The 288,358-nt window shown below is 43.7% G+C and overlaps 3 protein-coding genes across 5 annotated transcripts in view; 2 read left to right on the top strand and 1 right to left on the bottom strand.

The window, feature by feature from the left end:
* The window catches only part of LOC136847051 (SPRY domain-containing SOCS box protein 3-like), a 12,054-nt gene extending 3,751 nt beyond the window's left edge, over nucleotides 1-8,303 (top strand). Inside the window, exons 1-2 of one of the 3 annotated variants that reach the window (XM_067118294.1) lie at nucleotides 462-536; nucleotides 3,710-8,303. In XM_067118294.1, coding sequence (XP_066974395.1) covers nucleotides 3,750-4,550 — 801 coding nt within the window. In that variant the 5' untranslated portion in view covers nucleotides 462-536; nucleotides 3,710-3,749 and the 3' untranslated portion in view covers nucleotides 4,551-8,303. Of the gene's footprint in view, nucleotides 1-461; nucleotides 537-2,891; nucleotides 3,150-3,709 lie in introns of those variants that run through there. The other 2 variants (XM_067118295.1, XM_067118292.1) reach the window with 2 other exon arrangements.
* Nucleotides 8,304-80,744: 72,441 nt separating this feature from the next.
* On the bottom strand, nucleotides 80,745-81,860 carry LOC136847502 (uncharacterized). The gene has a single exon (XM_067119243.1). The coding sequence runs from the start codon at nucleotides 81,858-81,860 to the stop codon at nucleotides 80,745-80,747; it is 1,116 nt and encodes a 371-aa protein (XP_066975344.1).
* A 5,965-nt stretch (nucleotides 81,861-87,825) lies between these two features.
* Nucleotides 87,826-282,190, top strand: LOC136847050 (uncharacterized). Its single transcript, XM_067118291.1, has 10 exons — nucleotides 87,826-87,992; nucleotides 155,123-155,541; nucleotides 216,449-216,576; nucleotides 216,878-217,018; nucleotides 217,292-217,508; nucleotides 226,643-226,794; nucleotides 235,175-235,267; nucleotides 235,443-235,629; nucleotides 277,738-277,821; nucleotides 278,816-282,190. The coding sequence occupies exons 1-10, from the start codon at nucleotides 87,931-87,933 to the stop codon at nucleotides 280,858-280,860; spliced, it is 3,528 nt and encodes a 1,175-aa protein (XP_066974392.1). The 5' UTR covers nucleotides 87,826-87,930; the 3' UTR covers nucleotides 280,861-282,190.
* The last annotated feature ends 6,168 nt before the right edge of the window (nucleotides 282,191-288,358 follow it).

Raw genomic sequence — 288,358 nt, 5'->3', positions numbered from 1 at the left:
CCTCTCTCTCTCTCAGACATGCTCATATGACTAACTCCCATCCAAAGGCTAATGTAGTTGTATCGGTATTCAAATCAGTTATTAAAACTACCAGCCTGTTCTTATGGTTATCCGATGAATCACGAAGAGAACAAACTTGAATATTTTAAGATGATGATGACGTATTCGCTAATGCCAGTCTCAAACTTCAAACTGAACCTGGAGAATTAAACTTTAAACGTATGGAATAGGGCTACACATTGCGATTTCATGGATCAAAAATAGCAACGCCAATAGATTTTAACACATTTCACAAGTTATGTTTTGTTTACATTTCCTCCCTATTCTCTGTCCGTATGACTCAGTTCAGTGACGAACATTTTCAGTTTAAAATTGTCATTTAAGCCTTGCGTCACCTGTCTATAGTATGATAGGCTATGTCAACATCAAGATCAATTATCTTTCGTTGGACGAACTTGCTATTTCTGATTTCCTGGGCCAGTAGAGTTCGTGGCATTGTTGTGTGTAACATGGCTTCTCTAGTCTCCGATTTGAAGGTAGTGTAGATTGTGTTGTGTGTATGATAGTTTACTGTATGTTTTATGAAGGCGAATGAGTGATTTAGACGTAATGCGGTATAATTAACTTATTAACTAATTATACATATATACGTGATTTATCGTTACAATAGCTGATTTATCGTTACAATAGCAATAGCTTTCATGTAAAATGTCATATTCATGCAATGTGTACTTTCTTTGTTAAAGCTCTTGTTAGTCAGATATTTTTAAAATACGACTTCAAAGTGCCTACCTCCCACTGAGTTGTTTTTGCCGAAATAAAATGCTCTCTCTCTCTCTCGTGGCCAGGTCTAGCAAATACGGAATGAACTGTGTATGAGTGTGTATTATCATGGTTCTGAAATGTGGGCATTTTTACAGTTTTGCAACTGGCTGCCTTTGTACCATTATATATATATATATATATATATATATATATATATATATATATATATATATATATATATATATATATATATATATATATATATATATATATATATATATATATATATATATATATATATATATATATATATATATATATATATATATATATATATATATATGTGTGTGTGTGTGTGTGTGTGTGTGTGTGTATACGAAATCCCACAGGAAAAATGACAGGCAGAAGTTCAGTACCAAGCGCTTTCACGTCTATTAATGATGCGTTAATAAACGTGAAAGCGCTTGGTACTGCCTGTCATTTTCCTGTGGGATTCGCTTACGCACTGAAGTCACGCGCATCTACTGTGATTTTTAAGCATATATATATATATATATATATATATATATATATATATATATATATATATATATATATATATATATATATATATATATATATATATATATATATATATATATATACAGTATATAGTTCATCATATATATATATTCTATATTACTATATATATATATATATATATATATATATATAAATATATATATATATATATATATATATATATATATATATATATATATATATAATATAAATTTCTGACTCACGTCAGGATCGAACCCAGGTCTTTCAGTTGAAAGGCAAGGGCACTGCCCACTAGGCCATACTAGTCTAAAAAAAGCTGGAACTGAGAGCGACTGCATCCAAGGAATTACCTGGGCAAGCTAACTGCTTGCATACCAGCGAGTTTTCTCCAACTTCCCGACTCAGCAATGACCCAATTGAAAGCATTTCATTCGAATTATCCCTTCTGAGTGAATAAGATGGAAATAATCAACACACAATCAGTGTGGAACAGAAATAAATTTCTGACTCGCGTCAGGATCGAACCCAGGTCTTTCAGTTGAGAGGCAAGGGCGCTGCCCACTAGACCATACAAGTTTAAAAGAAGTTGGAACCTGAGAGCAACTGCACCCAAGGAATCACCTGGGCAAGCTAACTGCTTGCATACCAGCGAGTTTTCTCCAACTTCCCGACTCAGCAAACTCGCTGGTATGCAAGCAGTTAGCTTGCCCAAGTAATTCATTGGGTGCAGTTGCTCTCAGGTTTCAACTTCTTTTAGACTTGTATGGCTTAGTGAGTATTGCCCTTGCCTTTCAACTGAAAGACCTGGGTTCGATCCTGACGTGAGTCACAAATTTATTTCTGTTCCACACGTGACTGTGTTGATTATATATATATATATATATATATATATATATATATATATATATATATATATATATATATATATATATATATATATATATATAAAAAGGACCTCATTCAAACTGGATGGTATCTAATGGAGTTTTTATTCAAAAAGTTACAAGCTTTCTTGGACAAACAGTCCACATTATCAAGTATCCGTACCAAACGGATACTTGATAATGTGGACTGTTTGTCCAAGAAAGCTTGTAACTTTTTGAATAAAAACTCCATTAGATACCATCCAGTTTGAATGAGGTCCTTTAGTAATTCTACTAATGCACAGAACAATTGTGTATGTGATAAAGTTAATATTAATATATATATATATATATATATATATATATATATATATATATATATATGTGTGTGTGTGTGTGTGTGTGTGTGTGTGTGTGTGTGTGTACAGTAACAAAGAACAATGAACTAAATAATGGAATCTGTTTTTGTATTACTATATTCTGAGACACTTATGTTTAATAGCACATATTTATACTTCGTTTACCTTTCTGAGATCTGTAGGGCGGGCGAGTAAGGAATCCCTGCGGTGTCAAACGTCTCATTGTTATGATTAAAACTTTTATTCTTGTTATAGCCTACTCACACAAATAAAAAAAAATGTTGTTCATTTAAGGGTGACAACGAAAACATATTTGACATCACATATTTTCCGTACAAACCTCCTTTATTTTCATAAAAACACAGAGATATGGCATAATTTTTGGCCGGCGCTGCCAAACCTCAATTCGCTGACACGTGGTCAGCGAGGGCATTTAAAAGGCCAGCTCGATCAAGAAGAAGAACGGTGGCCAGTGGTAACGTCGAGCAGCCGCCAGCAAGCAGTGAGTGTCAGTGGACAGACAGTATGGATAGCCCGAGGGATAGCCGAAGCGGATTATATCTCTCCACTGCCCTTGGAGCGTCTTCATTCTCAGAAACAGGGGGCTGTGTAATTAATGGTAAATTATTTTTTCCCCTAAATGATGAATAGTTTATTTAACCTGCAGAGGCACTGAAAAATTTAATCATGTAACCAATAAATAACTGCTATCATAGAATACGGACAATCAGCAAATGGCTTGAAAAGCTATTCCTGTCGAACCACCCTCACAGATTTGAGGTGTTAATTTATTAAATGCATTATGATATTATTGTGAGAACTATGATTATAATTATTATTTCAAAGAAAGAAAATTCATTAGGAACAACCAAAAGTTACTCAACGCTGTTTCTTTAGAAAACGAAGCACAGTACATGACGGATCTCAGGTAAAGCCATAAACGAGGGATAAACCTCGATGGTGAAATTGAAAGAGATAAATAGATATGGCAGAACTGTCTAAGATCTTTTCCTCTCCTGATCTTAGAAAGGTGTGTGTATGTGTGTGTACATACCAGTCTCATAAATTCAGACGTGGGTTTAATAATTTATTTATTTAATAATTTATTTACACATTTCTTTATTGAGCAAATGTATTTAATATAAATTTATTTACAGACGCATTCCTTTCCATTCTCAGGATTGCCAGAGTGAGTGACACAAAGTCCTGTTATGCTGCCATGACCCATGACGAGAATTCGGAGGGGACGCTCGCATCTCAAAACAGGATCCCCAGTCAGTACAAGGAGGTCCCCCACCCACCGCTCCGCCACGGATGCAACGCCTGGTGGCGGTGGAGCCAGCACCACAAGAGCCACGAGGTCCGCCTCTATGCAAGGACTGCCCTCTTCCACCCCAACTGGTCGCACGGCACGGCGGCCGTGAGGGGCACGCATGAAATCAACGGTGGCCTCCACTACTGGGAAGTGCACGTGTCGCAGCGTCTCTTCGGCACGGCCGTCATGTTCGGCGTGTGCACGTCTTCCGCCCGGCTTCACGCTGACACCTTCGTCAGTCTCATCGGGGAGGACGAGTTCGGCTGGGGGCTCTCCCATAAGGGCCTGCTCTGGCACAACGGGATATGGCGGAAGTACACCGACCCCTTCAGGGAGAACCGGGCCACGACCATTGGGGTTCTCTTCGACGGGGAACAGGGAGTCCTCGGCTTCTTCAAGGACGCTCGCTGGTTAGGTGTCGCCTTCACAGGGCTGGACGCCGTGACGGAGCCCCTGTACCCCGTCATAGCATCGACGGCTGCCAAGACCGAATTGAGCTTGGGTGCGACAAGGAGAGGGTGGTTGGGTTTGCAAGACAGGGCGCGCCATGCCCTCCTCTCCGCTCTGCCGCAACCGCACCTGCTCTATACTTTGCCACTGCCCCCCGCCCTTCGCCATTACCTCGAGGATGACCTGCCCCCGTCGCAGGCCAACGGGCGTAGTCCACTATTGTCACTAACCAATCAGCCTGCGGTGCCCTCCTGACATCAGCGGCCGCCCTCAGAGAGACGCCAAGAGTCCGGCAGCAAGACAGAGCAAAGTTCGTCCAGTTACGATCACGCGTTGTTGCAAGCGGACGATACTTAGGCAAATTATCGTAGGCGATACTGCTGTAAATACTACGACCCTTTGTGAATATCAAATATGCGATGCACGCCCGCCGGTTTTGTAAATAATTCGCCGGTTAATTCGTTCCGGGGCGTTCTTGTTTGTAAGTCGTTTAGAAGAATCAAGTTGCATTAAGCATAAGTCTAGCAAGATCTAGTCAAGTCGTAGGAACTCGTCCCAAGATGACACGGGATCTCAGTGTCCGTGGAATAAAGACGTCAAAAAAGCTGAGAGCCTTCATAAGACACTCGGGTGGTCATCGGAAGATAGAAATGACAGCATAAGGAATCATCAACTCAGGTTTTGAATTTGCCAAAGAATATTTGCACATAGCGTTAGATGCATCATTGTACGAGTGAGAGTAAAACTAACATTCAATTTTTAAATATAATTATCACTAAGATAAAATTATTGGAAAGATTACAGATTCTCGTCCTGAAATTGGGTATCTACTGAAAAAAACATTGTTGTAATAATCTGTCTGTCAAGAAAAAAATCTTGCATAAGTTCTTTGTTTGCAAAGACAGTCAGTGCAAAAAATCGCTGTGGATATCCGGTCTACGATTTTAACTGAATTAACTAACTTCCAGTCACTGAAGCACACAGAATGTACAGTTGACGATTTAAAGCATATTTCTCTTCCTTCTTTATATGGTCATTAGCCACAGACTTAGTTTTCGGAAATGGTCAGAAAGTAATTTTATATACGAACGATTTTTTTTTGTCCAAGTGACAACTCGTCTGTGAAACATTTAATTTTTTAAAGCTTTCGTCTAAGTTACCTGCCAAATTGGAAGTTCAGTGGAAAAAAATACTATTGACCATCGTCGATTATTCTGTGAAAACGTAAGATAAGTTATCGATCATTCTTTCAGAGCTCGGGAAATAACCCTTTGTGACCTTTGACCCTATGTACTTATGCAAAAACGTTTTCAAATTAAACAACTGTATTAGTACTGACAGGGGAAATTGAAACACTCATGTTCAAAACTCTGTGAACTCATCGCCAATTGTGTGCAAGGCTATACATTTAATGCCGTTCACTAAAACAAAACCATGCATCCATTATGCAATTCTACTTTTTCTTGCATTGTGTAATTGCAGACTGATGAATATGTTGAGCTTTATCGTAAGTCAGTTGGAAGTAGCTACGTATATGAGTGTGTTTATCGTGTGGTTAAGTAGGCCTAATGTTTCTGAGGCCATGTTGCGTGAAAGAACGTTAATCAATAAACCTGTTTTCTAAGAATTCTTATAAAAGACTATACAATTTTGTATAATTATCAATAGTCTGCCTTTATATTCTAATTTTTAATTTGACTAAATACCTGCCGGTAGACAAAGGCAAAATAGCCTTATTGAGAGGTCACTTGGTGTTGACATCAAAGCAGTTTTGAATGTTTTGCAGTTCAGTACGGTTAGGCCACTTGCTTAGTTGCCAATTAGTTAATTATTTGTGCGTTGTGATCCTTCGTATCACTACGAAATATTTAACGTATTTCTGCAATAACTATCATCTCAAAGATGATAACCACCATCTAGAACATTATTTCCAAATTATTCAATATTATGTGCATACTGAATAGAAAGATACAATTATGTCAGTAAATGAGTCATAACCACATGAACGCACCTTGTCCCCGCCCCCCAACCCCAAAACTGTCTAAAGGCCTGCTCACACTAGGAAACATTATTTGGAAACAAAGTTTGCAGACAGTTTGGGAACACTTTGAAAACAGTTTTAGTTTCCAAACTGTTTGGAAACAAAGTTTACAAACTGTCTCCAAATACAGTTTACCGTATTTTTGTTTCTCATCCAGAATGGAAAACATTTAGAGTTTCTGTGTATATGTATATATACACGTATAATGTATGTATTGTTTATGTATATATGAATATGTGTATATATAAATAAATATATACACTTATACACACGTACTTTTACATGTACATAACATATACACACCGGTATGTGCATATACATATGTACCTCTACATATTCATATTTACGAAATTGTTAAAGCCTATTCCAACTATTTTCAATCCCGCCAGAACCAAGTCAGCATGACACGCTCCTTTTTCTAAAAACTTCCTCACCCATCTTTTTTCTTTTTCTTATCCCTCCTCGAGTGCATTAAAACTACCAAATAAAACACAGAGGCTACTGCACCAACAGACATCCTGACGACAACTGAGGCCTGGACAGGAAACATTATTTGTAAAGAGTTTCCACGCTGTTTGCAAACAGTTTGCAAAACTTAGTTTCCAAACAATATTTCCTATTGTGGACAGGCCTTAATATTATCGGAATCATAACAAAAAGAACGCCACTTTCTTCCTAAACATTTGAATGGCAGGGGGAGATTTACGTAATTAATATCATCTGAGCTATTCTTTCACGCAGCCACGCTCCCCATAAGATGAATAAATACAACCACCACTTGATGAACTCATTCACAAATATCTGAGGCTAAGCCGCCTGTGTCTGTTTTTTTTTAACCGGCATTCATTCAGATTCTAAAGACAGGGAGCATTACACGATGGTTCGTCATCGTATTGGTTGAGAACGTTGCTTTATTTGTGTTTCACACTGTGGTATAATTCTCTCTCTGTCGACAGAGTTAGCTGATTGTACAAACAGGAAATGATTAGACTCAGAATATATTTACTTGCGTAGTAAAATAATTTGTTTATTTTATTTCATTATTATTATTATTATATTATTTTTGCATTATATTCTTGTCTCTTTGTGTTACTGTAAAGAAGATTTGTCTTGTACTGATAAGGAAATGGGTGATTTTCCATCTGTAGAGTCTAGTCAAAAGAGCTTTAATTTGCGTATTTACAGTTACTGTAGTCTAAATATATGTCCAGCCACAGCGGCTCTGTACGGAAAACTAACGCTGGGAAAGCAAATTTTGCAAGTTTTTATCTCCATTTTCGTTATACAGTATATGGCATAATTTCGTTTTTCCCTCGTGGCAATGAAAACTTGATAAAGAATTTTTCATTCTATGGGTGATTCACCAATTATTCGCCTATTTTCTACAGTGTCCGCAACGTCATAGGCCTAGCAGTTCTCCGCCCATAGGATTTGCTGTTTTCTGTTTTCATTCTACTTTGAAAGAAAGAAAATAGCCGTTTTTAGTACAAGCATAGTCGTTTTAGTACAAGCATTAAAAATCACGTAAAGATCGTACAATTTCGGCCGTCTGTTTTTGTTCAAATAGGCGATATGATACGACCAGTTTTCTAACGAAAAAACAATGTGCATGTTATACAGTATAGGGGCGTTTAGTATGTCAAACCTGATTCGGCGTTTTCAAGTGCTATGTCAGTGCCATAGCTGTGAAACTGAGATGAATATTTAGGTAGGTACCACAACTTGAACATCGCGTAAAATGCGCATATCTTTGTCAAAGTTTTACTCTGGTTTTAAATTGTGCACGTAAACAGTTCTGTAAAATTGACGGCATTTTTCGTTCGTTGTGTCTTGTATCAAATGATATGTCACGTCGCAAGGGAACTGATATGTAGCTATTTTATGATTAATATATTTGTAATGATTTGTATTTAAAAATGGTCTGTATTGTCATTATTATTATTTTCTTACAACGTTTGTTAATTTTGCTTGGAGTTTTATTGACCTTTCCTGCTGGCGTTGAGAATGAATTATGAATATCAGACTGCTGGAGAGAACGGTTTGCAGTAACACCAGACCACGCCAAAATCGAGGATATTTGTTATTCGAGGCCGGAAATGGAACTATTAACACCTTTGTTGACGGCAGGACCCACTATTTAGGTTGGTCATGGGTGGAGAATGGAAGACATTGACTAGAAATGAAGCAGAAAAAAAAAACAGTTCTTAATACTTTTTCTTTCACGAATGATTTCAAGCTTATGTAAACTGAGTTCCATTCCTTCTCAACCTTAAAGGGGGTACAGCAGAATAATAATGACATTACCGCGTGTAATTAAACGGAAAGGGAGACCACCGAATACTCGACATGTTTAACGATGAAAGAAAGTTCAAGTGGAGGCAGCTGACGTTACCTGTTGTTTTTCTTACCGAAATTCAACTTTCTTAAACTTTTTACTCGTATTCAGATACCTTAAGGGCCCCTACACTATCAATCATGATTGTACATATTGGTGATTGCGCAATCATTGGTAGCCTATTGTCCACTCACTGGAGGCAGGATTGTATTATCATCAGTTGTCTGTTAAAGCCCGAGTAGTGAGGATGAGCAAAGTGGCTACATGTATTGCCATTATTCTGGTCTTAGAAGATTCTGAAAAAAGAGACATGTGAACAGAAAGTTGTGGGTGAAAGAATGGTATGGGAAAAGAAATAAATTTCCCCATGAAAACCTACTACTAGACCTTATCATTACGTTCCTTGCAGACCACAAATAGAGAAACATTTACAGATTTGTTGGAGAGAGTTAGGCCTTGAATAGAAAAAGAGGACACTAGGTTTGAACGCAACGAATTTATTTTATTCGTTCCTGAAGCCCTGGTATAGCAATGGGGTCTATGTCGACAAAAATTTACAGCTGGATTTTTGCCGTCATAAAACTTCCATCTAGTCGTTTTAAATAGTCAGTGAATATGTCGTCTCTTGTGTGCAACCGAACTTACGATGTGCGTATCTTCGAGGGAGTGATGTGGCAGAATGCGAAGTTTTTATTTGACTTTTGGTGATGTCATATTTTTTGTGATGTAAAATCCTGTAACGTGCACCAATGGCTGCACTGATAATTTAGGACAACTTCTACGATCGCAATTCCGAGGGAATAATTGTTTTTGCAGTTGCAAATATTCGAATGCTTGAGAACAAAGCCTCGAACGGGCCCCATAAATATGCCAGATGAGGCCTCAGCGGTCTCACGGCTCGTCATTCATCCTCTCCAACAACTCATAGAGCTCAGGTAAGGTAAGGCTTGTTGGAAGCCAGTTGTGATCGGCGGCTAAGTCCGGTCACTTAAGTATTTCAGTGAATATCTTTGCAATCATTGTTGTATCGAGACATGGATCATGTCTAAACCCATTTGTGATCGTAGAAAAGCTGTTCCATGCCAGTTACAAAGTAAGTCCAGAAATTTTCCTGAAACGTCCTATGATTTTAGTGATTTCATGCTGAAGTTTAACTGTTGTAACGTAGATTGCGATAGGTTGCGCGATATGCAACGATGTTTAACTGTGTCAGTTTCCAGTATTTTTCGCAATGCACGTGTTTCTTGGGACACAGGGTTAGGGTTGCCAACTCTGACAAATTTCAATAAAGGACAATAATTAGAAATGTAGCCTTATTTTTTAAAATTAAGGTTTAAATGTATCCACAAGTTTGAGTATACTTTGACCATACCTTTACACAAGCTTCTAGTTTTTAAAGTTATATTTGTTCTGACTTTTGGCGAACTTCAGCAATTGTGGATCATGTTTTATTTTTTCCGAAAATTCCCGACAAGTGTCCTTCAAGTTAAAGTATATGAAAAGTTCACTTTTCATTAGTTCTACGGAGCATCTGTTTCTTTCATTTCGCCATTTAGATGACATTACACTAAAAATGCGTTCACAGTATGCTGATGTTCCAGGGATTGAAAGCGCAAATGAAACTATTTTAAATATATTGACGCACTTATGATTAGTACGTTTTAAAATGATGTGCCATTTGCTGCTTGTTGTTTTGCAATTCTGCTAACAGTTCAGAACTTTGAATCTTGCTGCTTCATCAAAGGGGTTATCCATGTCCAAATTAAGCCTGTCTTTCAACCTCAATTCTTCTACAATTTCTACAAATTTCTGATATTTTGGGAAGGAATTTCTTAAAAAAACTCAGATTTGATAACTTTCCAAATGTTGAATCTTCATTAAAGTCGATTCTTTTTTCCAAATATGTTAGTCATGATATAAGAAATAATCTAAAGTCTTCAGTTGTCTCTTGAGCTTCAGTAGTATCTACATTTTTAAGGAGTTGGTGAACTTGATACCCAAAGGATTTTTCATCGTATTGGGATTTTAACTTATTTCTCAAATCAGCCAAAATAATGAAAACATCTGCTGCTGAAGTTTCGTACTTCATCAGTTCTTGAACGGCTGATTTAAATATCTCCATAACATGCTGCGAGAATAGCAAATAAATTTCAATAAGCTGAGAAATTTCTGTAGAATCATTATCTATTCTAAGAAGTTGAAGTAATTGTTTAGAGCACTCAGTTGGTCTGCTCAAGAAATAAGAACTTAAAGCTTTCCAAGAAAGTAAAAGTCTTTCAATGCATGGCTGCAGGGATAGCCACCTAAACTCAATTTTTTTTTACCGAGGGGTATTCGCACTCAATCCCAGGGGTGCCCTTTTAGCTCGGAAAAGTTTCCTGCTAGCTGATTCGTTGCAAGTATTTTGTCCGAATAGCATCACTGTTTTCAAATAATTACCAAGTAATGTGAATCAAAACTTATTTAATAACCTAAATTTATCAATCAGGTATATGTTTAGTCGATAAATAATATTAACGAATAAAGAGACTATAAAGTATTGTGATGGTAAGTCTAAATTTAATAACAACACCCGCTGAAGCCAACGACAGGAGCTTGTTTTCGGATGCACGCTGGATAATTTTTTTACTTTTCACATATTTTAACACCAATTGGGATAAATTACACTAAGCATAAGAAAAACATGTTATTATAAAATTTCTTTGAATACCAGAATCTACGAAAAACATGGAATCAATAACACTCGCTATTGGTGAAAACTTCAGGGGAGGTAAAATGAACAGCCTGTGGCGGCTTGGCGGGAAAACCAGCTGATTATCATTGCAACACTTTCCTGGTTTATGTCATTGCAGCTTTTTCCTGATTTATGTAAGTGTTGAAATCAGTGTTATGTTATTGAGATTACTTTAATGGCTATATCTGCAATTAAATAGTTTCTATGCTTCTTTTTGTAGGTGCACACTAATAAAAATATATTTCGCAGAAATTAACAACTTAATCTTTCATGTGAGTTACAGCAGACAATGTGAGATAAGAAAACCTTTTATTTTCTTATTTTGCGTTCTGTTCAGGACACATATGAGGTTAACACGAGTTTCTGCGAATATTATGAGAAGTAAAAGAATATGTGACTGAGTAGAAAATGTACTATCCACATACATTTTAAGGATTAGTAGGCTGTAGGCGTTTACTGTCAAATACCGAGGCGGGGATGGAAGGGGGAGGGAGGGGTATCGCGGTTGTAACTCGGTGAAATTACGAATTCGTTTAATTGTGATTTTTATGCAATTTATGGAACACTACAGTATCCTTAAACCGAAAATAGTGTTATTAATAGAATCTATACCTTTACGACAAAATTAACAAACCCTTTCTATACGGACTTACATCATAGGCCTACACACACCTAGCCTAACTGATATCAAGCATCAGCTACTGTTTATTGTTACTCCTTACCTTAAAGAGTTAAGCAAAATTTATTACAACTGTCAAAAAATGGTGTAAGACACATAGACATAGGCTAGCCTAGTTTGAAATGTGTGCAAGAAATAAAGCCATAATAAGGGAAGTACATTATTATGTTAAAGAAAAAATAGCCTCTTCATATTTATCATAATGATATAACAAAAGGCTTCAGCACAAAAGCCTATAAAAGATATGTATCTGAAAAGTTTTCTTGCCCAGCAACATTTGCTGGCATGTGGATACCATAATTAACTAGGCCTACCTATCTAGGTAATTTTATCTAAATTTTATCTAAAGCCACAGGCTGTTCCTTTTACCTCCCCCGAAGTTTTCACCAATAGCGAGTTTTATTGAGTCCATGTTTTTCGTAGATTCTGGTATTCAAAGAAAGTTTATAATAACATGTTTTTCTTATGCTTGGTGTAATTTATCCCAATTGGTGTTAAAATATGTGAAAAGTAAAAAAAATTATCCAGCGTGCATCCGAAAACAAGCTCCTGTCGTTGACTTCAGCGGGTGTTGTTATTAAATTTAGACTTACCATCACAATACTTTATAATCTCTTTATTCGTTAACATTATTTATTGACAAAAAATATATCTGATGGAGAAATTTAGGTTAGTAAATAACTTTCGATTCACATTACTTGGTAATTATTTGAAAACAATGATGCTATTCGGACAAAATACTTGCAACCAATCAGCTAGCAGGAAACTTTTCCGAGCTAAAAGGGCACCCCCGGGATTGAGTGCGAATGCGCCTCGGTAAAAAAAAAAATTGAGTATAGTGGGTACACGTCGAAGAATTTCATTAAATTCTATATCTACAAACAAATGAAACTCTTTAAGAGTTTCGCGTCTTTTTGCTGACATTGAGAAATGTCAGGACATGATAAATTATCAGGACAATATTTTCAATGTCCACATTCAAGTTTCCCGAAGCAAATCTTACTGAATTGTATAAAATGTTCGCACTGCAGTTAGCCTTAACAATATCATCGTTCAATGTGAGAATGTTTGTATATAAAGAATGGTTTACTCCAAAATTGCAATTTGCATTATCTGCGCTAAAACAAGAAACTCTTTTCCAATCAAGTTGCAAATTATCCATAGTGTTTTTCAAACAATTAGACATTCCGTCTGCACTTTCATCTGCATTCTCGAAAAAATCAATAATATAATTTCCTGTACCATGTTCCATGCTGAAATACTGAACGCATACTGGGAACATTTTCCTGTTTTTTTATATTTGAAGCATCAGTTTGAAGTGCAAAAAATAGAGGAGGATCATGTTGTTTTAAATCATCCATAACCACTCCCAATGCCTTTTTACCTAGCACATTTGCAACATTTGCCTCGGATTTGGTTCGACCACAAGATACTTTTGCTGCAACTTTCGAATCCTGGTAAAGTTTTGAATTTAATTTCAGGCCACAATCGAGCGAGTTGTATGAATGATTGTGTTTAACTGCATGATATATTTGAGCTATTTCCGAAGCAACTACAATACCTTCTTCTTCTGAATTAGTTTTCACTAAAAATTTATCAGTTAGAGAACTGCAAGCTGAAATTTTAATTCTAGTTTTGTGGTTATCCGAATTTGCATGTTGTGTGTGTTACTGCTAAAGCACCCATGTATCCAATTTTAAAAACACTTTGGCAAATGTTACACTTTGCCTCTTGTGGATTACTAGTTTCTACCAACCATTCATACTCCTTTTTCCAGTCCTTGTTAAATGAGCACATGCGCTTTTTTCTCTTCACTGGGTGTTCCATGATCTGGCAACAGAAAACCATTAAACATTAATTGCTTTTTAATATATATTTTCAAAGTCAACATTTAATGAACTGAGCTAGTCAGCTAAGTAATGGGATTTTCAATCGTATATATACTTGTAATTTGTTATTAATTGCCTGAAAATAATAAATGTATAAGTAGCACCATCGTAACCATATTCTTAACCAAGTAGCTAACCATATTTTTTGTTGGTTTCACCAGCAACCTAATAGGTATCAATATAAAGCTACAACAAAATAACCGTCATGTAACCCTCCTTCACAGATACTAGGGCTACAGTAACTGAACAAGTCAGAAGTTCACATTCAGTGATTTCAAATGAAAATGATGAAAAGGAGCAAAATTCCCGCAAAAATAGAGCAAAAAAAAAAAAAAAACTAAAAACTCATAAGAAAAGAGCTAAATTAAAAATAGCTAAATAAATAAATTATAAAACTATATCATGATATATAATGCTATATGATAAAAACATATAAAAATATAACTAACGCAATATTGCTTCCAACTTTGCAACGGTGTCACATTTCTTAACTAACAAGTCAGTAAAAGACACTGTCTATTACGGGACTGCATTAATATTTTCTTGTCTCGGTATGATACCAGCTGACAATATTCTGCTGCACTGGCATATTTGCAATAGGCCTATTTACACTGTGGCTCTGTATTATTCCCGGACTGGTACATACTCTGATACGGGACTGCGTTAATATTTTCTTGTCTCCGCTGGCACTCTTTTGCTGCAATAGCACACTTGTAATATTTACAGTGTGCTTTTGAATTATCACCTGATATAGCCGGTACTTCACATAACCACATTCTAGAAGCTTTTCTAAATTTTTTAGTGTTTTCTTATCCTTACTTATATTTTTTAAGATACAATGCGCATTAATTTCACAAGGAGCTGACAATTTTATGAAAGAAAAATGAGATGAATTAACCTCCACATACATTAGACATAATGACAACGAAAGTAAATACCTTTGCACCTCACAACGTTGAAAAGGCAACTGAAACTCTGAAAGTGACTGAAACAGCGGCGACCGCGCACAAACTGACAGAACGAGTATGTAGCGCGTAGGCTACAGTACTGTACTAGCGCTTTACAAACTACCACTACCATTGTCAAGTTTAAGCCCAATTCTGCACATCACGTTATCATCAATTTTGTTGACAGTGGTAATATGATAGAAATAAAGGACATTTGGCGTCCTTTCTAAATGCAAAAAAGGACAAGGACTGAATACCTAAATTAAAGGGCTGTCCTTTGAAATAAAGGACGGTTGGCAACCCTAATCTTCGTCTACTATCATGTCCGCAATAAGAGAATTGCAAGAACTACAGCTAGCACACCTACTCCATTACTTTACTTTTGGTAGAGTATTTCCAAATATAGCTCCTTTTGTGATATCATGAAACATGTTTGTAAATTCGTGAGAATTAGAAATAACCCACTGATTAAGTCAGCCTATATTGAACAACGCCATCATTGGCCCACTTTGTGTAGATATTTAGAAAAGGGTGGAGAAGCTTCTCATGACATTGTTAACTTTGCCAGACAGTTGAACTTAATCCTAATTAACAACGCAATATATTCAAGGTAAAGATTAACACATGCAGGTACCACCAAGAATGATTTAATTTTGTTGCCCCTAGTGGAAAAATTGTTGTATCTTGAACACGTTCATAACACCAACCTTCACTGTGGAGTCAATATACTTACCTCGATTTTCAGGCAAGAGTGTTGGACACCCTCAGTGATAGTGTTAGCAAAGATGGTAGTTAGTAGATGTCTAGCGTGTAAAATGATGCTCAGAGCTCCATTGTCACGACCTCCTCAACCTCAGCTACCAAGCCCTTGCGTGACTCTGACGATACCGTTTCACTAAGCAGGACTTGACCGCACAGGCCCAATCAGTCTACAGAAGGGTCATGCGTACATCCTTCTAATTATATGTCTCAGCTCGTGCAGTGTACCTGGATCTGGTAACTAACCTGAGTACTGACATCTTCATCCTGTGCCTACGCAGATTTGCTGCCTGTCATGGTGCACCGGCAGAGATCTACTATGACAATCACGGCACGTTTAAGTCGACAAGTACCTTGTTGGCTAACCTTTGCAAAGAAGAAGCAACCTAGACGTTTTTGAATCAGGAAGGAATTCGTTGGAACTTCCAAACACCATGTTGGGAAAGGTGAAATGTTCGGAAGACTCATCGGGGTAATGAAACGTGCCCTGGCAGTCTGACTCAACAGAACCTTGTTCACGGAGGAACAAGCAAGGACGCTCGTTAAAGAAGCAGTGTGTAATCAACAACCATCCTCTTACGTACTGCAGTGATGTCTGCGAGGATGAAGTCCCCAGTCCATCACATCTTCTACGAGGTAGAACCATTCATTTGCTGCCAGCCAGTGGCGTCGTGAAGGTTGCTGGCGCCCGGGGGCAAAGTGTTTTATGGCGCCCCCAAAGGGCGGGGGGGAGGGAGGACTATTTTTATTTGAGTGTGCTAATCTTGGCAGGAAATGTTTGCCTTCATTATTTTAGATATATTGTGTTGAAAACAAAACATTCTAATTTGCATAATAATATTCTGGAATGATAGAACACAAACCGAATTTGCAAACTGAAATAGATTATTTTACATATAAAAGATATACTGTAATTAATTAATAATTAGCCCTCATAAATAAATTCCAAAATGTTAATAAGATTACTAAAATATAGATTATAGTAAAGCATCACAGTAACTAGTAACTCTTAATAACCAAAGACAAATGGCAAATTAAATAAATTTGACTAAAAAAGGAGTTAAACATTCGGGAATACAGGGGCTAAGAAAATAATGAAAATGTACAATTTGTTGCCAGCATAGAAGTTAATACTAGAAAAAAAAAAGATTTTGTGGTAAAGACTGAATAGTTATAATGCCTGAAAAGAAAACTGATAAGAACAAAGATGAATTAGTTCACTAACTATAAACCTTACTTTTCTTTAATTTTAACGTGTCAAAATAATGAAAAAAAAAAGATTAAAGTGATAGTTGCTTAGGATCAACCATATGCAAGGAAATAAAACGGTATAAAGGTACAAAAATGTAAAGATAGCCAGATATTGATAAAAGAAAACCTAAACAAAGAAAAGGGGGGTACCTATCCAATATCTGCACTGACTCACAGTCACTGAACCACTTATTTTACAGTATTAGTACGTAATAAAATTTGATGGTATAGTAATTAACACATTATGATTACATTTATATATAATGAACATTAAAGGAAGTCAATCTTCATTAAATATAGAATATGTACTGAAAACTCGTAAAAACTTAAAGATTCTAAGTTATTGGTTTCATCACCTCCATTTCCCCCAAAATAGATGTCTTCCCAACTTTAATTTGGCGCACCCTTAATGCTGCGCCCGGGGACATATGTCCCCCCCTCCCCCGCCCCCCTCTCACGACGCCTCTGCTGCCAGCTGCAGACCAAACAAAAGTATGTTAATACCTTCACGACCAAGAAGATTAGCGCAGAATACTGTAATTCAAATTGGTAGACGCTCTATGTGCCTTTAGGTAACGTTGGAGTACCGAGTATCAGTAGATTCTACGCCAATGTCATGAGTTCAGCTCTGGAACGCCGACCCTTCTACGTTGCGTGATGTCAATTTGGAAAAAAAAAAGACTGATCGACATCGCAAGTTTTGGCCTCTGGGTAAAGTTGTAGAACTGTACCCCGGAGGAGATGATGTCGTAAGTTTGGCAAAAGTCTTGTGTGAGGGCGATGAATGTCTCGTCCCAACAGAACATATCGTTATGTTAGAAGTGAACGACCGACACTCAGACTGTAGCAGTGATGTGTCATATGAAGTGAATGACAAGAATGAACTTGTAAGTGCTGAACGTGTAACTAACAACAATTTTAGTGAAACTGTAACCGATAATCATGAACTAGATAATGAATCAGAGACACTGGGTGACGACCTTAGCGAAAGACAGAATCCAGTGGAATTTAACATAGTTGGGGCTAGACCCAAAAGGAAAACAACTCTCGCTCAAAGTGAGAAAATGAGAAATCTGAAATGAGAGGGTAAACTCTAGTATTTGTGTTGTCCGTGAACAATGTTCCTAGGAGGAACGTGCTATGGAGCTGTGAGAAAGTCAAGAGAACCTAGTGATAGATTAAGTAAATACAATTGCGTGCTACCGAGTTAAAAGGAGCACCAAAATTTAGTTGTGTGTGCTTCATTTTTTGACTGATTTCTGCAATGTTGTGTTGAATTGCAAGACTCATAAAGTGTCATATGCATTTACTTGTGTCGCGAGCCATATGCAATTTTGTGAGCCCTCCAAATTTGCATCTGGGCCGTAAGTCAAAGTGGAACATTAACCACTTCAGCCCTCATTGTTTTGTTTTTCTGCCTTGTCGTCAGACTCATCTGGTTGGGAGAATGTCGACAAAGATTTACAGCTGGATTTTTGCCATCATAAAACTTCCATCTAGTCATTTTAAATTGTCATTAAATATGGCGTCTCTTATGTGCAATCGAACGTACGATGTACATATCGACAAGAGAGTGATGTGGCAGAATGTGAAGTTTTGATTTGACTTTTGGTGATGTCATATATTTTCCTGTGATGTTGTAAAATCCTGTAATGTGCGCTGATGGCTGCACTGATAATTGAGGACAACTTCTACGATCGCAATTCCGATGGAATAATGGTTTTTGCAGTTGCAAATATTCGAATGTTTGAGAACGAAACCTCAAGTGGGCCCTATAAATATGCCAGATGATGCCACACGCGTCACTCCTCTCCAACAACTCAGAGTGCACAAGTAGGGTAAAAGCTTCATAGGAAGCTGATTGTGATCCGTGGCTAAGTCCGGTCTATTTAGTATTTCAGTTAATATATTGCAATCTGTTCCATCGAGACGTGGAACATGTGTAAGGTGTCAAAGAAACGAGCAGGTAAAAGTTACTGCTACTTTATTACAGATCCAGGCAGTTTATATAGCGGCCGACTGACGCCGGCCCGCGAGAGACAATGGAATTGACTGTGACCTGAGGTCGAAACAATAAACAATAATAGGCTATGCAGTGAACGAGTATAAATTACAACACAAAAACATACAGAACTACAATATGGATACAGTCTTGATGCCTGTGAATGAAGAAACATGTGATACACAATGTGTGACATTTGTATAAATACGCATAAAGTAAAAATGGTTAAAAATGCGTGACCTGGCACGTTTTAGGAGTGACTAATTGAGTTTGAAGAAAATGGGAAGTCACCAAAGAAAACATGCTCAGCGGAAACTTAATTAATGGCGCCGCCGAAACACTACGCCGGCGCCAATGTGGTGACTTTACAAATACTCCCCCCCCAAGACGAGGGACGCGTCTGACTAATCCCTGTATCTGCTGGGACGCTGAAGGGTGCCGCGGCTTCTTGAAGATAACGGAGGGGCTTCCCGCCTGTGAGTCTGCTGGTTGGGCGGTCCCTTCCTGGGGCGGCCGCGCTTGCGGGGGTGAGGGCGTGCTGGTGTGCGGTTGGGCGGAAGGGGTGCTGCGTCGCTGTCGGGACTCTCCGACAGAAAGGCGGGCTTTAAGCGGTCTATTGAAACCCAGTCGTCCTTGCCGGGGAGTGCCAGCTGGAACGCCTTGCTGTTTCGTTCCAGCACGCGGAAGGGTCCCCTGTAGGGCTTGGTTAGTGGTGGACGGACGGCATCGACTCTGACGAAGACGTGGGTGGCGGATGACAGCTGTGGCGGCATGAAGGTGGTTGCTTTGTCGATGTATGAGCGCCTGCAAGGGGCGAACTTGCCGGCCACGTCGCGGAGCCTCTGCAGTGATGGGGAGTGGCGTTCATCCGTCACGAGTTCTCCCGGCACCACGAGGGGTTCCCCATAGGTTTGTTCGGCTGCAGATGGGGTGCTGTCGGCTCTGGGGGCGGTTCTCAACCCGAGGAGGACCCACGGCAGCTGATGTTTCCAGTCCTCGGCGGTGCAGCGGGCCATGAGGGATGACTTTAGGGACCTGTGGAACCGTTCGACCAGGCCGTTGGCCGCTGGGTTGTATGCAGTGGTGGTGTGGTGCGTGGTTCCCAGCAGTTGAGCCAGGGCAGACCACAACTCGGAGAGGAAGGCGGGGCCCCTGTTGGTTGTGATGTGGTCCGGGGCGCCGGCGGCTAACCCAACTGGAGAGCAGGGCCTCGGCGCATGCGCTGGCGGTGGCTTCTTGCATGGGTGTGGCCGGGCCACCTCGTCGAACGGTCTACCACCGTCAGGAGGTATCTGGATCCGCCTGATGGGGAAGGGGCCCGACGACGTCGATGTGGATGTGGCGGCGGCGCCCTGGCTGTGGGAACTCGCCTACCCCGACTGCATGTGACGACCCACCTTACTGGTCTGGCACTGCAGGCACTGCTTTTGCCCAGGCCGTGGCGTCCTTTGCACCCGTGCCAGACGAACTTTTTGAAAGTAGTTTGGCCGTGGTCCTGCCGGAGGGGTGTGAGAGGCCGTGAATTATGTCGAATACCTGGCGGCGGCGTGAGGCTGGAACCAAAGGGCGGGGCTGACCTGTGCTGATGTCGCAGAGCAGGCTGGGGCCTTCGGGGGCGAGGGTCACGTCCCGCCACTTGAGGGACGTGATGGCGGTGCGGTATGCTGGGGTTTCTGGGTCAGCGGCCTGTTCTCTGGCAAGGTCCTGGTAATCTACACCAAGCTGCACTGCATTCAACTCGACTCTGGAGAGGGCGTCTGCTACGGGATTTTTCTTGCCGGGGAGGTACCTGACGGAACAGGTAAATTCGGCTATGGCTGAGAGGTGGCGCTGCTGTCTGGAAGACCATGCATCCCCCTGCTTCGTGAAAGCGTGAACCAGTGGCTGATGGTCTGTGAAGATTGTGAAGGGCGTCCCCTCCAGGAGGAACTTGAAGTGCCGAACTGCGCGGAACATCGCGCAGAGTTCCCTGTCGAAGGTGCTGTAGCGGGTCTCTGCGGGATTGAACTTCTTGCTGAAGAAGGCGATGGGCTGGGGGGCACCGTTGATGATTTGCTCCAGAACAGCACCGCAGGCGACGTTACTGGCGTCTGTCGTCAGCTGGAGGGGGGCCTTGGGATCCTGGTGTGCCAAGGCGGTTGCCTTGGCGAGGGCGGCCTTCATCAGGGATAAGGCCTGCTGCTGGCTGGGTCCCCAAGACAGGGACTTCGGTTGGCCTTTTAGGACTTCCGTCAGGGGGGCCGTGGTGTGCGCGATCCCGGGAATGAACCGCCTGTAGAAGTTTACCATCCCAAGGAACTCCTGGACGGCCTTGATGGAGGTGGGTGACGGGAACCTGGCTACGGCTGCTACTTTCGATGTAAGAGGGCGGACGCCTGTCGGAGACACCTCGTGACCCAGGAATTCTGCTTTCTGGACGCCGAAGGTACACTTGTCAAAGCGGACGACGAGGCCGTTCTCTTAGAGGCGCTGGAGGACTGCCCTGATGTGTCTCTGGTGTTCGCTGTGAGACCTGGAAAATATGAGAATGTCGTCGACGTAGCAGACGCAGAACTTTAGGTCCCCCAGGATGCTGTCCATGAGCCGCTGGAAGGTGGCCCCGGCGTTCCTCAGCCCGAAGGTGGAGAAGGCGAACACATAGGACCCGAAGGGCATGATGATGGCTGTCTTTGGTATGTCCTCTGGCGTAACAGGTACCTGGAAATAAGATTTAAGAAGGTCCAATTTAGTGAATATTTTGGCCTCGTGAAAGGAGGCCATGAGGTCCTGCATGTTGGGTAGAGGGTAGTGGTCGGGCTCTGTTGCGATGTTGAGCCGCCTGTAGTCACCGCAGGGTCTCCAGGAGCCGTCCGGTTTCTGCATCCCCGCGAATGCTTTTTTCGCCTCCTGAAGGCGCTGAGGGGGAAGCCTGCGGAACTTCGCATGTGTCGGGGGCCCTTTAGTCGTTATATGGTGGTATATGCCGTGCTTGGCTGGGGCCCCGGGACTTGGCGGCTCGGGCTTAAATACCTCAGGGAATTCCGACAGTAGGTGTGCATACTGGTGGGGGGCGACGGCGCTGATGGTGGGTCTGGGTCCCACTGTTAACGGGAGAGACCGGCAGAAGTCGGTATCGAGGAGGCGCTTGCGCCTCACGTCGACTAGCAGACCGAAGTGCGCCAGAAAATCGGCCCCCATGAGTGGGGTTCCTACGTCCGTGACGATGAAGTCCCAGGAGTAACTCTGGCCAAGGATGGAGATCGACAGGGGCCTGGTGCCGTAGGAGAGGATGGGGGTTCCGTTGGCGGCCGTCAGGAAAGCGGCCGGGTCTGGTGTCTGGTTGCGGTCCTCTCTGGATGCTGGGAAGACCGATTTAAAGGCCCCTGTGTCGACCAGCATCATCCTGCCGGAGACGGTGTCGCGGATGTAAAAACCTACTGTTTTTGAGGCCCTGGGTTCTTCGGCTGCCATGGCGGCCTGTCCTGCTGGCCGCCACCACCCCCGTTTTTTGAACAAGCGAACGAGCAGGGCGGCAGGCAGTTACGGGCGTCCTTTCCGAACCACTTGTGGTAGCGACAGAAGCCCGGGGACTTCCATCTGCTGTGGTTCGGTGGACGTCTGTTGGCGATGGCGTTGACGGGCTGCTCTATGTCCTCTTCAGGCTGGACGGAGCTGACCGGCTGTGTGGCCGGTTTTAGCCGCTGTGAAGCCTTGACGGAGTCTGTGAGATGTTGCGCCGTCTCTATGAGGTCCTCGATAGGCATGGTGTAGGGGTGAGCGATCTGGTTGCATACCTCCGGGAGGAGTTGGTGAAGGTAGATTTCCCGTGCGAAGCTTATCTCCTGCCGCTTCTTTGTGCTACTCAAGTCTGGTAGTGACAGGAGATCCACGACCATGCTCCAAGCGTCTCTTGAATTGAGGTCGTGGCGTGGGTTTATGGCAAGGTCGATAGCACGGGCGGCCCGCTCGGCGATGGGCAGGGAGCAAGCTTCGAGGAGGAACTTTTTTGTGGTGCTGTATGTGAGGGTGTGTGTTTCGGGTACTCGCGAGATGAGTTTTCTATACATGTCCTCCGGAAGGGCGTTGAGCACTGTGTCGGCCTGTAGGATTTCGTCCGTCAGGTCCGCGATTCTGAAGTGGCTTTCCACCCTGCGCAGCCACATCGATGGGTTCCCCTGCATAAACGGCGGCAGTTTTACGGTGAGGGCGGCCCGCGATTGTGTTGCCCGGCCGTCGTGTGTTCGGGGCGCTGGTGTGATGGGAGGTAGGTAAACCTCCGAGTCCGCGGGGTCTGCGTTTAACTGCATGAAGGAGGGGATATCCGCGTCCATGCTCGCTCCTTTGACCCCTTACTGGAGTGGGGTATTCGGCGTCAGTGCGCACTTTACGTGCGCCGTGTGGTTCCGCTAGTGGCGCTGGTGGGGTGCGCCGACGAGAGTCAGCACGCTCAAACGCTGGTTACAGCGCCGTGTTTAGGCCGCTAAGAGCGTTTTGGAGAAATCCTGGAGCCAAGACTAGGTCGCCGTGTCGGTCCGTTAATGGCTCCGGGATACTCCGGGGGTCACCACTGTAAGGTGTCAAGAAACGAGCAGGTAAAAGTTACTGCTACTTTATTACAGATCCAGGCAGTTTATATAGCGGCCGACTGATGCCGGCCCGCGAGAGACAATGGAATTGACTGTGACCTGAGGTCGAAACAATAAACAATAATATGCAGTGAACGAGTATAAATTACAACACAAAAACATACAGAACTACAATATGGATACAGTCTTGATGCCTGTGAATGAAGAAACATGTGATACACAATGTGTGACATTTGTATAAATACGCATAAAGTAAAAATGGTTAAAAATGCGTGACCTGGCACGTTTTAGGCGTGACTAATTGAGTTTGAAGAAAATGGGAAGTCACCAAAGAAAACATGCTCAGCGGAGACTTAATTAATGGCGCCGCCGAAACACTACGCCGGCGCCAATGTGGTGACTTTACACGTCTTAACCCCTTTGTGATCGTAGAAAAGTTGTTCCGTGCCTATTACAAAGTAAGTCTTTGTGATTTTACCCATTTTTAGTGAGTTTTAACATATCCCACTCATGTCCAGAAATTTTCCTGAAACGTCCTAAGATTTTGGTGATTTCACGTTGAAATTTAACTGTTGTGAGTAACGTAGATTGTGTTAAGTTGTGGAGACGCAGCACTGTTTATGGTGATGTGCGATGATGTCTTGTAGGAGAAGACAAAAGATTGCAGGAATGGAGAGATAATATCCGGAGTCATAGGTTGCTTTATTCCATACAGCAAACAGGTAGCCTATATACAGAGAGGCTCTGCAAGGTGTGCAATTCGTGCCAAGAGGAGCGGGAATATTTATTATGCGGATGTGCAGAGCGCAGACATGGTGACTTGTGCCCATGCTTTTGCAACAGACAATATTTATGAAATACGTAGAATGCATATACGTGCAGTAATATATACAGTAATCCACACCTCTCTCCCCCTTTTGCGTTCAGAGAGGTATCTTGAACGTACTAAGCAAGTTACATACAGTGAACTATCGTGTAATAGTGTGCAAAGCAAAATAACATACAGTAAATATATCAAGTATGAATGTACAAAGCAAGTAGCCTGGTTTAATCTTGGAGACCTACGAGGGTTTTGGAGGGAAGTGATGACTTTTCCATGTCAGGGCTAAGGACCACAGGGAGATTAGAGTTGGGAACTTGAAGAGGACCAGGCACTGTATATAGCAAGCGATGGTTCCGACGTAGCACTTGACCACTTGGGAGGCGGATCTCTTACGAGCGTGATCGCTCGCCACCCACGATGATCCCAACTTTGTCCCACCGGTGGGATGTCGGGTCCTGGAGGTGGACATATTGGCGCACATTCACCCTGGCCAAGGTGCGGGCGTGGGCGTCATAGTTGCGCGGCACCTGAGCAGCTCTGGCAGCAGCTCGTCAGTCACAGTCGTGTGCCTTTTCTTGCAAGTCTTCCAAGAATGACTGAGGATGGGTGGGCACACACGTACGGAGAGGGTGACCATACAGTACCTGGGCAGGGAAGAGGCACAATCAAAGTCCCGCAGTCGATGTTTCCTGTAGGCGCTGTTTTGAAGATCAAGTGCTTGACAGCCTTGATGGCGGCCTCAGCATGTCCATTAGACAGTGGGTAGTGTGTCAACGAGGTTATGTGGTGTACATCCCAATGCTCTGTAAAGTCGCTGAATTCTTTGCTGGTAAACTGGGGTCCTCCATCGGTGTGTAGGCGCAGGGCAAAACCCACCTCTCTGAAGTAGCGGCAGAAGTGCCATATGGTCGAGGAGGCAGTGGTGTCGCCCTTGTAAGGGATGACCACAGTCCAGCCGGAGAGGCGGTCGGCAACCACTAGAAAGGACTTCCCCACTACCTGGAAGAAGTCCTCTGATACCAACTCAAAGGGCCTTGATGGGTGGTCATCATTGTCAAGAGACCCCTGCTGTTGGCTGGGACGCAGGACCTAGCGGTGATGATGTTGGCAATGTCTGAGTCTACCCCAGGCCAGAAGATGGTTTGTTGAGACGACGTTTGGTAGCCTCAACACCTTGGTGGCTGTTGTGGAGTCTGGCGAGTGTGTGGCAATGTAGAGCTGCAGGAACCAGTATTCTTGCCCTGTAGAACACTAGGTTGCCGTTAGCAGAGAGGACTTCTCGCAGCTTCCAGTACAGCAGTAAGGAGGCGTGTAGGTTGTACTGATTTGTGGAGAACCTGGAACTGATGCAATCATGAAGGCGAAAGTAGGTGGGGTTGGCCTGTGCTGCTATCAACATGTCCTGCAGGGTCTGGCTGGCGTCGATGGTTGGGGCTTCTTCATCCTGGGAAGCTGTTGCAGCGTTGATAATGGACCTGATATGTGCTGTTACCTCAGCACAGCCAATCATATCCTCAGGGGTGGGGTAGCTGACTGGTGCACAGGAAAGTGCATCTGGGATGCATAGACTTGCGGGCATGTCACACTGCAGTAAACTGGTATTGCGACACGCACTCCTTCATTTGCTGATGCCGTGGGTTTTCGACCATGTCTAGCATGTAGCTGTTGATGATGGGCACCAGTGGACCTTGGTCAGTTTACAGGGTGAAGGCTGGCAGTCCTTTGAGTTATAGGCGGCACTTTGTGAGGGCCCAAGATACCGTAATCACCTCCAGCTCAATCGTTGCATACCTCGTCTCGGCTTCTGCAAGAAAGCGGGATCCACACTGGGCTACTCAGACATCCAGAGCCATGGTCCTGGAGGAGGGCACAGCCTATCCATTAGAGACGAGATGCATTGATCTGGAGAATGGTAGGTAGGGTTGGGTCAAAAGATGCAAGAACAGGAGGGCTTGAGAGTGCTTGCTTCATGCGTTTGAAGGCCTGGTCGTGGTCCGGTGTCCAAAGAAAAGAGTACTTGAGGCTCATGAGTGGGTGAAGGGGCTGTGCAGTCAGGGCAATATCTGGGGTAAATTCCGCCAACTGGTTTACTAACCATGAAGGAATGTAGGTCCATCTGGTTGGATGGTGTGGGGAAGTCTTGCAAAGCAGCAACTCGTCCTGGATCAGAAAGGGTGAAGCCACAGAAATTCACTTGGGGTCTCTGCCACTGTGAGACAGTAGGTCGTTGTCAAAGATGAAAATGTCATTGACAACCTTGATGCACTTCTTCATGCCCTGGGGAGCCAGGTCACCACAGTAGCAATAAGCATTGCTGGTGGCAGCGAGCCCATAGATCCCTGGGCATGTATGATGGTGGTGGCTGCCCATGTGTCCTCGTAGGAGCAACTATTCGTTGACCATGGTGACCAATGGTGCTGCATTTTCCAGGACAATGAGTTCCTGGGTGAGCTCCTTGTCCCTGATTCCCAAGATGATGATCATCTTTAGCCGAGTCTCTTCACAAGTAGCAGAATGATGAGGACAGATGTCGATTTCCTCTGCAACGTGCTTCAGTCGGACATAGAAATCGCTGAATCTTTCCCCTTCCCTCTGTTTGCAGGAAAGCAGGTCCCTGCGTCATAGAGCTTCATTCCGCAGGTTCTTGATATGTTCCTGGAGAACACTCAAGACATCGTCCACACTCCAACCCATGTCTGGTGGTATGCTGAGCATGTGTTCAAGTATCCTTTGGGTCTCCAGGCTGAGGACATGCAAAGCTGTATTAACTGCTTCCTGGTAGGCAATGTCCCTAGGTCCACCATCATGCTGTGGTCATCCCAGCATCTACGCCATTCCTGAAACACTTGGTGTGTGGCATCAGAACATAAGGGCAGCATGGTCTAGGTGATGGCCTTTCTGTGTGGGTGGTGGCTTGGTGGGCGACAGCACTGAGGATTGTGTGGGAAATTGTTGCTAGTCTGCTGGTGTTGCGTGCTGCTGGGATGAGTTGACCGTGAGTAGCTGCAACAGGGGTGAAACGTTGACCTTCCTCTTCTCTTCTTAAATTGTCCTCTTGGCAGCGTAGATCCTCTTTGTGATGACGTTGTTCCTCTTCTCTCCGACGTTGTTCCTCCTCTCTCCAACGTGCAGCCAACTCAGCCTGTCAAGATTCCTCCAAGTATTTGATGAGGAGCTTTACTCTGCAGTCGGAGCTGTGGGATGGTTGACTTGAGAAGTCGGCAGTGTGTGCTGACAGATGGGAGAGGGTGGACAAGCCTCAGGCTTTGTAGCTAGGTGAAGTAATGGGGTCTCACTGTGTGGCTAGGGAGGGGCACAAGAGAAATGCAACCCACTAAAATCAAAGCACTATCATTACGCTGCACTTCACAAACATTGCACAAATGTAGCATAAACACTAAGATCCTGCAGCAACACTGCACCAACACTAAGATCCACATGTGATCGAAGAATATCCACAGGCAATTGAAGAATATCCCCAGGCAATCGAGGGGTAATGGCAGCTCAATTTGAAGGCTGGATTCAGCATTCCCTTGAGATTCTGGATGCTGGTGATATGTGATGATGTCTTGTAGAAGACAGAAGATTGTAGGGATGGAGAAATAATATCCCAAGTCATAGGTTGCTTTATTCCATACAGCAAACAGGTATATACAAAGAGGCTCTGCAAGGCATGCAATTTGTGCCAAGAGGAACGGGAAGATTAGACATGCAGATTGCAGATTGCAGACACGGTGACTCATGTGCATGCATTTGCACCGGACAGTATTTATGAAAAAATACATAGAATGCATATACGTGCAGCAATGTATACAGTAATCCACAGTTTAACTGTGTCAGTTTTCTGTATTTTCCTTGTTAGCGTAGCTGTCGCCAGATTGAATTAGCTTGATTCCATTGTTATTTATATATTAACGTAAATGTGCACAGCTATGGCAATTGCAGATTCTATTTTTTGTAATGAAATAGTAAAATTCTACCCTGTTTGTGTGCCATTCTACCACCTGTGATTCTGGTTCAAGGTCATGTCGTAAGGACTGTGCATGTTAGCCCACAACATCGGGCCTCAAACTTAAGAATACAGTCCACTTAAGTCAATATCAAGAAAAATTCTCAACAGTCTGTTTCCCTTAATTTCTCAATAATTTTTGCGTAACCTTCGTTCATTAAATTTCCGTTTCTATATTTGTCACTCTTTATTTTCCAAAGAGCAGGAAATCCATGATGAAGTTCGATGAATTCTCCCCAAAGCTCCTGGGAGCCTTGTGTACTCGCCGTGGTGACAGATGAAAGACTGAGCTGTTTGCTCAGTTACTACCACTAACTATCACTCAAGACTGTACAAACACTATGACTGAGCTAGAAATATCAAAATGTGTTGAAACTTACTTAATCATCTGTGCAAACTACCAATCATACCCACTCACGTTCGAAATGCTAGCGCAATCAAGGATTTTGTCCAGTCATGATTGATAGTGTATGGGGCCATTATATGCTACTACTGTAGGCTATATAAAAGCTTGCCAATCAGTTGATAACATGTTTTTTGGGGCTTGTTCACATGAATGCTGGACTATTATGAATGGGAATGATAAATAATGCCAACAATAGTTATGTCACATCACCAAACAATTGCGACATTCATGTTAGCACAATTCTTTTGGAGTGATCCCTCAGCAAAATAACATTCCTTAGCATGGTTTCTCAGAAAAGAATGTCTACATGTGATGAACATAAGGTAACATAAAAAAAGATCAAAAAGTAATGGAAGGAAAGTATGAGTGTAGCCTACCTAAAAAAATGGGATACCAGCCCAAAGGTGTGGAATATGAGGGTATAGCTGTAATGCTACCATCAATGGCTTGAAAACAGTGATGAAGGGATTATTAACCAGTGCAAAGAATTGAAATGTAGGGTTTGAGGTAACACAATAGCACAGAGAGCAAAAGGTACTTTCATCAGTGGAGCAAAATGTTCCTTGGTGGCCAGAATATTTTTGAAACAGTCTAGTCCTATTCTGTGAAGAGTGGAGGTTTGTGTTTTGACGTAAGCATGTCTGTTGTTGTAATCTATAGACATTCATTCAGATTCGTTTAGGATGAATTATGGTAAATTATCCAGCAAATGGTAACAGAAGGCATTAACATTATTGTTTGTTAATGTTTTATGCCTTTTACAAAGCTGTTCCCTGCAAATCTTTTAGGAGACTTGAAGGCATGGGCATGAATAACAACGCCCTCACTGCCTCTTAACAAATGGAGACCACAGCATAGCATATTTACTTCCTCAAAACTCCTGATTTCTGGATTAAGAAACCCAGCCCCAGTAAGATCATTTGTAGCAGCATGAGATGATAACTACGGTTACGGTAAGCATTATTTAATGTCAGGATCTTAAAGACACTTGGAGGGATCAACGGTGTACCCAGTGTAAGGGCGTCAAATCACCTCTCCATTCTTGTGTTTCGCTCCTCATATGTACATTAATCACGTCATATATGTTACTTGTAATTATATCAGATTCTTTATGTCTCTCATTGTATGCATCATTGTATGGCTTTTCCGCCAATATATACATCTGCCTTTTACATGTTCTGTAACTCATTATATATGTCTTCTTATGCCTGTTAACAAACACAATTTCTGTATGGATGCTACCTTTCCATCCGCTTTCTGCATTATAAACACCTGTTGAGAATAATAAAGAATCAGTCTTTCACTTCTGACATTTCTTGGACCTCACACTGGTGACCCCGGAGTGACAGGTAGCGCGGTTTTGGCTCACCCATTACAGGGCTAAACATGGCCGCAGCCTACCATAGAGAGCTGGTAACGGACTAATTATGGCATCAAAGTTTAGGTCTCTGATAGCTCCCTCCCTGGTGGAAACAGTGCCATTAACGGACTAAATATGGCGTATCCAAAAAGGGCACATTTTGGCACTTCGTTCAACCACTCGAACAATCAACACCATTAACGGACTCAATACGGTGCGTTTTCCTGTGTTTTGGTGTGTGAGTAGTAAAGATGTTGGAAGCTGAACTTCAATGCGAACCCCTGAGCATCGTCTGTACGCCCCTCTCGCCAACAAAGCCAGGTGCAGTCAAACTTCCTCCGTTTTCATGGCAGAACACGGCATCATGGTTCCTGCGTGCAGACGCGCACTTTCACATGGCGCACACATCAGACGATGCTATCAAATCCAACGTCACCATGACGGCGCTCCCAGAAGAGGTGTTCAACAGAACCTTCCCCTGGCTCAACGCACAACCGGACAAGGTCACATACGCAGCTTTGAAGGATAAACTCATCCAAACTTACTCCATGCCCGTGACCATGAGAGTGCAGCGCGTACTCGACCTATTATCCCAGCCCCACGGAGAAGCATTAACCAGGGAAGCCTGGGACGAACTACGGGGGATGGTAACACTGCCAGGTCGCAATGAGAATGGGAAGAAGCAGATGGCACACTTAACGAGAGCGATCTTCCTTCGGCGCCTCACGTAGGAAGTTAGGGGCCAGATAAAAGACACAGACGCCCTTAGTTGATGTCTCCCAGAAAATACATGAGGCCACCAAAGCTTCGAAACACGCCGCCGCCCTGGGAGCCTGCAGCCTGATGGAGGAGAACGACGACAGTGAGGGAGACATTGTGAGAGGGTGCAAAAGAGAGAGCAGGTAGACATTGACTGCTGGTTTATTAAGGGAGCAAGTCACTTATAAAGCGGCGTGCAGACGTCAGTACAAAGAGATACAAGGGCATACAGGTGACCTGAGGTCAATTGTTCTCAATGTGAAACAGGACAGGTAAATACAGATAACGTGACAAATAAAATTAACAGATTAGACACAACAATGCTCTGACACATGTACAATACAAAAGGGCACAAATGAGTAAGTAATAAATGCACATTTACATAAATAAAACATGGCTAGGTACCCCGACCTAAGGTCAGGAGAAAAGGCACTGTAGAGAATGGGAGGTTCACTAAAGAAAACCCGTTGAGTGGGGACTTTACAATACTCCCCCCCGCCACCAAGACGTAGGTAACCTCTGATTAAAGCAAGTATCTGCTGGGGCGCTGGAGAGGGCCGTGGCTCCGCAATGTCAGCTGGGGGGTGCTTTGCGTGCGGGATCGGTTGGCTGCAGCGCTGTCTGGGTCCGGGACCTTATGGGGGCGGCCACGTGACTTTCTTGTAGGCAGGGTGGGCTGCGAGGGCGACGTCTCCTGCAGAGGGCACTGAGGGGTGACACTGACATCCTCCTCCAACAGTGTGGGCTTGAGGCGGTCTATCAATACCCAGTCATTCTTCCCGTGGATGGCCAGCCAGAATGCCTTTTTGCTTCTCTCCAGCACGAGGAAGGGGCCCCTGTAGGGCCTGGTTAAGGGCGGTCGGACGGCGTCGTTCCTGATGAAGACGTGGGTGGTGGAGGACAGACCGGGAGGCGTGAAGGGGGTCTTCCTGTCGGTATACGTCCGCTGACAGGGGGTGAACTTCCTGTAAACCTCCTCCGGGAGGGAGTTAATTACGATGTCTGCCTGCAGCACTTCGTAGGTCAGGCTTGCCAACCTGAACCGCCTCTCGACGCTGTAGAGCCATGATGACGGGCTGTGGTGTGTGAACAGCGGCAGCTTTATGGCGAGGGCGGACCTTAGTTGGTCTATCAGGAAGGGCAGCGCATGAGGAGTGGGTACTGGCTTGGAGGAGCGCGCGAGCTTTGGCGTGGGGGAGGGAACGAGTGGGTTTTGTGCCAGGGAGATATCAGACTCAGCGAAGTTCGCGGTTATTTGTATGTGGGAGGGAATGTCTGCGTCCATGCTTGCTTCTGCACTCTCACTCGGAGTGTGAGTACTTGGGAGCGTGCTGTGTGGGTCTGCTAATGATGCCGGTGATCTGCCAACGAGGGTCAGTACACCCGAACACTTTGTTAAAGCACCGTAGTTAGTCTGTTAGGGGCGTGGGGTAGTTCATTGGGCCAAGACTAAGTCGTCGTTTGGGTCCGTTAATGGCTATGGGAACCACTCCGGGGTCACCACTGTGAGAAGGTGTAAAAGAGAGAGCAGGTAGACATTGACTGCTGGTTTATTAAGGGAGCAAGTCACTTATAAAGCGGCATGCGGATGTCAGTACAAAGACATACAAGGGCATACAGGTGACCTGAGGTCAATTGTTCTCAATGTGAAACAGGACAGGTAAATACAGATAACGTGACAAATAAAATTAACAGATTAGACACAACAATGCTCTGACACATGTACAATACAAAAGGGCACAAATGAGTAAGTAATAAATGCACATTTACATAAATAAAACATGGCTAGGTACCCCGACCTAAGGTCAGGAGAAAAGGCACCGTAGAAAACGGGAGGTTCACTAAAGAAAACCTGTTGAGCGGGGACTTTACAACATCAACGTGGTTTACAGGGAGGAGACACCATTCAGGGAACACAGGACATGGTCAAACCCGGTGTAGTGCTTCTTCCATAGAAATTAAGGCACCAACGCCAGGAACTGCAGACCTCCCTGTTCCTTTACAAAAAAAATGACAAAAGCAGCCACAAGTAACAGCAGTGGCCGCGAAATCCAACTCCCCTCGACCAGCAGGCTTCTTCATAAGAGATGAAATTTCAAAACAGCGCCTGCTAGTAGATGCGGGAGCAATGCAGTTAGTCTTCCTGCCATCCGAGGAAGATTTAGAAAAGATACCTGACTCAACACCCACCCTCATAGCAGCAAACGGAACTCCTATCCGTACATATGGCACGACGACCCGGACTATCTCAATTCTGGGTTGCAGATACCACTGGCCCTTCGTCATTGTAGAGGTCAAGTTTCCCTTGCTGGGCGCAGACTTCCTAGGGCACCACGGACTTCTGGTCGACGTCGCCAGACAACTCCTCCTCGACACAGGAACCTGCCACTCCTGTCAGCTCTCCACCAGACCTGGAATGCCCGCAATCTGCTCCACAGCCCTCAAAGGCTACACGTCCCTCCTATAGGAGTTCCCAAATGTATTCAAAGCAGAGCTATGCCAGTCACCAGGGGCTTCAGCAAAAGCACGGCATCTTCCATCATATCACCATGACGGGCCCACCAACCCATGCCAAGTTCGGACAACTGTCCACCCAAAAGTTACAAAATGCCAAGCAAGCTTTCGCAGAGATGGAATGGATGGGTGTCTGTAAAAAAGCATCAAGCCTGTGGGTGTCTTCCCTCCACATGGTAAAGAAGTCCGATGGTTCACGGAGGCCCTGTGGGGACTATCGGCGCTTGAATTTACTGACAACACCAGACCACTACCCCCTCCCTAGCACGCAAGACCTGACGGGCGCCCTCCACAGCGCGAAGATTTTCTCCAAGGTGGACCTGCCAAAGTCATACTTCCAAGTCCCTGTGCATCCTGATGATGTCCCAAAGACCGCCATCATCATGCCCTTCGGGACTTATACAATACATTTTCCTATTCCACCTCCGGTCTCAGGAACGCAGGTGCCACATTCCAGCACCTGATGGACACCATCTTGGGGGATCTGCCTTTCTGCATCTGCTACGTCGACGACATTCTCATCTTCTCCAGGTCCACCGGAGGAACACCTTCGCCATGTCCGCACCATTCTGAAATGTCTGCAGGACAGTGGACTAGTTGTTAGGTTCGACAAATGCATTTTCAGGACAGAAAAAGTAGACTTCGTCGGGCACAAGATTTCCCCAGCAGGAGTGCGCCCCATGGCCTCTAAAGTAAAAGCTATAGAGAATTTCCCAAAACCACAAACCATCAAGGCCCTTCAGGAGTTTCTTGGGATGATAAACTACTACCAACGTTTCATCCTAGACGTCGCCTGCACTATGTACCCCCTGACATCAATCCTGAAGGGCAAGCCAAAAACCCTGACCTGGGAGGCTCTGCAGCAGCAGGGATTCATAGAAACAAAGACAGCCCTCGCCAATGCCACTACCTTGACTCACCACAACCCCGTAGTCGCCCTCAGACTGACAACGGACGCCAGGAACATCGCCTGCGGCGCAGTACTCGAGCGACTAGTGAATGGTGCCCCCCAACCCTTGGCCTTCTTCAGCCACAAGTTTTCGCCAGCAGAGACCCGCTACAGCGCCTTCGACAGGGAGCTGCTGGCTATCTACGAGGCTGTGAGACATTTCAAGTACCTGCTGGAGGGGACTGAACTGACGATCTTAACAGATCGCAAGTACTTGGTGCACGCATTTGCAAAGTCGGGAGATGCGTGGTCTGCAAGGCAACAGTGACACCTGACCACCATCTCCGAATTCGGGTGCACCATCAACTACGTCCCTGGCAGGAAGAACCCAGTAGCCGACACCCTGTTGAGAGTAGAAATCAATTCCCTTCACCTCGGCATCGACTACGAAGACCTGGCAAGAGAACAAGCAGCAGACTACAGAACAGTAGTGATGGCTCTTAAGTGGGTAGATGTGCCCTTAGGAAACTCAAACACAACTCTCCTCTGCGACACCAGCACAGGCCGCCCCCGGCCCCTAGTGCCTGCCTCAAGGAGGAAGCAGGCGTTCAACATAGTCCATGGTCTCTCCCATCCATCAGGACACAACGACGTGCCTCATGACTGACAAGTTCGTCTGGCATGGCAAAAGCAAGGACGTCCGACAGTGGGCAAGGAGCTGCAAGCCATGCCAGGCGAGCAAAACATCCCGGCACACAGAATCCGGGGTAAGCGACATCCCCCAGCCTCGTCAGAGTTTTAGCCACATCCACATCGATGTTGTCAGGCCTCTTCCGCAGTCGGGAGGAGCCAGATACCTCCCAACGATCATAGACCGCTCCACCTGCTGGCCCGAAGCACGGAATGGTTCTATTTGGCGCCGTTTTTTGGGCTCCAGGGTTTTTGGCGACGAGTTTTTTTGGCGACGATTTTTTTGGCGCCAAAAATAAGAAAATAATTCTCTCTCTCTCTCAGGTTAAAATATTCTGAGAGTATAGAAATTGCCTGTTACTACTAACTGCTTATTTATCTGTTTCTCTGTAACTGCCTATCTATATGTTTCTATTTAACTGCCTATCTATCTATCTGTTTCTCTTTAACTTGACAGCAATTTCCACAGTACAGAAACAGCTTTTTACTACCGCCTACATGTTAAAATTTAAGAATAGTTGAGTTGAACCCATCTACAGAAATGGCTGAACTTATTCTAAGTAAGAAAAATAAAGCCAAATATTCGCATAATGGATATCTTTGTGTGTTCGATAAGCATAGCAAGAAGGACCCTAGTACAAAGTTTTGGAGATGTGAAAATAAGAATGAGTGCAAAGCCCGTATCCACACTCAAGACAATGAAGTGATAAATGAAATAAATGAACATTCTCATGGTGCTTCAATAGCAAGTGTAGAAGTAGCTGCTATTAAAACTAGTTTAAAGAGTCTGGCTGAAGACTGCCAAGATCAGCCTTCGGTAATTATAAGTTCTTGTACAGAGAATATTTCTCAAGCCGCTCAAGGAGCACTTCCAAATTTTGATTTAATGAAGCAAATAATAAAGAGAAGGAGAAATTAGTTGAGCCTCGCTCCTCCTAATCCTGTCAATGTTTGTGAATTAGTGATCCCAGATGAATACAAACTTTATATGACAAACAATGGTGAGCATGAAAACTTTTTAATTGGTGACAGTGGTCGATCAGACGAAAGAATTTTAATTTTCGGAAGACAGAGCTGGACTGTGTTTTTACGAGATTCTGACGTGTGGTATTGTGATGGAACATTCAAATTAGCCCCTCCATTATTTACACAGGTATATGTTATTCTGGGAAGAAGACATGGAGGAGTTCATCCAGTTTTATATGCTTTATTACCGAATAAAAGGCGTGCAACATATGTTCGCATGTTTCAGTTAGTTCATGACGCAATCCCAGGACTAAATCCAACAACAATATCATGTGACTTTGAACAAGCAGCTATTTCGGCAATGGAAGAGTGCTTTCCAGGAGTGATAATACAAGGATGTTTCTTCCATTTAGCTCATAACGTGCATAAACATCTTAAACAAATTGGGCTCCAGGTTTTATATAATAATAACTCTGATTTTGCGTTAAAAGCTAAGATGATCATAGCCTTATGCTTCGTGCCTGTTCCTCATTTGGATAACTACATTGATGCCCTATCAGAAGACTTGCCAGAAGAACTGCAACCTTTACTTAACTGGTTTGAGGATAATTACGTCGGACGACCAATGAGAAGAGGCAATGGCAGGCGCCGTCCTTTTTTCCCCCTCGAAATGTGGAACCAGTACAATCGAACCATCGCTGGAAGTGACCGAACTAATAATCATGCAGAGGCAGCACATAGGAAAATACATGCCGAATTAGGAGTCCATCACCCAGTAATATGGAAATTTATTGATGGTCTTAGAAAAATTCAAGAGTCGAGATGTATATTATGAACAATTGGTTGCTGGTCATGCTCCGAGACAGAAACTCCTCAAGTATGTGAAAGCTGATGAGCGAATTTTGAATATTACGCACCTGTTTAATGAGAAGGAACCTTTAGAATACTTGCGTGGTTTAGCACACAATTATGAAATGCATTAAATTACTGTTTAATCCCCGTTTATATATTTATATATATATATATATATATATATATATATATATATATATATATATATATATATATATATATATATACATATATATATATATATATATATATATATATATATATATTTATTTAATATATATATATATATGTTTATTTAATTTTAACCATTATTATTATGTATTCTTTTTGTATGTATGTTATAGACACGAATAAAAGATTTGGATTTTCTTCTTATTTTAATGTAATCCTCTTGATATTTTCATTCTTATTTTGGTGAAAAATTTGGTGCATAAAAGTGTGGGCGCCAAAAAAACTTGTCGCCAAAAAATCTGGAGCCCAGAAAACGGCGCCAAAAAGCACCTGACCCCCCGAAGCAACCCCCATGGATGAAGCATCAACAACATCATGCGCAGAGGCCCTCTCTCCAGTTGGATAAGCCGCTTTGGAGTGCCAGACAGCATCACCACAGACAGGGGTCCAGCCTTCCTGTCAGAGCTCTGGGTCTCCTTGGCATGCCTGATGGGTACAACACTACACAGCACAATGGCATACAACCCCGCAGTGAACGGCATGGTCGAGAGGGCGCACCGCTCTCTTAAGGCAGCTCTCATGGCACGTTGCACCGACGAGAGGTGGAAGGAACATTTGCCCTGGGTCCTACTGGGTCTCCACACCACACCAAAAGCAAATGGCAATGCCTCCCCTGCTGAGAAAGTCTACAGGGAGTCACTGGCCGTTCCCAGAGAATTCTTCCTGCCATCGGCCGATGGCGCCGACACCCCCCACCGGAGGTTGAGGGAACTCGCAGAGAAGTTTGCACCCTGCCATAAAACCTTCACCGACAGAACCACCACCTACAGCTCACCCACCTTAGACTCCTGCACCTACGTTTTCGTCAGGGGGGACACCCGTCGACCGCCCTTAACCAGGCACTAGGGGGCCACAATGAGTCATCAGGTGGGCCGCCAAGGCATACCTCCTTGACATCCACGGGCATGAAGTTTGGGTCACCGTCGACAGACTGAAGCCGGCATTCCTGTTGGACAGCGAAGTACATGAGGAGGCAGGCAGGCACCCCAGAGTTTCCCCTCAGTACCTCCCTGCAGACACACCTGGTCCCCCACCAAAGCAGTGTCTGGGGTGGCCCAGTGGACACATCGAGCCAACCCCAGATGTTCGTTCCACACCAGGGGTAGGGGCCCACTCCAACTGCCTCAGCGATTGCATGATTAATGTTATTTCATCCAATAATTGCTCCTCTAACTATTGTGTTGTGGGGGGAGTATTTGTAAGGGCATCAAATCGCCTCTCCATTCTTGTGTTTCTTTCCTCATATGTACATTAGTCACGTCATATATGTTACTTGTTATTACTTCAGATTCTTTATGTATCTCGTTGTATGCATCATTGTACGGCCTTTCCGCCGATATATATATCTGCCTTTTACATGTTCTGTAACGCATTATATATGTCTTCTTATGCCTGTTAACAAACACAATTTCTGTATGGACGCAGTGGGGGTTCTCAGGTAGCCCACTGCCTTTCCGTATTATAAACACCTGCCGAGAATAATAGAGAATCAGTCTTTCACTTCTGACATTTCTTGAACCTCACACCAATGGTAACGTTTGTTTATTTATTTATTTATTTTTTTGTTTCTTACCGATTTCATTGACATTTGAGCACTGCCTTTCCAGTTTTCCTTGCTTAAAGGAATAATTAAGAAGTGTCGACAAAATCTTCTGCAGGGATTTTGCTGAAGAAACCTTTTGTCTAGTCAGGTTTAGAGATCCGCAGAAATAGCAAACAGACGTAATGAGTTACGTGGAGAGATAATGAGTGACTGGATGACTTTTGTGATGGTTGTGATTTGAAATGATACTGCTGTTTTTGCTACGTCTTTTTTATCGTTGAAGAATACACTGTACGTTGCACTTTTGATTGATTAATTAGAGCTATGGAACCATTAGAGCTATGGAACCAAGAAATTTACTTACAGTAACGTAATTAAAATTGAATTGAAATTTCTGAAGGGGAAGCTTTCATTCTTCTAGTACCAAGTAGGTCGGACGTGTTTATGTGGGTGTCCTGTCTTTCCCGGGCGGCCACTTGCTAGATTGACCACAAGACTTTCGATAATTATAGTAATTGTAATCTGATTTAATCAAAGCCCATCTCAGTTTTGTGGTGAATTGAAATGTGCTATGAAGTAGCACGGCATTGGTGAGCCCGACAGGCAAAATTCCAGGCTCGATTAAATAGCGATATCAGTGAAATTGTAGTAGACTTTTTTGGTTCCCAGCCTGGTAATAATCATTTATGGGCACTACATAAAAAGAAATGTCACATCTTGACACGAGGCTTTATTCTGTAAACTTGCGGGAGTGTAAATTACAGATCTAGAATAGACAGCATACAAATACTGCTTTCGTACAATGATTCATAGATATCATACTTTACAAGTTTCACTTAACATCCCCCTTCTTAAGAATTAGAGACCAAACAACAAGACAAAACTTTAAGAACATAATCAGCACATCAGGCAGGGTACCTGCAACATCACTAGCATCAGTACATACAATACAGGAAATGGCATAACAAAACACAAATGGGATAAAAAAAATCAAAATGAGACCTTCTTCTCATAAAGACAAATAGAAAGCATCATTCAAGAGAGTGAGATGACTTTACTAACACAGTTTTAAACAATAGCAACTTAAAGATTTAGTCTTTCTGGAGCTTTGATTGTTCTACCACTTTGTTTTTATAATATCTGACTCAGCGTTATTACTCTTTGACACATCAGGAGCTTTACATGGAGACTGAACATCTCTACTATTTATGTTACTAGCATTAGCATCAATATAAACTGGGACAGGACTCGCAGAACTGAAATAAGGGACTTCTGGAAACTTATCTCTAGATTTTACAGATTTTTTTAGAAACTGTCTATTTCTACGGTATGTTCCTCCATCATCAGTACATACTACATAACTATGACCACTAAGCTTTTTACTGACAGTGGCCCGTTTCCACTCTTCTGTTTTCTTGTCAATGGGTTGAACTCTAGCAGCGTCTCCAATACATAAGGGTTTCAACTGTTTTCTTTTTGAGCAACGATCAGCAACAGCAAATCTTTTGTCAATCAGCTTTTTCCTTTCCTTTTCATTGGAAAAATTAGATGGCATGAGGCGATTGCTAACTGTAGGAATCAATGTTTTAGTGCGTCTACCCATCAAGCGCTGTACAGGGGTAGTTTCTAAGCCTCCACGAGGAGTATTTCTCAGGTTCGAAAGTCCCAAGTACGGATCTTCTTTGGCTTTCTTACACTTTTTCATTAGATTTTTAGCAATTTCAACTGCTGCTTCAGCTGAACCATTAGCTTTGCTATTTCCAGGACTTATAGGTTCATGAGAAAATCCCCACTTTCGAGCAGTCATCAAACAGATGAGAAGAATAATGTGGACCATTATCTGAAATCAAAACATGGGAATGCCATGACGAGCAAAATGATGTTTTAATTCTGTGATCACAGCATCAGATGTAGTTTCTGGCAGACAATCGACTTCAAAGAACTGACTGTAGTAATCAGCTGTGACAAGGTAGTTTCTTCCTTCAATAGTAAATATATCAGATCCTACTTTTTGCCAAGGGCGAGAAGGTACGTCATGGAGATGCAGTGGCTCTTCAGGCTGTTTATAGGAGTAACAGGCACACACATTACACGATTCAACATATTGTCTAATTTCTACAGACATTCCTGGCCAATATATTAGTACTGGGGCTCGGCGTAGACAAGAGTTTATACCAGAATGACCAGCATGTACCTTCTGTTTCACTTCATACCTCATAGATGTTGGAATGACTACACGTTCACCGCGAAGAATGATTCCATCTTGTACTGACAGTTCATCTCTGTAATTGAAATAGGGTGTAGGGGATTAGGGTATCAAAGACTTATTTTGAGGCCAACCTTCTATCCTTGTCTGTTTTGAGTCTTCAAGGTGTTATCAGATTGTGTTTTTGCTCTAATTTCATCAAGACGAAAAGGCTTAAATGACGAAAATGACAGCCCCTTCTCCAAAAACACCCTTGAACATACCTTTCATCATTTCTTCCACACTTCTCATCATTCCCTCCAACTTTTTATCCATCCTCTCTTCCATTCTCTCTTCTGACTCTTTCATCTCCCCTTTCATTTCTTCTTTTGCACTTTTTAGCATTCCTCCCATCTCCTCCAACTGACTCCTCAACTCCTCAGCCTCCCATTCTCCTCCTCCAGCCTGCCCTGGAGTTCCCTAACCACTCAGGTTCCTCTCTCAGTTTCTCTATCTCACTCATCCTGACCTCTTACTCTCACTCGACCCACCACAAACAATCCTAACGGCTATTTTACAACAGCCCCACGTTGGGCGCCAAATTTTATGTGGGCGGGATTTTAAAACACAAAAACAGTACACAACACTCACCCTGGTCCTCAGTTGCTGGAAGATGGAGTAAGGCGTCCACGGTCGCCAACACAGCACACAAAACCACACAAACCAAAAACCAAAACAGAAAAACACACTACTCATGAACATACAGCAACAAGAACAGCACACTAACAAGGGAAAACAACAACTTTGCATCAGCACAAAAAAAAATGTCTGTCCAAACCAAAAAAACAGACCAGCACTAGCTCTGACTCAAGACTCAAAAGACTGCCTTCAAAACCGAAAAATCCTCACACACATTCCACAGACAGACAGCGCCTAAACAAACTAACGACCTCATCCCTCTTCCAACAACCGAAGCACTCACTTACGACAATTACACACTCTCTCTCTCTCACAAAACGTTGGGAAATGCTAAATAAAAACAAATTTATTCATCCCTCTATATTGACAGATACAACTTCTTCACACTTCAAACTAGATGTAGGGGCACGAGACAGTGCATCAATAATTGGAATATCCTTGCCAGATTTGTAGACTACTTCAAAATTATATTCTTGAACACGAAGAAGCGTTGCTTGTAACTGTTTAGGTGCACACATAAGAGGTTTCTTAACAATAGATACTAATGGTTGGTGGTCAGTGATTACCGTCACAAAACGACCAAAAGTGAAGTGATGAAATTTGTTCAAAACATACAGAATTGCAAGCATCTCCTTTTCAATTTGAGCATAATTTCTTTCAGCGTTTGTGACAGCTCGGCTTGCAAAGGCAATAGGCTTTCCTTCTTGCATCAGTGTTGAGCCTAAACCATACTCAGATGCATCATTTTCGAGCGTCAACTCTGTGTTAGGATCATAGTATGCACGAACTGAAAGTATGCAATAACTGGACTATTCACAATCATTTCTTTAAGACGTATAAACGCTTCTGCTTGGCACTGCGACCAATTCCAAGGGACATCCTTTTTGAGCAAATTATGAAGTGGATGTAAATTAGAACATCAGTTACGAGGCAAAAACTTTGCCATATAGTTTACCATACCAGTGAACCGACGTAACTCTTCGAGAGTCTGGGGAGTAGGAAACTCGGAAATGACTCATTTTCTCAGGATCAGACCTAAGACCATCTTTGGTAATGCCATGATCCATAAAGGAAACACTATCAGTTCGGAGCACCAATTTCTCCTTGTTTAGTTTTACATTTTGTTCACACCTTTTAAGAAAAGATTCAAGATCACGGTCATGTTCATCTAGAGTTTTTCCATGCACATTGATATCATCAGCAATACAAACAACACCAGGTAAATCATTAAATGTATTAAGAATGTTTCTGAAAAATTTCTGAAAAAACACTACGACCAAAGGGGAGTCGTAGCCATCTAAATCTACCAAAACATGTTTGGAAAGTAGTCAATAGGCTTGATGCCTCACCAAGTTTCACTTGCCAATAGCCAGATGCTAAGTTGGCTTTAGAAAATACAGTAGACTTGTAAGAGGTGCAAAAAAAAACGAGCAGGTAAACGAGAACTGCTGCTTTATTCGAGATCCAGGCACTTTATATAGCGGCAGACTGGCGCCGTGCCGCGAAAGACAATGAGATGGTGTGTGACCCGAGGTCGATAATAGTTAACAATAATATACAGCAAGCAAGTACAATTTACAATATAAAAAGAGATGGATTCCAATATGGATATAATCTTGATGGCTGCGAACGAAGATATACAAGATACACAATTGACAACAGGTGAACAAATACATACATAGTTTAAATGATTGAAATCGTGTGATCTGGCACGTTACGCGTGACCAATTGTATAGGTGAAGAAAATGGGACACCGTTATAGAAAACTTGCTCAGCGGAGACTTAGAGAATGACATGTTCGATGGAGACTCCACTGACGGCTCTGTAGGTGGCTTTACAAATACTTTCCCCCCCCCCAAAGACGTGGGACACGTCTGATCAGTCTGTGTATCTGCTGGGGCGCTGAAGGGTGCCACGGCTACATGAGGACAATGGGGGAGCACTCTGTGCATGAGGCTGCCTGACTGCGGGTGAGGGCGGCCTTTTTCTGTGTGCAGCAGTGTGTGCCGGCTGTGTTGTGTGGGGCACGGTTGCGGCGAAGGGTGGCCGGGCAGGGGGGTGCGCTGCGGTGACGTCTGTGTCTTCCTCCAGGAGGGCGGGCTTTAACCGGTCTATCGAAACCCAATCGTTCCTCCCGGAAAGTGCAAGCAGGAACGCCTTGTTGTTCCGCTCCAGCATGCAGAAGGGGCCCCTGTAGGGCCTGGCCAGTGGCGGGTGGACGGCGTCATCCCTGACGAAGACGTGAGTGGTGGATGCCAGCCCCAGCGGTGTGAAAGTGGCCGACCTGTCGGTGTGTGTACGCTTGCAGGGGGCGAACTTGCCGACCACATCGTGGAGCCTCTACACTGACAGGTTGTGGCGATCTTCTGTCACAAGTTCGCCCGGGACCACGAGGGACTCACCGTAGGTTTTCCCAGCTGCGGACGGGGCGCCGTCGGCCCTGGGGGTGGTTCTCAAACCGAGGAGGACCCACAGCAGCTGATATTTCCAATCCTTGGCGGTGCAGCAGGCCATGAGAGACGTCTTCAAGGACCTGTGAAACCGCTCGACCAGGCCATTGGCCGCCGGGTTGTAAGCCGTGGTGGTGTGATGCGTTGTCCCCAGCAGCTGAGCCAGGGCGGACCATAACTCGGACAGGAAAGCGGGGCCCCTGTCGGTTGTGATGTGGTCCGGGACGGCGAAGCGGCTGACCCAACTGGAAAGCAGGGCCTTGGCACACGTGCTGGCGGTGGCTTCTGGCACCGGTGTGGCTTCAGGCCACCTCGTTGAGCGATCTACCACCGTCAGGAGATATCTGGACCCGCCTGATGGGGGAAGGGGCCCGACGACGTCGATGTGGATGTGGCCAAAGCGCCGCTCTGGCTGCGGGGAACTCGCCTACCCCGGACTGTGTGTGACGTCCCACCTTGCTGGTTTGGCACTGCAGGCACTGTTTCGCCCAGGACTTAGCATCTCTCTGCACTCTGTGCCTGACGAACTTCTTTGATAGCAGCTTGGCCGTTGTCCTGCCAGAGGGATGTGAGAGGCCGTGAATGATGTCGAATACCTGGCGGCGGCGGGAGGCTGGAACCAAGGGGCGGGGCTAGCCAGTACTGATGTCGCAGAGTAGACTTGGGCCCCCGGGGGTGAGGGGCACGTCCCTCCACTTAAGGGACGTGACAGCGGTGCGGTAGGCTGGGGTTTCTGGGTCCGCGATCTGTTCCCTGGCGAGGTTTTCGTAGTTTACCCCGAGCTGCACCGCGTTCATCTCGACTCTGGAGAGGGCGTCTGCCACAGGATTTTTCTTGCCGGGGAGGTACCTGACGGAGCAGGTGAATTCGGCAATGGCTGAGAGGTGTCGCTGCTGCCTGGAAGACCATGCATCCCCCTGCTTAGTGAAGGCGTGAACCAATGGCTGGTGGTCCATGAAGATTGTGAAGGGTGTCCCCTCCAGGAGGAACTAGAAGTGCCGGACTGCACGGTACACTGTGCAGAGTTCCCTGTTGAAGGTGCTGTAGCGGGCCTCTGCGGGGTTGAACTTCTTGCTGAAGAAGGCAATGGGCTGGGGAACGCTGTTGATGACCTGCTCCAGGACAGCACCACAGGTGACGTTGCTGGCGTCCATCGTCAGCTGGAGGGGGGTGCTGGGATCCTGGTGTGCCAAGGCGGTTGCCTCAGTGAGGGCGGCCTTCGTCAGGAAGAAGGCCTGCTGCTGGCTGGGTCCCCACGACAGGGACTTTGGTTGGCCTTTGAGAACTTCCGTCAGGGGGGCCGTGGTGTGCGTGATCCCGGGGATGAACCTCCTGTAGTAGTTCACCATCCCGAGGAACTCCTGGAAGGCCTTGACGGAGGTGGGGGTTGGGAACCTGGTGAAGGCTGCGACCTTGGATGTGAGCAGGCGGACACCTGCCGGGGATATTTCGTGGCCTAGGAAGTCAGCTTTCTGGACGCCGAAGGTGCACTTGTCGAAACACATGACGAGGCCGTTCTCCTGCAGGCGCTGCAGGACTGCCCAGATGTGTTTCTGGTGCTCACTGTGGGACCTGGAAAATATGAGGATATCATCAAAAATTCAGACGCAGAACTTCAGGTCCCCAGGATGCTGTCCATGAGCCTCTGAAAGGTCGCCCCGGCATTCCTCAGGCCAAAGGTGGAGAATAAAACACGTAGGACCTAAAGGCGTGATGATGGCGGTCTTTGGTATACCCTCTGGTGTGACAGGTACCTGAAAATATGATTTTAGAAGGTCTAATTTAGTGAATATTTTGGCCCCCTGAAAGGAGGCCGTGAGGTCCCGCATGTTCGGCAGGGGGTAGTGGTCGGGCTCCGTTGCGATGTTAAGACGCCTGTAGTTGCCGCAGGGTCTCCAGGAGCTGTCCGGTGTCTGCACCATGTGGAGGGGGGAGGCCTTTTTGCAGATTCCCATTCGCGCCATTTCTGCGAATGCATTTTTGGCCTCTTGAAGGTGCCGTGGGGGAAGCCTCCGGAACTTCGCATGTGTAGGGGGCCCTTAGTTACTATATGATGGTATATGCCATGTTTGGCTGGGGCCCCGGGGACTTGGCGGAGCTCGGGTCTGAACACGTCCGGAAACTCCGGCAGCAGCTGTACATACTGGTGGGGGGGCGACGGAGCAGATGGTGGGTGCCTCAGGTCCCGTTGCCAACGGGAGGGACCGGCAGGAGTCGGTGTCGAGGAGGCGCTTCCACCTGACGTCATCTGCCAGCCCGAAGTGTGCAAGGAAGTCAGCACCCAGGAGCAGGGTCCCTACGTCCGCAACGACGAAGTCCCAGGAATAACTCCGGCCAAGGATGGAGATCGACAGGGGCCTGGTGCCATAGGAGAGGATGGGGGATCCGTTGGTGGCCGTCAGGAAGGCAGCCGGATCCGGTTCCTGCTTGAGGTCCTCCTTGGATGCTGGGAAGATCGATCTAATGGCCCCCGTGTCGACCAGCATCATCCTGCCAGAGACGGTGTCGCGGACGTAGAAGCCTATTGATTCTGGGCCACTGGGTTTTTCGGCTGCCATGGCGGTCTATCCTGCTGGCCGCCGCCTCCCCCATTTTTTTGAACAGGCAAATGAACAGGGCAGCAGGCAGTTCCGGGCATCTTTGCCAAACCGCTTGTGGTAGTGGCACAGACCTGGGGAACTCCACTTGTTGTGGGGCTGTGGGCACCTCCTGGTGACAACGTTGACTTCCTGCTCCGCGCCTTCTTCCTGCTGGATGGAGTTCACTGGTGGTGTGGGCGCTGTTAACCACTTCGTTGCCTTCACGCAGTCCGTCAGGTGCTGCGCCGTTTGGATGAGGACGTCGAGGGGCATGGTGTAGGGGTGAGGAATCTGGGTGCAGACCTCCAGGAGGAGCTGGCGAAGGTAGATCTCCCGTGACAGGCTTATTTCCTGCTGCTTTTTGCTGCTGTCGAAGTCTGGGAGTGAGAGCAGGTCCTCGATCATGCCCCATGACTCCACTGCGTTCAGATCCTGCCACGGGTTGACAGCAAGGTTGATGGCGCGGGCAGCCCGCTTGGCGATTGGTAGGGAGCACGTCTCAAGGAGGGCCTTCTTCAGGATGTGGTATGTGAGGGGGCGTGCAGCGGACACTCGTGGGACGAGTTTCCTATATACTTCCTCCGGCAGGGCATTAAGGACTGTGTCAGCCTGCAGCACTTCGTCGGTAAGGTCCGCTATCCTGAATTGGCTCTCAACACTGTACAGCCACGTCGTTGGGTTCCCGTGTGAACGGCGGCAGCTTTACAGATAGGGCGGCCCGTGACTGTGTTGCTGGGCCGGGGAGTGTCCGGGGCGCGGGCATGGGTGTGGAGGAACATGAAAGCCTCGGCGCGGGGGTGGGCACAGGTGAGATGGGATGAAGGTAGACATCTGAATCCGCAAGGTTCGCGGTTAATTGCACGAGGGAGGGGATGTCCGCGTCCATGCTCGCTCTTTGCCCTCTTACTGGAGTGGGGTACTCGCGTCAAAACGCACTTGGAAGCGTGCCGTGTGAGTCCGTAAATGACGCTGGTAATTTTGCTGACGAGAGTCAGGACGCCCAAACGCTGGTTACAGCGCCGTCGTTAGTCCGGTAAGGGCGCGAGTGAGTTCCTGGAGCCAAGACTGAGTCGCCGTATGGGTCCGCTAATGGCTCCAGGACTCCGGGGTCACCACTGTAAGAGGTGCAAAGAGCAGGTAAAAGAGAACTGCTGCTTTATTCGAGATCCAGGCAGTTTATATAGCGGCAGACTGGCGCCGTGCCGCGAAAGACAATGAGATGGTGTGTGACCTGAGGTCGATAATAATTAACAACAATATACAGCTAGCAAGTACAATTTACAATATAAAAACCGACGGAATTCCAATATGGATATAATCTTGATGCCTGCGAATGAAGAAATACAAGATACACAATTGACAGCAGGTGAACAAATACATACATAGTTTAAATGATTGAAATCGCGTGACCTGGCACGTTAGGCGTGACCAATTGTATTGGCGAAGAAAATGGGACGCCACCATAGAAAACTTGCTCAGCGGAGATTTAGCGAATGACACGTTCGATGGAGACTCCGCTGACAGCTCTGTAGGTGGCTTTACTGACTTCCCTAACTCATGTAAAGTATCATCAAGAACTGGTGGAGTAAAATGTTCACACAGTAAGACTTTGTTTAGCTCTTTTGGATCAAGGCAAACTCATATGTCACCATTTCTTTTATGCAATATGACTAATTGACTGACCCAGGGAGTAGGCTGCTCCATACGCACAATTGTACCAAGGTTAACTAGTTTATCTAGTTCCTCTTGCAACTTAGGATGAACAGACATAGGTACCAGACGATCAGGCATAACTACAGGTTTAGCATCATCACACATATTTAATTGTTGAACACAAGAAAAGGAACCTAATTTGCCATCAGTGACATCTTTGAAATTGTCTTCTACATTAACAGAACATACTTTCAGAATTATCTTCACATACCTGAATTAAATTCATATGAACGCTTGCCTTTTTACCAAACAGTGGTAAAAAATTATTTTCTACAACAATAAATTCTACAGAATACTTTCTTTGCGTTTTAGGATTAACAATATTCCTTCTACATATACCTAATGGAATTTGTTTACTTTTATTCCAAGTGGGCAACACTTTGCTAGTTTTCTCAATATATTGAGCATATTTTACAGGTAAAATGTTGACAGTGGAACCAGTACCAATTTGAAAATTTACCTTTTCATCATCTATTAGCATACGTTTGATATCCTTCAGAGAATTACCTTTATCAACAGCTTCAGTATAATTCACCCATTCAGCATCAGAAGATTCATTATCAACTTGATGTACATGTTTATAGTTAACCTTTTGTTTGGCACAAGATCAAGCATTATTTTGGTATTTTACTTATGGACATTAATTGCTTTCAACATAAAATATAGGGTTTTCTGTTGTATTATGATGTGATTTGAATGATTTTGAGGTTTATTTCCATCGCAAATGAATACTTATCCTTCCCGGCAAATGATATACTGTATACAAAATTAATAAAATTACGACTTGTCAGAATAACTGCAACCCCCTCTATCAGTTTACCTTTGTTTGGCAATCCAGTAAAACAGTTTTGGGAAAACAAAAATCATTGTATTTCTAGTAAATTCATTGCCAGTAAACTTCATTCAAATCACATCATTAGCTATTTGAAAGAATTAATTCCATAAGTATTACTTATTTTATTTACAAGTCATTTTTAGTAATTTTGTTTGTACCAATTTTGTATTAATCATTTGCCGGGAAGGATAAGTATTCATTTGCATTAAACTTCATTCAAATCACATCATAATACAACAGAAAACCATTTTTTATTTACAGAAAGCAAAAAATGATTTGTTTGTACACATCTACTACATTTCTTTCCATCAGCTGGACACGTCCTTTAAAACATGCTTTTGACCGCAGAACAGACATTCTTTATTAACAGAATTATTTACAGGAACACTTTTAGGATACATAGGCTTAAATGGCTTAGTACCATGCTTTTTGTGATAAACCACCTTATGCACTTCAGCACTTTCAGGACGTAACACCTTATTCTTAAGTGAAGCATTCTCGGCAGCTTTACATATGTCAATGCACTTTTCTAAAGCAAGTTTTCTAACCTTAAGTAAGTCTTTTTGGACACTGGTGTCTTTTATTCCCAAGACAATGTGATCTCTTATCAGAGTCTAAACAGTCATCACAGTAGCCACAAGTTTTGATTAGCGACCTCAAATCAGAAAGAAACTGGTCAAATCCTTCACCTTCCTCTTGACAGAGACTGTTGAAAATGAAGCGTTCGTAAGTTTCGTTAACTTCACCAACAACGAATTCATCAAATTTACTTATGATTTCCGTAACAGTTCTGGCATCTTGAGGAGTATTAAACTAGAATCCATTGTAGACCTTCAGAGCGTCATCTGCTAGGATGTGCAGAAAGAGGGCAACCTGCACTTTCTGAGGCTTTGTTTGCAGTTCAGAGAGGGTTTCAGGTTTTCAGTTTCATCATCAGACATTGTTAAAGTTAGGCTAGGCTAGGCAGTCACATCAGACAGAAAAACTTGAACCATGAAGATCAGTCTGTATGTAGTAGCCCATCAGGCAGCAGAGTCACCAAACACAGGTTAGGCTTATAATTACTCGATTTAAGCCTTTAGAGACAATTTCAACTCGAGTTCATAGGCTAGTATAGGATAAGTGGTTAAGTTAGACCAATGTAGGGTACTTGCAGGCAGGTACATCACTTGGTAGGCTAGACAAAATTAGAATTTTTTAAGCAATCAAGACTTGGTAGCCTAACTCACCTCGATACCAAAGACTGGCGACATCAGGAACTAAGCTTACCATCATAACATTAGGCATAACCAGGTAGGCCTATCAACGACAGTTATCATCAGTTAGCTCGAGAGAGTTAGCCTGACTATATAGCTATAAGCTATACTAACAGTAGCAGCTGGAGAGCGAAGACATAACGTAGCCAAGTTTACAGTAACTTACTGTTCTTAGCCTTTAATCCCACATCAGTGCCACTATGTTTGGTTCCCAGCCTGGTACTAATCATTTCTGGGCACTACAAAAAAGAAATGTCACATCTTAACACGAGGCTTTATTCTGTAAACTTGCGGGAGTGTAAATTACAGATCTAGAATAGACAGCATACACATACTGCTTTCGTACAATGATTCATAGACGTCATACTTTACAAGTTTCACTTAACAACTTAATGTAACTTTGTGTCTTGATTCAGCTGCCACGTGTTCCAGAAATTCATCCTTATTCCTCGTGCAGTTCGCTCTTGAATGTAAACCCAGCTATAGTTCTCATTAAAGTAAAGGTGTATTAAATTTGCATATATTTTTTCATAGTAACATAATTTTACATAGCTTGGGTATGTTTATTGTCATAATTTATTTTTGCAATAAAATTTATAAAATGTACTCGTGTTTTGTGTAGCCGTCATCTGTTTGTGCTGGTTCGAAGCCACTGTCCTTTGATTGTGTATTTTCGCCCAGAACAACGGGCGGGAGCCAATTTTAATTGAGTTATCGTAGGGAGAAATTCTCGACAAAGAGTTCTAGAATAAATAAGTGAAGGAAAATGGTAAAACTTGAAACACGTGAACACTTATCGAATGCAAGACTCAACAAAATCACATTAAAAGTCTATAACACAGGCTAAGCTTTAAGAATAGCGGTTAAGATGCCACTATCCAGTGTAGGACAACTTAACAAGGCACCCAATTAAGGTGCCCTCGTCACCAGAATTCGTGGAGGTTGTCACAGATTTCCTCAGCGGCGACTCATACACGTTTCTTTGCGTTTTTTGGTTTGAGAATTTGTGATAGTTAAAGCTACCGTTTATTATCTGTAGACTGTCCTTGTCTTACTTAGAAAATGTGAGTATACGGTATAAAAAATATTGAAATGCAGGATAAGTGTGTATCATGTTGCTGATATCAGTAATACTACTGAATGGAATGTTGTTATGTCTATGGCAAGCAACGCATTACCCAACTCCGTCCGCGCCAAGATTTTGGCGCGAACGTCTGTTGCCCTGTACCCACCATAGGGTTAAGACGCTTCTGTAATAAACCATCAACACGAGAATAGTGCCTCTTACTTACCCTGCCCATAGAGTATCCTACACAGTACATCTTAAACATTGGAATACATTCTTAAAGTTAAAGCAGTCCGTTATAAGGGCAACAAATCGCGCCTCTCTTTCTTTGTGTTTCTCTTTTCAGATCTATATTAATCACGTAATGTAGGCCTATTTTACCTGTCTTTATTTCAGATTCTTTGTGTACCTCACCTTATGCATCATTGTACAGCCTTTCTGCCGATATGTATATCTACCTTTTATATGCCATGTAACAAATGCTGTATGTATCTTTATGCTTGTCAGAAAATAAATCGTGTATGGGCGCAGTGGGGGCCCCTGGGTTGCCTGCTACCTTTCCGTCCGCTTTTTGTTTTATAAACACCTGTTGAGAATAATAAAGAATCAGTCTTTCTTGAAGGCTCACACTACCACGATGCGTCTGTCAAAAAGGATCTCCTGCCACGCCCAGGAGGGTGCCATCATGAACCACGCCCGTGCTACTCACAATATTTCCATCTCCCGCGACAGTATTATACAAAATATAAGTATAATCGGGAGAGCCGCCGACCCTCGACGTCTGCGCCTGCTAGAGGCGCTCCTCATTGCCGAGAGAAAACCAACAATGAATACGACGCAGGAGGCATCGCTCCTACCCACGAATTTAAGAAGAATAATGCAGAACACCCACCAAATCCAACGAATACCGGAAAACGACAACCCTGAGAATGGAGATGCCCCTGATGAGCGAGGCGCCCTTCGAGACAATCCCCCGACTACGACAGAAAGAGTAGATAATGACATCATTCATCCGCAGCCCAATGGCAGCCAAACTACCGATGATGTCAGCCGGCATGACATCACGCAATGGCAGGCCAATGGGAACGCTGGAATGAATGACATTCCCAGGTTGCGAAGATCTGTCAGGATCGAGCTTCGCCGCAGAAATTTGGCTTGAAGTTCGCTGACTGCAACCAATCAGAATTCGCCATCCATGACCCCCCGCTGAAGCCCGTGTATAAATTTAGAAGGACCTATGCAATCTGCCAGTCCTCTACTAGCTCCCGCTGGAGAATGACAGAAGAGTCTGTCGAAACGCGTCGCGGCAACAATTGTATAGAACTAACTGTATAGAATATATAAAGAAGCAGAATCCAGATTTTGACTTTTCCCCCATGAAATGACAAATATAGGCGAGCTGTTAGCACGCACCTCCACTGAAGAGAAGTCCGCACAAGGAAAATAGAAAAAGTCTTCTACAAAATAAATGCAGCTGAAGCAGCAATAATATTCAATAGAACCTGTTATTATTATTATTATTTGCTAAGCCTGGGTAAATAGTCGCATCAACCAGATTGTACCTGAACAATCGTATATCTTAATAGTCAATCGACAACTCTCACTTAACATATCCTGTAAGAAACCGCATTGGCGGTCTTACGGGTGCATGTGTGTTTGAATCATCCATCGGAGAAAACAAGACAAAGCATCCCGCTTTCTCTCTCTCCCTCCCGTGTGTCACCTGGAGGGGACTGCTCGAAGGAACGCAACTTCTACCATACGTATTTCCGTCTGTTTCTCTCTAACCATTGTTGTCTCGATTCATGTACAATCACCACTACTTGCATTGCCATGCAAGCATTCCAATCATGTAGGCCTACTCATAGTGTTCCACCGAATCTTCTGTGTCAAACTGTATGTATGTTTCTGTTTGTGAAGACGCCAAAAGTTTCGCCATGTCACATATATTATGCTACTGCATTGTATTTATTAAAATCTGTCTCGAATCTCATGCAAATGTCCATATGTGGAATTTCCGGGCCTTTCCATTGATATATGTTTTATCACTGTACGTTTATTATGTCTCTCACAACCGCCATCTGTTTGTCTGTCGAAAAACACAGATGTCCAAAACATTACCTGTTTTGCCCTGTCTGTGTGTAGAAACTTGTAAAGTCCCCGCTCAACGGGTTTTCTCTAGTGAACCTCCTGTTTTCTACAGTGCCTTTTCCCGTGACCTTAAGTCGGGGTATCTAGCCATGTTTTATTTATGTTAATGTGCATTTATTACTTACTCATTTGTGCCCTTTTTGTATTGTACATGTGTCAGAACATTATTGTGTCTACTCTGTTAATTTTTATTTGTCACGTTATCTGTATTTACCTGTCCTGTTTCACATTGAGAACAATTGACCTCGGGTCACCTGTATGTCCTTGTATGTCTTTGTACTGACGTCCACACGCCGCTTTATAAGCGGTCTGCTCCCTTAATGAACTAGCAGTCAATGTCTACCTGCTCTCTCTTTTGCACCCTCTCACAGTGGTGACCCCGGAGTGGTTCCTGGAGCCATTAACGGACCCAAACGGCGACTTAGTCTTGGCCCGATGAACTACCCCACGCCCCTAACGGACTAACTATGGTGCTTTAACAAAGTGTTTGGGCGTACCGACCCTCATCGGCAGATCACCGGCGTCATTAGCAGACCCGCACGGCATGCTCCCAAGCGTGTATTGACGCGAGTGTCACTCACAATTTGTGTGAGAGTGCCGAAGCGAGCATGGACGCAGACATTCCATCCCACATACAAATAACCGCGAACTTCATGGAGTCTGATATCTCCCTCGTGCAAAACCCACTCGCGCCCTCCCCCACGCCAAGGCTCACACACTCCTCCACGCCGGTACCTGCTCCTCTGGCGCTGTCCTTCCCGATGGACGAACCAAGGTCCATCCTCGCCATAAAGCTGCCGCCGTTTTCACACAACAACCCGTCATCATGGCTCTACAGGGTCGAGGGGCAGTTCAGGTTGGCAGGACTGACAGATGAAGTGCTGCAGGCAGACGTCGTAATGAACGCCCTCCCAGAGGAGGTTCACAGGAAGATCGCCCCATGGGTGTCTGCCGCAAGTCCTGCCACCTACTAAAAGCTGAAGGCTTCTCTCGTCGAGGCCTGCTCCCTGCCGATCTCCGAGAAAGCTGCCCTCTCCCTCGACCTTGCCAACAACCCCCGGCACAACCAGAACCTCCTGGAGACGTGTAATGTCATCCAGGACCTTCTCATCCTACCCGGGACGGACGGCAGCAGCAGGCACACGGAGATAAGCCTGTCGAGGGAGATCTTCCTCCGTCAGCTCCTCCCGGAGGTTCGGACCCAGATCCTAGAGCCTTACACCATGCCTCTCAAGGACCTGATTAAAATGGCACGCATCCACGCCCTCACACCCCATCAACTCCCTCCAGTTGGAGGAAACCGCAGAAGAGGAGATAAACAACGTCATCGGGAGGTGGCCAACCCATCACCAGAAGAAGCAATTGCCGGGGCCTTGCTACTAACACCAGCGGTACGGCAAGGGCACCCGGAACTGTGAGCCTCCCTGCCCTTTCAGCCATCCAAAAACGGGGGCGGCGGCGGCCAACAGCACAGGCCGCCATGGCAGCAGAAGCACCCAGGAGTCCAGCACCAGTAAGTTTTTACGTCCGTGACACCATCTCCGGCAGGATGATGCTGATCGACACTGGGGCCGCACATTCAGTGTTCCCGCCATCCAGAGAGGACCGCAAACACCCGTCGGACCCGGCTGCCTCCCTGACGGCCGCCAACGGGTCCCCCATCCTCTCCTATGGCACCAAGCTCCTGTCGTTCTCCATCCTTGGCCGGAGGTACAGGTGGAGTTTCATCGTTGCAGACGTGAGGACCCCACTCCTGGGTGCGGACTTCCTGGCCCACTTTGGTCTGGCAGTCAACGTTGGCTGCAAGCGCCTGCTGGACACCGAATCCTGCCAGTCCCTTCCCCTGGCGACGGACCCCAGCGCGCCCACAGTCTGTTCCGTCGCCCGGCACCAGTACACCTCACTTCTGAAGGAGTTCCTTGAGGTATTCAAGCCCGAATTGCATCAGGTGCCCGGGGCCCCTGCCAAACACAGAGTTTACCACCACATCAAGACAAAGGGGCCCCCGATGCACGCAAAGTTCCGGAGGCTTCCCCCTCGGCACCTTCAGGAGGCCAAGGACGCTTTCGCCAAGATGGAGCATATGGGCATATGCAGGAAGGCCTCCAGCCCGTGGGCCTCCCCCCCCACACATGGTGCAGAAACCGGACGGGTCCTGGAGACCTTGCGGCGACTACAGGCGACTCAACCTCGCCACAGAACCAGAGCGCTACCCTCTCCCAAACATGCAAGACCTCATGGCCTCTGTCCACGGGACCAAAAGATTTTCTAAATTGGATATTTTAAAATCCTACTTCCAGGTACCAGTAGCTCCAGAGGACATCCCCAAAACCGCCATCATCATGCCCTTCGGGTCCTACGTCCTCGTCTTCTCCACCTTCGGCCTGAGGAATGCGGGGGCGACCTTCCAGAGGCTGATGGACAGCATCCAGGGCGACCTGAACTTCTGCGTCTGTTACATAGCTGACATTTAAATTTTTTCCAGATCCCACAAAGAACACCTGCGGCCCATCTGGAAGGTCCTGGAACGCCTGCAGGAGAACGGCCTTGTCGTCAGGTTTGAAAAATGCACCTTCTGTGTAGAAAGAGTTGACTTCCTGGGCCACGAGATATCCCCGGGAGGCGTCCGTCCACTCGCATCGAAGGTCGCAGCCGTCACCAGTTTCCCCACCCCTACCTCCGTCAGGGCTGTACAGAAATTCTTCAGGATGGTCAACAACTAGAGGAGGTTCATCCCTTGGGTTGCACACACCATGGCCCCCCTGACGGAAATCTTGAAGGGCCATCCAAAGACCTTAGTGCGGGGCCCCGACCAGCAGCGGGCCTTCTCCCTGAAGAAGGCCGCCCTCACCAAGGCTACCACCTTGGTCCTCCAGGACCCCAAAGCCCCCCTCCAGCTGACGATGGATGCCAGCAACATTGCCTGTGGGGCCGTCCTGGAGCAGGTCGTCGCTGGAGCCCCCCAAGTCCATTGCCTTCTTCAGCAGGAAGTTCAGCCCCGCCGAGTCCCGCTACAGCACCTTCGACAGAGAACTCTGTGCAGTGTACCGGGTGGTACACCACTTCAAGTTCCTCCTGGAGGGCACGCCCTTCACAATTTGGAAGGACCACCAGCCACTGGTCCACACCTTCACAAAGCAGGGGGATGCATGGTCCTCCAGGAAGCAGCGGCATCTCGCGGCCATCACGGAGTTCACCTGCACCATCAAGTACCGCCCCAGCAGGAAGAACCCTGTAGCAGACGCCCTCTCGAGGATTGAGCTCAACACAGTGCAGCTTGGGATTGACTACGAGGACCTCGCCCAGGAACAGGCCACCGACCCAGAGGTTCCAGCCTACTGCACTGCCATCACGTCGCTCAAGTGGAAGGATGTGCCCCTCGCCCCTGGGGGGCCATCACTGCTGAGCGACGTAAGCACCGGCCACCCCCACCTCCTGGTACCTGCTTCCCGCCGCTGTCTGGTTTTTGACATCATCCATGGGCTGTCCCTACCCTCCGGCAGGATGACCCAAGCTGCTGGCAGAAATTTCGTCTGGCACGGCATACAGAAGGATGTGACGACCTGGGCGAGGCAGCGCATCCGGTGCCAGACCAGCAAAGTAGGGCACCACACCGTGTTGGGGGTGGGCAACTTCCCCCAGCCAGGGAGGTGCTTCGGACACGCCATGTCGATGTGGTAGGCCCCCTTCCCCCATCAGGCGGAGCCAGATATCTCCTGACAGTCGTTGACCATTCCACCAGGTGGCCTGAAGCGACGCCCATGGAAGAAGCCATCGCAAGTGCGTGCACCGAGGCCCTCCTCTCCAGCTGGATCAGCCAGTTTGGTGTCCCGGACCATATAACAATGGACAGGGGCCCAGTCTTCCTGTCTGAGCTGTGGATCACCCTGACACGCCTGCTGGAGACCACTCACCACAGCATCACCGCCTACAACCCCGCGGCCAATGGATTGGTGGAAGGTTTCACAGGTCCCTGAAGGCGTCCCTCATGGCCCACTGCAACGCCGAGAATTGGAAGTACCAGCTGCCCTGGGTCCTCCTCAGGCTGAGGACTGCCCCCAGAGCCAACAGCGACCCGTCCGCAGCAGAAAAAGTCTACAGGGAGTGTCTCGTAGTCCCGGGCGAACTCATCATGGTGGATCGCCACAACCTGACAGTCCAGAGGCTCCGTGACATGGTTGGAAAGTTCGCCCCCTGCCAGTGGACATATACCAACAGGACAATGCCTTTCACGGCCCCTGGTCTGCCCTCCACCACCCACGTCTTCATCAGGAATGATGCCGTCCGCCCGCCCTTAACCAGGCCCTACAGGGAGCCCTTCCTCGTGCTGGAGAGAAAGAAAAAAGCATTCTGGCTGGCCATCCATGGGAAGGACGACTGGGTGTCAATAGACCGTCTCAAGCCCTCACTGTTGGAGGAGGACGTCGGTGACACCCTTCAGCGCCCTTCGCAGGAGACGTCGCCCCTACAGCCCACGCCGCCCACAAGAAAGTCGCATGGCCGCCCCAGTAATGCCCCGGACCCAGTCAGCGCTGCAGCCAACCACTCCCACATGCACCGCACCCCCCAGCTGACATCACGGAGCCGCGGCACTTTCCAACGCCCCAGCAGATACTTGCTTTAATCAGACGAACCTACGTCTTGTGGGGGTGAGAATTGTAAAGTTCCTGCTCAACAGGTTTTCTCTAGTGAACCTCCCATTTTCTATGGTGCCTTTTCCCCTGATCTTGGGTCGGGGTATCTAGCCATGTTTTATTTATGTTAGTGTTCATTTATTACTTACTCATTTGTGCCCTTTTGTATTGTACATGTGTCAGAGCATTATTGTGTCTAACCTGTTAATTTTTATTTGTCACTTTATCTGTATTTACCTGTCCTGTTTCACATTGAGAACAATTGACCTCGGGTCACCTGTATGTCCTTGTATGTCTTTGTACTGACGTCCATTTTTTAACATTAGGTTTTATTTCTTTCAATTTATTACTTTCAGGTTCTTCATCCCATACATATTGCCATTTATTTATGATACCCATTTTAATGTGAGTTACATAAGCAGTAACCAGGATATTCACATTTGATCTTGTCATGTGAGTTGCTGCTTTAGCTGCTTTGTCTGCATCTTCATTTCCTTTGATTCCTACATGAGCAGGGATCCAACATATTTCTACATTTTTTCCATTATTATATTATCTATGGAGATATAATTTAATTTGTTGTACTGTATTATTTTTTGATTTGTAACTCTGAATAGCTTCTATAGCGCTTCTTGAATCACTGAAAATCACAAAATTATTGAATGATGATTCTTTGATTATTCTTATAGCTGATGCAATTCCATACAATTCTGCTGTAAATACAGAAGCATTATTAGGAAGAGAGAACTGATAAGTTTTGTCTTGGGACACTGCAGCATATCCTACTCCGTGTTCTGATTTAGATCCTTCTGTATATATTGCGTGATGTGGACCTTTACGGTTTATATGCTCTATTGTATGCTGTCTATGGTGTTCTGGTGTATGAGTTACTTTTTGATAAATACTTGTGTGTGCAAATTCTCATTTTATTCATTGTCCAGGGAGGAGGTGATTTTACTAATAAAGGCACTTGTATATTTATATTCAGTGACTCAAACAATCTTCTAGCTCTAACTGGGAAAGGTGGTGGATGGTTGTTTATAAATACATCTCTTAATTCAAATAATTTTTTGGTTGGAGAATCACTAGTTTGAATTCTTAAAACACTTTTCATTGTTACTAGCTCTCTATGGAGAGACAAAGGCAGTTCACCACATTCAACTTGTAATGATGATTTTGGTGATGATCTAAAGGCTCCTGAGCATATTCTAAGGTCTTCATTGTGAACAGGGTCTAACATTTTCAGCACTGCGTCAGATGCCGAGCCATATACTTCGCTTCCATAATCAATGGTGGACAGAACTGTTGCCTTGTACAGTACAGTAAGGGTAAGTCTATCAGCTCCCCAAGTAGTGTTCGATAGTTTTCTAATTAGATTTCATGCTCTTTTACTTTTAGATTTTACATATGTAATGTGGGCTCTCCAGTTCAAGTGGGTATCAAATACTAATCCCAAAAATTTTGCTGTTTGGCCAATTGGTATACTATGGTTTCTGATTTTTAAATCTATTTCTTCACCTTTTTTCCATGTTTTATTTTTATAACACTTGATCGCTTGAGTTTTATCTATGGAAAATTTAAAGCCTACATATGAGGCCCATTCATCTATTTTCACTATGCTTTTATTAATGATTCGTTCTGCATGTTTTATTCGGGATGCTGAATAATACATGGCAAAATCATCCATGTAGCCTACAGGTTACTTTAATGCCAATAGGTAGATTTTTACTGATATCATTAATTGCTAAAGTAAACAGTGTGCCACTAAGGATGCTTCCCTGTGGAACATCATTTTCAAGTGGAAATGTTTTAGACAGATCATCATCAATCCTCACCTGAAAATTGCGGTTTGTCAAAAAGTTCCGTATAAACCTAGGTAAATGTCCACGGATGTTGTTGTTTTGTAAAGTTTTTAATATATCATACCTCTATGTAGTATTGTATGCTTTTTCAATGTCAAAAAAGACGGCTACAGTAATTTGTTTTTGTTCAAAACCTCTATGTATATGGTCTTCTAAGTTACAGAGAGAACCCAATGTAGATCTGTTACACTGTGACCCAAACTGAGTGGGAGTTAAAATTTTATTTTCTCGAATGTGCTATGTTAGTCGAGCATTTACCATTTTCTCTAACAATTTGCATAAGCAGCTTGTTAAAGAAATTGGTCTGTAATTATTTACATTACTGGGATCCTTCCCAGGTTTGGGGATAGGAATTATTATAGCTTTACGCCATTCATCTGGAAATAAATTTTGAAGCCATAAATGATTATAAAACTCTAATAAGTATGACTTTGCTAAAGGTGCTAAGTGGCAGATCATCTCAAAACAAATATTGTCACCTCCGGGAGCAGATTTATTGCTGTTCGAGAGAGCATATTCCATCTCTGACATACTAAATTTTCTATTATAATATATATCTTCTATTGTTTCAAAATTTATTGTTATTAATTCTATTTTATTATTTTTTTTTTTTGCAGAAGTGTTCATCTAAATTCTTATCACTACTTACATTTGCTAAATTTTCTCTCATTATATTACTTATTTCTTTTGGATCAAGTGTTCTTTTCCCATCTTTCAATATGGCATGTCTAGGTGGTTTGACATGGTACCATTTATTTTCCTGAATTTTTCCCATATTTTTTGTATGGGAGTATTATTAGAGAGATCTGATACATATTTCCTCCATGAAATGATTCTTCCTTGAATTACTTCTCTTTTAAATTTTGCAGATATTTTGTTGTATACAGGTTTTAATGTATCAATTTCTAGTAATAATACAGTCATTTTTTGTAAAGTTCTTTCTAATATCGGTAATTTTTTATTAATTTTATTGAACTTTCTATTCAAATTATCTAATCGTCTCCCTATTGAGTGTTTTATATTTATTAATTCTGTTAACTCATCAGACCACCAGGGAACTTTGTGTTTTGCTGGATGGGGTTTTGATTTTGGTATTGCTTTATCAGCAGTATTTTTTATGAAATCAACAAGAAACTTATTAGTTTCATTAAGGTCTTTTAAATATTCAAATTGTGGGATATTTCTAGTGTGCATTTCGTATTGCTCCCAATCTGCTTTATAAATGTTATAGTGAGGGACATGTTTTACAGGATTATTTTGCAATAAGGAAATTAATATTAGGAAATGATCACTGGTGTGCAAGTCATCAACTGTATTCCAATCCAATCTGTCAACTATGCTTGTTGTACATAAAGTTAAGTCTGATGAGGAAAATGTTCCATGTGTTTTTGAAAAATATGTGCTAATTTCGTCATAATTTATACAGCATATGTCGTTGGAATCCATGAACTCTTCTATTTTACTACCTGTTCTACTTGAGTTTGTACAATGACAGTCCCGTATTGGGTTGTGAGCGTTAAAATCACCTACTATTAATGTAGGTTCCTTGGTATTGTTAATTAAAATTAATGTAGGTTCCTTGGTATTGTTAAGTAAATCTTTAAGTTTATCAATGTCGTAACTTTTATTAGGTTGGTTATATAGGTTATAAATTATGTAATTATCGTTTTTTATTCATATTTTAATACTTGATATTTGCAAGTCAGTAAAATTTACAGGTACTCTGTCATAAAATACTTTGTTATGTACATACATAGCAGTACCTAAATTTCCTTCTTCTTCTCTAGATGTAGATACTAAGGTATATTTACCTATTGTTGATATTGTTTTGTTGACATGTTGTAAACATAATATCATTGGCTCATATTCCTTTAGTAATCGTTGTATTTCTCCCAAATGTAATCTGGTCTGTAGACCATTTACGTTCCATTGTACAATATAATTATTGAAAATATAACGTTAGTGTGTTCAAGTGTTATTTTCTTTTTGTGGATCATCAATTTGCATTTTTTCTAAAATCTTATTTACAATATTTATTTGTTTTTCTTTATGAGACATTATGTGTCCAACGCACATACAGCCCTTTTCGTGAGTGTCTAAACTAGTAGTTTCTTTATTTCTGTACCTTATAAAATTTCGTATAGTGTTTGTTAAACTGTCCTTTGTTATTCTTTCGTTTTTGTTGCACAGTTCAATGAAACATTCATTACATCCACGTGTTTTCATGTGTCGTTTTTTTATTTACTCTTGCTGCACCTATTGTTGGTGATGGCGTAATCTCTTCTCCCATCACATAATCATTTTGGTCAATATTTGTTCCTCTACTATTTCTTTGATGTTCTGGTTATCTGTTTCAATTGGTTTTATTATTACTTTAGGAGACAAAGGTATATTCTTATTTTTTGGTTTATGTTCTTTCTTGGGGTCTCCTGCCTTTATTTTAATGGATGTGTCTCTAATAATAGTTGGTTTTTTGTTGGTCTTGAGTGGAGTTCTCTCTAAAGGCCTCTTTTTTCTTTAGTTTCTAATTCATCATAAATATCTTCCAATATTTCTGTGGTGCTTGTATTGTCTTCTAGTGATTCCATTTCTCTTAATATCTCAAATGAATTTGAGCAAGGAGTTTTATACATTTCTTGGTCTTTTGCTATATTAGTTTTTTCTTGCAAAGTGGTTATTTTTCTTTGAGACTGATCTATCAGGGTTTTGTTACTCTTAATTATTTCCATTTTTGTTTCACTGTTTGTTCTTATTACTGTAGAAAAAGTTCGTTTCTTAGCGGGATCATGCATTCCTCTAACCTTTAATTCTAATTTGGCCTCTTTTATAGGCATTCCTGTCCTTTCCTGATGTAATTTTAATTCTGTATTGTATATATAATACGTACGCTCCTTAGATCTTGCATGGTGATTTCGTCCACAGTTAACGCATTTTGGTTCACCACAACTCCACTGTGTGGCATGTTTGTCAGATCCACAGTGCGCACATACAGATGTATTACGGCAATTTTTCCTTGTATGTTCATATATACTACAGTTTTGGCACTGTAGTGGTTTTGGAACATACGGTCTCAGTTCTCTGCTTTGACCCAAGATTTTAATTTTTAAGGGTAATTCATGGCCTTCAAATTTTATCTTTGCTATTCTTAGTGTTGCATATTTCGCAATCTTGTACGTTGTTGTACCTTTTTTTTAAGGGAATCTAGCAATATTTTCTTTTCTATTGGTTCATCATTATCAGGGAGTACTATGGTACCCTGTACACTGTTCATATTGTCATGTTTTTTTAATATGTACTTTTACATTGTCAATATTTTTTATATTTAAGTAATTTTCCGATTGATTTCTTGTTGTGGTTTGTATTAACCACATCTGTTCTTTTGCTTGTCTGAATGACATTTCAGTAGTTGAATGTCAATTCAATAGGAAGTTTTCCAGTTTCAATGCCAATATTTTTTTCTCCGTTTCTAAGGTCAGGAATCTTGACCAACTTCCACTCCCAAAGAGGGAGTCGAAGTGGGTTAAGGTTGGGTCAAGATATTTGGTTTTTTTGGGTTTGTTTTTCATTGGAGCATAGGGCTCCAGTGTAATTATGTTCATATTTTTTCCTGATTTCTCCAGAGAGAGGTCAGAGGAGGTTCCTGCGGTTGTCAATTGCGCCGAGTTGCTACCATCAAAGGGTCCAGGGGTACTTAAATCGTTAACACAACTTAGCATTAAGATTCAAGTAATAAAAAAAAAATAAAAAAATAAATAAATAAATAAACCTGAAAACCTTAAAAAAGATATCATCAGCCTTTCATGGGGTTTATTCTTCCGCCAATGGCACAAGTGAGAACCGACTCCCAAATGTCCGCGTCCCTACCCTACCCCATAGGGAATGGCACAACATGATTAGAGTGGCCCAAGTGTAAGCCAAACCTGCTTGTTAGGACTGAGAGTATTTCAAGAATACAATCATCCCCACCCTAATCATGTTATGGACAAACCGGATAGAATGCCGAGAGTCCTATCCCTAGAACCAGACACCCCCTGGAATCCGTGGTCCAGCCCTAAAGAATAGTTCCGCCCGATATCTCTCAGGTCTGAACATTATCGGGCAGTTGATGGTCCTAACACAGTTCCCACTATTTAGCTTCGGATATAAACCCATTCCCGGCTATGATATCTTTTCCTATTTATCAGGTCTAATAAATTTTAGTAACAGTGGAAAATTCCACATAATTTTATCCAAACAAATATATAATGCCATATGGGACTCTTGGACTTAAACCCAGGAACAGATTCCTAGGGTTCAAGAGCCCTCTCACCACGTCAAGGTGGTCCCAAGTTAGGGTGGCATGGTGACTAAGTTCAGGCGATGGTAGTCTCCACTGGGCCTCCAGGAACCATCCGACTTCTTAACCATATGTGGGGAGACACCCACGGGCTCGATGCTTTGGTACAGACGCCCATCTGTTCCATTTCGGCGAAGGCCCGTTTGGCGTCTTGTAGTTTTTGGGGGGGCAGGCGTCAGAACTTGGCATGAGTTGGGGGTCTGTTGTGGTGATGTGGTGGTAGATGCCGTGCTTGGCACTGGCCCCTGGCAACTGGCGGAGTTCTGGTTTAAAAACCTCCAGAAACTCCTGGAGGAGGGTGGTGTAATTGTTCAAAGCTGTGAAGCAGACGGCGGGCATCCCTGGTCCGGTGGAGAGTGGTCAGGAGTGGCAGGTTCCGGTGTCGAGGAGGCATTGCCTGCCGACATTGAGCAGGAGTCCGTGGTGTCCCAGAAAATTGGCGCCCAGGAAAGGGAACTTGACCTCTGCAATGACGAAAGGCCAGTGACACCTGCTGCCCAAGATGGAGATTGTGCTGGTCGTTGTTCCATAGCAGCGGATGGGGGTTCCGTTCACGGCTACCAGGAAGGTCGTGGAGTCAGCTGTCCGGGCATAGTCCTCCTCCAATGGCAGGAACAACGACTGCATTGCGCCCATGTCAAACAGCAGGCGCCGCTTTGATATAACGTCTCTGATGAAGAAACCTGCTGGTCGCGAGTCATTGTATTTTGTGGCCGCTGCTGTTACTTGTGGCCGCCCTTCTCGTTTTTTGTGAAGGAACAGGGGGTTCTGCAGTTTCTGGCACTGTGGCCAAATCTTCTGTGGAAATAGCACAATGTCTGGTTCGTCCACGCCCTCTGCTCCAGGTTCGTCCATGCCCTCTGCTTCCTTGGCGGTGCTCTCCCCCCTGAGTGGTCTGGTAAAACTAAGGTATACTTAACTTTGTAGATCACATTTGTGTTCTCTTGGTCATTGTCCTCTGATGTCAGGCTACAGGCTGCGAGGGCAGCGGCTGCAAGGGTGGCAGCGTGCTTGGAGGCCTTAGTGGCTTCGTGGATTTTCTGGGCAATGTCGACCAGCTCATCCATGGGAAGGGCGTCTGCGTCAGTAATTTGGCCCCTCACCTCTTGCGGAAGGCGCCGCAGGAATATTGCTCTTGTCAGGCTGATTTCCTTAATGTGCCCATTTGCATCAACACCCGGCAGTGTTACTAGACCCTGCAGTTTGTCCCAATTGACCCTGGGTGATGTTTCCCCCCAGGGGCTGGGTCAATAGGTCTTTAAGAGGTGCAAAAGAGTCGAGCAGGTAAAAAGTGAACTGCTGATTTATTCATGATCCAGGCGGTTTATATAGTGGCAGACTGGCGTCGCGCAGCTGAAAACAATGGAAGCAAGGGTGACCTGAGGTCGATAACAATTAACAATAAAATACAGTGAACAAATACAATTTACAATGTAAAAATAGACAGAATTAAAGTTGAATACAATCTTGATGCCTGTGAAAGAAGAAATACACTGTACATAAATTGAGGACAGATAAATAATTACATACATAGTTTAAATGATTGGATTTACATGACCTGGCCCGTCAGGTGTGACAAATTGTAGATACAAAGAAAATGGGCCGTCACCAAAGAAAACTTGCTCAGCAGGGACTTTACAAATAGCATGATCAGCAGAGACTGTACAAATGACTTTACAAATACTCCCCCCCTCCAAAAAAAAGACGTAGGTAACGCCTGATTAGTCGGCGTATCTGCTGGGGCGTTGCAGGGTGCCCTGGCTGTGTGAGGACAACGGAGGGACGTCCTGTGTGTGAGGGTGGCTGATTGCGGGTGTGGGCGGCCTTTTCCGGGGGCGGCCGTGTGTCCACTTCTTATGAGGGCCTGGTTGCGGCAGTGGCTGTGCTGGCGGAGGGTGCAGTGTGCTGACGGCTGTGTCCTCCTCCAGGAGGGCAGGCTTGACTAGGTCGATTGACACCCGATCGTTCCTCCCATGAAGTGCGAGCAGGAACACCTCGCTGTTCCGTTCCAGCACGCAGAAGGGCCCCCTGTAGGGCCTGGTCAGTGGCAGGTGGACGGCGTCATCCCTGACGAAGACATGGGTGGTGGAGGCCAGCCCGGGCGGCGTGACGGTGGCCAGCCTGTCAGTATATGTCTGCTTGCAGGGGGTGAACTTGCTGACGATTTCGCGAAGCCTCTGGACCGATGGGTTGTGGCAATCCTCTGTCACTAGCTCGCCCGGGACCACAAGGGGCTCACCGTAGGTTTTCTCGGCTGCAGACGGGGCGCCGTCGGCCCTGGGTGCGGTCCTCAACCCGAGGAGGACCCACGGCAGCTGGTACTTCCAGTCCTCAGCGGTACAGCAGGCCATAAGGGACACCTTCATGGACCTGTGAAAATGCTCGACTAAGCCGTTGGCGGCTGGGTTGTAGGCCGTGGTGGTGTGATGAGCTGTCCCCAGCAGCTGGGCCAGGGCAGACCACAATTCGGACAGGATGTGGTCAGGGACGCCTAAGCGGCTGATCCAGCTGGAGAGCAGGGCCTCAGTGCATGTGCTGGCGGTGGCTTCTTGCATTGGCATAGCTTTGGGCCACCTTGTTGAGTGGTCTACCACTGTCAGGAGATATCTGGACCCGCCTGACGGGGGAAGGGGCCCGACGACGTCGATGTGAACATGGCCAAAAAGCCGCACTGGCTGCGGGAACTCGCCTACCCCGGATTCGGTGTGCCACCCCACCTTGCTGGTTTGGCAATGCAGGCACTGCCTCACCCAGGTCCTCGCGTCCTTCTGCACTCCGTGCCAGACGAACTTCTCTGACAGCAGCTTGGCCGTCGTCCTGCCGGAGGGGTGTGACAGGCCATGGATGATGTCGAATACCTGGCGGCTGCGGGAGGCTGGCACTAGGGGGCGGGGCTGGCCAGTGCTGACGTCGCTGAGGAGATTTTGGCTTCCGGGGGTGAGGGGCATGTCCCTCCACTTTAGGGACATGATGGCGGTGCAGTAGGCTGGGGTCTCTGGGTCGGCGGCCTGCTCCCCGGTGAGGTCTTCGTCGTTGATCCCCAGCTGCACCACGTTCAGCTCGACTCTGGAGAGGGCATCCGCCACAGGGTTCTTCCTGCCGGGGAGGTACTTGACAGAGCAGGTGAACTCAGTGATGGCCGAGAGATGCCGCTGCTGCCTGGAAGACCACTCGTCCCCTTGCTTGGTGAAGGGACGTGATGGCGGTGCGGTAGGCTGGGGTCTCTGGGTTGGCGGCCTGCTCCCTGGAGAGGTCTTCGTAGTTGATCTCCAGCTGCACCGCGTTCAGCTCAACTCTAGAGAGGGCGTCCGCCACAGGGTTCTTCCTGCCAGGGAGGTACTTGACGGAGCAGGTGAATTCAGCGATGGCCGAGAGATGCCGCTGCTGCCCGGAAGACCACACGTCCCCTTGCTTGGTGAAGGCGTGGACCAGCGGCTGGTGGTACGTATAGATTGTGAAGGGCGTGCCCTCCAGGAGGAACTTCAAGTACCGGACTGCACAGTACACTGCACAGAGTTCCCTGCGGGGTTGAACTTCTTGCTGAAGAAGGCGATGGGCTGGGGAGACCCGTTGATGACCTGCTCCAGGACAGCACCACAGGCGATGTTCCTGGCATCCATTGTTAGCTGGAGGAGGGTGCTGGGATCCTGGTGGGCCAAGGCGGTTGCCTCGGCAAGGGCGGCCTTCGTCAGGAAGAAGGCCTGCTGCTGGCTGGGTCCCCACAACAAGGATTTTGGTCAACCTTTCAGGGTCTCTGTCAGAGGGGCCGTGGTGTGTGCGATCCCGGGGATGAACTGCCTGTAGTAGTTCACCATCCCAGGAAACTCTTGGACGGCCTTGACGGAGGTGTGGACGGGGAACCTGGTGATGGCTGCAACTTTGGATGTGAGTGGACAGCCACCATCTGGGGATACCTCGTGGCCCAGGAAGTCGGCTTTCTGTATGCCAAAGGTGCATTTGTCGAAACATACGATGAGGCCGTTCTCCTGCAGGTGCTGCAGGACTGCCCGGATGTGTTTCTGGTGCTCCTTACGGGACCTGGAAAATATAAGGATATCATCTACGTAGCAGATGCAGAACTTTAGGTCCCCCAGGATGCTGTCCATGAGCCACTGGAAAGTCGCCCCAGCATTCCTCATGCCAAATGTAGAGAAGGCGAACATGTAGGACCCGAAAGGTGTGATGATGGCGGTCTTTGGTATGTCCTCTGGTGCGACCGGTACCTGAAAATAGGATTTCAAGAGATCCAACTTAGTAAATATTTTGGCCCTGTGGAAGGAGGCCATGAGGTCCTGCATGTTCGGCAGGGGATAATGGTCAGGTTCCGTTGCGAGGTTGAGCCGCCTGTAGTCGCCGCAGGGTCTCCAGGAGCCGTCCGGTTTCTGCACCATGTGGAGCAGGGGGAGGCCCACGGGCTGGAGGCCTTCTCGCAGATTCCCATCTGTTCCATTTTGGCGAACGCGTCCTTGGCCTCCTGAAGGCATCGAGGGGGAAGCCTCCGGAACTTCGCATGTGTAGGGGGGCCCTTTGTTTTTATGTGGTAATATATGCCAAGTTTGGCTGGGGCCCCGGACTTTTGGCGGAGCTCGGGCCTGAACACATCTGGGAACTCCGTCAGCAGCTGCGAGTACTGGTGGGGAGCGGCAGAGAAGATGGTGGGCGCCTTGGGTCCCGTTGCCAACGGGAGGGACTGGCAGGAGTCTGTATCAAGGAGGCGCTTCCGACCGACGTCAACTGCCAGCCCGAAGTGTGCCAGGAAATCCGCACCCAGGAGTGGGGTCCTAACGTCCGTGACGACGAAGTCCCAGGAGTACCTCTGGCCAAGGATGGAGATCAACAGGGGCCTGGTTCCGTAGGAGAGGATGGGGGACCCGTTGGTGGCCGTCAGGGAGGCAGCCGGGTCCGGTTCTCGCTTGCGGTCCTCTCTGGATGCCGGGAATATTTGATTTAACAACCCCCGTGTCGACCAGCATCTTCCTACCAGAGACGGTGTCGTGGACGTAGAAGCCTACTGATTCTGGGCCCCTGGGTTCTTCTGCTGCCATGGCGGCCTGTCCTGCTGGCCGCTACCTCCCCCGTTTTTTGAACGGGCAAATGAACAGGGTGGCAGGCAGTTCCGGGCATCCTTGCCAAACCGCCTGTGGTAGTGGCAAAGACACGGGGAATTCCATCTGCTGGGAGGCGCTGGGCACCTCCTGGTGACAGCGTTGACCTCTTGCTCTGTGCCCTCCTCCTGCTGGATGGTGCTGGCTGGGAGTGTGGGCGCTGGTAGCAGCTTTGTTGCCTTCATGGAGTCCGTCAAGTGCTGTGCTGTGCGAATCAGGGCTTTGAGGGGCATCGAGTAGGTCTCAGGGATTTGTGTGCGGACCTCCGGGAGGAGCTGACGGAGGAGGAGCTCCCGCGACAGGCTTATTTCGCTCTTCTTTTTACTGCCGCGGGTTGATGGCGAGGTCGAGGGCGCGGGCGGCCCACTTGGCAACCGGCAGGGAGCATATCTCAAGGAGGATTTTCTTCAGGAGGTGGTAGGTAAGGGGGTATGCGTCAGACACCCATGGGACGAGCTTCCTGTAGATCTCCTCCACCAAGGCATTGAGTACTATATCTGCCTGCAGCACCTCATCGTTAAGATCCACAATCCTGAACTGGTTCTCGACCCTGTAGAGCAACGGCAGCAGCTTTATGGACAGGGCGGCCCTTGATTGTCCCGCCGGGCTGGGGAGAGTGCAGGGTGCGGGCAGGGGTGTGGAGGAGCATGAAAGCCTCGGCGCGGGGACGGGTGATATGAGAGGGAGGTAGACCTCCGAATCCGCGAGGTCAGCGGTTAACTGAACGAGGGAAGGGATGTCCGCATCCATACTCGCTCTTTGCCCTCTTCAATGGAGTAGGGTACTAACGTCAAAACGCACTTGGGAGCCTTCCGTGTGAGTCAGCTAATGATGCTGGTGATTTTGCCGACGAGAGTCAGCACACCCAAATGCTGGTTCAGCACCGTGATTAGTTCGTTAAGCCCATGAGTAAGCTCCTGAAGCCAAGACTGAGTCGCCGTATGGGTCTGCTAATGGCTTCGGCAGTCACTCCGGGGTCACCACTTTAAGAGGTGCAAAAGAAACGAGCAGGTAAAAAGTGAACTGCTGATTTATTCATGATCCAGGCAGTTTATATTGTGGCAGACTGGCGTCGCACCACGGAAAACAATGGAAGCAAGGGTGACCTGAGGTCGATAACAATTAACAATAAAATACAGCGAACGAGTACAATTTACAATGTAAAAATAGACAGAATTAAAGTTGAATACAATCTTGATGCCTGCGAAAGAAGAAATACACGGTACATTAATTGAGGACAGATAAATAATTACATACATAGTTTAAATGATTGGATTTACATGACCTGGCCTGTCAGGTGTGACGAATTGTAAATACAAAGAAAATGGGCCGTCACCAAAGAAAACTTGCTCAGCAGGGACTTTACAAATAGCATGATCAGCAGAGACTGTACAAATGACTTTACAGGTCTAGGGCGCTCTGTGCTCTCCTGGGGACGCCCATGGAATATGTTTGTATCAGCTTGTCTCGCAAGGCTGTGTACGTGACCTTGTCTGGCTGTGAGTCAAGCCATAGGGTGATCTTGTTGAAGACCTCTTCAGGTAGTGTCGTCATGGTAACTTCTTCCTTGGTCTTCTCATCTGTGATGCACGCTATGCGGAATTGAGCATCTGTGCGCAGAAACCAAGATGCTGTGTTCTGGTGTGGAAATGGGGGGAGCTTTACCGCATCTGGCTTGTGGGGGAAAGGGACACGCAGACGATTTCCGTGTTTTCGGATTGCAATTTTCATTCGGACTCTGCCATCTTTACTTTCACACATGAAAATGAGTATGCGCCGTATTTAGTCTGCTAATGCTAGAATTCGAGTGATCGACGTGAGTCGCGAATGGCGAGGGCCAAACCGTTTGAAATGCCAAAACATACCCTTGCGGGGATGCCGTTATTAGTCCGTTAATGGCATGGGGTTCCTCCGAGGAAGGAGCTTTCAGAGGCCTAGACTGTGTCGCCGTTTTGAATCTGTTAAAGGTTCTCTGAAGGTAAATGCAGCCATATTTAGTCCGTTAATGGCGGGGCCAAAACCGCATGGTTACCTGTCACTCCTCGGGTCACCAGTTGTGAGGTTCAAGAAGATAGGTCTGGGTATGACTGACTTATTTCTCGGAAACCAGGTATACATTGAGGAATGCAGACGGAAAGGAAGTGACCGACCTGCGGATTCCCATGTCACGCATTTGGATAAGAATTTGTTTGTTAGATGACATATAAATGAGAATAATTTGTGTTACAATAAACGTACAAAGCAGTTACATACATCGGCAGAAAGGCCGGACAATAATGCATATGGAGAGATGCATAAAAAATATGGTATAATAACGGGTAATATACATGGCATGATTAATGCAGAAATGAAGAGGCATTTGAAGCCTTTACACTATCAACAGAGTGCAAAAGAAGACTACCAGCAAGTCTAGGTTTAGTGATCAAGAGGAGCGGAAAACTGATAGGTCTGCAACCAAATCAAGTCAGTGGATAAATGCCATTATCGTGGTAGCAATCACATCTGGGACATTAGGAAGTGTCCAGCTTATGGCAAGACCTGCGGTGCAAGAAGAGGAACCATTTTTGGCTGAGTGCATACAAGCGAAGGAAATTTCAGGTAAACGTTTAGTGGCTGGTAAGTTGCATGCCATTAATGATGATGTTACTGATGAGGCAGCTAATGAAAGTGATTCGTCAGAGGAGTACATAATGAATGTAAATCTTAAAGGCACATCCAATCCCATACCTAAGTGTATATTTGCACTAGTGCAGATTGGTGACAACACCGTAAAGTTGCAAGTTGACTGTGGCGCAAGTGTCAAGGTCATACCATTTCGATATGTTTCTGATTGTTGCTTTGACCCTTATGATACCCAACAGCAAATGTGGAACTCTAGTACAATAAATCCAGTTGGCAAAGGTAGAATAAGCATTAGGAACTGCAAAAATAGAAAAAAACATCTATTGAATTTGTAGTCGTAGAGCAAGATTTTATGCCTCTGTTACGCAGGAGAGCTTCAGAGCAGATGGGGTTGATTTCTGTTAATTATGAGAACATTTATTCTATTACAGATATATTTTCTGATTATGCTGATGTTTTTGCTGATGGTCTTGGTAAACTACCAGGCAATATTCATTTAACTATTGATGAAAATGTCAAACCAGTAGCAATTTCCAGTTGTTGTTTACCTATTAAATGGAAGACAAAAGTCAAACAAAGGTTGTTAAATTTAGAAAGACAAAAGGTCATCCAAAGGGTAGAGGAGTCCACTCCATGGGTAAGCAGGAAGGTGGTTGCATCAAAGAAAAAATGGGATGTTAGGCTATGTATTGATCCCCAACAATTGAATAAAGCTCTTGAAAGAGAATTGCACCCTCTTCCCATTATGGATGACATTCTGCCTGAACTGAGTAACGCCAAAGTATTTTCAAGCTTTGACTTACGTAATGGATATTGGCATTGTACATTAGATCATGAATCCAGCATGCTGACAATGTTTAAAACACCTTTTGGGAGATTTCGTTGGTTATGGTTACCATTTGTTCTTGCAATAAGTAGCGAGATTTAAAAAAAAAAGTCTTCAATTTGCTCTTGATGATTTACCTTGTGTTATATGTATAGCAGATGATGTTCTTGTTTATGGGAACGGAGAATCTGAGAAGGATGCTGTGATGGACCATGAACGCAAGTTGAAATTGCTATTTGATCACTGTCGGAAGCATGGGAAAAATTGAATAAAGACAAGGGAGAACTACACAAATCTGAGATAACTATTCTTGGTCATAAAGTCACTGCTCGTGGTTTAAAAGCAGTTCCTTTCAAGATTGAGTCCGTTGTAAAGATGCCTGCCCAACCAACGTTGCTGAAGTGCTCAGGTTGAATGGGATGCTTAGCTATTTGGCAAAATTTCTGCAGAGCCTTTCAGATGTAATGGAACCAATAGGACATTCAACAAAGAAAGATGTTATATGGGAATGGAAGGAATAACAAAAGCTAACATTTCAAAAAGTAAAAATCCTTGTCACTAAGGCTCCTATCCTCTCTTATTTTAACCCATCTAAATCTCTTGAAATTCAATGTGATGCAAGTCAATCTGGACTTGGCGCAGTGCTACTACAGGATGGAAGCCCTCTTAATTAGAAAAAGAAATGCTAGCTGTTGTCTTTGTATTAAAGAAATTTCATCAATATACATAATATGGTTGCAGGACTAAATTGTTCTTAGACCATAAACCTCTTATGTCCTTTGAACAGAGCACCTAAGAGGTTATAGGGGATGCTTTTAAGCGCACAGCAATATGGCAATGAGCTAGAGTACACACTTGGCATAGAAATGCTTGTAGCAGACTTGGTAAAGAAATGCATGTAGCAGACTTGTTATCTAGATTTTACTTGCCAATTAAAGGTGTTAGTGATTTTGAAGCAATTAACATGGTTTTGTAAAGTCATTTGTTGTCTCTGCTGGTCATGCTTTCTGTAAAGTCCCTGCTGAGCAAGTTTTCTTTGGTGACGGCCCGTTTTCTTTGTATCTACAATTCGACGTAAATTAAATCATTTAAACTGTGTATGCAATTATTTATCTGTCCTCAATTTATGTACCGTGTATTTCTTCTTTTGCAGGCATCAAGATTGTATTCAACTTTAATTCTGTCTGTTTTCATATTGTAAATTGTACTCGTTCGCTGTATTTTATTGTTAATTGTTATCGACCTCAGGTCACCCTTGCTTCCATTGTTTTCCGCGGCGTGATGCTAGTCTGCCGCTATATAAACTGCCTGGATCATGAATAAATCAGCAGTTCACTTTTTACCTGCTCGTTTCTTTTGCACCTCTTAAAGTTTCATACTTACCCATTAGAAAGGAACATTGAAACAAAATTCGCGAAGCTACTAGGAAGGAAGAAACTTTGAAACAGTTGGCTGATGTAATTACATATGGGTGGCCAGAGACAAAGGATCAAGCACCAACAAGTTTGATTCCATATTTCTCTGCTAGGGATGAGTTTACTGTGCAAGATGGCTTAATCTTTAAAGGTGAACACACAGTTGTACCTTTCAGTTTGTGTAAGGAAATAAAAGAGGCTGTACACCTGTCTCATATACAGTAGGTGTAGAAGGATGCTTATGCAGAGCAAGAGAGTGCATATTTTGGCCATCAATGAATGCTGAATTAAAAGATTTTATATCTAGATGTGAAATTTGCAATAAACATCAAATTGCTCAATAAAAAGAGAGCCTCATGTCACACGAATTAAGTGACAGGCCATAGGAAAAAGTGGGTGTAGGCCTCTTTGAGCTTAGGGGACAGTTTAAACATCCGGTGTGATTTGTAAATTGAAGCCGCACTTTGCAAGGTACGGGTCCCCCTTCAGTACTCCTAAGTGACTGTGGTTCTCAGTTCACTAATACAGACTTTTAAAAGTTTACGAAAGAATGGGATATCGAACACCAAACAACAAGCCCTAAGCATTCACAATCCAATGGATTAGCTGAATCTGCAGTCAAAGTGGCCAACAGACTGTTTAAGAAGGCAACAGATAGTGATAAAGATACATTTTTAGCCAGGCTTGATTGCAGAAACACACCAATTCAAGGTACTTATTTCAGTCCAGCACAACGCAGCTTAGGCAGGCGCACATGCACACCACTTCCAACTTCTTCAAATTTATTAAAACACTGTATGATAATCAGTACAGAACATTGAAGCAAAGTAAGAGGTATTGCAATCTTATAAGTTCATTGTACTATAATAGAAGCAATAAGGATCTAGATCCATTAAATGAAGGTGATGTGATAAGGATTAAACCTATTGTAATGGGTAATAGGAGTTGGGACAAGGGTACTGTAGTAGAACGTCCGGATGAAAGTTCATATAATGTTTCATCTGATAAAGGTATAATAAGACGTAACAGATACATTTGAGGAAAACCAATGGCCTGATCATGTCAACAGCAAAGAGCATGCCACTGTAAATAGAGATGATAATGAGAGTGTGTGAAAATAACCCAAGTAATGTTAATGATACTAATGCAAATTCTGTATTGATTGAAAACAATAACATTGATGTACCTTATACACCTCAGTCTAACAGGAAATATTCAGAGTGTGATACAGTTGACTAGAAGTATGAGAAGTACCAGATATAAATTGGCTGCAAAGTTTAACGATTTTGTAGTAACCAAGAAGTAAATTGGTATTTATTTAGTTTGTCAACAAGTCATTAAGTTCATATACAGCACTGCAGTTATGTCTTGTGGAATAGCTATACCGTATTCTCTATGCGTACAAATAGGTTCTTTTTTTTATCTTTAAAGCTCTTATGTATACAAATATATACATATTCTTTTCTTCATTTAAAACACTGAGGATGTTGCACTATTAAATGTATTGTGCTCCATGTATGTTGTATATCATATCTTTGTATCATTTGTAAATGTTCAATTTGTAAAGTCACCACATCGACGTCAGCGGAGTGCTTCGAAGGCGTCATTAATTAAGTCTCCGCTGAGCAAGTTTTCTTTGGTGACTTCCCACTTTCTTCGCACTCAATTCGTCACGCCTAACGTGCCAGGTCACGCATTTTCTACCATTTCAACTTTATATGTATTCGTCCAACTGTGACAAATTATGTATTGTATGTTTCTTTATTCGCAGGCATCAAGACTGTATCCATATTGGAGTTCTGTATGTTTTTGTATTGTAAATTGTACTTGTTCGCCGTATATTATTGTTAATTGTTTTTTACCTCAGGTCACGCTCAATGTCATTGTCTTCCGCGGTTCGGCGCCAGTCGGCCGCTATATAAGCTGCCTGAATCTGTAATAAACCAGCAGTAACTTTTACCTGCTCGTTTCTTTTGTACCTCTGACAGTGGTGACCCCCCGGAGTATCCCAGAGCCATTAGCGGACCAACACGGCGACTCAGTCTTGGCTCCAGGAACTCTCCAACGCTCTTAGCAGCCTAAACACGGCGCTGTAACCAGCGTTTGAGCGTGCTGACTCTCGTCATCAAACCCACCAGCGTCACTAACGGACCCACATGGGGCACGAAAGTGCGTTCTGACACGAGTACCCCACTCCAGTAAGAGGGCAGAGAGCGAGCATGGATGCGGGCATCCCCTCCTTGTGCAGTTAACTGCGGACCTCGCGGACTCGGAGGTCTACCTTCCTCCCATCTCACCCGCACCCGTCCCCGCACCTCCACACCCATGCCAGCGCCCCGAACACTCCACGGCCCAGTAACACAGTCGCGGGCCGCCCTGACCATAAAGTTGTCACCTTTTATACAGGGGAACCCAACGATGTGGCTGAGTAGGGTCGAGAGCCACTTCAGGGTGGCGCACCTGACGGACGAAATCCTGCAGGCCGACACGGTCCTTAACGCCCTCCCGGAGGAGGTATACAGAAAATTCATCTCGTGGGTGCCCGACACACAACCCCTCACATACAACGTCGCGAAGAAGATCCTCCTCAAAACGTGCTCCCTATCTATCACCAAGTGGGCCGCCCGTGCTGTCGACCTCGCCGTCAACCCACGACATGACCTCAACGCAAGAGACGCATGGAGCATGGTCAAGGACCTTCTTTCACTACCAGATTTCGACGGCACGAAAAAGCAGCAGGAAATAAGCCTGTCACGGGAGATCTACCTTCGCCAGCTCCTCCCGGAGGTCGGCACCCAGATTCCTCACCCCTACACCATGCCTCTCGATGACCTCATAGAAACGGCGCAGCACTTCACGGACTGCGTGAAGGCCACACAGTGGCTAAAAGCGCCCACACAGTCGGTCAGCTCCGTCCAGCCGGAAGATAAAACGGAGCAGGGTGTCAACGCCGTCGCCAGGAGCCGTCCACCGAACCACAACAAATGGAGTTCCCCGGGCCTCTGTCGCTGCCACAAGTGGTTCGGCAAAGACGCCCGAAACTGCCTGCCGCCCTGCTTGTTCGCCCGTTCAAAAAAACGGGGGTGGCGGCGGCCATCGGGACAAACCGCCATGGCAACCGAAAAACCCAGGGGCCCAGAACCAGTAGGCTTCTACGTCCGCGACACTGTCTTCGGCAGGATGATGCTGGTCGACACAGGGGCCTTTAGATCGATTTTCCCAGCATCCAGGGAGGACTGCAACCAGAAACCAGACCCGGCCGCCTTCCTGACGGCCGCCAAAGGATCCCCCATCCTCTCCTACGGCACCAGGCCCCTGTCGATCTCCATCCTTGGCCAGAATTACTCCTGGGACTTCATCATCGCAGACATAGGAACCCCGCTCCTGGGGGCGGACTTCCTGGTGCACTTCGGCCTGCTAGTCGACGTGGGGCGTAAGCGCCTCCTCGATACGGACTCCTGCCAGTCTCTCCCATTAACAGCGGGACCAAAGGCACCCACCATCAGCTCCGTCGCCCCCCACCAGTACGCACACCTGCTGACGGAGTTCCCCGAAGTGTTCAAGCCCGAACTTCGACAATTCCCCGGGGCCCCAGCCAAACATGGCATATACCATCACATAACAACTAAAGGCCCCCTGACACATGCGAAATTCCGAAGGCTTCCCCCACAGCACCTTCAGGACACGAAGAAGGCATTCGCAGAGATGGAGCAGATGGGAATCTGCAGAAAGGCCTCCAGCCCATGGGCCTCCCCCCTCCACATGGTGCAGAAACCGGACGGCTCCTGGAGACCTTGCAGCGACTACAGACGTCTCAACATTGCAACGGAGCCCGATCACTACTCCTTGCCCAACATGCAGGACCTCACAGCCTCCTTTCAAGGAGCCAAGGTATTCACTAAATTGGACCTTCTTAAATCATACTTTCAGGTACCTGTCGCACCAGAGGATATACCAAAGACCGCCATCATCATGTTCGCCTTCTCCACCTTTGGATTGAGGAATGCCGGGGCGACCTTCCAGCGGCTCATGGACAGCATCCTCGGGGACCTGAAATTCTGCGTCTGCTACGTTGATGACATCCTCATATTTTCCAGGTCTCACAGTGAACACCAACAGCACATCCGGGCAGTCCTGCGGCGCCTCAAAGAGAATGGCCTCATCGTCCGTTTTGACAAGTGCACCTTCGGCGTCCAGAAAGCCGACTTCCTGGGCCACGAGGTATCCCCGGCAGGCGTCCGCCCACTCACATCAAAAGTAGCAGCCATAACCAGGTTCCCAACCCCCACCTCCGTCAAGGCCGTCCAGGAGTTCCTCGGGATGGTGAACTTCTACAGGCGGTTCATCCCGGGATCGCACACACCACGGCCCCTCTGATGGAAGTTCTCAAAGGCCAACCAAAGTCCCTGTCTTGGGGACCCAGCCAGCAGCAGGCCTTCTCCATGACGAACGCCGCCCTCGCCGAGGCAACTGCCTTGGCACACCAGGATCCCAAGGCCCCTCTCCAGCTAACAACGGATGCCAGTAACGTCGCCTTTGGTGCTGTCCTGGAGCAGGTCATCAACGGCGCCCCCCAGCCCATCGCCTTCTTCAGCAAGAAATTCAATCCCTCAGAGACCCGCTACAGCACCTTCGACAGGGAACTCTGCGTGATGTACCGCACAGTCCGGCACTTCTAGTTCCTCCTGGAGGGGATGCCCTTCACAATCTTCACAGGTATTCGACATAATTCACAGCCTCTCACATCCCTCTAGCAGAACTACGGCCAAACTGCTCTCAAAAAAGTTTGTCTGGCACGGGGTGCAGAAGGACGCCACGTCCTGGGCGAAACAGTGCCTGCAGTGCCAAACCAGGAAGGTGGGATGTCACACGCAGTCCGGGGTAGGCAAGTTCCCACAGCCAGAGCGCCGCTTCGGCCACATTCATGTCGACGTCGTCGGGCCCCTTCCCCCATCAGGCGGGTCCAGATACCTCCTGACGGTGGTAGACCGCTCGACAAGGTGGCCCGAAGCCACACCTATGCAAGAAGCCACCGCCAGCGCATGTGCCGAGGCCCTGCTTTCCAGTTGGGTTAGCTGCTTCGGCGTCCTGGACCACATCACAACCGAATTATGGTCCGCCCTGGCTCAGCTGCTGGGGACCACGCATCACACCACCACGGCATACAACCCGGCGGCCAACGGCCTGGTCGAGCAGTTCCACAGATCCCTGAAGGCATCCCTCATGGCCCGCTGCACCGCCGAGGACTGGAAACATCAGCTGCCGTGGGTCATCCTCAGTTTGAGAACCGCCCCCAGAGACGACGGCACCCCATCCACAGCCGAAAAAACCTACGGAGAGCTCCTCGTGGTCCCAGGCGAACTTGTGACAGAAGATCGCCACATCCCATCACTGCAGAGGATCCTCGACGTGGCCAGCAAGTTCGCCCCTTGCAAGCGCACGTACACCGGCAGGTCGGCCACCTTCACACCACCAGAACTGTCATCCGCCACCCACGTCCTCGTCAGGGTCGACGCCGTCCGCCCGCCACTGACCAGGCCCTACAGGGGCCCCTTCCTCGTGCTGGAGCGGAACAGCAAGGCGTTGCTGCTGGCACTCCCTGGGAGGAACGACTGGGTTTCAATAGACCAGTTAAAGCCCGCCTTCCTGGAGGAGACCACCGACGTCACTGCAGCACCTTCCCCGCCCAGCCACCCTTCGCCACGCCCAGGCCCCCGCAAACGGCAGGCGCGCGGCCGTCCTAGGAAGGCCCCGCCCACACCAGCAGCCCAGCACCCTCACGCGCGGGAGGCACCTCCGTTGTCCTCAAGAAGCCGTGGTACCCTTCAGCGTCCCAGCAGATACACAGATTAGTCAGACGTGTCCCACATCTGGGGTGGGGGGAGTATTTCTAAAGTCACCACATCGACGTCAGCGGAGTGCTTCGAAGGCGTCTTTAATTAAGTCTCCGCTGAGCAAGTTTTCTTTGGTGACTTCCCACTTTCTTCGCACTCAATTCGTCACGCCTAACGTGCCAGGTCACGCATTTTCTACCATTTCAACTTTATATGTATTTGTCCAACTGTCACAAATTATGTATCGTATGTTTCTTTATTCGCAAGCATCAAGACTGTATCCATATTGGAGTTCTGTATGTTTTTGTATTGTAAATTGTACTTGTTCGCCGTATATTATTGTTAATTGTTTTTTACCTCAGGTCACGCTCAATGTCATTGTCTTCCGCGGTTCGGCGCCAGTCGGCCGCTATATAAGCTGCCTGAATCTGTAATAAACCAGCAGTAACTTTTACCTGCTCGTTTCTTTTGTACCTCTTACAAATTAAGAAGAAGAGCCTTCTGCTTTAATTTTTGTAAACATTGACCGGCTTCTGACTGAATGCATCTTTTACTTATATATCCCATGACACTGCTTTAATTAAGTACCATTACAGTTAGTCTGTCTGCATATAGCCTACCATGTATACGTTGCCTTCTATCTAAAACATATCTGTGACGACTTGCTGGAAGTGGTATTCTGCTGGGGGCGTGACCAACATTGCTTTGGGAAGCAGTGACGAGCGTGTTCATCACATGAGGTGCATTGGGCATGGTGATGCTGAAGGTCTCCTTCTATTCCTGGCCAGTACACCGACTGTCTGGCCCTTCTAAGCATAGAGTCAAGGCCCTGGCGTCCTGCACGTAGATTGGTGGCTACCTGCCGACGTAAATCTTCGAGGATAACCAGACGTATGTATCCTTGATCCACAGAATATGTTACCAGATCAAGGTTGATGGCTAGCCGATCCCGGACGCTGAAGAAGGGATGAAGGCAGGCGACTTCTTGTGACTGCTGTTGGGGCCAGTCACCTGCTGCGACTCTGGCTAGCAAAAGCTGATACACTGGGTCATTGGATGTGGCGCTCCTGACGCAGTCTTCATCCAATACAATGGTGTCCTGTTCCAAGGCAACCACGGTTGCACATGCTACTGCCACTTGAATGTCGTCCTCCAAGTCCACGTCAGAAGCTTCATGGGATGATCTCATAGCTGGGTACTTTGCGAGAAAATCCACTGCTGTGTTCCTTTTCCCAGGCAGGTATTTAATGTGGAACCTGAATTGGAGTGTCTTCTCCTTCAGGGTGAACAACCTTGGGTTGATGACGTCCTTAAGGGCCCTATCACCCAGCAGTTTGACAAGTGGGCCGTGGCCTGTGATGATGGTGAGATTAGGGCACCCAAGTAGGAACAACCTGGCCTTCTGCAAGCACCAGGTGAGTGCAAAGGCTTCTCCTTCTAAGGGGGCATAACCTGCCTCAGTGGGGGTGAGGTGTCGACTGCCGCATAGGGTGAGACGCCAGCCGCCCTTGCAACAAAATGGGCTGTCAGCTGACTGACAGGCACAATACTGCTGGAGGACGACGAAACCAAAGCCCTCCTTGCTCCAATGCGTCATGATTATAGTAGGGCGTGTCTTGTCATAATATGCCAAACCATTCTTGGCTAGTTGACAGATGACCTCCTGTGCCTGCCGGGGTTTGTGGCATAGCTGACTATCCCAATATACATTTTTCCCAGTGGGTTTCCTGAGGAGGTCCCTGAAGGGTTCCATGATGGGTGCCGTTGCCAGAAAGGGGGCTAACTGATTCACGAATCCGAACAACGACCTAACGTCAGTGATGAAGGGCTTTTCTGGCATATAGAAGTTATGAATAGCGTCTAGATGTTCGTCTGCGGGCTTGTACGCCTCTCATCCCAAGTGGTATCTGATGAAGGTAACCTCTCACTTGCAGAATTTGAACTTCTTGGGTTTGAGTGTCTTCCCTGTTGAGGTACAAATTGACAGGAATTCATACACGTGCTAGAACGCCTCTTTGATGCTGTGATCATATAGCAAAGTGTCGTCGATGCATTTACGCTTCCTGGTAATGTCTTGCAAGGCATCGTCAAACCTTTTTGTGTTGTAAGGACGACAAATTGCGCCTCTCTTTCCTTGTGTTTCTCCTTTTCAGATGTACATTAATCATGTCATGTATTTTACCTGTCTTTATTTCAGATTCTCTGTGTACCTCATCTTATGCATCATTGTAAGGCCTTTCTGCCGATATGTATATCTACCTTTTATATGTCATGTAACAAATGTTGTACGTATTTTTATGCTTGCTAGAAAACACAAATCCTGGATGGATGCCTCAGGGGGTCTCGGGTCGCCCACTACCTTTCCGTCTGCTTTTTGTCTTATAAACACCTGTCGAGAATAATAAAGAATCAGTCTTTCACTTCTGACCTTTCTTGAAGCCTCACAGTGTAAGTGTCGGAAGCTGAACAATGACCCATAGTGTTCTATGGTAACGATACCGTCTCCATGGGTTAATGAAGGTCGTGAGTGGGCGGCTATCCTCGTCAATCTCCACTTGGAGGAAACCCTAACGGGTGTCTGCTGTTGTCTTATACGTGAGGAATGCTTGAAACCATGTCAAAGGGTGCCGGTATATTATGAGTCTCACGAAGACAATGGGCGGTGAGGAGTTGGAAGTCCACTGTGTGGCGTGGTTGGCTCGTCTTCTTGGCTACCACGACCACCCTTGCACACCACTCCGTCGCATCCCCTGCTGGACTGGTTCTATCATGCCCTTCTGAACGTCTTCGTCAAGCTGGGCCTTGACCTCCTCTTCCCAGTGCTTAGGGATTGCTGCTGGTGTATGACGAGAATAAGGTATGGCTTCAGGCAATAAGTGTATGTGGAGTTGCTTGCCCTTCATCACAGGTAAAGGTTCCCTAGTTGTGTTGAAGGTCATAGATGAAAATTGACATAACAGCCATTCTCCCAGTCTTGGGATCGGTATAGTGGCTGGCTTCATTGTCTGAGGGGAGTTGGGTTGCGAGGCTGCCTCACTAGTGACGTCAGCTGATGCAGCGGGGGGGGGGGAAGGGTGAGGGGAAACTCAGTGGTACTACTCCCAGCTCCGTACAGGCATTCAGTGACATAAAAAAGGTCTTGGCCGTCGGCACAAAGTAAATTTCCTGCTTCGTGCGTCGCCCACCTATTTCAATGGTGCATGCTGTTGATCCAAGGCATCCCACTCGAAGATTAGCTACATCCCTCAGACCCATTTGAGGTTGCAATTCCAGGGGTTTCATGTGCAGGCTTGAAAGATTGTGGGTCTGGCAACGCAGATCTGCGCTCCCGTGTCTGCTATGGCAAATGTGGACACTGACCTCCCCCTCCCATGGGAGACACAAACCTTGATTGTTGTGTCGGGGGAGAGGTGTGTCACTGCAATGATCATCACACCTGAGGCAAGCAGCGCCTTCTTCATGCTCCAGCAGCATTTCCGGAAGTGACCTACCTTTTGGCACCAATGACACATCATACCTTTTGCTGGGCATGCTTGACGAGGGGAATGACGTCCACTGCAGTTCCAGCATTGCTTGGCATTTGCATTGCCGCACAACACCGCAACGCCTGGCTCTATGTCATCACTTGAAGCGCTGACTGATTCCCTTGCAGTGACACGTGGGACACTTTCAAAGTCTTGGTGTGCAGCTTCAAAAGTACTACACAAAGCCTGAAGGGCATCTACACTTTTAAATGTATCACACATTTGAAACACATGCCTTTTTAACACAGGATCACTAAGACATAGCAATATTTTACATAGTAGCATGCATTCACCTAAACACTCCCCACATTTGAGAAACTGAAAATCACAATCGGTGGCTTTTTGAGTGCACCTTGAGAAATAATCGCTCACGGACTCCTCACGCCCTTGGGCGAGAGCAAAAAATTCGGACTACTGCACTGCCTAATTTGACAACCGTAACATAATGTTTCCGATGGCATCCAGAGCTGCATCTGGGGTAAGGGGGTTCCATTTGGCATCCGAGTACCGAGCGTCCAGTGCACGTTGCATGCTGGAACACAGTTGAGCCTAATGTGCAGGACAACATCCTGTGGCGGAAACTTGTTAAGGTGAACCCAACGCGTCACTGAACGTCTCCAGGACCTGAACGTCACTAAGGACATCACAGCATCACATTTCTCTGGGGCAGCAGAGACAGGGACTTTGCCGGCACGTGATCCAGAACTGGGAAGGGCATCCTGAAGGAATGGATGGTGTGTTGCTGATCTGCAATTAACGTTTGTGCCTGCAACATGGCCAGTGACAAGGCCCTTGGCATTGCAGGAGAGGCACACCTTGGCATGGCCTGGGGTGGTCGACGTATCAGGGGCATGACTTGGCTCAAAAACTCGCTGTGCCATGTTGGGTTTGCAATGAGATTACATTCTGTAGTGACGTTTATTGTAAGAGAAAAGAGAGCTGACTGACTCGCAGTAGCGTTGCAGGTTGCCACTCCTTATCAGTTGGCAGCATTATCTAAACATATCATACAGGTGTGAAAAACTCTGAATCTGTGGAAGACAAATAGAAAATATTAGTTATTAGAAATAGATGGTATACAAAAGGTATTTCATATTAAATACATATTATTTTTTAATGAAAAAAAGATGGTATACAAAAGGTATTTCATATTAAATACGTATTTAAACAAGCAGGCCAGATAAAGACAGTAATTAAATTTGTGAACAATATCTACCTGCTTGCTACGATCTCGAAGCATTCTCCACTGAATGCCCTTTCCTGCTTAGTCAATAACTGTAGATGCATTCAGGCATTGTCAGACTATGTGCAGAGTATGGTTTCATCATATACTTCTTAAGAGCGAGGGCGTCATCTCCAATGAAGAAATAGTCGACTGGGGGTTTATCTTCAGTTTCGTTTGCCAGTCTTTCAGGGGCAGGCAGGTTGGCTTCATGTTGATCAAGCATTTTGTCGAACTGTGTCTTGGCAAAGACACCACCATCAGGCTCTAACCCTATGGCACCTACATCCACGTACAGGAACTTGTACTCAGCGTCAACAACTCCTAGTAGAATTACAGAGTAGAACTTCTTATATATAATTTAAGTAATGAGTTCCTGCATGGACTGAGTTCTGGATGCGGATGTGTTTCCCGTCTATTGCTCCAAGGGTGTGTGGGAGATTCCATCGTTGCTCAAACCCACGGGCTACCTCCTTCCATTGCTCTGGGGTGCTGGGTACCTGCATGAACCCATCTCCATAGGCAGCCACAATCATCCTACAAGTCTCAGGCACAATACTGCTGATTGTGTTGGGATCTACTTGGAATTGGTAGGACAGGCTCTTGTTGGATTCTCCAGTTGCAAGGAAACATGGGGTAATTGCAACACGCAGGCCTCTGGCTCAGTGGGTCCTCTCCAGAATGTGAGGGGCTTCTTTATGTAGGGTGTGACCCGTTCCACAATTTCACTGAAAAGCTCTTCCATAATCCCGGTAAAATTCCGGTACAGTCCTGGAATTTCAGTTGCAATTCTTTCATCAAGTTGTCATAGTATCCTTTCTCCATGTTCTTTGTAAGCATACGACTATGTACAATCACTCAAAAATGTTTTGCAACATACTTCAAAACTTTTCGGACAACAGCTTATAATAGCGACATCTGGCGCTATTTGGCAACTCAGTACCTACAGTTTCCCTTAAACAGGGCTTTTTCTGATAATGTTGACTGTTGTCATACTTTACTTGATTAAAGGATGTTACTATAATACTTCAGAGGTCATCGCTGTTCTTATGTTTTAATATTTTCATCTCCAAATGCCATCACTATCGTTGTTTTATCTCCTTATGTGTGAACTTTGTAGACATAGGCCTACGACTATTATAAGTTGAACTATTAGCCTTATTAACATCAACAAATGCGACTTTTGTAAAGATTTGCTTGCACATTATTATTAATCAAATTTTTGAATGACTAATCCTATGTATATTGTGAACCAGTGAAACTTAATATAAAATATACTGAACTAGACTAACAGATTTCACGTCTATTTTTATAATGCATAGAATATAATTGCATATATATATATATATATATATATATATATATATATATATATATATATATATATATATATATATATATATATATATATATATATATATATATATATATATATTATATAATGCCGTTTTCATGTGTAATTTCTCATTTCTTTCATTGTTACTTAGGCCTATCATTTTGATGCCTCTTATGAAGTTAACTGAATATATAACACCTGTTTTTGTATTTCTTATTATCTAAGTTTCTAAAGAATTAAAATTAGCAAGACGTTCAACATTAATTTAGTTGTTGTTAAACGCCAGCAGTGAAGAAGACTATATTTCTTCGTTCTCTGTTGTTGTATCCGTCTATATATGGTTGTTTTATTTACGCTAAGCTGCCGAGCAATATGTGCGATAGAAACATTAGTCTTATGCAAGCTAATGACTGTGGCGCGACCGAGTCTGTTGGCCATCTTATCGGTGCAAGTAACGAGACAGTTTAGTTTAACTTTCCTGCCCGAATGTGGAGTCACACGATAACATACGATGTAATGAGATTTTTTATTTTTTGTTTTTGACAACGATAATGGTTGAATTCTTTCTTTCTTTATTTATATATAATTTCACTGATGATTATTCAATATTATTTTATTAGTCAATAAGCTTTTATCTGGATTCGAAATAAAGTTTCTTCTTTGACTCTTTTGCCCAATCGTCTCAAGTGAAATTTTTCAAAATGTTTCGTCATTTTTCGTAATATGAATTTTTCACTCGTCATTCTTTTTCATATTGTTAACCGTATGATTAATAACCAAAATCGAATAAGAAAATTACATTTCCTTGTAAATATCAAAAGAACAAATTACTGTTAGGTGAACGAAAACTTCTGGAACATGTTGCAAAACATTTATGAGTGACTGTACGTACGTAATCTCATCTCAACGTGCGCAATGCTGTCGTAAATGGCTCATTGCGTATGGCGTCATGGTGTCGTAATCAGCTGACTTTTCTCTTTTTTGAGGCCCAAGGCCCGCGACTGATGCTGATTGGTCGCCAAACCCAGCCATTACGACGGTCGCGGTCTTGAATCGCCAATGTGTGACTCAGGCATTATTTCTCAGTAAAATGAATACATTTGTAGCTAAACATTTGGACATTCCTAGTCCCTTGTTTTCCTGTCTAAGCCAATGAAAATGTCTGTGTGATTTTTTTTTAGCATTCCACTGCTATATTATTAGTCAGTTAAGAAAAAACAGATGAAAATAAAGTCTGATAAAGAAATATCACACGTTTGTTCTGTCGTGTAACTCGCGTTCCTAATGATCGAACAGAAAGCAATTTGGGCGGTGGTTGATTTAGACTAAGTCGGCCTTATGCCAACACGATACAGATGCTGATGTGAACCTCTGGACTCTGAATAACGAGTGAGACGCGTCATTAAGGGATTAATTCGGGAAATTCAGGACCCACCACAAAACTGTCAAGTACGTTCACTGTCAATAGAAGGAGTATGTGACATTTCCTCTTGACCAAAACGCGCGCTGGTTCAAAATAAACCAAAAATACTGTCTTTAAAAGGGTTTTAACCATTAAAATGTGAGTAATTTATTGAAACATCTTTATTTTTCATATATATTCTGCTTGAAAGAGGCGCTCCGCAGCTGCACGCTTGTCGCGCTTCATTTCTTAGGTCGGTCGGTTTGTAAACAATAAAAGCCTTGGGTTCCCAAGGTGGGGACAGTTTGTCTATCATATTTGCTCGTTCCCCACCACAAAATGTCGACAGCGATCGATCCCCGAGGGAACGCGAGCAAAGGGGGTTTCCAGAGATGGGTGAAGTAAGTGGAGGGATTTTGTCTTGGAGGGAAATGAGAAAAGCGTTCCTTAGCATCTCTTGTGCGCGCCAACCCAGCGGCCATTGGTCCTCCCAGCCTCACATCCCACCGAAAGCAATTAACGTTTGTCGGCCTCCCTGCCGCCTATTCTCTGTGATGTGATGCTCGGAAGGCCACTCCGCGGTCGCGTTTTGTTCCTTTGTCAGTCCTTTTCGTTAGTGGTGGCCGGTCATGGTGTTCTAAGGAAGTGGCAGTCCGCTGACGAAGGGGCTAACTTCTGTGTCCTGTCGGAAATTTGGGATTGTGGACACTTGTCACCCAAGGTCAATGGAGCTTGTAGATCATGTGTTATTTTAGAATTGATATATGTTTTATCATTATAGAACTTAAATTAACGTAAAAGCTTACTGGTATCTTAATATGCTGTTGCTTTGTCTTATGAAAGGGATTTTTGTATATCTTGATGTCCAGCCTGGGCTAGGCCAGGTCAACCCTAGGTGATATGCATAGGTTAGGCATGATTTCAGGCCTTGCCTATACCCACCTATCAATGATTAATGTGTAGATTTTGTTGTAACCTACTGTATATCAGGATGAGATATAGGCTATGAAGGTAATCTAACTAACCCATTGTAGGCTATTGCTGTTTTGTTCTGACACGATATACAAACCATCGGTCCTTTACATTAGGAATTACTTTCAGCATAAGCTGGAAACAGTATACAAACCATCGGTCCTTTACATTAGGAATTACTTTCAGCATAAGCTGGAAACAGCCGTTAAACTCTTGAGCAAGGTGGTTAGTCACTACTTACCGCCAGGTAGACCGGAATACCCACCTACCCAGATGTGAATATTCCAGTTTGCTCTGGCCATCATGCATTGCAGACGTCGTTTCGGATCTCCTTGCCTGACTGTCGTTAAGCTCTTATTATCCCAGTGGGATCTGAATGTATTTTGTGTATATATTACGTGTGTTTGATATTTGTTAATACAAACCCATGATTTGTGATAACCTTGCATAGCCGTTGTTCCCCTGCGCTGTGTCTTGGGTTGACAGCCAAGGCGTATTTAAAGGAGCGTAACCGAGTGGTAATGCTTCTCTCCAGTAGCCCTTTATTTAGATACTGAAGGCGTTCCCATTTACAATCGGAAATATTAGTTGATCTGACACAATATACAAACCCTCGGTTCTTTACATTAGGGATTACTTTCAGGCGTAGGCTGGAAACGGCCGTTGAACTTTAAACAAGGTGGTTAGGCAGTTAACTACTGTCCGGGAGGCGGAGTACCACGCCCGGATGTAAACATTCCAATTTGCTTTCAGTTCCGTCGTAGCGCACGGACGTTGTTCTTACTGGCTCTCTGCCTGACAGCTTTCTTTTCTGCATTATTGGTTGGAAAATTTACACTTTTTGTTATGGAGAAATCATCCAAACCTTCCTATCCATAGCATGTGTGTCCTGGGGTAGGGGGTAAAAAATGTAACTCTTTCAGGTCTAGAGTCGACGTGGACCCACACGCCCTCCGTACATCTTGCAGGGGACGTTTGTGTTCACACGACGACCCATGTAGTGAGTGTTGCTCTTGGTCCTCCGAGCAATGGGGGAAGTTCGAGGAGAGGAGACGTTACCGTTGTAAGCCTACCAAGGAGTCGTCGGAGGGAAACACGCCCCCGACGACTCCAGTGGTGGCGAATGTGTCGGGCTCGTTTCTCCTTCCCGGTGAACTTCCCCTGCTTGCTCCCTCTCCCTCGGGCTAGGACTCCCCCTCCCCTTCCTCTTTCGTTTCATCGTTTGTGGGAGGGTGCGGGGGAGAGTTGGACCAGGACATCCTCTCGGAGGGCTCTTCCCGTTCCGGAGGGGAGTTCTTTCCTCCGGAGCGGGTAGAGGCTTCCTGTACTAACCCGACTCTCGCTTCAGGTCTCGGGCTGGATAGCCAGGCTTCGATCCCAACTTTAATCTGGCTACACCTGGGCCTACCTGGCACGTCACTGGAGGAATTGGCTCCACTGCCCCCCGCTCCAGTTACCACTCACTTGGCAACGACAGCCACCACTACGACCGTCACCATGTCTAGGTTTGCACAGCTCTCGGTGTCAGTAGCATCGCATCTCGACACCCAGGTTTCGGCGTCACCTGCGTTGCAACACACTGTACCGCTGCCGCCTGGCTTCCTGGCCCCGTTCACGCGAGCTCGCCCCACCTACATGGTGACGTCATCATACCCGTATGTGACTGTCGCTGCCCCAGTTGCTGACCCTGGCTTGTCCACGACCACTATTCCTCGCCTTACGTTCCAGCCCGGCCCTTCGTCTGTTCCTGTCCCCATCCCATCGACCCTGGTGCGGCCTGACTTGACTATCCACGCGAGAGGGGCGGCGCCTGCATTCCCAGCCCCGCCCACTTTTGTTCCTGGCCGACGTGCGGCTGCTTCCACCCAGGCAAATGTTGGCTCGACCTCTGTGGTCTCTGCCTGGGATGTATCTTCTGCTGCAGCCCCTCCTGCTGTTCCTGAGTCTTCGGCCACGCTCTCCTGGCTTGGGGATCTGATGGCATTCCTGAAGCAGATGGTGAAGAAGAAGAAGAAGAAGAGGTCTAGGAAGGTTTCGTCGTCTTCGTCTGCTGCCTCTTCTGCTTCTCCTTCCAAGGCTTCACAGCCGAAGGAGAAGAAGCCTGCCTCTCCCCCCCCAAGAAGCCTCGCACCGAGGCTTCTAAGGGTCTGCCTCCTTCCACAGGGAAGGCAGTGGGATCTCTCGTCGGCTCTTCCCGATCCTCACATCAGGGAATCGCAGCCCTGGCCTCTGGGCCAGTGGCACCGGGAGCCAAGGGCGTGCAGACCAAGGCCTACACTCCCCTTGCTGCGCCTAAGAAAATTCCTGCTTCAAAGGCCAGCGAGTCAACGTGCCGGACACTTTCGTTGTGAAGTTGCTCATGTACCGGTCCCCAAGGAGACCCAGGTACCCCAGTCTGATACGGGAGAAACTTCTTGCCGTACAGACCAGGCCGTGGGGCGAGAGAAAGAGCCCGGGCATCCAGGTGCTCGGCTCTTCCTGCTGGCACTCCTTTGAAAAATGCTAAGTCAGGTTCCCGGGATAGCGCTTTGGCCCAATTAACGCAAGGAGAGGTGGAGAAGAGGTCCCCTGCTCAGTCTTCCTGAGAGGCTACAGCCTCGAAGAAGACTGGAGCGCGTCCAGAGGACAGCGCAAGCTCGCGCCAGCCAGCCGCTCGCTCCACTCCTCCCAGTCCCCGGCCACGTCCGTGCGGCCAGCCTGGCTCGGGGGAGGCGAGTGCTCGGCTCTCGCGAGCCGCTCCGCTCTCCTCGGGAGATTGCTTCGCCTGGGCGAAAGCAATCTCCTCGACCCGGGAGCTCGTCATCACCACGGATTGGTGACCGCTCTTGGCCCACTGCCTCTGCTGGTTCTGCCAATAAAGCCAGTGGGAGTGCCCGATCTTCCTCTCCTGTCCCCTCTGCCCCTTGGGTTTCTTCCAGGGGGTGCGAGTCGGAGAGGAGGAACTTCGGAGAGTGTTCTCCTCAGAGTTCTACCGCGTGGGGGTATGAACCTGGCTCGGTTCTTGGCTCGACCAGGTCTTACGCCCGCGTAGTTCAGGATGGTTCACGGGGGTCTGCCGAGGTTCTCCCTCCTGCAGGGAGAGTAGTTCGGGAGGACCGCACTCTGGAGGGACTCGAGGGTCCTCTGCCCCAGGATGTGGACACCCCCGAAATACAGAGGACTTTTGCGGAGGTTATCGCGCTGATTCGTCAGCACAATGACCTTGGGGAAGGGACCATGGCCTTGTCTGTGGATCGTACGTCGTGCCTCGAATCCTTCTGGGGACCCAAGAAAGAACCCAAGGCTTCGGTGGGGCTGCCGTGGTCCACGCTTGCCGAAGGGGTCCTCGACCAGGTGAACGGTCTTGTGTCTGGGCAAGACAGTTCACTTCGAGCTGCTCGGACAAGCTTCTTCCTCCTCCTCTGCCTCGACAGAAGCGCTCATACACACCAGTTGAAGGGGCGTTACTGACTAAGCAGGTTGACCTGGACCTGACTCATCTGGATCCGGGTCTGTCGTTGCAGCAATTGACTGCAGAGAGTATCTCAGCAAGAAGCTGCAACCCTGGAAGCCACCGCCATGGCGGCCTTCCAAGCAGTCTCCTGGCTCGATCTGTGGTCCTTCACAGTATCGAAGGTAGCTGCTTCCTCTGGCGCTATTGTACCTGGGGAGGACTCCGCTTTGGGAGACTGTGCCAGTCTGGGGTAGGGCTATCTCTTACCTCGCCCACCAGACTGAACCTGTGGGCCTAGGTGCTAAAAGCGAAGGATGCCGTTCTCTCTCGCTTTGCCAGGTCTGTAGGTCCCGAGTCAGCTATCGCCCTGCGGAATGGACCGTTGCTGGGTTCCTCCTCTCTCTTCCCCAGAGAGCTGATGGACGCCGCGGTGAACAAGCGCCGTGCCGATGACAGCGACTGGCTTGTCCACCAGGCAGTGGCCAAGACCTCCGGGTCTTCACATTCCACTGCGACCAGGCCTTCGGGCCAGGCTGGCACTTCCTCGGCCCCTAAGAAGTCCCAGTCTTCAAAGGGGTCCCAAGGAAACACCCAGCCTTCTTCTTCCTCGAGAAAGGGGGGTCCCTGCTGCCCTTTTCAGCCCACTTTCCTAGCCGGTAAAGGGGGCAAGGGTAAGAAGAAGGGGAAACGCTAGGGGCGACGTTCCCCCCCAAAAGCTGCCGAAGGTAGGGGGTTGCCTGTCGAGCCATTGGGCAACTTGGCAGCGACATGGAGCCGAGACCTGGATATTGGATGTCCTTCGGGAGGTATATCTACTACCCTTCGAGTCTCGGCCTCCCCTCACCTACTTTCCGGTCCATCTCCAGACTTATGTTCCAGGATCATCGAGGGACACCGCACTACAGCAAGAAGTGCAATCCATGCAGAGCAACAGTGCTGTAGAAGTCGTGTGGAACCAGTCTCCAGGCTTTTACAGCCGCGTCTTTCTCATAGAGAAAGCCTCAGGGGGATGGAGATCGGTCATAGACCTCTCTCCCTTCAACCGTTTCGTTCGCCAGACTCAGTTCACGATGGAAACAGCGCAAACCAGCTGCCCTCCATCAGGGAGAACGACTTCATGCTTACGGTGGACCTGAAGGATGCGTATTTCCAAATACCCGTTCATCCGTCCTCTCGCAAGTACCTCCGCTTTCTCCTCGGGGAATCGGTCTTCCAATTCAGGGCACTTTGTTTCAGGCTCTCGACCGCTCCCCAGGTGTTCACGAGAGTATTCTCCCTCGTGTCAGCTTGGGCCCACTCGCACGGGATACGTCTTCTGACGTATCTCGATGACTGGCTAGTCCTGTTGAGCTCTCGCTCGCAGTTGCTACAGGACAGGGATCGGCTCCTCGAGTTTTGCCGGGATCTAGGGATCGTGGTATATCTGGAGAAGTCAGATCTCACCCCCATGCAGAGGATAAAGTACCTAGGCATGCTGATAGATACGGTGGCAGCGAAAGTCTTTCCCTGGGACTCTCGTATCAGCAAGTTCAGGCAGCACAGCTGTTCCTGTCACGGCAGGAGCAGCCAGCTCGGTAATGGCAAGTCGTCATCGGTCACCTGTCGTCTTTGGAGAAGCTAGTACCTCATGGGTGTTTTCACCTGCGGTCTCTCCAGTGGAGACTAAAGAAGTATTGGTCCCAGTCCCAAGACCCCCAGTCCTTCCTCATCTCTCTCTCTGAGGAGGTGAGGAAGGACCTTTGCTCGTGGTCAGACGACAGGAACCTCTTGATAGGAGTATCCCTGCATACTCCCCCTCCGGACATACTTCTGTTTTCGGACGCATCGCCCGAGGGATGGGGTGCACACCTTGACGAGTTGCTGACTTCAGGAGTGTGGCACCGAGACGACGAGCACCTTCACATCAACATCCTGGAACTCAAGGCAGCCTTCCTGGCCCTCCAAGAGTTCCGGGATCGAGTGATGGGACGCTCTGTGGTACTGATGAGCGACAATACCACGGTAGTGGCATACGTCAACAAGCAGGGGAGACTGGTGTCCCACCAGCTTCATCAGTTGACGATGCAGGTGCACGAGTGGGCCGTGGCTCACTCTTTAGAGCTGTCAGCCAGGTACATTCCAAGCAAGAGGAATGTAGTGGCAGACAAGCTCAGCCGCCAGAACCAGGTGGTAGGGACTGAATGGTCCCTCCATCAGGAAGTAGCGGAAAGGCTGTTCGACCTTTGGGGACGTCCAGCCATCGATCTGTTCGCCACTCGGCACAACAGAAAGCTCCAGGTCTTCTGTTCTGTCGTGCCGGACCCATGGGCCGCTGCGGAGGACGCGTTCCAATACCCGTGGGACAATCTCGACGCATATGCCTTTCTCCCGGTCTGTCTGATTCGCCGAGTGATGATCACCCCGAATCTCAGAATGACTCTGGTGGCACCCAAATGGCCCCAGGCCGTTTGGTACCCGGACCTGCTAGCTCTCCTCTCCGAGGCGCCGAGAGAGATTCCCCTCCTGGCCCAACCTCCTGCGTCAACCTCACGCAGAGTGGTTCCACCTGGCAGTGCATTCCCTGTGTCTTCACGGGTGGAGGTTATCCACCATCTCTTGCGAGCAAGAGGCTTTTCGCGCCGCGCACCAACAGAGATGGCAGGATACCTCAGAAGATCTTCCGCAGCGGTACACCAGGGAAAGTGGTCCGTCTTCTGTGGTTGGTGTCGTCGAAGGGTTATCTCTCCGGTCGGAGGGACTGTTCAGCAGGTCGTGGACTTCCTCGCCTTCCTTCACCGAGAGAAGCTTCTCTCTGTTTCAGCTGTGAAAGGCTACCGTGCCGCACTCGGCCTAGTCTTACGGCTGAAAGGAGTAGACATCTCTTCCTCCTTCGAGATTTCCCTACTCATGAGAAGCTTCGAACAGTTTTGCCCACCTGAGATCCCCCTGCGTGGGATGTGACTCTTGTCCTAAGGAGCCTGACTCGTGCACCGTACGAGCCTTTACGAGAGTCGTCAGACAGGGATCTGACCCTCAAGACCGTCTTCTTGCTAGCCCTGGCATCGGCGAAGAGAGTTGGCGAGCTTCACGGACTTTCCTTTGATGTTAAACACTCGAGGGGATGGAGATCAGTTACGCTCGATTCCGTCCTGGATTTCGTAGCGAAGACTCAGAACCCTTCGGTCCCTGACGCACGGTTCGAGTCCTTCACGATCCCCTCCCTAGAGGACTTTGTAGGTAATGAACCAGACGAGATGCTACTGTGTCCTGTTAGAGTGCTGCGGCGCTATCTGAAGAGAACTCTGCACCTCCAGCCTGAGTGTCGACGACTCTTCATTAGCACTGGCTCCACCAAGAAGGACGTGTCCAAGAACACCATCTCTTTTTGGCTTCGTGAGACGATAAGGAGAGCGTACTCTGCTGCAGGAGAAGACGACACCGGTACCCTTCGTCCGAGGGCTCACGAGGTCCACAACATTGGTCCATCCCTCGCATTCTGGAAGAATATGTCGGTGTCACAGGTGCTGTAGGCAGGCGTGTGGTCCCAGCAGACTACCTTCACCTCCTTCTACCTCCGGGATGTTGTACACAAGTCCTTGGACACTTTTTCCTTGGGTCCTGTGGTGGCTGCTCAACAAGTTGTGTAGCTTACCCGGCTCCTCTAACAGGACAGGTTGCATCTCGCCTAAGTTGTACGGTTGTGATTGGGAGATTGAATGTGGAGTGACTGGCCTCTCTTCTTTCTCCCCATCCTGGCTCTCTTCCCACGGGCAGGGAGCTGATGTGCCATTACAAGCTGGATGTGACAATCGAGGCAGGTAAGCACATAACGGGAGCTCCCGTGCTATTTCCGTTCAGGTTAATAGAAGCAACCCCACTCCTTCCTCTTGCAAGGGGAGGAAGGAGACCATGACTATAAGACAAACCTAATGCTTGTATTTGCTTTATTGTCATCCGACGTCAAAATCTTCGTAGCCTATGTTGCATGAACTGACGTCTCTTTCATGCAAAGGGACCCAGAAGTCTGACAACTGATCCTGTGTTTCTTACAACCCGATCTTTTGTCAGAGGCAGTTTTTCCTTTCCTCACTCTCACGACCAGGAAGGGAAGACAAGGTGGTGAAGTCCAGTCAGTTCATAGAGACTGTATCAGATTCCTCCCTCCAATCAGTAAGTCTCCTAATGTAAAGGACCGAGGGTTTGTATATTGTGTTGGAACAAATAACAATTCTTAAAAGTAAATTGTATTTTTCGTAACTATACAAACCCAAGGTCCTTTACACTTTATGCCCACCTCATGCCACCCCTCAATCTGATACCTGGGCCGAAAGGCAAATTGGAATGTTTACATCCGGCAGGCAGTACTCCCACCTCCCGGACAGTAGTTAACTGCCTAACCACCTTGTTTGAAGTTCAACGGCCGTTTCCAGCCTACGCCTGAAAGTAATCCCCTAATGTAAAGGAGCTCGGGTTTGTGTAGTTAGGAAAAATACAATTTACTTTTAAAAATTGTTATTTTGTTTATATATACGTGTGTTTGATATTTATTAATACAAACCCACGATTTGTGATAACCTTGCATAAGCCGTTGTTCCCTGCGCTGTCTTGGGTTTGACGACCAAGGGCGTAATTGGAGAAGCGTAACCGAGTGGTAATGCTTCTCTTCCAGCAGCCCTTTACATAACTACTGAAGGCGCTCCTGTACATTTGGAGATATAGTTTGGGACGTAATATCTTTGCTCCCCTACATTGATTGGGACGTAAGAGTTCCTTCCCTTCTTGGGCTTCCGCCCTCTGTGTATAAGGGTCATCACTACTTCCTTCCCACTTATGCTGAGTGTTGCTCGCTGCCTGCACTTAGAGAACTACTTTCTGGGTAGGAGGTTGCGGGTGTCGTTAAGTTCCGCTTCCACAGCGCCCTTGGTGGCCTCCCCTCTGTCCTTTTTCTCTTCCTGTAGGTTCTTCCTTCTCCCCTTTAGTAGATCTCTCTCCTTTGCCCTCTTCGCTCGCTCGTTGGGCGAAGTCCAGGGGCAGGGAGCCATCGGGCGACCTCTTCTAGAGTACCTCCTCCCACTGCGTAGGGCAGTTCCCCTTGTAGTGAGAAGAGTCTCCCTCTACTAATCACCTTTGCTTTTTCTCTCAGGTTGACAGTGAGCATTGCAGACACAGCAGTAGTGGGCTGGATTTATCAAAGGATATCTCGCATGAAGCAGTCCCGACGTTCATTTAGTGTTGCTTCGGGATCGACCACATTACTTGGTTAGATGACATATTTCCACGTTGGGATCATTCTGACTCTGTTCCCTCTGATGTGGATCGATCACTGTCATTGCTGGTCTTCATGTATGCTGTTGCACTACCTCCAGCGTATCTGTGGTCCATCTGCTCCTGCTGTTCCCTGTGTTATGCTCTTGTCAACTCGACGACAGTCTCTGGGCTACTCTTCCTGGTCTCCTGCCGCAGCCGCCCTGATCGTTCCTGTTGCTGCTGGTGACTTTCATGTGGCATTTCTGTCTGTTGCAGTAGTTCCTGCCTTCCAAACCGCTAATGTAGCTCCTGCATTGGCTGTCCTGATTGTGCCCGCTACTTCTAGTGGTCGTGCCCGGGCCCGGTTCTGTTGTGTTCCTGGCAGCTGCCCTGGAGGTTACAATGCCTGCCATCCTGTAGAAGATGTCGGCGTGAAGGGGAAGGAAGTTGCCTTGTGGAAGTGACGTTCCTGGCCGTTGAAATAGCTCCTGCCCTCCGAACCTCTGCCATAGCTCCAGCATCGCCTGTCCTGATCATGCCTGCCGCTCCTGCTGGTGGTCGTGCCCGGGGCTGCTTCCGTTGTGTTCCTGCCAGCTGCCCCAGAGGTTACAATGTCTGCCATCCTGTAGAAGATGTCGGCGTGAAGATGAAGGAAGTCGCCCTGTTGAAGTGATGTTCCTGGCCGTTGCAGTAGCTCTTGCCTTCCAAACTGTTGCCGCAGCTCCTGCATCGGCTGTCCTGATCATGCCTGCTGCTTCTCCTGGTGGTGGTGTCCTGGGCCGCGTCCGTTGTGTTCCTGCCTGACCGCCCTGGAGGTTACGATGTTTTGTGTTCATCCTGTAGAAGATGTCAGAGTGGAGGTGAAGGAAGCCATCCTGTGGAAGTAGCCACTGTCTTTTTGATCTTATCTTTGATTTCATCTTCTGCTGCGTCTTCCCTTCCTCTCCCGAGGTCCAAGGGGGTCCCGAGAATCGGACAGACCTCCGTCGGCCGAAGGAGAGGAAGGCTGCTTCTTGCCCTTGATGCCCTTGGACGTCTAGGGACTGCCTCCCTCCGAGGAGGCAGTGGGTCTCTCGTTGGCTCTTCCCGACCTTTGGGTTACGAAACCAGTTTGCATAGCCGTTGGTTTTGTGTTTCGGAAGCCGCAGGCGCGCAGACCTCAGTTTGCAATCCCGTTCCCAGTCCTAGAGGTTCCGCCTCTTAGATGGGGGCTGCTTCGGGCGCTCATTCACGAGCCGCTCCGAGCGCTCAAGATTATATGGAATATCAAGTATCCCGATTTGGTCTGGAGAGAATTTACTGGCCCAGTTCGGGAGCAGTGCGAGAGAAAGGGCCGAGGCACCCAGGTGTCTTGGCTCTTCCTGCCAGCACCACAAGCACTCCCCGAGTGCTTGCCAGTGCTCGGTCGGGTTCCCAACCTGGTGTCTCGATCCTGTCGGTTCGAACGTCAGAAGAAGCAGGGAAGAGATTCACTTCGGGAGTCCTATGGGACTTCTAAGGGACTGACTCTCTTCCAGGAGACAAGTTCCTCTCGTTGGCTTTTCCCGCCCTCGGGCGGGAACCGATTCGCATTCTCCTGTGGGGTCTTGCGTTTTGGGGACTGTGAGAGCGCAGCCTCTCGAGGCCACGCCCTCGTTGCCAGTCTTGGAAGTCTGTGTCTAAGACTGGTTCTGTGCTTGGCTCTTTTGATCTCTTCGGAAACTGAAAACAGCCACTCCCGATTTTTGGGAGTCTCGTGAGTAGCTCGAATTCTATGAATCACGAGCGCTCTCCTGATGAGAGGCACAGGACGAGAGAAAGTGCCAAGACACCCAGGTGTCTGGTTGCCGGGGCACCCGGGTGTCTGGGTGCCGGGACACCTGGGTGTCTGGGTGCCGAGACGCCAGGTGTCTCGATACTGTCCGCCAGCTGCTTCGGTTGCTTGGCCAGGCTTCATTCTTGTGTCTTGAACTTTAGTGTTCGAGCATGCAAGATAGCAGACACAGAATTCCCCTTTGAACCTTCTTCTCGAGGGGCCTCTGCCTCGAAGGAGTTTAGAGTTCGGGAAACTAGTAATTGTTCACAGCAGACAAGTTCCGGCCTGCCCAGCTCCGATTGTGTTCGTGCGATCGGCTCGGCTCGGCTCGGCCCCCGTTCGTGCTTGCAAGACTGGCTCGGCTCGGCCCCCAGTCATGCTTGTAAGACTGGCTCGGCTCGACTTGGCCCCAGGTCGCGCTTACAAGACTGGCTCGGCTCGACTTGGCTTGCCAGACTGGCTCAGCTCACCCCGTAGCCCGCCTGCCTCCCAGTGTCCACCGCATACCAACCAGCTGGATCGCGTTCGCGTGATCGGCTCGGTTCGGTGCTGCTCAGCTCGGCCCTACTGGTTTTTTTCCGATTCGGGTTCTGGGCTATGTTCAAGTGAATTTTTTGCTCTTCCCAGGAAAGCGCTTTGCCACAGCACAAGTGCTCTTCTTCCCCTGTGTGGCAGTAATTTCCTTCGGTTGATTATCGCTCACGGTCCCCCTCTCCTGCTTATCTTCCTGGCAGGACAGGTAGGGATACTCTTTCTCCTCACCTGTTCTCTTGTCCTCTCGGTTGTTCCAAGAGGCGCGAGACAGACAGAGAGAGCTCCGACGAACTTCTTCGGAGTTCGGCTGCCTGGCGTGCTTTGAGTGTCGGTCCCCCGATTCTCTTGTAGTATAACCAGATAGCCGAGGAGGGTTTCATGGGATCTGTCAAGGTCTCGCTCCAAGGGGAGGGGTACAGGAGTTTCACGCTTCGGAAACAGTGAGGGTCTTCCTCTTCAAGTTGTGATTGCCCCTGTGTTTTTGGAGAACTTCACGCCAACTCGTCAGCGCGAGGATCCCTTGAACAGGACCGAGGCTCCCCCAATGAATAATCTTCATCACTCGCAACCCTTGCAGTTCTCGAGGGGCCGAGAGTGTCGGGGACCGCAGCTGTCCTGGCTTCCGAGAGCTTTCTCTACCTGATGAATTCTTTTCTTCGAAGGAGTTAATTCAGGTCAAGACACCAAGCTTCCCCCCCTGCCTCGACAGAATATAAATTCTTCTTGCCTCAGAGGGTCTTGCCGACTGCAGTTTTTTGGGCAATTCTGGTGCTAAGAAGGATTTTGTCCCACTTCGGATCTCCAGTTTTGTAAGTCCTGAGTTGGCTCAAACCTTAGGAGCGAACTATTACTGGATTCTGCCTTTCTCTTTCAGAGATTTGCCAGATACCTCGGTAATCAAGGTTCATACCAGGGCACTGCCTTGTCCTTGGGACAGTGGCCAAGACCTTTGTGTATTAGTCATCTCAACTCGACCTTGAGTTCAAGCCAGCCTCCTTCAACTCCTTAGCTAAGAAGTCCTAGGCTACAGAAGAAGATTGCAACTGCTGATGCCTGGATGAAATGATACTTATCAAATCTCTGGAACTGGCAGTGACATTGCTGAGACCTGGAAATGGATTCCTTCAGGAGAAGTATCCATTTCCCTTAGGTCTCGGCAATTCTTTCCATCGAACTTCCATCCCTCCTCCTCTCCCATGCTCCCGATTCGGGAAATGCCAGCCCGGCTAGAGCTAATTGGCTCTGTACCCTGTCATCTTGCAGAAGCTTCCCCATGGCGGAGAATGGAAGTCCGCTTCCATTCCTCCGTCCTTCTTTCCTCTTCGAAGTATGAGGAAGGAGTTAGGCTAATGCTTGATTGAAGGAACCTTTGAATATGCTTGCATATTCCCCTCATATCTTGTGTCTACTTACGGATTCACCAATTGAGGAATAGGCGCACACTGGTAAGATCTTGTCTTGAAGTTGTGTGACCTAGACAATTAGTATCTTCTCATCACCGTCCTGGGCTCAGGGCAGCCTTTTGGCCATCCGAGAATTCAGGATGAGTTTTGCGGCACTCACTAGTTTCGTTGAACAACAAAACCACAGTAGTGGCATTTGTCGACAAACGAGAGGTAATTGTTTTTTCCTCCTGTTTCATCTCGACATTTGCAGGTACTTGAGTGTTGGTCTATTGCACACTCGACAGCTCAGTTAACCAGATGAATTCCTGGTGGGGATGTATTGGTAGGCAAGCCTGGCCTCGGGTTTGAGTGATCAGGATGGAACATGCTGCTCACTGTTTTCTTCACGAAGATTCATGCAGAGACTGCTTGACTTAGAAATCCCTACTGTCCTTCTGTTGCTTCCCTGCATAACAAGTCAGTAGTTTTTCTCACTCCTTCATACCAGACCAGGGGCTGCTTCGGTGAGACATGCTGTCTTTTTGGGGAAAACTCGATATCTACGTTTTTTCCCTCCGTATTTGTCCGATTCGCTAGGGGTTCACAAGCATTCCTCACCCTGAGTTACAGTCAAATACTTAAAGACTTTGCCTTCATCCGACCTGATTGCCGAGGCATTGAGAAGAATTCCGCTTGACCCAACCTTCTGTAGCAGCTACACAAAAAGTGGTTCTTGAGGCAGGGCATCCCTGTGTATTCACGACTGGGAGACCTTCCAGCTTTCCGTGCAAGCATAGGCTTTCTCACCAAGCAGCAATGGATATAGCTGGATATCCCTTGAAGTCCTCTGCAACACTGTTCTAGGGACTGGATCCGTCTTCGCTGATGGTGTCGTTGACGGAACTTCTTCTTGGGTCAGAGTCGCTCTTCAAGTCTGGACTTCCTCTTCTCCGCAAAGGATTGCTTCTCTCCCTTTCATTTGTGAAGAATGTAGGCCCTTGCCACCTAGTCTTCTATCTGAAGAAGCCTTCTTCTCCTCAGTCGAGAGTTAGCTATGGACGAGAAGCTTCTTCAGACGTGCTGTCCCAGGGAACTGTTCCCTGTGTGGCATGTGACTCTTGTTTAGGGTTCCTGTCCATGCTCTGCACGCGCCTTACGAGAGTCGTGAGATAGAGATATGCCCTCTTAGGACCATCTCTCAACTTACTCCGGTCTTGGCGTAGAAGATGGAAGAACAGGGATGAGGATCATACCTCGACTCCTTCTTGGATGTCGTAGGTGGACTCTGAATCCATTGGCATCTACTGTCGGGTTCGAATCCTTCTTGTTCCCCTCCTCCTTGGACTTTGTGTCGATGATCCAGATCATTCGTTACTTTGTCCTATTAGGGAGCTGTGGTGCTTTCCGAAAGGCTCGACATTCCTAACCTGGATGTCGTCAATGTTTTCGCTAGTACTGTCTCTCCCAAGGAAGAAGTGTCTAAGGACACATCTTCCTCCTGACTTCGTGAAGCGATCAAAGGAGGTACTTGGCAGCTGACGACAACGATACTGATACCTTCCACCTGAGAGCTCACGAAGTCGATGGCTTGGTCCATCCCTCGCATTCCAGAAGTTTCTGTCGGTCTGGAAGCAAGATGTGGTCTCTTAGACCACACTCTTGTCTTCTCCCTTCAGTCTTGCCCACAGGCCCTTGGAGCCCTGTTTCCTTGGCTGTGTGGTGGCTGCTCAACAAGTTGTGTTGTCTTACCCGGCTCCTTCAAGAGGACGAGTAGCATCTTGCCTAAGGTGTTGGTTCTGGAAGTGAGAAGGATTCCGAGAGTGACTGGCCTCTCTTCCTCCTCCTTCCCCGTCCTCCAACTTTTCCTCCTTAGGGATGAGAATAGGACTCGAACCAATAGCTGCTGGAACTGGCACTGATGCAGTAAGACTACACATCGAGCACCCGTTCTATTTTTCTTATAGAATCGTAGAAGCAATTCCGCTCCTTGCTCTAGGAAGGGGAGGAAGGAGAGACTGGCAATAAGGGAACCCTATCTCGGCTTTCCCTTACTGCCTCCGACTCTAGATCCTTCCAGCCTATTTCGTAGGAGTTACATTTCCTCACTCATGTGAAAGGGTCCAGTATCTGACATTTGATCTTGCAGTTCGTACACTCCGATCAATATGTCAGAGGCACGGTACTCCTCCTCGCTCTTTCGACCAGGAGGAGTAGCCCAGGTGTGCAGAACTCCAGTCAGTTCAGGAGACTCACTCAGATTCCTCCCTCCAACCAGTGAGTCTTCCTAATGTAAAGGACCGAGGGTTTGTATATCGTGTCGGAACAGATCACAATTTTTGAAAGTAAATTGTATTTTTCCTGACTATACAAACCTAAGGTCCTTTACATTGCATACTATGCCCACCTCATGCCATCCCTCAATCTGAACCTGGACTGAAAGGCAAACTGGAATGTTTACATCCGGGCAGGCAGGTATTCCCGCCTACCTGGCGGTAGTTACTGCCTAACCACCTTGCTCAAGAGTTTAACGGCCGTTTCCAGCCTACGCTGAAAGTAATTCCAAATGTAAAGGACCTCAGGTTGGTATAGTTAGGAAAAATACAATTTACATTTAAAAATTGTGATTTTTCTGATGTATTTACAATTTTCTAGTGGCCTCTCCTCAACAATCAGAGGGTGTAGGTCCATGCTGAGTTCAGTATTTAGGCATAGAGGTATAGATATTTCTACAAACCAGGACCTCTCCAACCTGATGAAGTTGTTTGACACGGCAGAATCATAAAGAGATGTCCTAAAATGACTTATGAGTCTCTGCTTTGAACCCATGCGTTCCTCCTCTCTGAAGGACATTACTAGAAAAACTCTGTTTTTAGTGAACATAGCTATGGCTAAAAAATTTAGTGAAATCCACGTTATGGGTAAACGGATTGGATTTTCCCCAAGGGGATGCAGTGTGTTCCCTCCTCTTGGGATATTTTGCAAAGAGCGAGAATCCGATGCAACCATGGCCCCCTTCTTTTTCTACTAAAAGTTTGTCTGATGTTGTAGGGACAGAAGAGGAAGAGAGTTCTATGCCCTGTGAGAGCTCTCAGATACTATATTCATCGATCAGAGAAAATCAGAGGTCCAGCAAGTAACTTGTGGTGCTCGGTGAAGAACCCATCGAGGCCATTACCTAAGAATGCACTCATTCTTTTTGAGAGATCTCATTGGAGAGGCACACTCCCAGGTTAAGAAAGACGAATTACCTGTCCTGAAGGTACGAGCCCATGATGTGAGGGCAGTTGCTACTTCGATAGCTTTCAAACATAATCTTTCCATAGTTTCTATTCTTCAGTCTGCATTCTGGAAATGTAAATCAGTTTTCGTGATGCACTGCTTAGGAGATGTGGAGACAGTCTACGAAAAATGCAGTACGTTAGGACCTTTGTCTGTGGCTGGTGTATTGTTCGGAGAGGAAATGTACAGTAGGAAGTAATCCTTCCTTTACGCAATCTCTTCACCTTGGCTTAAGGTTGTTATGTTTATTGTACTGCGCCCTGGGCAGGGGCTATATTGTTGGCTTTATTGGCGTTTGGAAATGTCCTTTGTCACAAAAGATTATGTTAATACTTCATCAGCAGTCATACTACCCCTTCTCTGTGAAGCACCTACTTCAGTAGAGGCGATCCTGGCTATACTGTACCGCCACACTGCTACAAGGTTGAGATGAGCACCAAGCAGAGGCAGTATCTACCTGCAGCAGCTCTCTCACCAGGTTAGGAACAACACGCATTGTACCAATGCTAGGCCATTGTTTATTCTGTTCTCAAATTCATTAACGTATTAATGCTTTGGGGTACTTTGTGTCTATGACTCCCTCAGCCTGTCAATGTGGATTCAGCTAAGTAATTACTGGGTAAGTTACTTATATGAAAATGACATCTTTATAGTAAAATAAAGTTTTATATACACTTACCCAGTAATTACAGATGGAGCCCACCCACCTCCCCTCACATGGACTTTTGGGGCATCAGCAAATTGAGCTTTTGGCTGAGTTGTTCCTCTCTCTTACCCAAAATTGGGCGGGATTAGTCACCTATATAAACAGAAGAGTAGTGCTACCACGAGTTTTCAAAATTTAAGCTGCTGTCGAGTAGAAACTCTCAGCTAAGTAAATACTGGATAAGCATACTGTATATAAAACTTTATTTGTTCCGACACGATATACAAACCGTCGGTCCTTTACATTAGTGGAATTACTTTCGGCAGAGCTGGAAACGGCTGTTGAATTTTCGAACAAGGTGGTTAGGCAGTTAACTACCATCTGGGAGGCGGGAGTACCACCTGCCCGGATGTAAATATTCCAATTACCAAATAATTACATAGCTGTAGTTGCTACCTTACGCGGCAGCTCAAAATTCGAAATTCGCGGTAGTGCTCTTTTGGTTTGGGTGTAGGTATGCTGCCCCACCCACTGTTGGGGAAGAATAGGTACAACGTAGCTAAAGAGCCCAATTCTTTTCTGCCGGTTAATGACAACACCAGTTATTAACAGCTCTTGATTCTTTTTTGCCGGATGCTCGGAGATCGTCTTTGGTGAAGTACTATTTGCTTTTGGTAGCACAGCTATTTAGCTTAGCCAGAATTTGGATTTATACCTTCAATTGTGGCTTGTTTTGACCATTATGTCTGACTTTATCCAGCATTAAGTATTGCAGCAAAGGCTGCAAAACTAGACTCACTTCTGCAAAATATGACTCCCATACCATTTGTAGTACTTGTAGGGAACAAATTTGTTCTCCAGATTGAATTGTGATGAATGTAAGGACTGGGATAGGGGAAAATGGAAGACTTTACAAACACATTTGGACAAATTGCAGTGTGACCAAATTAGAAAAGCTACAGCCAGGGCCGAAGCTAAGGCTTCCGCTAGTACAGGTCATTCTCCAAGGGTTGTTATTGATGTTATGCCTATCCCTTCAACACCTTGGACAGCTTTCTCTCCTATTTCCAGTCCTCCAGCTTTTCCTGTCACTCCATTACCTAGCTCTCATTTTGCTGAACCCAATGCCATTGCCAGTTTAGAAGCACGGTTAGATCAAAAATTTAATTTACTTGTTAATACTGTTTCCTAGATGGGGAATTCCGTTAAGGTCTTAATGGACAAGTTTAATAGTGTCGAGTGAAGTCAGTGGAGGTGGCGGCTGTTCGTCCCACCGACACTCCCAGACCAAGGTCCCTGCTAAACTCCCCTTGCTCACATGGGAGGAAGCAGACTGGCAGTCCAAGGGAGGTCGGTGGGGTTTGCCCATGAGCAGTCGTCTCCTCATCCGAGCCTGTTGTTCGATCCCTGGCTGTGGAAGAACGCCATTGGAAAGGTGTTCGTAAGGATGTGCGTGCCCTATCCTCCAGTGAATCAGATTCTCCCGCATCAGAGAAGCGCAGGGGATGTTTCACAAAAATATCGAGGCCATTGAAAAGGCAGGGTGCTTCCTTGGATTCAGACTCACCCCCACCTCGTAAGCGAGCAGTAGAGAGAGAACGTAGCCCTCTCCCTTCTTGTAGTTTTTAGGAGTCGCCAGCGAGAGATTCTCGTTCCCATTCAGGTGTGAAAGTGCGTTCCAACCCCAAAAGAGTGTGTGCCAGTCCGTCTTTGTGGAGCCAAGTGTCCGAGCAGCACCTAGTGTCCGAGCACACATCATATGAGCATACTTCGGCTAAGCGCCCATCGCATGAGCGCGCATTTTCCGCCTTCCCTGTCCATGGGCGCCTAGATTCCGAGTTAGAAGAACCAGTGTATGACCGCTCGGAGTTTCAACGTCAGTTCACCGAGCGCCCATCTTTGGGGTGCCAAGTGTCTGTGAGTACAACTGCTTCAAAGGAGTTGCGGGAGTCAGTGTCTGCTTTGACAGTGAGCGGGCGCCCAACTCCCATGCATCCAGTCTCTGGGCGTGCCTCCTCGAAGCTCTCCCTACTGTTGATTCTTCAAGAGAATTTCCGTCTGTGATCCAAGATCCCTCATTGGTGCCGCTTCAACTTCGGCTTGATAAAGTGTTGAACCTTCTTCAAAAGCCAACTCCCATAGTGCAGGAGACTGTGGAACCCCCAGGATCACCTGCTTTGTCTGTTGAGGAACCTGTAGAAGAGGAACAGCCCGCTTCTAGTTACTCGGCACTACTCAGGTTTTTCCTTGTCTGCTACCCATCATTCTTCTCTCCAGCCGTCCTTTCATCACCGGGTTTGGCCTACTTGATGCAACAACCACCAGGTATAGCCAGACTTCCACGTATGGTGTTATTGTCGTCATCAAAGAAAGCTTTCGCCCGAATGAATGCCTGCTTAGCGGAGAAGAGAGAAGTCAGAAAGGCGTTGTTCTGTTCGCCTCCCTCTTGTTTGTTAAGGCAGAAGTATCTGTCTTATGCAACTGGAGAAGCTCTGTCCTTGGGAGTTTCTGCCTCTTCTCAAGGGAACTCTCTGGTATCATAGATGCTTCTCGTCGTTCTTCTTTCTCGTTGGCCAGAATTCTCTTCACAGCCTCAGAGTTGGATTATTTACTGAAATACATCTTTAAAGTCTTCGAGGTCTTCAGTTTTTTGGATTGGATGGTAGGGGCTCTAGCCAAGAAAATTGAGGACTGTACGTCCCTTCAAGAGAACTTCATATCGGATTGGCTGGGAGTGCTGGGGTGCACTGACAGAGCCGTAAGAGATGGAGCACTAGAACTTGCAACAATTTTCACGACAGGAGTCCTCAAGAAACGAGATTTGTGATGCTTGTTTGCAGCGAAGGGAGTCACCCCATCACAACGGTTTTCGCTTCTGTTTGCCCCCCCCTGGACAATAATACAGTAGTCTGTTCCTGCAGGACACCCTGTAATGTGTGTCAGTAGAGCTACAGAAGAAGTCGAATGAGGACCTCCTCACTCAATCCACCAAAAGGACTAAGTTCCCCGCACGAGCCACTACTTCCAACACTTCTACCAGAATGTCATTGTCCTTGCAGCAACAGCCCTTTTGAAGTTCCAGAGACCGTTTCCAGTCCCGACCTAGAGCCAACCTCTAAACTTACAGACCAGCCAAGAAGCCCATTAACAAGCCAGCACCTTGAAAATGAGTCTTCTGTCCTCCGTGTTCCAGCGGGAGCAAGACTTTCCCATTTCTGTACAGAATGGAACAAGAAAAATGTGGAGCCAGAGGTGCTGAAAGTATTGAAAGAAGGCTGTGCTATCCTTTTCAGGGAGAAACCTCCCTTAGTAACCTCTCCCATCAGCTTAACAGACTACAGGCAGTCCCTGGTTAATAGTGGGCTCGGTTAATGGCGATCCGGTTTTACGGGGCTTGTCTAGCGATGAAAATCAGCAATTTTCAGCCCTGAAAATCGCTGATTTCCACTTATCGGCGCCGATACATACCTAACAGAGGTGCCGATAACCGAAAATTGGCGCTTTTCAGCACCAATAAGCCCCAAAAATCGTCAGAAATTGCCGATTTTTGGTTAGTGGCGATTTTCAGTTATTATCACACCCCCAGAACGGAACCCCTGCTGATAGCCGAGGACTGCCTGTACTTGGTAGACTCACAGAGGTTTTCGGCCCTATCTCAGGAAGTATCAGCCCTTCTAGAAAAGAAAGCTGTGGAATTAGTTGAGGATGTGAACAAGGAGGGTTTTACAACCACCTCTTCGTGGTTCCCAAGTCATCGGGAGGATGGAGACCTGTCCTGGACGTCAGTGCCCTGAACCTCTTCATTCAAACAACGAACTTCAAAATGGAAACAAGTTAGTCGGTATTGTCGACCATCCATCAGGGAGACTGGATGGTTACGATCGACATGCAAAATGCTTACTTCCATGTTCCAGTCCACCCAGACTCCAGGAAGTACCTGAGATTCGTGTTCCAGGACAGAGTCTTCCAGTTTCAGGCTCTTTGCTTCGGACTCTCCACTGCCCCTCAAGTTTTTACTCGGGTACTTGCTCCCCTAGCGAAATGGCTACATCTTATGGGGATAAACCTCTCTCTGTACCTGGTTGACTGGCTCCTATGCTACCCCTCGAGATCTCAGTGCATGGAGGACCTACAGAAAACTCTTCGCCTCTCAAGAATTAGGCCTTCTAATAAACTTCAGGAAGTCAAAGCTAGTCCCGACTCAGTCTGTTCTATATTTGGGGATATTGATAGACCCTCTGAGTTTTCGGGCTTTTCCATCCCAACAAAGGATCCTAAGTTGTCGCAGAAAAGTCCAGGACTTCGTAACTCGCCCCTTTTGCTCAGCCAATGAGTGGATGAGTCTTCTGGGAGCCCTCTCTTCCATAGAGAAGTTTGTCCCGTTAGGCAGACTACATATAAGAGTACTGCAATTTTACTTAAAGGCAAATTGGAAAAGGAAGTTGTTCCTGGACTTGTTCGTTTTCAACATCACTCCCCAGATAAAAGAGGACCTTCAGCGGTGGTTAACAGAGAACAGATATGCAACAGGAAGGTCTCTGGGTTGGGGAGCCCTTCTCGACAATTTGGTCGCCTGCAGAAAGAAACCTCCACATCAGCGTAAAGGAATTAAAAGTGATTCTTCTAGCAATGCAACACTTTGCAACACAAACCTTTAATAAGACAGTGGCGGTCCATTCGGACAGCTTGACTGCCCTGGCTTATATCAAGAATCAAGGAGGGACTCATTCTTTTACACTCTACGAAGCAACAAAAGATTTTCTTCTATGGGCAATGAGCAACGAGACCCAATTAGTGACCGGCTCCATTCAGGGCAGGATGAACGTCCTTGTGGACGAATTCAGTCGTGGCAAACAGTTCCTACCGACAGAATGGACACTCAATCCACAGGTGTGCACCGACCTGTGGAAGCTGTGGGGAAAGCCGTCGATAGACCTGTTTGCGACGTCAAGGAACCATTGTCTTCCTCTGGCTCCAGATCCGCAAGCATGGGTGACAGATGCAATGCGGCAAGACTGGTCGAACCTCGACCTCTACACCTTCCCTCCCTTCAGCATTGGGAGGGAAGTATTAAAGAAGTTCAATGCACACAACAATGTGTCAATGACCTTAGTAGCTCCCTTTTGGCCACACAAAGAGTGGTTCCCCGATCTGCTGAGCCTTTTGATGGACTTCCCAAGGCTACATCCTCAGAAGAGAAATCCTCTCAAACAGCCGCACTTCCTCCGATTCCATCAAGGCTTATCCACTGTAGCCCTGACAGGCTTCAGACTGTCAGGGAGCTTGTCAGAGCGAAAGGATTTTCAAGAAAGGCAGCAGAAGCTGTTGCCAAGTGCAGGTGACAATCTTCTTCTGCAGTCTACCAAGCCAAAAGGACAGTTTTTCGGGAGTGGTGCCTGGAGCGAAATATCTCTTCTTCTCAAACGTCTGTATCCCAAATTGCAGATTTTCTTTTACATCTGAGAACATCGAATGGACTCATAGCATCTACCATCAAGGGTTACAGAGCGATGTTGAGTTCAGTTTTTAAACATAGAGGAATAGACCTGTCTTCAAACCAAGACATCATCGACTTAATTAAACATCTGAATTAGTATTCAGTCCCTGGTTTTCGGATATCCGGTTTTACGGCGCTTGTCTAGCGACGATTATAACCTGATTTTTGACACTGATTCCTGGTTATCAGCGCTGATCCTTGGTTATCGGTGGCACTGATCCCCGGTTATCGGCGCTGATAACCGAGGATCGGCGCTATTATCGCCGATTTTCAGTTATCGTCATGCTGTCGGGAATGGAACTCCTCCGATAACTGGGGACTGCCTGTAAGCAGGCAAAACCCTCAGGAGTAGCTTGGAGCTTGGACGTGATCCTCAAATGGCTGTCAGGACCACTGTTTGAACCTTTGGATTCATCATTACTTCAGAATCGGATGAAGAAGACCTTATTCTTGATGGCACCGGCTACAGCCAAGAGAACCAGTGAGCTTCGTGCCATCGATAAAAGGATAGGTTTCTCACAAGGCAATGCTGTTTACTCACTAATTTTGGAATTTTTGGCCAAGAATGAGGATCCGGCTAACCCTTGGCCTCACTCCTTTTCAATCAAAAGCCTGTCAGAAGTACTAGGCCCATCCGATCAAGAGAAAGTCCTCTGCACAGTAAGAGCTTTGAGAATATATCGTGAAAGAACCAAAAACCTTAGAGGTTCAGCCCCTAATCTTTGGTGCTCAGTTAAAAACCCCAGCTGTCCTTAGTCCAAGAATGCATTATCATTCTTTTTAAGATCTGTCTTTTGGGAAGCACTTTCGGGAGTTCAAGATGATTTACAGCCCTTGCGTAAAGTAAAGGCTCATGAAATAAGAGCCGTGGCGACGTCTTTGGCTTTCAGACGTAACCTGTCTCTCTCTTCAATTTTGCAAGCAACATTTTGGAGGTGCAAGTCAGTGTTTGCCATGTTTTACTTATGGGATATTGAAACAGTGTACGAAAAATGCAGTACAGGCAGTCCTCGGTTGTCGGCGGGGCTTTCGTTCTGGGGGTGTGATGGTGACCGAAAATCACCACTAACCGAAAATCGGCAATTTCTGGCACTTTCAGCGATTTTCAGGCTCATTGGTGCCGAAAAGCGCCAATTTTTTTTTATTGGCACCTCTGTTAGGTATGTATCGGCGCCAATACCAAATTATTGGCGCCGATAAGCGAAAATTGGCAATTTTCGTCGCTAGACAAGCCCCGTAAAACTGGTTCGCCATTAACCGGGGACTGCGGAAATCATCAATTTTTTGGTGCCGAAAATTGCCAATTTTCATCGCTAGACAAGTGCCGTAAAACTGGATCGCCATTAACCGAGCCAGCCATTAACCGGGGACTGCCTGTACAGGCAGTCCCCAGTCCCCGGTTATTGGTGGGGATTCCGTTCTGAGGGTGTGATGATAACTGAAAATCGGCAATTTTTGGGGTTAATCGGCGCTGAAAAGCACCGATTTTTGGTTATCAGCACCAATTTTCAGTCATCGGTGCCTCTGTTAGGTATGTATCAGTGCCAATACCCAATTATCGGCGCCAGTAAACGGAACTCGGCGATTTGCGGCGCCAAAAATTGCCAATTTTTGTCGCTAGACAAGCCCCGTAAAACTGGATCGCCATTAACCGAGTCCACCGCTAACCAGGGATTGCCTGTACTTTAGGTCCATTCTTCGCATCTGGCATGGTATTGGGGGATGAAGGATAGAAGAAACGCCTTCTTTTTCCTCTATACACTCTCCTTGAATAAGGATAGTTGCACTTCTTGGGAAGTGTGGTGAGTACTGAGCCATGAGTGTCACCAACCGGTATTTTATGGTTTGGTAAATGTTTTGTGGTGGTGTAGGTTAATTTTATCTGGTCTTTGTTGTTCTGTTGTACTGCGGCCAGGGCAAGGGCATATCCACATATTGATTATGTGGCCATGTTTGGATTGTAAGCTTTGGCAACCTGTGATTTACCTCCTACATTGCAAAGCACCCACTCAAGTAGAGGCAACCCTTGGCTCTACCACCACGCCGCTACAGGTCGAGAGGAGCTATGACTAGAGGCAGTACCTGTCTGCCATTGCTCCCTCACCAGGTAAGGTTACAACAAGCATTTCAAGATGCCAGCTAATTTGCTATTCCAAATTATCCTCCGTATCGAGTAGGTTTTTGGGTAGCATATGTCCATTCATCCCACCTCCACTCAATGTGGGATTCAGCTACTGTATGTCATTATTTGGTAAGTTACTTTTATAAAAATGACATTTTTATAATAGAATATAGTTTTATATATACTTACGAAATGATCGGAGCCCACCCTCCTCCCCTCTCATGGACATAGAGCATAAATGAATTGAGCTCTTTAGCTATGTTGTACCTATTCTTCCCCGATAGTGGGCGGGGCAGCATACCTACACCCAAAACAAAAGAGCGCTACCATGAGTTTCGAATCTTGAGCTGCCACGTAAAGTAGAAGCTATAGCTATGTAATTATTTGGTAAGTATATATAAAACTTTATTATAAAAATGTCATTTTGCTTTCAGCCATCGTGGGCTGCAGTGTTTCTCACTCTCTACCCTGACTGCTGTTGAGCTGTTTTTCCCAGTGGGATCTTTCATGTTTTTCCTTGTTTTCATCATTATGAATGTGGATAAACCCCGTAAGCTCTCCTTCTCCCAGCGTGTATGTCCTGGGATGGGAGGGAAGAAGTGTAATAGCTTCTGTTCTCATGTAGATATGGACCTAAACGCCCTTTGCTCCACCTGCAGAGGACGTGTGTGTTCTCGTAACTCTCCTTACTCAGAGTGTTGTTCCTGGTCTGCCGAGCAGTGGCCGAAGTTTGAGGGGAGGAGACAGTACCGAAGGAAGCCCGCCAAGGCGTTGTCTGAGGGTTATACTCCCCCGACGACTCCCTTGGTGGCTAACCTGTCAGGATTGTTTCTCCCTCCTGGCAAGCTTCCCCTTTTTGCTGCCTCTCCTTCAGGTGAGGACGCCCCCTCCCCTTCTTCACTCGCTTTGTTGGGTGTGGAAGGCCATGGGGGAGCGGACGATCAGGACATCCTCTCTGGAGCCTCTCCTCGCTCTGGGGAGATTTTTTTTCCCCTGAAGCAAGTAGAGGCTTCTTCTTCTGACCCAACTTTGCCTTCAGGTTTGGTGGTGGAGGCATCTCTTGGTGGCCAGGTCCTTGACCTTACATTTGCCTGGCTGCACTGCGGTCTTCTTGGCGTTCCATCATTGGAGGGCCTGATCTCACATCTGTCCGGCGCTCCTGTGACGACCCACGCAGCTACCACTTCCACCACGTCAACCGTCAAAGTGACGTCGTTCGCCAAGCTGCCTGTGACCGTTGCCTCGCACCTGGGCACCTAGGTATCAGCCACTCCTGCCGCTCTCCATGCCATGCTGCTGCCTCCTGGCTTCCCTGGCCCCGTTATCTCTGCCTGGCCCCTCCAGTATGGTCACGTCATCGGTGCCTTATATCTCTGTGCCTGCTCCTGCTGTCCCTGCTGTTGCTGATCCACACTCATTTCTGACTCTGGTTCCGGCTCCTGGTTTTCCTGACTCTTCGCCCGGCCTGGCTCCTGCTCAAGCTCCACTTGTGCCCTCGACCCATGCACCGGCTCCTGGCTTCCCTGGCTCCCGTGCTGCTCCACCTGCCCCAGTAGCTGCTGGCCTGATCACCGACATCTCCGCTACCCTGGTTGCACCTGCATCCCTGGCTCCCCTGGCTCCCCAGGCTGCGCCTGCATCTTCTGCTGTACCCTCCTGGATTGGGGCCCTGACCGCCATCCTGAAGAAGATGATGAAGAAGTCGAAGAAGAGGCCTAGGAAGGTATTGTCGTCTTCGTCGTCTTCATCATCTGCTACCTCCTCCTCTTCTTCTTCTTCTTCTTCTTCTTCTTCTTCTTCTTCTTCTTCTTCTTCTTCTTCTTCTTCTTCTTCTTCTTCTTCTTCTTCGTCTTCTTCTTCTTCTTCTCCCCCCAAAGTCTCGCCCCAAGACTTCTAAGGGACTGCCTCCTTCCACAGGGAAGGCAGTGGGATCCCTCGTTGACTCTTCCTGGCCCGTCAGGGAACCAACTCGTTGACCCCCGGGTCAGTTGTATCGGGAGCTGAGGGCATGCAGACCACGGTTTGCACTCCCGCTGCTGTACCGAAGAAGTCCTCTTCTAAGGCCAGTGCTGTGTTGGACACTTGTTCACCAGTTGCACCGAGTCCTCGGGTTTCTGAGAACCTGGTACCCCAGTCTGGTACCGGAGAGACCTCTCTCTATACCGACTCGGGCATAGGATGGGAGAAAGAGTCCGGGCCAGCAGGTGCTCTGACTCTTCCTGCCAGCACTTCTATGAGTGTCAAGCAAGGTCCCCGGGAAGGTGCGCCGGTCTCTTGAGTCCGGACACTTGGCGAGGCAGAGAAGAGGTCCCCTGCTCAGTCTTCCCGAGAAGTTTCGGCCTCAAAGAATACTGTCTAGAGGACAGCGCAATTTCTCGCCAGCCAGCCACATGTTTGACTTCGCTCAGTCCCCAGCAGAGGCAAAAGCATTCTCCTCGGTCCGGGTTGCCGTCATCACCACAGGTTGGGGACCACTCCCAGCCCGCTGCTCCTGCTGGTTCAGCCGGCAAGACCGGCAGGGGTGCCCGATCCTCCTCGCCTGTCTCCTCAACCTCCTAGGAGGTGTGAGTCAGGCAGAGGAACTCCAGCGAGTCGTCTCCCCAGAGTTCAACCTTGGGGGCTTACGCTCCTGGCTCGGTTCTCGGATCGACCAGATCTTACACCCACGTAGTGCAGGAAGGATCACAAGGGTCTGCTGAGGTTCTCCCTCCTGCAGGGAGAGTAGATCAGGAGGACCGCACCCTGGAAGGACTCAAGGGTCCTCTCCCCCAGGACACTGACACCCCCGAGATACAGAGGACTTTTGCTGAGGTAATTGTGTTGATTCGTCAGCACAGCGACCTCAGGGAAGGGACCATGGCCTCGTCTGTGGATCGTCTTTTATGCCTCGAATCCTTATGGGGACCAAAAAAGGAACCCAAGGTTTCGTGGGGCTGCCCATGATTGCTGAGGGGGTCCTCGATCAAGTGAATGGTCTTGTGTTTGGGCAAGACAATTCCCTGCGATCGAGCATACAGGCTGCTTCCCCCTTCTCTGCCTCAACAGAAGCATTTCTACACGCCCTCATAAAGGGCATTGCCGCCTAAACAGGTTGACCCGGATCTGGTTCATCTTGCTGCAACTTACTACTGAGAGTATTTTTCTCTCGCAGCAAGAGGCAGCAACCCTGGAAGCCACCGCCATGGCAGCTTTCCAGGCAGTCTCCTGGTTGGATCTGTGGTCATTCACAGTATCCAAAGTGGCTGCTTCCTCAGGTGCTATCGTACCTGGGGAGGACTCCACTTTCGGGAGACTGCCAATCTGGAGATAGAGCCATCTCTTACCTTTCCCACCAGATGGCAAACCTGTGGGCCAACCTGGTCCTTAAGCGGAGAGATGCCATTCTTTCTCACTTTGCCAGGTCCGTTGGGCCCTAGTCGGCAATAACCCTGTGGAACAGACCTTTGCTGGGTTCTACCTCTCTCCTCCCTAGAGAGTTTGTAGAGGCTGTGGTGGACAAGCGTCGGGCCAATGACAGCAACCCGCCTGTCCACCAGGCAGTGGGTAAGACCCCTGGGTCTTTACGTTCCACTGCGACCAGGCCTTTGGGTCAGGCTAGCTCTTCCTCGGTCCCTAAGAAGTCCCAGTCTTCGAAGGGATCCCACGGGAACACCCAGCCTTCTTCTTCCTCTGGAAAGGGTGGGCTTTCATGCCTCTTTCAGCTCACTTTCCAACTTGGTAAAAGGGGCAAGGGGAAAAAGAAGAGGGGGATATGCTAGGGATTGCATTCCCCCCAACTGCTGCCAAAGGTGGGGGGGTTGCCTGTCGTGCCATTGGGCAGCATGGCAGCGATAAGGAGCCGAGACCTAGATAGTGGATGTCCTTCGGGAGTGATATCTACTACCCTTCGAGTCTTGGCCACCCCTCACCATCACTCAGGTCTGTCTCCACACCTACATTCAGGGATCTCCAAAGGATATCGCACTAATGCAAGAATTGCAAGCCATGCTGAGCAAGGGTGCTGTGAAAGTCATGTCGAGAAAGCCACGGGGAGTTGGAGACTGGTCATAGACCTCTCTCCCCTGAACTGTTTCGTTCGCCAGACTTGGTTCATGATGGAGACGGTGCGATCTGTGCTCGCCTCCATCAGTGAGAGCGACTTCATGCTTACGGTGGATTTTCCAAATACCCATTCATCCGTCCTCTCGCAAGTACCTCCGCTTTATCCTCGGGGAGTCGGTCTTCCAATTCAGGGCATTGTTTCGGGCTCTCGACCGCTCCCCAGGTGTTCATGAATGTTCTCTCTTGTGTCAGCTTGGGCCCATTCACACGGGATATGTCTACTGAGGTATCTTGACGACTGCCTGGTCCTGGCGAATTCTCGTTCGCAGTTGCTACAGGACAGGGATCGGCTCCTCGAGTTTTGGCGTGATCTTGGGATTGTAGTAAACCTCGAGAAGTTGGATCTCACCCCCAAGCTGAGGATAAAGTACCTGGGCATGCTGATAGATATGGTAGCAGCGATAGTCTTTCCCTCAGACTCTCATATCAGCAAGTTCAGGAAGGCGGCACAACACAGGAACAGCCAGCTCAGCAACGGCAAGTCATCATCAGTCACCTGTTGTCACTGGAGAAGCTGCTCCCTCATAGGTGTCTTCACCTTCAGTCTCTACAATGGAGACTAAAGGAGTATTGGTCCCAGTCCCGAGACCCCCAGTCCTTTCTCATCCCTCTTTCCGAGGAGGTGAGAGAGGACCTAGACTGGTTGATGGACTACAGGATTCTCTTAGTAGGAGTTTGCCTACGTACTCCCCCTCCGGATGTGCTTCTGTTCTCGGATGCATTGACTGAGGGATGGGGCGCACACCTGGAGGAGTTGCTGACTTCAGGAGTGTGGCACCGAGACAACAAGCACCTTCACATCAACATCCTGGAACTCAAGGCAGCCTTCCTGGGTCTCCAAGAGTTCTGGGATCGAGTGATGGGACACTCCTTGGTACTGATGAGCGACAGTACCACGTAGTGGCATACGTCAAAAAGCAGGGGTGTCTAGTGTCCCTCCTGCTTCACCAGTTGACAATGCAGGTGCACGAGTGGGCACTGGCTCACTCGGTAGAGCTGTCAGCCAGGTACATTCCAGGCAAGGGGGGAATGTAGTGGCAGACAAGCTCAGCCGCCAGAATCAGGTGATCGGACACAGTCCCTTCACCTGGAAGCCGCAAGAAGGTTGTTCAACCTGTGGGGGCGTCCAGTCATCGATCTATTCGCCACTCAGCACAACAGAACATTTCAGGTCAACTGCTCAGTCGTGCCGGACCCATGGACCGCTGCAGAGGACGCGTTCCAGCACCTGTGGGACAACCTCGACGTCTATGCTTTTCCTCTGTTCTGTCTGATTTGCAGAGTGATCAAGCAAGTGATGATCACTCCAAATCTCAGAATGATTCTGGTGGCTCCCAAATGGCCTCAGGCCATTTAGTATCCTGACCTGCTAGCTCTCCTCTCTGAGGCACTGAGGGAGATTCCCCCCCTTGCCCAACCTGCTGTGTCAACCCCACATTGAGCGGTATCACCTGACAGTGCAGTCCCAGTGTCTTCACGGGTGGAGGTTATCCACCATCTCCTGTGAGCAAGAGGCTTTTCGTGTCGCGCAGCAATGGAAATGGCCTGATACCTCAGACGATCCTCCGCAGCAGTATACCAGGGAAAGTGGTCCATCTTCTGTGGTTGGTGTCATGGACAGGGTATCTCTCCGGTCAGAGCTACTGTTCAGCAAGTCGCGGACTTCCTCATCTTTCTTCACCGAGAGAAGCTTCTCTCCGTTTCAGCTGTAAAAGGCTATCGGGTTGCACTCGGCCTAGTCTTGCTGCTGAAAGGTGTAGATATCTCCTCGCCTTTCAAGATATCCATACTGATGAGAAACTTCGAGAGTTCTTGCCCACCCAGGGATCTCACACCCCCTGCGCAGTATGTGACTCTCATTCTAAGGGGCCTGACTCGTCCACCGTACGAGACTTTACGAGAGTCGTCAGACAGGGATCTGACCCTAAGACCATTTTCTTGCTTTCCCTGGCATCGGCGAAGAGAGTTGGCAAACTTCACAAACTTTCCTTTCATGTTAAATACTCAAGGGGATGGGGATCAGTTATGCTCGATTTTATCCTGGATTTCGTAGCGAAGACTCAGAATCCTTCAGCCCCTGATGCTTGGTTCGAGTTTTTCACGATCCCCTCCCTAGAGGACTTTGTTGGTAATGATCCAGACAAGATGCTACTATGCCCTGTTAGAGTCCTGTGGCGCTACCTGAAGAGGACTCGATGTCTCCGGCCTGAGTGTCAACGACTCTTCGTTAGTACTGGCTCGACCAAGAAAGAAGTGTCCAAGAACCCGATCTCTTTCTGGCTTCGTAAGACGATAGGGAGAGTGTATTCTGCTTCTGGAGAAGACGACACTGGTACGGTTTGTCCGAGAGCTCACGAAGTCCGCAGCATTGGTCTGTCCCTCACATTCAGGAAGACCCTGACGGTCCCACAGGTTTTGAAGGCAGGTGTGTGGTCCCAACAGACCACCTTCACTTCCTTCTACCTTCGGGATTTTGCCCACAAGTCCTTGGACACTTTTTCCTTGGGTCCTGTGGTGGCTGCTCAACAAGTTGTGTAGCTTACCCGGCTCCTCTAACAGGACAGGTTGCATCTCACCTAAGATATAAGGTTATGATTGGGGGAATGAATGTGGAGTGACTGACTGACCTTTCTTCCTTGTCAACTTGACTATGTCCTTTCAGGATCATAGAAGCAACCCCACTCTTTCCTGTTGCAAGGAGAGGAAGGAGACCATGGCAGTAAGGCAAACCCAATGCTTGTATTTGCCTTAATGTCGCCGACTTTAAAGTTCTTCCTAGCCTACATTGCCTGAACTGACGTTTCCTCATTCATGCAGAGGGACCCAGAAGTCTGACAGTTGATCTCGCGTTTCTTACAACCCGATCATTTTGTCAGAGGCAGTTTTCTCATCTTTGCTCTATCGACCAGGAAGGGAAGACAAGGTGTGGTGAACTCCAGTCAGTTCATAGAGACTCACTCAGATTCCTCCCTCCAACCAGTGAGTCTTCCTAATGTAAAAGACTGACAGTTTGTATATCATGTTGGAACAAATCACAATTTTTTAAAGTAAATTGTTTCCTAACTGTACAAACCTGAGGTCCTTTACATTACATTTCATACCCACCTCATGCCACCCCTCAATCTGACACCTGGGCCAAAAGGAAAATTGGAATGTTTACATCTGGGCAGGCGTAACTCCCGCCTCCCGGACAGTAGTTAACTGCCTAACCACCTTGTTCGAGAGTTCAATGGCTGTTTCCAGCTCCGCTGAAAGTAATTCCCCTAATGCAAGGGACCTCAGGTTTGTATAGTTAGGAAAAATACGATTTACTTAAAAAAATTATTTAATTATAAAAATGTCATTTTATGCCCGCCTCATGCCACCCCTCAACACTATGCCTGAAGGCAAATTGGAATGTTTACATCCACCTTGTTTGAAAGTTCAATGGCTGTTTCCAGCTCTGCTGTAAGTAATTCCTAATGTAAAGGACCTCAGGTTTGTATAGTTAGGAAAAATACAGTTTACTTTAAAAAATTGCGATATTTGCCCTACTGTCTCCAACTCTTAGATTTGTCCTAGCCTATTTTTGTATTAGATTACCTCACTCATTCAGAAGGGCCCAGAAGTCTGACAATTGACCATGCAGTTCCTATACTCTGATCAAGATGTTAGAGGTTTGGTTCTCTTCCTCGCTCTGTTGACCAGGAAGAGAATCCCAGGTGTGGCGAACTCCAGTAAGTTCAGAGACTCACTCAGATTCCTCCTTCGATTGATTCTTCCTACTGTAAAGGACCGATGATTTGTATATCTTGTAGGAACAAATCATAAGTTTTTAAAGTATTTGTATTTTTCCTGACTATACAAGCCTGAGGTCCTTTACATTACATTTCATGCCCACCTCATGCCACCCCTCAATCTGATACCTGGGCTGAAAGGCAAATTGGAATGTTTACATCCAGACAGGCAGGACTCCCGCCTAACGGGCAGTAGTTAACTGCCTAATCACCTTGTTCAAAAGTTTAACGGCCGTTTCCAGCTTCACTGAAAGTAATTCGTAATGTAAAGGACCTCAGGTTTGTATAGTTAGGAAAAATGCAAATTACTTAAAAGATTTCTGATTTTACTCTTGAGTTTACGCTTTCAGTATTCTTATACAGTAGTTCACATTGATATTCGTTAACTCTACGGCTTTTTTAGTGTTGATGTGTCAAACTGGCTTTAACATTTCTAAGGCAGCGGGCTTAAACTAGTTTTTTCACCTCTCTTACATGTTTAGCTCTTGACATATGCTCTCATGGAGAGAATTGTATTCTTTCTTAGAGAATTTTATTCCTTTGCATTACAAAGGAAAGTTTATTTGCTGAAAATTTCTTTGACATTTGTAATGTTTAATATTTTCAGATGTTGTAGAGCTCAGTACCCTGTATGTTGCTGATTGCTCTTTTTCTGATGCTACGGGCATGAAGCAGCTATTGCCTGGGTTCTCACCAAACCTGTGGCTCAACTGGGAGGGAGAGGAAGAGAATCCAGAGTGTGTGCGCTCATCCCTCCACGTTCCTGCATGGAGATAATGTAAGGGACAGCGATGGTTTTGCAGTTGAAGTCGAAGAAGGAATCGATTCGTCATTGTCATCTTCGCCTTATTTCTTGGTGCTCTCCCTCGTCCTTGGACTCAGCAACTGTGTCGCGGGTCTCCCCGAGACCATGCAACATGGAAGGACCAGGTGTGTGGGTCTCCTCAGATACGACAAGTTGAAGAGGTAACTCGTGTCACTTATGCTAGTTCCAGGGAATTTTTTCCCAGACTATGTGCCTCTGCCCGTGTTTCTTCGGACACTCGGGTAGAGGGAGCAATCGATGGTTGTCCTGTACACGACTTGGAAACTCGAGTGCGCAATCCTCTTATGAGAATCGTGTCACTCCAGGTACTCGGGTTTCTTTGAAACCTCGTGTTACCTTTACCAGATTCAGGGAGTTACCTCCATGCTCTGGTATACCCTTCTGCTCGAGTTTCTCCAGACACTCGAATAGAGGGAGAAACCGGTGATCAATTCACTCATGACTCTGGAGCTCCGGGTGTGCAAGTCTTGAGTGCTTGGCTCTGGCCAGCCCGCGATCACGTTCACGTGATTGGCGCTGCTCGCCTGAGCTGTGTGCTCAGGTTCGTTTGCGCTGATACCTGAGTGCTCCGCTCCAGCCAGCCCACGATCGTGTTCGCGTCACCTGGGACTTGTATCACCAGGTATTTGGGTTTTCTTGAAACCCCGAGTTACCCTTACTAGTATCTTGGGATTACCTCCACGGACTGGTATATCCTTCTGCTTGAGTTTCCTCGGACACTCGAGTAGCTGCTCCTGCTGTTCCTGCTCCCCCAGCTGCTCCTGATGTTGCTGCTGCCGCTCCTGCTGCCCCAACTGCTCCTGTGGTTCCTGCCGCTCCCTTCTGGATGGCATAAACTGACCGCCATCCTGAAGAAGATGTCGAAGAAGAGGGATCATAAATTGTCATCATCATCGTCTTCTTCGACTTCATCGTCCGCTGCCTCCTCCCCTTCTCCTTCTGAGGCCCACTGGCTTAAGAAGAAGGCTGCCTCTCCTTCCCCTAAGAAGACCTGCCGCGGGACTTGAGAGCCTGTGTCCTTCCTCAGGGGAAGCAGTGGGATCTCTTGTTAGCTCTCCCCGGCCCTCGGGCTGTGGAACTGATTTGCATACCTACCGGGGTCTCGCGTCTCGGGAGCCTTGAGTGCGCGGCCTCCCAAGGCCTGCGCACTCGAAGCCAGTTCGAAGAAGTCCACTTCTAAGACTGTTTCTGTGCCTGTCTCTTCCCGAGTTTCTTTGGACACTCGAGAGGAGACCGCTCCCATGGATCATTCAGTACGAGATTCAGGAGTGTTGGGTGCTCGGCAGAGTCAAGTTACGCCAAGTCCTTGGGTTTCTGCAGAATCTCGAGCACCCCAAACCAGCACTGGTGAGTCTGCTCCCTGGTCTGGTTTAGGCACAGAGCGAGAGAAACTGCCGAAACATGCAGGTGTTTCAACACTTCTAGGCAGTACCACTTCAAGTGCTTGGTCAGGTTCCCAACCTGGTGTTTCTGACTCAAGGGTTTGAGCAATCAGAGATGCAGGAAGGAGTTTCCCTGTTCACTCGTCATCTTCTCGTCAGGAGGTCTCGGCCTTGAAGAAGAAGAGCGTGTTGGTAGGACTGCACAAGTTAATGTCAGCCGACACCCGAGCCACTTGGCAGGGCCAAGTGCTGAGGTTCGTTTGTGTGTTCCTCTCTGCTCTCCTCAGGACAGCACCTTGCCAGGGTGTAGGCATTCTCCTAGACCTGTGTTGCCATCGTCACCGCAGGTTGGCAACCGACCACAGCCTGCCTCTCCTGCTGGTTCTTCCAGTAGGACAGGTAGGAGTGCTCGATCCCCCTCACCTGTCCCTCAACCTCCTGGGGTTTCACTGGGAGGCGTGATTCGGAGAGGAGGAACTCCGACGAATTCGCTTCTTATTGGAGTTCTGATACAAAGGCCTTCGCTTGGGTTCAGTTCGTGGACTGACTCGATCTTACGCCCAAGTGGTCAAGGAGGGATTCTAGGGGTCTGCTGAGGTTCTCCCACCTAGGGAGAGAATTGATCAAGAGGACCGTACCCTGGAAGGACTCAAGGGTCCTCTTCCCCAGGCAGCAGACACCCCTGAGATACAGAGGATCTTGGCAGAGGTCATCACGCTGATTTGTCAGCACAATGACTCCCACAGCACAATGATCTCAGGGAAGGGACCATGGCCTCTTCTGTGGGTCATCCTTCGCGCCTCAAATCTTTTTTGGGTCCAGAAGGAACCAAAAGCTTCGGTGGGGCTGCCGTGGTCCACACTTTCCAAAGGGTTACTCTTTCAGGTGGATAACCTGGTCTCTGCAGGAGAATTCACTTTGATTGAACCACTTGGAGAAGCTTCCTCCTCCTCCTTAGCCTCAACAGAAGCAAATCTACATGCCCTCGGAAGGGCTTTTGCCGACCAAACAGGTTGACCCAGACCTGGTTCGTCTAGGCCCGGGTCTCTCGCTGCAGCAGCTTGCTGCAGAAGGGGTCTCCCTCCTGTAGCAAGCCTTGAGGCCACTGCTATGGCAACTCTCCAGGCGGTCCCCTGTAAGGTTGCCGCCTCCTCGGGTTCGATCACCCCTGGAGAGGACTCCATCTTCGGGAGAGTGCCAGTCTGGAGGTAGGGCCATTTCCTTCCTGGCTCGCCAGACAGCAAACCTGTGGGCCTGCAGAAAGTTCCACCTTCTTGAAAAGATATCTAGGAAGAGGAAGTCGAGGGAGAGGTCGCAATCATCGTCTTCATCTTCGTCTGCTGTCACTTCCTCTCTTTATTCTCCGGATGATTGCCCAAGGAAGACAGAGGGATCTTTTGTTGGCTCACCCCATTCTCCAGACTTGGGGGCCGTATCACATATTTCGCCGAGGTATTGTGATTTGGGAGCTCGACTACGTGAGTCTCCAAAAAGTCGTGACAGACCGGTCCTCAGGCCGAATCTTTCTCATGGGGAAAGAAACAGTGGCGGCCAGTCATTGATCTCTCTCCTTTGGACCGATTCGTTGGCCAGACTGTTCAAGATGGAAACGGCTCATTCAGTGCTCACTTCCATCAGGGAGAACAACTTCAGTCCTCCCGCAAGTACCTTCGCTTTGTCCTTAGGGGAACAGTGTTCCAGTTCAAGGCACTTTGTTTCAGGCTCTCAACTGCTCCCCAGGTGTTCATGTGAGTGTTCACCCTTGTGTCAGCTTGGGCTTTGCGCGGGATGCATCTGTTGAGATATCTTGATGATTGGCCAGTCTTGACAAAGTCTTGTCTGCGTTTGCCCCAAGACAGGGATCGCCTTCTCGAGTTTTGATGCGACCTTGGGGTCGTAATAAATCTCAAGAAGTCTGATCTCACTCCCAAGCTGATAGATATGGCACAGGCCTTACCCTGGTGGCTGGATGACAGGAACCTTGTAATAGGAGTGTCCCTACACATGCCCCCTCCTGCAGTGCTTCTGTTCTCGGACACTTCAACCGAGGGATGTGGTGCACACCTGGAGGAGGTACTGATTTCAGGTGTGTGGAACCGAGACGACAGGCACCTTCACATCCATATCCTGGAACTCAGGGTGGCCTTCCTGGCCCTCCAAGAGTTTCAGGATCGAGTGATGGGACACCTGGTGGTGCTGATGAGCGACAACACCACAGTAGTGGCATATGTCAACAGGCAAGGAGGCCTAGTGTCACTTTCACTGCACTGGTTCATGATGCAGGTGCACAAGTGGGTGGTAGCCCACTCAGTAGAGCTGTCAGCCAGTTACATTCCAGGCAAGAGGAATTTAGTGGCAGACAAGCTCAGTTGCCGGGGTCAAGTGATAGGGACAGAGTAGTCCCTTCACATGGACGTCGTGGAAAGGCTTTTCAGTATTTGGGGGCTTCCATCGATCGACCTGTTTGCCACCCAACACAACAGGAAGCTCCAGGTGTTTTGCTCCACCATCCCCAACCCATGGGCTGTAGCTGAGGATGCCTTCCAACCCCCATGGGACAACCCAGATGATTACTCCTCCTACCGTTCTGTCTGTTTCATCTGGTGATCAACAGGGTGATGATCAGGAACTTCAGAATGACCCTGGTGGCTTCCAAATGGCCACATGCCCTTGGTGTCTGGACCTGCTAGCTCTTCTCGTCGAGGCACTGAGAGAGATTCCTCCCTGGCACAACCTACTGTGTCAGCCGCATGTAGAATATTTCCACCAGTCTGTGGAGTCGCTTTCATTTCATGGCTGGAGACTATCCAGCATCTATTGCGAGCGAAAGGCTTTTCTTGCCGCACAGCAACAGAGATGTCTGGATACCTGTGACAGTCTCCTGCTGCAGTCTACCAGGGAAAATGGGCTGTCTTCTGTGGTTGGTGTCATAGACGGGGTCTCTCTCTGGTTGGAGCCACTATTCAGCAGGTAACGGATTTCTTTGTCTTCCTTCCCTGAGAGAAGCTCCTCTCTATCTTAGCTGTTAAGGGCTATAAGGCTGCCCTGGGCCTAGTCCTGTGCCTGAGAGGTGTGGATATCTCCTCCTCACTGGAGATATCATTGCTGATGAAGAGCTTCGAAAGGTCTTGCCCACCCAGGGAACTCAGGCCCCCTGCATGGGTTGTGACTCTCGTACTCGGGATCCTGACTCGTGCACTGTACGAGCCCTTACAAGAGTCATTGGACAGGGATCTGACCCCTATTTCGTAGTGAAGACTCAGAATCTGTCGGTTCGAGAACTTTGTAGGTAATGATTCAAACGAGATGCCACTTTGTCCTGTTAGAGTGCTGCAGTGCTATGTGAAGAGGACTTGCCATCTCCAGCCTGAGTATCAATGAGTCTTCGTTAGCACTGGCTCGACCAATGGCTTCATGAGACAATTAAACGGGCATACTCTGTGTCAGGCAAGGAAGACTCCAGTACTTTTTGGGTGAGAGCTTACAGGGTCAGGGGCATTGGTCTGTCCCTCGCATACAGGAAGAATCTGTTGGTTCCTCAGGTTCTGATGGCGGGGTTGTAGTCGCGCCAGACCACTTTCACTTCCTTCTACCTTCGGGATATTACCCACGAGTCCCTGGACATGTTTTCCTTGGGTCCTGTGGTGGCTGCTCAACAAGTTGTGTAGCTCACCTGGCTCCTGTAAGAGGACAGGTAACATCTCACCTAAGGTGTACGGTTGCAGAAGAGTGTGTGTGTGTGTGTGTGTGAGTGACTGGTCCTCCTTCCCTCCCTCTTTCCCTCAACCTTACCCTCCCCTGCAGGCAGAGGGTAGGTTATCGAGCCGTCACGAAGCTGGAATGGGCCACATTGCAGGCAAGTGTTCTATAACTGAGTAACCATTCTATAATCTATTGTTGTTGTTGTAGAGAAGAACCCTTCCCTCCCTCTAGCAAGGGGAGAGAGGGGCAGACAATGCAAACCCATTGCTTGCACATGGCATTTCCATTGTCTCCAACACAAGATTCAAACTAACCTTTTTCTCGAATTATGCTGCTTTTATACCCACTTATTTGAGAAAGAGCCCAGAAGTCTGACAATTGAACATACAGTTCCTATACTTCGTTCAGTGGTCAGAGGCATGGTCTTCTTCCTCGCTGTCTTGGCCGGGAAGAAGACCTAGGTGTGGTAAACTACCAGTCAGTTCAGAGACTTGCTCAGCTTCTACCTTCCAAGAAGTAAGTCTTCTTATATAAAGACTGAAAGGTTTGTATATTGTGTAGGAACAAGTAACAAATTTTAAAAGTTAATTGTATTTTTCCTAACTATACAGTAAACCTCCCGGATTTGCGGTCTCTTAATTTACAGACTCGACAATTCACGGAATTTTGTGTGGAACCTATCTATAAATTAGTCGCTGGAAAACTCATCCATTCGCAGAATTTTTCTTCGAGCAATATTCTGTATTTTCATATTTTTTTCATGGCTGAATACTATACTGTACGTACATATAAATTTTATGATAAAATAATAATTTGCAGTACTAATTTTCAAATAATAATATCAAGTTTAATAAGATTAAATAATAACATTAAATAATATATAAAAATAATAATTTCTCTCTCTCTCTCTCTCTCTCTCTCTCTCTCTCTCTCTCTCTCTCTCTCTCTCTCTCTCTCTCTCTCTCTCTCTCTCTCTCTCTCTCTCTCTCTCTCTCTCTCTCTCTCTCTGTGAAATGAGAGAATTTTTATGCATATGTAGTAGGTATGTTTATTTGTTTTATATAAGTAACTTACCAATTAGCTATAGATTTCACTAGTGCAGCAAACCCTAAATTCAGAATATCACGCCAGTGTTCTCATTGCATCGTAGGTGACAAGTTCCGCCCCACCACAAGGGTTGGTTGGTAACGACGCCTGCCAGAGGTGTCTATGATTTTGCCACTCGGGCGATTAACATTGTGCATGTTATGCAGCAGACCTGTTTTTTCACCGATTTTATCAAAATGATGTATTCGTTGGAAGTCGGTGAAGTATTATCGCTTTTGTTTATCCTAGTTGCTGATCTGTTATTAGTCCTTCAGATTAGCCTTGGTTTCTTTTAATTTTGTCAGTGTAAAGTGTTGCTGAGTAACGTAACAAAGTAAACTTTGCATTCACTACGACGGGTAATGTAATAATGTAAAGTGTTGCAGAGTAATGTGACAAAGTAAACTTTGCATTCACTACGACGGGTAATGTAATAATGTAAAGTGTTGCAGAGTAATGTGACAAAGTAAACTTTGCATTCACTACGACGGGTAATGTAATAATGTAAAGTGTTGCAGAGTATTGTGACAAAGTAAACTTTGCATTCACTATGACGGGTAATGTAATAATGTAAAGTGTTGCAGAGTAATGTGACAAAGTAAACTTTGCATTCACTCGACGGGTAATGTAATAATGTAAAGTGTTGCAGAGTAATGTGACAAAGTAAACTTTGCATTCACTACGACGGGTAATGTAATAATGTAAAGTGTTGCAGAGTAATGTGACAAAGTAAACTTTGCATTCACTACGATGGGTAATGTAATAATGTAAAGTGTTGCAGAGTAATGTGACAAAGTAAACTTTGCATTCACTATGACGGGTAATGTAATAATGTAAAGTGTTGCAGAGTAATGTGACAAAGTAAACTTTGCATTCACTACGACGGGTAATGTAATAATTTAAAGTGTTGCAGAGTAATGTGACAAAGTAAACTTTGCATTCACTACGATGGGTAATGTAATAATGTAAAGTGTTGCAGAGTAATGTGACAAAGTAAACTTTGCATTCACTATGACGGGTAATGTAATAATGTAAAGTGTTGCAGAGTAATGTGACAAAGTAAACTTTGCATTCACTACGACGGGTAATGTAATAATGTGAAGTGTTGCAGAGTAATGTGACAAAGTAAACTTTGCATTCGCTTCCATATATATCGAGTAGCTTAATAAAATGAAAACGTGTTTGCTACAGGGCTGATAAAGATATACTATATCTCTTATAAGTCTCAAATAATGTTTGTTAGGAGTTGAAATTTGTCTGTATGATGGTACTCTGTGTACTTCAAGAATTAAATAAAATCATGTTATTTTATTACACTTCCTTTGCAGAGAACTGAAAAAGTGTAAGGGCAGAACATAGTAGGAGAGAATTGTGCTTATTTTGGTTGTGCTGGGCTTTCGAAAGAATTGACGTTCTTGACAGCCAAGGATTGGCTCCAAACGCCCAGGAACGCTCACCAGCTCCCAATTTCTTAGCTTATGACCTTCTAGCTCGTTTGACGCCCAGTTGCCTAGCGCCAATTACACCTGGGAGCTCCCAGCGCCCGGCAAACCGCCCAGTGAGATCCGAGTGATCAGTGGGATCCGAGCGCCCAGGAGGTCCAAGCTTCCAGTGGATCCGAGCACCCAGCGGATCCAAGCGGCCAGTGGAGTGAGCGGCCCAGGGATCAAAGTGTAGTTTGGTGCCTACTCCCCATCCATTTTTCTCTCCTACTACTAGCCCTCTAATTTTTTCATATTGCTCCCGCACTTGGCTCCCTCGCTTCCTTCCCATGCCATTGCCAGTCTTGTCTGGGGTAACAGAAGTTAACTTTGGAATAGTGAAGTAATGTGCAGTGGAGGAGTTGTCTACTCATCTCCTGACGCTCCTAGACGGAAAATCCCTGTCAAACTCCCCTAAACCTGGGAGGAGGCATACTAGAAGTCCCAGGGAGGTTGGGGAGTTACACATGGGTAGTTGCCCCCTCAGTCAAGCCTGTTGCCAGTCCCAGGTATCAACAGACAGCCACTGGAAAGGCATTTTACTGGAAGTGTAGTGAAGGATGTGGCTATCCGGCCCTATCTGATCTCCTAAATCCAGTCCCCGTCAGACTCCCCTAAACCAAGGAGGAGGCATACTGTCGGTCCATGGGGGTCCGAAGGGTGTTTTGCTCCCGTGTAGTTGCTCCTCAGTTGATCCTGCTGTCCGCAGGTCTCGACGGATAACCATTGGAAAGGCGTCCATAGGGATGTGCTTTCTTTGTCCTTTAGTGATACAGATCCCAGTATGAACATTTACGGATCCCAATATATGCAAGAGTTATCAACGGTGTTGTTCCAGGATCCTAGTGTGGACAGACATAGATCCCAGTGTACATGGGGTGGTGATGTTTTTTGTGTGTATCGTGGCTTTTGAAGAGGCATATCTTCCAGTTGTGGAGCGCCAGTAATTGACGCCAAACGCTCTTTCAATCTGAGTGCCTAGCAGTGTCAGAGCGGACAGAGTCCGAGTACCCAGTCCAAAGTATCCATTGAGATCAAAGCATACAGAGGGATCTTTTGGATCTAAGTGGCCAATGGGATCTAATAGATCCAATTGTACAGTGGGATCGAGCGCCCAGTGAAATCTGATGGATCTAAGTGTCCAGCAGGATCTGATGGATCCAATTGTACAGTGGGATCTGATGGATCGAAGTATCCAGCAGGATCTGATGGATCCAATTGTACAGTGGCATCTGATGGATCCAAGTGTCCAGCAGGATCTGATGGATCCAATTGTACAGTGGGATCTGATGGATCCAAGTGTCTAGCAGGATCTGATGGATCCAATTGTACAGTGGGATCTGATGGATCGAAGTATCCAGCAGGATCTGATGGATCCAATTGTACAGTGGGATCTGATGGATCGAAGTATCCAGCAGGATCTGATGGATCCAATTGTACAGTGGGATCTGATGGATCGAAGTATCCAGCAGGATCTGATGGATCCAATTGTACAGTGGCATCTGATGGATCCAAGTGTCCAGCAGGATCTGATGGATCCAATTGTACAGTGGGATCTGATGGATCCAAGTGTCTAGCAGGATCTGATGGATCCAATTGTACAGTGGGATCTGATGGATCGAAGTATCCAGCAGGATCTGATGGATCCAATTGTACAGTGGCATCTGATGGATCCAAGTGTCCAGCAGGATCTGATGGATCCAATTGTACAGTGGGATCTGATGGATCCAAGTGTCTAGCAGGATCTGATGGATCCAATTGTACAGTGGGATGTGATGGATCCGTCAAGTGGGGTCTGATGGATCCGTCAAGTGGGATGTGATGGATCTAAGTCAAGTGGGATCTGGTGGATCCAAGTATCCAGTGGGATGTAATGGATCCAAGTCAAGTGGGATGTGATGGATCCAAGTCAAGTCGGATATGGTGGATCCAAGCATCCAGTGGAATGTGATGGATCGAAGTCAAGTGGGATGTGATGGATCCAAGTCAAGTGGGATGTGTTGGAGCCAAGTCAAGTAGGATCTGGTGGCTCCAAGTATCCAGTGGGATGTGATGGATCCAAGTCAAGTGGGATGTGGTGGATCCAAGTCAAGTGGGATGTGATGGATCCAATTCAAGTGGGATCTGGTGGATCCAAGTCAAGTGGGATGTGATGGAACCAAGTCACGTGGGATCTGGTGGATCCAAGTCAAGTGGGATGTGATGGATCCAAGTCAAGTGGGATGTGATGGATCCAAGTCATGTGGGATCTGGTGGATCCAAGTCAAGTGGGATGTGGTGGATCCAAGTCAAGTGGGATGTGATGGATCCAAGTCAAGTGGGATCTGGTGGATCCAAGTCAAGTGGGATGTGATGGATCCAAGTCAAGTGGGATGTGATGGATCCAAGTCAAGTGGGATGTGATGGATCCAAGTCAAATGGGATCTGGTGGATCCAAATCAAGTGGGATGTGATGGATCCAAGTCAAGTGGGATGTGATGGATCCAAGTCAAGTGGGATGTGGTGGATCCAAGTCAAGTGGGATGTGATGGATCTAAGTCAAGTGGGATGTGATGGATCCAAGTCAAGTGGGATGTGATGGATCCAAGTCAAGTGGGATGTGATGGATCCAAGTCAAGTGGGATCTGGTGGATCAAGTCAAGTGGGATCTGATGGATCCAAGTCAAGTCTGGGGATCCAAGTCAAGTGATGGATGGATCAAGTCAAGTGGGATGTGATGGATCCAAGCCACGTGGGATCTGGTGGATCCAAGTCAAGTGGGATGTGATGGATCCAAGTCAAGTGGGATGTGATGGATCCAAGTCAAGTGGGATCTGGTGGCTCCAAGTATCCAGTGGGATGTGATGGATCCAAGTCAAGTGGGATGTGATGGAGCCAAGTCAAGTGGGATGTGATGGATCCAAGTCAAGTGGGATGTGATGGATCCAAGTCAAGTGGGATGTGATGGAGCCAAGTCAAGTGGGATGTGATGGAGCCAAGTCAAGTGGGATCTGATGGCTCCAAGTATCCAGTGGGATGTGATGGATCCAAGTCAAGTGGGATGTGATGGATCCAAGTCAAGTGGGATCTGGTGGATCCAAGTCAAGTGGGATGTGATGGATCCAAGTCAAGTGGGATGTGATGGAGCAAAGTCAAGTGGGATGTGATGGATCCAAGTCAAGTGGGATGTGATGGATCCAAGTCAAGTGGGATGTGATGGATCCAAGTCAAGTGGGATGTGATGGAGCAAAGTCAAGTGGGATGTGATGGATCCAAGTCAAGTGGGATGTGATGGAGCCAAGTCAAGTGGGATCTGGTGGATCCAAGTCAAGTGGGATGTGATGGAGCAAAGTCAAGTGGGATGTGATGGATCCAAGTCAAGTGGGATGTGATGGAGCCAAGTCAAGTGGGATCTGGTCTCTCCAAGTATCCAGTGGGATGTGATGGAGCCAAGTCAAGTGGGATGTGATGGAGCCAAGTCAAGTGGGATGTGATGGAGCCAAGTCAAGTGGGATGTGATGGATCCAAGTCAAGTGGGATGTGATGGAGCAAAGTCAAGTGGGATGTGATGGATCCAAGTCAAGTGGGATGTGATGGAGCCAAGTCAAGTGGGATCTGGTGGATCCAAGTCAAGTGGGATGTGGTGGATCCAAGTATCCATTGGGATGTGATGGATCCAAGTCAAGTGGGATGTGATGGAGCCAAGTCAAGTGGGATGTGATGGATCCAAGTCAAGTGGGATGTGATGGCTCCAAGTCAAGTGGGATGTGATGGAGCCAAGTCAAGTGGGATCTGGTGGCTCCAAGTATCCAGTGGGATGTGATGGAGCCAAGTCAAGTGGGATGTGATGGAGCCAAGTCAGGTGGGATGTGGGATGTGATGGATGGAGCCAAGTCAAGTGGGATCTGGTGGCTCCAAGTATCCAGTGGGATGTGATGGATCCAAGTCAAGTGGGATTTGATGGTGCCAAGTCAAGTGGGATGTGATGGATCCAAGTCAAGTGGGATGTGATGGAGCCAAGTCAAGTGGGATCTGGTGGCTCCAAGTATCCAGTGGGATGTGATGGATCCAAGTCAAGTGGGATGTGATGGAGCCAAGTCAAGTGGGATGTGATGGATCCAAGTCAAGTGGGATGTGATGGATCCAAGTCAAGTGGGATGTGATGGAGCCAAGTCAAGTGGGATCTGGTGGCTCCAAGTATCCAGTGGGATGTGATGGATCCAAGTCAAGTGGGATGTGATGGATCCAAGTCAAGTGGGATGTGGTGGATCCAAGTATCCAGTGGGATGTGATGGATCCAAGTCAAGTGGGATGTGGTGGATCCAAGTATCCATTGGGATGTGATGGATCCAAGTATCCAGTGGGATGTGATGGATCCAAGTCAAGTGGGATGTGATGGATCCAAGTATCCAGTGGGATGTGATGGATCCAAGTATCCAGTGGGATGTGATGGATCCAAGTCAAGTGGGATCTGGTGGATCCAAGTCAAGTGGGATGTGATGGATCCAAGTCAAGTGGGATGTGGTGGATCCAAGTCAAGTGGGATGTGATGGATCCAAGTCAAGTGGGATGTGATGGATCCAAGTCAAGTGGGATGTGATGGATCCAAGTCAAGTGGGATGTGATGGATCCAAGTCAAGTGGGATCTGGTGGATCCAAGTCAAGTGGGATGTGGTGGATCCAAGTCAAGTGGTATGTGGTGGATCCAAGTCAAGTGGGATCTGGTGGATCCAAGTCAAGTGGGATGTGATGGATCCAAGTCAAGTGGTATGTGGTGGATCCAAGTCAAGTGGGGATCTGGTGGGCCCAAGTCAAGTGGGATGTGATGGATCCAAGTCAAGTGGGGATCTGGTGGGCCCAAGTCAAGTGGGATGTGATGAATCCAAGTATCCCGTGGGATGTGATGGATCCAAGTATCCAGTGGGATGTGATGGATCCAAGTCAAGTGGGATGTGATGGATCCAAGTCAAGTGGGATGTGATGGATCCAAGTATCCAGTGGGATGTGATGAATCCAAGTATCCAGTGGGATGTGATGGATCCAAGTATCCAGTGGGATGTGATGAATCCAAGTATCCAGTGGGATGTAATGGATCCAAGTATCCAGTGGGATGTGATGGATCCAAGTATCCAGTGGGATGTGATGGATCCAAGTATCCAGTGGGATGTGATGGATCCAAGTATCCAGTGGGATGTGATGAATCCAAGTATCCAGTGGGATGTGATGGATCCAAGTATCCAGTGGGATGTGATGGATCCAAGTCAAGTGGGATCTGGTGGATCCAAGTCAAGTGGGATGTGATGGATCCAAGTCAAGTGGGATGTGGTGGATCCAAGTCAAGTGGGATGTGATGGATCCAAGTCAAGTGGGATGTGATGGATCCAAGTCAAGTGGGATCTGGTGGATCCAAGTCAAGTGGGATGTGATGGATCCAAGTCAAGTGGTATGTGGTGGATCCAAGTCAAGTGGGATCTGGTGGATCCAAGTCAAGTGGGATGTGATGGATCCAAGTCCAAGTCCTGTGGTATGTGGTGGATCCAAGTCAAGTGGGGATCTGGTGGGCCCAAGTCAAGTGGGATGTGATGGATCCAAGTCAAGTGGTATGTGGTGGATCCAAGTCAAGTGGGGATCTGGTGGGCCCAAGTCAAGTGGGATGTGATGGATCCAAGTCAAGTGGGGATCTGGTGGGCCCAAGTCAAGTGGGATGTGATGAATCCAAGTATCCAGTGGGATGTGATGGATCCAAGTATCCAGTGGGATGTGATGGATCCAAGTCAAGTGGGATGTGATGGATCCAAGTCAAGTGGGATGTGATGGATCCAAGTATCCAGTGGGATGTGATGGATCCAAGTATCCAGTGGGATGTGATGGATCCAAGTCAAGTGGGATGTGATGGATCCAAGTCAAGTGGGATGTGATAGATCCAAGTCAAGTGGAATCTGTTGGATCCAAGTCAAGTGGGATCTGATGGATCCAAGTCAAGTGTGATCTGATAGATCCAAGTCAAGTGGGATGTGATGGTTCCAAGTCAAGTGGGATGTGATGGATCCAAGTCAAGTGGGATGTGATGGATCCAAGTCAAGTGGGATGTGATGGATCCAAGTCAAGTGGGATCTGATGGGTCCAAGTGTCAAGTGGAATGTGATGGATCCAAATCAAGTGGGATGTGATGGATCCAAGTCAAGTGGGATCTGATGGATCCAAGTGTTGAATGGGATCTGATGGATCCGCGTATCCAGTGGGATCTGATGGATCCAAGTGTCAAGAGGGATGTGATGGATCCAAGTGTCCAGTGGGATCTGAGGGATCCAAGTGTCCAGTGGGATCTGAGGGATCCAAGTGTCTAGTGGTATCTGAGGGATCCAAGTGTCCAATGGGATCTGAGGGATCCAATCATCCAATGGGATGTGATGGATCCAAGTGCTGAGTGGGATCTGATGGATCCAGGTGTCCAATGGGATTTGAGGGATCCAAGTGTACAGTGGGATCAGAGGGATCCAAGGGATTCGAGCACCAACCTGCTGTGTCTGGCGCTAGCTCCTCGATGGTTCAAATCCTGAGTTTTAAGAACACCAGTTGTCCTATCTTGTGCACCATTTCCCATTGAGCAGGGACCAAGTCTACTTCCGGCCAAGACTTCTGGGTCAGAGTTGTTGAGTTGCTGAAGGAAGCGCCCTCTTTGGGCTATTTCCGCATCATCCAAGCATCTGTCAAGGTTGGAAAGTTGGTTTTCATTTAAAAGGAACATGACAGTTGTCTTTGTCTTTCCTCATTCTAGTGCCTTGATGGATCTAGACTTCCGCCAAGATTGTTGTAAATCCTAATTTTCTGGACTGACATCAGGAACACTGGCCAGAGTCCTCCTGTCGACTTTCAGCTTCTCTTCGATTTTCAAGTTTTTCCGTCTGCCCAGAATCTCTGTTTTTAGATGGCCCAAGAGTTTTACCCTCTTTTCCCCCTTGGTGCCCGGGACATTAGTAGTGAGCCAACTCTAGCTCTGGCGCCCACGAGACACTGGCCAGATTGGACAGACCTAAATGTGTCCTCGGATTTTACTTCAGTTCCAAGGTTTTGGGTGAAGACTGAACACCGTAAGCTTCTTGGCTCTTCACTCCGTTGAAGATATACATGTTGACAGTTGCTGTTATATGCTTCCTGTCAACACTTAAAGCTATCTTCTCCTCACGGTGTTCTTGCAGTTTCATTCTTGGTTGATCGACCTTTCCTGTAAGGCACCAATTCCTGTTTTCCTGGACCCTTTCCCGAGCTCCTGGTGCCACTTCCTAGTGCCTGGCGCATTCATTGAGTGCCCAACACCTGCACTAGAGCGCTCATCATTATATCTCTAGTATTTGGCAGCCATCTCCGTTCGCCTTGTGTAAGCTCACAGGCCCCAGGTTCTTACGGGTAGGGAATTTTTCTCAGAGTACAGTTCTGCACATCTTTGTTATTGTACGAGGGTATCATTGGGTCCACGCTAAGTGTTATCAAGTTCAGTTTTTGTTGAATCTGCAAGGATTTTGACGTTTTCTCCTGGCTGTCATAAAGTCTGCAGAGTTGGCAGCTTGTTTGTACAGTTGTCTGTGGTTCTGCACGTCCTTCTACTAGTTTGCTTTTTAGCTGTGAGTGCATGATCACCAATGCGAAACATGCCCACAGCGGATAAAGGATGAACCAGATAGCCTCTTCCTTTAATCTTTATGGCTATTGAATGGATTTTGGAGGTGCAGGAAGCACTCTTCCTTGTCCTTGCCAGATGTCGGCCTTCTGACAGCACAAGTTTTCTCTGGAGCCCTTGTTCTTATACTTGTCTGAACTTAGTCTTTTGGAAAGGAAGTTCCTTCATCCATGAACCTAGTCCTGGATTTCTTTTCAATGCTTCAGTTATGGGTTGGGGAGCCTTCTTAAGGAACCGGGGTTTTTTCCCAGTGTTGTCCCCGGAAAGAGGGATCCTTCAGTTCCTTCTCATAGAGCTGGAAGTTTCTTCAAATAACTTCAGCGCTTTTTGACCTTATTGCACTCATAGACTGTGGTAACCATTCAGACTAGATCACAGTTCTAATGTTTTATGTAAGCAAGGCTCTGCCCATGTCTACCCACTTCTGTGGGAAGAGGCCTGTTTCTGTGGATAGATCAATCAGGTCTTGTAGTCTCTTGATCAGTTCATAGAACTAAGCCCTATTAGATGTACTGAGACATTAGAAGGAGACCATCAATCTCTAGGCTGCTGGGACCTGTGGAATCTGTGGTACAGACCTGTCTTGGACCTGTTTGCTCCTGCAAGGGATTTCCATTTTCCTCCTTTTGTGGTCCATACCATCCCTATAGCATGTGCAGCAGACCCCATGCTATAGACAGATCCATCGGACTACCTCTCTTCATGCCCTTCATCACAGTCAAGAAGGAGCAACACAATCTTTGTGCTAACTCCAAATTACATTGTGCGCTTAACCCTATTCTAGCCCGTATCATGATCTGAACGCTCTCTGTTGTGGGCTTACTCTACAGGATCCTCCCCCACTGAGTGTTCTCGGACAACCTTGCTTCAAAAGATCATCCAAGGTAGTCAGATCTTTCCACGACAGACTCCAGACTGTCCGGAAGATTATCATTGAAGATTTTTTTTTTTGTTTTTTTTTTTTTTAGATGTACTTTATTGCAGAGACCATTGCAAGACATGGAAGTCAATCTTCTCACGCATCTTCTAGACCTGGGGATCGACTTTCCAAAGCTAGTATCTCAGGCCCTACATCTCCTCTGCGAGAAGTCCATGTTCCTTTTACAATTACCCCGTGAAGGGCTATAGAACTATGCATAACTCATGTATAAGCATGGAGACTAGTTCGTTAGGATCCATATCTTAATTTCCTTTGAAGTTCTTGACACGCCCAAGCAATGAGGAAGAAGTGGTTTGCTCATTTCTCCTTGCATTTTACTCAAGGACAGGGGCCCATCCAAGACCTGGATATGTTTTTTCTTTTTCCCTTTAGAATTTTACGGATATCCATGTCTTCCAGGAGCGCCAGACAACACCCAAGCTCATAGCTCGTCTGGTACCCTGCTCTCTTGCTGCTAACAATAACCTGGCACCAGCTTTGGCTATGACGTCAGCTTTTGCTCTGAGCACCCAGTTGCGCTCACTAACTCTGAGGAAGACTAAAGTTTTCTATCCAGTTTGAATGTTCAAGTTCGAAGGTCATCCAGAACCTATGGTGTAATGGCAAGGACTACTTTCTTCCTCTGACTAGAACTCCTGGCGGCAACTGCACCTGGCGCCAGTTCATTCTAAGAGAGCCAGAAGCGCTCACTGGCTCTGAGGAGGAATTTAGAGAGCTCTGCCCAGCTGGATGGTATAGTATTGCTTAAAAGCTGGTAGTCCCAGGCCGTCCATGACCCAGGGAATTAGGACAGGAGCTCGTCTTGTTCTCTGATTAGAACATCTTGCCCTTTATCCTAATGGACTTTATCTTCTGAGACATGCTCAGATTTAAGATATTTTTCCTCCTCCTAGTGAAAGCTAAAGATGTCAGAACAGCCTCTGCCACATCAGCTTTCAAACACTATATATCCCTTATGTCAATTCAATAATCAATCTACTGGTGGTGTGATCATTCTCTGCTTCTCAATTTGAAGGAGCTTAAAGTGTTTTAAAAATTTGGCAGTACCTTGTGATTTTTAGTTACTGGTATGGTATCACGGAAGGAAGTGTCGAAATTTGGGGAACAGGGCTGGATACAATGTACCCGGAGCACCTGGCACTCTTAGTGGATGGGTTTAGGTCTTCAGTGTAGGTGACAACATAATTTGGTTGTTTTCATTATGGTAATGTGCCCAGGGCAAGGGCACCTTTAAAGTTCTGCTAGCCATCGGATAATACCTTGACTGCATAACTTCCACTGATGCTTTGGTAGCGATCGGAGTACTCCTCCGCTACAAAGCTACCTCTTTTGTGAAGGCAACCCTCGGCTTTACTGACGTGCCACTACAGGTTAAGTTGAGCACCAACCAGAGGCAGTTTACACAGCAGGCTCTCTTAACTAACAAGGAATGACTAGCATTGTTTTCAATGCTAGCAACTTTTCTATTTCTAATTCATTACATGACTTAATGTTTTAGAGTAGAATATGTCCATGTATCCCACCTCCTGTCAATGTGGGATTCAGCTATGTAATTACTTGGTAAGTTACTTAATAAAAATGACATTTTTATAATAAAGTTTTATATATACTTACCAAGTAATTAATGATCGGATCCCTCCCTCCTCCCCTCTGATGGACATAAGCATAAACAGACTGAGGATTCTCTGCTAAGTTGTTCCGAACTATCTCGTTAGGGGGTGAGACTAGTCACCTACACAGAACATCGGTGTCGCTACCGCAAAATTTATATTTAAGCTATTGCGAATAAATGAAACTAATAGCTATGTAATTACTTGGTAAGCATATATAAAACTTTATTTTTATATAAGTAACTTACCAAGTAACTACATAGCTATTACGTTTCATTTATCGGCAGCTTAAATTTGAAAATTTGCAGTAGCATTCCAATATTTTGGTGTAGGTAACTCCCCCGCCCACTTTCAGGGAAGGATAGGTACAACACTACTAACAAGCCCAATTCGTTTCTGCCGGTTGACAGCGTAACATGGTTGTTAACTTCAGCTTTCTTTTGACTTCGTATAATTCGCCGGATGATTTTCATCATTGTTTGGTGAAGTATTCCGTGTCTTGGTAGCGATTGCGCTAATTGCATTAGCTTATTTAGCTTGGACTTTTTTCTTTCAGAATATGTCTGACTCTGGTTCTGCTAGTAGTGGGTTTTGCAGCAGAGGCTGTAATACCTGACTAACTTCTATCAGTTATGATGCTCATACCATTTGTTGTAAATGTAGAGGACAAACTTGCTCTGCAGGCTTGATCTGTGACGAATGCAAAGAATGGGATCAGGGGAAATGGAAGACTTTAACTAGTTACTTAGACAAACTTGAGAAAAACAGACGTAGGAGAGAAAAACAGACGTAGGAGAGCGGCGGCTAAGACCGAAGCTAAGAATTCAGTTAGTCAGGGTTCTCCTGTTTTGCATGTCCTTCCAACTCTTATATCTGCATTCTCCCCGATCACCAGTCCCCCAATTTTACCTGTGACTCCATTATCCAACTTCCAACCTTCTGAACCCAATGTCATTGCCAGTCTGGAAGCCAGAATGTCCCAGAAAATCGGTCTCTCAGTGAACACTGTAGCTCAAAATAGGGGCTTCAGTGAGAGGCCTCATGGATAAGATTAGTGCCAGTGACGTCGGTGCAAGTGTTGTGTCAGTGGAAGAGGTGGCTACTCTTCCCACTGATGCTCCTAGATGAGGGTCCCTGTCAGACTCCCCTAAACCTGGGAGGAGGCAAACCGTAAGTCCCAGGGAGTCGGTGGGGTTCGCCCACTGGTAGTTGCCCCCTCAACCGAGCCTGTAGTTTGGGATTAACAGGACTCGGCAGACAGCCACTGAAAAGGCATCCATGTTGGAGTTCATGCACTTTCGTCGAGTGATACGGATTCGGGATCTAACGGATCCAGGTGCGAAGCGAGTCAGAAGCGCAGTTGGCGCTTCAAAAGTGCATTCAGGCCATTGAAGAGGCCAATATCCGCAGCTGAGTCCAAATTCCGATCCCGTGCAAGCAGAACAGAGATTGGGATCCAAGTCCCAGACCCTCGTGAAGTTTTTAGGATGATCCATCTAACGTGTCGCCTGTAGTATCTGTCAGAGCGTCAGTTTCTGTCGCCCAAGCGGATCTTTAAGAAACACAGAGATCACACTTTTGGATCCAAGGGATCCGAGCATCAAAGGGGATCCAGATATTTGAAGGGATCCGAGGAATCCAGGCATCCATTGGGATCCAAGGGACCCAGTTGTCCAGTGGGATCTGAGGGATCTATTCGTCCACTTGATGAATGGGATCGACAGGATCCAAGTGTTTAGTGGGATCCAAGGGATCTAGACACACAGTGGGATCTAGAGGATCCGATTCTCCCATTGAACCAGTTCAGCAAGTAGTTCGCGAGCGTTTGTCAGAGCTCGATCACATCCATTCCGAGCGAGTGAATAGGCATATGGCACCACCTTCTTCTCTTCATCTGATTCAGAATCCGGCTTTGGAACCCATTAACCCTTAAACGCCGACTGGACGTATCGTACATCGACTAAAATTGTCTGTCGGGTGCCGAGTGGACGTACAGTACGTCGACTACAAAAAGTTTTTTCAAATATTCGCAGAAAAACAGTTATAAGCCTAGTTTGTGAAATATTTCAAATCACGCACCTTGAGGGATGCTGGGAGTTCACGGATCACGCTGTTGTTTTGTTTACGAGCGTTACCCAGTTGCGCATGCGCGAATTTCTATCTTCTCTCACTACAGAGCATCAGCGACGCATCTCAGAAATTCTTTTGTCACTTTGTCGTAATTTTTGCACCGTTTTATATTAGCCATTACATAAAGTTTTATATATGAAAATGTGCGCAATTTCATGTAGAATACAATTAAAAACAACCCATGGTTGTAGCTTTTATAAGTTTTGAAATACTTTCATATAAATCACGATGTGCCAAAATTTCAACCTTCTGTCAACTTTGACTCTACCGAAATGGTCGAAAAACGTAATTGTAAGCTAAAACTCGTACATTCTAGTAATATTCAATCATTTACCTTCATTTTGCAACAAATTGGAAGTCTCTAGCACAATATTTCGATTTATGGTGAATTTTTGAAAAAACTTTTTCCTTATGTCCACGCAGTAACTCAGCCAAAAATCTCAGAAATTCTTTCATCACTTTGTCGTAATTTTTGCACCATTTTATGTTAGCCGTTACATAAAGTTTTATATATGAAAATATGCACAATTTCATTTAGAATACAACAAAAAATAACTCATGGTTGTAGCTTTTATCAGTTTTGAAATATTTTCATATAAATCACGGTAAGTGCCAAAATTTCAACCTTCGGTCAACTTTGACTCGACCAAAGTGGTCGAAAAACTCTTACATTCTAGTAACATTCAATCATTTACCTTCATTTTGCAACAAACAGGAAGTCTCTAGCACAATATTTCGATTTATGGTGAATTTTTGAGAAAACTTTTTCCTTACCTCCGCGCGCGGTAACTTGGCTGAAAACCTCAAAATTTCTTTAGTCACCTTCTTGTACTTTTCGCACCGTTTTATATTAGGCCTTACATAAAGTGTCATACATGAAAATGTGAGCAATATCATGTAGAATATAACAAAAAAAACTCATGGTTGTAGCTTTTATCAGTTTTGAAATATTTTCATATAAATCACGATAAATAGAAAAAATTCAACCTTTGGTCAACTTTTAACTCGACCGAAATGGTAAAAAACTGCAATTGTAAGCTAAAACACTTACATTCTAGTAATATTCAATCAATTACCTTCATTTTGCAACAAACAGGAAGTCTCTAGCACAATATTTTGATTTATGGCGAATTTAAAAAAAAAACTTGTTTTTACGTCCGTGCATTACGAAATCATGCATCATTTTGTGATAATATTTTCTCTGTGTTGCTTTGATCATTTTACAGTTTGTTATATACCAAAATCATCGCAATTTAGTGTACAATACAACAAAAAAAAAAAACTCATTAGCTTTAACCGTTTTGCTCACAGCGCAATTTGTATACAGTTATGTATGAAATTTTTTTTTGCGCTGTCTTATATTCCAATATTTATATATGATAATGATATTTTTTTAATTTCTAATGGTTGCATACTAAACTTCAGGCAATGAGAAAAAAGGAGCCAAAAATGAACTCTTAATCTTAAAAACTAAGTGTGCTGTGATTTTTTGAAAAAAACTTTTTTCTGCTTCGGCGCTAACTCCCGAACGCCGCCGGCATACGACAGACACTTTTATAAATAGAGGCTCGACGTTTAAGGGTTAAACAACGCTTAGACAGTATTATGGACCTTTTACGTAAACCGTCTGTGACTCATGAGCCTGAGAATTTGACACTCTCCCATTTCGTCTGCAGAAGAGGACAGAACAGGATCAGCCTGCTTCAGCCTACGCTTCCCTTTTGAAATACTTCTTGTTTTGCTTCCAGGACTTCTTTTCTCCAGTGATTCCCTTTTTGCTGGGTTCTTCTTTTATGATGAGACAGCCTACGGATGCCTCTAGGCTGCCTAAGATGGTGCTATCAAAGTCGTCGAAGAAAACTCTGTCAGGCATTGAGAGCCGGTTGACAGAAAAGAGGAAAACAGGGAAAGAGGTATTCTGCACTCCTCCTTCTCACTTATCCAAGAGGAGATACTTATCCCGTGTGACTGGGGAAGTGCCGTCATTGGGAGTTACTTCCTCCTCCCAAGGGGATTTCTCCAGTTTAATCGACTCGTCAAGGAGATCTGCCTTCTCCACTTCCAAGATCTGGTTTATGACTTCTGAACTCGAGCGTTTGACTAAGGACATCTTTAAGGTCTTCAAGATTTTAAGTTTTCTTGATTGGACTGTTGGCGCCCTAGCAAATAAAATAGAAGATTGCACCTCTCTCCAAGCTAACTTCACTACAGACTGGCTGGGAGTGCTCTCATGCGCGGATAAAACAATAAGGGATGGATCCCAGGAGCTGGCAGCCTTGTTTGCGGTGGGAGTACTGTACTTAAGAAGCGAGAGCAGTGTTGTTCATTCACTTCCAAAGGGATCACTCTCCAACAGAGATCCACGCTCCTTTTTGCTCCTTTAAATCAACAGGAACTTTTTCCCAGCGCTACAGTGGAACATATCGCAGAGGAACTTCAAAAGAAATCCCCACAAGACTTGCTGGCCCAGTCCACCAAATGTCCTAAGGAGTCTGGACGTTCCGCATTTTCAGCATCGTTTGCATCTAGAACAATTTCCCCTCTACAGCAAACATTTCGGGGAGGTAGAGGTAGATTCCAGCCCTGTTCCCAATTAAGAAGTCAACAAAAAAATCTTTCTGCCGCAAGTGAGGATACTATCCTCCATGTACTAGTGGGGGCCAGGCTTCAGCATTTTTGGAGCAAGTGGAAGGACAGAGATGTGGAACCTTGGGTTTTAAAGGTAATCAAAGTAGGATACTCCATCCCATTCAGGGAGAAACCTCCCTTAGTGTCCTCTCGTATCGGAGAGGTATTCAGCCCTATCACGGGAAGTTTCGTCTCTCCTCACCAAGAGAGCCATAGAAATAGTCGGAGATGTCAACATGCCGGGATTCTACAACGAGCTATTCGTTGTCCCAAAATCATCGGGAGGTTGGAGACCTGTCCTGGACGTCAGCGCCCTGAATTTCTATATTCAGACTACAAAATTCAAAATATTCTATCTTCCATCCATTAAGGGGATTGGATGGCAACCATAGACATGCAGGATGCGTATTCCCACGTCCCAGTTCACCCAGAGGCCAGGAAATATCTACGGTTTGTGTTCCAGGACAAGGTCTTCCAATTTCGAGTGCTGTGCTTTGGACTTTCGACAGCCCCTCAAGTTTTCACCCGAGTCCTAGCCCCAATAGCAAAATAGAAAGAAGTTATTGTGGTTCTTAAGTCTTTCATGATTCATCCTTGATGATTTTTGTGGGCATTTGTTTCTAGGTATGAATAATTTACGATAAAATCAGGGAACAGGATTATTGACTTCCCCTCAATTGTTTATACTGTATATGGTACTTGTTTACTTTGTATTACAGGCAGTCCCCGGTTAACAGCAGGCTCGGTTAATGGCAATTCAGGTTTACGGCGCTTGTCTAGCGACAAAAATCGGCAATTTTCGGCGCTGAAAAGAGCCAATTTCCGCTTATTGGCGCTGATATTTGGGTATTGGTGCCGATATATAACTAACAGAGGCGCCGATAACCGAAAATCGGCACTTTTCGGTGCCCATAAGCCCCGAAATTGCTGAAAAAGCGCCGGAAATTGCCGAATTTTGGTTAGTGGCGATTTTCGGTTATCATCACACCCTCAGAACAGAACCCCCGCCGATAACCGAGGACTGCCTGTATCAGAAGTGGTAATATGATGGTTTTTATTAGCCTGGAAGATGGTTTCTTTACCATAATGTCGGGTTTCAGTTCACTCAGAATTCAGGGTATGTATTTTTCATGCGCAGGGTATCGTTTATAAACCCCAATGTTACATAAGATGATGAGGTCTTCATGTCAGTGCTTCATGCAGTTAATGTGTCACTCATTCCATATGGTTACCACTGTTATTCAGCCTCTTGTTTCAGGTGGTGTAAGTGCAAATAAGCAAAACAAGGAAAGAGACAGAGACAGAGAGAGAGAGAGAGAGATGCATTTACAAATGGATATGCTTGAAAACTGCCGAGTAACAGTTGTTTTGTCTTCGTGTAGTTTTCAAGTGAGATTTATTGTTTGCCTTGTCGAATAGCTAATTGTAAAAGGTTCCAAGGATTTTATTCTCATCTCTCATCTCTTGTAGATTTTATAGGGTGAAATGTTGGGAAATTAATATATGAAGAGATGTGAAAGGCTTTTAAAATGTATTGTTACCAGACTGTAGTAAGCTCCATTTATAAAGAAAATAACAGAATCCAGAATATTTTGAAGTACTGTCTATCAGAATTTTAATATACTGTATTAGATAAGTTAATAAAATTTTATATTTTATTTACTAACACAACATCATACTACTTAGCATCCAGTGGTCATCATTTTAGATTAAGCAGGCTTAGTGCAAGTGCGACTCCGTGCCCTGTGTGGCCTGTAGGTGTGGTAAGATGTTGAAGGGGATAAAAGGTCTATTTGTCAACCTGAGCATTGGCCTCTGCTCAACAAACAGAAATTACTTTGCCCTTTTCCAACTGCTTCCTTTGTTTTATGCAGTAGACATAAAGATCTCAATACAGTATTAATAATAAAATCTGGTGTTCACTTTAAGTTTTTAGTTTCATAAATACTACTGTATTCATATTGGCGTTTGAATTTAATTAACCCAGCTTAACCCTTAAACGCCGAGCCTCTATTTACAAAAACGTCTCCCGTATGCCGCTGGCGTTAGGAGTTAGCGCCAAAGCGGAAAAAAGTTTTTAAAAAAAATCACAGCACGCTTAGTTTTTAAGATTAAGAGTTCATTTTGGCTCCTTTTTGTCATTGCCTGAAGTTTAGTATGCAACCACCAGAAATGAAAAAATATCATTATCATATATAAATCTTGAAATATATGACAGCGCAAAAAAATTTTTCATATATAATTTTATACAAATCGCTGCTGAGCAAAATGGTTAAAGCTAACGGATTATTTTTTTTTGTATTGTACACTAAATTGCAATGATTTTGGTATATAACAAATTGTAAAACGATCAAAGCAACACAGAGAAAATATTATCACAATATGATGCATGAATCCGTAACGAGCGGACATAAAAAAATGTTTTTTTCAAAAATTCACCATAAATCGCAATATTGTGCTAGAGACTTCCCGTTTGTTGAAAAATGAAGCTAATTGATTGAATATTACTAGACTGTAAGTGTTTTAGCTTACAATTGCAGTTTTCGACCATTTCGGTCTAGTTAAAGTTGACCGAAGGTCGAATTCTTTCTATTTATCGTAATTTATATGAAAATATTTCAAAACTGATAAAAGCTACAACCATGAGTTATTTTCTGTTGTATTCTACATGAAATTGCACACATTTTCATATATAAAAGTTTATGTAACGACTAATATAAAACGGTGCAAACATTACGACAACGTGACGAAAGAATTTCTGAGATGTTCGGCCGAGTTACTGCGCGGACATAAGGAAAATGTTTTTTAAAAAATTCACCATAAATCGAAATATTGTGCTAGAGACTTCCAATTTATTGCAAAATAAAGGTAAATGATTGAATATTACTAGAATGTAAGAGTTTTAGCTTACAATTGCGTTTTTCGACCATTTCGGTCGAGTTAAAGTTGACCGAAGGTTGAAATTTTGGCAGTTATCGTGATTAATGTGAAAATATTTCAAAAGTGATAAAAGCTACAACCATGAATTATTTTCTGTTGTATTCTACATGAAATTGCGCCCATTTTCATATATAAAAGATTATGTAACGACTAATGTAAAACGATGCAAACATTACGACAACGTGACGAAAGAATTTCTGAGATGTTCGGCTGAGTTACCACGCGCAGACGTAAGGAAAAAGTTTTTTTTTTTTTTCAGAAATTCACCATAAGTCAAAATATTGTGCTAGAGACCTCCAGTTTGTTGCAAAATGAAGGTACATGATTGAATATTACTAGAATGTAAGAGTTTTAGCTTATAATTGCGTTTTTTTTACCATTTTGGTCGAGTTAAAGTTGACCGAAGGTTGAAATTTTGGTAGTTATCGTGATTTATATGAAAATATTTCAAAACTGATAAAAGCTACAACCATGAGTTATTTTCTGTTGTATTCTACATGAAATTGCACACATTTCCATATATAAAACTTTATGTAACGACTAATATAAAACGGTGCAAACATTACGACAACGTGACAAAAGAATTTCTGGCGCGGACGTAAGAAAAATTTTTTTTCAAAAATTCATCATAAATCAAAATATTGTGCTAGAGACTTCCAATTTGTTGCAAAATGAAGGTAAATGATTGAATATTACTAGAATGTAAGAGTTATAGCTTACAATTGCGTTTTTGACCACTTCGGTCGAGTCAAAGTTGACCGAAGGTTGAAATTTTGGCAGTTATCGAGATTTATATGAAAATATTTCCAAACTGATAAAACTACAACCATGGGTTGTATTTTGTTGTATTTTACATGAAATTACGCACATTTTCATATATAAAACTTTACATAACGGCTAATATAAAACAGTGCAAAAATTATGACAAAATGACGAAAAGAATTTCTGAAATTTTTAATAAGTTACCCGTCTTGGACGTAAGGAAAAAATTTTTTCAAAAATTCACCATAAATTGAAATATTGTGCTAGAGACTTCCAATTTGTTGCAAAATGAAGGTAAATGATTGAATATTACTAGAATGTAAGAGTTTTAGCTTACAATTGCGTTTTTCGACCATTTCAGTCGAGTCAAAGTTGACCGAAGGTTGAAATTTTTTGTAGTCGACGTACGGTACATCCACTTTGCACCCAACAGACAATTTTAGTCGACGTATGATACGTCCAGTAGGCGTTTAAGGGTTAAAGTCATTGAGACAGGAAATGTCGAGCAATGTGGACAGGTCCTTTAAGTTTGGTACTTGGTTGATAAAGGAATGCTGTGCTGGTCCTGTACTAGAGACTGGGGATGTTTGTGAAGGTGTTGATTGCAGGAACAATGAATGGGGAAAGGGATAACTGTATGAGATTTATGATTTAGCTTGTGAGGAACATTTAAATTCAAGTTGTTCCGATATGATATATATTAGGAATTACTTAAGGCAAAGTTGGACATGGCCGTTAAACTCTTGAGCAAGTGGTTAGGCAGTAACTACCATCAGGTAGACGGGAATACCTGCCTGCCCAGATGTGAACATTCCAGTTTGCTTTCAGTCTTCATGCGTTGCAGACATGTTTTCGGATCTCTTTGCCTGACTGTCGTTAAGCTCTTTATCATCCCGGTGGGATCTTTCTTTAATTTTGTGTATATATTACGTGTTTGATACTTATTAATACAAACCCACGATTTGTGATAGCCTTGCATAAGCCGTCGTTTTCCTGCATCTGTGTCTTGGGTTTGATGGCCAAGAGCGTATTTAGAGGGGCGTAACCAAGTGGCAATGCTTCTCTTCCAGTAACCATTTATTTAGATACTGAAGGCATTCCCTGTACGTTCGCAGATATTTGATTGGGGCGTAATATCTTCGCTCCCCTACATTGATCGGGACGTAAAAAGTTCGCTCCCCTTCTTGGGCCTCTGCCCTCTATGTACAAGGGCATGACCACATCCTTTCTACTTGTGCTGAGTGGTTTTTTCTTTTTTTGCCGCCTGTGCTATGGAGAGTTGCGGGCATCATCGGTAAGTTTCGCTACCACAGCGCCCTTAGTTGCCTCCCCTCCTACATTGTCTCTCCCTGTAGGTTCTTCCTTATCTCTCCTTTGGGAGAGATCTCTCTCCTTCACCCTCTTCGCTCACTCGTCGGGCGAAGACCGCGAGGGGTATGGGGCGTGGGCAGTCGGGCGACCTCTTCTCAGGGACCTCCTCTCGCTACGTAGGGCAGTTTCCTTCATAGCGAGAGGAGTCTCCCTCTGCTAATCATCTTTGCTTTTTCTTTCGAGTTGACAGTGAGCATGGTAGGCACAGCAGTAGTTGGCTGGTTATCTCAGTTGGGATATCTTTTCATGAAGAAGTCTCAATGTTCATACAGTGTTGCTTCGGGATCGACCACAGTGCCTGGTTGGAATGGCATAATTCCATGTCAGGATCGTTCCGACTCTGTTCCCGCTGATGTGGATCGATCGCTATCATTGCTGGCCTTCATGTATGCTGTGACACTGCCTCTGGTGTATCTGTGGTCCGTGTACTCCTGTTGTTTCTTGTGCTATGCTCCTGTTGACTTGGCGACAGTCTCTGGGTGGCTCTTCCTGGTCTCCTGCCACAGGCGTCCTTATCATTCCTGTCGCTGCTGGTGATGTTCATTTGATGTTCCTGTCCATTGCTGTAGCTCCTGCCTTTCGAACTGCTTCCGTAGCTCCTGCATCGGGTGTCCTGATCATGCCTGCTGCTTCTCCTGGTTGTCGTGTCCTGGGCTGCTTCCGTTGTGATCCTGCCTAACTGCCTTGGAGGTTACAATGTTTCGTGTCCACCATCCTGTAGAAGATGTCGGAGTGAAGGTGAAGGAAGTCGCCCTGTGGAAGTAGCCACCGTCTTCTTCAACTTATCTTCAATTTCTTCTTCTTCTGCCTCTTACCTTCCTTTCCCGAGGTTCGAGGGCGCCCCAGGAACCGGATAGACCTCCGTCAGCTGAAGGAGAGGAAGGGTGCTTCTTCTTACCCCTTGAAGTCCTTGGACATCTAGGGACTGCCTCCTTAAGAGGAGGCAGTTGGTCTCTCATTGGCTCTTCTTGACCTTCGGGTTCAGGAACCGATTCACATACCCCTGGTTTTTGTGTTTTGGGAGCTTCGGGTGTGCAGACCTCAGTTTGTGCTCCCGTTCCCAGTCCTAGAGGTTACGCTTCCAAGACGGGTGCTGCTTTGAGCCTTCGTTTGCAAGCCGCTCTGAGTGCTCAAGATTCTCTGGAATATCGAGTATCTCAATCTGGTCTGGAGAGTATTTTGACTTCTAAGGGACTAACTCTGTTCTGGGAGACAAGTTTCTCTCGTTGGCTCTTTCCACCCTTGGGAGGGAACCGATTCACATTCTGCTGTGGGGTTTAGCGTTTTGGGGGCCGCGAGAGCACAGCCTCTTGAGGCTGCACCCTCGTTGCCAATCTTAGAAGTCTGCATCTAAGACTGGTTCTGTGGCAGTCTCTTTTTGATTTCTTAGGAAACCGAAAGCAGCCTTTCCCCGAATTTTGCGGGTCTTGTAGGTAGCTCGAATTTTGTGAATCATGAGCGCTCTCGTGGCGAGAGGCACAGGACAAGAGAAAGTGCCAAGGGGCCCAGGTGTCTCAATACTGTTTGCCAGCTGCTTAGGTTGCTGGGCCGGGTTTCATCCTTGTTTCTTGAACCTTAGGGTTCGATCATGCAGGATAGCAGACACAGAATTCTCCTTTAAACCTTCTTCTTGAGGGGCCTCGGCCTCAAAGGAGTTTAGAGTTTGGGAAATTAGCGCTAGTTCACGGCAGATGAGTTCTGCCCTGTCCAGTTCCGATTGTGCTCACTCCGCTTGCTCGCCCCGACCAGCTCCTGGTCGCGTTTGCGAGACTGGCTTGGCTCGGCTCACCCCACCTGCCTCCCAGTCCTCCTCATACCACCGTTCAGTGCAGCTTGGCTCAGCCCGCTCGGTTTTTCCAAATCGGGTTCTCGCCACTGTTCGAGTGAACTTTCTGCTCTTCCCGGGAAAGCGCTTGGCCACAGCACAAGCGCTCTTCTTCCCTCGTGGCAATACTCTCCTTCGGTTAATTATCGCCCATGTTCCGCCTCTCCTGCTGGTATTACTGGCAGGACAGGTAGGGGTGCTCTTTCTCTTCACCCACCCTGTTTTCCTCTCTGTTGTTCCGAGAGGTGCGAGACGGACAGAGAGAGCTCCGACGAATTTGTCTTCTGAGTTCAGATGGCTGGCATGCTTTGGGTGTCGGTTTCCCAATTGTCTCATAGTACAACCAGGTAGCCGAGGAGGGTTTCTTGGGATCTGTCAAGGTCTCTCTCCAAGGAGAGAGGTACAGGAGTTTCACGCTTCGGAAGCAGTAAGGGTCTTCCCCTTCAAGTTGCGATCGCCCTCGTTTCTCGGAGAACTTCATGCCGATTCGTCAGCGCAAGGATCCCCGGGACAGGACCTCGCCTCGCCCAATGAATAATCTTTATCACTTTGGGGGCTGCTGCGGTCCTTCCTTGCGAGAGCGTTGTCGACCAGATGAATTCTTTTCTTTGGACAAGGAGTTCATTCAGGTTGAGACACCAAGCTCTTCCCCTGCCTCAACAGAGTGTGATTTCTTCTTGCCTCGGAGGGTCTTGCCAACTGCAGGTTGTTCTAATGCTGCTTCACCCGAACTGGGTTCTCCCTCTGGTTCTCCTTGCTGTGAAGGGTATTCTCTTCCGCAACGAGAGGCGGCGATCTTGGAGGACACCTGCTGGTTTCCTCCGGACAGTCTCCTGATGGATCCACGAGCCTTCACTTTTAGGCTTTCTCTCCTCGGATATGACCGTTCCTGGAAAGAACCCTGCCTTCTGTAGACTGGTCCTGTCCAGGGGTGGGTCTTCCTATACCAGACTGCAATCTGTGGGCAATTCTGGTGCCAAGGAGAAGGACTTTGTCCTAATTTGGATTTCTGGTTTCAAAACTCCCGAGTTGGCTCGACCCTTAGGAATGGCCCTTTACTGTACTTGGTTCTGCCTTTCTCTTTCAGAGATTTACCAGATGCCGCGGTAATCAAGGGCACTGCCTTGTCCTTTGGACAATGGCCAAGACCTTTGTTTCTTAGTCATCTCGGCTCGACCTTGAGCTCATAGCCAGCCCCCCTCAACTAAGTCCCAGGCTTTGAAAGAAGATCGCGGAACACATAGCCCTCTTCTTCCCTTCTAGGAAAGTGCACATAACTGTGACTCTTTCCACCCTCAGTTCCATAAGGGAGGAGGGAAGAAGGGAAGAGAGAAAGAAGTATCGACCCGGCAGAAGTTCTCCTACTGCAGGTCCCTGGATGAAATGATACTTATCGAGTCTCTGGAGCTGGCAGCGACATTGCCAAGACCTGGGAGTGGATTCCTTCAGAAGTATCTATTTCCCTTGGGTCTCGGCAATTCTTTTCATCAAACTTCCATCCTGCTTCCTCTCCCGTGCTCCTGATTTGGGAAATGCCAGCCTTGCTAGAGCTAATCACCTTGATATCCTGTCATCTTGCAGAAGCTTCCCCATGATGGAGAATGGAGGTCTGCTTCCATTCTTCCATCCTTCTTTCCTCTTCAAAGTATGGGGAAAGAGTTAGGCTAAAGCTTGATTGAAGGAACCTTCAAATATGCTTGCATATTCCCCTCACATTTTGTGTCTACTTCCGGATTCACCGATTGAGGAATAGGCGCACACCTGTAAGACTTTGTCTTCAAGGTGTGTGACCGAAGTGATTAGTACCTTCTCATCAGCACCCTGGACTCAAGGCAACCTTTTGGCCTTCCAAGAATTCAGGGTGAGTTTTGCAACACTCATTGGTTTCGTTGAACAACAAAAAGACAGTAGTGGCACTCGTTGACAAACGAGGGAATAATTTTTTCTTCCTGTTTCATCTGTCAACATTTGCAGGTACTCTAGTGTTCTATAGTGTACTTGATAGCTCAATTAGCCAGATACATTCCCAGTGGGGATGTATTGGTAGGGGAGGTCGGCCTCAGGTTTGAGTGATCAGGACGGAACGTGCCCTTCACTCTTTTCCTCACGAAGATTCACAAAGAGACTGCTCGACTGAGAGATCCCTACTGTCTTTCTGTTGCCTTCCTGCACAACAAAGTCAGTAGTTTTCTTGCTCCTTTGTACCAGACCCATGGGCCGCTACAGTGAGGCATGCTGTCTTTTTGGGAAAAATCGATATCTACGTTTTTCCCTCCTTGTTTGTCTGTTTTGCTAGGGGTTCACAAGCATTGCTCACCCTGAGTTACAGACAAATGCTGGAAGACTTCGTCCTTCGCCCGACCTGATAGCTCTGCTTCGGAGGCATTGAGGTGAGTACTGCTTGACCCAACCTCTTGTAGCAGCTACACAAGAACCAGTTCTTGAGGCAGTACAGCTGTGTGTGTTCAGGACTGGGAGACCTTCCAGCTTTCCTTGAAAGCATAGGCTTTCTTGCTGAGCGGCAACGGATATAGCTGAATATCTCTTGAAGTCCTCTGCAACACTTTTCCAGGGACTGGATCTGTCTTCACTGGTTGGTGTCATTGACAGAACTTCTCGGGTCAGAGTCGCTCTTCAAGTCTGGACTTCATCGTCTTCTCTGCCTAGGATTGCTTCTGTCCCTTTCATTTGTGAAGAACGTAGGCCCTTGTGACCTAGCCTTCTATCTGAAGTAGCCTTCTTCTCCTCAGTCGAGACTTAGCTATGGATGAAAAGCTTCTTTGGTCTTGCTGTCCCAGGGAACTGTTCCCTGTGTGGCTTGTGACTCTTGTTTAGGGTCCCTGTCACGTGCTCTGCATGCGCCCTTACAAGAGTCATCGGACAGAGATGTTCCCTCTTAGAACCATCTCTCATCTCGCTCTGGCCTTGGCATAGAAGATGGAAGAACAGGTGAAGGGGATCAATACCTCGACTCCTTGTGGAAGTCATAAGTGGACTCCAAATCCATCGCCATCTATTGTTGGGTTTGAGATCTTCTTGTTCCCCTCCTCATTGGACTTTCTATCAATGATCCAGATCTGTCATTACTTTTTCCTATTAGGGAGCCATGGTACTGGATGTCGTCGACATTTTCACTAGTCCTAACTCTCCCAAGGAAGAAGTGTGTAAGGACACATTTTTCTCCTGGCTTCATGAAGCGATCGAAGGAGGTACAGTACTCGGCAGTTGGCGATGACAGTACCAGTACTTTCCACCCAAGAGTTTACGAAGTCAATGGCTTGGTACATCCCTCAATTCCTGAAGTTTCTGTCAGTCTGGAAGTAAGATGTAGTCTCATAGACCACACTCTTGTCTTCCTGTGGTCTTGCCCACAGGCCCTTGGAACCTTTTTTCCTTGGCCCTGTGGTGGCTGCTCAACAAGTTGTGTTTTCTTACCCAGCTCCTTCAAGAGGACTAGTAGCATCTAGCCTAAGGTGTTGGTTCTGGAAGTGAGAAGGATATTGAGTGACTGGCCTCTCCTCCTCCTCCGTCCCTGTCTTCCTACTTCTCCTCCTTTGGGATGAGAATAGGACTCGAACCAATACTTGCTGGATCTGGTGTCTGATGTAGTAAGACTACACATCGAGCACCTGCTCTATTTTTCTTCTAGAATCATAGAAGCAATTCCGCTCCTTCCTCTAGCAAGGGGAGGAGGGAGAGACTGGCAATAAAGGAAACCCTCTCTGGTTTTCCTTACTGCCTCTGACTTAGATTCTTCCTAGCCTATTTCGTATGAGTTAAGTTTCCTCACTCATGCAAAAAGGTCCAGTTCTGACGTTTGATCTTGCAGTTCCTACACTCCAATCAATATGTCAGAGGCATGGTACTCCTCGCTCTTTCGACCAGAAGGAGTAGCCCAGGTGTGCAGAACTCCAGTCAGTTCAAGAGGCTCACTCAGATTCCTCCCTCCAACCAGTGAGTCTTCCTAATGTAAAGGACCTATGGTTTGTATATCGTGTCGGAACAAGTCACAATTTTTAAAAGTAAATTGTATTTTTCCTAACTATACAAACATGAGGTCCTTTACATTACATTTTATGCTTGCCTCATGCCACCCCTCAATCTGAACCTGGGCTGAAAGGCAAACTGGAATGTTTGCATCCGGGCAGGCAGGTATTCCTGCCTACCTGGCGGTATTACTGCCTAACCACCTTGCTCAAGAGTTTAACAGCTGTGTCGAGCTTCACCATAAGTAATTCCTAATGTAAAGGACCTCAGGTTTGTATAGTTAGGAAAAATAGTTTACTTTTAAAAATTGTGATATTTGGTTTTGGGACAGTTATGCAGGTTCAATGTAGACATTGTTAATTCTTAGAAAGTTTAATGCTATTTATATGATCAGTATTTAGTGTTCAGTTTTGTTCACAAAATCATTTTCTTTTGCAGACTGCCGACAGATGACCTGCCATTAATAAGGCCGCCGAAGCATCACATGCTAGCGCACATTACGGGGGGTTTAAAAAAGTTATATGAGTTAGTAAAAGAAAATAAAAAAGACACACCAGAGACTTCCGAGGAAGAAAAGTCAAAAACAGAAAACTCAGGGAACAGTCCCTCAGATGAGAACAAAAATGGTCCAACAGATAATGGACTGTGTAATAATGAAGGCTCAGATAATGGAAATAGTGAAAATAATGATAGTACACAAAACTCAAAGCAGAAGGATTCGGAAAAATCCAGTGATGAAGAGCAAGAGAAAAACTGTCAGAATGAAAAGAAAGATGACGAGGGGGGAGGGGACAGCAAATCAAAGGCAGAAAAAGAGAAGATGGATGATCCAGACAGTATGATGGATGAAGAAGAAGGTAAGTCATTTATGTGGTTTTTTCTTGTTTTTCTCTCTTCTCCTTCTTAGGGAATTCCTTGTCTGATGTTTGGGTTTTTGCATTGTGTAATATTATGGTTGACTGTACTCATGGTTATTTAATTTTGAAGTTATTTTGTGTATTGACATACAGTAGTTGTTTCTTACTGTAGTTTTTACTCAACTATTGATTTCTGTTCTTGTATAGGTACATGCTGTAACTTACTCTATACACATGGCCTTTAGCAGTGATGTATGGGTAACCCTTGCCTCTGGTGCACAGGCACTAAAGCATGTATGCTCACTTTACAGCTTATGCGACCTCATACAATATTAAGGAGCCTTCCATAATTCTGAGCCTACACTGTACATGGGGTGATTCCTTATATGCAGTGTAGGATCAGAATTGAAAGGCTCAGAATTATGAAATGCTTATATTCCTAATGAACACCATATTCTTTGGAAGCTTGAATTTCAAGTCAGTGACCACTATGGGCATATTCCATATGATTAGGTTTCATCCTTTGATTAATAATATGCAAGCAAGGTTATAGTACCTGAACCAAGTCTTCAGAATTGATGACAAAAAGGATAAGAAACTATTATTTGTGAACCTTCATTGAAATATGTGCCCAGTTGGTATTGATTACAACAGTATGCATGTGTGTGTGTTAAATGTGTTAGCCTGTTGAATTTTGAGTGTGTTGCTATGATATCTCTCTCTCTCTCTCTCTCTCTCTCTCTCTCTCTCTCTCTCTCTCTCTCTCTCTCTCTCTCTCTCTCTCTCTCTCTCTCTCTCTCTCTCTCTCTGGTGTACCTCAGTGACCTGTGACTTGGACGAGGTTGACTAGCAAAATACGCGACACAAAAATGGCCATCGAGGTTGGTAATGATGCAGCAACAGTGAAACAGTTGCAGGAGACCTGGAGAAATGGCTGGTCCCATTCAACTTAGATAAATGAACTGTCATATGTACAGGTGTAACAAAATAACAATGTCCCATTCGGTTAGATGATAGAGAGTTGTCAAGAAATTGTAAAATTGCCCCAAAAACACTAGGAGACATAATTTTGAATGTTTTTACACTTGACTTTTCCCTGAAAAGGGTTAGGAATTAAATGGGTTCTCTTCATACTCCCAGGAGGTCTGTGATTGTTCACCTGTCACCTTTTCCAAGGTTTCTTGGGCCTTCCTACTGGTCTTTGTTCCGCTACTCCCATATCTACTGCTTTTCTGACCTCATCCCTTCTTATCACATGTCCAAACCATCTCGGCCTTTACTCCAGCCTTTTGAGACAGCATCTCTCCACCAGTTCCTCATTCCCGCCTCTGTTAATCCCCTTGTAAAAATCTCCTTCATTTTCCTTTTCAGTGCCCATGTTCCTGCTTCATACAGTAGTACAGGCCTTACCCAGCCATCTTAAGTCTGCACTCTTCTGGTTCTACTAATGGGACTATTACTGTATTTACCAATGGTCTAGCTACCTCTCATTCATGCTGCTGCTACAAACGTACTTACTGTTCTGTTAACCCTTACTTCACAGTCCAGTATGCCTTCAAGGTAACAGAAATGCTTTACCTCTTCAAAGACCTGCCCATGTATATCTCCAGGGTTTTACCTTTCCTCTCTCTTCTCCATATGCTTTTGCAATACATTTCGGGCATTGAAAATGTCTTACTACTGTAGTTGTAATCTTGGGCACCTTTCCCACAACAACCATTGGGTTGCTCTCCAGATTTTGATTTTTCCTTTGCTTCTTTTCCAGTTAATGTAGTTTGTTTTGCTTTGCTTTTGTTGATTTTCAGTGTTCTCCTTTGCATTCCACTCTTCTATGTTTTAAACATATCCACACCTATTCCGTAGATTCTGCTGTTAGCACTGGGCTGTTTGCATAAAGCTTCCTTGGGACTCCTTCTTCTGCACTTTGTTGTAGCTTTTTCCATTTCTCTAATGAACAGCTTGTCAACTTCTTTTGAGCCCTGTTGCTGTCTTTACTCTAGGTCTAGTATTATGATGGTGCTAACTTCACTAATGTGTTAGTCTTTATGATATCCATAATGGCCATTCAATTATTTGTCATAGTCTTTATGATATCCATAATGGCCATTCAGTTATTTGTCATGGTACTCTCAAATGCATTTTCAAGATCCACAAGTATGTGTAATAATCTCTTCCTCTTTGTTTCGATACTTTTCCTGTAGTTCCCTCATTACAAAGACTGCTTCTGTGTTGATTTCTTGGGCATGAAGCCAAATTTACAGTTATCAGTTTTAACAATTTTTTTTGTCACTAGGAAGAAGGAGCCTACCAGCCTTACACAGTGCGGTAATTAAATCCCACTTAGAGAGTAAACAAACTACCATCTATCAGACAACTTCAGTATCAAAGGATGATGGAACACCTTAATTTTATATAAGTAACTTACCAAGTAACTACATAGCTATTAGTTTCTAACTATCGCTGCAGCTTAAATTTGAAATTTGCGGTAACATTCTATTGTTTTGGTGTCGGTAACTCAATCCCATACACTTTCAGGGAAGGATAGGTACTACACAGCTGAAGAGCTCATTTCGTTTGTGCCGCTCCATGACTGATCATCGGTTGTTTCAGCAGCTTTTGTTTGGTTTTGTGTCACTGGATGGTTTTAGCTCTCGCTGACTTTGGTGAAGTATTCTTTGCTGTGGTAGCATTCGTGCTAATGATATTAGCTTAGCTAGTTGATTATTACAGGCAGTCCCCGGTTATTGGCAGACTTGGTTATTGCCAATCCAGGTTTACAGTGCTTGTGTTGTGACGAAAATCAGTGATTTTCGGCACCGAAAATAGCTGATTTCCGCTTATCGCTGCCGATAATCAGGTATTGGTGCCAATACGTACCTGACGGAGGCACTGATCTCTGGTTATCGGAGATTTTCACTTATCATCACACTGTCAGAACAGAACCCCCACCGATAACTGGGGATTGCTTGTACTCGATTGTGACTGTTATTTACCCGATTTTAACTTATGTCTGACTCTAGCTGTTCTAGTGTCCGGTTTTGTGTGTGATGAATGTAGGGACTGGGATCAGGGGAAGTGGAAGACTGACTAGTTACTTGGACAAGCTGGAGAGAAATAGACAGAGGAAGGCAGCCACTAGATCAGAAGCTAGGAGTTTTGCTGTTCAGGGTTCTCCTAAGATACCCACTCCTTCTACTCCTGTGACTGCTTTTCCCCTATCACCAGTCCTCTGACTATTCCAGCAATGCCATTACCTAGCTCCCAACCTTCTGAACCCAATGCCATTGCCAGTCTGGAAGCCAAGGTAGATCATAAGTTTAGCCTTTTATCAAATACTGTAGCTCAGATTGGGGCTTCAGTAAGAGGTCTGATGGATAAAATGAATGCCAGTGATCACGGTGCAAGTGTAGCGTCAGTGGAAGAGGTGACTGCTTGTTCCACCGATGCACCTAGGCAAAGGTCCATATCAAACTCCCCTAGGGTTGGGAGGAGGCAAACCATAAGTCCAAGGGAGGTCGGTGGGGTTTGCCCACGGGTAGTTGCTCCCTCGGCCAAGCCTGTTGTACAAGGATCCCAGGACTCCTTGGACAGCCACTGGAAAGGCGTCCAACTTGGTGTACATGCCCTATCATCCAGTGATTCAAATTCCAGTGAGAGTAAAGGGTGCAGCTGGCGCTATTTGAGTGCATCCAGGCCGTTGAAAAGGCCCGTATCCACTGCTGAATGCGCTTCCCCGCTTCCGTGTAAGCGATCCAGGGATCAAGATCTTAAACCCGAACCTTCATATAGCTTATGGGACAACCCCAGTCGGTTGTCTCCGACTGTTAATGTGACAGAGCGCCGGTATGTGGCAGCGAAGCGGGCTTCCAAGAAGCGTTCTGAGTGGTCTGAGCGCCCAGTGGGATCCAAGTATCCTGTGGGATCCAAGGGATCCAAGCATTCAGTGGGATCTGATGGATCCGAATGTCCTGTGGGATACGAGCGCCCAATGGGATCTAAGCTTCTAGTGTGATCCGTTGTGTTCAGGACCCTTCTTTGGAACCCATCCAGTGTCGCCTGGACAGTATCCTGCAGACTTAGGCACTTCTATTTCATCATCTGAAGAAGAAGACATTGAACAGGAACAGCCTTCTTCAGCATATGCTTCTCTGTTAAACTACTTCCTGTTTTGCTATCCATCTATCTGCCGTCTCTGAGTTGGGCATTCATGATGAGACAGCCTGCAGAATCCTCCAGACTGCCCAAGATGGTACAGTAAACCCCCTGTATTTGCGATCTCACAATTCACAGACTCATGTATTCACGGATTTCTCTGTGGAACATATCTACCCATTATTCGTGGAAAATTCGCCCATTCGCGGTATTTTTCACAGAAATATTCACCAATTATTGTATTTTCATCTCATTTTCATAACTAAATGCACTTTTTGTGATAAAACTATTAAAATACTCAGGTAATACTCGAGTTACGATAATTCACCTTACGGTAATTCAATTTTGCAGTGTGGTAAGCAATTATTATGGATAGACAATATTATTTAAAAATATTTTTAAATTTCGCGCAGGTGCAGGCAGCAGCATAATCAGGCAGTGAGAGAGACCAAATTACAATAGACAACTTTTCCTCCATCTCTTTATCCCATCTTCTAGTTAAAAAAGTAAAAGAGAATGATGAAAGTATTGTTAGTAACGTCGTATTCTTGCGTAAATGCGTACAGCCATAAACAACCGACCAAGAAACTGTTGTTTTGCTTACAACCGAGTCGGATAACAACAGATGTTTACCTGGCATTTCATCCATCGTACAGTAATAAACAATTGCCATAGCTAATAGCACAAATGACATTAAGTAGAACAGGACTGATGTATTTTTACATTATACCCTTATTTGGTGTGGATAAAAGATCATCAAGGAAATATGCTATTAAATTTAAGCTGCAAGTTGTAGCTTAAGCTGAGAAAACAATGTTCAAGCTGCTAATGATTATACTGTAAATTATCGTGCATTGGCAACATGGATGAAACTCGATCGTAATTAAAATTGGAGAGAAAGTATTTTAATTAAAACTAGTGGGCATGAAAGAACACATTACTGTTATTTTTACGCTGATAAACGATAAATATGTAAAGCTCGTATTATGATGAAATCAAGTGAAAATAGCAAACGGAATTTCAAATTTTTTTTTACACAAAACAAACGTCCCCAAACGGCCATCGTCATCTACTAATGAAAAAATAGGTATGCAGTTAATTTTACAACGATATGTATTTTAGTTATATTTCATTACAAGTTGAATGTGGTGAACTGCCTGTCTCTCCATAGAGAGCTAGTAACAATGAAAAGTGCTTTAAGAATTCAAACTAGTGATTCTCCAACCAAAAAATTATTTGAATTGAGATGTATTTAAAAACAACCATCCACCACCTTTCACAATTACTGTAGAGCTAGAAGATTGTTTGAGTCGCTGAATATAAATATACAAGTGCCTTTAATAGTAAAATCACCTCCTCCCTGGACAGTGAATAAAATAAGAATTTGCACACACTTCAAGTATTTATCAAAAAGTAACTCGTAGACACCAGAACACCATAGACAGCATACAATAGAGCACATAAACCGAAAAGGCCCACATTACGCAATATATACAGATGGATCTAAATCAGAACACGGAGTAGGATATGCTGCAGTGTCCCAAGACAAAACTTATCAGTTCTCTCTTCCTAATAATGCTTCTGTATTTACAGCAGAATTGTATGGAATTGCATCAGCTATAAAAATAATTAAAGAATCATTATTCAATAATTTTGTGATTTTCAGTGATTCAAGAAGTGCTATAGAAGCTATTCAAAGTTACAAATCAAAAAATAATATAGTACAACAAATTAAATTATATCTCAAATTATATAATAATGGAAAAAATGTAGAAATATGTTGGATCCCTGCCCATGTAGGGATCAAAGGAAATGAAGATGCAGACAAAGCAGCTAAAGCAGCAACTCACATGACAGGATCAAATGTGAATATCCCTGTTACTGATTATGTAACTCACATAAAAATGGGTATCATAAATAAATGGCAATATATATGGGATGAAGGACCTGAAAGTAATAAATTGAAAGAAATAAAACCTAATGTTAAAAAATGGAGTTCATCATATCAAAGAGAGAGACACACACAAGTAATTTTAACATGTCTCAGAATAGGCCATACTCGTCTGACACATGGGCACTTGATGAGCAGCCCACATGGCCTGGCTCCCGAGTGCTCAGAATGCAGAGTAATAATAACGGTCAGACATGTGTTATGTGAATGTCCAAAGTATGACCAACAATGAATGTCTACTTTTGGAAAGAGATCAATGAAAGAAATTTTGTCAGAATCTTTCACGTTTTCAATCGTTCCAATTTTGATGTTCTTGAAGAACTGTAATTTAATTAATAAAATATAAAAATAAGTAAATAATAAAAGCATGAAAACCCTTTTAACATTTGAATTTTATAAAAAAAGAGAAAAATTTTAAAATTTTACTTAATTTACATTCTGAATTTTAATATACTGTTTTAGTATGTATGTAAGGAAGTCTGAGTAAATGTATTTATTGTATGAGAGGATGTGCCTATATGCAGTTTTTAATTTCATTTTAATTCATTCATCGTTGTATCGAATGATCTATTGGGTCCTAGCGCTTGACTTCAGGCCTGGACCTAGTATTTTAATCAAATCCTTCCGGCCAGCCCTATGAGAACCGAAAGTCAGGTCAGTGGTTTGGTTAAACTACTTTAATAATAATAATAATAATAATAGTTATATTTCAACTTAAAAACACTTTGTATAACTCAATTCATTTACGCTAACTAGAAGCAAGAAAAGCACTTTGAACTGAATTAAATACGGCGAAATAAACGCCGCATAAATGATTTCCAAACCAAAACATTGATCACTATGACTACAATTTATAATACAAAGCAATAAGGCAGTCCTTGGTTTACGATGGGGGTTCCGTTCTTATGCCGCGTCGTAAGCCGAAAATCATCGTAAACTGAAAAATCGTCGAAAAACGTCAAGAATCCTAAGAAAACCTCCACTTTTAATGCTCTGGGTGTATTGAAAACGATGTAAACTGCATTTTTATTGAGTTTTTCATAAAAAAAAAAACTAATTTTTATTATTCTGCCGTTTTGGAGCCATATTTCTTCCGTCGGATCGGCGTATGACGTGTCGTAACCCAGGAGCATGCTTCGTAAACCGGGAAATAATTTCTGATAAATATATGTGGAAAACGTCGTAACCTCGGAAAGTCGTAAGCCGGACCCATCGTAAACCGGGCACTGCCTGTGTAAGAATATGTACAATATTATTGGATACGGTGAATTAAGGCATAACATTATAAAAGATGCATATTCATTATGTTGACGTTTATATATGTGATATGTGACTATAGAGTACAGTATAATGTAGGCTACACTACTGTGTATGTATACAATGTACCATAGTGTAGGTTAAGCTAATTCTTGTTATTCAGTATCTCTTTGCACTGAATTATCATAAGTCACTTTGCATGAACCTCCAGAATTAGCTGATTTTAATAATTACTATACTGTGTAAGTATAGAGTATACTCTGTAGTGTAGGCTAGGCTACCATATATGTATACATAGTACCGAATACCCTAGTGAAGGCTAGGCTATGTTCGAGATAGGTTTGGTATTTCTTACGTTTTTACCAACAAACTGGTTTTTTTGGAACCTAACCCCATCGTAAGTAGGATAATACCTGTATAAGCAGTTCTAAGTGTTTTTAGAAGGATTCTAGGTATTCACGGGTTTTAGCTATTCGCAGAAGGGTGTGGTATGCATCCCCGCGAATACGGGGGTGTACTGTACTCTCTTTCTCATCAAAGAAAGCCCTGTTAGGTATCGAGTCTTGGCTGACAGAAAAGAGAGATACAGTAAACCCCCATATTCGCAGTCTCACTATTCACGGACTCACATATTCGTAGATTTCTCTGTGGAATGTATCTACCCATTATTCGCAGAAAATTCACTCATTCGTGCTATTTTTCACTGAGAAATATTCACTGATTACTGTATTTTCATATCATTTTTAGGACTAAATGCACTTTTTATGATAAAACTAATACTCAGATATAAGCATTTTTAGAGGGTTCTTTTGTGTTTAAACTATCAAAATACGCAGTTCTAAGTGGTTTTAGAGGGGTTTTAAGTATTGGTGGATTTTGGCTGTTCACGGGGCTGTGCGGTATGCATCCTCCACTAATACAGGGGATTTACTGTATGGGCAAGGCAGTGTTTTGTTCCCCTCCTTCTCGCCTTTTGAAAAGGAGGTACTTAAGTTATGTCACTGGGGGAGCTCCTTCTCTGGGAGTTTCTGCCTCCTCCCAGGGGGAACTTCTCCAGCCTGATCAGTTCGGGTTGTAGATCAGCATTCTCCTCCACCAAAATTTTATTCACGTCTACGGAGCTGGAACACTTGGTGAGAGATATTTTTAAAGTATTCAGAATCTTCGGCTTCCTAGATTGGACCGTGGTCGCATTGGTGAAGAAGACTGAGGACTGCGCCTCCCTTCAGATTAACTTCTCTGCAGACTGGCTAGGAGTGCTCTCCTGCGCTGATACGGCAATTAGGGATGGTTCACAGGAGTTGGCTGCCTTATTTGCAGTTGGAGTCATCAAGAAAAGAGAGCAGTGGTGCTCTTTCACAACAAAAGGAGACACTTCCTTCCAGAGGTCAGCTCTCCTTTTTTGCGCCCTTAGGCTGCTGTAGTCTGTTTCCCCCATGCCACTGTAGAACATGTAGAAGTGGAGTTGCAAAAGAAATACACGCAGGATCTGCTAGCACAGTCGTTCAAACATCCTAAGGAGACAGGATGTGCTCTTACGGTTTCTTTTGTATCCAGAACGGTCTCCCCGCTGCAGCAGCAGCCCTTTTGAGGCAGTAGAGCTAGGTTTCAGCCATGCCCATGTAAGAATATTTGGTCAGTTCGACCAACATGAAAACGTCAGCCAAGCCCCCCCTTCTCGTAAGTGAGGATCCTGTCCTATGTGTTCCGGTGTGAGCCAGACTTCTACACTTTTGGAGCAAGTGGGAAGAAAGGGATGTCAAGCCATGGGTATTAAAAGTCCTCAGAGAGGGATATTCCATCCCGTTCAGGGAGAAACCTCCCTTAGCGTCCTCTCCTATCAACTTGGCAGCCTATGCCATAGGCTCAGAGAGGTTTTCGGCCCTGTCACAAGAAGTCTCATCCCTGCTCAGGAAAAGGGCTGTAGAGGTGGTTGAAGACATAATTACGAAGGGGTTTTACAACCGCTTGTTTGTCGTCTCCAAGTCATCGGGAGGTTGGAGACCTGTCCTGGATGTCAGTGCCCTGAATGTCTTTGTACAAACTACAAAATTCTAAATGAAAACCAACCATTCAGTCCTGTCTTCTATCTGCCAAGGGGCGGGGGGGGGGGATTGGATGGCGATTATAGACATGCAAGACACATACTTCCATGTACCAGTATATAAATCCAGACTCCAGGAAGTATCCAAGGTTTGTGTTCCAGGGCAGATTCTTCCAATTTTGAGCTTTGTGTTTCAGCCTCTCCAAGTTTTTACCGGGGTTCTCACCCCCCCCCCAGTGAAGTGGCTCCATCTTAGGGGAATCTACGTTCATCTGTATTTAGATGATTAGCTCCTACTCTCCCCTTCAAGAACAAAATGCATGGAGGACCTTCAGAAGACACTTCTCCTAGTCCAAGAGTTGGGTCTTTTAATCAACTTAGACAAGTCTAAGCTAGTCCCAACTCAGTCAATTCTGTATTTGGGGATGAAGATCAAATCTCTGAGCGTTTGGGCTTTTCCATCCAACAAGAGAATCCAATCCTGCCTCCAGACAGTTTGAACCTTCTCTCTCTCCCGTCACACTCGGCCAACGAGTGGATGAGTCTGCTGGGCACTCTCTCATCCATAGAGAAGTTTGTGCCTTTAGAAGACTCTACACGAGAGTGTTACAGTTCTACCTAAAGGCCAGTTGGCACAGGAAGACCCTTCCAGACTCGTTTGTCTTTCCGATAACACCTGAGATCAAGGAAAGGAGGACCTTTGGTGGTGGCTCGTAGAAGGAAGGTTTGCAGTATGGAAGTCACTACACCCTCTGAGCCCCAACCTCACCTTATACAGGCAGTCCCCGGTTATTGGCGGGGTTCCGTTTCTGAGGGTGTGATGATAACCGAAAATCGGCGATTTCAGTGCTTTTTTGGTGATTTTTGGAGGTTATCGACGCTGAAAAGTGCCGATTTTCAGTTATCGGCGCCTCTGTTAGGTATGTATCGGCGCAAATACCCAAGTATGAGCGCCGATAAGCGGAAATCGGTGATTTTCGGTGCCGAAAATTGCTGATTTTCGTCGGAGACAAGCACCATAAAACCGAATCGCTGTTAACTGAGCCCGCCGTTAACCGGGGACTGCCTGTACAGTACTCAGATGCATCAGATCTGGGTTGGGGGCTCTTCTGGAGGATACGGAAGTATCAGGGACATGGTCCCAAGACGAGAAGAAGCTCCATATCAATGTGAAGAAGCTGAAGGCAGTTCACTTGACCCTTTGCAACAGCGACTTTCAACAGCATGGTCATCGTCCATTCGGACAATATGACCACTAGTGTACATCAAGAACCAGGGAGGGACTCACTCCACACTTTACAAAATGGTCAAGGATCTCCTCTGGGCTCAGGACAATCAAACTAAGATTGTCACAAGATTTATTAAAGGCAAATTCAACGTCCTATCAGACGAATTAAGTTGTTGCAAACAGGTCCTGCTTATGGAATGGACGCTGAATCCTCAGGTGTGCACAGACATATGGAAACGGTGGGGAAAACCATTGATAGACCTTTTTGCAGCATGAAGGAACCATCATCTTCCCTTGTATTGTTCGCCAGCCCCAGACACTCTCGCCTGGGCAACTGATGCAATGCTCCAGGACTGGTCGAACCTGGATGTATACACCTTCCCATCGTTCAGTATGGTTAGGGATGTCATCAAGTTTCTCTCACAACAGCACGTCGATGACCCTAGTAGCTCCCTTTTGGCCACAGAAGGAATGGTTTCCGGACCTCCTCAATCTTCTGGTGGATTTCCCAAGACTTCTGCCACAGAAACGGAGTCTACTTAGGCAATTGAATTTTCACCAGTTCCACCAAGGATTATCCGCTCTTGCTCTGACAGCCTTCAGACCGACCGGAAGCTTGTCAGAGCAAAGGGCTTTTCAAGACCAGCTGCGGAAGCGATTGCAAAGTGTAGATGCCATTCTTCCTCTAAGGTCTACCAGACTAAGTAGGCAGTCTTTTGCAGCTGTCATAGAAGACAAGTCTTATCTACTTCTACCTCTGTAGCCCAAATAGCAGACTTTTTACTCTTCTTGAGATCATCCCGGAGACTTAGCTACACCTAAGATCAAGGGCTACAGAGCAATGCTAAACTCATTGTTTAGGCACAGAGGATTAGACTTGTCTGCTGATTAAGACATCACTGATCTCATTAAATCCTTAGACACTTTGAAACAGGATAGAACAACTTCGGTTTCCTGGAATCTAGGTGTTGTTTTAAGATGGCTTTTGGGCCTGCCTTTTGAGCCTCTTTAATCCTCATTCCTTAGTGATATCCCTTAGGGGTATCACTAGGAAGACCCTCTTTCTAGTAGCCTTAGCTACAGCTAAGGGAATTAGTGAGCTGCAGGCCTTGCACAAAAAAATGGATTTTGCACAAGGAGATGCGGTCTGTTCTTTTACTATGGGTTTCTTAGCAAAGAATGAAACTCCATCCAATTCCTGCCCCCGTTCATTCACAATCAATAGCTTGACCTACACCCTCGGACCAACGGGCCAAGAGAGAACTCTTTGCCCAGTAAGAGCTTTAAGACATTACCTGTAGACAACTAAGAGAATCGGAGGGACATCCCCTAACCTCTGGTGTTCAGTCAAGGATCCTTCTCGTCCTCTGTCCAAAAACGCCTTGGCATTCTTCTTGAGGGACATAATCTCAGGCTCACTGGAAAACTCGGGAAGAGAATTTTCCTATTTGTAACGTCAAAGCCCACGAAATTAGAGCAGTAGCCACTTCGCTGGCTTTCAAACACGACCTATCTTTGTCCATGATTGTGCAATCAACCTTTTGGAGGTGCAAATCAGTGTTTGCCAATTTTTATTTACGTGATGTGGAAACAATATATGATAACTGCAGTACCTTAGGTCAGTTATCTGTGGCTGGCATGGTATTGGGGAAAGAAGGATAGGAGGTATTACTCCTATTCCACTATTTCCTCGCCTTGTTATAGGTTGTCAAGTTTTGGGAAGCTTGGGGTTACTGTGTACCTGGAGTACCCACCAATTGTTGTGTTTTTAATGGATGGGTAATGCTTAATTGATTTTGTATGGTGTAAGGGTAAGTTGGTTATCTGGTTGTTGTGTGGTTCAAGGCAAGTGCTTTTGTTTTTATTGTAATGCTTTGGCAGCCATCAGAGCACTCCTTGGCTGCAAAGCACCCTCTGAAGTAGAGGTGATGCCTGGCTATACCGCCACACCAGTATGGGTTGAGATGAGCACTGACCAGAGGCAGTATCTTCCTGCTGTAGCTCTCTCACCAGGTAAGGTTACAGCAAGCATTTTACCAATGCTAGCTACTTTTCTGTCCCAAATTCATTTCTATTACCGAGTGTTTTTGAGTAGTATATGTCCAAGTACCCAACCTCCTGTCAATGTGGGATTCAGCTATGTAGTTACTGTACTTGGTAAGTTACTTATATAAAAATGACATTTATATGATAAAATAAATTTTTATGTGTTATTACCAAGTAACTACATAATCAGAACCCTTCCCCATCCCCTCTCATGGACATGGGGCACAAACGAATTGAGCTCTTCAGCTGTGTTGTACTTATCCTTCCCCAAAAGTGGGCCAGGTCGAGTTACCAACACCAAAACAATAGAAGGCTACTGTAAATTTCAAATTTACGCTGACGCTATAGAAACTAATAGCTATGTAGTTACAGGCAGTTCCCGGTTATCGGCGGCCTCTGTTATCTGTGATCTAGTGTCACGGCGCTTGTATAGTGACGACTATAACCGGATTTTTTACATCGATCTCCAGTTATCGGTGCAGATCCCCACTTATCGGCAGCTCCGATCCCCGGTTATTGGCACCAATCCCCAGTTATTGGCTCTGATCCCCGATTATCGGCACCGATCCCTGGTTATCAGCTCCGATCCCTGGTTATCGGCGCCGATAGCCAGGTATCGGTGCTATTATCGGCAATTTTCAGTTACCCCTCACACTGCAGGAACGGAACCCTGCCAATAACCGGGGACTGCCTGTACTTGGTAAGTATATGTAAAACTTTATTTTATCATGAAAATGCCATTTTTACTCTGGAAAAGTGTGTTAAGATGCCAGTTGCTAGGAACATTTGAGATACTCACAGGAATGCACCCCGTAGGGAGGTGTACCTCATGCGGTACTCTATACATTACTTATTGTTCTTTGCGGCATCCCCTCAGCCCCTAGCTGCAGCCCCTTTCGTTCCTTTTACTGTATCTCCATTCATAGTCTCTTTCTTCCATCTTTCCTTCCACCCTCTCATAACAAGTGTCTCATAGTGCAACTGCAAGATTTTTCTCCTGTAACACCTTTAAAACTTTTTACTATTAGTTTGTGTTTCAGCACTGAATTACCTCATAGGTCCAAGCACTTGGTCTTTGGCCTAAATTCTATTTTCATATAAGTAACTTACCAAGTAATTACAAGCAGTCCCTGGTTTGCGACGGGTCTGGCTTACGACATTCCGAGGTTACGACGCTTTTCAAATATATTCATCAGAAGTTATTTCCTGGTTTACGATGCATGTTCTGGGGTTATGGCGCATTGTATGCCGATCCGACAGAAGAAATATGGCTCCAAAATGGCAGAATAATAAAAATTTTGAGGTTTTTTTGAGGAAAAACTCAATAAAAATGCAGTTTACATCATTTTCAATACACCCAAAGCATTAAAAGTAAGGGTTTCTTAGGATTTTTGACGATTTTTCAGTTTACGACGATTTTCGACGATTTTTCAGTTTACGACGATTTTCGACGATTTTTCAGTTTACGACGATTTTCGGTTTACGACGCGGCGGAAAAACGGAACCCCCGTCGTAAACCAGAGACTGCCTGTACATAGCTATACTTTTCCACTCGTGCGGTAGTTTCAATTTAAAATTCACGGTAATGCTTCTATTGTTTTTGTGTAGGTGACCACCCACCCACTATTGGGAACAATAGGAACAACAAAACAGAGGAACTCACTTCTTTTGTGCTTTTATGTCCATGAGAGGGGGTTAAGAGGGCTCCGATCTGTAGTTACCTGGTAAGCATATATGAAACTTAAGTTTATCATGAAAATACCATTTTCTTATACTGTAAGTAACATACCAAGTAATTACACAGCTGAATCCCACATTGATAGGAGGTGGGATATAGGGACATATTCTACCCCAAAAATATTCAGATATGAAGATGTATTTGAAATATATAAATGTCAGCATTGATACAATGCTTGTTGTTTCCTTACCTGGTAAGAGAGCTACTGCAGGCGATTACTGCCTCTTGTCAGTGCTCATCTTGACCTGTAGTGACGTAGCGGAATAGCCGCGAGTTATTTCTACTTTTAAGTGGGGGCTTTGGAGTAAAGGACAATTCCGATTGCTCACAAAGCTTAAGAACAGTTGCCTTTGCCCTGGGCGCAGTACCAAAAAATAATAACCAAACAATGCTGTTACATACACAGCAATAAAGTTAAAAACCATCACCCAACCACTAAAGAGTGATGGGCACTCCAGGTACAACATACCACCCAGGATTCCCAATGACTCAACACCCTACCTCAAGGTGAAGAGATCAAGGATAAAAAGGAATGCTTCCTACACTTCTTCCCCCAATACTATGCCAGCCACTGATAACGGACCCAAGATACTCCAATTTTCAAAAACTGCCTCCATTTCTTTCAAATAGTGCATTGCAAAAATGGATTGACACTTCCTCTAAGTTGACTGAAGGTTTGCTGAGAGTGACATGTTATGCCTGAAAGCCTACGGGGTGGCAACCGCTCTAATCTCGTGTGCTCTCACCTTCAAGGTAGGCAGGACATCCTCCTGGATTTGTGAGTGAGACTCTGTAATGGGATCCCTAAGAAAAAAGGGGTGGAGAGGGATTCTTGACGGAGCATCAGAGATTAATGGAAGGGCCTCTGATTCTCTTGGTTCTGTCTATGTAATACCTAAGGGCCCTCTTGGTTAGAGGTAAGATTTAGATCCCTGTGTTTAAAAACTGAACCCAGCATTGCTCTATACCCCTTGATGGTGGGGGAAGAGAGCCCCTTGGCAGTCCTCATGTATAGGAGGAAGTCTGCTATCTGAGCTATAGAGGTTTTAGCAGACGAGATATTATGACTCCCGCACCATCGTCAGAAGACTGCCCACTTAGATTGGTAGACTTGGCAAGAAGATTGACATCTACATCTTGCAATAGCTTCTGCAGCTTTTCTTGGAAAAACCTTCGCTCTGACAAGTCACCAGACAGTCTGAAGCCTGTCAGAGCTGGGGTGGATAGTCCTTGATGGAATCTCCAAAGGTGGGGCTATTTGAATAGACATGGATCTTGTGGGAGCAGTCTCGGAAAGTCCACTAAAAGTCTCGAGGTCCGGGAACCATTCCTTGAGAGGCCAAAATGGAGCTATCAGGGTCATCGTTACATTGTGATGGTACTGAAACTTGCTGAGGACTTCCCTGAACATGTTGAATGGAGGGAAGGCATAAAGGTCCAAATTCAACCAATTTAAAAGCATGGCATCTGTTGGCCATGCCTGAGGGTCTGGGACCGGCGAACAGAAAAAGCGGAATACGGTGATTTTTTGGTGTGGCAAACAGGTCCACGGTCAGTCTGCCCCACAGCTTCCATAGGTTGTTGCAGACCATGGAGTTCAAGGTCCATTCTGTCGGCAGGATTTGTCCACAACAACTCAGTTCATCTGCCAAGACGTTCATTTTCCCTTGGATGAAACGGGTGACTAGCCTCACCTGATTCTGGTCTGCCCAAATGAGAAGTTCCTTCGTGTGGCTTCACATAGGGAGAAGAAATGGGTCCTGCCTTGTTTCCCTATATAGGAATGAGCCATGGTGTTGTCTGAGTGCACCGCCACAGTTTTGTCTGTGGCCATTTCCACAAAGGACATTAGACCTAGATGACTGGCAGTCAGTTCCTTTACATTGATATGCATCTTCCATTGTTGTTCGGGAGACCACGTCCTGGAAGCTTCTTTGTTCCCCAGAAGGGTTCCCCATCCTAGATTGAGGCATCTGCAAAGAAGTCTAGGTTGGGGTTCATAAGGTGTAGCGACTTTCCCTCCAGAAGTCTTTCTTTGGATGGCCACCATCGCAGGTCCCATTTTATTTCCATTGTTATGGGGAACATCACAGAGTTCGGTTGCATTTTCCTGTCCCAACTTGCTCTTAGGAAGAACTGAAGGGCTCTCATAAGCAGTCTGCCTAGTTTCACAAACTGCTCAATGGAGGTGAAAGTTCCTAATAGACTCGTCCATCGATTTGCCAAACATGACGGGAGCGAGAGAAAGCTGTGTACTATCTGCAGGCAGGACTCGATTCTCTTCGGGGACGGAGAAGCTTGAAAACTCAGAGTTTATCCTCACCTCTAAATAGAAAATCAGAGTTGGAGACATCTGCAGCTTCTGTAAGTTTATCAGTATCCCTAGCTCTTGGGCGAGGAGAAGGGTTCTCTGAAGGTCCTTCGTACACTGTTCCTGTGAAGGTGATCAGAGAAGCCAGTTGTCCAGGTACAGGAATTGTTGATGCCTAGAAGATGCAGCCACTTCACCAAAGGGGCTAGTACAGGCAGTCCCTGGTTATCGGTGGGGGTTCTGTTCTGACGGTGTGACGATAACCGAAAATCACCGATTTTTGGTTATCGGCGCCTCTGTTAGGTACGTATCAGTGCCCATAAACAATTATCGGTGCCGGTAAGTGGAAATTGATGATTTTAGTCTCTGAAAATTGCCAACTTTCGTCGCTAGATAAGCCCCGTAAAACCGGATCGCCAACAACCAAGCTCACCGATAAACGGGGATTGCCTGCACTCACGTAAATACTTGAGGAGCTGTAGAGAGGCCGAAACACGGCTTGAAATTGGAAGACTGTCCTTGAAGACAAATCAGAGATATTTCCTGGAGTCTAGATGAACAGACATGGAAATAGGCATCTTGCGTATCTAGGGTGATCATCCAATCGCCCTGTTGAATGGATGATGGATGATAGTACCAACTGACTCGTCTCCATTTTGAACTTCGTCTTCTGGACGAAGAAGTTCAGAGCACTGACGTCGGAGACAGGCCTCCAACCCCCTGATGACTTGGGGACTAAAAAAAGTTGGTTGTAAAAACCTTTCATTGAACAGTCTTGTACCTCCTCTGGCTCTCTTCCTTGAGAGGGATGACACTTCCTCTGAAAGAGCCGCATACCTCTCGGGGCCTCTTGAGTAGGCTGTCAATGCGATCGCGTGGACACTGGTGGAGGGTACTCCTTGAATGGCATCGAGTAGCCCTCCTTCAGGATCTTGACTGTCCAAGGCTCTGCCCCTCTGACATTGCACCTCTCCCAGAAAAGGAGTCTGACTCCAACTGGTGCACAAAGGACTGATGGATCATTTCTTGGAAGATGGTCTGGATGAAGTCCTCTTGATAGACCTTACTGTGAACCGTACCTTGGAGCGAGTTTTGGGAGGAAAACTCTGTCTGCCTCCACGAAAGGGCTGCTGTTACATTGGAGAGAAAGAATTAGCAGAGAAAGATGAAGGCTCTTTGGGGAGCTTCAATGACTGAGCCAACAGGTCCTGAGTTTACTTTTTCTGCATGTCAGTCACTATTTCTTTAACAGTGGACTGGAGAAACAGATACTGCCGGTCTAAAGGTAAATAAAATAAGGACAACTTCTATACTGCTGGTCCAAAGGTGAATAAAGTAAGAACAACTTCTAAATAGACATCACTCCCTTAGTGGTGAAAGAGCACTACAACTCCCTCTGCTTAAGCACTCCTAGGGAGAAAAGGGCTGCAAATTCCAAGGAGCCATCTCTTATGCCTTTATCTGCACACGACAACACACCAAGCCAGCCTGCAGAAAAGTCCAATGCCAAATCATTACAGTCCTCGATTTTCCTAGCGAGGGCCCCAATTGTCCAATCGAGGAAAATGAAAACTTCAAATACCTTGAAGATACTAATCACTAGGTGTCTAACTTCAAGGGAGTGAACATTACTTTAGCCGACAAGAAGGCAGGGTGGCAGGCTGAGTCAATCAGACCCGAGAAGTCACCCCAGGATGAGGCAGCACCTCCCAAGGATGGGACTTCTCCTGTCTCATAAGACAGGTATCTCCTGGTTGTCAATCTCAACTGTGGGAAGACAGAAGCGGCCTTACCTTGCTCTCTTTTTACTGAGAGCCAATCTTCCACTTTCTTAAGCGCTTTACTCAAAGAGGAAGAAAGGACCGTCTTGGGAAGGTGAATGCTGGCATCCCCATGGCTCCTCATAAGGAAAGTAAAGGTGGGTGAAACTGGAGCAGCTGGCTGAAAATGCAACGGAAAAGTCGATAAGAAGTATCTCAATCGAGAAGCATATGCTGATGGAGCTGGTTCTTGTACTAAATCCTTCTCAACAGAAGAGACTGGGGACAAGGATAAATTCTTGGTAGGCTTAGTCCTAGCTGGAGCCTTATGAAGTAAACCAAGAATGTCCGCTAACTGCTGCTTGATATGGGCCAAAGACAGATCTTCCACTACAGGCGCAGGAGAACTAGAAGAATGTAAAGAGGTAGACAGGTGCTCGACTGGCGCCGAACTCTTAGCAACTAGTGCCAGGTGCACAGAGGCTTGCAGCAGGTGCTCGGGGACTGGGACTCGCGATTGCCACATGGGAGAGTACACCGGGCGCTCGTGTGGGTACCTAGACGAAGAAGAGGAGCGCTTCTTGACTGAGAGGCGCTCTGAATAAGAACGCTCAGGCGAAAGGTATTCTGGGCTGCGCTGGGTATGCAGGATGGTTGAGGACTGAGAGGAGGATCTCTAGCATGTTTATACGGAGTAGATGAAGTCCCATTGTTGTAACGTCTCTTCACGGGATGGGACTCACCAGGAAACTGCCAATGGCACCTTTTGTAGGGGCTGGACAACTCCAAGTCCAAAGACAACTGATGGACACTAACAGAGATGCCTTTCCAACGGCAACTGCCCTAAGGCAAACCCCACCAACCTCCTTTGGACCTCTGGTATGTTTCTCCCAGGTTCAGGGGAGTGTGACAGGGACCTTTGTCTAGGAGAATCTGCCGGACAGACAGCCGCCTCCTCCACTGTCAGTGGCACAACACAATGCACTTTGTCCACAAGGACTTTTAAGGACGCCCCTAATTCAGCCAGTGTTGACCGCAAGGTCAAATTTACACCCGAGACTAGCAGTGGGATTGGGGTTGGGAGTATGTGAGCTAGTCACAGGAGTGGATGGTACAATACTAGGAGGACTGTGGATAGGAGACAGGCTAGAGCAGGGGAAGAAGGAATGGCGCGATCATCTACACTCAGTTTAGGAGCAGGATCTAGACTATGGGGCCTAATCTCGGCTATAGAGGCTACCTTCCTTCTCCTACCTCTATCTAATTTTTCTAAATGAGATTTTAATAACTCCCACTACCTTTCATCCCAATCTTTACACTCCTCACATGTAAGATCTTTCGTACACATTTGTCCTCTACAATATGAGCAGACAGTCTGAGAGTCGTAGGTTGCTTTAGTTAACTGGGTTTTACAACCCTCCCTATAATACCTAATGTTGGATGAACTTGAGTCCAACATCATGAAATGTCACGAAGGTATAAAAAATTATCTGAACTAAGCTGGAAGGCTACACAGAAAAGTAAATACTTCACCGAATCCTGGAAGGATAACCCAAAATAACGATGAAATAAGATAAACAAAGTTGCTGCAAACATTCAATGTTGTGTCGAAGGCTGGCAGAAAAGAAAAGAGTTCCTCTGTTTTGTTGTTCCTATTGTTCCCCGATAGTGGGCGGGGTGGTCACCTACACAAAAACAATAGAAGCGCTACCACGAATTTTAAATTGAAGTTGCCGCATGAATGGAAAAGTATAGCTATGTAATTACAGTACTTGGTAAGTATATCTGAAACTTAATTTTTATATGAGCATCTTACCAAGTAATTACAGAGCTATAGTTTCTAATTTGTGTGGCAGATTAAATTCAAAATTCGCAGTAGCGCTTCAATTCTTTAGTGTAGGTGACTAGTCTCGCCCACTAATGGGAATACCAGGAACAACTTAGCAGATAACCTCACTCTGTTTCTGCCATGCCTGATGTAAACATGGGGTGTTTGCAGCAGCTTTGTTCATCATTTGCTGGTTGTATAACCGGATTTTGGTGAAGTATTACTGCTGATTTCAAGTGTCCTTCAAGCTTATTAAGCTTTCAGGATCAGCTTCTTATTGTTTTGTTATTACTGAGATCTGATTCAACTTTGTCATTTTTTCGCTACTGTAGCGAAGTTGCAATCAAGATTGAACATCATCTTTTCACACTTTTTTCCTTTGCAGAGAACTGAAAAAGTGTAAGGGCAGGAATGTAGTAAGGAGAGATTTTGTGCTCAATGTTTTGGTGGAAGAGCTTTAGCAGAGGAGGTGCTCTCGAGAGCTGAGAATCTTGCTCCGAGCTTCAGCACCAGCTCCTGAGCTCCCAGCTCGCCTGAGAGCACCCAGTTCACACTCTCATGCACCCGGCGCCAGCACCTGAATGCCTGGTGCCAACTCTCCCCACATCCATTTTTCTCTCCTGCTACTATCCCTCCTACTTTTTATCCACTTGTTTCCCCACCTGGCTCCCTCACTTCCTTCCTGCACCATTGCCAGTCTTGTGTCTAGGTTAACAGAAAATTAGCCTTGTAACAGTGACGTGTTGTGCAGTGGAGGTGGTTGTCCAGCCCTCCATTTCTTCTAGACCTAAGTCACTGTCAGACACCCCTGAACCTGGGAGGAAGCATACTGAAAGTCCAATGGAGGCTGGTGGGAAGTCCCCCAGGTAGTTGCTCCCTCTATCAAACCTGTTGCACATTCCCAGTTATCGACAGACAGCCACTGAAAAGGCATCTTGAATATGTAGTGGAGGAGGTGGCTATTCAGCCTCGGATCTCCTAGATATAACAGTCCTTGCCATACTCCCCTAAGCCTCCCCCTTAATGAGAGACTGCCGTGGCGTGAGTCGCATGGCTCCAGCATAGAATATTCTTTCCCATGCTGTAGATTTGCGACGGGCAAGGGGGCTCTCGAGCAAATCATTTCCCGTTTGAAAATCATTTTTTTCTTCTTCTATTTTACTTTAAATGTCTTATTTTCTGTTCTCTTCCATCTTCCTATTCTATCTACTATATATATATTTTATATATTTTCCTCCAGCTTATTTTTATAGTTCTCTTCCATCTTCCTATCCATATATATATATATATATTTATATATATATATACATATATATATATATATATATATATATATATATATATATATATATATATATATATATATATATATATAAATACATATATATATATAAATACATATATATATATATAAATACTATATATATATAAATACATATATATATATATATAAATACATGTATATATAAATAAATATATATATATAAATAAATATAAATATATATATATATATATATATATATATATACATATATATATACATATATATATATATATAAATATATATATATTTTAAATATATATATATATATATTTTAAATATATATATATATATTTTAAATATATTATATATATATTTTAAATATTTAAATATATATATATATATATAAATATATATATATATATATATATATATATATATATATATATATATATATATATATATATATATATATATATATATATATATATATATATATATATATATATATATATATATATATATATATATATATATATATATATATATATATATATATATATATATATATATATATATATATATATATATATATATATATATATATATATATATATATATATATATATATATATATATATATATATATATATATATATATATATATATATATATATATATATATATATATATATATATATATATATATATATATATATATATATATATATATATATATATATATATATATATATATATATATATATATATATATATATATATATATATATATATATATATATATATATATATATATATATATATATATATATATATATATATATATATATATATATATATATATATATATATATATATATATATATATATATATATATATATATATATATATATATATATATATATATATATATATATATATATATATATATATATATATATATATATATATATATATATATATATATATATATATAAATATATATATATATATATATAAATACATATATATATATATATAAATACATATATATATATATATATATATATATATATATAAATATATATATATATATATATATATATATATATATATATATATATATATATATATATATATATATATATATATATATATATATATATATATATATATATATATATATACACAGGTTGACCATCACTAATCCGGCAATCAGTAGTCCGGAACAATCAGTAATCCGGCACAAATTTCGGCTACAGTAATTTCCGTTTCCGCACTAATTTTCAAATTTCCCGGGTCGCTGCGCTAACTCGCTCGCCGGCCACTTCAATTTGGTGGCGCAGTGTGCTGCCTCAACAAACTGGAGGTGTTTGTAAACACAGGCATGCTTTTGCTGTTCCATTTTTTACATTTATTATTGTCTTTTGGCCTACGCTATGGTATATCGTATAGGCTACATATACGGTGCCCAAGCCTACATTGTACTTAACTCTATTGACTTATTAACAGTATTATACAAACATCATAACGAATGTGCATCTTTTTCATGGATCTTTTAAAAGTTATGCTTTACTACATTGTATCCAAGTGCGTATATTCTCATGTTGCTTTTTTTTTATTATAAATTGCGATCAATGTTTTGTTTTTGGATCTATAACGCGGTGTGTATTTCGCCGCATTTAACTCAGTTCAGAGAGCTTTTCTTGCTTCTAGTAATCGTAAATGAATAGATACTTTTTTATTTGGGACAAGGGTATTTTTCGTTATACGAAATGTTTTTAAATCGAAATATAACTTAAATACATTTTGTTGTGAAATTAATTTAGCTATTTTTTTCGTTAATATGTGACGTTTGCGGGAATCGCTGCTGGCCGTTTTGGGGGCATGTTTGTTTTTTGTAAGAAAAAAATCAAGATTCCGTTTGCTATTTTCTCTTAATTTCATCATGATACGAGCTATACGTATTTATCTTTTATCGGCGTGAAAACAGCAGTAATTTGTATTCTTTCATGCCCAGTAGTTTTGATTAAAATACATTCTCTCCAATTTTATTTATGGTCAAGTTTTATCCATGTTGCCGATGCACGATAATCTATAGTCATTAGCAGCTTGAACATTGCTTCCTCAGCTTCAGCTACAAATTGCAGCATAAAGTTACTGTAGCAGTATATTTCCATGCCGATCTTTTCTCCAAAGCGAATAAGGGTATAGTGTAAAAAATATATCAGTCCTATTGTACAGTACTTAACGTCATTTGTAACATAACTACAATAATTGTTTAACCGTACGATGGTTGAAATACAAGCATAACAGTTGTTATCTGGGACGATTATTAGCAAAACAACAGTTTCCCGTTCGGTTGTTTATGGCTGTACGCATTTACGCAAGAGTATAACGATATTAACAATACTTTTATAATTCTCTTTTACCTTTTTAACTAGCAGATGGAATAAAGAGATGGAGGAAAAGAAATTGGTCTCTCTCGCTGCCTGCGCCTGCGCGAAATCTAAAAATATTTCCTAAATATTTTCGTATCGGTATTAATATTATTGCTAACCCATCGTAAACTCGAAATATTGTAAGTTGAATTATTGTAACTCGAGCACTACCTGTATTTGATAATTGTCTTTTCTTTATTAACCAACTTGTACTGATGTATGGGATATTTTAATTCTACGATGAGGTGCTTAGCTACTGGGTTTCGTGTATTCTAGCCTAATAAATGGTTAATCCGGTAAAATGGCTAATCCGGCATCCTCTAGGTCCCAATGATGCTGGATTAGTGATGGCCAACCTGTATATATATGTATATGTATATATATGTATATGTGTGCATGTGTATGTATGTGTATATATTTTCCAACTCTTTGGCTTACATAGTGTGGATATTTCCACCTTCATTAAGTTTCCTGTCTGTGTGAAAGGAAAGAGCACCATACCTTGGATTGGGGTTCATGTTCGAAGCTAAATGCGGGAACTGTGATTGGAGGCGTCACCCAATCCGATGATGTTTGGACCTGAAGGGTGTTAGTATGATGTCATATTGACACCCTGAAGGCGGAACTATCCCTGAGACCAGCCTGTGGATTCCAGGGGTGGGCTGTTATTAGGGGTAGGACTCCCGGCTTATTTTCCGGTATGCCCACCAACATAGTCAGAGTGGGGATGATTGTATTCTAGTAATAGTCTCGGTCCCAACAAGCGGATCAGGCTTACACTTGTGCCTCTCTGGTATGTTGGTGCTATCCCTTTTTGGGTAGGGTAAGGGGTGGACATCTGGGAGTCAGTTCCTACTGGTGTCGTTAGCTGAGAATAGGGTCCCATGAAAAGTCAATGGTGCCTCTTCAGTGTTCACCAGCAGTTTATTTTTTTATTTATTTTTTTTTTTCATGAAAGGTCCCTATGTTGAAATCAGTACCCCTGGGCCAAATGACAATCAGACTTGGTTGACGACCCAATGCCAGGCAAGAAGGAATACAGCCAGGAATCCCCAACAAAAAGCATCTGGTTCCAGTATTGTCACACTGGAACCATTTGCAATAAAGAATAACAAGAAGTATGAAATAGTTCCTGGGGTCTTTGTACCCAACTCATATGAAAAATATCTAATTTTATATAAGTAACTTACCAAGTAATTACATAGCTATGGTTCCCTAACCTACGGCAGCTTAGAAATTCAAAATTCGCGCGGTGGCACTGTTATCTTAAGTGTGTAGGTGATAACGTCCTGCCACCATCTGGGACTCGAGGAAACAAACCAGCGGAAAGGTCAATTCGTTTTCTACCGGCTTCCGGTTAACATCGGAAGTTTTCACGCAGCTGCTGCTTCATCTTTCGGCTTGGTTTTGCATGAATTTTGGTGAAGTACTCAGAATTTGTTGCCTTGTGGCTTGCTGCCATTGTTTTGAATTGTTGTTCGAGTTAACTTTAGTTTATTTAGTTAACGATGTCAGATTCCAGTTCATCTAGTATTCGCTTTTGTTCCGAGGGTTGTAGGACTAGGCTAACTAAGCTTTCATACGATTCTCATACAAAATGCACTAAATGTAGGGGGCAAGAATGTAGTAAGGATAATACTTGCATAGAGTGTCAGGATTGGGAGGATAAGAAATGGAAAACATTGAAATCTCATCTAGACAAATTAGAAAGGGATAAGAAGAGGAAAGCAGCCATTAGGGCTGAAAGTAGGGCTAGTGCAGAGTCCATTCCTTTGGATAATGTAGGGAATGACGGAACTATCTCTCCTCCAATTCCTCCTCCTCCTCCTCCTCCTCCCCTAACTCCTCCTACTTTACCAGCTGCTCCTGCTCCAGGTTTCCATGATTCCGCTCTTAGTGCCATTGCCAGCCTCGAATCTAGGTTTGATCAGAAAGTTACTGTATTATCTAGTACCATTATGGAAATGGGGTCAGCTATTAAATCTCTAATGGAAAAAAATGTAAGTGTTGACAGTGCAGTGAGAAGTAATAGTGCTGTGAATATTGAGGAGGTGGCTGTCCGTCCCACCAGTGCTCCTAGACGAAGGTCACTGTCCCGCTCCCCCACACTGGAGAGAAGACATACCAGAGGTCCAAGGGAGGCTGGCGGGGTTTGCCCACGGGCAGTCGCCCCCTTCGTCGAGCCTGTCGTGCGCTCCCAGGCTTCGACTAAACGCTATTGGAAAGGCGTTCCTGTGCATCGTCTTTCTGATTCGGATTCTTCCAGTCCATGCCAGAAGCCATATCGCTACTCTTCTTCTTCGCGCCCACTCAAGAGACATGCGAATGTTAGCAATTCTTCTCCCCTGGCTGTCAAGAGGCTCAGAGAGACTAGCCCTCAACCTTCCTGCAGCTTTCAAGTCCAGCCTGTTTCTCCTGCTTATTTCTTTGAAGACAGTCCTGAGCACTATAAGCGTTCTGAGCGCCCATCTTCTTCCAAGCGCCAAGCGCCCGCTGGCTTGCGCCAAGCACCCGCCGACTCGCGCCAGACTTACACTGGTGAGCGCCCGGCGCCCGCCAACTCACACCATAATTCCGCCAATGAGTGCCTGGCGCCCGCCGATATTTGTCAGTTTTCCACCAATGAGGGCCTGGCGCCCGCCGATATTCGCCAGATTTCCGTCAATGAGCGGCCGGTGCCCGCCAGATTTCAGCTCTGCCAACTCCCGAACTTCCAATCCCCACAACCGAATTCCTAACTTCTTCTTTTGGAACCAATGCACCATCGTCGGCTATTCCGCCTTCTTCTTCGGTCCAGGAAGATTCTTTAGCCCCACTTAAGCGCCAACTGACCGAGCTTATGGGTCTTTCGAAGAATTCTGCGTCTGCTCCAGAGCCCAAGGATAAACCATTGTCTCCTATCTCCTCGGAGGAAGAAGAGATTGTTCAGAATACAGTTCCCTCTTCTTCCTACTCGTCTCTCCTGCGTTTCCTATTGGAGAATTACCCAGACTTCTTCAAGCCTCCTTCACCTACTTCTCCAGCTTCTACCTACCTCATGAAAAAGCATCCGTCAGAAAGTACCAGACTACCCAAGCTTGTTCTTTCCTCCTCCTCGAAGAAAGCTCTCAAAGAAGTTCATGCCTGGCTGACCGCTAAGAGAGAACAGGGCAAAGTGACTTTCGCCTTTCCGCCCAGCAATTGTTGAAGATGAGACACTCTTATTATGCCACTGGGGAAGCTCCTTCCTTGGGAGTTTCTGCCTCCTCCCAAGGGGACTTCTCTGGTCTGGTGGATTCATCCCGTAGAAAGGCTTTATTGTCGGCCAAGATAATGTTTTCGTCAGCCGAACTAGACCACCTTATCAAGAATATTTTTAAGGTGTTTGAGATCTTTAGTTTCCTTGATTGGGCCATCGGAGCTCTAGGGAGTCAGATTGAAGACTGCCCGGATTTAGCTGAAGATCTTGCCTCCGATTGGCTTGGAGTTATTTCATGCTGAGACAGAGCAATTAGAGATGGCTCTTTGGAACTCGCCTCACTGTTTTTTATGGGTGTCCTTAAGAAGAGAGAGCTCTGGTGTTCATTCACCTCGAAAGGAGTCTCACCGACGCAGAAGTCAGCTTTACTCTTCGCTGCCTTAGACAAGTCTCACTTCTTTCCTAAAAATATAGTGAAGGATATTCTTCTAGAGCTACAGAGCAAGTCCACCTCTGACTTGTTGACTCAGTCCACTAGACATCCTAAGGAGCCTGTGCCTTCCTCATCTAGATCATTCTCCCCTCTTCAGCCTCAACCCTTTCGTGGAGGGAGAACTACGACCCAGCCTCGACCTAGATCAAACTTCCAACCTCCTGCGAAGTCCATCAAGAGGTCTTCAAATCCAACCCCAAGAAGTAAGAAGTTAGTCCTCTGTGCCCAGGTAGGAGCCAGACTTCTACTATTCTGGAAGGAATGGGAGAACAGAGGAGCTGACCCCTGGGTGATCAAGGTTCTCAAAGAGGGCTACTCCATTCCTTTCGTGAAGACTCCTCCCTTAACTACATCTCCTATCACCTTGACAGTGTACTCAAAAGGTTCCACGAAGTTTTTGGCCCTCTGTCAAGAAGTCGAACTCCTTCTTTCCAAAGGAGTGGTGGAAGAAGTCCTAGAGCCCCACTCAGAAGGTTTCTACAATCTCCTTTTCGTGGTTCCGAAGGCCTCGGGGGGCTGGAGGCCCGTTCTGGATGTAAGCGCTCTGAATCTCTTCGTACTGAAGACGAGGTTTCACATGGAGACCGTTCACTCTGTCATGTCCTCACTACAACAGGGGGACTGGATGGTCACCCTGGATATGCAGGATGCGTACTTTCACGTTCCTGTTCACCCAGACTCTCAGAAATTTCTACGCTTCGTTTCTCAGAACAGGATACTTCAATTCCGGGCCCTATGCTTCGGTTTATCGACGTCTCCTCAAGTTTTCACCGGAATCCTTGCTCCTCTGGGGAATTGGCCTCACCTTCTGGAAATCAACATCAACTTATATCTAGACGATTGGCTTCTTCACTTGTCGTCAAAGGAAAAGTGCGCGGAGGACTTGAAAAGAACTCTTTGCCTGACACAGGAGTTAGGCATCCTCATAAACAAAAAGAAATCCCTTCTGATTCCATCTCAGTAGATTCCCTATATAGGGATGATACTGAACTCTCAGACTTTTCGGGCTTTTCTGTCACCCAAAAGAGTCGCGAACTGCCTTCAGACTGTCAGTCAGTTCCTTGCTCTTCCTTCCTGCTCGGCAGTGCAGTGGATGAGTCTTCTGGGGACCCTTGCTTCAGTAGTTTGTAAATCTAGGCAAACTGCACATGAGACCACTTCAGTTTTTCCTCAAAGCGAATTGGTGCAGGAAAACACAACCAGACTCTTTCATCTTCCAGATTACGTCGGAGGATCTCCAGTGGTGGTCATGCGGAAAAAGACTTCGGGAAGGGAAGTCTCTTCTCCCAGTACATCCAGACCTTCAATTTTATTCAGATGCCTCCGACCTAGGCTGGGGCGCGCTTCTGGAAGGTCGGAAAGTCTCCGGAACTTGGACTACAGAACAAAGGAATGCTCACATCAACATAAAGGAACTGCAAGCGATTCACTTGGGCCTTCTATACTTCTCGGACCTGGTCCACGGCAAGAAGATTGTAGTACACGCGAACAACACTACAGCTCTTGCATATATTCGCAAACAGGGGGCACTCATTCCTTTTCCCTGTACAAGACAGTGAAGGATCTCCTTCTGTGGGCGGAAGAGAACAGTCTCTCTCTTGTCACCCCCCCCCCCTTAATGAGAGACTGCCGTGACGTAGTCGCATGGCTCCAGCATGGAATATTCTTTCTCATGCTGTAGATTTGTGACGGGCAAGGGGGCTCTCGAACGAGGGGAAAGCATTCCCCCCGTTTGAATCTAAATGTCTCTCTCTGTCCTCTTTTTCTTCTACTCCTTTTTTACTTCTTCCTCCAGCTTATTTTTCAATTCTCCTCCACCTTCCTATCCAACCGCTATGACTACCGCTTCTATATATGTATATGTATGTGTGTGTATGTATGTATATGTGTATATGTATATATGTGTACTGTATATATATGTATATTTTCCAACTCTTTGGTTTACATAGTGTGGATATTTCCACCTTCATTAAATTTCCTGTCTGTGTGAAAGGAAAGGGTATCATACCTTGGATTGGGGTTCATGTTCGAAGCTAAATGAGGGAACTGTGATTGGGAGCGTCACCCAATCCGATGATGTTTGGACCTGAAGGGTGTTAGTATGATGTCATATTGACACCCTGAAGGCGGAACTATCCCTGAGATCAGCCCGTGGATTCCAGGGGTGGGCTGTTATTAGGGTAGGACTCCTGGCATATTTTCGGTATGCCCACCAACATAGTCAGAGTGGGGATGATTGTATTCTAGTAATAGTCTCGGTCCCAACAAGCAGGTTAGGCTTACACTTGTGCCTCTCTGGTATGTTGGTGCTATCCCTTTTTGGGTAGGGTAAGGGGTGGATATCTGGGAGTCAGTTCCTACTGGTGTCATTAGCTGAGAATAGGGTCCCATGAAAAGTCAATGGTGCCTCTTCAGTGTTCACCAGCAGTTTATTTTTTTATTTATTTTTTTTTTCATGAAAGGTCCCTATGTTGAAATCAGTACCCCTGGGCCAAATGACAATCAGACTTGGTTGACGACCCAATGCCAGGCAAGAAGGAATACAGCCAGGAATCCCCAACAAAAAGCATCTGGTTCCAGTATTGTCACACTGGAACCATTTGCAATAAAGAATAGCAAGAAATATGAAATAGTTCCTGGGGTCTTTGTACCCAACTCATATGAAAAATATTTAAATTTGAAGCTCAATGGTGACAATATAGATATTTTTTAGGTAAACAGGGAAATTGTAAAATGTTGTGGCAGACAACCAAAGATATCCCCTCAGAACAGTAATATCTCCCCAGAGGAAAGCATGAAGTTGATGAGTTTGTCGTCCCTTGCGGGAGTTATGGTGGAGTGCACTCCCCACTCCAGCTTGAACTCCAGCAAGGGTTGGATTTATGCCCTTCAGCTAATGAGTTTCTCTGAGGAGAAACTTTCAAATGAATTGAAAGATCAGGGTGTAATTAAGGTGAACAGGATCACAAAGAAGGTGGACAGAGATCGGATACCTCAACCTACCTTGATATTGACATTCAATACGTTAAGACTCCCAGAGTATGTCTCTGCAGCCTGGCATAGATACAAAATAAAACAGTACATCCTGAGGCCCAGAAGGTGTTTCCACTGCCAACGTTTCGGACACACCCTTCAGACGTGCCGGTCCAAAATACAAGAAAATCCTGCGGTTTGTGTCAACTGTGGAGATGATGAGCATGGTATGTGCACAAGGGAACCTAAATGTGTTCACTGTGATGAGGGACATGCATCATCATCTCAACAGTGTGATATATATTTATTTGAAAAAGAAATTCAGGCATTAAGAGTGATGGAAAGGATAACTTTTAAGGAAGCAAGAGAGAGAGCAAAAGCTAAGATTGTAAGACCTGGTCTAAGTTTTGCCTCAGTAGTAGCAAAACTTAGAAACCAACAGAAAGAGACAAATATTATTAATCAAAATAAGAAGCACAAAGGTAGAGTCTAAAAAAGAATCGCTGAAAAGATGCCTAACAGATTCATCGGAATCTATTGATGATGGTAATGCGAAGACAAGGTTCAGTAGAACCAACAAGGAAGACGTCAACATAGAGCTAAGAAAAATTGAAGTGTCAGTTGAGACACACCCTCCACCATCTGCCTCTTTGGAGTGCTGGCCCGGTGCCAGCTTCTGTTGGTGCCAACTCCTCTTTGGAGGACAAACCAGCAGATGCTGGTCCCCAAGCGCCAGTCCTTGCTGGTGCTTCTGCCTCTTTAAAGGCAGAACTGGCTACTGCCAGCAATAGCAAGATAGATGAGGAGGTCTCTTTAGAGAGCACCTCTGCTCTCTCCGTCTCGGTTGAGACAGAGAGAAAAGAAACTAAAAAAACCCCTCAGTGTCAAAGACACTGAAGGAAAGGATGTTGGCTCTTTCAAGGTGGTTATTCCCCCCAAGAAGCCAACAAAACTGCCCATTAAATTGCCTTCCCCAAGTAGAAAAAAGAACCCTCCCAATCTTGTAAAAAGGAACCATACTGATGATCCCAGACAGAGGTAAATTCACTTCCATAATTCAGTGGAACTGTCAGGGACTCTGAGCAAAGTATGAGGAAGTGAAGCTTTTGCTCTATGAGCATTCTCCTGTTGGGGTATGTTTGCAAGAGACCATGCTAGGTGAATATGCCCCTTGTCCTAGGGAATATGTTCACTTCAGAACTGAATTTGATTTGGAAGTGGGAAATCACGGTGGATCCCTCATCTACATCCGTCGAGATACTCCACACTACAAAGTAAAACTAAACACTCCACTTCAAGCTGTGGCTGTACGGATTTATTTAAGAAGGCAATATACTATATGTTCACTTTACATTCCACCCAATAGTCATGTCTCCTGAGAGGGCTTAATATCCTTAATGTGGCAACTACCAGAGCCATTTCTTCTTCTTGGTGACTTCAACAGCAGACATCCATTTTGGGGAGATGTAACATCAAACCAGAAAGGGAATATGATGGCATCTATTGTAGAAAATGAAGATACTGTATAGGCCTTCTTAATACTGGAGAACCTACCCATTATCACATTCAGACTGGTACTGTCTCCTGCATTGACCTTTCAATTTGTAGCTGTAATTGCAGTGTTGATTTTAGTTGGAGAACAAGTGGTGACTGGCATACCAGTGACCATTCTCCAATTATAATCAGCACCAATGATAGTCCACCTATCCCAAGATCACCACGATGGTGCTTAGAGAAAGCAAATTGGAAAAAATTCAAAGATTTGAGTGAGTTGGAAGGGGATGCCAAAGATTTCCCAAGTGTAGATGATGCCATCGATCTACTCAATGGAACTTTCCATACTGCAGGCTTACATTCAATTCCTCGAACTAAAGGACTTTTCAGGAGACAGCCAGTTCCATGGTGGTCAGAAGAATTAAGGCTGCTGCATCGAGCTACAAGGTCATCATTGACCAGGTGCCGTAGACATCGCACTGTGGATAATGTCATCACTTATGAACAGTGTAGGGCACGATTTCGAAAAGCTATGAAAGCTGCCAGAAGACGATCATGGGCAGGATGTGTATCCTCTATTAACAGCAGAACACCAGTCAGCAGCATTTGGAAGAAAACAAGAAAAATTCAGGGTAAATTTACACCCAGTCCTCCTCCAGTACTTAAAGTAAATAATAATCATGTCACTGATGCCACAGAAGTTAGTAATATATTTTCTGAACACTTTGCTCGAGTCTCTGAAAAATCAGATAGTTGCCCAGGACATCATTTCAGAATGATGGAAGAACAACAGGTACTTGATTTTTCATCAAACAAAAGTGAATCTTACAATATGCCTTTTTCTGAAAGGGAATTTGACTCTGCTTTAGCCAGGAGCAAGAACACTGCCCCTGGCCCAGATGAGATTCCTTATGAAATGTTTAAACACATTTCAAGGAACACAGAACTTTTTATAATCAGCATTATCAATAGAATATGGGATGAAAGCAGCTACCCTTGCATATGGGAATTGGCAACCATGTTACCATTCCTTAAGTCTGGAAAAGATCCTCTCTATGCAGCAAGTTACTGTCCCATTGCGTTAACTTGCTGTTTGTGTAAATTAATGGAAAAATGGTAAATGTAAGGCTGATGTGGTATTTAGAGTACAATAGTATTTTAACACCTTCTCAGTGTGGCTTTCGAAAAATGCACTTCACACTGGATATCTTACTGCAACTTGAAACCTCTGTCTGTGAAGCATTTGCCTCCAAACAACACCACGTGATAGTGTTTTTTGATATAGAAAAGGCATATGACACTGCTTGGAGACATGGAATTCTCAAGACAATGCATAATAGTGGTCTACGAGGAAAATTACCTTTATTTGTCATATCATTTTTACATTGTAGGTATTTTAAAGTTAAAGTTGGCAGTACTTTATCAGAGAAAAGGTGCCAAGAAGAAGGTGTTCCCCAGGGCAGTGTTCTCAGTGTAACACTCTTTTGCTCTGGCCATAAACAGTGTTACATCTGTTATTCCAAAAGAGGTCTTAAAGACGTTATTTGTGGATGACCTGTCAATATCTTTTGCTGCCACCCGGATGACTTTAGCCGAAAGAAAGTTACAAATAACGATAAATAAAATAGCAAGTTGAGCTGAGAAACAGGGCTTTAAAATCTCTGTAAGCAAGGCCACTGCTGTCCACTTATGCCGGATCAGGGGAGTACATCCTGATCCAGACCTCTATTTGTATGGCCATAGAATCCCATGTATAGAACAAGCGCGCTTCTTAGGCCTAGTTTTTGACAGCTGAAAGACTTGGGTTCCCCATATCAAACATCAAAGCAAAGTGCCTAGAAGCTGGTAGAAATCTTATACTAAAGCTTCATAAAACCTTAATCTTATCAAAGCTGTCATACGGTTGTGAAGTATATTCTTCAGCCTCTTCATCTAACTTAAAAATATTAGATTCTGTTCGTCACTCGGGTATTCGTATAGCCACAGGAGCTTTTCGTTCATCACCAGTATCTAGTTTGCTAGTTGATGCAGGAGAAATGCCCTTGAACTCTATCGTCAGTCATCATTGCTTCGATACTGGTTTAGAGTGCAAAGACTTCCCAAATCTCTGGCATTTGCTGTGGCAAACAAATATTTTTAACGGTTTTTATGAAAATCATCCAAGGTATCCTTCTCCTTTTAGCTATAGAATTAAAAAGATTTTAGAGGATACAGATATTGGAAAAATCCCCGTATTTCCTTTTGTGTATCCCACTACTGTCTGGAAGTTACCTGCTCTGAAATTCTGCAGGTACTTCAATAGAGCAAAGAGGGATAAATCTGATGAGGAAATGAGGGCAATATTTTTAGAGCATGCTTCAGAGCATATAGATACAAGATTTATATTTACCGATGGTTCCAAATCCAATGCTGGCATTGGTTATGGAGTTTTTAGTGAATCTTTTAACCGAAGAGGTGTGTGCGCTGCCATCAGTTGCTTCAAACTTTACAGCTGAGCTGTATGGCATCTTAGTAGCACTGGAACATATTGCAACACTCCCAGTGTCTAGCTACACAATATTTTGTGACTCTAAAAGTGCCTTAGAGTCCCTGGAAGTCTTCAATACTAATCATCCCTTAGTGTTGAAGATCTTGCAGTGGATCTTCTTGCACCATTGTAGAGGAAGCATTGTTTCTTTTTGTTGGGTTCCTGCCCATGTGAACATATCAGGAAATGAAAAGGCAGACCAGCTAGCCAAATTAGCAGCACAATTCTGATATCCAGAAAATGTCCTGTTCCATATCGTGATGCATTCCATATTATATGGAAATCCATCCAGCAATTATGGGCACTTCAGTGGGACAGAGTAGGCCCCAATAAAATGAAAGAAATCACTAGTCAGACACACCCTTGGAAATATGACCTAATGCCAAGGAAGTGGGAGGTTGTATTGTGTAGATTACGTATTGGCCATACACGTTTAACTCACAGCTTTGTGATGAATGGGGAGAATGAGCCCTTCTGTGACGATTGCTTGGTTCCACTGACTGTTAGGTATTTGCTGGTTGAGTGTCCTAGTCTAGTGGAACTTAGGAATAGTTTTTTATCAAATAGCAGTGAAGCAGGTGGTAATTATAACATGGCAAAACTGTTGGGAGAAAGTATATGAATTAATAATGTTATGTGTTTTATCAAAGAAGCTGGTCTTCTCAAATATATTTGACAGCTGTGCTGTCTTAGTATATATATATATATATTTTTTTTCTTAAGTTATACTGTTTATCGGATCAAATTTATTAATAGTTCTTTTTAGCAGAATTTTATATATTTATTTATTTATTTATTTTAGTTAGTTTTCTTTTTTGTTTTTTCATTTTAATCAAATTTATATGTAGTTCTGTTTAGCAGAATTTTAATTTTAATTTTTATAACATACTATAAAAGTGAAAAGATTATATTTAGTATTCGGCGTCAGTGACCCTGGTAGTTGTGACGCCAGATAACCCACAATTAATCAGTCAATCTCCCCTAAGCCTGGGAGGAGACTTACTGGCTGCCCAAGGGAGTCCGAGGGGGTTTTCCTCCCAAGTGGTTGCCCCCTCAGTTGAACCTGTAGTACATTCCCAGGTATCGGTAGACAGCCACCTGAAAGGCATTTTGATGGATGTGTAGTGTTAGACAGCCACTGGAAAGGCAGTCTTGATGGATGAGTAGTGTTATCATAACCCGTCAGATTGATGTCTTCCTGAGCACTTTACCCCATCCTAGTAGTGTCTGTTGCCAGTTCCTGTTTTCTTGGTGGCTATTCCTGAACGCCAGACACCAGTTCCAGGTGCTCGGCACTCTCTTTAGTACCCAGAGCCAGCCAACAGAGCTCCCATCACCAGCCCTCATGCACCCGGTGCCAGCTTACTAGTGTCTGGCGCCAATTCCTCTTTAGTACTTAGCGCCCGTCTTTGTTAACCCTTAAACGCCTACTGGACGTATCATACATCGACTAAAATTGTCTGTTGGGTGCCAAGTGCACGTACTGTACGTCGACTACAAAAAATATCAACCTTCAGTCAACTTTGACTCGACCGAAATGGTCGAAAAACGCAATTGTAAACTAAAACTCTTACATTCTAGTAATATTCAATCATGTACCTTCATTTTGCAACAAATTGGAAGTCTCTAGCACAATATTTCGATTTATGGTGAATTTTGAAAAAAACTTTTTCTTACGCCAGCAGTAACTCTGCCGAAAATTTCAGAAATTCTTTTCGTTATTTTGTCGTAATTTTTGCACTGTTCTATATTAGCCATTACATAAAGTTTTATAGATGAAAATGTGTGCAATTTCATGTAAAATACAACAGAAAATAACTCATGGTTGTAGCTTTTATCAGTTTTGAAATATTTTCATATAAATCTGATAACTGCCAAAATTTCAACCTTCAGTCAACTTTGACTCGACCAAAATGGTAAAAAAACGCAATTGTAAGCTAAAACTCTTACATTCTAGTAATATTCAATCATTTACCTTCATTTTGCAACCAATTGGAAGTCTCTAGCACAATATTTCGATTTATGGTGAATTTTTGAAAAAACTTTTTTCCTTACGTCCGCGCCAGAAATTCTTTCAAATCACGTTGTCGTAATGTTTGCACTGTTTTATATTAGTCGTTACATAAAGTTTTATATATGGAAATGTGCGCAATTTCACGTAGAATACAACAGAAAATAACTCTTGGTTGTAGCTTTTATCAGTTTTGAAATATTTTCATATAAATCACGATAACTGCCAAAATTTCAAGCTTGGTCAACTTTAACTCGACCGAAATGGTAAAAACGCAATTATAAGCTAAAACTCTTACATTCTAGTAACATTCAATCATGTACCTTCATTTTGCAACAAACTGGAAGTCTCTAGCACAATATTTCGATTTATGGTGAATTTCTGAAAAAAAACTTTTTCCTTACGCTCGCGCTAGCGTAACTCGGCCTTCACATCTCAGAAATTCTTTCGTCATGTTGTCGTAATGTTTGCATCGTTTTACATTAGTCGTTACATAACCTTTTATATATGAAAATGTGCGCAATTTCATGTAGAATACAACAGAAGATAGCTTATGGTTGTAGCTTTTATCAGTTTTGAAATATTTTCACATAAATCACGATAACTGCCAAAATTTCAACCTTTGGTCAACTTTAACTCGACCGAAATGGTAAAAAAACGCAATTGTAAGCTAAAACTCTTACATTCTAGTAATATTCAATTATTTACCTTCATTTTGCAATAAATTGGAAGTCTCTAGCACAATATTTTGATTTATGGTGAATTTTTGAAAAAAAACATTTTCCTTATGTCTGAGCGGTAACCTGGCCGAACATCTCAGAAATTCTTTCATCTTGTTGTCGTAATATTTGCACCGTTTTATATTAGTCGTTACATAAAGTTTTATATATGAAAATGTGTGCAATTTCATGTACAATACAACAGAAAATAATTCATGGTTGTAGCTTTTATCAGTTTTGAAATATTTTCATATAAATCACGATAAATAGAAAAATTCGACTTTCGGTCAACTTTAACTCGACCGAAATGGTCGAAAACTGCAATTATAAGCTAAAACACTTACAGTCTAGTAATATTCAATCAATTAGCTTCATTTTTCAATAAACAGGAAGTCTCTAGCACAATATTTCGATTTATGGTGAATTTTTGAAAAACATTTTTTTACGTCCATAAAAATAAAATTCATGCATCATTTTGTGATAATATTTTCTCTGTGTTGCTTTGATCGTTTTACAATTTGTTATATACCAAAATCATCACAATTTAGTGTACAATACAACTAAAAAAATTAACTCATTAGCTTTAACTGTTGTGCTTACAGCGATTTGTATACAATTATATAAGTTTTTTTTTTTTTGCTGTCATATATTCCAGTATTTATATATGATAATGATATTTTTTCATTTCTGATGGTTGCATACTAAACTTCAGGCAATGACAAAAAAAGGAGCCAAAATGAACTCTTAATCTTAAAAACTAAAGCGTGCTGTGATTTTTTGAAAAAACTTTTTTCCGCTTCAGCGCTAACTCACCGAACGCCAGCGGCATACGGGAGACGTTTTTGTAAATAGAGGCGCGGCGTTTAAGAGTTAAAAACACACTGTTGTTCTTTCTTGAGCGCCAGTCTCGGATTGAATGCCTGGCTCCAGCTTTCAAGTGACCGGCGCCAGTCCCTGATCACCAGGCACCAACTCTTGAGTGTCAGACTCCTGCCTCTGAATGCCATACAGACCACTCACAAGCATTTTGGTTCTCTTCAATCTGTTCCACCTTCACCTAGAGTTCAAGACGAGCCAACATTGCTCCCTTTTTAGTGACAGTTAGTGTCTCGGAGTCCTGTCCTTTGCAAAAAGGGACTTTTGTGTCCTGAATTAATGAGCTTGTTGAAGAAAGCTCCCACCTCTGGTGTTTTCCTCATCCTCCGAGAAGTCTCTCAGGGAGTTGGGAGTTTGACGATTGTTGAAAAGGGAGCAAGACACGTGTCTTTGGACTTACCTCCTCTTGCTGCTTCGACAGAACTAGACGACCTTGTCGAGATCTTGTCAAGATTTTTTGAAGTAAAAAGTTTTTTCTTGACTCGCAGCATGAGCATGGGCTAAGAAGATACAGGACTCCCAAGTGTTTACCGAGAGACATCGCCTCGGATTGTCTCAGTCCTGTCCTGTGCAGACAAGGACAGTTGAGATGGTTTTAGAGATTTCCGCTCTTTTCTTTGGAATCTCCAGAAGAGAGAGCTCTGGTGCTTCTTTACTACTGTGAGAGCCACACATTTGCAATCAGCCCTGTTATTTTCACCTACAGACCTACATCACCTCTTCCTCAGAACACAACCTCCATCACAGGTCAGTTTTAGATGTTGAGCTGAACTCTCGAAATTTTTGAGCTTTCCGTCTGCCAAGAGAATTACAGCTACTTTCAGAAGGTCTGCTAACTTATAGCCTCTTTTTCTTCTTACTCGGAACATTAGTGGGTGAGTGTACTGGGGACTCTGTTGTCCACCGAGATGTTAGCCAAGTTAGACTTCATTAGGAGAGTGTTGCAGTTCTTCCTCTAGTTTTCATCCAGTTGCAATTCTTCCTCTAGTTTTCATCCAGTTCCAAGTTTTCCGGCACAGACAATAAGCACCGTAACATTTTTGGTTCTTCACAGCTACTGAAGATACACGCAGATGACGGTTGCCAAGCCTTCCTGCAGTTTTGGTCCAACTTCCTTTGGAATGGCGATACCTTCTCTCCTGAGTGTTCTTTTGTTGAAAGACATTACTTGCAAGAAGAGAAAGCCCCATGAACCCTCCCAGACCAGTGCTTTCTAGCGGCGCCCATTCCCGAATGCTTGGAATCAACTTCCGAGCTTCACTCTGCTGGGCCCGCGTTCGAGTCTCCGGCCAGCCAATGAAGAATTAGAGGAATTTATTTCTGGTGATAGAAATTCCTTTCTCGCTATAATGTGGTTCGGATTCCACAATAAGCTGTAGGTCCCGTTGCTAGGTAACCAATTGGTTCTTAGCCACGTAAAATAAGTCTAATCCTTCGGGCCACCCCTAGGAGAGCTGTTAATGAGCTCAGTGGTCTGGTTAAACTAAGGTATACTTAACTTTTCCGAACTCCTGGTGCCAATTCCTGAACACCCAATGCCTGTTCCAGAGCTCTTGGCACTATCTAGCCTGCACTAGGCTCCCACCGCTGAATGTCTAGTGTCCGCTCACGGACTATTTTTTATGTTTAGAGGATTGTGCCTGACAGCAGAATTTGTCACACCTGGTTTTGAGCAAGGACTTTGCTATCTCATGCCCAGGCTTTTGTGTCTTGTATGGACTTTTAAAGGTTTTTATAAGCGTGCTAGATACAGCATTAGTTTCTGTCATGTACAGTTCTGCATATGTTTTTGGTCTGTATGAGGTGTCATTGAGTCCACACAAGGCATTATCAAGTCCAAATAAGAAGTCGAACCAGCACGGATATCCATGTGCCCACATGGCTATCAAGAGTCAGCAGGGTCAGCAGCTAATCTGCTCAGTTGTCTGTAAGTCTGCATGATGATGTGCAAGTTCGCTCGGTTGCTTGCTAGTCCGCAGGGTCATCAGCAAGCCTGCTTGCCCACAGCCCCATTTTCTCTTCAAATAGAGAATGAAGTTGAGGATGGAGATGAACCAGACAGTCCTGTCGTCCATTCTCCAGGGCAATTGGATGAAGATCTTGGATATACAGGATACTTCCTTCCACGTCCATGTCCGGACTTTGGAGAGTACCTCAGGTTCGTCTTATGAGACAGGCTCTTCCAGTTCGGGGGATCTAGGCTTCGGCCTCTACGGCACAAGTCTTCTCTCGAGATTCCACTCCTCTTACATTTGACTTCATTTTATGGCCATGAACATCAGTTTTTCCTGGATGACTGACTACTTCGATTCCCTTTGAAGGAAAAATGCTCGAAGGTTTTGAACACACGACCGACTGGGACAGGGAAACACAGCCGGACACTGTTGGTTTTTCCCAAAGCCCTGGATTTAAGTTGGACCTACAGTGGTGGCTGTTCGAACTAACTTTTGGAAGGGAAGTTCTTTCATCCTCTGAGACTAGATGTAAGCTTCTTCTCAATGCCTTGATCTAATTGATCTAAGTTGGGGAACCCGCTTGGGGAATCAGGAAGTTTCCGGGATATGTCAGAGAGCTGAAAGCGATTTCCTTAGGACTTCAGTGCTTCTTGACCTTAGTTCTCTCCTAGACTGTGGTAATCCATTTAGACTAGACCTCAGGCTTAACGTTTATTATATAAGCAAGGAGACTTTCTCTCTCATTTTCTCTCCGTCAAACAGCAAGAGAACTTCTACTGTGGACGATCAAAAATCAAGTTTTCTAGTCTCTCAGTTTATTCAGGCCAACTAATAAGTTCTGGCAAACGAACTGAGCCATCAGAAGATTTTTCTTACCACCGAGTGGACCTTGAATCCCCTGGTGTGTAGGGATCTGTGGAATCTATGGGGCAGGCTGACTATGGACCTGTTTGCCACTGTAAGGAGCCTTCGTCTTCCTCTCTTTTGTTTTCTAGTCCCAGACCCTCTAGCATGGGCAGCAGACTCCACACGCTGCAAGTTCGGTCCAATTTGGACTCCGTCTTCCCGCCCTTCAGCATAGCCAAGGAAGCACTGAACAAGTTTCAGGCTCATTGCAACATTACGATGACCCTCATAGCCCCGTTCTGACCCATGAAATGATTTCTGAACGTGCCAAGGTTGATGGTGGACTGTCCAAGACTCCTTCCCCAATCTGTGTCTACTCAGTCAACCTCACTTCAAGAGAGACCACCAAGGGTGGCTCTCTCTTGTCCGGACGGGCCTCAGACTGTCTGGAAGCTTGTCAGAATGAAGCGGCTTTCCTAGACGTACTACAGGAACTATTGCAAATGCAGATGTCAATCTTTTAGCTCTGTCTATCTGAATAAGTGAGCGATTTTCAGTGCCTGGTGTCTCAGACTCTACGTCTCTCCTTTTGAGACATCTGTGACCCGATTTGCGGATTGCCTCTTTTCTCTGAGGAGATCTACAATCTCTCTTATTCCTCCATTAAGGGGTGTCGAGCCACATTTAACTCAGTTTTTAAGCAACTTCATCAAGTCCTTTGACTAGTCTAAGCAAGGAAGGAAATCCAGTCTCCTGGAACCTGGCTGACAGGTCCCTCTTTTGATTTACTACGCTCCTCTTCTCAGAAAAGACCTCACACAGAAGGCTATCTTCCTGGAAACCTTGGCATCTGCTTAAACGTTTTAGTGAGATCCAAGCCATCATTCTAGAGTAAGTCTTTTTCACAATGAGACCGGTTTGCTTGTTTACCCTTGGATTTTAGCCAAGAACAAGGACCTATCCAAGACATGAATCCGTTCATCCTCCCTTAAGAACTTACCGGACATCCTTGGCTCTGAGGAAGAATAGAAAGCCCTCTGTCCAGTTGGAGTTTTCAGGTATTGCCTGAGTAGGATCAGAAGAGCAGAGGGCCATCCATAACCTATAGTGTTCTGGCAAGGACCCATTTTGACCTCTGACTAAGAATGCATTGTCCTTCATCCTAAATGGACTTTATTTCTGAGACCTCTCTCGGATTCAGGAGAGCATTTTGCCTACTTTAAGTGAAAGCCAAGGATGTCAGAGCAGCTTCTACCTCATTAGCTTGCAGGCACATTATGCCCGTTGCTTCCATTCTGCAATCGACCTACTTGAAGTGAAATCAATCTTTGCTTCTCACTATTTTTAATGAAAGTTAAAACGGTGTTAAAATTTTGCAGTACCTTGCGACCATTATTAGTAACTGGCTTGGTATTGCGGGAGGAAGCATAGGATTTTCTCCTACTATCTCTTCACCTTGTAGTAAGGTGTTGGCTTTTGGGGAGACATGGCATACAGTGTACCGGAGCGCTATCACTCTCAGTGGATGGGTTGTGGTTTTGTTTCAGTGTAGGTGACAGTATTGCCTGGTTGTTTTTTGATATTGGTACTGTGCCCAGGACAAGGGCACCTGTTGATGCTTTGCTAGCCATTGGAATACTCCTTTACTGCAAAGCTCCCACCACGCCACTGCAGGTTGAGATGAGCACCAACCTCCTCTTCTTCTTTATCTTCAGCTTTTCCCATCTTTATATGGGGTCGCTGTTTGTTATTAGTCTTCTCCATCTTCTGCGATCATGCACCATTACCTCACTCACGTTCTTCTCCTGCATGTCCCTGTTAACTGTGTCTCTCCATCTCATTCTTGGTCTACCTCTCCTCCTTGCTCCAGGCACTTCCATATTCATGGTTCTTTTACATACAGAATCCTCCTCTCTTCTCATAACATGTCCAAACCATTGTGATCGTCTCTGTTGCAGCTTCTTTGATATTTCTGTAACTTTCACTGTCCCTCTTACGAAGTCATTCCTTATCTTGTCTCTTCTTGTCACTCCGCACATCCAACGCAGCATTCTCATTTCTGCCACTTCCATCTTTCTCTCTTGTGCTTTCTTCATAGGCCATGTTTCACAACTATACATCAACGCAGGTCTGACAATGCTCTTGTACATTTTTCCCTTCATCTTTACATTAAATCTTTTGTCACATAACACACCTGATGTTTTCCTCCAATTGCACCAAGCTGATTGTATTCTGTGATTCACTTCCTCCTCCATCCCTCCACAATCAGTGACACACGACCCAAGGTACTTAAAGGATGTAGCTCTTTTTACTTCTGCCTGCTCTAAGTTGATGCTTCCCTCTTGGTCTCCTCCATTCATCCACATATATTCCGTTTTTGCTCTGCTTATCTTTAGGCCTCTGTCCTCCAATGCACTTCTCCACAACTCCAATTTCCTGTCTGCTTCTTCCTTACTGGTGGTCACTAGCACTATGTCATCTGCAAAGAGTACACTCCAAGGTACCTGATCTTTCACTCCAGACACTATCACATCCATTACCATATCAAAAAATTTGGGACTCTTGGCAGAACCTTGGTGGAGTCCCACTTTCACCTCAAACTTGTTTGTTGTTCCCACTGAGCTTCTTACCTGTGTTGTTGCTTCTCTATACATATCATTTACAATCCTCACATATTTTTCTGAGACACCTTTTCCCTCATGCACCTCCACACTTCTTGCCTAGGCACTCGATCATATGCTTTCTCAAGATCTATAAATACAAGATGTAGTTCCTTTCCTTTTTCTCTATATTTTTCCATTACTTGTCGCAATACAAAGATGGCATCTGTTGACCCTTTTCCTGGCATGAACCCAAACTGTTCGTCACTTATAGATGTTTCAGCCCTTAGCCTTGCCTCTATTATTCTTTCATAGATTTTCATGGTATGTGCCATCAGCTTTATGCCCCGATAGTTGGCACAATCTTGGATGTCCCCTTTTTCTTTGTAAATGGGGATTAGCAGGCTGTTTCTCCAGGTGTCAGGTATCTTCTCCTGCTGGTAGATCTTATTGAACAAGTCCCACAAGATGTCAATTCCCTCCTCTCCTAAGCACCTCCACACCTCGACTGGTATTCCATCTGGTCCTACTGCTTTACCTTTCTTCATTTTACTTAGTGCCCGCCTCACTTCTCTCCGACTGATCCTGGGAACTTCTCTTTCATTTGCTACTCCATCCTCAATGATATTCCTGGGATTTTCTTCATTTAGAAGATTTTCAAAATACTCTCTCCATCTACTTTTAATTTCCTCCTCTTTTGTTAAAACCTTACCATTTCCATCTTTAATTTGCTTAATGTGTGTGAGGTCTTTGCTTTGTCTCTAGCTTTGGCTATCCTGTGGATGTTTCTTTGGTCCTCTGGTGTGTCAACATTCTCATACAAATCATTAAAAGCAGCAGCCTTGGCTCTGGCAACTTGTTGTTTTGCAACTTTCTTTGCTTCTTTTGATATTTGCTCATTTTCTTCTGTTTTGTGTTTATCATAGTTCTTTTGGGATTCTTTCTTTTTCTTGATCTTGTCTTGTGTGTCTTTATTCCACCACCAGCTTTCTTTATCTTTTGGGGGACCTTTGCCTGATGTTTTGCCTAAAATTTCCTCCCCATGCCTTAGGATCACATTGCTGTTAAACTTCCACCAATCATTTACATCATCTTCCAACTTTATTTCTCTCAGAACATTCTCCTTAAACCTAGATCTCAACTCCACATTTTCTGCCTTTTCTAGCTCCCACCATTTGATCTTAGGGTTACTTTTCCTCTTTCCCTTTGTCCCTTTTCGAATTGAAAGGTCCGCAACCACCAGCTTATGTTGTTGGCCAACATTCTCTCCATATATCACTTTACAATCCTTTACTTCCTTAAGGTGTTGTCTCCTACAGAGCAGAAAATCAATTTGACTCTCTCTTCCACCACTTCTTTGTCACATAATCTTTCTTCATAAAGAGTGTATTAATTAGTGCCATATCAAATACCACTGCGAAGTCTATGATGCCTTTGCCTTCTTCGTTCCTCTCCCCCATTCCTAGTCTTCCATGGATTCTTGAAATCACTCTTCTATCTGTACCTATATGTCCATTCAAGTCTCCACCCAATACAACTCTCTTCCTCTGAGATTGATGTTAATACTTCATCCAACTCCCGCCAAAACATTGACTTCTCTTCCTCATCACATCCAGCTTGTGGGGCATAAGCACTTATCACATTTAGGACTTCTTCTGATAACATTAATTTGACCTTCATTATCCGACTACCACTTCTTTTGACTTCTACCACTTTTTCCTTCAGTTCACTGTTTACAATGATGCCTACTCCACTTCTACCATTCTTGTCTGCTCCACTGTACAGGAGCTTACATCCTCCTCCTATTTCCTTTGCCTTGTTCCCTCTCCACCTTGTTTCTTGCACACACAAGATGTCAACTCTCCTCGTATTCATCATCTCTGCCACCTCTCTTCTCTTTCCTGTCATACTACCCACATTTAGTGTCCCAATTCTAATCATATGGACTTGCTTCTTTAACCACAATCTCCCACACTGCGGTAGCCCTTGCCTATTTATCGGAGGGGTCAGGCGAGGCCCCTGCGCGTCGCTTAACCGGGGTACGCCCTGGCATTCTCTCTGAATCTGGATTAGACTAACCATGGTTCTGGCATTGGGTTTTTACAGTCGGATGCCCTTCCTGTCACTAACCCTCTCTATTTACCCGGGCTTGGGACTGGCACCAAGTTGGGCTGGCTTGCCCCCCCAGTGGCTAGATTAAGATGAGCACCAACCAGAGGCAGTATTTTCCTGCAGTAGCTCTCTTGACTGATAAGAAAATGACAAGCATTGTTTTTAATGCTATGAACTTTTCTATTTCCAATTCATTACATGTCTTAATGTTTTGGAGGAGAATATGTCCATGTATCCCATCTCCTGTCAATATGGCATTCAGCTTTGTACTTACTTGTTAACCCTTTCCTATCTGTATAGTCATCACATCACTGAGTGAGGGTACATGAGTCCCAATGTGTCTGGGAGCGCTCGATAGTGCGAAAAAATAATTATTTCGAAAATTCAGCAAAAATAGAAATTTTATGCCAACAACGTTCATTTTGCTGTCCTTTTTTTCTAAATGTTTATATTATATGGTGGAATAGTCAGAATAAGAGTCCCAGCCCTCTAAATACGAAAAAATGTGAGTTATTTAATAAAAAAAAAAATTCTTTACTTATTTTTATATTTTCGTTCGTAGCCCAAAAACTATGAAAGTCAGGCGAATGAATTATTTTTTATGAGAAAGCCAACAAAATTCCATCAATATCGACATATAAAACAACGGAAAACGAATAAGTCCAGTTGGTGAAAAAATTGATAGAAAAGAGGGTGAGAAACAGAGCACTCTGCCCGGCCTATGGTGAGAATTATCGCTAGAAAAAATTTTTTTTGAAGAGCCCTATCTCAGTTATTTTTCATAGAAATTACAGTATGTAAATATACGAAAATGTAGAGGAAAAGTTGAAGAATAAAGGGGAAAGTCAAGAAAAATGGCTTCGGTAATGGCAACAGTTTCATTTTGACGTTATAAGTTGATCGAAACGAAAAGAAATGTTACCGTTGTCAACATTATCGTTCGTAGCTCAAAAGCTATAACAGTTAGGCGAATTAATTATTTTTTATGAAAAAGCCAACACAATTCTCTAGATATTGATATATAAAACAATGAAAAACGAATAAGTCCAGTTGGTGAAAAAATTGATAGAAAAGAGGGTAAGAAACAGAGAGCTCTGCCCAGCGTATGGTGAGAATTATCGCTACAAAAAAATATTTTTTGAAGAGTCCTATCTCGGTTATTTTTCATAGAAATTACTTTGTAAATATACGAAAATGTAGAAGAAAAGTTGAAGAATAAAGGGAGAGTTAAGAAAAATGGCATTGGTAATGGCACCAGTATCATTTTGACGTTATAAGTTGATCAACAAAAAAAAAGTTACCGTTGTCAACATTATTGTTCGTAACTCAAAAACTATAACAGTTAGGTGAATTAATTATTTTTTATGAGAAAGCTAACAAAATTCTCTAAATATCGACATATAAAAGAATGAAAAACGAGTAAGTCCAGTTGGTGAAAAAATTGATAGAAAATAGGGTAAGAAACAGAGCGCGCTGCCTGGCATACTGTGAGAATTATTGCTAGAAATTTTTTTTTGAAGAGCCCTAGCTCGGATATTTTTCATAGAAATTACTTTGTAAATATACAAAAATGTAGAGGAAAGGTTGAGGAATAAAGTGAGAGTCAAGAAAAATGGCTTTGCTAACGGCAACAGTTTCATTTTGACATTATAAGCAGATCAAAACAAAAAAATGTTACCGTTGTCAACATTATTGTTCGTAGCTCAAAAGCTATAACAGTTAGGTTAATGAATTATTTTTTATGAGAGCGCCAACAAAATTCTCTAAATATCGATATATATAATAATGAAAAATGAGATTCAGAGCCCTGCCTAAAATCCAGACGTCTCTTATATGATGCACTAACGTGTTTTCCGCTAATTTTACCGTAAAAACTTTGCGAAAGCATGTTGGAAACTGTTCTCTATTGACGTCACTGTATGTCAACAACCACACGTGTTTACCCAACCATTTTGGTTGAGTCAAAGTTGACCGAAGGTTGAAATTTCGGCACTTATCGTGATTTATATGAAAATATTACAAAACTGATAAAAGCTACAACCATGAGTTATTTTTTGTTGTATTCTATGTGAAATTGTGCACATTTTCATATATAAAACTTTATGTAACGGATAATGTCAAATGGTGCAAAAATTACGACAAAATGACTAAAGAATTTCTGAGGTTTTCAGCAGTTAGCGCCCGCGGAGGTAAGGAAAAAGTTTTTTCAAAAATTCACCATAAATCGAAATATTGTGTTAGAGAGTTCTTGTTTGTTGCAAAATGAAGGTAAATGATTGAATATTACTAGAATGTAAGAGTTTTTGCTTACAATTGCATTTTTCAACCATTTTGGTTGAGTCAAAGTTGCCGAAGGTTGAAATTTTGGCACTTATCATGAATTATATGGAAATATGTCAAAATTGATAAAAGCTACAAACATGAGTTATTTTTTATTGTATTCTACATGAAATTGTGCACATTTTCATATATAAAACTTTATGTAACAGCTAATACAAAACTGTGCAAAAATTACGACAAAGTGACTAAAGAATTTCTGAGATTGTAAGAGCCTGACGCCGTCTCTTCCAACATGTGTGTGTTCGTGTGTTCGTCGTCCATCGGAGTGGCGAGACGTTTGGTGTCTTCACAAACAGAAACATACACACAGTTTGATACAGAAGATTCATTGGAACATTATGAGTACATGATTAGAATGCTTGTATGGCAATGCAAGTAGTGGTGATTGTACTGCATCAAGACAACAATGGTTAGGGAGAAACAGACGGAAATATTGTATGGTTGAAATCGCGTTATAGAGGGATGAATAAATTTGTTTGTATTTAGCATTTCCCAACGTTTTGTGAGAGAGAGAGAGAGAGAGAGAGAGAGAGAGAGAGAGAGAGAGAGAGAGAGAGAGAGAGAGAGAGAGAGAGCGAGTGTAATTGTCGTTAGTGAGTGCTTCGGTTGTTGGAAGAGGGATGAGGGTCTTTAGTTCGAGTTTGTTTACGGTGCTGTCTGTCTGTGCAAATGTCGAGGGAGTTTTTTTTCGGTTTTGAGAGAGTCTTGAGCTGAGTTCTGTGCAAGGCGGACATTGACGGTAGATTATTGTATGTTCCGTGAGTCGAGTGTTTTCTGTTGGATGTCATTGTTGTCTGTGCATGTGTCTCTTTCTTTTTGCTTGTTTATTTTGGTTGGAAGTCTGTTTTCCGGTTTTGTTTGTGTAATTTTGTCTACTGTGTTGGCGACCGTGGACACCCTCAAACATCTCCCAGCAACCGAGGATCATAGTTAGTATTGTATGTGGTTATATGTTCGGTGTATCTGTGTTGTGTATTGTTTTTTGTGTTTTTAATCCCGCCACATAATATTTGGCGCCAACGTTTAGGCAGCTGGTATTGCAGCTGCAATTGAGATTGGTGGCTGGTAGTGTGACTGAAGAGAAGGATGGAAGAGGAACTGGTGAGGTTGAGAGAGGAGAATACGTGGTTGAGGGGTGAGAATGAGAGATTGAGGAGTCAGTTGGAGGAGATGGGGGGAGTGATAAGAAGTGCAAAAGGAGAAATGAAAGGGGAGATGAAAGAGTCAGAAGAGAGAATGGAAGAGAGGGTGGATAAAAAGTTGGAGGAATGATGAAAAGTGTGGAAGAAATGGTGAAAGGTATGTTCAAGGGTGTTTTTTTGGAGAAGGGGCTGTTGGAGGCAGGTTCTCTGGAACGTGTGAAGGGGCAAGAGAGAAAGAAAAGGAGGAAGAAGTGAATGGAAGCGTGAGTGATGAAAGTGATATGGGAATAGGAAGTAAGAAACGAGGGAATGAGAGGCAGGGTAAGGAAAAGGGGAATGAAAAGCAAGGGAAGGAACAGAGGGAAAGTAAGGATAAGTCAGGGGAAGAAAAAGGGAAGAAGGGAAAGGGAAAGGAAACTGGTAAGAAGGGTAAGGAAGTGGGAAAGGCAGGAAAGAAGGGAGAGGGTGAAGGCAGTAGTGATAGTGAGGTGGATGGAGGCGAGTGGATAAAAGTGGATAAAAAGAAGGGGAAGAGGAGTGTAATGAGTAAGATGGATGTAAGTGCGGAAGTGGACTCTTTGTATTCGGAAGAGGGTATGAAAGGACAGAGTGAAAGTAGCGAAAGTGAGAGTGAAAGTGAGAAAGAAGTGAGAAAGGCTATATATGTGAGGGAGGTACCCCGGTGTGAAAGGTATAATGAGTATGGAAGTAGGGATGTGCATGATTTCTTTAGGGAGTATGAAAGGTTTTGTCAGGATAAGTATGGGGAAAGTAAGAGAGTGTGGGCACGAGAATTAGGAGAATATTTAACTGGGTTTTTGCTTGATATGTATAGGGTTATTATGAGTGTGGGAGATGTTGAGTATGACAAGGTGAAAGCTAGACTAGTTGAGCAAGCGAGGCGTATGAAAGCGAGTGTTAGGTATAAGAGGAAGAATGAATTTGATGAAGCAAGAATGAAAGCTGGGGAAACTTTGTCACTGTATGCTTGTAGGCTGGAGACGTTGGCAAGGAAGAAGTTTGGGGATGATGGGATAGATGAATGTAAGGAGTTAGGACGGAAGTTGTTAGGGACAGTGCCAGATGGAGTTAGAGAATTTGTGAACTTGAAGCGGAAGGAGGAAGAAAAAAGATGGACGAATGAAAGGTTGACTTGGGGAGAAATTTTGGAAATTGTAGAAGATTATGAGCTTGACAGGGTTATAAAAGAGAGCAGAAGTGTAAGTGTAAGGGCTGGGATAGATGAGAGAGTGCCAGAGTTTGGAAGCTTTAGGGATGCAGTGTTGAGGGGCCCAATGAGAATGGCCGATAGTGTAATAGATAGGAGTGTAAGAGCAAGTAATGTGGAGGTGCCAGTGAGGATGAATGGTGGGTTTGTAAGGGAACAACGGGTTGGACGGGTTAGGGATAGTAGTGTACAAAGGGGAAGGTCGATGAGTGGAAGTCGAGCGAAGTGTTTTAGATGTGGAAAGGAAGGACATACAAAGAATGAGTGTAGGTGGGCTTTAGGAGCGTGTTTCGGGTGTGAGCAATCGGGACATTTGGTAAGGGAGTGTATGAAAGATAGGGGGGTTATATGCTACAGGTGGGTCATATTGCTAATGGTTGTAGGGGTACCCGAGTGAATGTAATATGTGGCAACTGTGGTAAGAATGGGCATTATGCGAGAATGTGTTCAGAACCGAGAGCGAAGTGTGTCGAATGTGGAATGGAAGGGCATGTATCAAGTGTATGTAGACGAAAGAGGGTGACTGTGACAGCGAATTTGGGAAACTGAGTGTGAAGGGGGTTCAAATGGGTGGATCCTCCAGGATGCAAGCGGTGCGTGTGATGCATGTACGTGAGGGGTTGTTGCATGAGGATCAGCAATTTGTTTTGATAGAGTATGGTAGGAGACGTAAGAAAGGGAAGAACGTAAGTAAACTGAATGGTCGTAAGTTGTGTGATAGGGGTGTGAGTGCCAAAGTGAAAATGAGTGATAAAGCATGTAATACGGATGAATGGGATGGTATGAATAGAACGTATAGCATATGCGGGTTTGATATAACTGAGTTGACTGAACGTGTAGGGGTAAGTGAACGGTTGGAGGTGAGCGAAAGTGTAAGAGTAAGAGAGCGTAGCAGTGATAGACAAGTGATTGAAAGCATGAATGAATCGTTGCAAGAATTGGAAAAAGGTCAATGAGCGAATGGGATGGGTTAGTTGAAGAATTGGGGAGGTATTTGGGAACGAGTTAAGAGGGTATAGATGAGATTGTGGATGAAATTGAGAGTGGTAATAGTGAAGAAGTTAGCGTGAATCTGAGAGAGAATGGAGGAGATGATGTGAGTTTGAATGTTGCTAGAAGAGAAATGATTCTGAGAGAATGATTACGTGCCCGCTTGACGCGATCTAGAGGACCTGCTAGTGAGCATCCGTGGGTGTTGCGTAAGGCGATTTGAAAGAGGTGTGAAAGGTGTTGGTTGGGAAATGCTAAAAGGGGGTAGAATTATAGAGGGATGAATAAATTTGTTTGTATCTAGCATTTCTCAACGTTTTGTGAGAGAGAGAGAGAGAGAGAGAGAGAGAGTGTAATTGTCGTTAGTGAGTGCTTCGGTTGTTGGAAGAGGGATGAGGGTCTTTAGTTTGAGTTTGTTTACGGTGCTGTCTGTCTGTGCAAATGTCGAGGGAGTTTTTTTTCAGTTTTGAGAGAGTCTTGAGCTGAGTTCTGTGCAAGGCGGACATTGACGGTAGATTACTGTATGTTCCGTGAGTCGAGTGTTTTCTGTTGGATGTCATTGTTGTCTGTGCATGTGTCTCTTTCTTTTTGCTTGTTTTTTTGGTTGGAAGTCTGTTTTCCGGTTTTGTTTGTGTAATTTTGTCTACTGTGTTGGCGACCGTGGACACCCTCAACCATCTCCCAGCAACCGAGGATCATAGTGAGTATTGTATGTGTTTTTAAATCCTGCCACAGCGTTCTTTTAGAGAAAGAAAACGAGACGCTCTTGTTGTCTTGTTCACTCCGATGGACGACGAACACATGAACGCACACGTGTTTGGAAGAGACGGCATCAGGCTCTTACAAGATTTTCAGATGTTAGCGTGCGCGGACGTAAGGAAAAAGTTTTTTTTTTAAAATTCACCATAAATTGAAATATTGTGCTAGAGACTTCTCGTTTGTTGCAAAATGAAGGTAAGTGATTGAATATTACTAGAATGTAAGAGTTTTATCTTACAATTGCATTTTTCGACCATTTTGGTTGACTCAAAGTTGACCGAAGGTTGAAATTTTGGCACCTTCTGTGATTTTTATGAAAACATGTCAAAATTGATTAAAGCTACAACCATGAGTTATGTTCTGTTGTATTCTACATGAAATTGCACACATTTTCATATATAAAACTTTATGTAATGGCTAATACAAAACTACAAAAATTACGACAAAGTGACTAAAGAATTTCTGAGATTTTCAGCAGTTAGCGTGCGCGGATGTAAGGAAAAAGTTTTTTTCAAAAATTCACCATAAATCGAAATATTGTGCTAGAGACTTCCCATTTGTTGCAAAATGAAGGTAAATGATTGAATATTACTAGAATGTAAGTGTTTTAGCTTACAATTGCATTTTTCGACCATTTCGGTCGAGTCAAGTTGACCAAAGGTTGAAATTTTGGCACTTACCGTGATTTGTATGGAAATATTTCAAAATTGATGAAAGCTATAACCATGAGTAATTTTTTGTTGTATTCTACATGAAATTGCACACATTTTCATATATAAAACTTTATGTACAGGCTAATAGAAAATGGTGCAAAAATTACGACAAAGTGACTAAAGAATTTCTGAGATTTTCAGTAGAGTTAGCTGATGCTTTCTTTTGGGGTAAGAAAGAAATTCGCGCATGCGCAGCTGGGTCACGCTTGTAAACAAAACAACAGCGTGATCCGTGAACTCCCAGCATCCCTCAAGGCGCGTGATTTAAAATTTTTCGCAAACGAGGCCTATAAGTATTGTTCCACGGATATTTAAAAAAATGTTTGTAGTCGACGTATTTTACGTCCACTTGGCACCCGACAGACAATTTTTCTCAACGTGAAATACGTCCAGTCGGCGTTAAAGGGTTAAACAACCTGTTGAAACAAGTTGCTGCTTGTCTGATTTCAGCATCCTTGTCCACAGGTTAATACAGTTGCAGCCATATAACTGGGTGGCTGGTGGGTATGGTGCTCTGATCCTCAGAAACTATCAAGGCTCAAAACATCAAGTGTACATAGCTATATTTTCTAAAAATTTGTTATCTAATTGATATTCTTGCATTCATATCTTTACAGATTACATCACAATGGTTTGACATTTGAAATACTGCCAGGACCCAATTAAAAAACACAAAAAAAAGCATAACAATCAATCTTGGAAAAGTGACAGCTACACTTGCTGAAAAATGTGATGGTAGACTGAAAAAAGACTCATTGTGAACTGTTGGAAAATTATAATGAAAAATCCCACTATACAGTACTTAGTACCACTGAAAACAAGTCTGATCAAGATTCAAGTGAATCATGTACTATTGACAGTGATTTAAGTAACATTTCTCCAATTAAAGATGTGAAAAATGATAGTGATTGCTTCATAGTGGAAAATCCTTCAACCTCACTTGAACCAGTTCTTGCACTCCAGACCAAACACCAATTACAAAAAGTAAGCACTAAATCAACAATATAACATATTTAATACTAGCCTACATCTGTTTGAACTACTATATTGAATTTATGGTAGCTACTGTATATACAGTACAACATATATAATTTGCAAGCTTTTACTTTGAAATGTTAAATCTTTAATATTACTACTGAGTTGACACAAAACGCAAGCTGAGCTACATCCAGTTCTTTAGATATATTCAAGTTTGAATTCTCTCTTTCTATTGTTTTCAGAAGGGCTGTCATCAAGCCAGAAAAAGAGCAGGGCTCGTGGTAAGCTACTATCTGCTCAGAAATCCCTGAAAAAGAGTCTGGAACTCAGTTATGGTGTTGAAATTCTCGATAAGGAAAATAATAGTGCAGAACCTGAAACTCAATCTGAAAAACATCTGAACAAATTAATGAATGAATTGAAACAGTCATTCGTGGAGAGCAAATGTCACAATCGCAAACTACAAATATTGACAATCACCTTACACAATTGATAAAACAGCTAGCTTCTTTCAAACTGCAATATACATGGTAAAAAAAAAGGCATTTACTGAAATCAGAACATGGAATCCTTCCAAAAGTTCCAGCAATGAACAAAGAAAAAGTAACAACTGAAGAGAACAAATACATAAAAGATTCTATGGGTCAGATGATGTTTGTTGTATATGTCGTGGACAAAAGGATTGAATTAAAGTTATCAGTGCTGAAGGTCCAACAAAGGTGCAAAAGCGATTGATCCATGGAAATTTAAGAGAGATTTTTGAACTATACAAAAATGATGAAAAGAATCCTAAAGTTGGATTTTCCACATTTGCAAAATTACGGCCATCATATTGTGTGCTTGCTGGTAGTGGTGGGACTCATTCTGTCTGTGTCTGCACTTATCATCAAAATCCAAAATTACAGCTTAGCTGCATTGGGAGAAAGAGGTCTTTCTTACAAGATCTTCTGAATTACAGTGTCTGCAGCAGAGAGAGAGAGAGAGAGACCTGCATGGTGCAACTTTGCAATGATTGCCCAGGGGAAGAGGGTGTCCTGAATTTTCTCAAGTTGCTTGACAGTGTGAAATCAGCTCCAAATGAAGTGACTTACAAATAGTGGGTGACTGTTGACCGTTGTACAATGGTTGATAAGGTGGAACCACTTCATGAACACTTATCATCCCTAAGCATGAAAATCTGTCGGTTGGTTCGTCATCACTTTGTTGCTTAGTAACAATCCCAGTACTATAAGCAGTTGAAGGAATCGTTACCACCTGAGAGCGAGGTAGTTGTAGTAGGGGATTTCTCTGAGAATTATTCTTTTATTGTCCAGGATGCTGCCCAAGGTTTTCACTGGGACAATTCACAGTGTACAGGTCACCCTTTTGTCGTCTATTACAGTTCATCTGTAGACCAGAAACTTAGCCATTTTAGTGTGTGTTTCTTATGTGCATCACTAAAACACGACACTATAATGGTTACACGTTCATAATGAAGCTTATGACTTATGTTAAATTCAGATGCCCACAATTAAAGAAGGTGCACTATTTCTCAGATGGATGTGCTGGCCAATAGAAGAACAGATATAATTTCACAAACCTTTGTTGCCATGAATAGGATTTTGGTCTGGCTTGTGAGTGGCATTTCTTTGCTACATCCCATGGAAAAAATGCCTGTGATGGGATTGGAGGGAGAGTAAAAAGAGCTACTGCTCGTGCCAGTTTGCAGAGAACTACTGAGAGGCAAATTCTTATACCAGAACACGTTTCAGTTTTGTGAAGAAAACTTAGATCAAAATTTTCTCTGTTACTACAGCAGAATTGAAAGAGGCAGAAAAGAAGTTGCACCATTGGTTTAAGGAAAGTAGGGCCATTCCTGGAACTCAGAAATATCACAGATTTGTTCCCCTGGACAAGGAAGAGCTGATGGTGTATCCCATCTCAAGTGACATTGGAGAAAAGAAAAGAATGAGGAAAGGTCACATTTCTAATGAACCTACAATACTTGGTAACCCAAAGTGTATCAAACCAGGAGAGTATGTTGGATGCATTTACAACAAGGAAGTTTGGTATGGAATTGTGGAGGAATACCGTACTGTGAAGAGTTTGATGATTTCAGTGAACTTTCTACACCCTTCTGGGTCATCAGGAACAAGTGCATATTATTATCCATCGAACAAGGATTCATGTGCTGTGCCAGGACATCATATATTAACTAGAATGAGTTGTCCTAGCCTAGGAGGAGGCAGCAGAATTCAATACATTTTTCCAAAAAAAAGAAATTGATGAAAGCATTGCAAATGCAAAACTAGTGTTGGCTAGCACATGATTCCATAATGTAGGTGTTGTTCTTTGTTATAACTATTATTTCCAGTGCAGATCAGCAGTAATATAAGTTTTATTTCTTATATTCTTGGTGTTTGCCAAACTCAGATTTATATCTAAGGACTAAGATATTACAATTCCTGGAATATATAAGCAATTTATAAATTTGGTGTTTACCTAAGTGACATGAAAAGTACCAAAATTACCAAACATTTTTATGATTGTTCCTCATAGCTAAGAACCCTGTCTTTGTTTTTATATCTGTAAAAAAAAAAATCTATGTCAAAATATGAGCTTAAGTGTGGAAAAATAGGTAGAACTGACGGCTGGCTTATGAATATGGTGTTCACTTATAGGTTAGTTTCATGAAAAATACTTACATACACAAACTTTTTTTTTGCTGATTCTCATAGCTAATGCCCTTTCCTCCATTTTTTACATCTATAAAAAAATTCTCATTTGATACCCCGGAGGTCAAATTGTGACCTCAAATTTTTTTTATAACTTTTATATTTCAACCTAGAGTTTTAAAACCTGTATATTTAAATTCCTTGGCTCTTTCTGATTCTAAATACATATACATTTACGCAATTCTGATCATTATTAACCAAGTTGTGGGTCGGTGAACATATATGTGACCTCACACGTGACCGCAAATTTCCTGAGGTCATATCTTTTGAACTGTTTGTCAGATTGGTCTAAAAATTTCAGAAGTGGATTCAGGGCCTCTGATTTTCCTATAAACCAAATTTCAGCAAAATCTGAGAGATGAGGGTGTTAAGCACTGGTTGATCTGACAGAGAATGCCCCTATTGCCGTTAGTGGGCGGGACTAGTCACCTATGCTAAACAATTAAAGCGTTACCGCGAATTTTGAATTTAAGCTGCCACACAAGTTAGAAACTATAGCTATGTAATTATTTGGTAAGTATATATAAAACTTAATTTATTTCAAAAATGGCATTTTATCATGAAAATGCCATATTCTATTCAGTGCTATTCTGTTCTTAAGTAGAGACAAAACTAGATGCAACTGGTGGAAATTGAAGGAAGCTAAAGAGGCTCAGCAGCAGCAGCAGAAGCAGCTGCCACTGTGGGATCTTTGTTACTCATAAGCGAGCCACATTTTGGAACAGATTTTATACTTCATTATATTTGTACTTGTAGAAACATTTTGAAAGTCAGTTACCTTTATTGACTTTATATACTTTTTTCATTGAACTTTTCTGACCATGTTAAACTTGTGTATTACTAATTACTTATAAATACTTATAAAGTGGGACCGTATTGTTTTCTAAGATCAAATATAAATTCATGATTGTTGTAAGTGAAACCATTATTCAGTGATTCAAGAGAGCTCATTGCTCATTATTACTAAGTGGTTTTGTGTCCATTTGTATTTTGCTTGAATGATTTTCTAAAAAAAAAACAATAGGTTGTGTGCCACTCAGTGGTTAAGGGGAGCGCACGCTTATATAGAAATAATGCTCCAATTTTTATGAAATTGTTATATGTTATACATATATATAAGGTGATGTTCCAGAAAAATTTGAGTGAATCGGATGATTATTTTGGATTAATAAAAAAAATAAAAAATGTTTCTCCTCCTTCATTTTTAGAGCTATTGCAATGCTGCTTCATACACAGAAAGTATATCATAGTAGGAAAAAAATTATGGGAAGAGTTTTTCTATTTTCCCTTTTTTTTGGATGGGGGCGAGGGGGATTTTCCCCCCAAATTTGTATAATTTGATTATCACAGGTTCCTTGTCAACCAAAGAAAAAATCTAGCCCCCAAAAATGTTCTTCTTTCTTTCCTCTTTCCAATGGTATATTTAACTTTAAAATTGGCCCAACAATAAAAAAGTAGTTAGCGTTTGAAGTGCAAAAAAGTGAAAACTGAGAAAAATGACTGTAAAGGTCAACAAGTGTTTTTTTTGGGCACTCGTGGAAAAAACTTATCTTAGAGCATTATTATCGTTGATTTCTGGCTCCAGGTCACCCCCCCCCTTTATAAAAAGGGGTATTATTCGCTCGAGGCGAGGGTATCATCAAGTACCACCTGACTCGTTGCCTGGTTTGAAACTAAGAAACTAAAAGTTTAGTAGCTACCAGGCTGATATTCTTGACTCATTTTCAGTCGTTTTTTTTCACGTGTTTGGTCTTTTTGGTCTTTGGAGTTTGATTTTCAAGCCTTTTTGTCTCTCAAATGAAGAACTTCTGTACTTTCACTTGTGCCAAACAGATGTGTTAGTAAGTTGAATTTCTCATAGCTGAAGTTGTGTTCAATTTCCTCAATATTTATCTGACTCAGTTGATGGTGCTGAGATTTTCCATTGCTAATTCGCTTTGCTGGGACACTAACTGTAAACCTACACAATTGGCACTTCCTTAAAATATCAATATCCCATCTATTTGCAGACTTCGACCTGAACTTTACCCCTGCAATTTCCTACCTTGCATCTAATACCCAACACTATTTTATCTAATTGAGATCTAGACATAATGAACTTGTCATCATATACTCCCTTTTCATCATCCTTTATTCATTTCATCAACTGTGAGCGTATTTTTTAAGGTGAAAGTATATAGATTGTATTTAGAGTTACTGGATGTAAAAAAAAAAAAGGCAAAAAACACCGCAAATAGCGAAAAAATTGTTCAGAGTAAAAAGTTGCCCACCACCCGCTTTCAGCGTTTGGGGGCAACTGACTCGGCACCCTGTCTCTTAGACCACGCATTCACCAAGGAACAAACCATTGTTGTTGCCAGACGCTGCCAGACGTAGGAGATAAGGTGATATAAAAATAAAGATAATTAATAAATCAGTCAAATAAATGAAAAAATTACAATAGTCATTAGGAGCCAAACATCAGCCCTACCTCACCGTGTGGGGGGCGGAGGCCCAAAACCCCATCAATTTTAATATTTCGAAAAAATGCTTTGGTCACGTGATAACGAAGGTGTTGCTCATGTCTTACGGCCATTTAACCATTTTTTTAAAATTTCAAAAATATTCATAAAAAATCGAAGAGTGTGCTCCCCTTAACTTCAACATGAATTTTAGCTTTTCTTAAAATTTTTCAAGTTTTTAAAGTAATCTTGCTGAAGTGCAGCTTCACCTTTAGATTATCACAGAACATGGTAATATATAAAAAGAATCATTGCTAAGTATGAGACTATACCTACCTCTGAACCCCCTGTAGGTGGGTGGTGCTGTCAGAGAGGTGCCCTGTAGGCAATACTTAGGGTTCTTTGCAGTGTCTCTTCAGCTCCTAGCTCCACCCTCTTTCATTCCTTTTACCGTACTTCCATTCATATTTTCTTTCATCCATCTGACTTTCCACCCTCTCACAATTGTTTCACAGTGCATCTGCTAGGTTTCCTGCCATTACACCTGTCAAACTTTCTTACTGTCAATTTCTCATTCAGTGCTAAATGACCTCATAGGTCCCAGCACTTGGCCTTTGGCCTAAATTCTGTATTGCAATTCATACCTTTGAACCTACCCTCTTTTCCCAGCAAACCCAGAGTTCCTCACATGGAGGCAAGTTCTTCTCACACTTAGAGCTGTTAAGCTGTGTAGTTGGTAATGTAATTGAGTGCATTTTACCTGTTGGTGTTAATCATACATGGACAATTAAAGGTTTATATGACAACCATACACGCTTATTCCCCTGAGAAGTTCTATTCATAAAGGGTGAACTCATAGTGTGCGGGGCATCATGTCCGCCATATTCTAGCACATTAGGCATGTGAACTGTACTCCTTAAAGCATTATTATCATGTTGATATTTGTGAATTGTAGGTTGTTTAACATGCAGAAACCCAACACGATCTTACATCTTTCTAAAACATGCATCTTTGGAATGCATGAAATATTTATAAGCTTAATAATGGAATTTCACAGAAGAGGGAGGGGCTGCATGAGCCTCCTAACTTTCATATCATTGCTTATGACATTTCAAGCATCAATGATGAGTTAGTTCACATACTCAAGAAATAAATTAGTCAATTTTGTGGATATCTTACAAAGATGTAATGCCACCCATCATTTCATTGACCTCAGTACCAGATGCAATTCTAACTTGATCAGGCACCTTGTATCTAATTTTGAAGTCAGACCTGAAGTCGCCACTTTCTGCATTATTATTATTAGTAGTAGTAGTAGCAGTAGCAGTATTATTATTATTATTATTATTATTGAGAAGATGAACCCTATTTGTATGGAACAAGCCCACGGGGGCCATTAACTTGAAATTCAAGCTTCTAAAGAACATGCTGCTCATTAGGAAGTAAGAGAAGGTAAATGAAAATACAGAAAGAACAGATCTCACTTATTAAAAAGAAAAAATAGATTAATAATTAGATAAAAATGTATTAAAATGCAAGAATAGCATTAGGGTAGTAATGCATTGCATCTTCGCTTGAACTTTTGAAGTTCCAGTTGTATGACATCCTCAGGGAGAGTGTTCCACAGTCCAACAGTGTGAGGAATAAAGGACCTCAGGAACTGAGAAGTTCGACAAATTACTTACAAGTAATGTGTGACTCCACATAAGATAGCCTTGATGAAGTAATCTTTGTCTCTCTACCCTTCCCAAATATAATTTAAATTGTACTGAATTTTGACTCCTTTGTTTTGACTTGCAGAGACTACACCATATACAGATGAAGAAGGTGAATTCTTGCCAGAGAAGGGAATGCCTTATCTTGCAGGGCGTTACAAATACACTAATGTTTTAGCGAGGGGCCAGTCTGCCATAATTATAAAGGTTTTGGTGAGTAGCTAACTTTCTGTCTTAGAAATTTAAGTGTATTCAACATTACTTTTTAAATGAACCTTGCCTCTCCATTACGTAGCTTTTACTTTGTGCCAGCAGCAGTAAAAGCTACACGATAGAGAGGTAAGTATTTAAAAAATAAATCGTGAATTAAGTACAGTATTCATATTTCTTACAGTTTGGAGAAGATATTGCATAATTTTGTAATAAATAGAGCATTTAGAAAGTAAGTATTTTGGAAAGTTCTGCTAAAAAATATGCTTCTTTAATGTGTATGTGTTTTCCCTTCTTGTAACAGGATACATTTCATAACGACCGACCTTTAGCCATTAAAGTATTACATCGTGTCTATAAGCCCATTGGTTCTCAGGAAGCAGACATATTATTAGAGCTGCACAGAGCAGACCCTTGGTTACATGTGCCATTTGCCAGACTTTTGGTAAGTTCAAGTCTCGATGTATTTATGGAGTTTTGCAATAATCTTGAGGTTGTATGTAGTTGGATGGTGAACATTTCCTTAAGTTCCATTCTTATTTTGATAGATACTTGTTCTATTCTCATGCTCAGTAAGATGAAAAAGTACTTCTGTTGTTATTTTCTGTTTGTAAAATGAAGCAACTATGGAAGAATAACAGAAATGTGTTGAAAACTAAGGGAAATAAAAGTGCATAGTTTTAGTTTTTGACCTAATAAAATCTCCTCCACATTTCAGAACCAATTTTTGTATGGTCCTCATTATTGTTTGGTTTTTGATTATTTGAGTCCGACGCCCCTATACAATCACTATGACCAGAGGGATATTCGTGAAGCCTCAGCATTACCCCACATCAGAGACCTCACTGTAAAGTTGCTCACCGTCCTTGGTTTCTTATACAAGCAAAATGTTATTCACGCAGATCTCAAGCCAGAAAATATTCTTCTCAGTAAGGGTAAGTTGCCTAGTAACAGATATTTGAGAAGAGTATTGAGCACTATGAAATTTTGAGAACATTTATGTGGAATTTGCATTCTGAATAAATTGGTACAGGCAGTCCGCGTTTGTAGGTGATCCGGTTTTCGGGGCTTGTCTAGCGACGAAAATTGGCAATTTTTGGTGTGGCTATGCAGCAATTTCCGCTTATCTGCGCTGATAACCGAAAATCAGTGATTTTCGCTCATCGTCACGCCATCCGAACAGAACCCCCACCGATAACCGGGGACTGCCTGTATTAACATTCTTCAGCTTAACTTAGATGAAAATAAAGCTTATAAGTAAGATTATACCATAGTCATATGCGATGGCAACTCGGTATACAGTGCTGAAAGTTGTTACAGTATTGAGTACAGTCATACCCCGAACTTATGCGAGGTTAGGTTCCAGAACCCCTCGAGCAAGGCTAATTTTTACGTAAGTTTGGCACAGTCTCTAAAAATGCTAATAAATGCATATTTCTAAAGTTTAAACACTAAATATGACCCTAATCATGCTCCCAAATTATTAGGCTAACTTTTAAATGAAATTAAAGTTCCTGTAATTTCATTTAAAAGTTAGTTTAATACATTACCTTTAAAAAAAGAAATAAATTATTGACATAAAAATAGAGTTGGAAGAGAATTTTTGTCTCTCTCTCCCCTTCCAACTGATCTATTTTTAGAAGTCTTCCCAACCTCTTTTTAATAACTTCTTTATTCTAAGTTTCTTTCTCTTTGTTCTGAAGTGCTTTTTCATGAACAAACATTGCTTTTTATTTTGACTAATACAACTCTTAGTTATTGCGTCTCTATGTTATAGAACGTATTTGCCACACTAGCGCATTTACACTTTGTAGACGATACAGGTAAAATTAGGTTAATTTAAACTATCTACTGCACAGGTAAAGACGTGCAGAGAAATAATAAGTTGTAAAAATGTGTGAGCACTAACTATGAATGAGAGAGAGAGAGAGAGATAGGGTTGAGGGTTGTCCTTGCGTAAGAGAGTGAAATTATTTATCAGTTATTACGGAGACAGAGAATAAAGAGAGAGAGAGAGAGAGAGAGAGATTGTCCTTACTTGAAATATCAAGTTAAATTATTTATGAATTATTACGGAGACAGAGAGAACCCCATGAGAGAGAGAGAGAGAGTTATTCCTACGTTAGATATCAAAAGATGGAAATTCAGTATTAAACTAACTTTTGAATGAAATTAAAGTTACTGTAATTTCATTTAAAAGTTAGCTCAATACATTTCCCTGAAAGAAATAAATGGTCGACGTAAGAATATAGGAGAGTGTGAAGATTAGGATACTATTTCTCTCTCCCCCCATTCCACCAATCTATTTTTAGACATCTTCTCAACCTCATTTTTAAAGACTTCTTTATTCTGTCTCTTTCTCTTTGTTCTGAAATGCTCTACTTCTCTATGCTTTAGAACGGCGCATTTACAGTTTGTAGATGTACAGGTAAAATTGGATCAATTTAAAATTATCTACTGTACAGGTAAAGACATACAGAGAAACAGTAATACGTAAGTTGCGCTAACTATGAACGAGAGAGAGAGAGAGATAACAGTTTTCCGTACTTAACCCTTAAACACCGAGCCTCTATTTACAAAAGTGTCTGCCGTATGCCGGCGGGGTTTGAGAGTTAGTGCCGAAGCGGAAAGAAAGTTTTTTCAAAAAGTCACAACACACTTAGTTTTTAGGATTAAGAGCTCATTTTTGGCTCCTTTTTTTCTCATTGCCTGAAGCTTAGTATGCAACCATCAGAAATGAAAAAAAATATCATTATCATATATAAATATTGGAATATATGACAGCGCAAAAAAAAATTTCATATATAATTGTATACAAATCGCGCTGTGAGCAAAACGATGAACGCTAATGAGTTATTTTTTTTCGTTGTATTGTACACTAAATTGCGATGATTTTGGTATATAACAAATTGTAAAACAATCAAAGCAACACAGAGAAAATATTATCACAAAATGATGCATGAATTCGTAACGCACGGACTTAAAAAAAGTTTTTTTCAAAAATTCACCATAAATCGAAATATTGTGCTAGAGACTTCCCGTTTGTTGCCAAATGAAGGTAAATGATTGAATATTACTAGAATGTAAGGGTTTTAGCTTACAATTGCATTTTTCTACCATTTCGGCCGAGTCAAAATTGACCAAAGGTTGAAATTTCAGCACTTATCGTGATTTATATGAAAATATTTCAAAACTGATAAAAGCTACAACCATGAGTTATTTTTTGTTGTATTCTACATGAAATTGTGCACATTTTTATATATAAAACTTTATGTAACGGCTAATGTAAAACGGTGCAAAAATTACGACAAGTGACTAAAGAAATTCTGAGATTTTCAGCAGTTAGCGAGCGCGGACATAAGGAAAAAGTTTTTTCAAAAATTCACCATAAATCGAAATATTGTGCTAGAGACTTCTCGTTTGTTGCAAAATGAAGGTAAATGATTGAATATTACTAGAATGTAAGAATTTTAGCTTACAATTGCATTTTTCTACCATTTCGGTCGAGTCAAAGTTGACCGAAGGTTGAAATTTTGGCACATCGTGATTTATATGAAAATATGTCAAAATTGATAAAAGCTACAACCATGAGTTATTTTTTGTTGTATTCTACATGAAATTGTGCACATTTTCATATATAAAACTTTATGTAACGGCTAATAGAAAACTGTGCAAAAATTACAACAATTATGACTAAAGAATTTCTGAGATTGTAAGAGCCTGACACCGTCTCTTCCAAACACGTGTTTGTTCGTGTGTTCGTCGTCCATCAGAGTGGCGAGACGTTTGGCATCTTCACAGATAGAAACATACACAGTTTGATACAGCAGATTCGTTGGAACATTATGCCTACATGATTAGAATGCTTGCATGGCAATGCAAGTAGTGGTGATTGTACATACATCAAGACAACAATGGTTAGGGAGAAACAGACGGAAATATTGTATGGTTGAAATCGCGTTCCTTTAGAGAAAAAAAACGAGATGCTCTTGTTGTCTTGTCCACTCCGATGGACGACAAACACACACGTTTGGAAGAGACGGCATCAGGCTCTTAGCAAAGTTAGAGCAGACGTAAGGAAAAAGTTTTTTTCAAAAATTCACAATAAATTGAAATATTGTGCTAGAGACTTCTCGTTTGTTGCAAAATGAAGTTAAATGATTGAATATTAGTAGAATGTAAGAGTTTTAGCTTACAGTTGCATTTTTGACCATTTTGGTCGAGTCAAAGTTGACCGAAGGTTGAAATTTTGGCACTTATCGTGATTTATATGAAAATATGTCAAAATTAATAAAAGCTACAACCATGCGTTATTTTTGTTGTATTCTACATGAAATTGCGCACATTTTCATATATAAAACTTTATGTAACAGCTAATAGAAAACAGTGCAAAAATTACAACAATGTGACTAAAGAATTTCTAAGATTTTCAGCAGAGTTAGCGTGGACATAGGGAAAAAGTCTTTTTTAAAAATTCACCATAAATCAAAATATTGTGCTAGAGACTTCTTGTTTGTTGCAAAATGAAGGTAAATGATTGAATATTACTGTAATGTAAGAGTTTTAGCTTACAATTGCATTTTTCGACCATTTCTGTCGAGTCAAAGTTGACCGAAGGTTGAAATTTTGGTACTTATCATGACTTATATGAAAGTATTTCAAAATTGATAAAAGCTACAGCCATGAGTTATTTTTTGTTGTATTCTACATGAAATTGTGCACATTTTCATATATAAAACTTTATGTAAAGGCTAATAGAAAATGGTGCAAAAATTACGACAAAGTGATTAAAGAATTTCTGAGATTTTTAGCGGAGTTAGCTGATGCTTTCTTTTGGGATAAGAAAGAAATTCGCGCATGCGCAGCTGGGTCATGCTTGTAAACAAAACAACAGCGTGATCCGTGAACTCCCAGCATCCCTCAAGGCGTGTGATTTAAAATTTTTCGCAAACGAGGCCTATAAGTATTTTTCCGCGAATATTAAAAAAAATTTTGTAGTCGACGTATTTTACTCATTCCCCCTTCTTGAGGGAAAGATATTTGTTTGTTTAAAATACGTTTCACGTACAGATTTTGTAATCACAGTTATATTATTATTATTATTATTTAATCTTATTAATATTTGAAAATTAGTACTTATTATTAGGTAAAAAATTTATTTATCATACAAAAATAAGCATACATGTACCATAAAAATTCTCTCATCTCAGTAAAAGAGAGAGAGAGAAATTAATATTTTTTTATTTAATGTTATGTAATTTATACATAAAAGCTTACAAACTTATATAAATTACATAAAAAATTAAACATAAACACTTTTACAGGGTTTCTCAGTATTCTCAAATGTTTGTGTGTCCATGAAGAATTTGTTTATGATAATTAGCTATGTTCCAATGAAAAGTTCACGTGTCTGTGAATTCGTGCAACTTGAATCGCTCAAGTTCGGGGTATTACTGTAGTTGGCTATGACTTGTCAGTACTATTTGTGCTGTCAGTGTTTTTCCCGTGTAATCAAATTCAGGATGTTAATTCATCTTGCATTTTTGCAATCATAGTTTGAACTTGTAAGATTTATAAGCATTTATTGTTTCACATCAGCAACTTACCGAGTAATTACATAGCTAACGTTTCTAAGCGAAGCAACTTATTTTTTTTATAAATTCGCGATAGTGCTTCTACTGTTTTGTGTAGGTGACATTCCATGCCCACTATTGGAGAGCACAGGAAACAACTGGCAGGTAGAGTCAGTTTGTTTCTGCCGGTTCTGGTGCACACATCAACGCCATTTGCAGCAGCAGCTTTTTTCATGGTTTATTCAGTTGTCTTCACAGCTTTTGGTGAAGTACAATACTTTGTTTTGGTAGCCAGCAAGTTTTGGATAGTTAACTATTATTTTTGGTGGTAGTTCCTTAGTTTTTTGCTAAATTATGTCCGATTCTAGCAATTCAAGTGTATTTGCTATTGCAGTGAAGGGTGTAAGACTAGGCTAACAAAGTTTTATGATCCCCATTCGATCTGTAGCAAATATAGAGGGCAAGAGTGTAGCATGGAGAAAACCTGTAATGAGTGTTCCTCATGGGATATTAAACAATGGAAGATTTTGAAGTCTCACTTAGACAAATTAAAGAGAGATAGGAAGAGGAAAGCGGCTTCCAGAGCTGAGAGGCTTTTCCTTAGTGTAGAAGCTACACCTAAACCTAATTCACAAGTTAGTCCTATTGCTCTCCCTACTACTCCTATTCCGACTATTTCTCCTATTCCTTGCCCTCCTACTACTCAACCTCCTACTCCTGTGCCGGTTCCCTTGCTTCCAACCCAGATGCCATCGCCAGTCTTGAATCCAGGTTCAATAAGAAAATTAACCTGGTAGTAAGTACAGTGGCAGAATTTGGAGAGTCATTTAAAGTTATAATGGATAAAGTGTTTGCAGAGAAAGTGTTGAGTGAGAGTGCAGTGCAAGTGGAGGAGGTGGCTATCTATAATGGATAAAGTGTTTGCAGAGAAAGTGTTGAGTGAGAGTGCAGTGCAAGTGGAGGAGGTGGCTATCTGTCCCGACTGTTCTCCTAGACCAAGGTCACTGTCCTGCTCCCCTGCACGTGGGAGAAGACATACCGAAAGTCCAAGGGAGGCCGTTGGGGTTTGCCCACAGGTAGTCACCCCCTTAACCGTTTCTGTTACAAAATCCCAGGTGTTGACAGACAGCCATTGCAAAGATGTGTCTTTGGAGGTTCGTTAACTATCTTCAAGCTCTTCTGACGACTATGGTGCAGACAGGAGGCACCACAAATGGTACCTAGACTCTTCCCAACTACTTAAGCACTCTTCTGAGGATGTTGGTTGTTGCCCAGGTCCACTTCCTATTAAGTGGTTTAAGAAGTCTAGTACCAGTCCCCAGCCTTCTTTTAGTTATGCTGTGGACCCTTCTGCCCCTGCCACTGCACATCACCATCCACTTTTGTCTACATGGGACATTCCAGAGGCCTTCTCACCTGAGCACCCTCACCTGCTACCAAGCGCCCAACGACAACTCTTAAGCGCCTGAAGTCCTCTACTAAATGTCTGGTGCCAGCTCCTGAGAACCTGGCGCCTACTTCTAAGCAAGCACCCACTCTCCCAGGCATTCATCACCTCTTCAGTCTGCTCACAGACTGCGGTCTCCTTCGCCTTTGCCTTTGGATCAGGATGAGCCAACTCTGGCTCCCATTAAGTGGCAGTTAGCCCAAATCATGGACTTGTTGAAGAAAGCTCCCTCAGCTCCCAAGACTTGTCAGGATGCAATCTTGTCCCCGGTCTCCTCAGAAGAGGAAGAGGTTGATCAAGAACCTGCACCTCCCTTTGCTTATTCAGCTTTGTTGAGGTATCTTTTGGCAGATTTTCCCACCTTTTTCACCCCAGCTACCCCAGTCTCGCCTGCTTCGACCTTTTTGATTAGGAATCAACTGGATGAAAGAACAAGACTCCCCAAGATAGTACTTTCTCTGTCATCTAGGAAGTCCTTAAAGGAGATAGGAGACTGGCTTTCGGTCAAAAGGGAGCAGTGCAAAGCATCTTTTGCCTTTCCCCCCTCTCGCTTAATGTGCAGAAGGTACTTATCTTACATGACCAGTGAAACTCCTTTGGGAGTCGCTGCCTCCTCCCAAGGGGGCTTTTCTGGTCTCATCAACTCCTCTTGCCGTTCTGCGTTCTCGTCAGCAAAGATAATGTTTTCTTATGTGGAACTAGACTATCTATATAAGGATATTTTCAGGGTTTTTGAAGTCCTTAGTTTTCTGGACTGGACAGTGGACGCTCAGGCTAAGAAGATAGGCGGCTACCAGGACCTAGCGGAAGATATCGCCTTGGACTGGCTCGGGGCTTTGTCCTGTGCCGACAAAGCCATGAGAGATGGCTCTCTAGAGCTTACCACTCTTTTTACCTTTGGTGTTTTGAAGAAGAGAGAGCTCTGGTGCTCCTTCACTTTTAAGGGATCACTCAGACTCAGAAGTCGGCCCTGTTCCTGCCTTTGGACCAGCATCACCTTTTCCTTCAGGACACTGTGAAGGGAATTGCGTCGGACCTACAGAAAAACTCCACGCAAGATTTGTTGGCCCGGTCATCTAAGCATCCCAAGGGTTTGTCATCCTTTGAAGCTAGGACTTGCTCACCCCTCCAGCAGCAGCCCTTTCATGGAGGTAAACCTAGAACAGTTCAGAACCCGTGCAAACATTAGATTCACGGCCAAGCCCATCAAGAAGAGCTCAGCCAAGACAGTGCCTAGAAAGTGAGAAGGAGGTCCTTCATGCACCTGTAGCAGCCAGACTTTTGGGGTTTTGGGAAAAGTGGCTGATACAAGGAGCGGAGCTTTGGATTGTCAAAGTTTTGAAGGAGGGCTACGTCATCCCGTTACCAGAGAACCCCCCATTAGTCACGTCTCCCATCACATTGACAGCATACTCGATAGGCTCCGAGAAGCATTCAGCCCTTCTGGAAGAAGTTTCCTCCCTCATTCAGAAGAGGGCCATAAAGGAAGTCTAGGAAACTAGCACGGGGTTTTTACAACCAACTCTTTGTGGTACTGAAAGCATTGGGGGGCTGGAGAACAGTCCTTGATGTGAGCGCCCTCAGTTACTTTGTCCTGACGACAAAATTCAAAATGGAAACAAGCCAGATTGTCCTCTCATCCATCCACCAGGGCGATTGGATGATAACCTTAGACATACAAGACGCATACTTCCACATTCTGATTCATCCTGCTTCCAGGAAATATCTAAGGTTTGTCTTCCAGGACAAGGTATATCAGTTTTGGGCCCTTTGCTTTGGCATTTGTACAAGCCCTCAGGTATTTACTCAAGTCCTTGCTTCTTTCTCAAAATGGCTCCACTTAATAGGGATCAACATCAGCTTTTATCTGGACGACTGGTTACTTTGATCCCCTTCGAAAGAAAAGTGCATGAAGGACTTACACAAGATTCTTCTTTTTACCCAGGAACTGGGCCTTCTTTTCAACCCAAAAGTCCCAGTTAAATCCGTCACAAGAGATCATCTATTTGGGGGTGACTCTGAACTCTAAGATTTTTCGGGCTTTTCTGTCTCCTAAGTGAATTTCCTGCTACCTCCAGATGGTCCAGAGTTTTCTAGCCCTTTCGTCTTGCTTGGCTCAACAGTGGATGAGCCTACTGGGGACTCTGGCATCCATAGAGATGTTTGTCAGATTAGGCAGACTTCACGTGAGAGTGCTTCAGTTTCTTTCTGGCTGGCATGGTATTGGGTGAGGAGTTATAGGAAGCACTTTTTCTCTCGCCTTGGTGTAGGGTTTTTGAGTTTTGTGGAGCCTGGGGTTACAATTTACCTGGAGTATCCACCAGTCTTAGTGGATAGGTTGTGGTGTTTTTAAGTGTTTTTAGAATAGGTGACAGTGTTGTGTGGTTGTTTTTTATTTTTGGTACTGCGCCCAGGGCAAGGGCACCTTTTGTATGCTTTGATAGCGATCAGCCCTTTCCTTCGCTACAAAGGGTACCCACGGCTCAGCAGCCACGCCACTACAGGTTAAGATGAGCACCAACCAGAGGCAGTATTCATTTGCAGTAGATCTCTTACCAGGTAAGGAAACAGCAAGCATTGCATTCAGTGCTGGTAAATTATCTATTTCAGAGTCATTACCATGCCTTAATGTTTTGGAGTTGAATACAGTATATCCATGTATCCCACCTCCATTCAATGTGGGATTCAGTTCTGTAATTACCTGGTAAGTTGCTTATATGAAAATGACATTTTCATAATAAAATAAAGTTTCATATATACTTACCAAATAATTACAGAGTCAAAGTCCACCCTCCTCTCCTCTTATGGACATAAGGGCACAAGCAGACTCTACCTGCCGGTTGTTTCCTGTGTTCTCCGATAGTGGGCAGGGCCTGTCACCTACACAAAACAGTAGAAGCGCTACCACGAATTTTTAAAAAAAGTTGCTGCACGAGTTTAAAACGTTAGCTATGTAATTACCTGGTAAGTATATAATGAAACTATTTTATTAAGAAAATGTCATTTTTTTTAATACTGATAATTCAACCGAAAATTTAACCTTTTACAGAGGATGACCTGTCATCCATAATGGTTGTTGACTTTGGTAATGCGTTACGGAATACAGACGAGGAGCTGTCTCTGTATTATTCAGACTTTGAATTGCAAACGTTATTTTACAGAGCTCCGGAAGTTATTTTTGGAATGAAATTTAGTTTAGAGGTAAGTCTTGGTTTTATTTTTGTGCTACGTGCTTGCTTACGATGTAAGATAGTGTTGTAGATTTCCTTTCTATTTATGGTAACATATTTAATAAGTTCTTATGACACTACAGTGAACCCCCCCTATTCGCGGGGGATGCGTCCCACAGCCCCCGCAAATAGCTAAAACCCGCGAATACTTAAAACCCCACTAAAAACACTTAGAACTGCCCATTCTGATAGTTTAAACACAGAAAAACCCTGTAAAAATGCATATACCTGAGTATTTTAGTAGTTTTATCACAAAAAGTTCATTTATTCATGAAAATTATATGAAAATACAGTAATTAGTGAATATTTCTCAGTGAAAAATACCGCGAATGGGCGAATTTTCCGCGAATAATGGTTAGATATGTTCCACAGAGAAACCCGCGAATGCGTGAGTCCGCGAACCATGAGAACGCGAATACGGGGGGTTTACTGTAATGCTTTCGTGTTCCATTATTCCTACATGTTCATTTTCTTCCTTACAGTAAGGAAGGCAATATCCTTGGCTGAATTTTGAGTGTAGAGCACTATTTACTGTAGCTCCAGTGAGACTACTATAGTAGAAAAATTGAGATGTGGTAGTTGAAGGCTTCAGTATTATATGTACATTCAAATTGTGGTGCTGTAATGTTGCATTTGTCAGTGCATTCTTGTAAGCTACAATCCTTGTGTCTGTTCTTTCAAGACAATACTTCTACAGGTTTTTGTACCTTTTCTTATCCTCAAGACTAAAGTTTTAAAAGAAAAGACAAAAATTTTAACTCGTCTGCTCCATTTATTATACTGTGCCGACAGATTTTCATCCATTTACTCGTGGCTGTCACCAAGGTAATACTAATCCTATATTGAAATTAAAATACTGTGTTAATAAAAGGCTGGTGTAGCCAGAAAAGCAAATATGTGATTGGAGCATTCTGCCATGAAGCCTCAAAAGATTGGTTTGTTCCGACACAATAGAGTATACAAACCCTCGGTCCTTTACATTAGGATTACTTTCAGGCGTAGGCTGGAAACGGCTGTTGAACTTCAAACAAGGTGGTTAGTCAGTTAACTACTGTCCGGGAGGCGGGAGTACCGCCTGCCCGAATGTAAACATTCCAATTTGCTTTCAGCCGTCGTAGCGCACGGACGTTGTTCTTCACCGCTCTCTGCCTGACATCTTTCTTTTCTGCATTATTGGTGGGAAACTTTACACTTTTTGTTATGGAGAAATCATCCAAACCTTCCTATCCCCAGCGTGTATGTCCTGGGGTAGGGGGTAAAAAATGTAACTCTTTTCAGTCTAGAGTCAACGTGGACCCGCACGCCCTCTGTACATCTTGCAGGGGACGTGTGTGTTAATGCAAAATTACAGTAAAATGAAAAACTATTTTAAAATAGAAAGAGAATCTAGTGAAAAGATGAGAGATTTTATAGTTAAGTATGAAAAGGCAGAGTAGAGCGATAGGGAAAAGCATGCTTGAAGGGGAAGCAAAAGGTTTTCATGTACTAGAACAATCGAATCTCACAGAAAATAAAAAACAAATGGTATTAGCAGCTTGTGGTCAAGAAAAGTTGGAATATAAAACAGTGTCACAGATAATGAAAAGAATATTTGAGGGATTAGGGAATAAAGAGGAGGGGGGAATGGTTAGGATCAGAAGGTTGTGCAAATTTTGGGAAAGGGAGGGAAAACCAAAGATATTGGGAAAAGGTGAATCGAGGTAGAGGTGGAAGAAATCCTTTAAATAGGGAAGGGAAAGTAACGCTGTGTGCAATATGCAAATCGGAATGGCACTGGGCCAGAGATTGTCCTCAGAATTTCCAAATAAGAAGAAATCAGAACCTGGACAAGAAGAAGAAAAAGTTTATATAGGAGAAGTTAGTAAAATAGAGGAAGAATCTTGGGAAGAGGTTGATGCAATTTTAGACAGAGGATGTATGTCAACAGTTTGTGGGGAATTGTGACTAGCACGCATTGTTGTGGGGTTGAACCAGGAAGAGTTGAGGAGAATGAATGATACTAAGAAAGAGTCTAATAAAGTATTTAATTTCGGTGAGTCATCATACAAGTTGAAAGGAGTAATGGAAATACCAGTGATATTGAAAAACAAAAAGTTTTATTTGAAGATAGAAATTTTGCAGGGTGATGTACCGTGGTTAATAGGTAAGAAAACCGTGAGTAAAATGGGTATGACTATAAATTTAAAAGAGAATTGTGTTAAAATAGAAGTGTTAGGGGAAATGAAGATAAAGTTAAGAGAAGACGAACAGGGCCACTTAAGAATACTAATTTTGAGGAGGAAGGTAGAAGAAGAATTGTTACTGGAGGGATGGAAGGGAAAGAGTCTAAGGGAAATTAAAGGTGCAATGATGAAGTTACATCTACAATTTGGTCAGGGAAGTGGAGATAGAATATGGAAGCTAACAGAAGAAGCGCAGTGGAGTGACGGTTTGAGAAAGAAAGAAAAGGGGAAATAAAAAAGTTACTAACAGACTTAATCACAAGTTGTGAGGTATGTAAAAGATATAAAAGAAACCCAGCTAAACCAGTAGCGGGATTTTCTTGGAGTAAGACATTTAATGAAGTTATAGCAATGGATGTGGGAGAGATAGAGGAGAGAAAGTTCTTGGTAATGGTAGTATGGCAACAAGGTATTGTCAGGCTTTTTGGATAAAAGACAAGAAACCAGAAACTATTATAAAGACACTTTTTGATGGGTGGTTTGCTATGTTTGGTGCACCTTCTAAAATATTATCAGACAGTGGATGAGAATTTCAAAGTGAAAACGTAGGAAGGATGGCAGAAAGATGGAATATTAAAGTATTAGCCACAGTATCTGAATCTCCATGGAGTAATGGATTGTGTGGAAAGACGGTAGGCTTAATCAAAGAAAGCTTAAGAAAGATGAAAGATGACGAGGAAGTGGATTGGTCCGTAGCATTAAGGTGGGTAGTGAGTGCAAGGAACTGCTTAATAAATAATGGTGGTTTCTCCCCTAACCAATTAGTATTTGGGAGAAACCCTTCTTTGCCTAATTTAATGGGAGAAGAAAGTTCAAGTCCTACAAGCATAGAGAAAATTATACTTTAGTTCTACCAGTCCACTGAGCTGATTAACAGCTCTCCTAGGGCTGGCCCGAAGGATTAGACATTTTGCGTGGCTAAGAACCAATTGGTTACTTAGCAACGGGACCTACAGCTTATTGTGGAATCCGAACCACAGTATAGCGAGAAATTAATTTCTATCACCAGAAATAAATTCCTCTTAACTCTTCATCAGCCGGTCGTGGGAATTGAACTCCGGCCCATCGATTGACAGTCTGAAGCTCAACCGACTCAGCCAAAGAAGGGCTTACAAGCAAAGAGAAAGGTATGGAAGAAAGCATAGTAAGGGATACATTGAATGCAATGCATAAGGCCAGAGAAGTGTTTATCAAAAATTAGTCTTGTAATAAAATAAGAATTGCTCTAAACAAAAATGTCAGAGAACATAAATTTGAAGAAGCAGGAGTGGGAGACGAGCTATTATATAAGAGAGAAAATGAAAATGAATGGAGAGGACCTGCTCAGGTAGTGGGAGTATCAGGTAAAACAGTAGTGGTTAAACATGGGGATTCTCTTAGAGAAGTAGCTAGAATACATGTTACTAGGATTCAAAGACTATTCCCCAGAAAAAGAGAAGATACCTAAAATAGACAAAACAACCTGTGAGGGATGAAACCCTTGCATCAAAGGAAGGGAATATAGATGGGCAGGAAGGAAAGATGATAATGGGCTGGAGAATTAATGCAGATATAGAAGACACGATAGAAAGAGATTTGGCAGAGGAAACACGGGAAGTTGAAGGGGAAAGTGAGGTAATAGAAGAAGAAAGTGAGGTAATAGAAGATGAGTTAATAGAAGAGATACCCAAATTCTGAAAGGGAGATAGAGTTAGAGCTATAAACAAAAATACAGGACAAGTAGAGGAGTGGACTATATTGAATCATGCAGGAAAAATATCAAGCAAATCTTGAGCTGATTCGTACAATGTAGAAGACTCACAGTCAGGTGACAAGGGATGTGTTAACTTAAGAGATTATAGTCATGTAGAAAAAATTGAAGATGAAGAAGAGGTTTTGCTAGGATTTGAAAATAGAAGTGTAATTGAAGCTAAAGAAAAAGAACTGCAGAGTTGGAGAGAAAACAAGGTATATGAAGAGGTAAATGACGTTGGACAAAAAGCTATATCTGCAAGATGGTTAGTAGCTGAAAAGGTAAAAGGTGGGGAAAGGATATGTAAAGCAAGATTCGTAGCTAGAGGTTTTGAAGAAGAAATGTCCAAATGGGAAAAAGATGCTCCTACATGCAGTGCCGAAATTTTTAAAATTTGTTTAACGGTAATAAAACTGAAAGATTGGAATTGTTATGTGTTAGATGTAAAAAATGCGTATCTACAAGGTGATGCAATACAACGAGAGGTATATTTAAAACCACCTAATGAAGATGGTTGGAGTGAATTATGAAAATTGATGAAAACTGTTTATGGGCTCAAGGATGCAGCAAAGGCATGGTATTGTGAGGTGGCAAAAGTGTTTGAGGAGCTTAAAGGCGAGAGGAGTAGATTAGAACCTAATATATTCTTTTGGAGGAAAGACAACAAATTGAACGGTATTTTATGTACACATGTAGATGATTTTTGCTATGGAGGAAGGGAAGGATTTTTAAAGGATACAGTTGGGAAATTGAAAGGGAAATTGCAAGTAGGAGAACAAGAAAGTAAAAGTTTTAAGTATATAGGAGTAATAGTAGAGCATAAGGAAAATGGAATTTGTCTTAATCAGTGGTAGTATATAAATTCTATAAGAGAACCAGGAACTAGAAGATTTACAGGTAATAGAGTATTAGGGCAAAAGGAGTTAACAGAATATAGATCAGTGGTAGGACAGTTGAACGGGGTATTGCTACGTACCATGCCAGAAATATCATATGATGTTTGTGAATTAAGTAAAGCTTCTAAAGAAGGAACAACTCAGGATATGAGAAAGCTGATTAAAATAGTGAGAAAAACCAAGGGCATAATGGGAGAAGTGATAATAGTGAGTTAGAAGAAAAGAATTATTGGGAAGCCTATGCAGAGGCTTCATTTGGGAATATTGAAGATGGTCATAAACAATTAGGTTATGTGATATCATTGACAGATGGTAAGAGAAGTCCCATATGGTGGAAATCCAGAAAATCCAGAATTGTAGCAAAGTCCACCATTGAAGCAGAAGCTCTGAGTGTGGGGGAGGCCATAGAAGGATTGATATATTTCAAACATTTGTGGGAAGAGATAGTAGGAGGAAAAAAATTAGAAGCATTGGTTAAAACTGATAGTAAAACCCCTATGACTGCAATAAAATCAAGTACTGGCATAAGTAGTAAGAGATTAAAAATTGATATTGCAGCAATAAGAGAAACATTAGAATCTGGAGAAATAAGGAAGGTGAGATAGATAAAAGGAAAGCATCAAATAGCTAATGTATTGACCGAAGCTGGAGTTTCAGGAGAAAGTATTAGAAATTACATAGAGGGTAAAGAATTGGAGAATAATGGAGATTAGAAGGGATTAGGATAAGAAGAGGCTGGAGGGGAGGGAGAAGGAGGTAAGTGTGATTATATGTTAGTTTTATAAGTTAATCATCATTATTTTTATTTTCTGCGTTAGTGAAGTGGCATGGGCGTTACAAAATGTATAAAAAGCATGTTTAATTTTATAAGATGTTTTTATAGCAAAGCATTCTTTATGTTTATGTTTAAAAAGTATCTTCTTGTGACGTCATAGGAAGTGACGTCATAGGACAAAAATGGCAGGAGGGAGCAAAATGTAAACAAACGCGGGCGGCACAGTTGAACAGATTGTAGTACGGTAGAGAGAGCTCTCTGGTGGTTAGGTCGGTAATTTTGGCTTGTTAGTCTGTTTTGTTTTGTGGTTTTTGTTGTCGTAAGCTGGATTGTATAGTGAAAGAAGAACAGTGTGAACAGGTGGGTAGATCGCATAATTAAACATTTTTGGACGGGTTAGGCCAGGAAAATTTTCAAACTATGTACTCCATCACCTTATTTAAGTTAAATGGCCGTTTTCCAGCTGCACTGAAAGTAATTCCTATTGTAAAGGACCCCAGGTTTGTATAGTTAGGAAAAATACAAATTACTTTAAAAATTTGTCATGTTTATTGGATTATAATTTTAAATTCTGCCAAGTTGATGTGTTGTGGCATAATCTCCTTGCATTAAATATCCAAGTGTAAAAAACACGTCGACAATCATACATACTTGAGGGATTGTTTTCACATCTGCTGGACACTGATTACTCTCTCTCTCTCTCTCTCTCTCTCTCAGACATACAGGCACACAATTGGACACACACTATTGATTCCTTTTATTATCCTTGCAAAATATGAACAAAATTGATTTTGTATACTGTGACCATTTCAGTTTCCTCAAGGGAATCTTGGCCAGCTGCACGCCATTTTCCACCAAACAGCTCGCGAATCGAATTTTTAGCTCTTACACAGAAACAAAATATTCTGAAAATTTTACTTCGTATAACGAAATTACGAATAATGAATCATTCATACGCTGAGGAACCACTGTACAATACATCCAAAAATGCTGGTGTGTAGCCCTGTCATTGCAATGGGTTTGAAGTTGCCTCACTAGTATTGAGATTGTGTGGCCAGCATAGCTTATATCAAGGGGCTTGCATGGCTCACCCAGACATCGAAACTTGTAAACCATGCTGTTCTCAGTAGTGTGATTGCTTGAGTTTCTTTTTGGAAACAGTTCATCAGTCATGGTCAGCAGATCAATTTCCTGTGGAAAACCTTTCAGGGTGGAGATAGTGATGTCTGTGCAATGGAGGTTTTCTCAGTAGCCATGAACCTCAAGGAAGGTTTTCAGATTCCTTTCCATCTTACATCTTTGATTTGTAGGGAAAAGTTTTTAGTTTTAAAAAAACCTTCACAGTTTACAGATTTTTGGCATTAGTGGTAATATGTGCACATCAGGTGGGTATGGACTGCCCAGATACCCCTTTTGACTTGTGTTCATCAGGAAGAAGTTGGAATGTATACCATTTAGAACAGCAATGTAACAGTATGCGGCCAACAGCAAAGAAGTGGTCATTTTGCCAGGCAGGATAAGAGGTTAGGTTGTTGTCTTTGTTTTAGCAAATCTTCTCTCTGAGTGGTAACTTGAGGTCAGCAGACTATGATTCCATGCAGCTTCAAGATTTAATTGCCTCAGTGACTTCCCAAAGACTGCCCAGTCATAGTCTTTGGAAATGTTTCCTAGTACTTTTGTGATGACAGAACCCTGACCTCGTGGTTTGTAGGAACCTCACTGGTCCCTTTCTCCTTAGAGATTTTGATGTTTTGGATACTTTCTGTATTTTCTGTCACCAGCAAAGGATGAGGAGTACTTATTCTGCCCATTCTTAGCTATCAGATTTACTTGTGGAGGACTAGGTATTTCAGAAGCAACACTTCTATGCTATATCTGGCTATAGGGCAAAGAAAGAAGCAGCCCTTAGAAACTGGTCTCTTTTCTAAGGGTTCTTATTAGGCCATGTTACAGTTTACTTGAGGGGGAGGGGGGGAAGGGGTTGTGGGCTCGTCTCTCTCATCTTAACCAATCATTCATGGCTTAAATGAACAATATATTAGACATATTACAGTAAATAATACAATGTATTGTAGATTTTATGTGCTTATGACTCATTAAAGCTTGTAGTGTTGTTCAGATTTTGCTTGTGTATGAAGCCATATAAGGATTTTTAACTTTTCACAATAGATTTAAGTACAATTTAATGGTAAAATAGGTTAATATATGCTTGCATTTTATCCATTTAAGACCCAGTAAATGTTCTAGCGATTATGACTTCTCTGCTTTTACCAGTGTACACAGAGATATAGAATATTCATTTTTCACTTAAATTTGATGCCAAACTGCCTACTGTATTTAAAACTGGAGACTAAGGAGTCAAGAAGAGGATACGCACCTTGTTAGGGAAGGTTTCTAAATAAAATTTACTTCCTCTTTAGCTAGTAATTGGCTCCAAGTTCGTCTGATCCAACTAGACAATAATGCGTAAATGAGAAAATTGTTACATTTTTTACTGCTTCTCATTGGTAACCAGAACCAAAGGAAGATTGTTATTATTATTTACAAAAGCATATTTCATTGTATCAGACATACTTAGATGGAGCATATCTTGAAGGCTTCTAAAGTTATAACACTTTGGTTTGGAACCATGATGTAGATTTGGTGTACTCAGTATTTGAAGTGATTTCCTGGTTTCCTGAAAATATTGCTTTGCTTTGATTTCAAACATTTATTTTATTTAACAGGTTGACATGTGGAGTTTAGGGTGCTTATTAGCAGAATGTTACCTTGGTGAACCTTTGTTTATGGGGAAATCCAAAAAGGAAATATTAAATAAGGTAAGTAAAAAATCTCTGCAAGTAATATTTTGATGCACAATTGTTACCGTAAGTGTTGAAAATAATTGTTCGTTAAAGTCATGACATTTTTATTGCGCGTAGCCTGCATATTTTTGAAAATCTGTTAGCATTTGATTGTAGTACTGTACTGTAATGCATTTCTGTACATTTTCAGATAACTGCTTTGTTGGGTCCTTTTCCTAAAGAATTCAATGAGGGTGAATATTCCAAAGAATTTGCAGATTTTGTTGGTAGACCAATGTCACGTTACCAACGATTAGAGAATCTCCGCAAGCGGCTTAATGACTGTAAGGACTCAACGTTCCTTATGCTAGTCGAGAGATTGTTAACCTACTTGCCAGGTATGTTCATTAACACGAGGTTCTTGCCATCCAGCGCTTCTTCAGTTATTAAAATTCTGCTCTTCATCCATTCTCCCAGTTTATCTCTCACTTCAGTGTCCTCAGTACTAATTTTTCCCATCCATTTTCACTAACTCTCATCTCATAAATTTGAAGGCTTTTGTAATCTTACTATTTGAAGTTAAAATGTTCAGAACTCGGCCGTCATATGTTCAAGCCAATGTTGAATCTGAGGGACGGAATGCTCCAGACCAAACTTTTGATTAGCCTCTTTCTTTCATTAAATGCTCCCCCAATATTAAAGGTTTAAGAATGCTGTAGTATTGCAATCATTGATTATTTTTCATATGTAGTATTTGCACTCTTGTTTCAGTAGGCATTTCAGTTTTCTCCCCAAGCCAGTTCCTTTTTTAAATTACTTTTTACTTTTTATATTGTATATATATTTGCAACCTTTTTTAATGGCTTTTATGATCTGTTGGGCAGCATATGTTATCTTTCAATCCTCATGCATCTTTTGTGTTTATAATTTATTTTTACCATGGAAAAGATATTTGAAACAAATCTTACCTACTGATGAAGTTAGCTTTATCTTTGTGCCTTTTGGTGCGATTGGCATAAAAAAAAAATACGCTTGGGTAACCTTCTTGGGCTGTCAGTGTAGTCATCTGTTTCCCACCAGATGGTGTTGGAATGTTTATTTTTTTTGTCATATTTCTTCATGCCGACCTGGTAGTCAGATCGGTGTTAGTAATATTTTGATGATTTTGGCTATTTTCTCTTGTATGGTACAATATTGTGCTTGTTTCAGTTTTTGCTTTTTGTCATCTACAACAAGCAGAGATGAAAGCATTAGTCGGTATAGGAAAGACTGTGAAAACCGAATGTTAGATTGTTCCTACACAATACACAAACTGTCAGTCTTTTACACAAGGAATTACTTTCACCACAGCTGGAAACGGCTGTTTAACTTTAAACAAGGTGATGGAATACTGTACATAGTTAACTCTGACTACACCCACTTTGTTTATGTTTATATTTATGTTTTAGTGTATTGTTGATGTTGCTGACACAGTATGTGAACATAACGTGTTATATAAAATATGCAAAAACAACTTGTTTTACTTTTGAGCTTACGTATTCAGTATTTTGATATAGTGGTTCATGCTGATATACGCAAACCCTACAACTTTTATTAGTCAATGATGTGTCAAACTGGTTTTAGCATTGCCAAGGCAGTGAGGTTTTCTCACCTTGCTTACATGTTTTGTTCTGTGACATTTGTATGTTCTCTCAGGGAGAGTTTTATTCTCTCGGGGAGAATTTTATTCCTTCACTGTATGAAGGAATGTTTGTATGCTGAAATTTCTTTGACATTTGTAATATTTTAGTATTTTAAGATGATATAGAGCTTGAGTGCCTGGGAGTAAAAGTTCTCTTGCTGGCAATACTTGCAGTATCGCCCTATTTGTTGCTGATTGCTCATTTTGATTCGTCTATGGGCATGAAGCAGCTGTTGCTCGGGTTCCCATGGAACCCATGGCTCGATTTGGAGAGAGGGAGAGAGAGTTCAGAGTTTATGTGCACTCATTCCTTCTTCACTTTCCCACATGGGAATGCTGTAAGGGTCCCAGGACAGCGATGGTCTTGTGTAGAAGTTGAAGAAGAGAAACGATATCGTTGTCTTTGCCTTCATTTACGTGATGCTCTCCCATGCCTTCATTTACATGGTGCTCTCCCACGTCTTTGGACTCGGGAACCATGTCGCGTGCCTCTCCAAGACCCTGCAACACGGGAGCACCAGGTGCTCAGGTCTCCTCAGATATGACATGTTGAAGAGGTAACCTGTGTCACCTATATTAGTTCTAGGAAGTCTTTTTCCCGGACTAGCATGTACCTCCACCCATATTTTCTTCAGACACTTTGGTAGAGGGAGCAACTGACAATCGTGCTGTAGGCAACTTGGAAGCTCGAGTGCGTGAACCTCCAAGGAGAATCGTGTAACTCCTGGTAATCAGGTTTCATCGAATGTTCGAATTACCTTTACCAGTATCTTGGAGTTACCTCCATGGACTGGTATATCCTTCTTCTGCTCGAGTTTCCTTGGCCACTCAAGTAGAGGGAGCAACGGGGATCAATCCACTCGTGACCTCCAGGTGTGCGAGCCTCGAGCAGTATACTCAGATCACCACAGGTACTCGGGTTTTCTCAGAACCCTGAGTTACCTTTACCAGTATCATGGAGTTACTTCCACAGACTGGTATAATCCTTCTTCTGCTCGAGATTCTGTGGACATTCGGGTAGAAAAAGCAACTGATGATCGATCCATTCGTGATTCTGAGGCTTCAGGTTATGTCTCGCGTAGAAGCAACTGATGCACAAAAGATTCGTGATTCAGGAGCTTCAGGTGTGCAGTCTTCTAAGGAGACCTGCGTCACCCCAGGTGCTTGGTTTTCTTAGAAACCTTGAGTTACCTTTACCAGTGTTGTGGATCACCCCCACGGGTTGGTGTAGGCTCCTCTATCACTGACGAACCTCCATGACACCAACAAGTAGAGAGAGAGTGCACAACATACAAGTCCCCCTCGATGTGGGACCACCTTGACTTGGTAAGGGGGGCTCTTGAACCCAGGAATTTGTTCCCGGGTTTGAGTCCAAGAGTCTCATATATTATTATATAATTGGTTGGATTAATTTTTGTGGAATTTTCCACTTTTGCTAAGATTTTTTAGACCTGTTAAATAGGAAAAAATATCATAGCTGAGATTGGGTTTATATCTGAAGCTAAATAGTGAGAACTGTGGCAGGACCATCAACTGCCTGATAATTTTTGGACCTGAGAGTTTTCAGATTGACAGTATTTGTTTTGAAATGATCTGCCATTTAGCACCTTTGGCAAAGACACACTTGTTAGAGTTTACAAACACTTATGGCTTCGAAATTTATTTCTTGATGAATGGTGTAAAGCTATAATTATTCCTATTCCCAAACCTGGAAAAGATCCCAGTAATGTAAACAATTACAGACCAATTTCTTTAACAAGTTGTTTATGCATATTACTAGAGAAAATGGTAAATGCTCAACTAACATGGCACATTCAAGAAAATAAAATTTTGATTCCCACTCAATTTGGGTCACAGTATAACAGATCTACACTAGATTCTCTGTCTAACTTGGAAGACCACATGCAAAGAGGATTTGAACGAAAACAATTACTTAACCGTCTTTTTTTTTTGTATTGAAAAGGCATATGATAATACATTATATGGAGATATGCAATATTAAAAATGTTACATAAAAAAACAGCATTTGTGGACATTTACCCAGGTTTATCCAAAACTTTCTGACAAATTGCACTTTTCAAGTGAGAATTGATGATGTATTGTCAAGTACATTTCTACTTGAAAATGGTGTTCCACAAGGAAGTGTCCTTAGTGGCACACTGTTTACTTTAATAATAAATGATATTGATAATAATCTACCTTTCGGAATAAAAAGTAACTTGTATATGGATGATTTTGCCATAAGGCAGTCTCCAGTTTACGATGGGGGTTCCGTTCTGACAACGGGTCGTAAGCCGAAAATCGTCGTAAACCGGAAAAATCGTAAGAAAACCTTACTTTTAATCCTTTGAGTATCCTTTGAGTCTTTCATAAAAAACCCTCCAGAATTTTACCATTCTACTGTTTTGAAGCCAGAGAGAGAGCGAGAGAGATACTTATCTACCAGAAAAAGACTTGGAATTTCACAGAACTACAGTGCTCTCCCAATTTTACTTTAATTATCATCCTACATCAAATATAGCTTAAATTATTATCCTGTTACTACTGTATTAATCTTTTAAATTATATTATTAATATCTTTTCAAAGTCATCTTAAACATTAGTACCCTTTCCGAGAGAGAGAGAGAGAGAGAGAGAGAGAGAGAGAGAGAGAGAGAGAGAGAGAGAGAGAGAGAGAGAGAGATTCAGCCATTCTTGTGCTGGTATGGGCAAGAGAAAGAGAGAGAGAGAGAAAAAGAGAGAGAGGGTTTATCTCTTTAATCTCTCAAGGAATGTTAATCGATTTCTCTTTACTGCGACTGACAAGAAAAAAAATGGTTTTTCTTTGTCTTCCGAAGATGTAGGCTACTACTACTTTTACTAATTATTTCTGGGCTCGACCTGTGTCACCCAGTGAAATATCCTTTTAGCACATATTTCTCGGTATAAGTATTGCTAAATATACCAGAGAAAAAGCTAAACACAATGCCAGGGTTACGACCCCCGGATCGAACGCCATTATATGGTGTCGGTATACACAAAGGGTGAGTGGTGCCACTGCCACAGGCCTCCGCCCTACAGAGCTCTCCGATCTCAAAACCCCGAAAAGTGAGGAGCCGTTACATACCTCACCCTCTTCTCCCAGCCAACCACCACCTCAGCCGCCATCTTGTAATCATTCCAATTTAGCACGCTTCCAGACAACACCGTGTTTTTTCCATGGTGCTGTGTTTCTTTGGATTTTGACTAATTCATCATGTCATCTCTTCCTGAATTCCCAACTAAGTTGAGTACCATTTCCTTTTGGTTTTTTCTTACAGAGGCATCTTATTTGACCTTTAATTTATTGTTTACCAGGTAAATAACGCTACGCAGCCGGACGTGGCTGCGTCGGCCTCTGCCATGCTGGACCCTCAGTCTTTGCATGTTTTTAGCATAAAGTTGCTGCTAGTTTTTATCCATACTCCTTCAATTGGAGTTTTATATATATAGAAATCACCATTTCGTTGGTAGGAGGTTGGGAGCCCGTATCATGACTGATCTAGGCTAGAGATGGAGGTTTTTCCCCCTCCCCTTTTCTGATCATAATTTCTCCCTTTTCCCTGGTCCCCTTCCGCTACCAGCGAGTTGGTACATTCTCCATGATGGTACTGTTATGCTCATGATCATTTATGATGTGTACGATGTTGGATGACATGTATATTCTTGGATTAGTTTTATGTGTGATTCGACGTCAGGGTCGCCCATCTTGGGTATCCCCCGCTTTCCGTATATTGGTGGTTGTTTGGCCTTCTCTGCCACTGAGTCTTTTACGTATTTATAGTATATAATTCTATGTATATATATGTTTTTTATATTTCACACATTGTCTGGTTACCTTTTTTATCTTAGTACTCTTGAAGTCAGGCAGTTTTATTCGATTAGGTATTTTCTAGCCTAGCCTACTCGGCCGTACCGTAATCGGCTTCGGAGAGTTAGGCTGGACAGGATAGGCTCTTTTACACGATGCTTATGCTTCCTAGCTCTCCTGACCAGGAACGTTTTGAGGTTTTGAAGGGAGATGTTAGGTTGTTGAGAGAGTTCCTCGTTCTCTCTTGGCCCACCTGACCATGCTGTCACGTTTTTGGAAGGTAAGGTTAGGCTAGTGAGGTAGTTGCCCCCCCTTTTAGCCCACCTGACCAGGCCGTGAGGTTTTTGGAGGGTGAGGTTAGAATAGTGAAGGGTCTCCTCAATTCATAGTCTTCCACCTGACCAGACTGTCGGTTTTGGAGGGTGTGGCTAGGCTTTGCGTGGTTCCCCCTCTGTTGCGCCTATTCTGGCCTTCATGTCCAAGCCAAAAAGCTTTGGTTTTGGAGGGTGGACTGGGATCGAAGGTTGCACAGATCATTTCGTGTATGTAGCCTAGTCCTTCTTTACCTGATCAGTTAGCTTTTGGCGAGTGACCTAGACATCTCCCTACGTGAGGGACGCCGATCGCTTACGTTCGGCACCCCGTGGGGAGTTTTCTTTCGGCTTCCAGAGGGTGTTACCCACCCATCTGGCCACCGCTTGCCGGGTTTCCGCCACTCTGCTAACTTTTCCCCTTATCGGCCGGTGTTTCGTTTGTTCGCTTTCCACAGTGTTAGCTGGAGCATCGAACACAGTCCCAGGGATGCTATCATGACTTTCGCTATGTTCAGTCTCTGCCAGGTTAGTCAGATCTCTCGTTGTTATCGTACACGTTACCACTCCGGTGGGTATGGTATTCGGTTAGTTGGCGTTTTCCACTATCTGGTTCCTGCCCTGCGCGTTGGGAGTTGAGCCATATGCGAAGACTCCTCTCTGCCTCTTCCGCCGTTACCATAATGTGTGACATAACGAGATTTTCGTGGCAAATCAGGGCGGAGTACCATAACACCAGCGTATCTTAGAGTACTTATGTTTACATAATTAGTAGTTGACCATTCCGTAGCATAACTTATATCTATTTCTGCTGCCAGATTCTTTTCCGGCGGTGTTTTATCATATGATAAGCATGTTCCATCACCCATAATTTAGGTTAAGGTATCCTATTACCGCCGGACCTACTCCGGCGGGCTTAACGCGACGTTACTCATGTATCATGTATTAATTCTATACTGCCGGATTTAATTCCGGCAGGGTTTTGCCTGATGATAAGCATGTTCCATCACCCATAATTTAGGTTAAGGTATCCTATTACCGCCGGACCTACTCCGGCGGGCCTTAACTCGACGTTACTCATGTATCGTCTTTCCGCTTACAGATGGTACGCTGTCAGGAGCCTGGGTGCACAGCGGTTCTCCAACAACCCTGTGGCCATGAGGTGTGCCGTTCACTCTCCAGCTGCTCGGTTCGCGTTGGGGACTTGGTCGTCTGGCACCCGGATGGCTGTGAGATTTGCTACGCTCTGTATGAGCTAGTGGTGGATGAGTAGGTAAGCTTTAGAGACCGCTAACCTTTAGTCTCCTTTTGCCTTTAATGTCTTATATTGACATATACGGCAGTTGGAGAATATTTTCAGTAAATCCTTCCCTTTTTTTCAGTCTGACCGTATTATCCGTGACTCTTCGCTGTCAACCCTGAAGATCTGGGTCGGCGGGTTTGGGAGGAATATTGCGTCGGGCAAGCCATACTTCCTGTCAGAGGAGATATGCAATCTCCTCTACCCCGGAGCCCGGATCTCAGCTGCAGTGCCGGCGGAAGTAGCCGCCCCTATAATTGAACGGATCCGGGAGGAGACGCAACCCTCCCAAGAAGACAACCTGTGCGGAGAGGTGGCAGCCAACAATATCCACCTCGAACCAATGAGCGTCGATCCGGACCACCAGGTAGAAGGTAAGGTGGTAAGTGAGGCAGGGGGAGAGAGTGTTGGTAGTCCCCTTTTTGGTTCTCCTTCTTCTTCCTTTCAAGGGTTTCCTAAACCAGCTATCCTTGAGGACAGGTCGAGGTCTGTTGTCCCCAAGGTGAAATCCTTGAAAAAGGACTTACCTAAGTCCTCTAGACCTCAAAGGTCTAATCCGTCAGCTCCCTCAAGGTCGTCACTGGCTCTTAATCCAGTGGCGTCCTCTAGTAAGGCTACTCCCCCGCCCAAGGGATCGAAATCCAGGACGTCTAAGGCTAATCCCCCACAGCCTAACTTTGACCCTGAGGCCTTTGCGGAACTTCTGATGCAGAAGTTAGATAAGAAGGTTGAGGCCAGGATTCAAGACCTTTCCTCCCAGCTCGCTTTGAGCTTACAGACCTCTGGTCACTCTGTGCAGTCATTGGCACAGAGGATGCAGACCCAGGAAAGCTTGCTCTCCGGGTCTATGCGCTCCGGAGTAGCAGGGCAATCTTACGTTGTTCCGAATGCCTCCAGACTGCCCCCCTTTGATAAGGGAAACCCGTGGCGGCTAGCTCTTCATGTTCCTCTACACAATGATACCCTGACCATCGAGGGCTTGGGAACTCGTCGGTTGGAGGAACTGGAGTTCTTTCCACCCGACCTGGTGCCTCCCTACCCAGGCTATGCCAGGCTTACAGAGGAAGCCTGGATCAGATCAGACAAGGTAACGAAGGAGACAGTTATCTTCCCCAGGGACCAAGCCAAATCCACCTTGATGCGCGCTCTCACTGAATGGGAGTGCGAAAATACCAAGCTTACCCCCTTTAAGGGGACTTTCACGATGTTCTCAGTAGGTGACTCCATCCCTACCCCCTGCACGACTAAGATCGCAGTGCTGACTAGTCAGGCAGGAATCGAGGGTAAGCCGCTGCCTCAACTCCGGGAGACAGATCCCACCCCTCTCGTCTTCCCCGGAGGTTCGGAATTTTGGTCGGGAGCTCCGGCCACGTTCACGGTGGGCAAACTCGACCCCGAGTGCGCCTCCACTCTCTTTAGTGAACAGCTTCCCAAGATTCCAGGGGCCCTTCTGAAGGCGGAGTTCGAGGCTAGATGCAGGTTGAGTCGCTCCCTGCATTCCATTACTATTACGGAGGTGACGGCGGTAACTTACGCTGAAGAACCTCTATTCCAGGTCCTGACCAAATCCCTGTTAGCGGCATTCCAAGCGGACCTGTATGACTTTGCAGTGGCAAGACTAAACTGCCGGAAACACATCTTTGCGGATGCCACTATCAGACACGAGCCCAATAGACTCATGAAGAGTTCTATCTGGGGTCCTAACATCTTCCCTGAGGATGAGGTCAACAATGTTCTGGCGGAGGCAACCAGAGCAAATCAGAGCCTTCGCTCCTGCTGGGGTCTTCCCTTCAAAAGGAAGGCCACCGAGTCCGCCGGACCTCAAGCCAGGGATAGGAAAAGGTTCAGGAGGTACAGAAAACCGCAGACCCAAACTGTGCTTCAAGCTGTACCGGTCTCTCAGATCGGACAGCCTTCAACTTCCAAAGCCCAGCCTCAGCAACAGTTTGTTCTGATGCAGCCGGCTCAGCAAACCCTTGCTCCGCCAACCTTCGTGGCGTCCCCGGCTTTCAATGCTTCGTTTGAAAGCTAAGGGGCGTTTCGAGACTTTAACAGGCATGCGAGGGGAAGCAGAGCCAGAGCCGCCTTCAGAGGTAGCTCTGCTTCACGATCTCTTTCACGGGGAAGAGGAGGCCGAGGAGGTAGAGGAAGTAAGCCCTCTTCCGCTCAATGAGTCTCCTCAGGTGGGCAGGAGGTTACATCTCTTCCGGGACCATTGGACCTTCAGTCCATGGGCCCACAGCATAGTTTCAAAGGGTCTGGGATGGAGCTGGAGCAGAGGGCCTCCTCCGCCAGTCAGGTTCCATCAGTCTCCATCCAAAGCCCTTATGGACTTTGTAAAAGACCTTCTCCAAAAGAGGGCAATAAAGAGAGTGAGACACCTGAAATTTCAAGGCTGGCTGTTCAGTGTTCCGAAGAAAGACTCAATCCAGCAAAGAGTAATTCTAGACTTGTCTCGTCTCAATTTATACATTCAATGTGACAAGTTTCGCATGCTTACAATCTCGCAGGTGCGGACCCTACTTCCCCGTGGGGCCGTCACCACCTCTATAGATCTTTCAGACGCTTATTATCACGTCCCGATTAAGAAAACTTCTCTCCTTACCTAGGATTCAGACTAGGAAACAAGCATACTGTTCAGAGTCATGCCATTCGGGCTCAACATAGCGCCCAGAATTTTCACCAAACTGGCAGAAACAGTAGTCCAACAACTATGGGCCCAAGGGATTATGTTAGCCGCATACCTGGACGATTGGATAATTTGGCATCCAACGCCAAGGAATGTCGGAAAGCAACATCCATAGTGATCAGCTTCCTGGAATCCTTAGGTTTTCTTCAGACCGTCATTCGATGGGCCGGAGTTCGATTCCCGCCGCTGGCTGATGAAGAGTTAGAGGAATTTATTTCTGGTGATAGAAATTCATTTCTCGCTATAATGTGGTTCGGATTCCACAATAAGCTGTAGGTCCCGTTGCTAAGTAACCAATTGGTTCTTAGCCACGTAAAATAAGTGTAATCCTTCGGGCCAGCCCTAGGAGAGCTGTTAATCAGCTCAGTGGTCTGGTAAAACTAAGCTATACTTACTTTTACTTAGGTTTTCAAATAAACAGGAAGAAATCCCGCCTAGTTCCGGAGGCTCAGTTTCAGTGGTTAGGAATCCAATGGGATCTGGACACACAAACTGTCACTTCTGCCAGCCAAAAGGAGGGAAATAGCCAAAGCTACCAGGCAGTTCCTCAAAAACAAAAAAAGCCTCTCGTCGTATCCAGGAAAGAGTCCTGGGTTCTCTTCAGTTCACGTCAGTAACAGATTTGCTGCTGAAAGCCAAACTGAAGGATATAAACAGAGTATGGCAGAGACGAGCCAACAGCAGATACAGAGACAAGATGTCTCTAATTCCGCCGGTGTTGAGGAAGAGGCTTCGACCATGGTCAACAGTCAAGAGTTTGTCAAGGTCAGTGCCTCTCCAATTTCCCCCTCCATCATTAGTGATCCATACAGATGCTTCCTTGAGCGGGTGGGGAGGATATTCCCAACACAAGAAAGTTCAAGGAACATGGTCAACTATGTTCCGCCAGTTCCATATCAACATTCTAGAAGCAATGGCAGTATTTCTAACTCTAAAGAAACTACGTCCAACCAGGCAGATTCATATCAGACTGGTACTGGACAGTGCAGTAGTTGTGCATTGCATAAACAGAGGGGGCTCCAAGTCGAGCCGGATCAATCAGGTAATGATCGCAGTTTTCTCTCTGGCAAGGAAACATCGTTGGCACCTGTCAGCTACTCATCTGGCAGGTGTCCGGAATGTCATTGCAGATTCACTGTCCAGGACAACTCCGCTGGAGTCGGAATGGTCATTGGACAAAGCATCATTCGAGTGGATTTGTCTTCAGGTACCAGGTCTTCAGGTGGACCTGTTTGCCACAGAGAGCAACCACAAGCTTCCGTGTTACGTTGCTCCCAATCTAGACCCTCTAGCTCACTCCACAGATGCGATGTCAATAGACTGGAACAGGTGGCAAAGGATCTATCTGTTTCCACCAATAAACCTATTGATGAAAGTTTAACACAAACTCAGATCATTCAAAGGTCAAGTAGCACTTGTGGCACCCAACTGGCCGAAGAGCAATTGGTTTCCTCTTCTTCTAGAGTTGAAACTCTGGCGCATACAAATCCCCAGTCCAAGGTTGACACAAATAGTACAAACTCGGACTGTGTCAGCTTCCTCAAGAATTCTGAATGCCCTAGCTTTATGGACTTCATGAAGTTTGCAGCTCAGAAAGACGCTAACATTGATCCTCTTATTACACTGTTCATAGAATCAGACAAGAGGGAATCTACCCTCAGACAATATGACTCAGCAGTTAAAAAGTTAGCATTATTTGTGAGGGAATCTGAAGCTCAGGAGATGACCATGAACCTTGCAATCTCTTTCTTCAGGTCATTATTTGAGAAAGGACTGGCCTCTAGTACTATTACTACAGCAAAATCTGCTTTAAGAAAAATATTTTTACATGGCTTCAATATTAACCTTACAGACTCATATTTTTTGTCAATTCCTAAAGCATGCGCTTGTCTTAGACCAGCAACCCGTCCCCACACGGTTTCCTGGTTCTTAAATGACGTACTTAAATTAGCATCAGACACTGATAATGAACTGTGTTCATACTCGAGTCTGTTAAGGAAAACGTTATTTTTAATTAGCTTAGCCTCAGGTGCCAGAATTTCTGAACTGTCTGCTCTCTCTAGAGAATCGAACCATGTTGATTTCCTCCCATCAGGAGAAGTTCTGTTGTCTCCGGATCTCAAGTTTCTTGCTAAGAATGAAGATCCACAAAATAGATGGTCCCACAGGATCTGTCCTTATGCCCAGTTAACACTTTAAAAGCTTATTTAAATAGAACTTCTAATATAATGTCTGGCCCTCTTTTTGTTAGGGAAAATGGAGGAACCATTTCTTTAAAGGCCATCAGGCAACAAATACTGTATTTCATAAAGCAAGCAAACCCGGATTCAGTACCTAGGGTACATGATATTTGAGCAGTGGCCACCTCCACTAATTATTTCCATAATATGAAATTTGATGACCTTAAACAGTATACGGGCTGGAAATCACCAACAGTGTTCAAACGCCACTATCTTAAGGGGACCGTCCACTTTACATTAACCTTATGGGAAAATGGGGTTTTTCAAACTCTATAAACTTTTTTGTTTTTCAATCGATTTTTCTCATTCAAAAACCATTTGAAAGATAATTTTCTCTACTAAAAACTAATTACTGGGATTTTTAAAAAAAGTTTTTAGTTTTTTTTTTCTTATATATTTTTTACTTAGTATTTTTTTTATTTTTTTAATCGATAATTTCAATAGGTAAAAATCAATTTGTTCATGAGACTTACCTGTCAGATATATATATAGCTGTATTCTCTGATAGTCCGACAGAATTTCAAAACTTACGACACACGCAGTGGGAGATCAGGTGGTTAGTACCCATTCCCGCCGCTGGGAGCCGGGTATCAGGAACCATTCCCATTTTCTATTCAGATTTTCTCTGTCGCCGGTACTGTCAACACTTGTTTTCAGTACCTCCGTCTTGGATTTCGGATAAAACTTGGTTGTCACTTAAGTATTTGTTTGACTTTTGGTTTTTTGACTTGGACTGTGGCTAGGCATACGCTATTGTGGATTGTTTTGGATTTGGCTTTGTTTTTTCCTTGGATTAAGATGTCTGAATCTAGTTCTTTTAGTTATAGAGTTTGCCGTGTGCAAGACTGTAAGGTGAGGCTACCGAAAATTTCGGTAGATCCTCACACTGTATGCTCGGGGTGCAGGGGGCATGTTTGTTTGTTGAATGACCGATGCAAGGAGTGTGAATCTTTGTCTGATGCTAGTTGGAGGACTTATGATTCTTATGTGAGAAAGTTAGAGCGAGATAGGATCAGGAGGTCTTCCTCCAGAAGTGGTAGGAGTCAGGGTAGTGTTTTTTCACCTGCTAACCCTCCTGTAGACGTAGCTCTTCCTAACCCTGTGGTGTTGCCCCCGAGCCCCGGGGTGGTTTCTGCGGAAGGTGATGCCCTGGCGGTTATTATGTCTTCCATTCGTAACTTGGAACCTAAAATGCTCGCTCTTCAAAGTGCTGTGAAGTGCAGTGATAGTGTCTGTCCCCTAGTGTTGTGGAGGGGGTCAGATCGGCCGTATAATGCCTCTAGGTCTAGACCTCTGTCGGACTCCCAGGACTCAGGGAGTGGGCAAGTTGAAAGTCGTAAGAGGGTTACGGACCCCCCACCGATCTGGCGCCCTTCGCATGTCCTGATGACGCTTCCCAGGCTGCCAAGGATCGTGCTCGGGCACGAATCCTTAAGATTGCTTTCTCATCCCCGATTCCTCCTCCCCACGCGTCGGGAGTGGAAATCTCGGGACTCTCGCCCTTTGAAGAGAAGCTTCAAAGAAGGGGACGCTTCACGCCCCTTTTCTCGTGACGCCTTCGCTCTTCTCCGGAGGATTTTGACGCCATCCCGCCGCAGAAGAGGACCAGGACGCCATCGGACGATGACGCTTTTGAGCGCTCCGCTCACTCCAGAAAGAAAGCTGTTGCTTCCCTGTGAGAAGGAAGAAGAGGCGCCCCTCGCCCTCTTCTTCTCACAGGATCAGCCCCTCTCCTGAGGAGGAGACTTCTCCTACTCCCTAAGCTGCTGCCAGGCATGCAGAGGCAATTGGCTTCGTTAATGGCCCAGAAGGAGACTGATACGTGTCGCCGCCGGAAGGATTCCCGGCTGCCGATCAAGAGGTCCAAACCATCCCCTTCTCCTTCTCCACGTTCGTCGTCATCTCATGCTGACGCCCCTCTAGAAGTCCTTTTGCTCAGCGCTTTACTGGTCTCGGCAGGGATTGCAATTTCCCTCTTTCTGAAGCTCTTCATGCTGCTGGGCTTGACGCTCCTCTTGTTTCTCGCCAGGACGCTTCTCATGCTGCTAAGCATGACGCTCCTCATGCTGCTCGGCAAGACGCCTCCCTTGCTGCTTGACATGACGCCTCCCTTGCTGCTCGTCATGACGCCTCCCTGGCTGCTCGGCAAGACGCCTCCCTTGCTGCTCGGCAAGACGCCTCCCTTGCTGCTAGGCAAGACGCCTCCCTCGCTGCTCGCTCTCATCAGGACGCTCGTCGGATCGATCGTCAAGACGCTCGTCGGGAATCTCGTCAGGACGCTCATCAGGATGCTCGTCTAGACTCTTCTGCCCGAGACTTTCGTGACCCCTCTCGGACTTCTTCCAAGCAGAAGTCCCTTTTGCGTGTTGGTCTGCAAGGGCTTCGTCCTCCCGGGTCTTCTCCTGCCCCTTCGGTTGTTCCTGTTGAAGAAGGAGAGCTGTCTAGGCTGCTGAAGGACTTGTTTGGGGACAAGTTTCAACCCTCTGCTCCTCGCCCTCACCCCTCGCAGCTAACCTCGTCTAAATCACAAAAGTCTTCTGGTTTTGTGAAAATGGCTACGTCTCTCTCTACGAAGAGGGCCTTTAAGAAGGTTTAGGAGTGGATGGACTCCAGGAAGGCCCAATGCAAGACTTCTTTCGCCCTGCCTCCGTCAAGATTGAGTGGAAAAGCAGGAATTTGGTACGAGACAGGAGAGGAGGTTGGTTGGAGAGTTCCTTTCTCTTCCCAAGGGACTTTGCCAGCCTTGTGGACGCCCAGAAGGTCTCTCCTTCATCAGCGAAGGTGTCCTGGTCTTTATCTGAAACCGATCACCATCTGAAAGGCCTCTTCAGGTCTTTGGGAAGTTTTCAACTTTCTGGACTGGTGCCTGGGAGTCCTGGACTTGCAGGCTCGTAGCCCTGACTCCATTAGTCTGGGAGATTTGTTCAGCGTCCCATCCTGTATGGACAAGGCGGTTTAGGGATGGCTCCGAAGAACTGGCTGCCCACTTCTGTACAGGGCTTTTAAAGAAGAGAGCCATTTACTGCAACTTCACTGCGAAGTCGGTCTCTCCTTCTCAGAAGGCAGAGTTGTTGTTCGCTCCGCTTTCTAGCCATCTTTTTCCCCAGTCCTTAGTCAAGGATACGGCCGCCACTTTGCAAGAGAAGGCTACTCAGGACCTCCTGGCCCAGTCTTCTAGACGTCCAGCAGTCCCTTCGACTTCTTCCCTTGGGCAGGCTTCCAAGATTCAGAAGCCCTTTCGTGGAGGACCCTCTTCTAGATCGTCCTTTCGAGGAAGAGGTCCCTCAAGAGGTAGAGCCCCTTCTAAGACCAGGGGCAAGAAATGACTCCGCGGACCTTCAGACACCGGTAGGAGCCAGGCTTCTTTCTTTTGCAAGAGCCTGGAGAGAGAGAGGGACGGACAACTGGTCCCTCCAAGTCATCGAAAAGGGATACAAGATCCCATTCCTCGTCTTGCCTCCGTTATGCACGAAACCCATAGATCTGTCGCCATCCTATCAGCAGGAGAAGCAGCAGCTCGAGAAGAGAGCTGTGGAACAGGTCTCAGATTTACAATCCCCGGGCTTTTACAACAGGCTGTTTCTGGTACCGAAGCAGTCAGGGGGATGGAGACCAGTTCTGGACGTCAGCAAGTTGAACCATTTCGTTCTAAAAGAAAAGTTCGTAATGGAGACGTCCCCAGTCGGTCATGGGAGCCTAAGACCAGGCGACTGGATGGTTTCTCTCGATCTCCAGGACGCCTACTTTCACGTCCCTATACATCCTCTATCGAGGAAATACCTGAGATTTGTCCTGCGGGGACAGGTATTTCAGTTCAGGGCTCTCTGCTTCGGGACTCAGCACAGCTCCTATGGTATTCACGATTTTAATGAGGAATGTTGCGAGATGGCTTCACATTGAGGAATAAGAGTCTCTCTTTATTTGGACGATTGGCTCATTCGAGCCTCTCGTCAATGACGAGGTGTCTGGAGGATCTTCACACGACTTTGAACTTGACGAAGTCCCTAGGACTTCTGGTGAATTTCGAAAAGTCCCATCTGACCCCGACTCAGTCCATCGTTTATCTGGGGATTCAGTGGCTTTTCGAGCTTTTCCGTCTCAAGAAAGACAACTACAGTGTTTAGACAAAGTTTCAGCCTTCCTGCGGAAAGAAACATGCTCGGTGAGGGAATGGATGAGTCTGCTGGGGACCATTTCATCGCTGGAGAAGTTTGTTTCCCTGGGGAGACTGCATCTCAGACCGCTTCAGTTCTTCCTTGCAGAGAACTGGCAGGACAAGGAGAATCTGGAAGTTTCTCTGAGGATTTCGCCAAAGGTGAAGGATCACCTAAGGTGGTGGCTCGATCCATCAAAGTTGGCAGAAGGCCTTTCTCTCAAACTTCAGAACCCCGACCTAGTGTTGTTTTCCAACGCGTCCATCTCGGGGTGGGGAGCAACACTGGGGGGGGACGAAGTGTCGGGCACCTGGAGAGGGGAACAGGTGTCCTGGCACATAAACCTCAAAGAATTGGGGGCGATTCAGTTGGCCCTTCTTTTCTTCGAGGGACGAGTCACGAACCGAGTTGTCCAGATCAACTCGGACAACACCACGGCCCTGTCATGCCTCAAGAAACAGGGAGGAACTCACTCTCGGTCCCTGTTCGCCTTAGCAAAGGACATCCTTCTGTGGGCTCAGGCCCGGAATATCACGATCCTCACGAGGTTTGTTGCAGGCATAGAGAACGTCCGTGCGGATCTTCTAAGTCGGCAACGACAACTGCTGCCGACCGAGTGGACCCTACACCAAGAGGTGTGTCAAGGACTGTGGAAGCTTTGGGGACGTCCATTGGTAGATCTCTTTGCAACTTCCAAGACGAAGAGACTTCCTCTTTACTGCTCCCCCCGTGCTCGACCCAGGAGCGCTCTCAGTAGACGCTCTTCTCTGGGATTGGACGGGGATGGACATGTATGCCTTTCCCCCGTACAAAATCTTCGGAGAGGTCATCAGGAAGTTTGCGTCGTCGGAAGGGACGAGGATGACGTTAATCGCCCCGTTTTGGCCTTCGAGGGAATGGTTCACAGAGGTCATGTCCTTCCTAGTGGACTTTCCGAGATCTCTGCCCATGAGAGTCGATCTACTCAAACAACACCACTTTGAGAGGTACCACAAAAACCTCCCCACTCTGAGTCTAACTGCATTCAGACTATCGAGAAGCTGGCCAGAGGGAGAGGTTTTTCTAGACCAGTGGCAAGAGCTATTGCCAGAGCAAGAAGACTCTCTTCCAGTAATTTGTACCAATCGAAGTGGACCGTCTTTAGGAGATGGTGTAGAAAGAAGGACATTTCCTCTACCACGACCTCTGTGAGCCAGATAGCAGACTTCCTCTTGTTTCTGAGGAGTGATGTCAAACTAGCAGTCCCGACTATCAAGGGATATAGGAGTATGCTATCATCCGTTTTTAGGCATAGAAACTTGGATCTGTCTAACAACAAAGACCTTCACGATCTATTTAGATCCTTTGAAAACCTCGAAGGTGCCTCAGCAAAGGACTCCTTCTTGGAATTTGGATGTAGTGTTACGGTTCCTGATGTCCAGTTCTTTTCGAACCTCTTAAGTTCTGCGTCATTGAGGAACATTACCAGAAAGACTATTTTTCTAACCGCTCTAGCAACTGCGAAGAGGGTTAGCTTAACTGCAAGCCTTTTAGTAGACATATAGGCTTTAAAGGACATAACGCAGTTTGTTCTTTAAGCCCTACCTTTTAGCGAAAAATGAGAACCCGTCTAACCCTTGGCCCAAGAGCTTCAAAATCAAGGGTATGGCTGAGATCCTAATTCAAGAGCCAGAGAGAGTCCTTTGCCCTGTTAGGGCTCTCAAAGTCTACTTAGACAAGACGAAGGAAAGTCGAGGCCCCTCAGATAGTTTATGGTATTCAGTAAAGAGACCGGACTTACCTATGTCGAAGAATGCTCTGGCTTTCTTTCTGAGGGACACGATTAAAGAAGCCCATTCATGCTGTCAAGACACTGATTTTAAACTTCTGAAAGTCAATGCTCATGAGGTGAGGGCGGTTGCAACTTCAGTGGCTTTTCAGAAGAATATGTCACTCAGTAACATTCTGGGTGCCACATTTTGGCGTAGCAACTCTGTGTTCGCTTCACACTACCTGAGAGATGTGAAGACGACATATGAGAACTGCTTCTCGCTAGGACCATACGTTTCATAGAGATACTTTCCTGGGGGCAGGGGATGACACTCATCCTATCCTATAGAAAATAGTTGGATAGTGTTTTTTATGGTTGTTGGGTCGACTGCCTGTGGCGGACTTCCCGCTCGTTAGCTTTAGTTGCTTTATCCTAACTTAGTTAGGCTTGGTCAGGTGGTTGGTTTTTACTTCGTTTGCCCTCATTGTATGGTCAATATGGTCTAGTCACATTGTGGTCATGCCCCCATTGACAGATCATCTAGAACTCACCAGCTATACAGGTCACACCCTTGCTGGAGACTCTAGTTAAGCAGAAGCGGACTTGGGTGACAGTAATCACGAAGTCAGCTATGCTAACAGGTAAGGAACCAAGGTATCTTTCACCTACATGTAGTGTGTTTCCTAAATCCTATTCTGTCTGTACCCACCTCCAATGGTGGTATTCAGCTATATATATATCTGACAGGTAAGTCTCATGAACAAAATGATATTTTAATGATAAAATAAAGTTTGTTCATACTTACCTGGCAGATATATATTTCATAGTGCCCGCCCACCTCCCCTCAGGAGACAGTGGCACTAGAAAATCTGAATAGAAAATGGGAATGGTTCTGATACCCGCCTCCCAGCGGCGGGAATGGGTACTAACCACCTGATCTCCCACTCGTGTGTCGTAAGTTTTGAAATTCTGTCGGACTATCAGAGAATACAGCTATATATATATCTGCCAGGTAAGTATGAACAAACTTTATTTTATCATTAAAATATCATATTTAAAAATTCTGTGCTTTGAATATTTAGATATTTTAATGCTCTATTATTTGGTTTTTGAACGACTAAAATCGGTCGATAAACAAAAAAGTACTGTATAATTAATTTTTTTCCGAAAATCTTAAGTTTTGAGAAAACGAGCTTCAAAGTTTTCATATACTACATTTACTTCTGTAAATTCTGAAGTAAACCTAGAGACTTGAAATTTGGAGGATATATAGAAACCATATTTATAAACATATACTGTAATTTTTATTAAGATTGTTTGAATAGAATTCAGTATACATAAGTTTGAAAAATTATAACTTCAGATAAACACTGTGAACAGACAATGCATGTGGGCGATTATACATTTGTCTTTTTTATCACTGACCACATTTCACGCTTTTAGCTTACTTGATTATCATCTCTATTACCTTATGCTACTATGAATATGATAATGACGCAAAATCATTACAAATATCTACGAAAAAGACTAAGAAATGAACAGAACTTCTTTACTGGCTTATCTTTGGTTTTAGAAAACTCATATCATTCAAAGAAAACGTGAGTTCATTTAGGAAAACAGATCTCTAAATTAGGGAGAGACTATAGAAAAAATTTTCTGGTACTCAGGACAGAAAAAGTTCCCTACCGATTAGTGTTGCTTTGCGCGACCCCGTGCTAGAGGAGGCATAGATAAGTGTAGATTGAAGCCTTTTTAGCCATGATTTATACATATTTCATAAAAAAATTGTTTGAAACTTAGAGTGGTTTTCCTACCCAAAACCGTCATAAACCGAAAATGAGTTTCCGGACCCCATGGGTCGCCGGACGCTCCCCCTAAATCTCTAGAGGCTCTTAAATGCTCCACAGTGGCTGCAGGAAGTGTTGTTCCTCCTGTCCTAGACTAGCTTATGTAACCTTGGTTTATCCTGTCCTTTATTCCTCTCTCGCCTGCCTGCCTCGTTTACTCGCCATGCCTTCTACCTTTTAGGTCAGGCCTGCTTCACAGCCTGACTCCTGACCGTTTTTGCATATTTTGTTGTACCCCATTTTGTTAGCCTTAAATGTCTTGGTGTAATTAATTTTGTCTGTGTGCCCTATATTGTTAATCATGTTTTATTATTAATGCTTTGGGTTATTAAAACACAGTAATTTTCTTATAGTTTTATTTAGCTCCATTAAGGTAATTCTTAGAGGGCTCCACCAAGCTTTTGTATGGCTGATTCTCTGTTATAATTTCACCGGGTGACACAGGTCGAGCCCAGAAAAGGGATTTTGACAAAGGAAAAATCTATTTCTGGGGGAAGACCTGTGTCACCCGATAACCCATCCTGTTTTCCTTTCCCCCTGGAGTGGCATACCAAGCTTGGGGGTGCTAACTGGGATGTTTACAAGATGGCGGCTGAGGTGGTGGTTGGCTGGGAGAAAAGGGTGAGGTATGTAACAGCTCCTCACTTTTCGGGGTTTTGAGATTGGAGAGCTCTATAGGGCGGAGGCCTGTGGCAGTGGCACCACTCACCCTTTGTGTATACCGACACCATATAATGGCCTTCGATCCGGGGGTCGTAACCCTGGCATTCTGTTTAGCTTTTTCTCTGGTATATTTAGCAATACTTATACCTAGAAATATGTGTTAAAAGGATATTTCACCGGGTGACACAGGTCTTCCCCCAGAAATAGATTTTTCCTTTGTCAAAATCCCTTTTTTAAAGCACCATGAACACGCGACACACACACACACACACACACAAACAGTGTGCATAGGTAAAGAGACTCAAATTAGCAGTATCTCTTCTTGAGAGAGTGAAGGGCTGAACTTAGTATCTATTTATAATATATCTATTCATTTCTCATTCTACCTTTTGGAAAGAGAGAGAGAGAGAGAGAAATTGATCTTCTGCCGTTAGTTAGAAATGTCAATTAATTTGAAAGTTCCACCCTCCCCCATAGATTCAAAGCTTTGGGCATAAGACAGGGTGTGATATTTCTTTGTTTAAAAATTGAAATAATTTACTTTGAAAATGCATAAATGTTGTAATTTCAGTATTTTATTATTTAATCTTATTAATATTTGAAAATTAGCACTTATTATTAGGTAAGTCATTTATTTATCATACAAATGTGGTTAGTCATCATCTCCCACAAATTTGTTAGAAAATTCTTGTGCCATCATTCTCTCTCTCTCTCTCTCTCTCTCTCTCTTCTTCTCTCTCTCTCTCTCTCTCCTTGAAGAAAGAGAGAAAAAAATGTACTACGACACCCTCTGTATAGTGTATGCAAAGCCCGTTTTCTCTACAAGCTTTGTGATTGGTTAAATCCCACCCTTCCTGCCAATAGCATGTCATCAAGGAGGGCGGGAAGGGGAAGAGGGGGTTGTTACAAGTTGTTATTGGCTACTGTCAGTCCTGCCGGCCAATGGCATATCGTCTTGGAGAGAGGGGGTTGCTACGAGCTCTGTTATTGGCTACTTCTAATCCCCTGAGCCGGTATCGTCAAGCCTACGTCATAGCAATAAAAAAAAATTGTCACACAAGTGATGATGGGATTTGAGTATATTTTTATGTGTATATACAGTAATCGATATTTCTTTGAAGGATATATGTATTACAGAGAGAGATATGGGCAGTTGGCCTTAACTTAAATCTCAAAAGTGAAATTATTCGTGAATTATTCGAAGAGAGAAAGAGAGGTTGAATGAAGTGATTACGTCAGTAAGCAGTTTTATGATTTCACGAGATTTTAATATAACTTTTATCGATACTTTGCTGTGGTTACCTTAACCCTTCAACGCCAACTAGACGTATTTTACGTTGACAAAAAGTTTTTTAAATATTCTAGGAAAAATACTTGTAGGCCTAGTTTGCGAAAAATTTTAAATCACGCGCCTTGAGGGATGCTGGAAGTTCACGGATCACGCTGTTGTTTTGTTTACAAGCATGACCCAGCTGCGCATGCGCGAATTTCTTTCTTCTCCCACTAGAAAGCATCAGCTAACTCTGCTGAAAACCTCAGGAAATTCTTTAGTCACTTTGTCATAATTTTTGCACAGTTTTCTATTAGCCGTTACAAAAGTTTTATATATAAAAATGTGTGGAATTTCATGTAGAATACAACAAAAAATAATTCATGGTTGTAGCTTTTATCAGTTTTGAAATATTTTCATATAAATCACGATGTGCCAAAATTTCAACCTTCGGTCAACTTTGACTCGACCGAAATGGTCGAAAAATGCAATTGTAAGCTAAAACTCTTACATTCTAGTAATATTGAATCATTTACCTTCATTTTACAACAAACTAGAAGTCTCTAGCACAATATTTCGATTTATGGTGAAATTTTGAAAAAAAAAAAAATTTTCCTTACGTCCGTGCGCGCTAACTCGGCCAAACATCTCAGAAATTCTTTAGTCGCTTTGTCGTAATTTTTGCACCATTCTCTATTAGCCGTTACATAAAGTTTTATATATCAAAACGTGTGCAATTTCATGTAGAATACAACAAAAAATAACTCATGGTTGTAGCTTTTATCAGTTTTGAAATATTTTCATATAAATCACAATAAATAGAAAAATTCGACCTTTGGTCAACTTTAACTGAACCAAAATGGTCGAAAACTGCAATTGTAAGCTAAAACTCTTACATTCTAGTAATATTCAATCATTTACCTTCATTTTGCAACAAACGGGAAGTCTCTAGCTCAATATTTCGATTTATGGTGAATATTTTAATCAAACGTTTTTTTTTTACGTCCGCACGTTACGAATTCATTCATCATTTTGTGATAATATTTTCTCTGTGTTGCTTTGATCGTTTTACAATTTGTTATATACCAAAATCATTGCAATTTAGTGTACAATACAATGAAAAAAAAATAACTCATTAGCTTTAACCGTTTTGCTCACAGCGCGATTTGTATACAATTATATATAAAATTTTTTTCACGCTGTCATATATTCCAATATTTATGTATGATAATGATATTTTTTTCATTTCTGATGGTTGCATACTAAACTTCAGGCAGTGACAAAAAAAGAGCCAAAATTGAACTCTTAATCTTGAAAACTAAAGCGTGCTGTGATTTTTGAAAAACTTTCATTCCACTTCAGAAGCGCTAACTCTCAAACCCGCGCTGCATATACGGGAGACACTTTTGTAAATAGACACTCGGCGTTTAAGGGTTAATATTAATATTTTAAAATTGGTAAATAATTTTTTCATTGTAAAAAATGCATTTAGTTATGAAAATAAAATAAAAATCAGTAATTAGTGAATATTGCTCTATGAAAAAATCCGTGAATGTAAATTTTCTTCCATCGTATGCGTTGGACACCAAGTCATCCCAAATATTATCATCAAGAATCATAAGAAAACTTCAATTTTAATCCTTTCGTGTCTTGAAAACAACAAATCCTGCCTTTATATTGAGTTTTTCATAATAAAAACCTTCCAAATATTGACCATTCTGCTGTTTTAGATGCATATTTCTTCCGATTGTCATCGGACTGGCGTCGCCTGAAATATCATCGAAAATCGTAAGGAAACGTTATTTTTAATCCTTTGGGTGTCTTGAAAACAACGAATCCTGCATTTATATTGGAGTTTTTCGTAATAAAACCCCTCCAAATATTGACCATTCTGCTGTTTTGGATGCATATTTCTTTTGATCGTCGTCGGACTGGCGTCTTCTGAAATACCGTTGAAAATTGTAATAAAACCGTACTTTTAATCCTTTGGGTATCTTGAAAACAACAAATCCTGCATCTATATTGAGTTTTTCATAATAAAAATCCTCCAAATATTGACCATTCTGCTGTTTTGGATGCATTTTTCTTCCGATAGTCGTCAGACTGGCATTGTCCGAAATACCGTCGAAAACCTTACTTTTAATCATTTGGGTGCCTTAAGGGTATCGGCAGCCTGCGATTTTAGTGATATTGGCTCAAATTCATGAAAATTAGTTATCGTCATATTTCCACAGATCTGGGTCCCGGCCATTGCCACGCATAAGATAATATCGATACAAAGCCTTTTAAACGGTTTAAAGGCCACACCCAAGTAGAGAATTAAAGGTCTGGTTAGGGGTGGTTTTTACTATTTCATTTTGCATTCATTCTTCAGGTATTTGTATTTCTTTTCATTAAGCGTATTCTTTTGCATGCCGCCAAATAAATATGTTTTCCTGATAGAGATGGCAACTCTTCCCAGGACTGAACAATGCTCACTTCCAGTTGTCCCGAGAGAGAATTCTTATATTTCTTTGATGTAATCGTTATTTGTTATTTTCAATCCATTGCAACACTTCCTCGGACTCTGGACGCCAATTGTGTATTGTATATATTACCAACATGCCATAAAAGAAGTCTAGTAGTTTACTTATAGATTGGAAGCAAGCTCTCACAATATCAAAACTTATCTTGAAGCTAAAAGTATAGACACAGCTAATGTTGTGGCTTTTCCTCAAGTTGCCACCAACCACGTGTGCTGAGGAGATGCCAAGTATTTGCTATTACTGAACCCACTTCCGAGTGAAATCTATTATTCCTTGCAAAAATATATCAAGATGATGATGATGATGGCACCGATGACTTTGTTTTGAAGTTATCTGATGATGAGGAGGGGGAGGAGGAAGAGAATGAGCATTTTCAAGATGTAATGACAAAAGAATTTCTGAAATTTTCGGCCGAGTTACCGCACAGACGTAAGGAAAAAGTTTTTTCAAAAATTCACCATAAATTGAAATATTGTGCTAGAGACTTCCAATTTGTTGCAAAATGAAGGTAAATGTGATTGAATATTGCTAGAATGTAAGAGTTTTAGCAGCTTAAAATTACCGTTTTTATTTTTTTGGTCGAGTCAAAATAACGTTGACCAAGGTTGAAATTTTTTGTAGTCGACGTTTTGCCTGTACGCCCACTCACCCGACAGACAATTTTAGTCGACTTACGATACGTCCAGTCGGCGTTTAAGGGTTATGTCTGCTGTAACTGGTAAGCCGATCTATAATATGAAGATTCATTTAGGGCCCGAGAAATCGAACTCAATCAGAAATATGATTCTCCAATCGCTAATAAGGATATTTAGCTTGGGCAATTTTTTTTTTTTTTTTTTTTTTTTTCTCCGTCTAATTTGCTTTTAACCCTTAAACGCCTGTTGGACGTAGCAAACGTCGACTAAAATTGTCTGTTGAATGCCGAGTGGACGTAGCAAACGTCGACTACAAAAAATTTCAACCTTTGGGTCAACTTTGACTCGACCGAAATGGTCGAAAAACGCAATTGTAAGCTAAAACGCTTACATTCTAGTAATATTCAATCATGTACCTTCATTTTGCAACAAATTGGAAGTCTCTAACACAATATTTCGATTTATGGTGAATTTTTGAAAAAAATTTTTTCTTTACGCTCATCCGTAACTAACTCGGCCGAAAATTTCAGAAATTCTTTCGTCATTTTGTCGTATTTTTGCACTGTTCTATATTAGCCGTTACATAAAGCTCTATATATGAAAATGTGCGCAATTTCATGTACAATACAACAGAAAATAACTCATGGTTGTAGCTTTTATCAGTTTTGAAATATTTTCATATAAATCACGATAACTGCCAAAATTTCAAGCTTCGGGTCAACTTTGACTCGACCGAAATGGTAAAAACGCAATTGTAAGCTAAAACTCTTACATTCTAGTAATATTCAATTATTTACCTTCATTTTGCAACCAATTGGAAGTCTCTAGCACAATATTTCGATTTATGGTGAATTTTTGAAAAAACTTTTTCTTACGTCCGCGCCAGAAATTCTTTCGTCATGTTGTCGTAATGTTTGCACTGTTTTATATTAGTCGTTACATAAAGTTTTATATATGGAAATGTGCGCAATTTCATGTAGAATACAACAGAAAATAACTCATGGTTGTAGCTTTTATCAGTTTGGAAATATTTTCATATAAATCACGATAACTGCCAAAATTTCAAGCTTCGTCAACTTTAACTCGACCGAAATGGTAAAAACGCAGTTATAAGCTAAAACTCTTACATTCTATTAATATTCAATCATGTACCTTCATTTTGCAACAAACTGGAAGTCTCTAGCACAATATTTCAATTTATGGTGAATTTCTGAAAAAAATGTTTTTCCTTACGCCTGCGCTGTGTCACAACTCGGCCAACATCTCTGAAATTCTTTCATGTTGTCGTAATGTTTGCATCGTTTTACATTAGTCGTTACATAAACATTTATATATGAAAATGTGTGCAATTTCATGTAGAATACAACAGAAATTAGCTCATGGTTGTAGCTTTTATCAGTTTTGGAATATTTTCACATAAATCACGATAACTGCCAAAATTTCAACCTTCAGTCAACTTTAACTCGACCGAAATGGTAAAAACGCAATTGTAAGCTAAAACTCTTACATTCTAGTAATATTCAATCGTTTACCTTCATTTTGCAATAAATTGGAAGTCTCTAGCACAATATTTCATTTATGGTGAATTTTTTAAAAAACATTTTCCTTAAGTCTCGTAACTCGCCGAACATCTCAGAAATTCTTTTCTCGTTGTCGTAATATTTGCACCATTTTATATTATTCGTTACATAAAGTTTTATATATGAAAATGTGCGCAGTTTCATTTACAATACAAAAAAAATAACCCATGGTTGTAGCTTTTATCAGTTTTGAAATATTTTCATATAAATCACGATAAATAGAAAAATTGACTTTTGGTCAACTTTAACTCGACCGAAATGGTCTGAAACTGCAATTGTAAGCTAAAACACTTACAGTCTAGTAATATTCAATCAATTAGCTTCATTTTTCAACAAACGGGAAGTCTCTAGCACAATATTTCGATTTATGATGAATTTTTGAGAAAAAATTTTTTACGTCCGCTGTTACTTAATTCATGCATCATTTTGTGATAATATTTTCTGTGTTGCTTTGATCGTTTTAAAATTTGTTATATACCAAAACCATCGCAATTTAGTGTACAATACAACTAAAAAAATTAAGTCATTAGCTTTGACCGTTTTGCTTACAGCGATTTGTATTCAATTATATACGAAGTTTTTTTTTTCGCTGTCATATATTCCAGTATTTATATATGATAATGATATTTTTTTCATTTCTGATGGTTGCATACTAAACGTCAGGCAATGACAAAAAAATGAGCCAAAATGAACTCTTAATCTTAAAAACTAAGCGTGCTGTGATTTTTGAAAAAACTTTTTTTCCGCTTCGGGCGCTAACTCACCGAACGCCGCATACGGGAGACGTTTTTGTAAATAGGGCTTCAGCGTTAAAGGGTTAATGTCCTTGAGTATTGAGCATCCATATACGCTTTAGGAAACTAAGTTTAAACCACAATATAATTCCCCTAACCCATTAAGGGGTGGTGGCTGATACTTAGTTTTATAAATGAGGTCTGTGAGGAAAATATAATTGCTTGATCCCTCTCAACTTCCTTTTAATGCTCATGTCTTTTTGTTTTTTCATGCTATACTGTATTCATATTATTACCTATGATAAAGATGAGTGATGTCAATATCAACTGTTGAAAATAAAATTTAAAATTTTGTTCATTATATATATTATAAAAATGAATGTAAACACATAAAACACAATACATCTTATTTCAAGATGGAAAACAGATTGCAGTGAATAGAAACATAAGAAAAATAACATCTTTCACTCTGAAGACCTCCATCATAACTGCCAGTCAAACTGGAAATTATAAAAAAAGAATCGCTATCAGAGTATAATACTACATATCTTTTTCATAATTTTCTTCAGAACTACTGTCATCAGAATAAATGTCACTTTCTTCATCATTGCTGTCAGAGTCCTCTTCAGTGACAGGTTCTATATTATCCGGTAAAGTTGGACCATCATACCACTGTCTGTGATATCTATCATTTTCTAGATACCATTCATGTTCAGTGGGATCAAAACCGTCATATGGTTTCTGACACACTGCTCTCTTCCACAGCCACGAATCAGCATTGCTTTTAATTTTTTGCAACTTAGAAGGTTTAGAGGGAGGCAGCATTGTTGAATCAATACCTTTAACTTTTGAAGAGCCGTTAGACTGGCATTTAAATGTAGTTTTTATATAAGTAACTTACCAAATAATTACATAGCTATAGTTTCTACTTTACGCAGCAGCTCAAAATTCGAAATTCGCAGTAGTGCTCTTTTGTTTTAGGTGTAGGTATGTTGCCCCACCCACTGTCGGGGAAGAATAGGTACAACTTAGCTAAGGAGCTCAATTCATTTCTGCCGGTTAATGACTGAACAACAGTTATTAGCAGCTCTCGTTTTCGCTTTCACTGGATGGCCGGAGATCGTCTTTGGTGAAGTACTCTTTGATTTGTGGTAGCGCAGCTATCTAGCTTAGCTAGATTTTGAATACTTCGATTGTGACTTATTCATTTGGATTTTTTTGCCATTATGTCGGACTCTAGTTTATCCAGCATTAGGTACTGCAGCAAAGGCTGCAAAAGTAGACTTACGTTGGTAAAATACGACACACGTACCATTTGTTGTACTTGTAGGGAACAAATTTGTTCTGAATTGAATTGTGACGAATGTAAGGACTGGGAAAAGAGTAAATGGAAGACGTTACAGACTCACTTAGACAAATTGAAACGTGACCGAATTAGAAAAGCTACAGCTAGGGCTGAAGCAAAGGCTTCTGCTAGTGTAGGCCATTCTTCAAGGGATGATATTGATGTTTTGCCTATCCCTTTGACACCTGTGACAGCTTTTTCTCCCATTTCCAGTCCTCCAGCTTTTCCTGTCACTCCTGTACCTAACTCTCATTCTGATGAACCCAATGCCATTGCCAGCTTAGAAGCATGGGTAGATAAAAAATTTAATTTACTTGTGAATACTGTTTCCCAAATTGGGAACTCTGTGAAGGTCTTAATGGATAAATTTAATAGTGTTGTGTTGAGTGATGTGTCAGTGGAGGGGGCGGCTGTTCATCCCACCGATGCTCGTAGACCAAGGTCCCTGCTAAACTCCCCTTGCAAACATGGGAGGAAGCAAACTGGCAGTCCAAGGGAGGTCGGTGGGATTTGCCCACGAGCAGTCGTCGCCTCATCCGAGCCTGTTCTCCACCGATCCCAGGCTGCGGAAGAATACCGTTGGAAAGGTATTAGATTGGATACCCATAACCCTTTCTTCAAGTGATTCAAACTCTCCCACATCTAAGAAACGCAGTGACCGTTTTGCACATGTATCTAGGCCACTGAAAAGGCCAGGTGCTTCAATGGATTCAGATCCCCCTCCCCCCCTTCTCGTAAGCGAGCAGTAGAGAGAGAACGTAGCCCTCTCCCTTCTTGTAGTTTCTGGGATTCGCCAACAAGAGATTCTCGCTCCTTTTCACGTGCAAGAAAGCACCCAGAGTATGTTAGTAATGTGCATAAGCACCAACTCACAGATCGTTTGGTATCCGAGCTTTCACCTTCAGAGCGCCCATCATTGTATCAGCGCCCATCTTCGACCGAGTGCCCATCACCTGAGCACGCAGCTATCGCCTCACCTGTTTGTGAGCACCCAGATTCCAAGTCAGAAGAACCCGTGTTTGACTGCTCGGAACTGGAACGCCAGATCACAGAGCGCCCATCCTTGGCGTGCCAAATGTCCGCGGGGACAATGGAGTCGCTTCCAAGGAGTCAGTGTCTGCTTCAACAGCAGGTGGGCGCCTATTGTCCATGTGCCCAGTCGATGGGGACGCCTCTCCCTTCCACCCCACTTCTAATGTTTTCGTGACCCCGCAACAAGAATTTCCGTCGCCCTCAAGACCCTTCTTTGGTGTTGCTTCAACTCTGGCTTGACAAAGTTTTGAGCCTTCTTGAAAAACCTACTCCAGCGGTACAGGACACTGTGGGACCCCCAGGATCGCCCGTTTTGTCTGCCGAGGAACCTGCAGAAGAAGAACAACCCACCTCTCATTACTCGGCTCTACTCAGATTTTTCCTGGTCTGCTGCCCGTCATCCTTCTCCCCAGTCATTCCATTATCGCCGGGTTCAGCCTACCTGAGCATGCGACAACCACCAGGTACCGCCAGACTTCTGCGTATAGTGTTGTCTTCGTCATCGAAGAAAGCTTTCGGCCGCAAGGATGCCTGGCTAGCAGAGAAGAGGCAAGTCGGGAAGGCGATTTTTTGTGCACCTCCTTCTCGCTTAATAAGGCAGAAGTACCTGTCTTATGCAACTGGAGAAGCTCCATCCTTGGGAGTTTCTGCCTCCTCTCAAGGAGACTTCTCCAGTATCATAGGTGCTTTTTGTTGTTCAGCTTTCACTTCGGCCAGAATTCTTTTCACAACCTCGGAGTTGGGCCATCTTCTCAAAGATATATTCAAAGTCTTTGAGATTTTTAGTTTTGTAGATTAGACGGTAGGAGCTCTAGCTAAGAAAATAGAAGACTGTGTGTCCCTGCAAGAAAACTTCGCTTCGGACTGGCTGGGAGTACTGGGGTGTGCGGATAGAGCTGTAAGAGATGGAGCAGTAGAACTAGCTACCATCTTCACAATGGGAGTCCTCAAGAAGCGAGATTTGTGGTGCTCGTTTACGGCAAAAGGGGTCACTCCATCAGAACGTTCTTCACTTCTGTTTGCACCCATAGACAAGGATAATCTGTTTCTGCAGGACACTCTAGATCGGTTTCAGTCGATTTACAAAAGAAATCAACTCAAGACCTCATCACTCAATCCACCAAAAGAACAAAGTTTCCTGCAAGAGCCACTTCAACTGCAACTCCTAGGATGTCGTCACCCCTGCAGCAACATCCCTTTCGAGGAGGTAGAGGCCATCTCCAGTCCCGACCTAGAACCAACCTCCGAACCTCCAGACCATCTAGGAAACCCTTCAACAAATCTAACCTTAGAAAATGAGACTCCTGTCCTCTGTGTTCCAGTGGGAGCAAGACTCCCATTTCTGGCCAGTATGGGAGAAGAACAATGCGGAACCATGGGTGCTGAAGGTATTACGAGAAGGATATGCAATCTCCTTCAGGGGAAAATCTCCCTTAGTAACCTGTCCCATCAACTTAGCAGCCTACTCAGTAGGCTCAGAGAGGTTTTCAGCCCTATCTCGGGAAGTGTCAGCTCTTCTGGAAAAGAGAGCCGTGGAGATAGTCAAAAGTGTAAACTCAAGGGGATTTTACAACCGCCTCTTCGTGGTTCCCAAGTCATCGGGAGGATGGAGACCTGTCCTGGACGTCAGTGCCCTGAACCGCTTCGTTCAAACAATGAAATTCAAAATGGAGATGAATCAGTCTGTTTTGTCGGCCATCCATCAGGGAGACTGGATGGTTACAATTGACATGCAAGATGCGTACTTCCATATTCCAATTCATCCAGACTCTAGGAAGTATCTAAGATTCGTGTTCCAGGACAGAGTTTTCCAGTTTCGGGCACTCTGCTTCGGACTATCCACGGCCCCTCAAGTTTTTAACCGGGTACTCGTTCCCCTTATGAAATGGCTACATCTTTTGGGGATAAACATTTCTCTGTACCTGGACAACTGGCTCCTACGCTCCCCCTCGAATTCTCAGTGCACGGAGGACCTACAGAAAACTCTTCGTCTCGCCCAAGAATTAGGACTTTTAATTAACTTCAAGAAGTCACAGTTAGTCCCAACTCAGTCTATTCTCTATTTGGGGATAGTGGTAGACTCTCAAGAGTTTTCGGGCTTTTCCATCCTAACAAAGGATACTTTCTTGCCGCAAGAAAGTCCAGGACTTTGTAACTCGCAACTCCTGCTCAGCCAACGCATGGATGAGTCTTCTCGGAACTCTCTTCCATTGAGAAGTTCGTTCCATTAGGCAGGCTTCATACAAGAGCACTACAATTTTACCTCAAAGCCAATTGGAAAAGGAAGTCGCTCCCGGACTCATTCAGTTTCAGCATCACTCCCCAGATAAAAGAAGACCTCAGATGGTGGCTAGCAGCAGACAGATTCTCAACAGGAAGGTGTCTGGCTCCAACGAACCCTAACCTAACGTTATTCTCCGACGCTTCGGATCTGGGTTAGGGAGCCCTTCTCAACAACATGGAAGTGTCAGGAACATGGTCCCCTTCTGAAAGAAACCTCCACATCAACGTGAAGAAACTAAAAGCAATTCACATGGCACTTCAACACTTTGCAATGCTAACCTGTCACAAGACAGTAGCGGTTTATTTGGACAGCATGACCGCCCTAGCGTATGTCAAGAATCAAGGAGGGACCCATTCTTTTATGCTCTACGAAGCGACAAAGGATTTTCTTCTTTGGGCAAAGAGCAACAAGACCCAAGTAGTGACTCGCTTCATTCACGGTAAGATGAACGTCCTTGAGGACGAATTAAGTCGGGAAAAACAAGTCCTACCAACGGAATGGACACTCATTCCACAGGTATGCACCGACCTGTGGAAGCTGTGGGGAAAGCCGTTGATAGACCTGTTTGCGACTTCAAGGAACAATCGTCTTCCTTTGTATTGCTCCCCAGCTCCGGACCCACAAGCATGGGCAACAGATGCCATGTTGTAGGACTGGTCGAACCTCGACCTTTACGCCTTCCCTCCCTTCAGCATGGTGGGGGAAGTGTTGAGGAAGTTCAGTTCACACGACGTGTCAATAACACTAGTCGCTCCCTTTTGGCCACACAAAGAGTGGTTCCCCGATCTTTTGAACCTTTTGATAGACTTTCCAAGGCTGCTTCCTCAGAGGAGAAATCTTCTCAGACAGCCGCACTTCCTCCGACACCATCAAGGATTATCCACTCTCGCTCTGACAGGCTTCAGACTGTCAGGGAGCTTGTCAGAGTGAAAGGATTTTCAAGAAAGGCTGCAGAGGCTATTGCTAAGTGCAGGCGACAATCTTCCTCTGCAATTTACCAGTCCAAGTGGGCAGTTTTTAGGAAATGGTGCCAAGGGCGAAAAATTTCCTCTTCTCAAACGTCTGTAACCCCAATCGCAGATTTTCTTCTATATCTCAGAACATCGAAAGGACTCTCAGCATCTACCATCAAGGGTTACAGAGCGATGTTGAGTTCAGTATTCAAACATAGAAGATTAGACCTGTCTTCAAACCAAGACATCGGTGACTTAATCAAGTATTTCAACACTAGTAAGCAAGCTAAACCCTCAGGAGTCGCTGGGAACTTGGACGTGGTCCTCAGCTGGATTTCAGGATCACTTTTTGAACCGATGGAGTTGTTGTCTCTTCGGAATCTTACGAAGAAGACATTATTCTTGGTGGCACTCGCTACAGCCAAGAGAGCCAGCGATCTTCATGCCATTGATAAAAGGATAAGCTTCTCACAAGGAGTGCAGTATACTCGCTAATTTTAAATTTTTTGGCCAAAAACGAGGATCCGGCTAACCCTTGGCCTTGCTCCTTTCTGTCAAGAGCCTCTCAGAAGTACTAGGCCCAGACGATCAAGAGAATGTCCTCTGCCCAGTAAGAGCTCTAAGAGTATACCTCGAGAGAACCATAAACCTTAGAGGAACGGCCCCTAATCTTTGATGTTCCGTTAAAAACCCCAGCCGTCCTTTGTCCAAGAATGCACTATCATTCTTTTTAAGATCCGTGATTTCAGAAGCACATTCGGGAGTTCAAGACAAATTACTACCCTTGTGCAAAATAAAGGCTCATGATGGCATGTTCTTATTGGTGGAATTATGAATAAAAGAGGTGGGGTCATGTGCTGGCAGCCATGTTGATGATGCCATAACAGACAAGCCCACCTCTGAAATTTTGTAAGACTCGCTTTTCTGAGACTCTTTGGTCACGTAGAAACAAAATATATTCACAAATCTTTTGCGCTCTTTGGGTAAATAAATCCTGCCCTGGATCTTGGACTGTCTCTCATCAAAACTTAAGCTGTGTTCAATGTTAACAGTCCAAAAAAAAATAAAAAAGCAAACTACTTCAACTGCATACAGTATCAGCCAGACAGTGTATATACAAAAGATATTTGACTAATAGTCGGGTGCAAATTATTAACCCTAATATGCACGCTTGAAAGATAAATCTTTATCGAGTCTACCTGGAATTTTCCAGCATTGACTTAGTATACAACTTCACTGTCAACCTGATTCACACTGATTCATCTCACAATGTTTTTAATTTCTTTGGAATATATATACAGTTTTCACTTGAAAATGTTGTGTATTATTGATTCCTACTGGAACTAGAATTAGTCAGACTGTAGGGTCTCATAACTGATTTAAAGACACAATTTATAATACTGAGTTTTCCAAAAGAAATGTTCAATAAAACACCAGTTTTCATCATGTGCCCCCTTTTCCAATTAACCCTAAACGCCGACTGATGACGGGACGTCGACTAAAATTGTCTGTCGGTGCCGAGCAGACGCATGGTATAACTACAAAAAGTTTTTTTAAATATTCGTGGAAAAATAGTTATAGGCCTAGTTTTCGAAAGATTTTAAATCATGCACCTTGAGGGATGCTGGGAGTTCATTCTTCATGGTCTTGTTTTGTTTACAAGCTGCTTGGACCAGTCAATACATGCGCAATTTCTTTCTTCTCGCACTACAGAGCATCAGCAACGCATCTCAGAAATTCTTTCATCACTTTGTCATAATTTTTGCACCGTTTATATTAGTCATTTTTATAAAAGTTTTATATATGAAAATGTGTGCAATTTCATGGTTGTAGCTTTTATAAGTTTTGAAATATTTTCATATAAATCACGATAAGTGCCAAAATTTCAACCTTCGTCAATTTGACTTCGATCAAAATGGTCAAGAAAAACACAATTGTAAACTTAAAACTCTTACATTCCAGTACTATTCAATCATTTACCTTCATTTTGCAACAAATTGAAAGTCTCTAGCACAATATTTCGATTTATGGTGAATTTTTGAAAAAACTTTTTCCTTTGCCTGCTGTATAACTCGGACAAAAATCTCAGAAATTCTTTCATCACTTTGTTGTAATGTTTGCACCATTTTATATTAGCCGTTACATAAAGTTTTATATATGAAAATGTGTGCAATTTCATATAAAATACAACAAAAAATAACCCATGGTTGTAGCTTTTATCAGTTTTGAAATATTTTCATATAAATCATGATAAGTGCCAAAATTTAAAACCTTTGTCAACTTTGGACTTACCTCAAAATGGTCGAGAAACTCAATTGTAAGCTAAGATTCTTACATTCTAGTAATATTCAATCATACCTTCATTTTGCAACAAATTGGAAATCTCTAGCACAATATTTCGATTTATGGTGAATTTAAAAGAAAAAACTTTTTTCCTTACGTAATGCATCCACCCCTAACTTTATTTGGCCGAAAATCTCAGAAATTCTTTTTTAGACTTTGTCGTAATGTTTGCACCCTTTTATATTAGACGTTACATAAAGTTTTATATATGAAAATGTGGGCAATTTCATGTAAAATACAACAAAAACAACCCATGGTTGTAGCTTTTATCAGTTTTGAAATATTTTCATATAAATCACGGTAAAAAAGTGCTAAAATTTCAACCTTCGGTCAACTTTGACTCGACCAAAATGGTCAAAAACGCAATTGTAAGCTAAAACTCTACATTCTAGTAATATTCAATCATTTACCTTCATTTTGCAACAAATTGGAAGTCTCTAGCACAATATTTTGATTTATGGTGAATTTTTGAAAAAACTATTTCCTTACATCCACGCTAAAACTAACTCGGCCGAACATCTCAGAAATTCTTTTTCGCCACTTTTTCGTAATATTTGCACGTTTATATTAGCCGTTACATAAAGTTTTATATATGAAAATGTGTGCAATTTCATGTAGAATACAACTAAAAATAACTCATGGTTGTAGCTTTTATCAGTTTTGAAATATCTTCATATAAATCACGATAAGTGCCAAAATTTCAACCTTCGGTCAACTTTGACTCGACCGAAATAATTGAAAACGCAATTGTAAGCTAAAACTCTTACATTCTAGTAACATTCAAGCATTTATCTTCATTTTGCAACAAATTGGAAGTCTCTAACACAATATTTCGATTTATGATGAATTTTTAAAAAAAAACTTTTTCCTTACCTCCGCGCACGGTAACTCGGCTGAAAATTTCAGAATTTCTTTGGTCACCTTGTTGTAATTTTCCCAACGTTTTGTATTAGGCCTTACATAAAGTGTTATACATGAAAATGTGCGCAATATCATGCAGAATACAACAAAAAATAACTCATGGTTGTAGCTTTTATCAGTTTTGAAATTTTTATCAGTTTTGAAATATTTTCATATAAATCATGATAAATAGAAAAAATTCAACCTTCGGTCAACTTTAACTCAACCGAAATGGTCGAAAACTGCAATTGTAAGCTAAAACACTTACAGTCTAGTAATATTCAATCAATTACCTTCATTTTACAACAAACGGGAAGTCTCTAGCACAATATTTCGATTTATGGTGAATTTTAGAAAAAAAACTTTTTATGTCTGCGCGTTACGAATTCATGCATCATTTTTGATAATATTTTCTCCGTGTTGCTTTGATCGTTTTACAATTTGTTATATACCAAAATCATCACAATTTAGTGTAAAATACAACGAAAAAAAAATAACTCATTAGCTTTAACCGTTTTGCTCACAGTGCGATTTGTATAAAATTATATGTGAAATTTTTTTTGTGCTGTCATATATTCCAATATTTATATATGATAATGATATTTTTTTTCATTTCTGATGGTTGCGTACTAATTTTTTTTCATTTCTGATGGTTGCATACTAAACTTCAGGCAATGACAAAAAAAGGAGCCAATAATGAACTCTTAATCTTGAAAACTAAGCGTGCTGTGATTTTTTAAAAAAACTTTTTTTCCGCTTCGGCACTAACTCCCGAACGCCGCTGGCATACGACAGACACTTTTGTAAATAGAGGCTCGGCGTTTAAGGGTTAATGACCACATAACAATTTATAGATAATACTTGCTGCAAAGCAGGGCAAGCATTCATCTGTGGACATCCAGGTGAAGGGGAGTCCACTCTACCCTACCACTCTCAAGCAGACTGCAAGTAAAAAAGAAAAAACAAAAATGAAAACTCACATCAAATATTCACAATGAAAACATATACTGTACAATAAATATAATAGAAAAAAGAAAAAATTAATTCATACAAACTAAGCTTAGACTACCACACACCCCCTTGCTAAAATAAGGGAAATCTTATTTCCTCTTTTTTTTTTTTTTTTTTTACCCTTGCTAAAATAAAGGAAATCTTATTTCCTTTTTTTTTTTTTTTTTTTCCAAAAATCCCTTTCCCACTGCCGATTCATACTCCGGAACTGGACCCTGACTTCAGGTCCATGGCCTCTCATTCACCAACTCTTCTTCACTCACTTCTACTCCAACCATACTAGACTCACTTAGCCTTGGTTCCAAACTACTTACGCCAGACTCTTCAAACTGGAGACTTACGTCGGCTCCCACTTCACTAACACCTGACATGGCTGCTATCATCTCTTCCATACTCTCATTTATCTCTTCCACGTTCTGCCTCAAGCTACCCAAAACTCCTGCACTTACACTCTCCAGCACTACTAACTCTTTATCACTCACACTCACTCTTTCAGCACTTTCACTCAAAGGAAACACACACTGTACGTACCATCTTCCTCATGACTTGGCGTTGCTTCCAGTTCACCCAACTCTTGCGTATCCTCATCCACATTCCTTGTACTCACCAAGTTCACTCCTTCCACATCCCACTCAAATCATTCAAAATCAATTACACCCTCATTCTCACTACTACCCAACAACATCACAAGGGTATTTTCACTTCTCACGCCTACTGGCTTCTTAAACCCCTCAAAATCAAAAAACCCATCTCGTGTACTCTTTGCAAACAACCCAGTAAATGTACCCTTGCTCTCTCTACTCCTTTTAGCTTTGTCTTATGTTCTACCAACACTAGCTGTTTATCTCCCCAATTTATATCTTCTTCTATTTCTTCACTTTCCTTTTCCATTTCCTCCCTTAATGACTTCCTAATGGGATGCTTCACTATGTATTTTGGTGATTCTCTCCATCTTCTCAACTGATTATAGTGTGCCCTTATTACCTTCACATTTCCTTCTTCATTTCTGTCTTCTAGCACATAACTCAATCCATTGGACTAAACTGTTTTCACCACATATGGACCTTCTTATTTCTCATGCATCGTATTCACTGTCAATCTTCCTTTCTCAACCACTTCCTTCAACACCTTATCACCTACTCTGAAACTCACAAACCTTTCATTTGCCTGTCTCCACACATCCCGCTCGTCGTCATTCAAAGCCAACCTCGCTCTCACATACCTCTCATAATTCATTACATACTCACTTGGAGGTATGCCAGTGCTTTTATGTACTGACCCATTATACATCGCTACCACTCTTCCTAACAACAAATCCCATTCATCCTCTCTATCAGTCAACATTTGTAACATCTTACTCAGAGTCCTTATGGTTCATTCCACCAGCCCATTCTCACTCGACATGTATGGAGTTGTTACTACATGCTTGATACCCCACTCTTGCAACTCTCTCGCTAGTTTTATTCTTCACCGCTGCACAACTTAAAAACTTACTCTTATGATCCATCATAACAACCACTCCTACGTTTCCTTTCGTAGTTACCGGCAAAGCTACACGATCATTTGCCACTAACTCAAATGGCTCTTTCATACTCAAATTCAAGACAGGTGTGGTAGCATACACTCTCTGATACTTTCCCTTCTGACATTCTTCAAGCATAACTGCCACATTTGTGCAAATCTTCCTCAAATATGGGGAAAACATCCACTTTTTCATACACCTGATCAGCTTAAACTTCCCCATATGTCCATACTTTTCATGGGCTAACATGTACATCCCTATTGCTCCACTCATTGAGAACACTGGGACGTACATCAACTGTCCCATCCTCTCTCTTGAAAAATACACCACTCCTTCACACAACACAAATCTCTGAGCAAACCATATCCATGTACTCAACAACAAAGGCCATCTTTTTCCAGGTACTCCCTATCTAATACACCTTTTCAACTCACTCACTATCAAACACTTCCACTGCAACTCCTCAACATCCTCCGTTGTTAGCAATTCATTCTCACTCTTGTCCAACTCCACCATATCCTCCTCCTCACTCAGACTCTTATCAATCATTCCCACAAGCCTGGCCATATTTACCGCCTCACTTTGAATTTTCTCTAATACAAGCCCATCTTTCAACAGAACTCCTTTCCCAACGTCCAATACCAATCTATTCCTCCTCAAGAAATCTATCCCTTCTATACCAGATGGCTCATCATAGTAAACTCCTTTCACACTTAGTTTCCTTGGGGCTCGGGTTTGGTGTGGTAGACTTCCCTCATGTGACTCTCCATTCCACATCCTTCACACTTACTCCAAGGACTCTTACATGTCCTGGCAAAATGGCCACTCATTCCACAATTTCCACAATGACTTCCATTTACTCCTAGCCTCCTTCCACTCAGGCAGTCTCTCACTCGATGTCCTACCTATCTGCAGCCAAAACACTTAAACTCTTTCCACAGCCAAAACACTCGCCATTGGCCCATCTACAATCCACTTTCACATGCCTGGTCCTTCTGCACCGGAGACATTCCTTACTACTACTACTCACTCCCATCTGGCTTCCCCTCATATTCCCATTCGTTCTACTCACACTTGCACTCCTAAACCTCTTGGCATCTGCTCAAGCTCCTTTTCCTATTATTCCTCACATTCACTTGCACGTTCTATATTCCTCTTTCCATTTGGTCTCTCTTACACTCCTCCAACAAGGCTTTTATCACACTTAGCTCCTTACTCACCATTCTTCCATTTACCACCTCGGACCCAACGTACATCTCCTTTGGTGTATCCCCATCTGCTCTCAGGTCTTCTAGGATCTCTAAACCATCCTCCAAATTTAAGGTCTTTCCCAAGAACCACTTCTGATCTTTTTTCTTCTCACTCAAAACTACCCTAATCTTCTTGGGGATGGTGGCCAATAACTTCTGCATGAGGTGTTTGTTTTCCTCAATTCCTTCCTCACCATACTTCCTTCTGGCTAAAGCTTCTAACCTATGGGCATACAAGCCCACTTCCTCCCCAGCCTTCATTTTTGCCTCCTCAAACCTATCATCCTTTTTTGTAGACCACATTCCCTTTCATTCTTTTCACCTGCCCAATCACTCTTGCTTTCACTGACTCATACCCAGGCGTGCTGTAGAAGTATGTATATACTTCTACAGCACATCTTCAGTGGCCCAACCAAGAACTTTCCCAGCTGCTTCATCCACACACTTTCATTCTACTACTACTACTACTACTACTACTACTACTACTACTACTACTACTCCTCCTCCTCCTCTCAGAATCCGAGAACTTTACTTTCTTTCCTCACACCTCTCCCCTTTTGTGTTGTCTTCTTCCTTCCCTCCTTTTTCCTACTATTTTCTTCCCTGTCTCTTTCATACACCTCACTCGTACTGCCCTCATCAGTGGTGATTCCCCCCTTACTCTTATTTAACAACTCCTTCCCTTTCTTAGGGGTTTTCTCCTTTGCACCTTTTGCCTCAGCGTCTTCACTTCCTCTCACAACACCGGGCCCACTGTTAGCCATTTTTTTTTTGCTATCTCACACATTTTCTCATCCATCGCCTCTATCCTTGCAACCAATTTTCTTTCCCTTACTTGAGCTTTCTCATCCATCGCCTCTATCCTTGCAACCAATTTTCTTTCCCTTACTTGGGCTTTCTCATCCATCGCCTCTATCCTTGCAACCAATTTTCTTTCCCTTACTTGGGCTTTCTGATCCATCGCCTCCATTCTTGCAACCAATTTACTTTCCCTTGCCTGGGCTTCCTCTAACTTATCCTGTACAGTATGTTGATTATCATGCATGTCAGTCTATCCCATGTCTCATTCCAACCTTGCTCCCCTTCACCTGACCCAACACCTTCCAAACCTGCTCCCTCTGTCATCTCCAATTATGTACTCCACTCCTTCTTTACTATCAAAGGCCCTATGCTGGGTGCCAAAAATTATGTTGGGGCTTTGCTTTTCTTACACAACTGGAGCAGGATGATGGGAACAAATTTAGGGGTTACTACTGTAAATAAAACTCGGACTTTCCTTAACCTAATTTATTACCTTAATATTACAGTGGTCTAATACCTTCAACTTTAACTCTACCTAACTCAACCTATACCTAATTTAGCCTATCTTACTACTATAGCTCATCAAAACTTAATCTGTATTCAATCTTAATACTACAAAAAAAAAAATAAAAGCAGCAAAATACTTCAACTGCATATGGTATCAACCAGCTAGTGTATATACAAAAGATATTTGATTAATAGTCAGGTGCAAATTATTAACCTTAATATGCATATTTGAAATATAAATCTTTATCGAGTCTACTTGTAATTTTCCAGCATTGACTTAGTAAACAACTTCACTGTCAACCTGATTCACACTGATTCATCTCACAATGTTTTTAATTTCCTTGGAATATATCTACAGTCTTCACTTGAAAATGCTTTGTATTATCGATTCCTACCCGATCTAGAATAAGTCAGACTCTGGGGTCCCACAGCTGATTTAAAGACACAGTGTATAATACTGAGTTTTCCATATCTCCAAAAGAAATGTTTGATAAAACACCAGTTTTCATCATGTGTCCCCTTTTCCAAGTAATGACCACATAACAACAATTTATAGATAATACTTGCTGCAAAGCAGGACAAGCATTCAACTATGGGCATCCAGGTGAAGGGGAGTCCACTCTACCCTACCACTCTCAAGCAAACTGCAAGTAAAAAAGAAAAAACAAAAATGAAAACTTATATTAGATAGTCACAATAAAAAACACATACTTGTACAATAAACATGATAGAAAAAAGAAAAAATTAATTCATACAAACTAAGCATAGACTTCCACAACAAGACCTTCCATAACCTGTCAGTGGATGTTATTACATGCCATCTCATTGTCAGCAAAATCTGCCAGAAGGAATTATTATAAACACCATACACTGCTGCACAATGTCTTGAGACACATGTTTGATCTGTACACCTTCCTTTTCTAAAATTGGATAGCATGGTACAGAGATCCTGAAAACAAAGGAGATAAACTGCAAGGATCTAAAGGTAAACTGGGAGAAAACCCCTCAGTTGCAAGAAGTAGTAATACAGTAGTGAGAGAGGATGGACAAAATATTTTTGTTACGACTGACATAGTGCAATGGGCCTATAATCACCAGATTTTGTCAGGTCACCTTTGGTACCCTTTCTTTGACTTCCAGCCCTCGATCAGGCGTTTTTTTTTTGTACCACATTCTGCAAAACTGTCTGGTTTTTTTTTAATTAAAATTAAAGTCCCATAAATCATAGAAGCCATTCAGTCATTATGAAATGTAAACCATAGACAAAATAATTTTCTTTTTCCAGAAATTTAATTGATCCTTCTGTAATTTTTACATTTCCTTGGCAGTAATTTCTTGTGTTGTTTGCAGACCGCCGTTTCACACCATTTGAAGCAGCTTGCCACCCATTTGTGGCCTGCTCCACTCCGTTTTTGTATCTCACACCTTCTCCAGGTATGTAAAATATAATAGAATTTTGGTTTTTGTGAAAAATTGAGTATGTAAGCAATCTTACATGTTCCAGGTCAAGTGTCCTAAGTTGTATATGTGCGTCCTAACTTCAGTGCGTCCTAACATTGAAGTTAATCTTTGTATTGGAACCTGTGAACTGTAAAACTACTCTGTGTTTGTTTTAGGTTTCAAATGCTGGTGTAAACTGCAATTTTGCTATAGACATTACAATAAGCACTTCCCTTCAAGTATTTAATACTCTTAAGTAAGAGTTTCAAGTATTTAATTCTCATATGTAAGAGTTGTGAAATTGAACTTTGAGAAGTTGCATAGCAGCCTGTATGAAATATACTTGTAATTGAAAACTAATGAAACAAATTTAACCCAGTTTTGTGCGTTAAGATGTTTTTTTATTGTAAAAAAGCTAAGTCATGTCAAAGTCAATTTTTTATTACAGAGGTAGATGTCATCGTTATTATTGAAAATGTTAGTTTAGCTAGACCATTGAGTCAATGTAGATTTCAAGGCTGCACCACAACAAGGTCCTTGGATAGACAGTGCTCTACTTTTAACACAAAGTCAAGACATTTTGACCTTGAACCAAGGGATTTTTTATTTCAGTCATATTTGTGTATTTTCCTGTTTCCTGGTAGTTTTGCTTGCATTCATAGGACAGACTGGTCAAATTTAGGAAGTTATTTAGCATGAGTGAGATATTTTGATCTTGGCTATTTGGTCCACTTGTAGGTTGTACATAACCTAGAAGTTAACCAAATAACCAGTGATTTCTTGCTTTCATGTCATTTAGTAATTGAGAGATGCTGGAGGTGGGGTTCATACTTACTGCTGCATTTTTTGTGTTATATCTTGCTGGTGGGAAATTGGTTTATGCCTTTATCTTGTGGTAAAACTAATGAATCTTAATACTCAGCAGCTGGAGCAATTTGTTTTAGCATTTTATACATTTCTTAGAGCAGAGCTTTTCTTTTCTTTTCAGGTTACATAAGGTATCCAACTATATTGCTAGACATGTCAACATACCCATATTTACCAGGACTGCCAGATGATGAAGATGAAAACTCGGCATCAGCACTCAGTAGGAAAAGGCTGGCATCCTTTGCCCGTTACAAAAGGCCAACACCTTCGCAGGCGTGTTCACAAGGTCAAAAAGAAAAAGAGGGTACTGCATCTACTGGTAATGCTGCGTCTGGAGGTAGCAGTGGCAATGGTGGGGTTGGAGCAGGGGCTGGAGCAGGAGCTGGGAGTGGTGGTGGTGGTGGTGGTGGTGGTGGAGCTGCAAGTACAGGAGGAGGAGGAGGAGGAGGAGGACCAGCTCCAAATGCTCCTGCAGCTGCAAGGAAAGACACAACTGATGCTCAAAAGGTTCCCATTCCCAAAGTTCCACCTAACATGGTAGGGCCAGAAGGTAAAACAGCCACTCGCTCTGATGTAAAGGAGACCTTGAAATCCATGGGTCTGCGATGTGAAGATTTCACTATCAGTGTGTATTCACGGGAACAAGCTCACGCTATATTGAGGCGTCAGGGCGTAGAAGTGACACCCAATAATTTACAGTCCAGAGAAAAGCTTGCTGCTATGACTGCTAAAGGAGGCTACAGAAATGCACGGAATGTAGACATGCAGAGAATGCCTTACATCAGAAATGTTCCTCCTACAAATACTTGGCCCATGAATACACGACCTCCAAACATACGCCCTCAGAATATTCGGAAAACTATTCCAAGGTATGAGGATGATGATGATGACTGTGTGATATTAGATCCACCAGACATGCCTAAACCACCACCGACAGTAACATTACCGCAGCAGTTCCAATTGATGGGCACAACTGTACAGGTAAATCGAGGGGCTAAACGCCCCAACAGACCCATGATGAATCAACCTCAAGCCAAAAGACCAAATGCACGACCAATGCAGTATTATCACAAAGAACATGAAGAATATGGTGCGGAAGCATCTGTGCAGGACACATTGAAGCGATTGAAGAACTATAATATTTCTATAACTTGCCGAAGAAATGCATCTGGTCTTGGCCCTCGTGGTCCAATGGATGGTTATTCAGACATGGAAGATGATAGCCATCTTGACTCTGATGAAGAGGAAGAAGATATGACAAAGTATTTAGAATGCCAGATTGGAGAAATAGACGATATACCTGAGCAAGAAATATTTGACGAAGAAATTGACCCAGATGATAAGGATGATCTTGACTATCATCCACGAGGGACTAAGAAGAGGAGAAATAAGTCCCCTCGCAAAGGCAGAAGAATCAGCGATGGATCATTCAGCATACGAAATCCAGGACGAGAAACTCCAATGGAAACCTCACAGCTGGACTCAAGTTTGGAAATGATAGAAACAGACAAAAATATTGATGATGAAAAATATAAAAATATTGATGATGCAGAAGAGGAGAAGCATAATGATGAGGAGTGCTCACCTAAGCAACAAAGCAATGACTCTAATGATGAATCAGAAAGTCCTATGAAAAGTCCAGAGCACTCAAAGGAAGATAAAGAACAAGAGGAGGGTGAAGGAACACATGGTGATGGCATTGAGGAGGAGGAGCTCTCTAAAGAAGAGGAACACATTGAAGAGCCAAGTACTGAACAGAAGGAACAAGAACAAGAGCAAGAACAAGAACAAGAACAAGAAGAAGAACAACAAGAACAGGAACAGGGACAAGACCAAGATCAGGATCAAGATCAGGATCAGGATCAAGATCAAGATCAAGACCAAGAACAAGGAGAAGAGGGAGAAGGAGAAAAAGATAATGAAAATTTATCAAAGAATGAAGATGAGGAGAAAAAGAATGATGTAGTTGAAGAAGGTACCTCAGTAGAGTGTGAGACCAAAGAAGGCAATAGTTCTGACAATGTTGAAGATGTGATTGGTAAAGACATGGAAGAAGAAAATCCAGCTCAGGATGGACCTGATGATGAGGAGATCGATGATGAGCTAGAGAAGGAACTCTTAGCTGGTGATGTAGGAGAGGAAGGAGATATGGAGGAAGAGTTATAAAGTGTTTTTTGTTTTGAATGTGAAACACTTGAAAGTGGAAAATAGGTATCAAGACTTTTCTATAGAAAGTATCTTTTAATATTTTATAAATATTATTACCTGTTTTTCTAATTGTGGTGTTTATGAATTTGGTCTCATTGTATTGGATTACAAATTCATTGACGTAAGGTGCGTACTTCCTGAATAGTACACTCAAAATCTTGTGTAGTTTTCACCCCAAGACTGCATTATTACAAAGAAATTGGCTTCTGGATTTTTCATAAACATCAGTGTTGTCATTTCTTTGGAGAATACCTGGATTGAGAAGCTGGATGGAGCTTGTGTTCATAAGGACTTCCTGGTTATGTACAGAGATGAATTTCAGCACCTGAAAGTACAAGGATGTGAAGACTTGGATTTGGCTTGTGAATATTCTTGTATGGTTTTAATGTGTTTGTTCTATATATTTTTTTCTATATGACAAGGAACAACAATTATAGTAGCTACATTTGACGTATTTTTCATGAGGTGGTCAAGAGTTTTTCAGACTGCATTTATCTTAAAAATAAAATTTTTCTTTATTCACTTGCTGAAATAGGAAGGAGTTCATCGTACATTTCAAATGGTAAATACTAAGCTGTTCATAGAAATCAAATGTTGAAAGGTTGGTTTTATATATTTTTCCTCCCCCTCCCCCAAGACAAAAAAAAAAAAACACATGGTCCAAGTTCTCAATAGTTGTCAACATGCTGCAGCTAATTGCAATACACTACTTCTTTATTGGTCTTACAGTAACTGTCAGATTTTCCTGCAAGATGTCTTGGAAAGTCTGTGGCTGAAAGTGTGCTCTTAAATTAAAGGAATTGTGCAAGCCGTATTATCTGTTAAAAGATTGACTTTATTGCCATTTTCATCCACTGACTCCAGAATGTGTACAAAGTAAAAAAAAAAACTGCTCTTCTATTAGAATTTTAAATGCTTGATCTTTTATTTTTCCATTATTATAGTGTAATTAGCTGAGGTTTTGATTGTGGCATTTTTGTGAAGGGAAGTAAGTAGCGTAGTTGCTACGTGTTGAATGTTGCAGTTAATTGCGCATGTGAACTGGGTCACCATTTTATAATTTCCCAGAAAAACTGTAATTACTTTTGCAAGAGACTGAAGTAGATGGTTTTAATGTGTACATGTATACATTATTAATAGTGTAACGTGTTGTCAGAATGGACAAGCATACTGGGTATGCCAAGTGAAATGGTAGTGAATATTCTTTTACACAAGTTAATATATAGGACCAGCCTCTTGCCAGTTTCATGTACATGTATTTGATGGAGATAAACTTCACTATTGGAAACTATTTTCCTCAATCACCCTTTTCTAGTTGCTTTACGTGGTCAGTGGTTCTCCTGTTCTCCAGTGGCAGTTAATAAAATGTAGATGTTCCTGTTGTTGGAAGTAATGGGACAGTTTATATATTTTTTATATTATTTACTTCAATTGAGTTACTAGTGTAAATAGAAAAGGATTAGGGTGTAATCTGATATCTCCACACTTTTTTTCTTTTTTATATTAGCACTACAACTGGAAAAGAGGTGACAATGCTTCATTTACCCTAAACGGAAATAGATACTGTCTGAGAAAGTTGATCAGGTGCTGCTTTCCTTCTAAGAGGAGTTAATTTTTTACAATTGTTTTGTTGGTAACAAAATATTAGTATGTTTTGATATTTAGATTTTTTTTGTAAGTAGAGAAGCACATTAATGAAAATCAGTTTTTATTTCATGAATTTTTTCATTTAAGTCAGTGTTGTCCCAGCCTTTTATGCGCATACACACACCCAAACTAGACAACTTGCAGAGGTATTTTCAAAGTACCCATTTAGTTAACTTTGAACTTCTTGAGAAAAGTCGGAGTCTATCAGTATGAGGAATATAAGTAATGAAGTTTTAAATTGCCAATATGGCATTGGAGAGATGTTGGCAGAGGGAACAGTGGTAGGGAAGAAAATGTCACAACGATGTGGTAAGAGGTGAAGAACAGGCACTGAATTTAACAATCTTTAGACTGATGATCTTAGAATAAATGTTGGTTAAAGTGACTTGGAAGGAGATGCATATTAGCATGAGAGGAGTTAGGAGTCTTGCTGCTCTTGGTGGAACATTTTGCAAATTGTAAGGCAGGTGTGAAATGAGAACAACTTTGGGATGTCAAGGTCACTTGTTTAATTGATTCAGTCATGTCTAAAGAAAAGTAATAAATAAGTCCAGTGTAAAATCTGTCAAGTCCTCACGATGATGTCTTTATCTTGAGGTACTCACTGGTCACCACAATGACAAGTGGAGGAATAATGAGGCACAGCTATGTTCGAGAAGTGATCCATATTGAGGCTATGGGAAAGGCCAATTATGGCTCTTAGCGTGTCATTTCCCTGAGGCTCACTGCTTGCCTCTGCCAGCTGATTTCAGACGAAGAATGGTCTTACTAAGGGTTCAGAGCAACCCTATTTTGGGGGAGGAGCATAGATTTCAGCTTTAACAATCATCGTAGTAGGCAGAGTAGGTTTGAAAAAGAAGTTAGAAAGCAAATAAACTGCATTCGTCTTACTTTTGCAAGTCAGTGTAACTGATAAATAATGTAAGAAAAAAAGTATAGGTCTAAGTACTGGGAGAAGAAAGTCTTTCAGATGTGGTAAGACAATAGGTGGCACTTCGGTACAGCTAAAGACGCGAGAGCAGGAGGAATGGCCCGTGACACTTTGGTACAGCTAAAGATGTGAGAGCATTACATTTGGTTCTTTGCAGCGTCCCTTCAGCCCTAGCTGCAGCCTGTTTCATTGTACCTCCATCCATATTCTCTTTCTTCCATCTTACTTTCCACTCTTTCCTAATGATTTGTTCATAGCATAACTGCGAGGGTTTTTCTCCCTGTAACACCTTTCAAACCTTGACTCTCAATTTCCCTTTCAGCGCTGAATGACCCCAAAGGCCTAAATTTATATTCCATTCCATTCCAGCAGGAGGAGGAATGGGAAGTTGAGGTACACCATCACAAACATAAAGAGAGACATCCACAGCAGAAGAGTTAACAAGAACTCCTTAAACAAATGGGACATGCTAAGCCAGGAGCCATAACTGTTCTTGTATAGGTCCCTGCCCTGAGAGGGTAGTGCTGACAGCTGGAGGAGTAGGGGAAGCATAACCAGAAAACTCAAAGAATAGAATATAGAATTTAGGCCAGAGGTAAGGTCATTCAGCACTGAAATGGAAATTGACAGTAAAAAGGTTTGCAATATAAAACAGTTTTTAGGAGAGGGTGGAAAGTAAGATGGAAGAAAAAGAATATGAACTGAGATATACAGTAGTAAAAGGAATGAAAATGATTGCAGCTAGGAGCCAAAGGGATGCTGCAAAGAACCTTAAGTAATGCTTACAGAGCAATGGATAAGTTGCACTGACATCACTACCCCCTACAGACAGAAAACTCAAAGGGACCAATCAGAGGAACAGTTGAGGAGGAAGGTACACATGAAATATCCTGTCCAAGGTAAATACAGCAAGTAGAGTGATTGTTGCACTTGCTTGGTGAGACATAATCCTACTTCAGGTGAACCACTATGAGTCCTCATAACTGTGGAACAAGGAAAATGACATTTTTATGATAAAATAGTTTTATATATACTTACCAGTAATTACTTCGCTAAGAGTTTCTACTCAAAAGGCAGCTTAAAATTTTAAATTCGCAGTAGCGATTCTTTTGTTTTGTGTAGGTGACAAGACCCCGCCCACTTTCGGGGTAAGATAGAGGAACAACTAAGCTAATAGATCAATGTGTTTATGCAAAAAAAAAAGTCCATGCGTGGTGAGGAGGGCAGGCTCCATCTATAATTACTGGGTAAGTATATATAAAATTTTGTTTTATAAAAATGTCATTTTTATATAAGTAACTTGCCCAGTAATTACTTAGTTGATTCCATATTGAAAGGTGGTGGGGAATCGTGGACAGTAAAATAACAATCTACATACAAAAAGTTAATGACCTAAAATAGGCTAACATTGAGACAATGTTTGTTGTTTCCTTACGTGGTGAGAGAGTGCACAGATAATTACGGTCTCAGGTTGGTGGTCATCTCAACCTATAGAGATGTGACAGTATAGCCAGAGCATCTCCATAGAAGTGGGATGTTCTGCAGTGAAGGAGTGCTCCGAAGGCCGACAGAACATACAGCAGGAACTCTGTGACGAAGGTGAATACCGAAGGTCAATAAAGTTCATGTCATTGCCCCTGTCCAGGGCGCAGTACCAAAAACAATAAAAAACCATCAATACTGTAGACTCACCTACACCATAAAAATTAACATGACCACTACCCAACACTAAAAAACTGGTGGGCACTCCACTCTTGTACCTGCCCGGCTTCCCCAGAAGAGCTAATACATAGGAAGGGATACTTCCTATACTTCCTCACCCATCACTATGCAGCCACAGACATCAGTCCTAGGGTACTGCAGGTTTTGTAAACAGTTTCCACGTCCTGCAGATAGTGCATTGCAAACACCAACTTGCTTTCCAATACGTTGCTTGAAGAATGGAGGATAAGGAAAGATTGTGCTTGAAAGCTACTGATGTAGCAACTGCACTTACATCATGAGCTTTAACTTTCATAACTTTCAAGTCATTTTCCTCCACTTGGGAGTGAGACTCAATAATAAGATCTCTCAAAAAGAAGGAAATGGCATTCTTAGATAAAGGTCTAGAGGGATTTTTGACTGAGCACCACAAAATCACAACTTTTTAAAGTAAATTGTATTTTTCTTAACTATATAATCCTGAAGTCCTTTACATTAGGAATTACTTTCAGCGAAGCTGGAAACAGCCGTTGAACTTTCAAACAAGGTGGTTAGGCAGTTAACTACCGTCCGGGAGGTGGGGGTACCGCCTGCCCCGGATGTAAACATCCCAATTTGCCTTTCGGCCCAGGTGTCAGACTGAGGGGTGGCATCAGGTGGGCATGAAATGTAATGTGAAAGACCTCAGGTTTGTATAGTTGAGAAAAATACAATTTACTTTAAAAACTGTGATTTGTTCTGACACGATATGCAAACTGCCAGTCCTTTACATTAAGAAGACTGACTGGTTGGAGGAGAGGAATCTGAGTGAGTCTTTATGAACTGACTGGAGTTTGCCACACCTTGTGTTCCCTTTCTGGTCGATAGAGTGAGGGAGGGAAAACTGCTTCTTGACAAAAATGATTGAGTTGTAAGAAACGCGAGATCAGTTGTCAGACTTCTGGGCCCCTTTGTATGAATGAGGAAACAGTTCAAGCAAAGTAGGCTAGGAAGAACCTTGATAGTCAGTGACATTAAGGCAAATATAAGCATCGTGTTTGTCTTATTGTCGTGGTCTCCTTCCTCCCCTTGCTAGAGGAAGGACCGGTTTGCTTCTATGATCCTGAAAGGAAATAGAACGGAAGCTCTAGGTGAGTGCTTATCTGCATTGACAGCCAGATCCAGCATGTAATGTTACATCTGCTCCCTGCCTGTAGGAAGAGAGCCGGGATGAAGAGAAGGAAGAGAGGCCAGTCACTCCACATTCATTCTCCCATCCACAACTGTACATCGTAGGCAAGACACAACCTGTCCTGTTAGAGGAGCCAGGTAAGCTACACAACTTGTTGAGCAACCACCACAGGACCCAAGGAAAAAGTGTCCAAGGACTTGTGGGCAACATCCTGAAGATAGAAGGAAGTGAAGGTGGTCTGTTGGGACCACACCCCTGCCTTCCAAATCTGTGGGACCAACAGGTTCTTCCAGAATGTGAGGGACGGACCAATGCTATGGACTTCATGAGCTCTCGGGCGAAGCGTACAAGTGTCATCTTCTCCAGCAGCACTCTGTAGTAGCATCTCGTCTGGACTTCATGAGCTCTCGGGCGAAGCGTACAAGTGTTGTCTTCTCCAGCAGCACTCTGTAGTAGCATCTCGTCTGGGTCATTACCAACAAAGTCCTCTAGGGAGGGGTTTTCGTGAAAGGCTTGAACCGAGGATCAGGGCCCGATGGGTTCTGAGTCTTCGCAACGAAGTCCGGGACGAAGTTGAGCGTAACCGATCCCCATCCCCTCGAGTGTTTAACATCAAAAGAAAGTCGATGAAGTTCGCCAACCCTCTTCGCCGATGCCAGGCAAGCAGGAAGACGGCCTTGAGGGTCAGATCCCTGCCTAACAACTCTTGTAAAGGCTCATACAGTGTATGAGTCAGGCTCCTCAGAACGAGAGTCACATCCCACACGGGGCCTGAGGTTCCTGGGTGGGCAAGACCTCTCGAAGCTTCTCAGCAGTAGAGTTATCTTGAAGGATAAGGAGGTATCTACCCCTTTCAGCTGCAAGACTAGGCCAAGTGCAGCCTGATAGCCTTTTTACTGCTGAAACGGAGAGATGCTTCTCTCAGCAAAGAAAGAAGAGGGGGTCCGCGACCTGCTGAACAGTAGCTCTAACCAGAGAGATACCCTGTCCACGGCACCAACCACAGAAGACGGACCACTTTCTCTGGTATACCACTGCGGAGTATTGTCTGAGGCATCCAGCCATCTCTTGCTGCGTGACGCGAAGAGCCTCTCGCTCGCAGGTGATGGTGGATAACCTTGGAAAGGAGAGCTAGCAGATCGGGATACTAAACAGCCTGAGGCCATTTGGGAGCCACCAGAATCATTCTGACATTCGGAGTGATAATCACTTGGCTGATCACCCTGTGAATCAGACAGAACGGAGGAAAGGTGTAAACGTAGAGATTGTCCCACGGATGTTGGGACTCATCCTCTGCAGCTGCCCATGGGTCCGGCAAGACTGAACAGAAGACCTGAAGTTTTCTGTTGTGTCGGATGGCGAGCAGATTGATGACTGGATGCCCTCTCAGGTAGAACAACTTTTCTGTGACTTCCGGGTGAAGGGACCAGTTTGTCCCGATCACTTGATTCTGGCGGCTGAGCTTGTCTGCCACTACATTAATCTTGCTTGGAATGTACCTGGCTGACAGCTCTACTGAGTGAGCCAGCACCCACTCATGCACCTGCATTGTCAACTGGTGAAGCAGGAGGGACACTAGACCCCCCTGCTTGTTGACATATGCCACTACCGTGGTATTGTTGCTCACCAGTATCACGGAGTGTCCCATCACTCGATCCTGGAACTCTTGGAGACCCAGGAAGGCTTCCTTGAGCTCCAGGATGTTGATGTGAAGGTGCTTGTTGTCTCGGTGCCACACTCCTGAAGTCGGCAACTCCTCCAGGTGTGCACACCATCCCTCAGTCGATGCATCTGAGAACAGAAGCATGTTCTTGTGGGGGGGGGAGGAGTATGCAGACATACTCCTATTAAGAGGTTCCTGTTGTCCATCCACCAGTCTAGGTCCTAGAAAGGATTAGGGGTCTCAGGACTGGGACCAATACTCCTTCAGTCTCCACTGTAGAGACCGAAGGTGAAGACCCCCATAAAGGACTAGCTTCTCTAACGACTACAGGTGACCGATGACG

Source organism: Macrobrachium rosenbergii, chromosome 16, assembly GCF_040412425.1.
Source record: "Macrobrachium rosenbergii isolate ZJJX-2024 chromosome 16, ASM4041242v1, whole genome shotgun sequence".
Taxonomy (NCBI): Eukaryota; Metazoa; Arthropoda; class Malacostraca; order Decapoda; family Palaemonidae; genus Macrobrachium; species Macrobrachium rosenbergii.
This window is presented reverse-complemented; position numbering and strand designations above follow the sequence as displayed.

Coding starts and splice junctions, on each gene's coding strand:
- LOC136847502 (XM_067119243.1), bottom strand. CDS start 81,860: ATGGAACCCTTCAGGGACCTCCTCAGGAAACCCACTGGGAAAAATGTA.
- LOC136847050 (XM_067118291.1), top strand. CDS start 87,931: ATGTCGACAGCGATCGATCCCCGAGGGAACGCGAGCAAAGGGGGTTTC. Junction 87,993..155,122: donor GGTTTCCAGAGATGGGTGAA/GTAAGTGGAGGG, acceptor TTTCTTTTGCAG/ACTGCCGACAGATGACCTGC. Junction 235,630..277,737: donor ATTGTTAACCTACTTGCCAG/GTATGTTCATTA, acceptor TGTTGTTTGCAG/ACCGCCGTTTCACACCATTT.